The sequence below is a fragment of the Haliotis cracherodii genome, unplaced genomic scaffold (assembly GCF_022045235.1).
Source record: "Haliotis cracherodii isolate W230 unplaced genomic scaffold, xgHalCrac1.p SCAF_11, whole genome shotgun sequence".
Taxonomy (NCBI): domain Eukaryota; kingdom Metazoa; phylum Mollusca; class Gastropoda; order Lepetellida; family Haliotidae; genus Haliotis; species Haliotis cracherodii.
This window is the reverse complement of record NW_027266266.1, coordinates 28,182,902-28,471,259: the sequence shown is the minus strand read 5'-3', so window position 1 is coordinate 28,471,259 and position 288,358 is coordinate 28,182,902. Positions and strand designations below refer to the sequence as shown.

Sequence of the window (288,358 nt, the reverse complement as noted above, 5' to 3'; positions counted from 1 at the left end):
ACAACACAGACACTCACCCATCTCAACACAGACACCCATCTCAACACAGACACCCATCTCAACACAGACACCCACCCATCTCAACACAGACACCCAGCCACCTCAACACAGACACCCACCCATCTCAACGCGGACACCCACCCATCTCAACAAAGACACCCACCCATCTCAACACAGACACCCATCCATCTCAACACAGACACCTATCCATCTCAACACAGACACCCACCCATCTCAACACAGACACCCACCCATCTCAACACAGACACCCAGCCACCTCAACACAGACACCCACCCATCTCAACGCGGACACCCACCCATCTCAACAAAGACACCCACCCATCTCAACACAGACACCCACCCATCTCAACACAGACAACCATCCATCTCAACACAGACACCCACCCATCTCAACACAGACACCCATCTCAACACAGACACCCACCCATCTCAACACAGACACCCATCTCAACACAGACACTCACCCATCTCAACACAGACACCCACCCATCTCAACACAGACACCCAACCATCACATCACAGACACCCATCTCAACGCAGACACCCACCCATCTCAACACAGACACCCAACCATCTCAACACAGACACCCACCCATCTCAACACAGACACCCATCCATCTCAACACAGACACCCACCCATCTCAACACAGACACCCACCCATCTCAACACAGACACCCACCCATCTCAACACAGACACCCATCCATCTCAACACGGACACCCATCTTAACACAGACACCCATCCATCTCAACACAGACACTCACCCATCTCAACACAGACACCCACCCATCTCAACACAGACACCCATCACAACACAGACACTCACCCATCTCAACACAGACACCCATCTCAACACAGACACCCATCTCAACACAGACACCCACCCATCTCAACACAGACACCCAGCCACCTCAACACAGACACCCACCCATCTCAACGCGGACACCCACCCATCTCAACAAAGACACCCACCCATCTCAACACAGACACCCATCCATCTCAACACAGACACCTATCCATCTCAACACAGACACCCACCCATCTCAACACAGACACCCACCCATCTCAACACAGACACCCATCTCAACACAGACACTCACCCATCTCAACACAGACACCCAACCATCTCAACACAGACACTCACCCATCTCAACACAGACACCCACCCATCTCAACACAGACACCCATCTCAACACAGACACTCACCCATCTCAACACAGACACCCATCTCAACACAGACACCCATCCATCTCAACACAGACACCCATCTCAACACAGACACCCAACCATCTCAACGCGGACACCCACCCATCTCAACACAGACACCCACCCATCTCAACACAGGCACCCATCCATCTCAACACAGACACCCACCCATCTCAACACAGACACCCACCCATCTCAACACAGACACCCACCCATCTCAACACAGACACCCATCTCAACACAGACACTCACCCATCTCAACACAGACACCCACCCATCTCAACACAGACACCCAACCATCACATCACAGACACCCATCTCAACACAGACACCCACCCATCTCAACGCGGACACCCATCCATCTCAACACAGACACCCATCCATCTCATGAGTGTCTGTGTTGAGATGGGTGGGTGTCCGCGTTGAGATGGGTGGGTGTCTGTGTTGAGATGGAATGGGTGTCTGTGTTGATATGGGTGGGTATCTGTGTTGAGATGGGAGTCTGTCTGTGTTGAGATGCGTGTGTGTCTGTGTTGAGATGGATGGGTGTCTGTGTTGAGATGGGTGGGTGTCCGCGTTGAGATGGTTGGGTGGCTGTGTTGAGACAGTTGGGTGTCTGTGTTGAGATGGATGGGTGTCTGTGTTGACATGGTTGGGTGTCTGTGTTGTGATGGTTGGGTGTCTGTTTTTGAGATGGGTGGGTGTCTGTGTTGAGATGGATGGGTGTCTGTGTTTAGATGGATGGGTGTCTGTGTTGAGATGGGTGGGTGTCTGTGTTGTGATGGTTTGGTGTCTGTGTTGAGATGGTTGGGTGTCTGTGTTGAGATGGATGGGTGTCTGTGTTGAGATGGATGGGTGTCTGTGTTGAGATGGTTGGGTGTCTGTGTTGAGATGGGTGTCTGTGTTGTGATGGGTGTCTGTGTTGAGATGGGTGCGTGTCTGTGTTGAGATGGATGGGTGTCTGTGTTGAGATGGGTGTCTGTGATGTGATGGTTGGGTGTCTGTGTTGAGATGGGTGAGTGTCTGTGTTGAGATGGGTGGGTGTCTGTTTTGAGATGGGTGTCTGTGATGTGATGGTTGGGTGTCTGTGTTGAGATGGGTGTCTGTGATGTGATGGTTGGGTGTCTGTGTTGAAATGGGTGAGTGTTTGTGTTGAGATGGGTGGGTGTCTGTTTTGAGATTGGTGTCTGTGTTGTGATGGTTGGGTGTCTGTGTTGAGATGGGTGTCTGTGATGTGATGGTTGGGTGTCTGTGTTGAGATGGGTGAGTGTCTGTGTTGAGATGGGTGGGTGTCTGTGTTGAGATGGTTGGGTGTCTGTGTTGAGATGGATGGGTGTCTGTGTTGTAATGGGTGTCTGTGATGTGATGGTTGGGTGTCTGTGTTGAGATGGGTGAGTGTCTGTGTTGAGATGGGTGGGTGTCTGTTTTGAGATGGGTGGGTGTCTGTGTTGAGATGGGTGAGTGTCTGTGTTGAGATGGGTGGGTGTCTGTTTTGAGATGGGTGGGTGTCTGTGTTGAGATGGGTGGGTGTCTGTGTTGAGATGGGTGTCTGTGTTGTGATTGTTGGGTGTCTGTGTTGAGATGGGTGTCTGTGATGTGATGGTTGGGTGTCTGTGTTGAGATGGGTGGGTGTCTGTGTTGAGATGGGTGTCTGTGATGTGATTGTTGGGTGTCTGTGTTGAGATGGTTGGGTGTCTGTGTTGAGATGGGTGGGTGTCTGTGTTGAAATTGGTGTCTGTGATGTGATGGTTGGGTGTCTGTGTTGAGATGGGTGAGTGTCTGTGTTGAGATGGGTGGGTGTCTGTTTTGAGATGGGTGGGTGTCTGTGTTGAGATGGGTGTCTGTGATGTGATGGTTGGGTGTCTGTGTTGAGATGGGTGTCTGTGATGTGATGGTTGGGTGTCTGTGTTGAGATGGGTGAGTGTCTGTGTTGAGATGGGTGGGTGTCTGTGTTGGGATGGGCGGGTGTCTGTGTTGAGATGGGTGTCTGTAATGTGATGGTTGGGTGTCTGTGTTGAGATGGGTGGGTGTCTGTGTTGAGATGGGTGGGTGTCTGTGTTGAGATGGGTGGGTGTCTGTGTTGAGATGGGTGTCTGTGATGTGATGGGTGGGTGTCTGTGTTGAGATGGGTGAGTGTCTGTGTTGAGATGGGTGGGTGTCTGTGTTGAGATGGGTGGGTGTCTGTGTTGAGATGGGTGTCTGTGTTGAGATGGGTGTCTGTGTTGAGATGGGTGAGTGTCTGTGTTGTGATGGGTGGGTGTCTGTGTTGAGATGGGTGGTTGTCTGTGTTGAGATGGGTGAGAGAGTATACCGTGTATGGGTATGGTATCCATGTTAAACTGCAGCATTGATTGTCAGTGGGCTAGTACTATGAAATGGGCAATAGTCCGGACTAGAACAAGCAGCCTCTCTCTCTCTCTCTCTCTCTCTCTCTCTCTCTCTCTCTCTCTCTCTCTCTCTCTCTCTCTCTCTCACACACACGTATCGCTATATAAGTGACACTGTCTTGAACGCGACGTTCAAACCCCATTTCCCCTCACCTCACCTCAGCTGTTGACGTGGTTACACACGCCTGGCCTTCCAACCAAACATTACATCCATCAGTGGGGGAGTTCGGGATTTATCTTTCACCCTCTACACCAATTATATGAAGAGAACAAGAGTTTATCTGTTAAGCGGCGTGTGCAACTTTGAACAACTCTGCACATCCGCAACTTCTGTCCGCGCCCCCGAGGACGACGCAGCACTACGTAGAGGTTCTAGGCTGTACCGGAGGGGCTTGGTGACGGGAGGGGGTTGCAAACACAAACATTGTATTCTACAGCCATCTGTTCACTCACGCGATCGAGTACAATTGACAACATGCGTTGTTTAAGACAAGAGCATTGGGTAATTAGCAGTGTTAGAAATGAGGCCAGTGTTGTGGACCTGGCACTGGAAGACGTTCAACTACAACAAAGCAGGGGTGTCAGTGTTGCGGGTTATTTGCTAATAACAGCAACATGGGGTGAGTTCTGTATGTGGGTAATGGCAACATCAAACAAGTTTGTGTGGTGGTGAAAGTGTGTCTGGCGGGTTATTGGCGCGTCACATATTTATTCTTCGTCTTAGATCACCAGCCTCGTATGTCTCTCTGTTAAACCAAACACAAATATGAGGAAGCGACGCTATTGAATGAGATTCTGATGTTTTCTGGGTTTGGACGTAAATGACATGCGGTATAGGAACATAGCAACAAGCATAGGGACATGACAACAGGTTAACGGATCCGGGTTAAATCCCATAATGCCCTTCTACATACAGGAAGTACATGTAAACTACAGCCAAACCGTCTTATTGACTAATTGTTTACAAAATCACCCGGATCCCGACTCGTACACTCTCATAGCGGGAGTCTCAGCACCCAGTTCCAGTCTAGCTTCAGACAGAGTAAGCTTGCTGAACCCTTTTCATTATTGAGACGTCGCCTCTGTGCAATGAGAGCAGTCATTACCTACTAGACCGGTATGCTTAAATAGTTATGATCTTAAGACAAAGTGGGGTTTGAAGGTGTTGAAGTAAACTGGGACGCCCGACTGGCTGTCGTCCACTTCATTGTTGCGGCGGGTGACAGTGTGTTGTGTACTGACGGGGACACAGCACTAGCCCTGCCGACACAGGATCACTGCAAAGTGATTTTACGACATTAACATTTACAAATAGGATACATGGGAACAAGGATGCAGGCACCCATCAATAGAACGAAATAAGATACGATCAATAGTAGCTGACATGGTGAAATCGTCTTGGCCTTGCGATACATATATGTAAAGCTGCTAGTTCGTGAAGTACATGTATGTAAAGCTGCTAGTTCTTGAAGTACATGTATGTAAAGCTGCTAGTTCGTGAAGTACATCTTTGTAAAGCTGCTAGTTCGTGAAGTACATCTTTGTAAAGCTGCTAGTTCTTGAGGTACATGTATGTAAAGCTGCTAGTTCGTGAAGTACATCTTTGTAAAGCTGCTAGTTCGTGAAGTACATCTTTGTAAAGCTGCTAGTTCTTGAAGTACATCTTTGTAAAGCTGCTAGTTCTTGAAGTACATCTTTGTAAAGCTGCTAGTTCGTGAAGTACATCTTTGTAAAGCTGCTAGTTCTTGAAGTACATCTTTGTAAAGCTGCTAGTTCTTGAATTACATGTGTGTAAAGCTGCTAGTTCTTGAAGAATACGTGTGTAAAGCTGCTAAGTCTTGAAGTACACGTGTGTAAAGCTTCTAGTTCGTGAAGTACATCTTTGTAAAGCTGCTAGTTCTTGAAGTACATGTGTGTAAAGCTGCTAGTTCATGAAGTACATGTGTGTAAAGCTGCTAGTTCTTGAAGAATACGTGTGTAAAGCTGCTAAGTCTTGAAGTACATGTGTGTGTAAAGCTGCTAGTTCATGAAGTACATGTGTGTAAAGCTGCTAGTTCATGAAGTACATCTTTGTAAAGCTGCTAGTTCTTGAAGAACACGTGTGTAAAGCTGCTAGTTCTTGAAGAATACGTTTGTAAAGCTGCTAAGTCTTGAAGTACACGTGTGTAAAGCTGCTAGTTCATGAAGTACATGTGTGTGTAAAGCTGCTAGTTCATGAAGTACACGTGTGTAAAGCTGCTAGTTCTTGAAGTACATGTGTGTAAAGCTGCTAGTTCATGAAGAATACGTGTGTAAAGCTGCTAAGTCTTGAAGTACTCGTGTGTAAAGCTGCTAGTTCTTGAAGTACATGTGTGTAAAGCTGCTAGTTCTTGAAGTACATGTGTGTAAAGCTGCTAGTTCTTGAAGTACATGTGTGTAAAGCTGCTAGTTCATGAGGAATACGTGTGTAAAGCTGCTAAGTCTTGAAGTACTCGTGTGTAAAGCTGCTAGTTCTTGAAGTACATGTGTGTTAAGCTGCTAGTTCATGAAGTACATCTTTGTAAAGCTGCTAGTTCTTGAAGAACACGTGTGTAAAGCTGCTAGTTCTTGAAGAATACGTTTGTAAAGCTGCTAAGTCTTGAAGTACACGTGTGTAAAGCTGCTAGTACATGAAGTACATGTGTGTGTAAAGCTGCTAGTTCATGAAGTACGTGTGTGTAAAGTTGCTAGTTCATGAAGTACATGTGTGTAAAGCTGCTAGTTCATGAAGGACGTGTGTAAAGCTGCTAGTTCTTGAAGAACACGTGTGTAAAGCTGCTAGTTCTTGAAGTACGTATGTGTAAAGCTGCTAGTTCATGAAGTACGTGTGTGTAAAGTTGCTAGTTCATGAAGTACATGTGTGTAAAGCTGCTAGTTCATGAAGTACACGTGTGTAAAAATAATAGTGTGATAGTGCATAATAGTGCACCTAGTTCTTGACGTATATGTGACTAAAGCTCTTTGCTTTTGAAGTATATGTGTGTATATCTGCTAATTATATATGCTTTGTTTATTGTTGCTCGTTTGTTTGTTTGTTTAACGCCACACTCAGCAATTTCCAGCTATATGACGGCGGTCTGTAAATAATTGAATCTGGACCAGACAACCCTGTGATTGACATCATGAGCATCGGTCTACGCAATTGGGATATGATGACATGCATTAACCAAGTCAGCAAGCCTGACCACCTGATCCAGTTTGTCGCCTCTTACGACAATTCTAAGCCAGATCTTTACGGGACTAAATTTTGCATACGATACGATCACTAGTAGCTGACGTGATGAAATCGTTTTGGCCTTGAAGTACGTGTGTTTCAATCTGCTAGTTATTGAAGCATATGTTTTGTACGTGATTATAATTGTAGCTGCAACTGCTGATAGAGTATTTATTAAACGCGTGTGAAAGATTGTATTTCTCCTTCCTTTCCCAAGACAATAGACACATTTACTGTTTTCTGTTTAACTGCCAACAGTTTTCATAGGCTAGGTTCATCAGCTGAGACTAATTGTGTTTCAGACCATGAATAGTTGATATGAAGTTATTGTTTTACTGCGTCCCTAGACACCGAACCTCTCGTAACCGACTGTCTGTGTAAACTCGCAGTCTCCGCCATCGACCCAACTGCCCAGCTACGAGGAATGACGGCTTATATAGTTATCTAATGTTGAAAGTCCCGAGCCATAGCGAGATGCGAGTAGGTTATCGTATACATTACCATTAGGTTTGTTTTATTTTGAGAAAATGTAGAAACACGTTTGTTTTCCGATCCAAGCTGGACACGAAACATGAACACGGACAGTGGCTGACGTCATCTTTAACTATGACGTGTCTGTGCAGTGTTTTTGTACACGCAGGTCGTGTGCAATGTGCTTATTTAAGGATGTCGATTACGTCATAGGTCGGGAGGAAACGTTATGACCCCACTGAATTTGAATGGAGTCAAAATCCTACCCGGCACCATCTGCACATTGTAGTTACCCTAACACTTCTGGTAAATGTGTTTAGAACACAGATAAGATATGTTTAGATCTAAACGTGATTAGAAATGTGTATAAATCCTGAAGGAAATACACGTTTGGTGTGTTCTGTACGTCTTCGGTTCCATCTGAACGCATTTACATCTAAACACATGAAATGAACTATCGCCTCACAGCCTAAACACCACCTGAACACAATATTTCCATAATCTAAACATGTTTAGAATTTACACAAGTAAGAACATGTTTAGAGTTTAAACAAGTTTTAACATATTTAGATTTTAAACATGTTTAAGGTCTACACATGTTTCGAATTTAAACACGTTTAAACATGTTTATATTCGAAATAAAGTGCATTAGGTAATAAGTCAAATATGGATAACAATTATAACATACAATATGTATATGGAAATTAGATGTGCAAATCAGATTCGCAGGGACTTGCACAACACATAAACCACCAGGACTTACAACGAACCTTGTACAATATTAACATTTAAATGTACAAATAGTGGATAGTGTTTAACTTTGTGTGGACCAAAACATATTTTTTACAGTGTGGAAATAAACATGTTGCCTTCTCCTAATGTGACTGAATTTACCATGAGGAATACTATGCAGCCTATACATTTGGTTAAATATGTTTCGTAAAATGTGTATGCATGACGACAGATGTCCCAGAATACCAGCACATTGGTCGTCGGGGTCCATGCCTCATCAGGCACGTGACATTCACTCGCATAAGATGCTTTGAACCTGGCCGGTGTAACCCAAACTAACCCCGTACAGATGCAGGCAACTAGAAGAAATTAATAGTTATTGCTTGGTAACAGTAGGGGATCCTACCTATGAGTGCGAGAGAAAATAAAGCTATAAATACTGGTACTTGGTAGCTTCACGTCATAATCACCCCAGGTATATCTACACGAGTAATGGTACATAGCTACATCTACACGAGTAATGGTAGATAGCTACATCTACACGAGTAATGGTACACAGCTACATCTACACGAGTAATGGTAGATAGCTACATCTACACGAGTAATTGTACATAGCTACATCTACACGAGGAATGGCAGATAGCTACATCTACACGAGTAATGGTACATAGCTACATCTACATGAGGAATGGCAGATAGCTACATCTACACGAGTAATGGTACATAGCTACATCTACATGAGGAATGGCAGATAGCTACATCTACACGAGTAATGGTACATAGCTACATCTACATGAGGAATGGCAGATAGCTACATCTACATGAGTAATGGTACATAGCTACATCTACACGAGGAATGGCAGATAGCTACATCTACACGAGTAATGGTACATAGCTACATCTACATGAGGAATGGCAGATAGCTACATCTACACGAGTAATGGTACATAGCTACATCTACACGAGGAATGGCAGATAGCTACATCTACATGAGTAATGGTACATAGCTACATCTACACGAGTAATGGTAGATAGCTACATCTACACGAGTAATGGTACATAGCTACATCTACATGAGGAATGGCAGATAGCTACATCTACATGAGTAATGGTACATAGCTACATCTACACGAGGAATGGTAGATAGGTACACATACACGAGTAATGGTACATAGCTACATCTACATGAGTAATGGTAGATAGGTACACATACACGAGTAATGGTAGATAGCTACACCGTCACGAGTAATGGTAGATAGGTACACATACACGAGTAATGGTAGATAGGTACATCTACACGAGTAATGGTAGATAGGTACACATACACGAGGAATGGTACATAGCTACATCTACATGAGTAATGGTAGATAGGTACACATACACGAGTAATGGTACATAGCTACATCTACACGAGTAATGGTAGATAGCTACATCTACATGAGGAATGGCAGATAGCTACATCTACACGAGTAATGGTACATAGCTACATCTACACGAGTAATGGTAGATAGGTTCATCTACACGAGTAATGGTAGATAGGTTCATCTACACGAGTAATGGTAGATAGGCACACCTACACGAGTAATGGTAGATAGGTACACCTGCATGAGTAATGGTAGATAGCTACACCTACACGAGTAATGGTAGATAGGTACATCTACACGAGTAATGGTAGATAGGTACACCTACATGAGTAATGGTAGATAGCTACACCTACACGAGTAATGGTAGATAGGTACATCTACACGAGTAATGATAGATAGCTACATCTACACGAGTAATGGTAGATAGGTACATCTACACGAGTAAAGGTAGATAGCTACACCGTCACGAGTAATGGTAGATAGGTACACATACACGAGTAATGGTAGATAGGTACACCTACATGAGTAATGGTAGATAGGTACACCTACACGAGTAATGGTAGATAGCTACATCTACACGAGTAATGATAGATAGCTACATCTACACGAGTAATGGTAGATAGCATAATCTACACGAGTAATGATAGATAGCTACATCTACACGAGTAATGGTAGATAGGTACATCTACACGAGTAATTGTAGATAGCATAATCTACACGAGTAATTGTAGATAGCTACACATACACGAGTAATGGTACATAGCTACATCTACACGAGTAATGATAGATAGCTACATCTACACGAGTAAAGGTAGATAGCTAAACCTACACGAGTAATGGTAGATAGGTACATATACACGAGTAATGGTAGATAGGTACACCTACACGAGTAATGGTAGATAGGTACATCTACACGAGTAAAGGTAGATAGCTACATCTACACGAGTAATTGTAGATAGCTACACATACACGAGTAATTGTAGATAGCTTCATCTACACAACTGTAGATCTAAACGAGTAAGTGTAGATAGCTTCACCTACACGAATATTGGTAGATAGGTACACCTACACGAGTAATGGTAGATAGGTACACCTACACGAGTAATGGTAGATAGGTTGATCTACACGAGTAATGGTAGATAGCTACATCTACACAAGTAACTGTAGATAGCTACATCTACACAAGTAACTGTAGATAGCTACATCTACACGAGTAATGAGCCTTAAGGGTGACTTGGGTGCACACCACATGTAATGTTACTTTCTATTTTCTCACACTATATGAGATCCGACTGCTGCGTTAGTGAGGGGGAGATGAGATGGAAGACAAAGGGATGTTCTCCTCCGACTGAGATTCCGCAGCGTCGGGCTTGAACTGCAGCACCCGTCGTAATGAGAAACACGTCACACCACACAAACCCCTGCAGTCAACATCAAAGAAGCTCCTCATCACTACAGGGATTGGTTCAAGAAGGATGTCGTAAACTACATCGTTATCCGGGGACGACGGCAACAAGGGCATCTTGTGTGAGACGGACCAGACCAGGGTAGGGGGAGTAGACTGATGGATTTCTTGTAACGTTCTTGTTCTGTTATTGAACGTTACTTCCACGTTAAGTAATCACTGATAGTCTTTGTTACAAAATACACATTACAATCCCCACTGCTATAGCTTCCTTCACTAACATACACCACTACAGCCACTGTTCTGTTCTGTACAGTCACATGCGGTGATGCGGATTGGCTGACACGTGTGGCGGTAGAGCGCCCTATCGAGGCATATGGTGTAGAGTGACAAAGATCCACAATCCCAACATGTTGTTGTTTTCATACCCCACAGATTAGAGTAAGGTTTATAGTCCAGCACTTAGAAGTTTGATTTTCTTATGAATGATGTTTATAAACTATTTATCACGGTGTTTTTATTCATGTTTATTAAAAACTTCCACAAGGAAAACATGTCGGTAGAGCACTATGAGCATCACCTACACGTTCATACATAACAAGGTAACCAATCAATGAAATTGCAAGAAATAAATGTCATGCAATAAGCTAATAAGGTAAACATCCCGTCAGACGCGTCCCGGTCCGTCAGAGCTTCCGACATCAGTATCTGTGTGCTTCCTTCCGCTGGTGTACATAGCTGTCACTCACTCAGTCGCCGACTGCCTCGCTCGCTCCGGTACTTGCTGTACCCGTGTAAGTTGCCGCCGCCGCCGCAGACAGTGCCTGCGTCCCAGAACCAGCTGATCACTGCACACTCCTACAACAGCAAATCGTCATCCGCGGGGGACTATTTTTAGCTGCGGAGTTGGAAGAGCGATCGAGTGAGTGGCCTGGTTGTCAGATGTGTAGACAACTAGGAAGAAGGCAGCGCGTGTAGTTCTACAACGGGAGCAGACACTTTGCAAAGTTTGGAGGATTTGATTACTTTTATCAACACTGAAGGACCATTTTCAATTTTTTGTGCACATTCGAAACGGATATATATACATATATATATATTTGCTTCGTGTAAGGTGAGTTGATTTCATACAACGTATAGTAATTTAAGATACACCAATCACAGTGAAACCTACTGTGATTGTGTTCTAATGTTCCATGACTTGATAGACACTTGTACCGATCGCGATTTAATTTACTGTTACCGACTATTTTGTTTATGTTGTCAGTAAGACATTTGGTCTTTACTTACCATTTTTCAGGCGCACGTGAAGTGTGACACGCAGTATTTTTACATCAACGCCTTATATTCATATACACTTTTGGCTACGTGAACTTAAGTTTATTATAATTTAAGTTTAAGCCTGCAACCCCGTTTAACATGTTTACCGATGTACTAGTGTGCACACGCTCTTGGGAGCTTTGTACATGAATGTTTTCAAAACCATTTTCCGCATTAAATTTGCATGTTGGAGTCTAGCAGTGAGATGAAAACACGTGACCTCTGGATCCAGGTGTGTGCTGTGGCCGGTACCCGGTATCGGGACGTGGTCAGTGATAGCTTGACTTGTTGATTTCACGCCATAGTTGCACAAAGAAAATCGGACACCATAAAGTAATGGTGCGGTGTTAGGATCGACACTAATTTCACAGAGACGGGCTTTTTGTGTAACCTGCTTTTGTAGCAGTTTATAATGCAAACACATACATGTATTCTGCAATCGACGCATGATGCCAACCTGTTGATGATGTCACGGTTACAAATTTATGTTGGATGGCGAAGTGAGCAACTTTTGAAAGAATTATGTCCATCCCTTTATCAACCTTGTTTTTAGAGATACGTCCAATCTACAGCTGTGTGTACTATATGTACTATACACATGTATAGTTGTGTATTGGAGTGCTTGAGTTGTGGAGGCAGATATGCATGGATGTACACATCAAACAGCGGACACTGCTCGTGACATTCTGCAAGAGCGACAGTGGGGAACGACTATGACCTGCACATCTGCACTGCCGTAAGGGGAAATGAAGATTTATTGACGAGGACAGTACACTGAATTTGACAGTGTAGCAACTGACGTATCTAGGGTCGGCTATGTGTGAGTGCGGGGGAGATGTGAATGAAACGCTGGAAATCGTCATCTGATGCACCACGGAGTTATAACACAACATTGTTGGATGGCGAAATGTGAGAGCGCTCGTGTAGATAAGCCGGTTTATGTGATGGAGCTACAAGCACGGATGATATGAGTGATAAACACGATTATTTGGCTAACACTACATGGGGGAAAGACAGATCGTATGTTACTGGTTTTCAAGGATTTGACTAAAGAAGGCTGGTATCGTAAATGATAAGTTGAGATAGGCGAGGGAGCAATCATCACAGTGGAGCGGGTGTGGGACCACAGTGCTTAATGGATGCCACAAAGATTATTGAAACAGGTTACATGTGCAATAACGACCTTTGACCCCCTCGAAGAATAGGGAAGATGTGCCGTGGAGGAGGGACGGGTTAACTTGGTGGGGGTGGGGTAATCTTATATATGACGGTTAGATTGGTGGAGCTAAGAGGACATGTTGCTGAGTGTAAAGGCACCGACACAAACAGATTTAAAGTTTCGTTTGACTTACGATGAACAACGTAATTTATTTGAAACCTCTAAGGTTAGGGGTCACTGACAGTCTGACTAACTCATTCATATATGAATCATTATATAGGAAACATTCAGTAGTTAGTCCACTTACGTACGTCTCCCGCCAGTCAGGTGACGAGGCAGAGCGAGTGCGCTGCGGGCCTGTCTTTCATACAAACACACACAAGTTTTTGATTTGTGCTTAAACGGTATCCACATTTGAATATAGGGTTTTGCCCAGTGCATTACATTAGCGTAGATTCCAGCATTGTAGGTTTGTAGATGACTCCTGCATATCCAACACGAACACCAGGACTCGTCTGTCAGTCCACGCCACAGCTAGGGGTCGCGTTACTTACTTACAACCCTGTCTCTCTATAACTAACACCTAATGTAGACACACATTTATAAACCGAGTGACGTTTTGTTTGTGATAATAATAATGTGAAACACGTAGTATATCTTCTGAGGTACACACTCAGTGTACTCATAAAACCGTTGTGCATACTTAGTGCTGAAGGTCGTCAAGTCGGGGGGAATGATTGTGTGTAATGGGATCTCATTTCTGTCATTCCGATCTGGAAAACTCAAGCTTTGGCTTTTGTCAGCGGTGAATTATTCATACGCGAGTATTGATAACGGTTATATTGGTGAATAGTACAAGAAAAGCGCGACACTGTCAGCTCTACACGTACCCCGTGAGTACTGGGTGTGCGATCTTGCTGCACCCACATCACCGGCTGTTGCTGTTGCTGTTGCTGTTGCTGCTGTTTCTACATCAAGACAAAAACGCACCACAATATATCACCATCTCCCATCTAAATGGTTGTTTTTTTTGGTTAACAGCAACATATTGCAGAAATAAGTCAGTATTCAGAAATTATTATTTTATGAAATTGATATCAGCCATAATAATGCCCATTGAAACTTACATGGATGTCGAGTGTAGACGACCGTTTAGATGAACTGTATACCTGCAGGCTTCCGGGCAGAACACACTTGTTTTCAGTCAGCTTGCGCTGTCTGTAGAAACATGTTGTAAGTAACGAATATTGTTATATTTCATATATGTTTGAATGATCAACTACGCAACACGTCACTGCGCTAGGTCTCGCACACAGGTTTATACCTCGGAGATTGCCATTGATGTCAAAGATGTGTTTGGTTTGAACATGAGAGACATGTAGACCACCCGGAAAAGGCTGCCCGGCCGTGTCGCCATGGAGTGGCAGGTGCCCAGTAAGGAAGTAAGACGTCCACGTGATCGCCAAGTGGAGCTGCACCCCCGGGACAGCCAAGAACTCGTGCACGTGCGCGCTCAGCTGTGAACACAATTATGATGTAAATGTGATTTAGGGGAAATCAAAGCGATTTGAAACCTGCCTACTGACACTGACACACGCACAGATGAACTACTAAGGAGAATCGTAGCATGACATGGGTTTTCGTTTTGAGAGGATTTCAGACATGTCAAGTTTGCTATGCCTTCAACCCAAAAGATAACTCACATAAGATGTTTCAGGTTTTAAGATTGTCGGGGCATTGGCGAACACGTCTATTGGAATGATCGATCTCATAACTCATAACACGTGCTGCTGTTATAACCAATTATCTAGTTACTTCCTCGATGTCGAACGTTCACGTTGTCAGAGCCGTTGTTAAACCATGTTGCTGTCCGTAATTTGTAACCAGAATGTATTGCGCGTTGGTTTACAAGCAGTGGCAAAGGACACCGTAGAGCTATACCCCATCAGAATCAGTAGACTAACAGAACACAACCCTTCTGAGTGGTCTCATCTAATCACATAAACAATCGCCCTCCTAACACCGCGCTACGCTGCTGCTGCAACTCCCAGATGCCTAAATAAAGATATGGCCTGTCTGTTCCGCATCATCAAAGATGGTGAGTTGAATTTTCCGAGATGAAAAGTTAAGTGACGAACGACATGCCTGTGTTATGAATGGGCAACACAGATCCGGGTCTTCACTTACGTCCACGTAATCGACCTGCAGCATGGTCTCAAGTGTTTACACACGTGGCTTTCAAAATTCAATTCTTAAATGCTTGCTTATATGACATGGGCCATATCGTCAGCTACATATTTTAGATTCCCACACAGTCAACGGCCTCTACGATGGCCTGGTGGAAGGGGGATCATCATCAGCTAGACATTGGCCTTGGGGGAGTAGTTGAAATGATGGAAGTGTATGTTGGTAACATGTTTGTTATATGCTTGTTACACACAAGCCATGAACACGCAAGCGTTACCCTTGCAATGCCTTGACTTCATCAGCAGCAAATACCACGTGTCAAACTGGTTACTTGCTAAGAGGTCTTCATCAGCGGCAAATACCACGTGTCAAACTGATTACTGACTAAGAGGTCTTCATCAGCAGCAAATACCACGTGTCAAACTGAATACTGACTAAGAGGTCTTCATCAGCAGCAAATACCACGTGTCAAACTGATTACTGACTAAGAGGTCTTCATCAGCCGCAAATACCACGTGTCAAACTGATTACTGACTAAGAGGTCTTCATCAGCAGCAAATACCACGTGTCAAACTGAATACTGACTAAGAGGTCTTCATCAGCGGCAAATACCACGTGTCAGACTGATTACTGACTAAGAGGTCTTCATCAGCGGCAAATACCACGTGTCAGACTGATTACTGACTAAGAGGTCTTCATCAGCAGCAAATACCACATTTCAAACTGATTACTGACTAAGAGGTCTTCATCAGCAGCAAATACCACGTGTCAAACTGATTACTGACTAAGAGGTCTTCATCAGCGGCAAATACCACGTGTCAAACTGATTACTGACTAAGAGGTCTTCATCAACAGCAAATATCACGTGTCAAACTGATTACTGACTAAGAGGTCTTCATCAACAGCAACTACCACGTGTCAGGCTGGTTTCCTGCTAAGAGGTCTTATCAGCGGCAAATACCACGTGTCAAACTGATTACTGGCTAAGAGGTCTTCATCAGCGGCAAATACCACGTGTCAAACTGATTACTGACTAAGAGGTCTTCATCAGCCGCAAATACCACGTGTCAGACTGATTACTGACTAAAAGGTCTTCATCAGCGGCAAATACCACGTGTCAAACTGATTACTGACTAAGAGGTCTTCATCAGCAGCAAATACCACGTGTCAAACTGATTACTGACTAAGAGGTCTTCATCAGCAGCGAATACCACGTGTCAAACTGATTACTGAATAAGAGGTCTTCATCAGCAGCAAATACCACGTGTCAAACTGATTACTGATTAAGAGGTCTTCATCAGCGGCAAATACCACGTGTCAGACTGATTACTGACTAAGAGGTCTTCATCAGCGGCAAATATCACGTGTCAAACTGATTACTGACTAAGAGGTCTTCATCAACAACAAATACCACGTGTCAAACTGATTACTGACTAAGAGGTCTTCATCAGCCGCAAATACCACGTGTCAGACTGATTACTAAGAGGTCTTCATCAGCAGCAAATATCACGTGTCAAACTGATTACTGACTAAGAGGTCTTCATCAACAGCAAATACCACGTGTCAGGCTGGTTTCTTGCTAAAAGGTCTTATCAGCGGCAAATACCACGTGTCAAACTGATTACTGACTAAGAGGTCTTCATCAGCGGCAAATACCACGTGTCAAACTGATTACTGACTAAGAGGTCTTCATCAGCAGCTAATACCACGTGTCAAACTGATTACTGACTAAGAGGTCTTCATCAGCGGCAAATACCACGTGTCAGACTGATTACTGACTAAGAGGTCTTCATCAGCAGCAAATATCACGTGTCAAACTGATTACTGACTAAGAGGTCTTCATCAGCAGCTAATACCACGTGTCAGGCTGGTTTCTTGCTAAGAGGTCTTTATCAGCGGCAAATACCACGTGTCAAACTGATTACTGACTAAGAGGTCTTCATCAACAGCAAATACCACGTGTCAAACTGATTACTGACTAAGAGGTCTTCATCAGCAGCAAATACCACGTGTCAGGCTGGTTTCTTGCTAAGAGGTCTTCATCAGCAGCAAATACCACGTGTCAGGCTGGTTTCTTGCTAAGAGGTCTTCATCAGCAGCAAATACCACGTGTCAGACTGATTACTGGCTAAGAGGTCATCAGCAGCAAATAACACTTCTCTGATTACTGACCAGCTCGTCTAGCAGCATGTATCAGCGGCGATGTAGGCAATGTGCTTGTACCTTCACCGGGACGGAATCTACTGCTGAAGACAAATCACATGAATTGTGGACCGTGTTTCCAACAAACCTGGCATACTCGTATGTCCTCGTTCCCATGAGACACGTCCCCGGATCTGGAAGTCTGAATAACATATGACGTCATCATGACATCAGGTGGGCGGCCTCCTGTGAGTCTCTACTTAATCTCCTAATCAGGCCCTGTCTTGGTGTTGGTCGAGTCGCAAATCCTAATCCTCTCTCCCTAAACGTAATGGGGCATAATCTATAAATTTAGCTAACAAAGATAGTTAATTAGACGCATGCATTAGATATATTTTCTCTCATTGTGTAATGTTACAGCGGTAACTCTAATGAGAGTTGTTTTGTTTTCCTGACTCTAGATATGCATCAGTTTACATGTTTCAGAATAATCAATCACCACGATGTTGTACTTTACTTCTGTGATGGACTGGTTTTTGTACTTAAGTTATGTGGTGGACCCGTGTTGTACTCTAGTTATGTGGTGGACCAGCGTTGTACTCTAGTTATGTGGTGGACCAGCGTTGTACTCTAGTTATGTGGTGGACCAGCGTTGTACTCTAGTTATGTGATGGACAAGTGTTGTACTCTAGTTATGTGATGGACCAGCGTTGTACTCTAGTTATGTGGTGGACCAGCGTTGTACTCTAGTTATGTGGTGGACCAGCGTTGTACTCTAGTTATGTGGTGGACCAGCGTTGTACTCTAGTTATGTGATGGAAAGGTACAATGGGCGTGAGATGAAAGGGAGATTACGCCATCAGCACATGCACACACGCGTTTACAGTGTACATTATTGTTGGCACACTTACAGCACGATGCTGCTACAGACACGGTGACCTGTGTCCGGCTTTTGTGACACGGAGTAAGGATGTTATGGCGACCTGCTGACACCGTGTGACGTTCACTGGGCGGTGTGGGAAGTCGTCCCGGCCTCCCCCGGACACACACAATATAGCGTGGTGCGGCCATACCACTATCCACATACACACCTGCCGATCCCACTATCCACATAGACACCTACCGACCCCACTATCCACATAGACACCTGCCGACCCCACTATCCACATAGACACCTGCCGACTACACTACCAACATAGACACCTGCCGACCCCACTATCCACAAAGACAAGACACCTGCCGACGACACTACCCACATAGACACCTGCATACCACACTATCCACATACACACCTGCCGACCACACTACTCACATAGACACCTGCCGACCCCACTATCCACATAGACACCTGCCGACACCACTATCCACAAAGACACCTGCCGACCACACTACCCAGATAGACATCTGCCGACTCCACTACCCACATACACACCTGCCGACCCCACTATCCACATAGACACCTGCCGACCCCACTATCAACATAGACACCTGCCTACCACACTACCCACATAGACACCTGCCGACCCCACTATCAACATAGACACCTGCCTACCACACTACTCACATAGACACCTGCCTACCACACTACCCACATAGACATCTGCCGACCCCACTATCCACAAAGAACCTGCCGACCCCACTATCCACAAAGAACCTGCCGACCCCACTACCCACATAGACATCTGCCTACCACACTATCCACATAGACACCTGCCGACCCCACTATCCACAAAGAACCTGCCGACCCCACTACCCACATACACACCTGCCGACCCCACTACCCACATACAGACCTGCCGACCACACTATCCACATACGCACCTGCCGTCCCCACTACCCACATACACACCTGTTGACCCCACTATCCACAAAGACACCTGCCGTCCACACTACCCACTTAGACACCTGCCGACCCCACTATCCACATAGACACCTGCCGTTCCCACTATCCACATACACACCTGCCGTCCCCACTACCCACATACACACCTGCCGACCCCACTATCCACAAAGACACCTGCCGTCCACACTACCAACATAGACACCTGCCGACCCCACTATCCACATAGACACCTGCCGACCCCACTATCCACATAGACACCTGCCGACCACACTACCCACATAGACATCTGCCGACCCCATTATCCACATAGACACCTGCATACCACACTATCCACATACACACCTGCCGACCACACTACTCACATAGACACCTGCCGACCCCACTATCCACATACACACCTGCCGACCCCACTATCCACAAAGACACCTGTCGACCCCACTACCAACATAGACACCTGCCGACCCCACTATCCACATAGACACCTGCCGACCCCACTATCCACATAGACACCTGCCGACCACACTACCCACATAGACATCTGCCGACCCACCTATCCACATAGACACCTGCATACCACACTATCCACATACACACCTGCCGACCACACTACTCACATAGACACCTGCCGACCCCACTATCCACATACACACCTGCCGACCCCACTATCCACATACACACCTGCCGACCACACTACCCACATACACACCTGCCGACCCCACTACTCACATACACACCTGCCGACCTCACTACTCACATAGACACCTGCCGACCCCACTACTCACATACACACCTGCCGACCCCACTACTCACACAGACACCTGCGGACCCCACTATCAACATACACACCTGCCGGCGACACTACCCACATACACATAGACACCTGCTGACCCCACTACTCACATACACACCACACACGCGCCAGGAGAACGCACGGACGTGTATCGTGTCCAACTTGATATGAGTCGAGATATGTTTATGTGAACATAAATATGAATTATTTAGTTGCGTGATTAGTTTTCCAGAAAGCGTTAAATGACAAAGTCGAAGAAAAATTAGACTTAATCGGTCGGAAGTAACTTATCATGAATAAATTTGAATAGAAACACAATTTTCAAAACTTGTAATTGCCAGTTGTGTCGTGATCAGGTACCAACAGAGTTGTGTTTCCACTGTTTGGTTTCCTCAGGTCCACCTGGTTTCAGTTTCTACGTGAGCGCCGTGTCTGTGATCCCGCTGCTGACCATGGGGTGTGGTGCAGGTGGTGGAGCCAACGTATCTCCATCTCGTATACCGACAACATTGGCCACTCAGCCTCACTCCCCTTTGTAGCTCCATTTCACAACAGACAGGGCGAGTCATGTAAACAACATTATCTCAGTTCATCTTCATAGTCGGATATGCCAGGGGAGCAAGTACGCTCTACACCGGCTAGTGCTATCTCGGGGATCCTCTCACTAACACGGTGCACGGCTTTGGGATCAATTTTCTACAACAACGCAGACTTAGACGCTTTAGCACACGTGTATTTGTGTGCTCTATTATAACCCTTAATAAACACTTACTCAAGCAGTTGTTGATGCCAATGCGGAATAATGGTAATAACGTACATACTACCAGGTAGATTAGCATGGTAAGAAGGGTTACCTTCACAAGGGTTGTGATCAATGTCGATAATCTCCGCCTGCGTACTTGTGTGGTCTACAGTGTAAAACAAGAGCGCCTCTCAGAAACAGAAGCCTTACTTTGACCGCCTAATTGAGTTACATACGTTAGGGTTACCCAGATAAATGTTTTTGGCATATTTAATTACGTCAACCTCCTTACTCACTCTTTTGAAGTAAGAATCTTTTCTGGGAATATTTTGGCAAAAGACAAGAAGTCTGTGTGTCTGTTACCCGTCTGACGTGGAGGGGAAACTCAAGTGACGAGAAACTCCAGGCATTGTTGACGTGCAGATGGTTGAGGTCGCGGAGGACCCGCGTGGCCTGACGCAACACAACGCTGGCAAGCTTCTGCTTTGTGACATAATGTAGATGTAGGCACATTGGAATCTGCCGTCCATACAGATGTGTGATGTATAGCCACCCCGAGTAGGTGGGAGAGTCTACAGGCCCTGGACGCAGAGACCGTGCTCCTGTTTACCAGTGTATCAATGTACTGGGGTATCTGTACAGTGACTGGACGCAGAGACCATGCTCCTGTTTGCCAGTGTAACAATGTATTGGGGTATCTGTACACTGACAGGATGCGGAGACCGTGCTCCTGTTTGCCAGTGTAACAATGTATTGGGGTATCTGTACACTGACTGGACGCAGAGACCGTGCTCCTGTTTACAAGTGTAACAATGTATTGGGGTATCTGTACACTGACTGGACGCAGAGACCGTGCTCCTGTTTACAAGTGTAACAATGTATTGGGGTATCTGTACACTGACTGGACGCAGAGACCGTGCTCCTGTTTACAAGTGTAACAATGTATTGGGGTATCTGTACACTGACTGGACGCAGAGACCGTGCCCCTGTTTACAAGTGTAACAATGTATTGGGGTATCTGTACACTGACTGGACGCAGAGACCGTGCTCCTGTTTACAAGTGTAACAATGTATTGGGGTATGTGTACACTCACTGGACGCAGAGACCGTGCTCCTGTTTGCCAGTGTAACAATGTATTGGGGTATCTGTACAGTGACTGGACGCAGAGACCGTGCTCCTGATTACCAGTGTAACAATGTATTGGGGTATCTGTACACTGACTGGACGCAGAGACTGTGCTCCTGTTTACAAGTGTAACAATGTATTGGGGTATCTGTACAGTGACTGGACGCAGAGACCATGCTCCTGTTTACAAGTGTAACAATGTATTGGGGTATCTGTACACAGACTGGACGCAGAGACCGTGCTCCTGTTTACCAGTGTAACAATGTATTGGGGTATCTGTACACTGACTGGACGCAGAGACCGTGCTCCTGATTACCAGTGTAACAATGTATTGGGGTATCTGTACACTGACTGGACGCAGAGACCGTGCTCCTGTTTACAAGTGTAACAATGTATTGGGGTATCTGTACACAGACTGGACGCATAGACCGTGCTCCTGTTTACAAGTGTAACAATGTATTGGGGTATCTGTACAGTGACTGGACGTTGGTCACGAAGTAGTAGAGTGGTCGGGGTGACATCAGGTCAGACATGATAAAGCTGTTTCCACCCAACTGGTCAAGCGTAACAACGTGAGCCGGACACATCACGTGCACTTTACAAACACATGCACAATAGCACACGCCAATGCCTTGTTCGGTTCCTTAGTCTACCATCGACGGTATATCTCCGCAAATGATGACTATTTTAAATTATACAATTGCAATGAAAAGGTTATATTAAAAGCATGTTCCAAACAGAATAAATGGTAGGTTAAAGAATCGTGTAGTTGAGTGATGTGCTCACGGAACAATGATGTCACCACGTGAATGCCGACTGCACCCGTCAACAAAACATCTTGGCGAGACTGCAATAGAAATTGAATACTTGCGTTCTTTCCCTATTATCATATTAGGTATTCTTTTGAAATGTGGAAGTCGCGATTACCACTAATTCCTATGTGTAACTATTGCCTGTAATCTGTCTCAAGTGCACCTAGCTTCTTCAGTGCCAAGCGGAACACAGCCGTAATGATTCGTAAGACGCCAGATCAAAATTCTGGCCCGAGCTCCAAATTTGTGCACTAATATGAGAGTCAACAGGCAGTGAAAGCCTTGCTGTTTGGCACGACACGTGAAATGTTTGCTCAGAGATTGTCCACAGGCCCATGAAGGCTGCCTATCGGAACGGGAACTGTGGCCAAGGTAGCCTGTGACACAACATTACATCATTACATTTGTAGCCGTGTCCCAAGTACGTAACACACTTGTGACTGTCTCTGTAAGCAGCTGTAACACACAATTGTCGGAGATTACCGAAGACTTGAACGCAAGATTATCATACAGGTTTTCACTCGCGGAAAGGATTTACTGTAAAACTAACACTGTGCTGAGTCAATGTTTGTGTTGGATGGAGATAATTAACAGATGTGCAGCAACCTGGACGTGTTTGTTTGGACGTGTAAATGTGCTAGTCGGTGGAGTGGGCTTTGCGGGGATTTGTTGCAGAAGGTACTGTACGTCTCACTTCACACCACAACAGACAGTCCCGTCTACACTTTCTGTCAATACATATACTCACGGTGTTTAATCATGCGGTGAAGAATATTCAAATGAATATGTCAACTATTTTTGTATTTTCGTTACATATGATCATGTAGGAGTTCACATTGTATTTTACAGGCTATTGTCTTGTCTGTGACTCATACCTCTCACAAAGTGCACGGTAGGACATCGACATCTCAGTTACACAGTGTATCTGTCAGCGTGTCGTACATCGTCGTCACAGTTACACAGTGTATATGTCAGTGTGTAATACATCGTCGTCACAGTTACACAGTGTATCTGTCAGCGTGTCGTACATCGTCTTCACAGTTACACAGTGTATATGTCAGCGTGTCGTACATCGTCGTCACAGTTACACAGTGTATCTGTCAGCGTGTCGTACATCGTCGTCACAGTTACACAGTGTATATGTCAGTGTGTAATACATCGTCGTCACAGTTACACAGTGTATATGTCAGTGTGTAATACATCGTCTTCACAGTTACACAGTGTATATGTCAGTGTGTAATACATCGTCTTCACAGTTACACAGTGTATATGTCAGTGTGTAATACATCGTCTTCACAGTTACACAGTGTATATGTCAGTGTGTAATACATCGTCGTCACAGTTACACAGTGTATATGTCACTGTGTAATACATCGTCGTCACAGTTACACAGTGTATATGTCAGTGTGTAATACATCGTCGTCACAGTTACACAGTGTATACGTCAGCGTGTAGTATATCGCCATCACACTGACTTAAGGTATATGTCAGCGTGTAGTATACCATCACAGTGACGTAAGGTATATGTCAGCGTGTAGTATACCGCCATCACAGTGACATAAGGTATATGTCAGCGTGTAGTATACCGCCATCACAGTGACGTAAGGTATATGTCAGCTTGTGATATACCGCCATCACAGTGACATAAGGTATATCTCAGCGTGTTGTACATCGTCGTCACAGTTTGTATGGCCTGATGGGGTCATTTCCATACATTCACGTTAAAGGTTTGCACATGCACGTTTAAAGGAGATTGTTGGTAAACACAGTGAAGTGCTTGACTACATTGATGGTCGACAGTGGCCCGGATTAGCGTAGGCCGTGTATCAAGTTACTGCAAGTGTCGCCACTGTGTTGTCTTGTGGCGGCCAGACGAGAGACGTGTATCGTTATCCCACCTGGTGCTTGGATCGTCTCTTCACCCTACCATGTCTCATCTAACCCATACTGACCCCATCCCTTTCATCGTACTCATCTCACCACACGTTTCCCACGTGACCCACCCCGTTTATCACCACACACACGACCCCCACCCTATGTATAACCACACACACGACCCCCACCCTATGTATAACCACACACACACGACCCCCACCCTATGTATAACCACACACACACGACCCCCACCCCGTGTATCACCACACACACGACCCCCACCCTATGTATAACCACACACACACGACCCCCACCCTATGTATAACCACACACACACGACCCCCACCCTATGTATAACCACACACACGACCCCAACCCCGTGTATCACCACACACACGACCCCCACCCCGTGTATAACCACACACACGACCCCCACCCTATGTATAACCACACACACACGACCCCCACCCTATGTATAACCACACACACGACCCCAACCCCGTGTATCACCACACACACGACCCCCACCCCGTGTATCACCACACACACGACCCCCACCCTATGTATCACCACACACACGACCCCCACCCCGTGTATCACCACACACACGACCCCCACCCTATGTATAACCACACACACGACCCCCACCCTATGTATAACCACACACACGACCCCCACCCCGTGTATCACCACACACACGACCCCCACCCTATGTATAACCACACACACGACCCCCACCCTATGTATAACCACACACACGACCCCCACCCTATGTATAACCACACACACACGACCCCCACCCTATGTATAACCACACACACGACCCCCACCCTATGTATAACCACACACACGACCCCCACCCTATGTATAACCACACACACGACCCCCACCCTATGTATAACCACACACACGACCCCCACCCTATGTATAACCACACACACGACCCCCACCCTATGTATAACCACACACACACGACCCCCACCCTATGTATAACCACACACACGACCCCCACCCCGTGTATCACCACACACACGACCCCCACCCTATGTATAACCACACACACGACCCCCACCCTATGTATAACCACACACACGACCCCCACCCTATGTATAACCACACACACGACCCCCACCCTATGTATAACCACACACACACGACCCCCACCCTATGTATCACCACACACACACGACCCCCACCCTATGTATAACCACACACACACGACCCCCACCCTATGTACAACCACACATTCACGACCCCCACCCCGTGTATCACCACACACACACGACCCCCACCCTGTGTATAACCACACACACGACCCCCACCCTATGTATAACCACACACACGACCCCCACCCTATGTATAACTACACACACGACCCCCACCCTATGTATAACCACACACACACGACCCCCACCCTATGTATAACCACACACACACGACCCCCACCCTATGTATAACCACACACACGACCCCCACCCTATGTATAACTACACACACGACCCCCACCCCGTGTATCACCACACACACGACCCCCAGCCCGTGTATCACCACACACACACACGACCCCCACCCCGTGTATCACCACACACACACGACCCCCACCCTGTGTATAACCACACACACACGACCCCCACCCTGTGTATCACCACACACACACACGACCCCCACCCTATGTATAACCACACACACGACCCCCACCCTATGTATAACCACACACACACGACCCCCACCCTTTGTATAACCACACACACACGACCCCCACCCTGTGTATCACCACACACACACATGACCCCACCCTTTGTATAACCACACACACACGACCCCCACCCTATGTATCACCACACACACACGACCCCCACCCTATGTATAACTACACACACGACCCCCACCCTATGTATAACCACACACACACGACCCCCACCCTATGTATAACCACACACACACGACCCCCACCCTATGTATAACCGCACACACGACCCCCATCCTATGTATAACTACACACACGACCCCCACCCCGTGTATCACCACACACACGACCCCCACCCCGTGTATCACCACACACACACACGACCCCCACCCCGTGTATCACCACACACACACGACCCCCACCCTATGTATAACCACACACACGACCCCCACCCTGTGTATCACCACACACACACACGACCCCCACCCTATGTATAACCACACACACACGACCCCCACCCTATGTATAACCACACACACACGACCCCCACCCTTTGTATAACCACACACACACGACCCCCACCCTGTGTATCACCACACACACACATGACCCCACCCTTTGTATAACCACACACACACGACCCCCACCCTATGTATCACCACACACACACACGACCCCACCCTTTGTATAACCACACACACACGACCCCCACCCTGTGTATCACCACACACACACACGACCCCACCCTTTGTATAACCACACACACGCGACCCCCACCCTTTGTATAACCACACACACACGACCCCCACCCTGTGTATCACCACACACACACACGACCCCCACCCTATGTATAACCACACACACACGACCCCCACCCTGTGTATCACCACACACACACGACCCCCACCCTATGTATAATCACACACACACGACCCCCACCCTATGTATAACCACACACACACACGACCCCCACCCCGTGTATCACCACACACACACGACCCCCACCCCGTGTATCACCACACACACACGACCCCCACCCGTGTATCACCACACACACATGACCCCCACCCTATGTATAACCACACACACACATGACCCCCACCCCGTGTATCACCACACACACACGACCCCCACCCCGTGTATCACCACACACACACATGACCCCCACCCTATGTATAACCACACACACACATAACCCCCACCCTATGTATAACCACACACACATGACCCCCACCCGTGTATCACCACACACACATAACCCCCACCCTATGTTTAACCACACACACATGACCCCCACCCGTGTATCACCACACACACACATAACCCCCACTCTATGTATAACCACACACAATAGACCCCCCCCCCCCCCCCCCCCCGTGTATCACCACACACTCACGACCCCACCCCCACCCCCACCCCACCCTATGTATCACGACACACACATGACCCCCACCCAATGTATCACCCCCACCCCACCCCCACCCCTTCACACACACACACACACACACACGAACCCCACACACACCTCACCCTATCACCCATCTGACCTGCTGGGCCAACCCCACCTCGCTTCCTTTATAGGTCCATCACTGTCATCCGCCAGATAGCCTCGCCCCACTCTGACACGTGTTGCACATTAGGACTTCAATCAGTTCCAGGGCACTGTCCAGCAATAAACATCTGCAGCCACCATACATCAGAGGGACTAGTACTGGTGGCGTCTCAGCTGTTGCAGGGTACAAGTGGGAAACCTCCTAGCGCCCTGCCAGACCTCCCTGCCACCCGCCCTGTGTAATTACGTATACTGTCGTGTCAGATGGCGCGACTCCCCTAGAAGTAGACAATTGCGCCTTGATTAGCCAGTTAATATTAGCAACCGACGGGGTAATTAGGATAACACACCCTAATTATCGTTTTTTTTTCTGATAATAAGGATGACTTTTTAAAAATTACAGTTAAAGTATAAACCTAATCTGCGCGCTCATCGCAAACCATGTAATTCCATCTGACACGATGAGGGTAATATATTATACATGTTTCCATACAAAACGTGGTCGACCTTGTGTGAACAAATCTTAAGACACTGATTAAAGGTATTGATTTATGAAAAAAAACAGATCCAAGTTTAGGTATGCATATGTATATTGATGTAGTCTCATGGAGCGCGGCGGAATTTCAATTTCACGATCACATTTTCATTTTCTTAACTGAAACGTTTGATCTCAAACTTCATTCGTCCTGGTCGTGATTTAAAGGAACGGTTAATAAAGTCTACGGGTAAGTGAAGGTATTAATGATACTAAATCGAAATATGAAGTTCAGAAACGGGGAGAGAATGTTATAAGTCTCCTGAATGTTGAACTGCTTTCCATAAAACATGCGGTAAGCCCCTTTGACAATAACATTTATTTACGTTAATAAACCCTCGTTGTTTAGTCTGGGGTGAGGATGAAGCGGCGTGTCAATATACCGCTCTTGTCATTGACGAACTGTTTTCAGCTAGTGTTTGTCTGAGGTCGTAAATATCCACTGGTATGCTTGTGTTTGTCCAATAAAGATTGATGTTGATTTCATAAATTGCTTGTTCATTCCAAAGCTTGTCAATTCTTAATCACGGCGTTTTTATTACTATGGCTCGACGTTGTGACAAGTCTTTATGGCCGGGCCTGTACCGCGTAACTCGCGCCAGGGAGGTGTATATTTCACACTGGTAAAGACAAGCAGACAGATGAAATGCGACTCACTAGCGGTCACCTGGCCGGCGGGTCTAGAGCATTCACGGCTAAAGTCCACGGCAACCGCTGTCACAATAGGTAGATTCAATACTGAAAACTTCAGGCAAATACCTTAACATGCCCTGGCCTTGTATCACCCTCGCCTGGCTGTGTTCCATAGATCGGAATAGTAACTTCATTAACGTAGATGTATTTGTGTTGTAATTGTATGCGAGGGCACTGCTACTGTGTAGAGATTGTCAAGTTAAGTAGATGCGATGAAACTAGCGATAGTAGGACGGATGAGTTAGTCGCATGTTGTGTCCTGAACGTGAAGGTATTGATCCCCAGCCGGGACCCTCCACCTGCGTGTAGCATGTCCCGAGCAGTTCATCAGTTGACGGTGGACAGACCCTGTGTTCCATCACACACGGTTTTCATAGCGCGTGTCAAAGGGAACGAGCGCGAGTATATGGGTTAATGTTCTGTCACTATTATGCCAGAATGAAACGTGTGTTCTGACTTTTGCTATTCCCTTTATATAACTGTTATCTGTTTGTCCACAGGTCACGGGGGAAAGAAGATGTGAGAATAGGAAAACCGGAGGCACGGATTAAGAGATAGCATCGTTTCCAGGATTATTATAAGGATTAATGCGGATTAAAAGAGACGAGGTCAGGTCACTGTCGGATTACTGTGGATTATTTGTCCTGATATTTAGTGTTTAGAAACGACACGTTTTTCGGGTGGTCCACCCATGGAAATTACAATGTCTCTGCTTTCATGAATTTCTGTGACAGTTTTATCAGTGAGGTGGTATACACGGGTGTGTGCTGACCCCGTTGGTGTTCATGTCAAGTCGGCGAATATCAGCAGCACTTTGGGATTATTGCCGTGCGTAACCTGTGTGGCGCGTGACCACTCACACTTTCCAACTGACAAGGAGATTACCCTTTACAAGGAGATCAAGATGAAGTCGAGTGGGTTGCTCCTGGGCCTCTTTGTGGCGTGTTTGTGTTTGACAGTTTTCGCTGCAAAAGAACCCAAGAAAAAACGGGGAAGGTGTAAATGTATGCAGAGGTTTCTCAAAGATGTAGACAAAATGATTGAGAGAAAAATGCAAAAACTCGAAGAAAAATATTTTCTTTCTGCAATCAGTGACAAAGACAACTCCAGTTCCATATCCAAACAGAACAGGCGGTGGTTGAAACTCAACGAAGATGTCCACTTCACCAAGGAAGCGTTGCAAACAATGAGCCACAACCTCCAGTTCGTTACAGAGCAGGTCAACTCGCAGAACCAGGACACGGAGTCTCTGAACGAACACTTTAACCAGCTGAACGGGTATGTGGCCAACTTGACCGGCGTGGTGGACCGACTTGAAAGAATGATGATGGCTAGGGGCAGTCTGGAGATGACCACATCCTCCACAAGTCCCCACGAGTCACCATCACCGGAGCCGTCCTACCCGAGACGTGAGTACACGCAGTTTACTTTAGATTTCACATAGCGGCATAGTTCGATGTGTGAGTACAGTGCTACTTCTGGAGATATAAACACTAACACTGGCTACATAATACGGGATAAGGAAAGACTTAAATCGACCATTAAAGGGGGTACCCCGCAGGGCGATATTGTACCATGCTTTGTTATTGAGGGTCTGAGAGGGAGACCAATGTCGGTCTTAACTGAGGGTCTAAGAGGGAGACCAATGTCGATCTTACCTGAGGGTCTGAAAGGGAGACCAATGTCGGTCTTACCTGAGGGTCTGAAAGGGAGACCAATGTCGGTCTTAACTGAGGGTCTGAAAGGGAGACCAATGTCGGTCTTACCTGAGGGTCTGAAAGGGAGACCAATGTCGGTCTTAACTGAGGGTCTGAAAGGGAGACCAATGTCGGTCTTAACTGAGGGTGTGTGAGCAGCGCACTGAATAAGCTCACCGTGATGGCCAGGGTTGTCGGACCGTGTGTAAACTAACTGAAAGAAAAGTGTCACACTGCTCTTCCAAAGTCGTCCGTTTTCTCTAACTATTACCTCTGCCAATTGGCACGAACATGATAATCTCCCCCAGGACCTCACAACCAAACATTCCTTAAAATCTCTTTAATACGGTCAGTGATTTCTTAAGAAATCCGCGTTTTTCGACTTTTGCAAATATTTGAAAATTGTTCGTGTCGACACCTGCGACAAGTTCGGAGGCAATTCCTCGACGGTGTTAAATGTTGATCTCTTCCTGGTATTTGTTGTCAAAACGTCATATTTCCGGGTGAAAGTGGCCGATTCTAAACAAAGGCGAGATTACCCCAGTTTCGGTGATGCTGTTCGGGGCTAATCATTGACTTTGTATGTTCGCGTCTTCTGAAGAGAGAATGGTGAACTTTTACCGAAATGGGTACTACTGTTACAAACAGGACTGTCAGGTGCTGTGTCATCTCACATCATGTCAGCTAGTGTCTGGGTGTTATATATCTAAACTGAGAGGGGCACGGGTGGCATGTAGTCATCATTGACGTGGTAGTTTTCCGCTCAGGCGTGGACGACACCTACGATCGTTGGATCCCAGCTTCGCCACTATTGTGATTGTAGTGTTTGTCAGAACCATCCCCGTGAGGTTTCTCTACCGTGGTAATCGTCAAGCGCATCACTTCGGACTCTCCTACCCCCTTTACCCCCACATCCAACCCCTCAACCCGCCCCATGAAGCTGGCAAGCCGTCATACAACTTGAATAGTGTTTAAATCGGTGTTGAACCCAACTCACTTTCATTAAAATATGCAGTTAATTCTAATACAAATTCAGAATACATTTCGTGTCTAAATTTGCTGTTTGTAATAGTTAGATGTATAAAAAGGAAACTAGCTACTTGGGAGACTATATGGGTGTTGATGATTATGACTGGGTCCAGCGAGTAAAGCGGTTGACAAGAGTATCTGCTTGATTGACAGATACAAACTTCGTTTTGTTTGTTTGTGGTTGTGAGCCACACTCAGCAATATTCCAGCTATATGACGCCGTTCTGTAAATAATCAAGTCTGGACCAGACAATCCAGTGATTGACATTATGAGCATCGATTTACACAATTGGGATATTCATGACATGCATCAACCAAGTCAGCGAGCCTGACCACCCGATCTCGTTAGTCGCCTCTTACCTCAAGCATTGGTTGCTGAAGACCTTTTCTCTACCTGAATCTTCACTGGTCAGACAGCTGCCCTCTCTACAAGTAATGATAGATAACTACATATACACAAGTAATGATAGCTAGCTATACCTATACAAGTAATGATAGCTAGCTATACCTATACAGGTAATGATAGCTAGCTATACCTATACAGGTAATGATAGCTAGCTATACCTATACACGTAATGATAGCTAGCTATACCTATACAAGTAATGATAGCTAGCTATACCTATACAGGTAATGATAGCTAGCTATACCTATACAGGTAATGATAGCTATCATTACCTGTATAGGTATAGCTAGCTATCATTACTTGTATAGGTATAGCTAGCTAGCTATACATATACAAGTAATGGTAGCTAGCTACATCTACACAGGTATTGGTAGTGAACTACATCAACACGATTGATGGTTGATGGCTACATGTTTGTTTGTTGTTTAACGCCGCGAGTCTGACCAACGATCCGTTCGTCGCTTCTTATGACAAGCATGTGATGCTGGATACCTGTTCAGGAACCAACAGTTTGAAACAAATGCAATGAAGACAAGTAACACTCCAAGTACTGACTCATCAGGTGCTGTCACTCATGTATATACCCTGTAACACGCCCTGCACCCACCTCACCGGGTGCTGTCACTCATGTATATACCCTGTAACACTCCAGGTACCGACTCATCGGGTTCTGTCACTCATGTATATACCCTCTAACACGCCCTGCACCAACTCATTGGGTGCTGTCACTCATGTATATACCCTGTAACATGCCGTGCACCCACCTCACCGGGTGCTGTCACTCATGTATATACCCTGTAACACGCCGTGCACCCACCTCACCGGGTGCTGTCACTCATGTATATACCCTGTAACACTCCAGGTACCGACTCATCGGGTGCTGTCACTCATGTATATACCCTGTAACACGCCGTGCACCCACCTCACCGGGTGCTGTCACTCATGTATATACCCTGTAACACTCCAGGTACCGACTCATCGGGTGCTGTCACTCATGTATATACCCTGTAACACGCCCTGCACCAACTCATCAGGTGCTGTCACTCATGTATATACCCTGTAACACGCCGTGCACCCACCTCACCGGGTGCTGTCACTCATGTATATACCCTGTAACACGTCCTGCAGCAACTCATCGGGTGCTGTCACTCATGTATATACCCTGTAACACGCCGTGCACCCACCACACCGGGTGCTGTCACTCATGTATATACCCTGTAACACGCCGTGCACCAACTCATCGGGTGCTGTCACTCATGTATATACCCTGTAACACGCCGTGCACCCACCTCACCGGGTGCTGTCACTCATGTATATACCCTGTAACACGCCCTGCACCAACTCATCGGGTGCTGTCACTCATGTATATACCCTGTAACACGCCGTGCACCCACCACACCGGGTGCTGTCACTCATGTATATACCCTGTAACACGCCGTGCACCAACTCATCGGGTGCTGTCACTCATGTATATACCCTGTAACACTCCAGGTACCGACTCATCGGGTGCTGTCACTCATGTATATACCCTGTAACACTCCAGGTACCGACTCATCAGGTGCTGTCACTCATGTATATACCCTGTAACACGCCCTGCACCCACCTCACCGGGTGCTGTCACTCATGTATATACCCTGTAACACGCCCTGCACCAACTCATCGGGTGCTGTCACTCATGTATATACCCTGTAACACTCCAGGTACCGACTCATCAGGTGCTGTCACTCATGTATATACTCTGTAACACGCCGTGCACCCACCTCACCGGGTGCTGTCACTCATGTATATACCCTGTAACACGCCGTGCACCAACTCATCGGGTGCTGTCACTCATGTATATACCCTGTAACACGCCGTGCACCAACTCATTGGGTGCTGTCACTGATGTATATACCCTGTAACACTCCCTGCACCAACTCATCGGGTGCTGTCACTCATGTACATACCCTGTAACACGCCGTGCACCAACTCATCAGGTGCTGTCACGTCAGTGCCCGGGTCTACATCCGCCTTGGCGGGGTTTGTGCGTAGACTGCCATTTAAATTCACTGCGTTGGAAACCGTATGCAACCTGTGAAGCTTCGGGTTTGAATGGATCTTCAGCAACCCATGCTTGTCGTAAGCGGCGACTGACGGGATCGGGTTGTCAGGCTCGCTGATTTGATTGACGTATGTCATCGTATCCCAATTGCGTTGATCGATGCTAACGATGTCAGTCACTGAAATATCTGGTCCAGACTTGATTATTTACTTACCGCCGTCATATAGCTGGCATATTGCTGGGTGTGGCGTTAAGCAACAAGAATAAGATGCGTCCTGTTACTGCTCTTACGAATTAGTATTTAAGTTGGGGTCTCAACGCTACTTTATTTCTCATGTGTTACATGTCAGTAACCAAGGTTTATTAGACGTTTATCAAGGATCATGAACGGGATGAATTTGGGATTCGAACCCACGGCCATCGGCATCATAGTTTGCATTTAAACCACAATAGCACTACTAAAGTTTATTAACAAGCATGTTGAACAGTATCTCCACGTTACTTGTCAACTGTGTATGTATATCCTTACCCACGTTTGAGATGTCATTCTCTCAGCAAGCACCGGTCATAGCCTGGTAATCATTTCTTGGGAAAGTGCTATTTAGAAAAGCAATGTATGTTAATTTGAGTGGGGAGATAAGTGTCTGCACCATCGGGGGAGTGTAGCACATTACATCCCGCGCTCCCGAGGTTTAGCCATGCACTCATGCACCGCCAGCCTGACCTACATCGTTGATTACGTCATTTCCGGTGCAGGGAAGTGAGGAAACACAGTGGTTGGGAATGGTGCTCTTCCACAGGAAAAGCAAGAGTTGTGGTACTGACACCGAGCGCCACCTGGATAGGAGAATGAGGATGTAGAGACGTCGCCACGTGGGCGTCCAGAAGGGGGAGCCCCGGGCTGGTGGGCAGTCTGTTGATTACAACTGACTTCATGTTTGTTTCTGAGTTAACTGAGGACTTGCAGTGAGCCGCAAAATGTGGAAGACGCTTCGGTTACTACCTACAACGTCATTTCAACCGCGTAATGATTGCAGCATGTTCGACCAACTCTCAAATGCCTGACGGAATAACGTCGTTTGGTTGTAGTGTGTGTTATAGAACAAATGAGACAAACACATGCGTTATGTAGGATGCGTACATCCATTTTGTTATCACCGCTACGACCCATGACAACCCGCAAGTGTTACTACAACATCACTGGCCCACCACTCGTGTACCAGTAACACAGTTGCGTCTGTCTTCACCTCCAACCACCACAGCCTGTAGTAATCTGTATGGTGTTACTACATCACTGGCCCACCACTCGTGTACCAGTAACACAGTTGCGTCTGTCTTCACCTCCAACCACCACAGCCTGTAGTAATCTGTATGGTGTTACTACATCACTGGCCCACCACTCGTGTACCAGTAACACAGTTGCGTCTGTCTTCACCTCCAACCACCACAGCCTGTAGTAATCTGTATGGTGTTACTACATCACTGGCCCACCACTCGTGTACCAGTAACACAGTTGCGTCTGTCTTCACCTCCAACCACCACAGCCTGTAGTAATCTGTATGGTGTTACTACATCACTGGCCCACCACTCGTGTACCAGTAACACAGTTGCGTCTGTCTTCACCTCCAACCACCACAGCCTGTAGTAATCGGTACAATGTTACTTCAACATAACAGGCAGATTAAGTAGAAAAGGGATGCTAATTTGACTTGTCTGTGTGTGTGTGAGTGACGAGAGCGCGTCTGTTAGTCACTTTCCACCAGCACATCCTTGCCCACGTGATTCTCAAGGCCTACTTGAGCTGGTATCCCCAGTGAAACAAAGTCCAACAAAGTCAACAACTCGGTTTGGTTCCGTGGTTCTATGACTTAGGCTGCATAATTGTTAATACACTCATTCGAAGGACGCCTGCAGAGGAACGTACCTACTCTGGCTCTGGTTCTATTTTCATGGCTATATGCTATAGCTTTGTTACCACTGCAGGCTAGCTTTTTACGAACGGACACTTACAATAATTACGGGGAAGCAGCTTGGCTCAGTGGCCAACTTACTCCGAGATGACACACCTTTCCCTGCACCTCAGTATCCTACGGGTAGAAGACGTGTCGGCATTTGTTCACATCATTAAGTGTTAAGTCAAGACATTGGCCATATAAAGCGGTCTCTTTCAGCAACTGCATGGTTTGCTGTGGCCAGAGTTTGTTATTTACCAACGGTCGTGATTTAGGCTAGCAGGTCATTGAACAACAACGTTTAGCACATAGCCATGCCGATTTATTGGTGAAGGCGGATAGGAAGGTAGGAGGTTGCAGATGATGGCTGCTGTGACTGGTTATTGATGTATGGTACACGACGCACAGGTCAGTGGGGAGGCCAGATCGGTGTCACGACACACAGTGGCCGTCAGTTCGTGGGCACAGCTCATCTCGACAGTCGCCTGGACCCCCTCTGTCGACACCCTGCCCGGGGTCACATAATTACCCTGACCCCCGACGAAATTAATATCATCCCCCAGCGATCCCGAAATATGTTTCAAAAATGCTGACGAACACCCCGTGAGAAGTTCCAGAATAGACACACATTGGACGATAAGACGGCGCTATGGCAGTTTGTTAGTTTGGTGGGTCTAAGTTTAAAGTAACAGCGATCTTATCTGTAAACATCATCCTTCAAACATTGACAATATTGCTTTTTAAGTATACACCATTAGAGTCAGCCACCATCGGGCCGTCTCAGTTGTAGTAGGTACGGGGAGGAGATGGGGTTGGCTGGGAAGTGGGGGGGGGGGGGGGGGGGGGGGGGGATGCCGTGTCGTTTGGGAGGATGTGGCGGTGGGCGGCGGGAGGGTGTGTGTGCTGGCTGCTGGATCTTATGACTCACTACTGACTGAAAACAGTATGTTACAGTACGTTGGGCACTATACCCTAAACTCCATGTTGACGAGAGGCATTCATTAAACATACTAGTACTAGTGCCAGTTGATACAAGTTTAGTGATATATTAACTCCTTCCTGGCGGGCGTAGCTATCGCCGTGGCATCATTTAGAGGCCATACATGCACATGTGGTCTGTGGTGTCAGTTATTTTATTGTAATTGTCTTTTTGTTATACATACAACACTTATACCAACCTGACCTACTTCGGGTCAGGTAACCTTGCCTGTTATCAGCCATCTTTTGCCCGGTCACCTAAATGGGTTGCGATATTTTAAGTTCACCATAACCTTAATGATGCTGGACGTTAACCACCCTCCCCGTCATCAACGACTTCAGCAGTGTCCAACAACAGCAGCTCCATCCTGGACACTTCCAGGCTTCTCCAGCCTGGAGAACACGTGGTTTCATTACACACACTGATTCCAAATCTCAGGCTATAATCATCAACATGCGTTAATTATTAAATATCCATTGTTCTACCAGCATTTGTAGAGTTAATGTGGAGTGTTAGGTTACCATCTCCTACAAGAGTTATCAGGAAATGACCCCTGCGAATGGCAAGAGGTCTTTAGTTCCAACACGCTGGTCACACAATCACCAGTAGAGTCAGTGTTTCGTTATTCACGCATCAAACTCAAATGATGGCGGGTGTAGTATACGTCCTTGCTGTAATCCTGTCTGCTGGAGAACTTGCTGCACACAAGGGACAGTTTCGGACATTCAAAAGTGAAGTGGACATTCTCAGGTCGGACTTCCGTTCCGAGACGGACTTATTAAAACGGGAGATGAAAAATGTAACCACTCAATTGGCAAAGGATATGTTGCAGTATAAAATGTCTCGGAGGCAGAAGAGCCCAAGGGGGTTAAGTAACAAGGTTATAGATGACTGGCTGATGAACATAGTGAGGTTTATGTCCAGTGTGGACAAGAGGATTACATCGCTAGGGACAGCTAGAGAGTTATGTGACGATAAAATCGAAACATGGATGGGCGAAATTGATGAAAGACTTGAGAAATTGGAGAACATTACAAAAAGAAGGCATCGTAGTAAGAAAAGGAACAGGACAGAAGCAGTGAACAAAGCCATTCCTAGAGGTATCATGTCATGTTATTATACTTAGTGCTTCCACGCACGATCTGCCTGCGACCTATTAGCATGCGCGCTTGTGCCTCCAAATGTGTGTCTGCTGCGAATACAATCAGATATATTCCCGTACACAATATTAGTTATGCACGTGATGCGGTTACCGCAGTGACACACATAGTAATAGGTGTTGTTGCGTTGTACAAAAGCTGTGTATATTTCCGTATTTCATTTGATTTTTCAAAATAAGCGTTTCGTGTAATTGCTTTGAAGTTTCCCACTATATGTAATATTCGAATAGACACCATCTTTAGCTGGTAACACGAGGCCAACACAATAATGGACACAATAACACCTTATGTCTACAAATGATGCCCTCACTCACTCACATGGTTCCTCCGACTCCAGATATAACCCTCGTTGATGGTCGTTAACCTTATTGAGGACTTGTCGGAGTTAAGGAATGAGTTTGTACCTGATACTCACTGCTACGTAATCAATGTAGGATAAGGTTACCGCGAGTTGTGGTTTCTGCCACCTCTCTTCCTCTTTCACCATTGCGTTGGAGTTAAATATAATTACATTCCCCTCCCACCAAACAGACGGGACAGACAGCTGCCCCAACACCACCCCTCCAGCCACCGCACGTACAGGTAGACGCCTCCCAACGAAACCCCCAACCTCCACCCCACCCGTGTCGACAGACGTCTTTCACGTATAAAAGATAAGCCTTGTGGCGCGCTGATATAGATGTCTGATTCCACGTTAACCTGGTGTCCATCTTGTCAGAAGTATCTTTGCGTTGGAAGGCAGCTCTGTGCATTTGAGTTTGTCTCCCAGTCGTGCCAGTGCAGATGATATTCCGTCCGGTCAAAAGGCGAGATTTGATAAATGGACAACGCGACTTCCAAAACTTAAAGTTGAATTTATCCAGTTCAAGCAAAATTAACAATCCAGGTCGCCAACTCAGTTATGTCCGAACCATTTGTATTTAATACACTCTCTGATCTCGGAGATATAAGATGGCTGTGACAGGGCATAAACTCACTGTTGACACATGCGAACAGGAAGCCCCGTCATGACCGCCAGTCGTACACGACACTTAGCTGGCCAGCAGACGGGTGCATGGCGCCGACAAGATTTTGGTAGGAACTGCGTAGACACACGTGTGTGCTCGAGACGTCTAACTGGCTGTTTCATGGAGTATATTCATATGGTACATGTCGTTGTGACACAAATGCTGCCACATAATTTGTCCAGTATTTACAAAGGTATGAATCACGACTACGCTACTAGAGTGATGGCTTGAGAATATTCATTCATTTATCTCCCGCATCTTATCGCATTCAAGTCAATGTAAAATGTTATCACCAGGAGGTTTGGACGCATAAGTTATGTATTAGCGACGTCAGTCCGAAAATCCCTGGTAACTTAGGAGTTCAACATAGCCATACATCTTTGAGGTGCCTTTTGAAATATTATAGCCGAAAACGTTTGATCAGAATTGTTTTAAACAGACTCTTCGCCCTCTTCTCCCACCCGCGCAATAATCCCTTGAAAAGTAGTTCTTATTGCATTGTATATTTGTATATTGGTTTAATTACCGGAAGTTGATGCGGATGGCTACATAGCTGTGGTGAGGCCCGGTCGGAAGTTGTACTATGGCTGGTTAAGTACGCTGTGTTGTGTATGCCGTCACATCGAAGGTAAATTAAAGTACTACCACAATGAAAATTCATTTGAAAAAATATCCTAATTATGCTACCAAGTTCAACTGTCCTTGAAGTTGGCCTTGTGACCTTCCTGCCCTGGTGACCACGTAGTCCACTTCGCGCGGGGCTTCATGTACCATTCTACTGAAATGTTTAAAATATGCGATTTGACAGGTTTGACGAGGATTTACGAGCGATGTGTGGAGCTTAAACCACCAACACATCACGGCATGTGGTAAACCCTAACTCTCCAACATTTTCCCTTGTTTACTCATAGTTTATATAATGTAATGTATACCCGCTGGGACGCTACTTAATGCAGGTAAATACATCCGCTGATATGCGCGCCAAGACGCAGTGGGAGGATGTATCGTCACTACATATACCTCGCCATTGTGAAGTTGATCTGTCATCTTGTCCCGATGTGTCCACTGTGTGTCCGTACTAGTCTGTACATGACGTTCCCCTGTCCCGGCTCAACCAAGGAGCCACTTATCTATGTACCGCTTCACGATAACCATAGGCATCTGCTCCTGTGAATCGGATATACAGCGTGCTAAATACCGACTGTACCTCCTTCGCACATATATATGTGCCTTTGTCAGGTGGAAGAGTTTTTAGCTCACCTGAACTTAAAGCTAACTCAGGACGTTGTTCTTGCCCTGCCCGTACCTAGACTCCTGAAACATAGCCACTGGGACACCGTGGAAACGTACCTAGACTCCCGACATATAGATATTGGAACACCGTGGAAACGTACCTATCCTCCTGAAACACACACACTGGAACACCGTGGAAACGTACCTAGACTCCTGCAACATAGACACTGGAACACCGTGGAAAAGTAACTAGACTCCTGAAACACATACACTGGAACACCGTTGAAACGTACCTAGACTCCTGAAACATAGACACTTGAACACCGTGGAAACGTACCTAGACTCCTAAAACACATACACTGGAACACTCCGGAAACGTAAACTGTGTCGATTTCAAGGAAATATTCGTCATCACGAGACTCAATACAAGTAATAGAAACTAGGACGTAAATACCATTTGGAATGGCTATCGAGGCTGTAATACTTTTCGTCGTCTTAACTTGATAGATGGAGTGTCAGCATGTATTAACGTTACAGCGGTTGCAAAACAAACTTGAAATAAAACCGATGATGAGAGTTGCACCAGAAGGCGACAACACAGAGCGGGTTAGTGTGTACCAGTAGTTGTACCCTGACATCTAGGAGTTCTGTAGATCTCGTCAAGGTGTTCTGCGTACTTTTGCTTTAACAAGACCACTGGCGCAGCGTGGGTATGCACTCGAACCATAGCCAGCAATAATGACACTTAGTGAAATAAGTTCTACATATGGTGAAAACATTGTAGCATCAGATACTCTCACACTCAAGGGCGTCACACGCGGCGCGCACCAGTCTACATGCCGACTCCCCTGGCGGCAACATTCTGGTTGTGTTGGATGACGGCCAAGGGAAACAACTCTAACTTGCTGAAAGCAGATCACGACCTTGGTAAACTCGGAGATGTTTTCCGACAATCAAAATACAAGTATTTGTTGCAGTAAGGTGCGCGAGGTAAAACTGGTTAATAAGGGATAATATGTTTTACAACAACCCCAAGAATCTCTAAGTTTTAAGCAGGTGTAAAAATATTTGTTGATGTGTCGTCAGATCTCGACAGCCTGAAGGAGTTGGCGATAGTACCAGCATTTTGTGAGCTCGTGCTACAACCTTAACCGCTAAGTAGATCCACAGTTTTCATGAAAATTGTTGCTGGCTAATACTTCAATATTGTGACTAGGGGAGAACCATGTTTTGTCGTTTCCTTGGTTTTCAAAGGCTAGGGGGCGTGACGTCTCCAGTAGTCATTTGTTATCTTAAATGTTTGCTACAACTGGGATGTTGGTCCCTGAGCTCAACAGTTCTGTTTTGCGAGCACCGTGTTTGCATATTATGGAAACACAGAACGTTTCCTACACAAACAGGTCACTTTGGACCTAATCCTTGATTTCACCGGCCACATTAACTCGTGCAACAGTACCTCGTCCAAGCGGACATTTCTGGGCTTTAGTCGACATAATGCTGAAGCCTTTTTCTGTAGATTGCTAGGGGTCGTTAAACTAGGCGCAGTTTTGATAAAATTGATAGCAAAGCACTTACTAGCGGTGTTGGGTATAAGTAATCTTCAGTACATTTATTACACTTTTGATGGTGTGATTATTTCAACTTTGTCATGAATGTAGTCATCGGACTAAATACCTCGTAATGCAGCGATTAATCGTGGCACCCAGACGTGGGGGGCATCCTACATTTCTGCCTCTTCTGTCACTCTCCTTTCCACGCTAGACATGGAAACCACGCTGATCACATGGGCGGTTGAATGGAGCAGTGCATGTACAGTTCAACACTGTCGCTAGTGATATTTCAATGGGATTCATTGTGTCTGTAACTGTAGTTAATGTTCCGACATTCCGATACCGAATGTACGGATGTGTACAATGGATTGACCGGTTAAGGAGAAATAATTAATTCTTGATAGAAACGTACCAAATTGTTGTGATGACGTCATTACCGGTGTGATAACGCTCACAGGAGTTGAGAATCAATTCCAGCTAAGTTACCACACATCAATCATTTTGTGCTGTGCAAGATTAAACCCTTCTCGTCAGAGTCATCAACTGCGCTCTGTTCTACTGACAAGTGTTCAACTGATCATATCGTATAATCGGCGGTGAAAAAACTATTAAAGAGTGGTTCAAATGTAATAGTTATCGGTGAAATCACGCGTTACATCTAAGACAGTTGCAACTCCCATTTATCATGAAGTCATCATGGATCGCGAAGACTGAGCGAGTAATACTAGGAAAGCACACTTTATAAATAAAAACAGCTCCCCCCTCCCTAGTTAGCGCCTAATGTGCTGAAGTCGGACTGCCTCACCCGAGCGCGCACCTGCCGTTGCCAGGTCGTGTAACCCTGCAGAGCCTACTTTCACGCGCCCGGGAAGGAGAGGTACATTTTTGCCAGGTTTCAGTAATCGTACATCACTACACGTGAAATATTATGTAATTTTACCTCCGAGTTGTGCAACCATACATAATTATTACGTCTGCATGATTATCTCTAAAGCACATGTTCCAGGAATAATGTTAAACAGTGGCTGGAGTATCTTCCCTAGCTGTTGCGGCTGACATCGTACATGGCATAAAGGAATTTGACTCGAGTAATGAATCGTCCTAACCGACAACCGAGGAAACAGATGGAAGCATATTACTACTGTCAAAGATACATTTATGAAGTGGTTATATCTCCCGTCACGCACTGACTGTCTGCTGACATGAAGCCCCTCCCCTCTGACACTGCTGTCCAGGGTTATTTACACGAGACATACCACCAGACGCAGTCGGGCTAGGTTATATGTTTATTATGGCTTATCCGACATGCATCTAAGCGGTGTTTCCCTCCTTAATCTGCCGCGAGCCTACTATAGCCATTCCGGCTGCCATGTCCACTTGACCAGCGTTATATACTGACCATCTTATCTCCTGACCTGTGCAGTAAACACGTACTATCTACAGGCCTGCCACGGTCTTTGTCCTCCCTGCATTGATCTACAAAACTACTGTTGCCCAGTCGCCAAAGATGCCAAAAATCAGTATGCAGAGTTGCTTCCCTTAGGCGTGCCAGAAACCTATGATCGTGGGTTCGAATCCAAAATTCGCTTTGATCATGTTTCTATATTTCTCAGCACCACATCCTACTCGTTGGTTTCACCAAAATGGTGAACGTGTAAGACCTGCGTCTGAGACCGGCACTGCAACTCACTCACTCACTCCTCTACAGGAGACCACGCTAAGTTGTATGGGGTAGAAGTTGATACACAGCTGGCTGGTCGTTCTCTCTCACAAATATGAGTTTAGTGTCGTAAGCTCTATCACGGCTTTGAGCTGTACGAGTTGTAACGTGATGGTTGGCAAGGTTTTTTCTTTGCGTGACATTCGGAGTAACTTGAGGCCACGTTCATTTCTGTTGTGGTTTTGTGGTCGTCCTTGTATCTTTATTTTGGCGCTGCAAAAAACGTTCCCCACACAGAGAAAGTTTGCTGCGATCTGTGCAGCATACACATGAAGGCTGTGTTGGCCACTATCCCACAACCATGTGTCGTGACGACACTGAGGCCGACTTGTTTCCCCTGTTTGTATAGCGGCCCCACTGCTCTGTGTGCTCTGGCCAGACACGGAATTTGATACCATGTTTAACATTGATAAAGCCAAGCATTTGCTGACAGTCGCGTTGTAACGCCGGTTAAATCCTAAAAGCCTAATCTATCGCAAGCGATCAACGACGTTTCCCATCTAGTTGCCCCTGGCTAGTCGCCCCTATCTTAATTGCTATTTGACCACTCTATCAAAGACCGTCCAGCCCGCTGCGGGCTAGTTTCACAGACACTCTACTCGTCGTGCGCTCAAGTCTCCGTATAGATCCCTTACCTGTATGGACTTAATAACGTGCACAGTTTATGACAAAGCTTAAAACTGGCCTATTTACAGATCGTGAAAGGTGTTGGCTTATCATTCAGCTTTCAGTTTATGAAACCGAATCGGCAGTTAGTGCTCATGGCAGTTTCCAGTGATCTTTGGAAGGGTCGTAAATGGCGATAGTTGTTTTGAATGACCATGTCTTTGAGTAGAATGGGATACTAATTGTTATCAGGATTACCTGGATATTTCCAGAGCTTTACCGATAGCATTGTATAGCGCTTTGATTGCCCGACTGAAGCTACTCCACATCGTGTGACAACGTGCATTATGGATGTGTGAACTCGCTCGCGGCTTATCTCCCGAAGCTAATGCATGCTATTTGATAATTATTAATAACTCATTCATATTTAACAGTTTCTAAAACACTGATAAGACGAACACATCTCTCTGCGAATGAGATAATGTAATTCGTATCACATGTGGCTATAGACATGTAAGATCAGTTTTCATGTAGTTTGTTGAATATATCAGTTTTAGCACCTGTCTCCAATTGCTGTCTCTGTGGTAGTGCAGTTGTGACAAAGTTGTGAATCTCTCCGCTAGTTGAGAAGGTTGGCTTTTCTCAGGCAGATGAGAAGTTTTGATTCTCACTGTCAGATGACAAGGTTTAAACACCGTCATAACTTCGCGAATTATACCACTCCCATGCCACGTGTAACATTAATACTTGTGGGCATCGCTGTCTCTCTTTGTAAATTACTAATCCTACAACTATTCATAACTATAACTATGATGTATCACGCGGTCCCGTGTAAGCATGACTTGCAGATCCTCCACGCAAATATCCCAGTAAGGACACATCTCTTTCCTATACAAAAAGCCTACATGAAGTATTTTAATTGTCCAGCTCAGTCGTCAAAGTGTGTGCGACTAGACACGCCTGCTGGTGAGGTCGTGTATGCTACTGCAGACTAGCTGCATCACTGACATACATATCAGACATAACCTTCCCACTGTCATCACTGCCACCACCACACCCCCGTGTGTTACCGCTGGCCATGTCTATTACATGCTAACACAGCATTTTCGTGGCACATCAACAACTCATCTATTGGGGTATTAACTCGTATCCTGTTATTTCCGCTCTCTTGCAGTTAAGAATAAACCAGCACGAAACATTACACAATTGACAATAATCTTAATTCTTCATTTTGGAACACCTGCTAGAGTATGTCCTACTGATCCCGATATAAACAGCCAAGGAGACTACATAGCACTGACATTGATGCCACGTCTTACCTGGTGTGTAGAACAGTGATTACACAGCCAGCACAGGTATGTGGGGGTCTTTATACCCGCAATCTCCCACCCCTGTCTGGCTACACCACAATGTAGGTGACAGACACACACCACATGTAGAGGATTTGGTGTCTTGGCTTCCTATTGAAGTCAGTCATTTGGAAAATGCCGCAATTTGTTCCTGGCAGATATATATTCCTCATTTATTAAGCTTAGGGTCTGGGTGAAGCACCTTCCCGACCCCTGGCAACTCATGCGTGACCACGCCACAAGCTGGTAGACTGGGCTGTACTGCTGTGCACTCCACACATATACGCCCATACTGCATACGACGTAAATAGATAAGTTGGTTTCATACCGCATACACGTAAATAGATGCGTTGGTTAGAACCGCATGTGCGTAATTTAGAGAAGGGCATTTATCATAAGTTAAAGAATGATAAAAACGGATGATCAACGAAAAGAACATAACCACTCGACCACGATAATATCGACGTTTATGAGCGTGGTGATCCCGGGCAAGAAGCCGAGGTTGAGAATCAGCGTCATGATAAGGCTTCCGTGTACATGGTTCTTTAAACCTGGGGGCCATCTGTAGACGGAAGATTTGTGTATCAGCCCTTTGCTGCTGTTAGTATAGTCCCCCTGCCGATATTGTTGCCCTTTGCTAAAGGTCATCTAATCTTTGTTTTGATTGGCTACGACACCTTAATGGCGTCGTTGACCTTTGATCTTTTAGTGATGTTGCAATGGTCTATTATGCGTACATTTTTTTTGAAATGTGATTGAAGTTTTCGTGTTAAAATGATTCAAACAAATTAAAGCAAAGCCAGCGAACGGATTCGATCAAAATATTTTTTATGGGAATATCTGAGGAAGGTATTGTGGACTCTTAGTTACATCCTAGTTCATCCCTGCACCCAGCGAGTTACGAGTAATATTCGAGAATGAAGGACAATGATGATAGTACCGGACGAAAGTGAGTGAGTGAGTGAGTTAATTTTAACGTCTCATCGGCATTAATTCAGCCATATGGCGACGAGACCACACATGTCTATAGAGGTGAAGGTGTAGAGACGGGGCTGTGCCTGCCTACACTGCTCCCTATCAGTTGAAGGTGAAGAGACGGGTCTGTGTGTGTCTACACTGCTTCCTATCAGGTGAAGGTTAAGAGACGGGTCTGTGTGTGTCCACACTGCTTCCTATCAGGTGAAGGTTAAGAGACGGGTCTGTGTGTGTCCGCACTGCTTCCTATCAGGTGAAGGTGAAGAGACGGGGCTGTGTGTGTCTACACTGCTTCCTATCAGGTGAAGGTGTAGAGACGGGTCTGTGTGTGTCCACACTGCTTCCTATCAGGTGAAGGTTAAGAGACGGGGCTGTGCCTGTCTACACTGCTTCCTATCAGGTGAAGGTGAAGAGACGGGTCTGTGTGTGTCTACACTGCTTCCTATCAGGTGAAGGTTAAGAGACGGGTCTGTGCCTGTCCACACTGCTTCCTATCAGGTGAAGGTTAAGAGACGGGTCTGTGCCTGTCCACACTGCTTCCTATCAGGTGAAGGTGTAGACACGGGGCTGTGTGTGTCTACACTGCTCCCTATCAGGTGAAGGTGTAGAGACGGGGCTGTGCCTGTCCACACTGCTTCCTATCAGGTGAAGGTTAAGAGACGGGGCTGTGTGTGTCTACACTGCTCCCTATTAGGTGAAGGTGTAGAGACGGGGCTGTGCCTGTCTACACTGCTTCCTATTAGGTGAAGGTGAAGAGACGGGTCTGTGTGTGTCTACACTGCTTCCTATCAGGTGAAGGTAAAGAGACGGGGTTGTGTGTATCTACGCTGCTCTCTGTTTGGTGAAGATGTAGAGATGTCTACACTGATCTGTTCCAAGGGGGACACACATACATCGCTGGTGTCAGGGACACTCAACATCACCATACACTTTAATGGTTTTCTTTTAAACTAAGAAAACCTTTTTATTTCTCTCCAAATTTCATAGATAATCAAGAGCAGACTGATGTGTTTGCCATCACGTGTGCGTGTAGTGTTGCAGTGGGTAAACCACTAGCTGCCCGAGAAGTTGATCTGCAGACTGCAGTCAGGGCGGAACAGTGTCGGGAGGCAACAGAGCGTCCCAGGCCGTACTCCGACATATGGTCAAGTACTTGAGTCCTACGTAGCTCCAGGAACCACGAGATTCAGAAAGCACTGATTCATGTTTAATTCCCCACATAAAAGACCCCCAAATAAAGCTTGGGCGCTCATTACTAGCCAGTAATTGAAACCACGTGCTCACTCGGCAGTGTTAATTGTAGCGAGGAAAGGTTCATTACTCTATGTTCATGTGACATGCAAGTCATCTGCAACAGACGGAACCGAACCAGTGGACAGACAAGCATCAGGCTAGATACAGTATGTTTGGTATGATGTAAACCTCATTACCACTGTTAACCCCAACAAGGGTACACGTGTCACGCTATCGTGAAGGAACAAGGGTACTACTCCCACGTGGAACCCCCGACGTCCACGCAGTTACACTGGTCACACATATTGCTGTAACCTGTTGTACGTCCTTGTGCTCCTCACTGTGAGGAACATGTGTCTTACACCACAATGTAACGCCAATGGCGTAACTAGATCAGTGTAGAAACGAAAGGAGTGTTTCTCAAGACAAATCACAATGATGAATAATGCACTGGTTTCAGTGATGGTTGTTGAATGTCGGGACAGACGGTGTGGACGTCCAGGTGTGTTGAGCGACTACCCAGCATCCACTGGGAGGAGGAGAAAGGAGCATCGCTAGGCCAGGCAGCAGTTAGCTGGCCTTCTTACCTTCGCGGAATGTCAATATTCTATTGTGAAAATAAATATTCCTTCGCGGCCCAGTTAAACAAACACATTTCTCTGCCATGATGAAGCCGAGTCTAAAGGGCAACGGACATGCGCAGAAAATAATATTTCCCATGATCCCGCTAAAATGTTTACAGAACAATAAATATGACAAACTGAAATTGCTGTTTTGGATTCCACAGGTGCCCACTGGTCAAAATTTGACCTTGGTTCATATGTTAATTGTAGAACTCTGGACAAGGTCGAAACAGCCGTTTGTGGTAAGAACCGAGGAGCTGTCGCACAGCACTCAGACGCCAGGATAACACTGCCTTCACACAACACTCAGACGCCAGGATAATACTGCCTTAACACAGCACTCAGACGCCAGGATAATACTGCCTTAACACAGCACTCAGACGCCAGGATAATACTGCCTCACACAACACTCAGACGCCAGGGTAATACTGCCTCACACAGCACTCAGACGCCAGGGTAATACTGCCTTCACACAACACTCAGACGCCAGGGTAATACTGCCTCACACAGCACTCAGACGCCAGGGTAATACTGCCTCACACAGCACTCAGACGCCAGGGTAATACTGCCTCACACAACACTCAGACGCCAGGGTAATACTGCCTCACACAACACTCAGACGCCAGGGTAATACTGCCTCACACAACACTCAGACGCCAGGGTAATACTGCCTCACACAGCACTCAGACGCCAGGATAATACTGCCTTCACACAGCACTCAGACGCCAGGGAAATACTGCCTCACACAAAACTCAGACGCCATGGAAATACTGCCTTAACACAGCACTCAGACGCCAGGGCAATACCGCCTTCACACAGCACTCAGACGCCAGGGAAATACTGCCTTAACACAGCACTCAGACGCCAGGGAATTACTGCCTTCACACAGCACTCAGACGCGAGGGAAATACTGCCTTCACACAGCACTCAGACGCAAGGTAATACTGCTTTCACACAGCACTCAGACGCCAGGGTAATACTGCCTTCACACAGCACTCAGACGCCAGGGTAATACTGCCTTCACACAGCACTCAGACGCCAGGGAAATATTGCTTTCACACAGCAGTCAGACGCCAGGGAAATACTGCCTTAACACAGCAGTCAGACGCCAGGGAAATACTGCCTTCACACAACACTCAGACGCCAGGGTATTACTGCCTTCACACAACACTCAGACGCCATAAGAGTGAGCTTTGCCCTGTTTCCATCCACGTGTGGACCTACAGAGAGTGCGTTGTACCCCGTTGCGTGTGGACCTACAGAGAGTGAGCTGTTTCCAGCTACGTGTGGCCCTACAAAGAGTGAGCTGTATCCAGCCACATGTAGCCCTACAGAGAGTGAGCTGTATCCAGCCACGTGTGGACCTACAGAGAGTGAGCTGAACCCGGTCACATGGTGACCTACAGAGAGTGAGCTGTACCCCGTCACGTGTGGACCTACAGAGAGTGAGCTTCTGTGTGCATCGTCAGGACAAATAAGGGCCTCCTCCGCAACTAACCACAGGCTACAGAGTACATTAACTCTACGGACGGCAGTCATAAAATAATTGACTCTAAGTTATAACCGATGACCACTCGACTCTTTCGATACAATCAGAGACCCACTAGTAACAAAACATTGTCTGAAGAGGTTTACAGTTTCCAGTTAATCCGACAGATCAAACACTGGCTGGAGAAAAGAGAGTGTTTGACGCACGAGAAAAACTCCTCTCTTTAAAGTTAATTGTAGACCCGGGCAGCCGTTTGTTCACTTCCCAAGGGAAATAAAAACACTATCGTTTAGTCGAGCGGCTTAAAACCTATTCTCGTGTCACAGACACAGAAAGTGATCGTTTACGCTCTAATTGATATCCACCACATATTGTATCACTAGTGTCTGGTTTTGCGTGACGTCGGTGCAGGTCGAGATGCTGCACATACTGGGGCAGATCCCTCCCGTGTGTTGAGGGGCGACGTATCAAACATTGTGTCACTTTCTAACAGGACAGGTAATTGCCGCTAATTTACAATTCGCATTCTTTGGCGTCGCATCTTAATTTAAGCGTTTGTGTATAATTGGTTGAATATACGTTGTTGTATAATGGGTTGAATATACGTTAGTGTATAATGGGTTGAATATTCACTGTAAAGGTATGTGAGGAATGTCGCTGTACAAATCAATGAGGATTTAGTAGCTAAATCGTAGACACAGGAATGTAGGTAGTCATGGTATGAACATTAACAAGTATCAATACATCTTGTATTGAAAACATGTATGAGGGAGCAAGATTAACATTAATACAGTTACGCATATGCCTGTATATTTATTGTGTTCTGTCGAGGCAGACTCGGTTCCATAATGTTGCAGTTTCACCCTCCTATCCACTGTAGGGTAAGGGCAACCTCTGGAACACTTCAGGCATCACCAGACACGAGCTCCCTCCATCATATCACCAGGACTTGTGTGGAGGTGCAAGCGGTAATACCAGCACGAGTTGACGCCACGATGTGAAACAAGCCCACACCTGTTCCACTTTCATTGACAATATGAGAGATATTGTGTGGTTGTCAAAGCTCTAAACGCTCTCTATTGCTTCGTAGTTTCAATTTCACGGGAATGTGGTTATATTGACCTGGGATGAGGACATTCAGAGACGCCATATTGCCCTTACTGTATAGCTCACTTCTCGACATTATGCAAACCGCACTTAGCAGTTAGTCAACTGTATCCTCGTGCCTGCTAACACCATGTGAACCATGGAGTATTAGCTTATATTAGTGGTCCCCCCCTCTTTTATATTGGTGATTGTGGTGAGGTTTGCAACAGGAACACTGACATATCCTGCTTAAATAGCGACACTGCTGTATCTTGATGTGTGTGTGGTCCCAATTTCAGTCACGGCAGCGCCAGGTTGAAAAGTTTGAAAAAGCGCTTACGGTTACAGTTTCAGTAGATATTACTCAAGTTGTGAGTAGTAAAATGTATAATTAACAGGCGGAACATTTCATGTCTTAAATGTTCTAACATGATGTTTACTTAAGGCCCGCGGTAAGTTCAAAGGCAAGGGATTCGCCATTGACAAGGTACAGCCTTTGGTGACCCTCAAGCTAATGTAATGGTATTTACGCATGATATGAAGTTTGTATCTCACCTAAGGTAACTGCATCTTTGATGTGTGTTCTGAATTTACAAATATGAACATTAATACAATTGGCTGAAATGTTAGCGTGTCGTATAACGATATCATAAACATCTAACATGGTATTCACACATACATAGATGTGTATAATAATGTACCTACACATACGGTTTTAAGGAGTACACAGTGACACATATGTTTAGTAGAAAGTATAGTAATGCTTTGGAACAATATAACATTACTTGACATTGGTGTGCACATTCCCACACATCCCATTGGTGGGCAAGAGGACAGGTACTGATGACTGGGGTCTGTGAAGACGAGAGAGTATTTTCTGCCATAAATACTGGACACATGTAAGTACAGTAGAATTTATCACCACTGTCGTTTTCTTTCACAAATAAATGTGTACATGTCACCTTTGGGTTCTTTGTTGTTAGCAGATCAGCGCATATTTTGGCTGATATCTGTTTCTTTGGACTAACACAGAGCCTAAGTGCGGGTATGCTGCCAGAGGATTGACAATGTCTTGCCGAGATATACCTGTTTCATTGAAAATATTTTAAATAAATCCATTCCAATGTAGTGGTCATTGTAAAGCATATTTACAGGAGAAGGATTAGCAGGACCTCGAGATGCGAGAACTATACTCATAGCTTGTCAATGTTATTTTGCCCAAAGTTTGACAGACTCGGTGCATTAAAGCACCGACAGGAGTCAGGCAATGTACATGTCTCTTGTACCATCTATTGCTATCAGGAGAGTTCTTATTTAATATCCAGATGATTGACTATAAAGATATTTCTGTAAAAGCTACTACTTAAAACTTCAGCTTCAATTCACAAAGAGACGTTTATACATTAATATCGGAACAAACTTGACATTGAAAGTCGCTTGTAATGTCTGCCTTGCAGTACATCTGACACGGATTCTCGATGGGGTTGGTATTAATTCCTATATTTTCACTTCGGATTTATTTCATTTAAGTTCAGTGTGAAGGAACGCCATTTCACGGACGTCAGTGTCTTAATACGTTTTATTATACGGAAGTCGGATCCATAAAATGTCTGTCTTCCCCTGCACAACTGTAGTTCTATATACTTGGCTGCCATAGAGCTAGTGTTCACCTGACCTCAGACATTTCAACTGCGCAGTTGAGTTCACTTCAGTTGAGTTGTCAGAATAATATAGATGGTGTGTTATAAGATGTGACCGGACTACTGGTGGAGAGTTGGCACTGGGGAGACGAGTGTAATTAATTAATGTTGGGGGTACACGTGGTGTCCTTCAACTGTGCCCCCAAGAGTTCCGTGTTTACCAGCAACACATAACGACTTTGCAGGGGGGCACACACACAATTATCATCAGTTTGGTGAGATTTCGCAGTTTCTGCAGTTATTATTATAATATTCTACAAATAATCAACGACCGAGATCCTTCATGTTAGGGGGAAGCACAAAAGCCAGGCCACTGGAGTCAGCGCGTTGATGTTTTGATGGTATTAACCGAGCCACGTGTTTATATTGCGTCAAAATTCTCCGAGTCGCCCTTGCCCGAAGGGAATCTATTGAATTATTTTCCTTTTGATGTCATATAGGCAAGATTTCCATCTGAAGCATCGTTCATGATGCAACATTGGTGATTGAAGGCTTTCTAAAATATATACTGATATTCATCCAAATATTGCCATCTGCATGTCCTGGAGATCGACTCGTTTGACCATGCGGTGATGGTGACCTCGTTTCTTTATGGCTGTTAAAGATCTAAGAACATTTTTAAAAATGAGTTGATTTAAGACCCGCAGCTTCCATGTACGTAGCCGAACTTTAGCAGTTGTGTCCGCCCTTGGTCTGGAGGAAGCTGACGGCTGATCAACTCGCCTCGCATTGACAGGGGTGTGATGTACTCGGGGGGGAGGAGGGGGGGGGGGGGGGGGGGGGAGGGTGTGTGTGTGTGTGTGGAGGGGATGGGGATGAAGATTGACAGGGCGACACCAGTAGTCTTGTGTATTTCAGTGGTTGCTTTGGTGCTTATCATCATCAATATCATGAGAGAGAGTGAGTGAGTGAGTGAGTTGTACTTGATGCAGCTTTGAAAGGTATTCCAGCTTTTTCACGGCGTGTCAGCGTTATGTGGGAGGAAAGCCCGAAGTGTTGCTTACCACTTTGGTGAAACCCACGAGTACGGCAAGGCGTTGACAAACCTGAAAACATAATATGAAAAGAGAAAAAGTGAGTTTTGAGGCGAGAAGTAGAAGACATGCTCTACAAACATACTTCTTATGAGAGGAAAAGGACATGTCTCTGGGGTAAGGCATTCCCTTTTAGGTGATACGTACCAGAATGGATCATTGTTCTCTTGGCTAAGCCGTGGGCGTAGGACAGCAGATACCGGCCTTTGATTTGGTTTTGCAATGGACATGGTGATATCAGTAAACTTCAACTTTTGACAGTAACTTGAATCAGCATCTTGTTGTGGCAATCTGATCACTGGTCATGGGAGACTGGGCCTCTTCGACCACGGAGTGATTAGCTGGTGACCGCCGACCTGATGGGGCTAATAAGTGTACTGTCCGGGAGGGAGCGGTTATAGCTAACCTTATTGCCATGAAGCAGGGGTAACCGGTCATTTATTTCAGAGTGGTTGGGGTGTTCCATTTTTTCATGACCCTTGAACTGTCATATTTTTTGGTGACCCTTCCCTGGTTGCCCCTGACACCCCACCCACCCATAACAAATTAAATGACCGTTTCCTTATAAGATTGATGTCACATGCATTGCTGGACCCCTCCTGTTGGGCAGTAGAGTCACACAGACATACAACGAGAATAGTGTCCCTGCAACAAGAACGCACCACGTGTTGCAGGCCGCGACACCCGATCTGCGTACAACAGTATCATGGCATGGAACACAAGGCCCCTCCCGCTGACCACCCGGGAACACTCAGCCATGACCACCTGACCACTGATTCCAGTGTAAACCGTGCACTGGGACACCGTCTCTCACCAGCCTTCGTGGAAGGAAGTGGACTTTCCAAGCGTAATCCTGATAAAGCCGGGGAGGTGAGAGAATAAGATTCCATGTCTTGGAGCCATTGCACTAACAGAGATCCGTGAACTACACACGGCATGGTCTAACTGGGGAGTGGGTGAACCGCTCACGGCATGGCCTAACTGTGAATGTGGTGAACAACTCACGACATGGTCTAACTGGGGAGTGGGTGAACCGCTCATGGCATGGCCTAACTGTGAATGTGGTGAACAACTCACGAAATGGTCTAACTGTTGAGTGGGTGAACAACTAACTGTGTTCTAACTGTGGAGTAGGTGAAACAGACATGGTGTATTGGTGGAGACGGTTACTGGGTAGTAATTCAAGGTCAGTTACTGAACTAGATTGGGAAGGAACCCTTTAATGTTCTGTCCTACCAATCTTTTGTAAATCATTGGATATCGTAAAGGCAAAGCTTTTCAAAATTAGTCTTTGAGTTTGGAAATAACTATCCCTCTGTCGGGAAAGAAGTTGACATTATCCCCGGGTCTGGTCAGTTGCCTCCCTGGCAGTCTCAAGATCCTGTGTTGGTCAGATGTCTGTTGTACGATACACAATAACATCTAGGATTCTCAGGAACGCGCAACAGGACATCTTCTAACACACTACAGAACTGTATCATTAGGCAATATTAACTTGTCAACAATATTACAGTAATGACCCGGGGGTCGTTGATACACTCAAGCGTGGGCCACAGATCCAGTGGTTAATAGTATGAGTAACTCAAGCGCCATGGGAATACCATGACCCTGGACTAGCTTGGTCACACAAACCACCCAAGAAGCAAGCACTACAACAGAGACGGGTGTGCGCATAGCTGTGAGCAGTATTGGGAACCCTGTCTGATTGCAGAACCCACGGATGTGTATACCTGGTGACACGGAGACACCGTCAACACTCCTCACACCCGATGTTATAGCGCTGACTATTGATTCTATTCATTTTACGACTATAGCCACTCCATGTCAACGTGTAGTTTCTGCTGTGTCCACGATCATCACCAGCAGTTTGGCGAAATCCCAATACCAGTTTGTGAAGAAGGTCAAGCTTTTCCTATTTACTTTGGCGGATCTGTCCTTCTCCTAGTATGGGTATTAAGTGAGTCGGATTCTTTGAAGTATTTGAATGAGTTTTGCTAAGTGAACAATATGTTGGAAAAACTGTTAAACGGGAGATTATGTTAGTTTGAGATTTTGAGAAACCTTACACAGTTTCTTAATATGATAATACAGGATATGTTAATAATAACCCACAAGGGTAATTAGCCATGATATGGACATGTATAATGCAGAGGGTTGTGAAAGTCAATACGCAGGTGGTGGTGGCAGTGTGCGGGACACATGTCGTGCTTATATTGATTTTATGTGGAACTTCTTTTTCACGTTTAAAATATATATCTGACATTTACCACTATGCTATATGGGTCATAATGTAAATAAATACTGACATTTACCACTATGCTATATGTGTCATAATGTCAATAAATAATCTGCTTCTAAGGCAAGATGCTGATGTCATTAGATATCATGCGTCGGATTTAAAAACGTCATTGGTGCCCCATGCATGGCGTTCCCAGTGAGAAGGGGAGCACGTATGTGTATTGCACACTCATTCATAACACATTGTGTGATTACAGACTCAGCTTGTATACGAATAAAGAACACGCTAAAGTGACTCTTAAAATATACACCAGGATCCACTTCTACAGCTTGTTAAAAGAAAGATAAACATTTTCTGCAGTAGATTATTTTGCTGTTCACTGCCCCTGTCACATGGCCACATGGCTGATTCTACTGGCGGTGTTTACGTTGGCCACCCGTTTTGTGTGTTTGCATTGTTGACAGATGGCTGATGCCCGAAACATTTATGGAATCTGAAAGAAACTGTAAGATCCTTATAAGTAAGATGTTTTGTCAAAGAAACATTTTTTTAAATATTCTCATAATCGTGTTTTGATATGCGGCATTTCCAGCCGACGTGTAACGAGCAGACACGTGGTTCGTATGTCATGACGTATGTGAGCTCCACACACACGTCGCCTCTATAAGACACGAGGTTATCTTTATATGCTTGTAGATGCACAATCACACGTGAATCGCATATACCCAGAGAGTGACTTCCCTTTGCTAGAAGTGGGGCCTCGCGAGTTTATTATGCATTGATATGTAAGGTACCAAAAAACTGCGCTTTTTAGTATTTTGTTGTATACAGGCGTATATAGTCCAGGCTTCCATGCCTGCTAGTGTATTCAGCCAGGACGCAAGTACCACATTCAGTGCACTGTTATAACATTCAGGGCACTATTGTAATGGTCAGAGCACTATTGTAACTGTCAGAGCACTATTGTAACGGTCAGAGCACTATTGTAACGGCCAGAGCACTATTGTAACTGTCAGAGCGCTATTGTAACTGTCAGAGCACTATTGTAACGGTCAGAGCACTATAGTAACTGTCAGAGCACTATTGTAACTGTCAGAGCACTATTGTAACGGTCAAAGCACTATTGTAACGGTCATAGCACTATTGTAACTGTCAGAGCGCTATTGTAACTGTCAGAGCACTATTGTAACGGTCAGAACACTATTGTAACTGCCAGAGCACTATTGTAACTGTCAGAGCGCTATTGTAACGGTCAGAGCACTATTGTAACGGTCAGAGCACTATTGTAACGGTCAGAGCGCTATTGTAACGGTCAGAGCGCTATTGTAACGGTCAGAGCACTATTGTAACGGGCAGAGCGCTATTGTAACAATCAGGGCACTTTTATGACGTTCAGGGTACTATTGAGTTTCACAATGTAGACCGTCTAAGACCTGCATCACTTCGGGCTTTCCTCCCACATTAAGCTGACAAGCCGTGATAGAACTGGAATACTGTTCAAAGCGGCGTTAAACCCAACTCACTCACTCACTCTGTAGACCACGATGATTGAGCCATATCGGCGCTACATTCAATCTACATACAAGAATGTTCGTAACGTTGGCTAACAGATTCCTCTGCTACCTTTCGCCGCCCGTGTTTACCAAGGTTAAGACCAGGGATTAATTCTAGGAAGCGCCGTGCCTTTTTCACGCAACAGCGTGACGAAATTAGCATTGTTTGAAATCTCGTTGATAGCCTGTTACCAGCTGTAGCAGGGAAAGGAAGCCTTCTCTCCAGAACCTTGCAGGGCTGACAAACAGTGGGTAACGGTTCCTTCCACACTGAGGAGCACTGTCAGTGAGACCGTGCCGTGTGATTGATAGGTGCAGTGTGTCTATTGCTCCAGCATCACAGCATCTGGCTGGCCAAACTTGGAAGCAACTCAAGTGAAGACATGAAGTCCTCTTAATATCTAATTACTGAATTGAATTAATTTTTTTTAATCGATTGTTCATGTGTACTTTAGTAATATCTGGCTGCATATGTTACAGTGATCTGTGAACGCATATGTTACAGTAATCTGTGAACACATACACTACAGTGATCTGTGAACACATACGTTACAGTAATCTGTGAACACATATGTTACAGTAATCTGTGAACACATATGTTACAGTAATCTGTGAACACATATGTTACAGTAATCTGTGAACGCATATGTTACAGTAATCTGTGAACACATACACTACAGTGATCTTTGAACACATACGTTACAGTAATCTGTGAACACATATGTTACAGTAATCTGTGAACACATACTCTACAGTGATCTGTGAACACATACACTACAGTGATCTGTGAACACATACACTACAGTGATCTGTGAACACATACACTACAGTGATCTGTGAACACATACGTTACAGTAATCTGTTAACACATACGTTACAGTAATCTGTTAACACATATGTTACAGTAATATGTGAACACATATGTTACAGTGATCTGTGAACACATACGTTACAGTAATCTGTTAACACATACGTTACAGTAATTTGTGAACACATATGTTACAGTGATCTGTGAACACATACGTTACAGTAATCTGTTAACACATAAGTTACAGTAATTTGTGAACACATATGTTACAGTGATCTGTGAACACATACAGTACAGTGATCTGTGAACACATACACTACAGTGATCTGTGAAAACACTTCCACTGCAGGAGGTGACAGTATTCTTTGTATGATCACAACTAACAGGGTCTATGTCAACGATGATCAGTTCCACATGGTGTTTCACAGTGTATTGAGTCAAGTTACACTGTACATACACAAGTGACTGTGATCTCTGTACACACACAGGTGACTGTGGTCTCTGTACACACACAGGTGACTGTGATCTCTGTACACACACAAGTGACTGTGGTCTCTGTACACACACAGGTGACTGTGATCTCTGTACACACACAAGTGACTGTGGTCTCTGTACACACACAGGTGACTGTGGTCTCTGTACACACACAGGTGACTGTGGTCTCTGTACACACACAGGTGACTGTGATCTCTGTACACACGCAGGTGACTGTGGTCTCTGTACACACGCAGGTGACTGTGGTCTCTGTACACACACAAGTGACTGTGATCTCTGTACACACACAGGTGACTGTGGTCTCTGTACACACACAGGTGACTGTGGTCTCTGTACACACACAAGTGACTGTGATCTCTGTACACACACAGGTGACTGTGGTCTCTGTACACACACAGGTGACTGTGATCTCTGTACACACACAAGTGACTGTGGTCTCTGTACACATACATGTGACTGTGGTCACTGTACATGTTGGGGGGGATTTTGACAGGGTTTTTTAGAGGGCCCCCAGTACCATATTGCCGGCACCAGACTGGCTCTTGACAAACACAACAGTCTGTGTGGCGGGAACCACGAGATGTAGTCAGGACGACAGAAGACAATGCAAATGCAAGGTAGATGGGAACAGCTCATGTTTCCAGGATCATATACTTTATCAATGCATAAGACTTTCATATATCGATCTTGATAAAGTTGCCGCGTGGAGATTCCTGTTTAGAATAATTAGAAACATGAGCTGGTCGTAGGCTGGTCATAGTATTATTAACTGAATTGTCGGGTTCAGATTTTATTATATACTTACAGGCCGCCTACATAACTACATAAACAAGCAAACAAACGAACAAACGAACAAATCAAACTTCAGAAGCTGACTTGTTTAATTCCCTTACGAAACGTACTGACGAATGATGAGACAAATGCTTGGTGTGTAACGTGATTACAGTTTTGAGTTATTGTCTACATTACACACGTATCACGTGACATCTGATAGCACTGTACGGTTAAACAAGGCTCGTCTGTTCCGTATTCTACAAGTAACACAAGAACATTTATGGCGCACAATAAAATAGATGAGGGATTTTCGCAGCAAAGTTCGCTGGTATCGGCACTGTGGTATGACTATCTATGGCGTCTGACGAATATCACTTCCCATAATTGTTTTATGGTCTTTTATTGCGTTGATTATGGCATTGACCGGCACACGGGTGGTCAGTCTGGCACATGTGTGGACAATGGACAAACAAGTCAGTGTTTTATTGCAGCTGTTCGCTCGTAGTAATTTCCCCACTTTCTTCTCCATGGTTGGATCTTCGTGTAGCAAGTAGTCGCTAAAGCACTTTAACTCCCAAGTCCAATACAAGACTCGTCTGTGAACATGGGTAATTGTCCAGAATTTATGGTCAAGGATCATTTGAAGATATCCACTTCATATCGCAGTGTCGATAAACCTCTCCTCAACTGTGGACAGCTACAAGACAAAATTGCAATGACTATATATTTGTAATGGTATAGGTATGAGGAAACTTAAGAAGACTTAAGTTATGTTTTTTAGAAATGATAGCCCCTCACGTGTTGATGAAAAATAGTGTTCCTGTTGAAACTGTCATTCTATATATATATGGGATTTCGTTTTACACCTAAACTTACATGGAATAAGTGTCCAACATGTTTGCCATCACAAGCAAATAGAACAATTCTATCCTTAAGTGGTTTGAAAGAAATATTGGTGATATTAATTACTCAATGATAGTGTCTATTCTTTTCTATTTTTTATTATATTTCAATAAGATAATTGAACAACTGTTTTTTTCAGTAAAATATTTTCATTTCAAAGACCAGATGTTAGTCTACACTGAAGTCAACAATCCGTTTTGAACAATCTTTAGCAGAGCGATTTAAGTTAGTCCTGCGCCATGACTGTGGAATATAAGTCTTTTAGGCAATCTCTTTTGAACAATCTCTAGCTCAGCTCCATGGTGCTAGGGTATCAACGGTTTCGTTATCAAATTGGGTGTGCATGTGCACTCCAGTGAGCCTGGCTCCGTGCTCCTGGCTCCTGGCTCCTGACAACCTCACAGCCCGGCAAGGAGTACTCGCGTCTGCTATCCTCCTGTCAATTGTTCATCGCTGCAATTGTAAATCCCACATTACGAGCACCTTGGTGATAGTATCTCCTTATCGTCTACACTTACATGGCTGTAAACTTATTATTAGGGTGATAAGAGCATCATTTCATATATGACTGTTATGACATTTGTCATAAATACCTTCTCCGCTCGAGTGTTTGAGCTCCCCCATGTCAGGCATTGCTACCCTGAGTAGATCAGTGCGTCACGTACATGGCCGAGCTTCATATCGCTCTGCATACACGGGGCTTTTTGTATTGAATAAGATTGAATAATGTATGGGATATTAGTTAACATGTTATGGGATATGCTGTTAGCAGTTTGCCTATTATTTTATTTTAAAGATCAGATAAGATAATATTTATTGCAGAAACGTTCCTTTACGAGACAGATGCAATTTTAAAAGACAAGACATTATGATTCATATATACATATATACAGACATACATAATTTACATTCCTGTAGACACATACTAAAACAAAACAATCAATATTACATATTTGATGATATCATTAAACATAAAATGTCAACGGTTGATTATGAAGGGGTATTTATTGTTTGAAGTGTTTTTCGTCATCAATGGTTGAACATGTAGAGCATAGCCCCTGGTGTAGTGGGGTTGGTGGCTTTGTATGTCTTCCAAGTTCAATATTTAATTTGTGGTTACTTAATTTTAGTTTAGAAAAGTGCACTCGATAATTTTTTAACTTTACAGTGACTGAGATAGGGTTCTAATTTTATTTCATTTTTAACTATCCTGTATGTCCTAAGTTTGTTTCCTGTGCCTCAAGTTGCAGTTACATCTTGAAGAGATTCCTTGAAGAGGGAGTTGAATTTAGTTTTGATTGTCTCTTTGAATATTGGTGATAGGAAAGCTGAAGTACTCAAATTGTGTTTTCTTAAGAATAGATTGAGCTGGTAAAACCATCCCAATATTTTTTTCACCAAATATGTACTCTCTGTAAAAGCGTTCTGAAGTATTATGCTTTTGGAAGAACATACACGGTGATAAAAAATTTGCTATTTTGATTAATACTGTGCAGATAAGAGGGTAGAGTCCTAGTTCTGCTTGGCTTGCCCAGTTGTGTGTTGTTTTGTTGACAAATAACATGGATTTACAAAATTTGAGCTGCACTTTGTCGGGGATAAATGAATCAAAGTTGTTCAGGGGGATTGATTCTACACCCCAGATTTCACTATTATATAAAATTACTGGCTCGATTAATGTTTTAAATACTTTGAAAGCAAGAGCTATGGGTATATCTTGGTTAAAATGTTTGACTGAAGCTTGTGGTAGGCCCCTTAATCCTTTTTTCAAGAGAGGTTTAGCACTGTTTTTAAGTTTACCATTTGCTTCGAATCGTATTCCTAAATAATTATAACTATCTGTAACTAGTATTTTTGTATCACCCATGGTCCAAGTATTCTTTTCTTCTGTTTTAATTGTTTTTCCAAACACTTCAACATTTGTTTTGTCACTATTAACCTTTAGGTTATTTATGGCACAACATACCCTTAGTCCATCAAGTAACACTTGTAGTTTTTGGGGGGAATCGGCAAATAGAACTAAATCATCGGCAAACAACAAATGACAAATGTTGAAACCAATGAGTGTTATATTATTGCTATCAGACTGATACAATGTGGAGGGTCATTGAGGAATATAATCAATAATGTGGGAGACAAAATGCATCCTTGTCGTACCCCAATGTTGGATATAAAGGATTGTGAAATGCCCATGTCAGTTTTCACTTTATAAGAGATATCACTGTATAGTGATGATATTATTTTAAATATGTTTCCTGACATTTTATTTGATAATACCTTTGTTAAGAGTAGTGATCTGTCTACTGAATCAAAAGCCTTTTGAAAATCTACAAAGCAAGTGTATAGTTTTTTCTTTTTACTTTTTGTAGAATCTATTAATGTTTTAAGAACAAATACATTATCTGATGTTTGGTAGCCCCTTCCTAAATCCAGACTGACAGTGGTCTTGTAATTGATTTTTGTCCATGTGTTCCATTATTCTTTCATTAATGACCTTTCAGAATAGCTTACCTAAGCAGCTGCTTAGTGCAATTCCCCTGTAGTTGTTAGGGTCAGTTTTATCACCCTTCTTATGTAATGCGGTAACAACCGAGGTTGCCCAGCTCTGTGGAAAGTGACCACTATTTAATACGTCATTAAACAGTTTAACCGACTGGTCTACCAATGAACAAGATATTGATTTTAAAAGTTCGTTTCTTATGTTATCTTCGCCTGTTTTTTGTTTGTTTTGAATTGTTATATACAAGTGAGAATTTCATTAGCTGTTCTTGGTTTATTAAGACCGTCACATATATGCATATCTCCATGTCTTGGTGAATTTTGAAGAGGATCCAGAGAAGATATTTTTGTTTTAGTGTTGTAAATATTCCTGAAGTGGTTTGTTAGCTCCTCAGGATCAGGATAACCAGATTCCTTCTGGGAGGAGGTTCGAAGTTTATTTAATAGTTTCCAGAATTGTTTTGGTTCCTTTTTTTGACAGGGTTTCCAGTTGTTCTAAGTGATTTTGTTTATAGGTAAATGTAATGGACGAAACCCGATTATATCTGTGAATTTATAATGTTTTAAAGAAAACATATATTTCGGAGTTAAAGACTTCTAGTTTCGCTGATATTATAACAGTATGACATAAGGTAGTTACGTCTATTCAAATTTGGGTGAACAGTAACAAGAAAATATGTTTTGAAATGTCACCATGTATCTTGAGTGAGATTGTGAGAGCCGTGAAATCAACAAGGTAGCCCGCCTAGAGCCGCCGCTACACACACAGTGCATGCAGCCCTCGGATGACGTGACGCATACATACACGTCCATCACGTGGGCTGCGCGAACACTCGGCGAGGCTGTGGCGAGGCGTCACGGGTCAGCTAGTTACACGCCATATATTTCAGTTCCATCAGTTTTGGGATGTAGCTTGGGCAATTTCGTCTCATTCAAGCACAGCCGAACAACATGACACGGTGGCGCTACATCCCCTGTCTTGGATAGACGAACAGCTTGATTGTTATATCCATAAGGAAGCCAAAGTTAGCATGACAGTGTAGTATTTTGATATAACATAGTAACAAATTTCGCAGAATTTCGAATACCGTTGAAAATGAATATCTCCTCGTTTGTGCGTTGAGTTGTGACGATGAACCGTGTACATTTCGCCGAAGCTGTCAGTCCATCTGCAATGTTTCTTCTGACAGGGGGTATCAAGACGCTCTTCATTATCAGATTAAACGGCAGACATTCTTAAAAGAGCATGTTCCTTTCAAGCGAGGTATGCTGCATTTTATCGTGGTGCGCCTGTGTCTTATCACAATATCTCGTTACTGGAAAATTTTCTTCCACTTGCTACCGGCTTACGTTATCTGATATATGTTGTATACTTGTTGGCTTGTCAAAAATACACCACAGGTTTACATATCTAAAAGCCGCCACTAAAGTCGCAGAACAGTGAAGGGGAAGTAACTCTCGTGTACAGTTCCAGAGGTCGGATCCAGGGTTTTGAAAAAGAGGCGTTGTGTTGGAGGCTTTTGCGCGAAGCTTCTGGTCGGTTTTAGTACCTTTTTGATATTTCCTTCACTTTTTATGAGTATTTTACTTTAAAAAAAACATGTTGTTGATGACATCTCCTCTTTAAGTTGTAGCTGAGTGTATCAGACAACACTAGCCTATTGGCCCGCCTGTGAGTGGCTGTCGTATACGGGAGGCATGTATCTAAGAAACCTGCACTTGTATTACTTGAATAGTTTAACAGATAAACGAGCTTCGTAAGTGTACTTCGTAATTAATGAGGTGAAAACATGATTTTTACACTCATTGTTGACTTGCCGTATTAAACGTTGATAGCATACATGTGAAATAACCTTAACATATATTGGTATGTTGGTAGTGTACACATGGACTAGCCGTATTGAATGTTGGCACGGTACACGTCTACTAGCTGTATTGTATGTTGGTAGTGTACACGTCTACTAGCCATATTGTATGTAGGCAGTGTATACGTCTACTAGCTGTATTGTATTTAGGCAGTGTACACGTCTACTAGCTGTATTGTATGTTGTCACCGTACACGTCTACTTGCCGTATTGTATGTTGGTAGTGTACACGTCTACTAGCTGTATTGTATGTTGGTAGTGTACACGTGTACTAGCTGTATTGTATGTTGGAAGTGTACACGTCTACTAGCTGTATTGTATGTTGTCACCGTACACGTCTACTTGCCGTATTGTATGTTGGTAGTGTACACGTCTACTAGCCGTATTGTATGTTGGTAGTGTACACGTCTACTAGCCGTATTGTATGTAGGTAGTGTACACGTCTACTATCTGTATTGTATGTTGGTAGTGTACACGTCTACTAGCTGTATTGTATGTTGGTAGGGTACACGTCTACTAGCCATATTGTATGTTGTCACCGTACACGTCTACTAGCTGTATTGTATGTTGGTAGTGTACACGTCTACAAGCTGTATTGTATGTTGGTAGTGTACACATCGAGTAGCTGCATTGTATGTTGGTAGTATACAAATAGACTAGCTTTATTGTATGTAGGCAGTATACACGTCTACTAGCCGTATTGTATGTTGGTAGTGTACACGTCTACTAGCCATATTGTATGTAGGTAGTGTACACGTCTACTAGCCATATTGTATGTAGGTAGTGTACACGTCTACTAGCCATATTGTATGTAGGTAGTGTACACGTCTACTAGCCATATTGTATGTAGGTAGTGTACACGTCTACTAGCTGTATTGTATGTTGTCACCGTACACGTCTACTAGCTGTATTGTATGTTGGTAGTGTACACGTCTACTAGCTGTATTGTATTTAGGCAGTGTACACGTCTACTAGCTGTATTGTATGTTGGTAGTGTACACGTCTACTAGCTGTATTGTATTTAGGCAGTGTACACGTCTACTAGCTGTATTGTATGTAGGCAGTGTACACGTCTACTAGCTGTCTTGTATGTAGGCAGTGTACACGTCTACTAGCTGTATTGTATGTAGGCAGTGTACACGTCTACTAGCTGTATTGTATGTTGGTAGTGTACACGTCTACTAGCTGTATTGTATGTTGGTAGTGTACACGTCTACTAGCTGTATTGTATGTTGGTAGTGTACACGTCTACTAGCTGTATTGTATATTGATAAAGTACATGTGTACTAGCCGTATTGTATGTTGGTAGTGTTCATGTCTACTAGCCCTATTGTTTGTAGGCAGTGTACACGTCTACTAGCTGTATTGTATGTGGGTAGAATACACGTCTACTAGCCGTATGGTATGTTGGTAGTGTACATGTCTACTAGCCGTATTGTATGTTGGTAGAGTACACGTCTACTAGCTGTATTGTATGTTGGTAGAGTACACGTCTACTAGCCGTATTGTATGTTGTCACCGTACACGTCTACTAGCCGTATTGTATGTAGGCAGTGTACACGTCTACTAGCCGTATTGTATGTTGTCACCTTACAAGTCTACTTGACGTATTGTATGTAGGCAGCGTACACGTCTACTGGCCGTATTGTATGTTGTCACCATACACGTCTACTTGCCGTATTGTATGTTGGTAGTGTACACGTCTACTAGCCGTATTGTATGTAGGCAGTGTACACGTCTACTAGCCGTATTGTATGTTGTCACCGTTCACGTCTACTTGCCGTATTGTATGTTGGTAATGTACACGTCTACTAGCCGTATTGTATGTTGGTAGTGTACACGTCTACTAGCCGTATTGTATGTTGTCACCGTTCACGTCTACTTGCCGTATTGTATGTTGGTAATGTACACGTCTACTAGCCGTATTGTATGTTGGTAGTGTACATTTGGACCAGCCGTATCAAATGTCGGCAGTGGAGTGTACATGTTTCGTTGATCTGCATCTCACGTTGTTGTGACGTTGTTTACAGACTGCCACGAAGTGTATCTTCAAGGGGGTCTGAAGTTTGAGGGGGACTACCAGATTCTCATCAAGCCGGACGGGGCCCCCGCCCCATTCAAGGCCGTCTGCAGGGTCTTCAACAACTGGGGTAAGTGCAGCGGACTACCGGGTAAACATTTCTCAGTAAGCGCTCGTAAAATATACTGAAGGCCGGGTAATACACGTAATCATGTCTGCTTATCGCCTGCAGTTCTGTGAACGATCGCAGTTTGTTCGTCAGGAGCTGGTGTGCAAACAGCTGTTGTTATTACATGAACCTTGCAAATATATAATTAACAAAATGTAGAATTATATATTACATATCATATATCTTCACTTAATAAGTAAAAGAGAACAAACATCTAAATCTGTCATTGATTACAGGGGTGGGTGGTCAGGGGGAATCAGGTGAGGGTCACCAAAAATATTTTGGTGGGAGGGTCATAAACATAATGCACATATTTGGGGAGGGTCATGAACAAATGGACATTTAATGATAATATAGAAAGTGTTATTTCATTTTTATTTTTTCATGTAAAAACCTGTGGAGGGTCGTCCAAACGCTGCTGTAGCCTAGGTTGCTAGGTAATCACCCTGCTACTGTAGCCTAGGTTATCTAGGTAATCATGCTGCTGCAGCAGCCTAGGCTGCTAGGTAATCATCCTGCTACTGTAGCCTAGGTTATCTAGGTAATCATCCTGCTGCAGTAGCCTAGGTTGCTAGGTAATCATCCTGCTGCTGTAGCCTAGGTTGCTAGGTAATCATCCTGCTGCTGTAGCCTAGGTTATCTAGGTAATCATCCTGCTGCTGTAGCTTAGGTTGCTAGGTAATCAACCTGCTGCAGTAGCCTAGGTTGCTAGGTAATCACCCTGCTGCAGTAGCCAAGAATGCTAGGTAATCACCCTGCTGCTGTAGCTTAGGTTGCTGGGTAATCACCCTGCTGCAGTAGCCTAGGTTGCTAGGTAATCACCCTGCTGCAGTAGCCGAGGTTGCTAGGTAATCACCTGCAGCAGCCTAGGTTGCTAGGTAATCACCCTGCTGCTGTAGCCTAGGTTGCTAGGTAATCACCCTGCTACAGTAGCCAAGGTTGCTAGGTAATCACCCTGCTGCTGTAGCCTAGGTTGCTAGGTAATCACCCTGCTGCAGTAGCCTAGGTTACCGTGTGTCCATACACTCTTATGGACAGATGTGTTTCGCTTCATTCTTACTGATGTGGTTGGCACACGCGTGTCTCTCCAACTTAAATGACTCACGTGGTGGACACGTGTACATCTGTGCATTCTGACTGATGTGAAAGACACGTGTGAGTTGCTACTCTCTCATGTGATGGATGCGTTAGTGTCCCTTACTTCTGACAGATGTGATGGATGCGTGAGTGTCCGTTACTTTGGACTGATGTGATGGATGTGTGAGTGTCCCTTGCTTCTGACTGGTGTGATGGATGTGTGAGTGTCCCTTGCTTCTGACTGGTGTGATGGATGAATGAGTGTCTCTTATTTCTGACTGATGTGATGGATGTGTGAATGTCCCTTACGTTTGACTAATGTGATGGATGCGTGAGTGTCCCTTACTTCTGACTGATGTGATGGATGTGTGAGTGTCCCTTGCTTCTGACTGGTGTGATGGATGTGTGAGTGTCCCTTGCTTCTGACTGGTGTGATGGATGTGTGAGTGTCCCTTGCTTCTGACTGGTGTGATGGATGTGTGAGTGTCCCTTACTTCTGACTGATGTGATGGATGTGTGAGTGTCCCTTGCTTCAGACAGATATGATGGATGTGTGAGTGTCCCTTACTTCTGACTGATGTGATGGATGCGTGAGTGTCCCTTGCTTCTGACTAATGTGATGGATGCGTGAGTGTCCCTTACTTCTGACTGATGTGATGGATGTGTGAGTGTCCCTTGCTTCTGACTGGTGTGATGGATGTGTGAGTGTCCCTTGCTTCTGACTGGTGTGATGGATGTGTGAGTGTCCCTTACTTCTGACTGATGTGATGGATGTGTGAGTGTCCCTTGCTTCAGACAGATATGATGGATGTGTGAGTGTCCCTTACTTCTGACTGATGTGATGGATGCGTGAGTGTCCCTTGCTTCTGACTAATGTGATGGATGCGTGAGTGTCCCTTACTTCTGACTGATGTGATGGATATGTGAGTGTCCCTTGCTTCTGACTGGTGTGATGGATGTGTGAGTGTCCCTTGCTTCTGACTGGTGTGGTGGATGTGTGAGTGTCCCTTACTTCTGACTGATGTGATGAATGTGTGAGTGTCCCTTGCTTCAGACAGATATGATGGATGTGTGAGTGTCCCTTACTTCTGACTGATGTGATGGATGCGTGAGTGTCCCTTGCTTCTGACTAATGTGATGGATGCGTGAGTGTCCCTTACTTCTGACTAATGTGATGGATGCGTGAGTGTCCCTTACTTCTGACTGATGTGATGGATGTGTGAGTGTCCCTTGCTTCTGACTAATGTGATGGATGTGTGAGTGTCCCTTACTTCTGACTGGTGTGATGGATGTGTGAGTGTCCCTTGCTTCTGACTGATGTGATGGATGTGTGAGTGTCCCTTACTTCTGACTGATGTGATGGATGTGTGAGTGTCCCTTGCTTCAGACAGATATGATGGATGTGTGAGTGTCCCTTACTTCTGACTGGTGTGATGGATGCTTGAGTGTCCCTTATTTCTGACTGGTGTGATGGATGCGTGAGTGTCCCTTATTTCTGACTAATGTGATGGATGTGTGAGTGTCCCTTATTTCTGACTGATGTGATGGATGCGTGAGTGTCCCTTATTTCTGACTAATGTGATGGATGCGTGAGTGTCCCTTATTTCTGACTGGTGTGATGGATGCGTGAGTGTCCCTTATTTCTGACTAATGTGATGGATGTGTGAGTGTCCCTTATTTCTGACTGGTGTGATGGATGCGTGAGTGTCCCTTATTTCTGACTGATGTGATGGATGCGTGAGTGTCCCTTACTTCTGACTAATGTGATGGATGTGTGAGTGTCCCTTATTTCTGACTGGTGTGATGGATGTGTGAGTGTCCCTTATTTCTCACTGGTGTGATGGATGCGTGAGTGTCCCGTTTTTTTGACAGATGTGATGGATGCGTGAATGTCCCTTATTTCTGACTGATGTGTGTTTCAGGATGGACGGTGATCCAACGACGACAGGATGGATCAGTCGATTTCTACCGGTCGTGGGCGGACTACAAGGTTGGGTTCGGAGACAAACACAAGGAGTTTTGGCTGGGAAACGACAACCTGCATTATCTGACAACACAAGGTATGTATCAAGCTTCCATCCCCCATCATACATTATATGGAACACGAGTGTGTAACGACCATTATACGACAACTAAACGACCATTACACGACTACTACATGACTACCACACGACTACTACACGACTACAACACAACTACTACACGACTATCACATAACCACTGCATGACTATTATGCATCTACTACACGACTACTACACAATTATTACACGACTACTACACAATTATTACACAACTAATATATGACTACTACATGTCTACTACACAATTATTACACGACTACTACACAATTATTACACGACTACTACATGACTACTACACGACTACTACACAATTATTACACGACTACTACACAATTATTACACGACTACTACGTGACTACTACACGAATATTACACGACTACTACATGTCTACTACACAATTATTACACGACTACTACACAATTATTACACGACTACTACATGACTACTACACGACTACTACACAATTATTACACGACTACTACACAATTATTACACGACAACTACATAACTACTACACGAATATTACACGACCACTACATTACTACTAGACGACTACTACATGATTATTACACGACTTCTACATGATTATTACACGACTTCTACATGACTACTACATGATTATTACACGACTACTACATGATTATTACACGACTTCTACATGATTATTACACGACTTCTACATGACTACTACATGACTACTACACGACTACTACATGATTATTACACGACTTCTACATGACTACTACATGACTACTACACGACTACTACATGATTATTACACGACTACTACATGATTATTACACGACTTCTACATGACTACTACACGACTACTACATGATTATTACACGACTTCTACATGATTATTACACGACTACTACATGACTACTACATGATTATTACACGACTACTACATGATTATTACACGACTTCTACATGACTGGGGGTAAGGGGGTTAATGTCTCTGAACATGTGGTATTCTGAATAGCATTGGTTCTCAGTGCCGAATGATTTGGCAAATACCTTGTGTAACCAAGAAATCTTTAGATTGTGAATAATTATTGTTTCTCAGCGGTGACCTGGCTGGTCTAGTGTGTCATTGTACTGTGGGGAGACATAGAGTTGGTGCTCATTGTCACTGTCATATTGAGTATGAACACTGCAACATAATATTTAAATTATTTTGACATTTTTATGAACAAATACAATTTGTTACATGAATAGTTGTTGCATACAAAGTGAACACATTGCCATTTTGAAGTACATATACACAGTGCACTATACAGAGTGTGTTGAAGGATATTGTGACACAGTGCATCACAACCAGATAGGAAACAGAACACAGTCGAGTGTGCAGACAAGATACGGCAAGGTACGGGAGATACTAAACCTTTCTTGGCCACTCATGAATATACAGCATCAAATATCATATATAAAGTACAAGCTCGGTTTAAGTGAACAAATTATGCATAATAAGTAATTGATAATTGTCGATAATAATGACAATTCATGCAACAAAATTGTTCTGTTAAAATTGGGTAGGTTTGTTATCATTTGTCCTCACCAAGGAAAATAAAATAAATGTTGGGACCAAACAGTGAGTCCATGACCTACACCAGTCTCAGATGTCGCCCACCTACTGTTGACATCCATGACCTACACCAGTCTCAGATGACGCCCACCTGCTGTTAAAATACATGACCTACACCAGTCTCAGATGACGCCCACCTGCTGTTGAAATACATGACCTACACCAGTCTCAGATGACGCCCACCTGCTGTTGAAATACATGACCTACACCAGTCTCAGATGACGCCCACCTGCTGTTGAAATACATGACCTACACCAGTCTCAGATGACGCCCACCTGCTGTTGAAATACATGACCTACACCAGTCTCAGATGACGCCTACCTACTGTTGATGTCCATGACCTACAACAGTCTCAGATGACGCCCACCTGCTGTTGAAATACATGACCTACACCAGTCTCAGATGACGCCCCCCTGCTGTTGAAATACATGACCTACACCAGACTCAGATGACGCCCACCTGCTGTTGAAATACATGACCTACACCAGACTCAGATGACGCCCACCTGCTGTTGAAATACATGACCTACACCAGTCTCAGATGACGCCCACCTGCTGTTGAAATACATGACCTACACCAGACTCAGATGACGCCCACCTGCTGTTGAAATACATGACCTACACCAGACTCAGATGACGCCCACCTGCTGTTGAAATACATGACCTACACCAGACTCAGATGACGCCCACCTGCTGTTGAAATACATGACCTACACCAGATTGACATGACGCCCACCTGTTGTTGACGTCCATGACCTACACCAGACTCCCAATACGTGTACTTAGGTTCTGTAGTACACAACCAATGTTCGAAGACGATGCAAATCATTGCCCAGATAAATACATCATGACTTTTTGCAATACCCAATCTTGTTACACGTAACAACTGCCGCACTATGTCGGTAGCACAGGCATTGTAGCGTCCATCTTCTAGTCATTCTTTAAGAGGTGGTATCAGTGTTTCCTTTAGTTATTGCTCTTGACGGTTCCTGACTGACAAGCTCGGTATCTGGAAGTACTGTTTTAATTCCTGACCTGGTGGGATCGGTGATAAGACACTACTACAAGACACAGTTGGAAGGACATGGTTACATACGTCATGCGGAGTACTTCTGATGTTTGATGTTTATCTAAATACTTTGCGGCATACCTAATAGGCTGAACTTGATTTCCCCCGTGTCAGCAGTAGTTGTTAAGTGACCATGCTGTGAGCACATGTGGGTATGTTCATGAACACTATTACCGTAATGTGTTGGCCATAGGAAGATGTCTGGGCATACTCTTCTTGAAAGGCCCCTTAGATAACACTAGACTCGAGTGTCACATACATGTGGACGTCCTTACACTGCCTTAGTGCCACGTACCACCTGCGAGACGACAAACTTTGTGCCACTGTCGTCCTATTATGTTCCCTGTACTACCGATTCCCAGTTGTGTAGCTCTCTGTGATCCGGGATGAGCTAGCTACCCTTTGTCCGTGTTGATTATGCCGAGCTGGTCACTGGCCGTCGTCTGTGGTCAATTGGTCAGGCTGTGATCAGGCTTCTGTTGCCCTCAAGGTCCCGTTTACCATATCGGACGTCATACTTGAAATCCTTTCCCGTCTCTGTAAACAGATAATTTCCGTATTGATATGTACATGTACTTATAATCTAACTAATGCATTTATCCATGACCTAAGCCTATGACATAAACACATGTATGTCACACCCCAATGACATAAACACAAGTATGTCACACCCAAATGACATAAACACAGTATGTCATACCCCAATGACATAAACACAAGTATGTCACACCCAAATAACATAAACACAAGTATGTCATACATCAGTGACATAAACACAAGTATGTCACACCCCAATGACATAAACACATTATGTCATACTCCAGTGATATAAGTATGCAAACTCGATAACCGGAAACGTCACTTTTTCACTGGTGCACAAACCAGCGAACAACATAGATTCCTTTGATCATTTTGATGTTGGAAACCACGTTGTAGTAGATGAGTGAAGTGGTACAATGTTAACAGTGTTGCCAGGGTGGTACACGGGTACCAGCTGGTTACAGATTGATAGTATCGAAGTAGGAAGTTGACTGTCACAGATACAGCGTTCAAATCACATGCCCATGAACATTTTCTTGACGAATGATAACGAGCTGTTTTATCAGAAGTCGTACTAGGAAAGTCACACCATCTACTCTCAGTAGAAATGTGTAAAGCAGTCTGGCTCTAGACGCCAAAACGACTCACAAATCACAAAGCGTACACACCTTGTTCAAAAGTTGAATGACAAATTGTTCCATCAAATCAAAACACGAAGATAACTGGTTACCAGGTCAAGCATTTTCTATGAAGAATTACTGTCGCCTCGATCCTGAGCGTTCTAGCCAACACGTTGAACACAGTCACAGCGCAGCGTAATTTGTTCCTAAAACTCCTGTGTCGCATAATAGCAACTCATGCGAAACGGTCAAATCGCCAGGAGACAACAGACAGCAATCTCAAATGGTCCATGTTTCTGGTGGCGTCAGCAATTTGTTTGTCGAAAATAATACGATTAATCTTGTTATACATCTAAGTCCGCTTTCTGTCAACTGCCATAGGTCTGAGTTTCAATGAAAGGGACAGTGACTAAAATGTTCTGTTGTTATCTATCCGCCATACATGAGAGCGCTACTTGGTTCGAATGACTAAAAGTTGTGAAATTACACCACAGATATAAGCAAATACAACAGAAGAAATCGTCATAGTTGGAATTACCGTCGTATTGGTTCAAATATTCTACAACACACCGTTCATTCGTTTTGTTTATCGAAGAGTTCCAGGAACCTATTTTCCCAAAGGAGTTATGAGGTGTTTGTTTTTTGCTTCACTATATGCATCTGTACGCGTAATGTACCGTAAGATTTCCACAATATCGGTGTATGTGTTTTCTTAATTGGGAAAACTTTAAGACTGACATGATAAGTTTATAAGAGAAATATCCACTTCGTCCTGTTAACTCTCCATCTGGTTGGAGGGTGCTTCTGGGCTGATCCTGATGACTGAGTATGCCTTCTGAATTGCGACAATATTCTCGCGCTGTGACAATACTTGACCTATACAGGAATAGCAACGTATTCGCCAGTATGTATCAGGTGGATGGTTAATGCAATATACGAGTGGCCTCATTACTACTGGCCAACACACGTGTACGTGATGGTGTATACAGGCCTGCACAATACATCTCACCAGCCTTTATGTGACAGTTGAAGTCACTTCGTGTTACATTAGCATAGGAATTATGAAACCGCAACAGTACAACATACTGTCAGCTCTCAGATTTACATTTCCACATAAACAGAAAGTTTGCCATTGATAAGATTTTCATATATGCTTGGTATTGTTGAGCCTGGCGCTATATTGTCCACTGATAATTACACATAACACATACTGTCTACTTAAGTTATTTCATGATTCCCTTTCAATCATGTGTTACTATTTTGAAGGATCATCAAATCAGTGCCCTGTTTCCACAAGCCTACGATGGTTATATAATGTATCGAAGTCGTAACTAAGAAGGTATTAATTGTTAAGGGGGATTATCCAGCATATTTTAATCTCTACTCTATAAAAAGAGTGAGTAAGTCGGGTTTAACGCCGCTTTGAACAGTATTCCAGTTAAGTCACGGCGTCTATTAAATGAAAATACGATAGACCCATTCGCTACCCCAGCTTCTTTAGAATCGATCCGTTCAATCATAGTACATTCATCTGCGATAGCATATATTGGACAAAAGAGGACATTTTACAACGTGACGCCACTTACTCGGGTCGACGTAATGTCCTTCGAACTGCCTTGTGGGGACTGGGTCCATAGTGGCTGTGTAGGATCTCATCCCTGGGCTGCCCCGGACCTGGGGCGGGGGGCTGTACTCGAACCTGCTGTAGTAGGCACTATTCCTGGTGGGTAGGTCCCGTGTGATCACCTCCCTCGTCCTGGGGGGCATCCCCTTGTAGGGGGGATCTCGCACCGGTGTCCTCCGCATCATGTTCCTGTCTGGGTCTTTGAAGTGGAGCGGCGTGGGGGCCGGGTTCCGGTAGTAGGAGGAGTAACGTCTCTGTAGCACTTGGCTGACGCTGTCGTACTGGGTGATGGTGGGATAGTTGCCCTTCGTCTCCGCGAAGTCGTCCTGAGCTTCACCGATTGTCGTTAACGTTGGTGTTGTCACTACCTTTGATCTTTGGGGCTGCTCAAGAAGATTCAGGTCCAACTTTGGAACCTTGACCTTGTCAGGGGCTGAGTTAGGAGGTGGAGCCACACTCTGTAGTTTCTTGGCTTTCATGCCAACATAGGGCGGGGCGGTCTTAGCGGACATCGGCGGCCTTGGCGGGAGACTCATGGGTCTGTACGAGTTCTTGTCAAATGGAGGTTCATATGTCTGCACCGTCCAGGGATACGCGAACACATCGTCCTGGGCTGGCTGAAGGTGATGCTTCTCCGGGTGAGGACACCGTATCTCGTCATACACCATGGACGGGATCTGGATGCTGGATGGCTTGGGGTAGCACGTGCAGCTGTAAGGGTCATTGGGGTCATACCCAGGCATGTGCATGTGCCCCGTGTCGCTCACCAGGTCCTGCCAGACCGCCATCTCTAGACGAGGGGTCCGCTGTAGCCGCCGGCTGTCGAAGCCATTCCTTCGATACATGGTTGGAAGGGAATTCTGAGTAGGTTAGACGTGACGAAGAACTAATAACACACGCTGCAGTCAAACAACAGTTGGTCCACACGAGAATTTTCTGTTTTCAAAATTAGGAAGCCATATTAGTCCTTTGTGACATTAGCTTCACATAACTTTTATGTTTGTTTCCAGAACCTTCTCTGTGTTGTTTCTGGTATATCTACACATTCTCTTTGAGTACACTCATACACACGTAGTTCTTCTAAATGTCTGTGAGATCCTTAATTCCATCAGTTGAAAGCTGGTATTCCACGTTCCAGTGTTGCTGCACTAAGGACACATATCTGACTGAACTCCTACCAACTGAACCAGAAGCCACCAAAGATTCACATTCCAACAGAGTTTAACCCGCACATGCGCAGTGACGTTATATTCAGCACAAATGTATATAGCGGTAGTATTGAGACATGTCTTTAGAAAGGCAAACATTGTCGACTGACAATGCCTATACCAAACATCACAAGTCGTCCATAGTAACTATTTGTTAACACCGATCATTGAATGGACAACAAATAAAAGCCCATGTTATTTGCTTTGGTCGTGACGTGTTCATTCAAGGGTATAGAGTCAACAAGAGGCTTTCCTTGCTGCACGTTTAATCATAGAAAACGGTGTCTTTATAACGCTTGTCAATAGCAGGCTTTGTGTTGTCTATTTCAATACTGGTCATCAATTACCTGCTATGAAGAGGGATCATAGCAATGTCAGTTAGCGGGGCAGGTTCTTTGTGGGATGGGACATACATTCTCTTTATTCGTGCAAACTATGACGAGTTAATGTCATCCAAATACCATGAAAATACCCAGCAAAAAAGGTGAACGTCACGTGCACCACTCAGTGCCTGAGGTGCCAGCCGTATGTTACTCGTGTTATATAATACCAACCCGACTTGCCCCAGAGAGAAACTACTGACAATGTAGGCTTGCTTGAATGAGGGCACACGCCATTTACTAGCGATATGACATTTATAGACGGACAAATTTTTACATCTGTGATATCTCATTCGGTTTACAGGACACATCTTAGATTCGACCGAAATCCAAATCTAAAGACCGCGAAACAGTGACAAGATTGTTACTTAAGGGGAGATTATTATTATGTACAGATTAAAATAAAAATGCAGCAGAGAGGGTTTGGGCGATCCTGTTTATTATTATTATTATTGTTATTATTATTATTATTAATTTTCAGGTGACACGATGCTGCTGATCGAGATGCAGGACTGGGACGGCAAGAAATACGTGGCAAACTACGATCATTTCAGCATCGACAATGAGACCAAGTTGTATCGACTTCATGTCAGTGGTTACCATGGAAACGCCGGCGACTCTTTGACGTCCCACTGGGAGAACCATGACGGCATGGCGTTCAGCACTAAGGACAAGGACAACGACGGCCGCTACTACGACAGCTGTGCACACCACTACCACGGCGCATGGTGGTTCAAAAACTGCTTCGACTCCCACCTGAACGGCAAATACTACACCAAGGGTTTCCACAGAAACTACTTCCAGCGTGACGGGATTCAGTGGAACAGCATCCATCAGTATTCGTCCCTGAAGCAGGTTGAGATGATGCTGAAGCCAGCAGAACAGCCCAAGCCTACCGCCAAGATCAGCAACGACGTATGAGACGCTCTCAGTACCGCGACACCACCCACCACCAGCCTGGCTCTTCTACCAAAAGACATCACGAAAATATGTGTATCCGTAAGCTGACGGAACATTACATTGGAATCGTGTTAGTAAGACATGGTGGTGACTAGCTTGTTGTCCACTCTAGGCATATGCTACTTAACTGCCACTTGAGACGTTAGGGGGCACGGGTACCCGGATGCAATAATAACCACGTCGCCATTTTTGATATTTTCAGTGTTGTCGGACATTCAAATACGCACATTTTCTGCGCAATTTCTGCTTCGTGTATGTTGTTCTGAGGACTAGCACAAAGAATTTTCAAGTCTCAATTTTGATGGATTTTACAGTGGATCTTACTCATCTCGATGTGACGTGTTTTCTGAAAAATATCCTGAATGACGAAGGTCAAATATGATTTTTGATCGTGAATTTAACCAAGTGTGGAAACTGGATGCACCTCAGACGATGAAAAGAGTTGTGGATGTACTCTACATTGTGTTGCTAAGGTGTAATCATGTGCAACGGTTGTTGTATCAAGTACGTTTATTATGTTCATATTTTCAACTTTGCATGCAATTATGCAGTGCCTTTTTTCAAGATACTACGTTCAGTTCATAGACATTGTGGAACCGGAGGAGGCGGAAACGCCATGCAATGTGTTCAAGTTCAAAAGATTCACCGGCTTCCAGCATGCGCAGGGATACCCGGAAGTCCATGTGGAGAGACAATCAGAGGAGAGGATGTCTGATACAGACAGCGTGTGACCGAGAGACAGATCTGACCGTGCATGACGGAAGATGCAGTTATTTCTTGTACATAGTATGTTTTCTCACAGTATTATCCTTATGTCTCAATGATAGATATTGTTTGTTTTTGTGTCGTCTTGCGCAGCACGCCCTGTCGGAGCGAGACATAATGCTACAATGTTGCATTAATTCTGATTAGGTGGCAAGTGAATTATTTCATTATTCAATCAAATCCAAAAGTGCGCTCAAAACTTTAGAATTAAGATATAATCCTGATCCATACATGATGAACATTAATAATTTATTTTCCCTAATCTTTTAGGTTTTTTTTAAACGTTTGAGATTACTTTGCAAAATGTGTCCTTAATTATGTAGGAAAGAATTTGTTGTTGAAATGGTTTTATCATATTTGTGTACAGTTTGTAAATACAGGGACATTGAGCACGCCGATCTTTAGTGTAGCCGAATTGATGTAGTTCCTGCTGGTGGGATTAAATGTGCCAAATCACAGTGAAGTATAGACAAGTACAACCACGAGACACCAGTATCAGAAATCGCTGACTACCTGTACAAGAGACTCTCTTGAAACAAATCACAATCTGAATTCTGATGCTATATACTAGTATTTATGTCTTTGTCATTGTAATTTTTGGCACATCAACAGTAGAAAAGAAATGATTCATAGCTTACACAAACCCGTACACATACATATGGTTGTACTTCAAATAATGTTGCTTTTGAAACCGATTGTGCATTTTCTAGATTTCCATCGACGTTGTTGCAGAAATAAACTGTGAATAAATACTTGATACAGTTCATTCTTTGATTTCCATGTGTTGTAAACATTTATTTGACAACAGTCACGTGTTCTGTCTCAACGGATATTGATAAGTTCGCCCTAGGACAAGTGCCTCACTTTATAATCTGTATTTTGTCTCTTGTAGAATCTATAAGTTCTCTTATTTCTGTAGGAATAAAAGTTGTTGATTTTTTTTTATTTTAACGTGTTTCTCCATTATTTGCTGCTGTGTAGTGTACGAGTGAGTGAGTGAGTGAGTTGGGTTTAACGCCGCACTTAACAGTAGTTCAGTTGTATCACGGCGTGTCGGGAATGCTTGTCTGAAACGTTTACCACTTTGGTGAAACTCACGAGGATAGCTATGGTGTTGACAAACCTAGAAATCAGCAGGGAGAATTGGGATACAAACCCACGATCATAGGTTTCTGGCTAGCCTAAGGGACGCAACTGTGCATATGTACAGCCCCAGCAGATCACAATGACACTGCCTGCAACAAACATATGATCGAAACATATCGGAGTTCCTTGACTTCTTTTCACTAGTCTGTTGAGTATTATTCACAGCCAGCTTGTGTTCTGCACCACGGGGAAGTGAGTGAATGCTGGTCACGTGGAGGAAAGCCGTCGCTGTGGCGCCATGTAAATAACAGTGTTTGGGACAGACAAACCAGTGTTCGAAATCATGATCAACGACCCACAACGTCGGAGCAACATGACACGCAATCCACCAAATCACCGAGCCTGACCACCAAATCATACTTTGCTCTTTCGACAGTCAGGGTATACAGATGACCTATATTCTTCCCTGGAAATCCCACGGGTAGCACTCCACCCCGTCGAGGGACGATGTATTCTTCCCATGATTCTCAGTGGGAGACGAGCATGATTAACTCTCCGAATTATCCATCTGGACACTCGGTTTGAGACTGGCGGACGAGCTGTTGCACCTTCCTAATGCCCCCGCGCAGTCCGACTGGAGACCGCGAGGTCAGAGAGGTGTGGCCCGCCCCGTACATTACTTTACTGTATGTAAAACCATCACACGTTAGATAAACACAGAAGTATTTGCACTTCTAAACAGTTCTACTAAGTTCATCAGCTGACCGTCATGCAGCTACAATACCAGTTCGCATGTTAAAGGTAATAGTAGATGTTAGAGCAAGACTCCTCAGTGGTGAGCATGTCAGGTGATATACACTATGTAAACCGTGGTAGTGATGGCCTTGCAGACCATTGTGACATCATCGGTTACCATGGTGTCATAATTAAAGTTCACCAATAATCTCTCTGTCAATAACACTCGTCAATAGAAGTTTAAAACGTCTCGGATATATATTACGTATTTACACATTCGCGGTTGGACGCCTCGCGTCTGAAACAAAAAGCCCTGTCGCCGTGAAACCTTCCTCGATAGTTAACACCAAGGTTCGGGGTGTGTGTACAATTATTTGTTTATTCTTGTGTGAGCTTTATACGAAATGTATACTAGTAACCAATGGGAAATGACTCGTCATGCCGAACAACCCGGTTCAATGTTGTGGGCCCATATCCCATCTAGCGAACTCATACATACATTTAAAACTGTGTTAGAGACTTTATTAAAAGGGGGCTGACAATTGGTACGAAACGTTGAGACTTCTAGACAGACAAATATACAATAAGATAATTCATTAACGTCTCAACCCAATAAAATACAGCAATGTACGTATACAACATAAAACATGTAGGGACTATAACAACACTCACACACACACAGACACACACACACACACACACACACACACACACGCACGCACACAGACAGACAGACACACACACACACACACAGACAGACACACACACGCACACAGACACACACGCACGCACACACACACACAGACAGACACGCACGCACACAAACACGCGCACGCACACACACAGACACACGCACACACAGACACACACACGCATACACACACACACGCACACACACAGACGCACACACACACGCACACACACGCATACACACGCACACACACAGACACGCACGCACACAGACACACACGCACGCACACAGACACGCGCACGCACACACACACACACACGCGCACGCACACACACACAGACAGACAGACGCACGCACACACACACACGCACGCACACACACACACGCGCACGCACACACGCACGCACACACACACGCACACGCACGCACAAGCGTACGCACCCTCGCTTGCACTCACGCAAACACACACACACACACATGTATATTCATCGATATAAAATAGATTTCCTCAAAGAACATAAAACATTGCAAGACAATATAATAATTTAAGGCTGATTTTCGCAAATCACAAAGTTATATCTAATCATGGACAGTTTCAGTGTCAGCACTGTTTCGACAAATCATACTGAAACGTGACATACTGCACATCATACAAGGACAGGACAATGTTAATTCCTCGCGCACATTGATACTCGTGTTTGAATGTATGGTACAAAGGAGGTCTACAAATGCGGTAGGAGTATTTTGTTACCTTACCTTAAGATTTTGTTCAATTTCATATTTACGAAAGTGACATATCCTCCACAGTGGTCAAAGAGTATTATATTTCCTTTACATAAGAAAGGACGTACAAGTGATGTTGATAATTATAGAGGCATTTCTTTGATGGACATATGTGGGAAAATATTTACTTTTATTCTTAACAAAAGACTCAACGATCTTGCATGTTTTTATGACAAATCAATATTTATTTGTACATGGGCCTGTGGCCTTTATACTGAATAAAGAAATTGAAATCGGCGCTCAGGAGGGATGCAATTCTGCACACTGACTGGGCCATGCTACCATTCTAATAAGGGGACGTTTTTAGGGACGATCCTTACATTATAGATGAAAACGACATTGGTATGTAAGTTCAAAGCCAGTAAAAACGTCATTATATTCCCCGAGAAACCACGTGCTCCTACCGAATACTATGGCGACAGTTATGTTCAAGGAAAGAAATAACATACCTTTGGATTTAGGATTATTTCGGAGGAATAAACTAATGATTGGATTTCAGTTCAATGTCCAGGAAGGACTCTGTGTAGCAGGGATAAAGACATGAATGCTACTCACAGACGACGGACATACACAAGAGAACAGAGACAAGCCAGCTGGTACATGTTTCTGTCATAATCATTGCTGTATCTCACACCTCGAGCTGAAATGTTCTTACTTCAAGAACGGCACAGTCTCACTTTGCCTCAATGGCGTGTAGCTGTCTGTAGACATGGTACCCAGACAGCACCGCTGTCAGCACGCTCTGCGTTATGTTATGTTGGTGTAACCGAAAACACTCCGAGGTATTCTTAGTCCACGTCCTACGGGAATCTCCCAGCATACGTCTCGGGGGAGCAGATGTACTGTTATTTTATTAATGGTCTGTATAGAGATAGATGGGAACCGGCGTTTACTTAAAACGAAGAAACATTTGGAATATTCATGGAAACGTCACTTTACACAGCGCTGTGCGCCCATCCTAGAAAGGACAAGGTATGATGAAGCCCCAGCAGGATCGGTGAAGTTATGCAGTGAGCAATGTGTCATCGCATGTCTTCATACTTGTCAAAAGAACGGATTAGACAGGTTCTCAGAAGTGTTTTTTTTTAAAAATTGAACATGAAATATTTTACCCTGGTTGATTTCCCTAGGCCATGTAGGGCAAGAGAGTACAAACTGAGGTACATCATCTTGAGACATGGATGTCACCACCGTTTGATTTCTCTTGAATTTCGAAACATCAGCCTTGCTCATCCATTTTAGTCATACCTCTGAAAATAAAGAGTAATCAATCCAAAGTTTATATCTACAAATTCAATATTTGATTTCAATAATAGTTTTTTAGTAAATAACCGTAAATAACTATCGCTATTGCCATTTTTTCAGTCATGTACCACTATTCTGTGATTGTACTTTTGGTATATACCAGTTGAGTATGATGATGATGATGATGATGATGATGATGATGATGATGATGATGATGACACTGTTCAGGTGGTTATGTTGTTACTGGACCTGCAGGCGGATGACAACCGGTATGGTCTCAGCCTTCACCTGTCTAACAACAAATGTCTACAATGAACAAAGGCTTGACATGAAGTTGCATAAAAAATAGATATATTCTGAAATTATATAATACAGCTTTCTGTACATATCCATGAAGACATCTCCTCGTATTCCAGGTCGTGATTTAGTTTGCATTGCATGTTCATGCACAGCAAACCATTTGGATTTTTGTTGGGAGCATGACATTCACATACGTGGATTTTGAATGTTTTGTTTGTTTATTTGTTGTTTAACGCCACACTCAGCAATATTCCAATTATATGACGACGGTCTGTAAATACTCGAGTCTGGACAAGACAGTCCAGTGATTGACATCATGAGCATCGGTCCACGCAATTGGGATACGATGATATACATCAACCTAGTCAGCGAGCCTGACCACCCGATCCCGTTAGTCGCCTCTCACGACAAGCATGGGTTGCTGAAGACCTATTGTACCCCGGATGTTCAGTGATTGTTTAGGTATCAGGTGCTCATAAAAACACTTTTGTTTAACCATAAATAACGCAAACGCTAATGCCGCGGCTTGCAGTTTAATGTACCTCGAAACACAACATCATCTCTTTGGAGACGTTAGTTACAGCAACAACACTCATGGCTTGCTACGGGCCGGTCGTCCACGTGTGACTTAATGTCTACAAGACAACCAAATTCGGTTGGTGCATCTACGGAATCGATACCAAACTGCCACATTAACAGCTCGGACAATTCCTGGATTGGGACCAATTAGTGACAGAACTATGGTGGTCGAGAGGGGACATCGCTTTCTCGCTTTCTCGCTCTATCGCTTTATCGCTTTATCGCTTTCTCGCTCTATCGCTCTATCGCTTTATCGCTTTCTCGCGGTTAAGTAATATCCCCTCTTGACCACTATAGGGGCCGGATGTGATATCTGCTACAATTGGGAGGTAATGTTGAACTTTTCTCACTATTTACTTAAAACATAATTTAACTGTAGAGACGTAGGTGATTTTAAAACAATCCACCGATTTTTGCGTAAAATGTAATGGATTTATTTATGGCCCTTTCCAGTTGTATGTGACCATCTCGCCGAAAGCGCGTGGCAGATCATGACAATACGCTCTAAATAAATCAGGTTAAAATCTAAATATTTACTATATATAAAAGTTATATAATTTTGGATGTTCTATAACTAGTTTTCGGTAGTATATGATGTTACAGTGTGTCATAAGGTTGTCCGTAAATGTTCTTTTTGACATTTGATGTATGTTTAACTTGAATTGTGTTTCTTGTCTTGTGCAAATCTACAAATATATGTACTTGCATATATTAATTTGATAAACACCGCTGTGAGTGAGTGAGTGGGAATGGTTTCACGTCGCTTTTAATAATAATCCAGTAATATCACGGGGAACACCAGAAATGGGCTTCACACATTGTACCCATGCGGGGATTAATCGAACTGGGTCTTCGGGTTGACGATCGAACGCTTTAACCACTAGGCTACCCCACTGCCCCCATCGCTGTGGCGTTACCACAGTTGATACCTGTACTTGTGTAAACTACACATATGGAGAGACATAATAATTAGTGAGGCCACACAGGTAAAGTTGATAAAAAAATGAAATGCATTACTATGATTATCTATAACATATATTAAATCAGCTATCATTATAATATGCTATGTATATCTTAAGTATAGTTTTGTCAAAAGTATGTATGTGTGTGTGTGTGTGTGTGTGTGTGTGTGTGTGTGTGTGTGTGTGTGTGTGTGTGTCCGACTCATTGTCTGTGTAAAAAGGTAGTAGATAACTACATAAGTCACATCAGAACGCACAATTGTTAACCATACAGTTCAAACGGATAGAGAATTGCTACATAAATATGTATATTCCTGTCTGAGCCTATACTATAATTGGATATCTAGTCTCTCCTGGCGGGAAAGTTAAACTATATTTTACAAGCACTTTAGCATTAAATTTAATTCCCGAAGACAGTTTGATCGAAAGTCATTCGAAAGAAACGAGTTGTTTTTAAAATATATTTACGACGCATTTCATTTCTGTTGTCCAAGGAATGAGGTTACGGGTTAATGACGCTCTCGAAAGTCGTATATGTGACTTAAGGTAGAGACATATATCTAAATCATCTGTATTTTGTAAGGGAAACATAACTGTGTACATGTACATATTTTGTTTGCATAATGTGCATGCAACTTAATGAACATAATTGTGATCCCGAAATCGGACGAGCACATATTCGGCTTCAATTCCAAATTTAATGACCGAAAAAAATAATTCTTTGGACGTTGTAAACAATACAAACTGGCAAATAAAACTGACAATTATTTGTCAATATATGATCTCCTTTTTATCAGTTTTAAAATTGATAGAGGAATGAGGGGAGGATACTATGAACAAAGTGAAAATATGAACAGTGACTATCTGTGTTCTGTGAATCTTGCTTATGTATTACACTACAAGAAAATATACAAGCTAAACGAGAAAAAATTACGTGTGTATTTTGTAACATATTTATCTACTACAAGATGTTTAAAAAATCTAATCATAAGAGGCAACATAGCGGTGAGATTTACAGGAATGGATCACTAAATGTCAGCAAAAACCGTTTTAATGCACGGCATTATGGGAAATATCGCTTTCTCGCTCTATCGCTTTCTCGCCCTATCGCTTCTTCTAATGACTAACCATAGTCATATGAAGGAATCGGGTGTTCTTTAACTTCTTTTGAATAGTATGTGCTGTAAATCTTGAAATTAACGTTAGAGTTAATAATAAATGCAAACAAATTAGCGTAGACTTAATTACCGCATTCGACGTAATAAGCGCCTAGGGCGCTCTCAAAATTAGAACATTATTTTGGTGTAAAAAAAGTTGAGTTGAAAGATGAATTCCGTGGTTTATGCTTACAGCCTGAAATGTTTATGTACGACAGATATATTTTTCCCGAATTTAATTGCCCATAATTAAGTGTGCATATAACGGGTGCTTATTATACGCGAATAAATAAGTCTTGTGTACATTAATCAATCGGAAGGGGTGCTGGGATTGTTCACTAGCCATTATATTAGCAAATAACGCCGTGGGCGTTTATTAGAGCGGGGCGCTTATTACGTCGAATACGGCAATTATACTTTGCATTTATGTCTCAGAAATGACTGTTGATAAGACGGCCTCACTGAACACTTTGAATAGCGGAAATACCAACTTGAATATAAAACCAATCAACTATCTATTTCCACATTACGGTTACTGAGAACCATATGTCATCCAAAAACTAGAAATTACATAATGAACATCCGGTAGTATTACCATTGCTTGGGTGAGGACTTCCACCGTACCATACTTTGATGACATCTACTCCGCAAACAGAATAAGCATTGATATAAGCGTTGTTTTTAGGAAAACACTTTTGCCTTTTAGGAAGTATGTACTACTCAGCGCTATTGAGTATCGGTCTTATTATCCCCCGCCACGAAGTGGAAGGGGGATATAGGAATGGGTGCCGTCCGTCTGTCCTTCCGTCCGTCCGTCCGTCACATTTCGTTTCAAGAGCAGATCTTGAAAACCGTACCATATTTTTTCACCAAACTTGGCACATAGATAGATCTAGTGGTGAACTGGTGCCTTTTGATAGTTTGGGATTTTAAAAAAAAGTTATTTTTTGAGTTTCCATGGCACCAACTTTGATTTAGACTGAAAATGGCGGTAGTCCTCGTTTCTGGAGCAGATCTTGAAAACCGTACCATATTTCTTCGTCATACTTGGCACACAGATAGGTCTAGTGGTGAACTGGTGCCTTTTGATAGTTTGGGATTTAAAAAAAATATATTTTTCGAGTTTCCATGGCAACGACTTTCACTTGGACTGAACTGGCAGTAGTGCTCGTTTCCGGGCCGGGCGCAGATCTTGAAAACCGTACCATATTTCTTCGTCATACTTGGCACATAGATAGGTCTAGTGGTGAACTGGTGCATTTTGATAGTTTGGCATGTTTAAAATTAACATTATTTTAGTTTCCATGGCACCGACTTTGATTTAGACTGAAAATGGCAGTAGTCCTAGTTTCCGGAGCAGATCTTGAAAAACGTACTATATTTCTTTTCAAACATAGTTCACAGGAGCTAATGCATTGCACACACACGACATGTCATATTGGCGGGGGATATGAGTATTTCATGCTTGTTTGCTATTTGTTTCGATAACTTGGCCTGGGGGCGGGGGATCCAATAGCTAAATAGGGCCATAAATCAATGTGGATCCAGAAATACGTGGATTGTTATAAAAGCACATATGTCTGTACTGTTAAATTATATTTAAGTAGATAGCGAGAAAATTTCAACATTCACCGTCCATATGTATAATTTGAAATGCGACTTGGAAAAATCTCAGCTCCCGAAAACACCCCCCCTCCCACATCAGCCCCCCCCCACACACACACATCAGCCCCCCCCCCCCCCCCCCCCTTCACACACACACACACACACACACACACACACACACACTGAGGACAATTCATTAATGTTGTTTAACGTATATACTTTTTATCGTATAGAAACACATGACGCATGCGACCCATATCGTGGCCAAGAGGGAATATTGCTGTACCGCGAGAAAGCGATAGAGCGAGAAAGCGAGAAAGCGAGAAAGCGAAAGAGCGATAAAGCGATAAAGCGATAGAGCGAGAAAGCGATAGAGCGAGAAAGCGAGAAAGCGAGAAAGCGATAGAGCGAGAAAGCGAGAAAGCGATAGAGCGATAGAGCGAGAAAGCGATGACCCCTCTCGGCCACCATACAGAACCGTACGCAACAGGTTGAAGGTGGACAACATCCGTCCGCAACCTCCAGCGATAAGCCCAATTTTGCATGCCTAGCTTGGTGTCGACAGCATCTGAGATTGGGAAGAAAAGACCAGGATAGTATACTGTTCACAGATGAGTCCGGGTTTCATCTGGACAGCTCTGATGGTCTTTCAATAATGTCCGCAAACTCGTTGCACATGTTGAAACAGACGTTTTTAGTAAGCATAACATGTCTCCAGACCTCTCCACCATAGAACACGTCTGGGATTAGCTGGAATAATGCCCATTATTTTCAAAAGCACTGTATATGGAGTACAGTTATGCTTTTCCTTCGGTATATGTCGTTTGTTAGCTGTGGACTTATTCGTTTGAATCCGAAGCGTTACCCCTATGCCTGTTATAAAATGTGAAAGTCACACGAAGCGCCTGGGACTTTAAATCGGGTTTCACATGTCAGGATGTTATTTATTCAAACAGGTTTTGTTTATGTCTATATTGCACAGGGTTGTGGAAACACTAATGGTTTCATAACTGTGTTTAAACAGAGATGTGTAGATATTGGTACAGAAATACAGGAATGGCTTCAAATGATTATTAGCTCAGATTATCTGTAACATTATAATTTATACAAGCCGCGCCAGAGATGTATAACACACCAGGTGTTTCAGATAAAGATTCGATCTGTGTATTAGGTAAATTCCGCACTCATTCGCGTTGATTGAAAATACAAAAACTGCTTAATAGTAAAAGTAATGCAAAAACAAATGTTGATCAGCTTCTGCTATACTGTGACCATTGTGATGCCTTAGTTGTTGACGACGAGTACTATGTTGTATTAGTCTGTTCATATTAAAAGCGAAGTAGAAAAACGTTCATCCCACAATATCACTATAAACGCCCTTCTCGTCAAAAATATATTGAACTAATGTCCTCTACAACACATTCAACAATCAAAGGTATTGCTCTGTATCTGAACAGAAATGTATGTAGATCAATTTTTTTTTTTTAAAAAAACACAGAAAACAAACAAACATGATTATGTATTAAATACCATTCCAAGTGCAACAAGGGCAGAAGTAGGAAGGAAAGACACGTCTTAAACGTAGGGGGGATGTCGTTTGGGATGATGGAGGTATTTTCTCCGTATCAAGGTGTGTTACGTCTTGAGCTGCCCATCTCACCTACTTAGGAAGGTATATTAACTTCAATTATCTGGCGGTATAATAGCTACTACAGTATAGAATATGTAAACAACGGGTTTATTTATTGATAAATTTGGAAAATTATCGCCATGCATATTGTAGCTGGATTTTTACATGGATAAAATGGATTATGTGCACCAATCATTTATTGTTGTTACATTAATTGCAATTCCGTATTTCGATACACAATCTGTATTTTAAATAAACCAACCAAAGGATAATTTCATTATTGCGCAGTGCGAAGCCGCAAACAGATCAGCCGAAGCATAGGTGCGTAATACGGAGTTTATGTACCTTTTAAAAACTTCCGGTTAATCCAACAACATAACAGAAAAATTGCTTCACGATGCTAGGATGCAACCTTAGTCAGAATTGAGCCGTGCTTGAATCTGTCTTCTTATTCATAACTAATTGCAAACTTGATTATTTACATGTCACGGAAATAGTGATGGTAATCTTCATGATCTGTCTCTACTCGGCTTCACATCTGGACAAGGTTCTCGTCGTCGAATCTTAGCCTAGGACTCTACCGGACTACAGGAATATGTACTCGTGGTTCACAGGTATGCTTCTGTTTAGGTAATTGAAAGTCAACAATGGATGTTACTGCAACAGGGGAGAGTAATTCAAGTGAAGACAGCAACACTGAACTGTTCTTTTCACAGATGAAAACTACAGACATAAGGACATGCCCAGATTCAAAATCTGCAACACGAAAGGTACAGACATGCAATGTCTGCCAGCGCTCATTTTTTGACCTGAGCACACTGAAATGTCACCTAAGAATCCACTCTGGGGAGAAGCCCTTTAAGTGCATAGAGTGCGGCAAAGAGTTCCGTCAATCTGGTCATCTTACAATTCATAGGCGCACACACACAAAAGTGAAACCATTTGAGTGCACATTATGTTTTAAATCATTTGGACAATCAGGCCACCTTGCTTGTCATATGAAAACACACAGTGGGGAGAAGCCTTATGCGTGTGATGTGTGTGACAAGACTTTCTCCCAGTCAGCACACCTAGTGACACACATGCGCTACCACACAGGAGAAAGACCATTCAGTTGTAACATGTGTGACCGTCGCTTCACAGACTCGGGGGACTTGCGGCGCCATGAACGGACACACACAGGGGAGAAGCTATACAGCTGTGAGATCTGCAAGAAATCTTTTGCAGGTGTCAGTTACCTCAAGTCTCACCGCCGCATCCACACAGGTGATAAGCCCTTTAAGTGTGACCTATGTGACAAGCTGTTCCGCCAGTCAGTGCATCTACGACGCCATGTTCAGAGAGTCCACATTAATGAAAGATCCATTATCTGTGGTGTATGTAGTCGCACTTTCTTTGAGTTGACAGATCTGACAAGACACATGAGGGTTCACACAGGTGAGAAGCCATTTCCCTGCCATGTATGTGACAAGACGTTTGCAGGGATCAATATCCTACAGAGCCACCTACGAACTCACACAGGTCAGCGGCCTTTCAAATGTGACATCTGTGGGAATGAATTTAAACAATCCGGTCACCTGAAACGTCATGTAATGAGAGTACACACTCACATCAAAGAGCACCCATGTCCAAAGTGTGGTGTTTTGTTTTATGAGCCGAGGGATGTCAAGAGACATCGGAAGTCTCACCCTAGCTGTGATGCACTGGTAACGGTTCCCCTGGTGCTGCCCTCCAGGTCGAGTGTGGCAGCTGGTGACGTGTCACTGTGTGAGGAGATGACCAACGACAGTTTGACATTACAACATGGGGAGTGTGCTGGCAGTAAGCAGGAGTTATCTGATGGACAAAACGAGGAACCTGAAGTCTGTGAGAATTATGAGCAAAGTGACAGTGACCAGCTTCTAGCCTTTGAGAGTTGAGACTGGCATTGCATGCTATAGTGAGGAGTATGAAAGTCTATCAAATAGTTGTGATGCTAACTACTCACTGAGATCAACATTGTCAAAGGTTCATGTAGGCTTATTTCATGCTACTCTGTCATCTAACACTCACTGTCAACTGGTTCATGTAGGCTTATTTCATGCTACTCTGTCATCTAACATTCACTGTCAACTGGTTCATGTAGGTTTATTTCATGCTACTCTGTCATCTAACGCTCACTGTCAACTGGTTCATGTAGGCTTATTTCATGCTACTCTGTCATCTAACACTCACTGTCAACTGGTTCATGTAGGCTTATTTCATGCTACTCTGTCATCTAACGCTCACTGTCAACTGGTTCATGTAGGCTTATTTCATGCTACTCTGTCATCATTTCAGTTCCAACATCTTGATGCCTCAAGTCATAAGAAGCAGTAACTTTGCATTAATATTGATAATAATGGCAATGACTTATTTAATTACTTGATGTTCTGTTACTTTGATTGTCACTGACCATTGCCATGTTGTTTTGTTGACATAGCCCGTTTACTTTGTCTATGTGATCTTGTGATTCTGCATTTTGGGCATCCTTGAAAGTTGAAATGACTGAGGTTATCATGGTTATGAAAGGGAAATATTGTGCAATAATTAAGATAATAATTAAAATATGTAAATCGCTTAGTAATCTTAGTAGTCCCTTGACACAACTCAAGCCTGATATATAACAAAAGTCTCACTTACACACACACATTCACTTTATTCAAGTAAATCAAATGAATCCGAATAAATTCTGCCTCTCAGATGCAAGCAACCAATCTGTGAAGAGGAATTATTTTGTGGAGATCACCGACACCTTTTTGTTGTTTCTATAGTAGGCATACACTTCAGGATTAAATTGCCTCATTGAAATTAGATTAACAGCCAAACCAAAAAGCATCTTAATCCAACCCTTTTGATATTGGCTGTGTGTGATGACTTTCTAAACAACTATTGTCAGACATTTTTACTGTCCAGGAAGTTGAGCATGAAAGTGAGCAGTAGCATTGTTGGTTAGTGAAATTCACCATCTGGTTTTAGAAACCAGATTTCGGGATAAACAGCACATTTTTAAAATATTGTAATTTATTAAATTCAAAATTATCCGGACAAGTGAGGTTCCACTGTTCACACCAGTATATTTTTTATTGCCAGTGCCCCCCCAGATTAGAGTAACAAATATTTACAGTCCACAGTGGTATGGCTGGAATATTACTCACTGCCACGGTTCAGAGACTCACCATGCTGCTCACATTTTTTCCTTTTTCCCATTTTGTAATCCTGATTTACAGTTACTTGACTGTTCCTGCCATTAAGTTGTCCAAGAATTCTTGTCAGCTTGTGTTCCTCATGGTCATTCCTTGGCTGGATATTGAAGAAACCAGACGATCAAAATACCAACCAGAAATCAGATCCACATCAGTTTATCTGAAAGCTAGTGTATACACTGGTAACATGTTCTAGTCAGCGTGAAGATGTGTCAAGTCCTATGTGGCCTTGTAATTACTGTATGCATGAACGTTGAATGTGTGTGTCTGCTTCTGTGTTATGCATGATTATGCAAATGATTAACCCTAGAATATATATGAGATACTGTTAGCATGGTTAGGAAAACTGTGACTAAAACAGGTGAATGAAATCAGGCAATGAGGGCTTCACGTTATGTGGTACTGTGATATATTTGTTAAAAATCATTTTTATTGTATATGATCATAGATCATTCTCATCTCAATGCACAGTATTTAATGAGGAGACAGTGTTTCGTCGCCACCAATGTACTCAATGTCATGAGAAGACAGTGTTTGGTCGCCACCAATGTCCATTATGTCATGGGAAGACAGTGTTTGGTCGCCACCAATGTCCATTATGTCATGGGAAGACAGTGTTTTGTCACCACCAATGTACATTATGTCATGGGAAGACAGTGTTTGGTCGCCACCAATGTACATTATGTCATGAGAAGACAGTGTTTGGTCGCCACCAATGTACATTATGTCATGAGAAGACTGTTTGGTCGCCACTATGTCATGAGAAGACAGTGTTTGGTCGCCACCAATGTCCATTATGTCATGGGAAGACAGTGTTTGGTCGCCACCAATGTCCATTATGTCATGGGAAGACAGTGTTTGGTCGCCACCAATGTACATTATGTCATGAGAAGACAGTGTTTGGTCGTCACCAATGTACATTATGTCATGGGAAGACAGTGTTTGGTCGCCACCAATGTACATTATGTCATGAGAAGACAGTGTTTGGTCGCCACCAATGTCCATTATGTCATGGGAAGACAGTGTTTGGTCGCCACCAATGTCCATTATGTCATGGGAAGACAGTGTTTGGTCGCCACAATGTACATTATGTCATGAGAAGACAGTGTTTGGTCGCCACCAATGTCCATTATGTCATGAGAAGACAGTGTTTGGTCGCCACCAATGTCCATTATGTCATGGGAAGACAGTGTTTGGTCGCCACCAATGTACATTATGTCATGAGAAGACTGTTTGGTCGCCACTATGTCATGAGAAGACAGTGTTTGGTTGCCACCAATGTACTCAATGTCATGAGAAGACAGTGTTTGGTCGCCACTTTGTCATGAGAAGACAGTGTTTGGTTGCCACCAATGTACATTATGTCATGAGAAGACAGTGTTTGGTCGCCACTTTGTCATGAGAAGACAGTGTTTGGTTGCCACAATGTACATTATGTCATGAGAAGACAGTGTTTTGTCGCCACCAATGTACATTATGTCATGAGAAGACAGTGTTTGGTCGCCACAATGTACATTATGTCATGAGAAGACAGTGTTTGGTCGCCACCAATGTACATTATGTCATGAGAAGACAGTGTTTGGTCGCCACAATGTACATTATGTCATGAGAAGACAGTATTTGGTCGCCACCAATGTACATTATGTCATGAGAAGACAGTGTTTTGTCACCACCAATGTACATTATGTCATGAGTAGACAGTGTTTGGTGGCCACCAATGTCCATTATGTCATGGGAAGACAGTGTTTGGTCGCCACCAATGTACATTATGTCATGAGAAGACTGTTTGGTCGCCACTATGTCATGAGAAGACAGTGTTTGGTTGCCACCAATGTACTCAATGTCATGAGAAGACAGTGTTTGGTCGCCACTTTGTCATGAGAAGACAGTGTTTGGTTGCCACCAATGTACATTATGTCATGAGAAGACAGTGTTTGGTCGCCACTTTGTCATGAGAAGACAGTGTTTGGTTGCCACAATGTACATTATGTCATGAGAAGACAGTGTTTTGTCGCCACCAATGTACATTATGTCATGAGAAGACAGTGTTTGGTCGCCACAATGTACATTATGTCATGAGAAGACAGTGTTTGGTCGCCACCAATGTACATTATGTCATGAGAAGACAGTGTTTGGTCGCCACAATGTACATTATGTCATGAGAAGACAGTATTTGGTCGCCACCAATGTACATTATGTCATGAGAAGACAGTGTTTGGTCGCCACCAATGTACATTATGTCATGAGAAGACAGTGTTTGGTCGCCACAATGTACATTATGTCATGAGAAGACAGTGTTTGGTCGCCACCAATGTACATTATGTCATGAGAAGACAGTGTTTGGTCGCCTCCAATGTCCATTATGTCATGAGAAGACTGTTTGGTCGCCACTATGTCATGAGAAGACAGTGTTTGGTCGCCTCCAGTGTACATTATGTCATGAGAAGACAGTGTTTTGTCACCACCAATGTACATTATGTCATGAGAAGACAGTGTTTTGTCACCACCAATGTACATAATGTCATGAGAAGACAGTGTTTGGTCGTCACCAATTTACATTATGTCATGAGAAGACAGTGTTTTGTCACCACCAATTTACATTATGTCATGAGAAGACAGTGTTTTGTCACCACCAATGTACATTATGTCATGAGTAGACAGTGTTTGGTGGCCACCAATGTACATTATGTCATGAGAAGACAGTGTTTTGTCACCACCAATGTCCATTATGTCATGAGAAGACAGTGTTTTGTCACCACCAATGTACATTATGTCATGAGTAGACTGTTTGGTTGCCACTATGTCATGAGAAGACAGTATTTGGTCGCCACCAATGTCCATTATGTCATGAGAAGACAGTGTTTGGTGGCCACCAATGTACATTATGTCATGAGAAGACTGTTTGGTTGCCACTATGTCATGAGAAGACAGTATTTGGTCGCCACCAATGTCCATTATGTCATGAGAAGACTGTTTGGTTGCCACTATGTCATGAGAAGACAGTGTTTGGTCGTCACCAATGTACATTATGTCATGAGAAGACTGTGTTTGGTCGTCACCAATGTACATTATGTCATGAGAAGACTGTGTTTGGTCGTCACCAATGTGTCTGCTTTTGTGGTGGACAGTGTACACAAAGGGTTATTTAGTGAAGGACTTCTTGCAAGAAGAGAACACTTGTTTTTTTAGAATTAGGTGGAATCCAACAACTTTTAAGTTTATAGGCTGCTTGTATGGTAGCATCACGTCAGAAAAATCAGTTTTGTTTGATTCTTGATTCTTGTTTTTTTACATGTATTAGCATCGTCATGCCCACAAAATATTTTCAAAATCTTATAGTTGCAACAACTTTATTCACGTGTGCTGATGACAGAAAAAAATAAATCAATAAAAGCTATGTTTTAAATTATGGTTCAAATTAATGCATTTTATGTTCAATCTCAATTCTGAGTGGGAATCAAATTACAGTTATGGAGAGATATTGAAATTCGTAAAATGGATGTCTGCCATCTTTGATCGTGTTTTAAACTATTTCATTGCATTCCTTGGCCCCGAAAACCTATTATTTGCCACCAAGATCATGTTTCTATGTCAAATAGATCCAAAGTTACGGCCATATTTCGAAATTTGTAATACGGATGGTGGCAATCTTGGATTTCTCAATTTTGAGTGGGAACCATTGGTTTGCAAGGGTGGATCCCATTAAAATCGGATTCTGCATACTCCATAACCCCTATGTACAAATTTTCATGCTTTCTTCCAGGAGTGAACATTTATTTGACATATCTGCCCAGCTACAGTGTTGACATTGTGATATAAAAGAAAATAGATTATTTGAATCATAATTAATCATAGTTAAGGTCGCTGCTCTTTATGTTGTCAGCAGAAACTTTTCAAGGTATTTTTGTACCCTACTGTTATAATATATGCAGCATTATCACAATTACTTCATGATCACATGAACAATCTTATGTAAATCTCCAGCGTCATCATGGCCACATAAACATTCTTATGTAAATCTCATGCAGCATCATGGCCACATGAACATTCCTAGGTAGATCCCCAGTATCATCATCATGGCCACATGAACATTCTTATGTAAATCACCAGCAGCATCATGGCCACATGAACATTCTTATGTAAATCTCCAGCATCATCACGGCCACATGAACATTCCTATGTAAATCTCCAGCATCATCATGGCCACATGAACATTCCTAGGTAGATCCCCAGTATTATCATGGCCACATGAACATGCCTAGGTAGATCCCCAGTATTATCATGGCCACATGAACATGCCTAGGTAGATCCCCAGTATCATCATCACGGCCACATGAACATTCCTAGGTAGATCCCCAGTGTTATCATCATAGCCACATGAACATGCCTAGGTAGATCCCCAGTATTATCATGGCCACATGAACATGCCTAGGTAGATTTCCAGTATCATCATCACGGCCACATGAACATGCTTAGGTAGATCCCCAGTATCATCATCATGGCCACATGAACATGCCTAGGTAGATCCCCAGTATTTTCATGGCCACATGAACATGCCTAGGTAGATCCCCAGTATTATCATCACAGCCACATGAACATTCCTAGGTAGATCCCCAGTATTATCATCATAGCCACATGAACATGCCTAGGTAGATCCCCAGTATTATCACGGCCACATGAACATGCCTAGGTAGATCCCCAGTATCATCATCACGGCCACATGAACATGCCTAGGTAGATCCCCAGTATTATCACGGCCACATGAACATGCCTAGGTAGATCCCCAGTATCATCATCACGGCCACATGAACATTCCTAGGTAGATCCTCAGTATCATCATCACGGCCACATGAACATGCCTAGGTAGATCCCCAGTATTATCATCACGGCCACATGAACATGCCTAGGTAGATCCCCAGTATTATCACGGCCACATGAACATGCCTAGGTAGATCCCCAGTATCATCATAACGGCCACATGAACATTCCTAGGTAGATCCCCAGTATTATCATCATAGCCACATGAACATGCCTAGGTAGATCCCCAGTATTATCATGGCCACATGAACATGCCTAGGTAGATCCCCAGTATCATCGTCACGGCCACATGAACTTGCCTAGGTAGATCCCCAGTATTATCATGGCCACATGAACATGCCTAGGTAGATCCCCAGTATCATCATCACGGCCACATGAACATTCCTAGGTAGATCCCCAGTATTATCATCATAGCCGCATGAACATGCCTAGGTAGATCCCCAGTATTATCATGGCCGCATGAACATGCCTAGGTAGATCCCCAGTATCATCATCACGGCCACATGAACATGCCTAGGTAGATCCCCAGTATTATCATCATAGCCACATGAACATGCCTAGGTAGATCCCCAGTATCATCACCACGGCCACATAAACATGCCTAGGTAGATCCCCAGTATCATCATCACGGCCACATGAACATTCCTAGGTAGATCCCCAGTATCATCATCATGGCCAAATGAATATTCCTAGGTAGATCCCCAGTATTATCATGGCCACATGAACATTGCTAGGTAGATCCCCAGTATCATCATCACGGCCACATGACATTCCTAGGTAGATCCCCAGTATTATCATGGCCACATGAACATGCCTAGGTAGATCCCCAGTATCATCATCACGGCCACATGAACATTCCTAGGTAGATCCCCAGTATTATCATCACGGCCACATGAACATGCCTAGGTAGATCCCCAGTATCATCGTTATGGCCACATGGACATTCCTAGGTAGATCCCCAGTATTATCTTCACGGCTACATGAACATTTCTAGGTAGATCCCCAGTATCATCATCATGGCCACATGCACATGCCTAGGTAGATCTCCATCATCATCATGGCCACATGAACATTCCTAGGTAGATCCCCAGTATTATCATCATGGCCACATGAACATTCCTAGGTAGATCCCCAGTATTGTCATGGCCACATGAACATTCCTAGGTAGATCCCCAGTATTATCATCATGGCCACATGAACATTCCTAGGTAGATCCCCAGTATTGTCATGGCCACATGAACATGCCTAGGTAGATCCCCAGTATTATCATCATGGCCACATGAACATTCCTAGGTAGATCCCCAGTATTGTCATGGCCACATGAACATGCCTAGGTAGATCCCCAGTATTATCATCATGGCCACATGAACATTCCTAGGTAGATCCCCAGTACTGTCATGGCCACATGAACATGCCTAGGTAGATCCCTAGTATCATCATCACGGCCACATGAACACAGATAGAAGGCACAACGACAAGGTAGCAGTTTGAGGATTATAGTTGGTAGTGGTGGAGGTGCTCTGTGGGTATTATAGAAGCGTGTTCACAGTGGTGTTGACAGTCTGCAGGACGAATGACGTGTTGTAAGATTCGGTGACTGGCCCAAACCATGCCGGGACCTGATGAAGTTGGAAGTACGCCATGCCCCACGTGTTGACTGATAGTATCACACACACCATAGTGACGATCTTTATGAGGAAGCCACTCTTTACCTAAATGGAAACACACTCTGTTACGTATACGTAATGCACTTCAAAATCAGGGTAATCGAGTTAGTGAATGATGCTAATTTCCAACCCTTTTTAAAACTGCGTCTATTTAGTCGGGTAGGCATGTATGGTAGCCGACCAGAACAGTCATAATGTGTTTCCTCTGTCTATTAATGTGTGTGACATATTGTCTGCTTCCCCCTGTATCAGATCGGTTGGGTAGCCGTGCGGTTAAAGTGTCGCTTGCCATGCCGATGACCCGGGTTCGATTCGATGTGTGAAGCCCATTTCTGGTGACCCCCGCCTTGATATTGCTGGAATATTGCTAAAAGCGGCGTAAAATCAAACTCACTCACTCTCTGTATATCAAAACGTTATGCTTGATGTCTATGACATCTGACCAGAGATAGCATGGTATGGTAAGATGTCATGGAATATAGTGTAACCATGGTATTACCATATCGATGACCCGGATGTCGCCACCAGCAAATGCTATAGCATTAGGAGGGGTTGCCACTGGCAACATAAATGCACATGACGTCACTATGGTGGCAGGAAGCATGAAGTACATGGGGTGGACGACCATACTGCGCGCCTGCAAATAAAACGAATACATAACCCATTGCATTCTACCGATTTATGTACAGTGTTACATGTTTACAGACTGGGCATGACACGTACGGACTGAAGACTACAACAGGGATCGGATGGACCCCTGGATGACGAACATGGATAGTAGAAAAATACAGAAAATACAATTGTCACCACCAAAATGTCTGTTAAAGACTTGATTATGTTTGATTATTTTGATTAATTTTCAGGCTGATGCGATATTGCTGTTACATGGACGATATTTGGTGTAATCCGCATGGGAGGGGGGGGGGGGGGGGGGGGGGAATTATGTACAAGAAAGTATGTACACTCGTTCTGAATTTCAACCTATGAAAGATTTATTAGCCTCCCGTCCCAACTGAAAGTTACTATGGTGCTTGGTATACTTACCACTTCAGAGATTATTGGTAACAGTAGAGTTGCGACGACTGTGTTGGCTATAAACTCCGTGCCCACACCCGAGATAAGCGTGACCACGATCCCTGCTACAGTCGGAGACATGGCTTTAACAAAGACCAGCTGCTCGGCCACTGCTCGGGACATGCCAGACTTCTGCAACCGCGGACATAGTTGAACTTAACGTGGGAGTTCGACTAGACCCAGCCAATACAAGTAGAGTGGAACGTAGACATGAACTATAGTGCAGTGAGAACGTGTTGTTTAGCGTCACCGGGCCTGATATCTTCGGGAAATTAGTGGAAATTGGGAAACATAATCACAACCATGAGTGAGTATGGTTTTACGCCGCTTTTAGCAATATTCCAGCAATATCACGGCGGGGGACACCAGAAATTGGCTTCACACATTGTTCCCATGTCGAGAATAGAACCCGGGTCTCCGGCGTGACGAGTGAACACTTTAACTACTAGGCTACCCGACCGCCCCTGTACACTTCAAGACAAGACTCACCTGACAGGCATCAGCTAGAGCGAACCCTCCCCCCAGCAACAGAAGAACGCCCCAGGGGAACCTTGAACTCACCGTGGACCACTGTAAGATTGACTCTTGTGATACTGGTTCACTGTTATCTGACATAAAGCACAGCATCGGAGTCAGAGTCAAAAGATATGTTGGCCGATATTTTGCTATATCACGAGGGCTGGCTGAAAAGTTCTAAGCCTAAGTGGGATATCTCAATCAGATTGAAACAAACTTTTGTCACCAACAAGTACAATCATTTAATTAATCATAGACATAAGAACTGCAACTGTAGTGTTATTATTGTCTTTGTACCAGACCATCTTGTGAACCTACCCATTGAAATCACCAGAAATGGACAAAACTGGCTATAGGGCAGTCATCAAGTACCTGCAACTGAAAGGGCTAACTCCAACACAGATACATGCTGACATGGTCTCCACTTTAGGAGATGATGCCCCTTCCTTTTCCACTGTAAAGAAGTGGGGCTGCGGAATTCAAGCGTGGCAGAGAGAGCCTTGACAATGACCCGCGTCCAGGAAGGCCTTCAACAGCAACCATTCCGGAAAACATTACCTGGGTGCATGACTGGTGATGGCTGTTCGACGATTGACCACTCGACATATTGGCAGTGTTGTTGGCATCTCACCTGAGGGGATTGAGCACATTATCACCAACAAGTTGGGGAATGACAAGTTTCTGCAAGATGGGTGCCAAAGCCCTTGACAGCAGATCAGAAACGTGTCAGATTCCTGATGTCTCGTGACAATTTATGCAGATCCCGATGACTTTTTGGCCCGACTTGTAACCATGGATGAGACCTGGATTCATCACTTTCAACCAGAAACCAAAATTCAGTCTAAACAATGGAAGCATCCGGAATCACCAGCTCCCCGCCCCCCCCCCCCCCCCCCCCCCCCCCCCCCCCCCCCCAAAAAAAAAGAAGCCAAGTCTGTTCCTTCTGCTGGAAAGGTGATGGCTTCAGTCTTTTGGGATTCCAAGGGTATTCTGCTGATTGTGGCTTCGAACTCATTGACCATCCCCCTTATTCACCCGATTTGGCCCCGTCAGACTTCCACCCTGTTTCCCAAAATGAAAAAAGGAGCTAGCCGGTCGCCATTTTCCTAGTAATGATGACGTCATTTCCGCTGTGAACGACTTTGTTAGGGTGGCTGAAGAAAATGTCTCCTTGACCGGCATCCAGGCCTTGCAGCATCGCTGGCAAAAGTGTGTAAACCTGGAAGGGGACTATGTGGAGAAATAAATGAAAACCATCGACTTGGTACGGGTCTTTCACAGGTCTTTCACAGTTAGGCTTAGAACTTTTCAGCCAGCCCTCGTATGTCCTAACAACAAGTGTAAAATCTCACAAGTGAAAGTGTAATTTGTGAACATGTCGAGTAGTATACATACTACTCTGGTGCCAGTTTATGGTGTAAACTGTTTATAATATTGTGTCCAACCGTGTGTAAAAGCGATGTTATAAACAGCTTTAAGTCCAGCAGGTGATTACTACCACGTACCTCCTTTCCTCCTAAAGAACAGAACATTTGGTCTTCGTCGTGGAAAGATGAACAGGCTGCAGGTTACCATCACAGCAGGAACAGAGTCACTCAAATAGCTGGGGAACAGAAGGAAAATCGTCACTCAGATAGCCGGGGAACGGGGGGAACAGCGTCACTCAAATGGCTTGGGTACAGAGGGAACAGCGTCACTCAAGTAGCTGGAGAACAGCGTCACTCAAATAGCTGGGGAACAGCGTCAATCAAATAGCTGGGGAACAGCGTCACTCAAATAGCTGGGAAACAGAGGGAAAAGCGTCACTCAAATAGATGGGGAACAGAGGGAACAGCGTCACTCAATAGATGGGGAACAGGGCACAGCGTCACAGAAATAGCTGGAGTACAGCGTCACTCAAATAGCTGGGGAACAGAGGGAACAGCGTCACTCAAATAGCTGGAGAACAGAAGGAACTGCGTCACTCAGATAGCTGGGGAACAGCGTCACTCAAATAGCTGGGGAAACAGCGTCACTCAAATAGCTGGGAAACAGAGGAAAAAGCGTCACTCAATAGATGGGGAACAGAGGGAACAGCGTCACTCAAATAGCTGGAGAACAGAAGGAACTGCGTCACTCAAATAGCTGGGGAGCAGCGTCACTCAAATAGCTGGGGAACAGAGGGAACAGCGTCACTCAAATAGCTGGAGAGCAGAGTCACTCAAATAGCTGGGAAACAGAGGGAACAGCGTCACTCAAATAGCGGGAGAACAGCGTCATTCAAATAGCTAGGGAACATCGTCACTCAAATAGCTGGGGAACAGAGGGAACAGCGTCACTCAAATAGCTGGAGAACATAAGGAACTGCGTCACTCAAATAGCTGGGGAACAGCATCACTCAAATAGCTAGAGAACAGCATCACTCAAATAGCTGGAGAACACCTTCACTCAAATAGCTGGGGAACAGCGTCACTCAAACAGCTGGGGAACAGAGGGAACATCGTCGCTCAAATAGCTGGGGAACAGAGGGAACTGCGTCACTCAGATAGCTGGGGAAACAGTGTCACTCAAGTAGCCTGTGAAACAGAGGGACAGCGTCACTCAAATAGCTGGAGAACAGAGGGAACAGCGTCACTCAAACAGCTGGGGAACAGAGGGACAGCGTCACTCAAATAGCTGGAGAACAGAGGGAACAGCGTCACCCAGATAGCTGGGAAACAGAGGGAACAGCGTCACCCAGATAGCTGGTAGAACAGAGGGAACAACGTCACCCAGATAGCTGGGCAACAGGGGGAACTGCGTCACCCAGATGGCTGGGAAACAGAGGGAACAGTGTCACTCAAGTAGCTGGGAAAACAGAGGGAACAGCGTCACTCAAGTAGCTGGGGAACAGAGGGAACAGCGTCACTCAATATGCTGAAGAACAGCGGGAACAGCGTCACCCAGATAGCTGGGGAACAGAGGGAACAGCGTCACTCAAATAGCTGGAGAACAGAGGGAACAGCGTCATTCAAATAGCTGGAGTACAGCGTCACTCAAATAGCTGGGGAACAGATGGAACAGCGTCACTCAAATAGTTGGGAAACAGCGTCACTCAAATAGCTGGGGAACAGAGGGAACAGCGTCACTCAAATAGCTGGGAAACGGAAGGAACAGTGTCACTCAAATAGCTGGGAAACAGAGGGAACAGCGTCACTCAAATAGCTGGGGTACAGATGGGACAGCATCACTCAAATAGCAAACTACATACCCGTCCAGGAAAACATGTGACCATCCAGTGAAAAACCCCGGCTTCCTAGTCAGCCACAGTAGTACCAGCACAATGAAGTGGATCATCACAATCCATTCTGCAAAACTGACCAGTACACTTCCATAAACAACGGTCATCACAAGTACACGTCCATATACAACGGTCATCACAAGTACACGTCCATATACAACGGTCATCACAAGTACACGTCCATAAACAACGGTCATCACAAGTACACGTCCATAAACAACGGTCATCACAAGTACACGTCCATAAACAACGGTCATCACAAGTACACGTCCATAAACACGGTCATCACAAGTACACGTCCATATACAACGGGCATCACAAGTACACGTCCATATACAACGGTCATCACAAGTACACGTCCATAAACAACGGTCATCACAAGTACACGTCCATAACCAAAAACGGTCATCACAAGTACACGTCCATAAACCAAAACGGTCATCACAAGTACACGTCCATTAACAACGGTCATCACAAGTACACGTCATAACCAAAACGGTCATCACAAGTACACGTCCATAAACAAAGGTCATCAACAAGTACACGTCCATAAACAACGGTCATCACAAGTACACGTCCCTTAACAACGGTCATCACAAGTACACGTCCATAAACAACAGTCATTACAAGTACACGTCCATAAACAACGGACATCACAAGTACACCGTCCCATAAACAACGGTCATTACAAGCGCTTTACCGTAGTTAATAAAGTGTCCTTGTGGTGACCGTTGTGTATGATGAACGCACGTGTAGAGTGAATGTCAACTATCTAAATAAGTGCACCAAGTGCATAAACTGGCCGGCACGGGTACCACATGCATGTTAACGCCAACACAGGAACCACGTGCATGTTAACGTCAAGGCAGGAACCACGTGCATGTTAACGTCAACACAGGTACCACATGCATGTTAACATCAACACAGGTACCACGTGCATGTTAACGACAACATAGGTAACACGTGCATGTTAACTGTCAACACAGGTACAAACGTGCATGTTAACGCCAACACAGGTGCCACGTGCATGTCAACGCCAACACAAGAACCACGTGCATGTTAACGCCAACACAGGAACCACGTGTATGTTAACGTCAAGACAGGAACCACATGCATGTTAACGTCAAGACAGGGAACCACGTGCATGTTAACGCCAACACAGGAACCACATGCATGTTAACGCCAACACAGGAACCACGTCCATGTTAACGCCAACACAGGTACCACGTGCTGTTAACGTCAACACAGGAACCACGTGTATGTTAACGTCAAGACAGGAACCACATGTATGTTAACGTCAAGACAGGAACCACGTGCATGTTAACGCCAACACAGGAACCACGTGCATGTTAACGTCAAGACAGGAACACGTGCATGTTAACGCCAACACACGTACCACGTGCATGTTAACGTCAATACAGGTACCACGTGCATGTTAACGACAACATAGGTAACACGTGCATGTTAACTGTCAACACAGGTACCACGCGCATGTTAACGTCACTATACGTACCACGTCCATGTTAACGCCAACACAGGTACCACGTGCACGTTAACGTCAACACAGGTACCACGTGCATGTTAACGTCAACACAGGTACCACGTGCATGTTAACGCCAACACACGTACCACGTGCATGTTAACGTCAACACAGGTACCACGTGCATGTTAACGCCAACACACGTACCACGTGCATGTTTACGTCAACACAGGTGCCACGTGCATGTTAACGTCACTACACGTACCACGTGCATTTTAACGTCAACACAGGTACCACGTGCATGTTAACGCCAACACAGGTGCCACGTGCAGGAACAAATATTCTATCTCTGACACTCGGTTATGAGTCATAATCGAGGAGAAAGTTTGCACAGGGAACGGTGGCCAAATGGTTGTCGCAATAGTGAGTAGAGAGTACCTCAACGGACCAAGAGCTATGTAATCCTTCTTTATAAGGTTTCTTATTTCCTTGTCGTCTTCGGCATTTTCTGATTTTTGGCAGCAAAATGTTTTCCTGAAATGAGAATAGTGGCAGCTGAATTCAAGAGTATCGAGACGAACAACAGTTATGTTTTGACCGAAATGTCACCCAAAGACCACACTATCATGCTAATGTTTTCATCCACTACAAATTGTGTTTGTCAGAAGCAGCTATGTGTCACGTCCCCGACTGTCCAAAGAAAGATTGATTTGATGACTACACGTTACTATGTTAGTTACCTGAATCCGAAGCAGGTGATCTGCAGGAGCACCCACACACACACAAGACAGATGGCTGACAGTGGCAAGGCGTACACCATGTAGGAGGTGAAGGTCAGCGTGCCCCGACCGCCGTCTATACTGCATAGAAACACAGAGGACAATAGTCAGTACACCATGTAGGAGGTGAAGGTCAGCGTGCCCCGACCGCCGTCTATACTGCATAGAAACACAGAGGACAATAGTCAGTACACCATGTAGGTGGTGAAGGTCAGCGTGCCCCGACCGCCGTCTACACAGCATAGCAACACAGAGGACAATAGTCAGTACACCATGTAGGTGGTGAAGGTCAGCGTGCCACCACCGCCGTCTACACAGCATAGCAACACAGAGGACAATAGTCAGTACACCATGTAGGTGGTGAAGGTCAGCGTGCCCCGACCGCCGTCTACACAGCATAGCAACACAGAGGACAATAGTCAGTACACCATGTAGGTGGTGAAGGTCAGCGTGCCACCACCGCCGTCTATACTGCATAGCAACACAGAGGACAATAGTCAGTACACCATGTAGGTGGTGAAGGTCAGCGTGCCCCGACCGCCGTCTACACAGCATAGAAACACAGAGGACAATAGTCAGTACACCATGTAGGAGGTGAAGGTCAGCGTGCCACGACCGCCGTCTACACAGCATAGAAACACAGAGGACAATAGTCAGTACACCATGTAGGTGGTGAAGGTCAGCGTGCCCCGACCGCCGTCTATACTGCATAGCAACACAGAGGACAATAGTCAGTACACCATGTAGGAGGTGAAGGTCAGCGTGCCCCGACCGCCGTCTATACTGCATAGCAACACAGAGGACAATAGTCAGTACACCATGTAGGTGGTGAAGGTCAGCGTGCCCCGACCGCCGTCTACACAGCATAGAAACACAGAGGACAATAGTCAGTACACCATGTAGGTGGTGAAGGTCAGCGTGCCACCACCGCCGTCTACACAGCATAGCAACACAGAGGACAATAATCAGTACACCATGTAGGTGGTGAAGGTCAGCGTGCCACGACCGCCGTCTACACAGCATAGAAACACAGAGGACAATAGTCAGTACACCATGTAGGAGGTGAAGGTCAGCGTGCCACGACCGCCGTCTACACAGCATAGAAACACAGAGGACAATAGTCAGTACACCATGTAGGAGGTGAAGGTCAGCGTGCCACGACCGCCGTCTATACTGCATAGCAACACAGAACAATACTCAGTACACCATGTAGGAGGTGAAGGTCAGCGTGCCACGACCGCCGTCTATACTGCATAGCAACACAGAGGACAATAGTCAGTACACTATGTAGGTGGTGAAGGTCAGCGTGCCACGACCGCCGTCTACACAGCATAGAAACACAGAGGACAATAGTCAGTACACCATGTAGGTGGTGAAGGTCAGCGTGCCCCGACCGCCGTCTATACTGCATAGCAACACAGAGGACAATAGTCAGTACACCATGTAGGAGGTGAAGGTCAGCGTGCCCCGACCGCCGTCTATACAGCATAGAAACACAGAGGACAATAGTCAGTACACCATGTAGGTGGTGAAGGTCAGCGTGCCCCGACCGCCGTCTATACTGCATAGCAACACAGAGGACAATAGTCAGTACACCATGTAGGAGGTGAAGGTCAGCGTGCCCCGACCGCCGTCTATACTGCATAGCAACACAGAGGACAATAGTCAGTACACCATGTAGGTGGTGAAGGTCAGCGTGCCACGACCGCCGTCTACACAGCATAGAAACACAGAGGACAATAGTCAGTACACCATGTAGGAGGTGAAGGTCAGCGTGCCACGACCGCCGTCTACACAGCATAGAAACACAGAGGACAATAGTCAGTACACCATGTAGGAGGTGAAGGTCAGCGTGCCACGACCGCCGTCTATACTGCATAGCAACACAGAACAATACTCAGTACACCATGTAGGAGGTGAAGGTCAGCGTGCCACGACCGCCGTCTATACTGCATAGCAACACAGAGGACAATAGTCAGTACACTATGTAGGTGGTGAAGGTCAGCGTGCCACGACCGCCGTCTACACTGCATAGAAACACAGAGGACAATAGTCAGTACACCATGTAGGAGGTGAAGGTCAGCGTGCCACGACCGCCGTCTATACTGCATAGCAACACAGAACAATACTCAGTACACCATGTAGGAGGTGAAGGTCAGCGTGCCACGACCGCCGCCTATACTGCATAGCAACACAGAGGACAATAGTCAGTACACCATGCAGGTGGTGAAGGTGAGCGTGCCACGACCTCTGTCTACACAGCATAGAACACAGAGGACAATAGTCAGTACACCATGCAGGAGGTGAAGGTCAGCGTGCCACGACCGCCGTCTACACAGCATAGAAACACAGAGGACAATAGTCAGTACACCATGTAGGAGGTGAAGGTCAGCGTGCCACGACCGCCGTCTACACAGCATAGAAACACAGAGGACAATAGTCAGTATACCATGCAGGAGGTGAAGATCAGCTTGAGACTTGAGACTTCATCAGAGGTAGACATCAATGGTTGCGGTACTCAAAAGGCATGATAAAGATGCCTTGATGCAAAGTTTTATATCCTGGCCAATGACCTCCGTTGTTAAATGAAAAAGGGATTTATTGCAACATGATCAATAACAGTGTATAAGATGAGTGATCCACAGAATGCCCACACAAGGAATTGTGTGTCGTACTCACCTGTCTATCTGTCCCTTCAGCACCAGCTGCGGGGCCGACCCGGTGAGTGTCCCTACTCCCCCACAGTTGGCTGAGTAACACACGCACAGACATAGGGCTTTCAGAAGGCCCAGAGACTCCGTGTCCAGGTGGTGGAAGTCCAGCTCATCCTCCGTCACAGCAGGATCTCTGGCAGCATGGAATGTATCAAGCATACGCAATATCACTGTTGTGGGGGGTTGTCGATGTATTGATTGAATATTGTATTTAGATTAACATAACAACAGACGTGGAATTGTTGAGTAGGGTGCCATTGTCTGAAACACTAGGAAATGTATCGGCTCCTCTCCTTACCGACTTGTGTCTTCCTCCACGTATGCCGAGTCTTCCGGCTGCTCTTTCACCATCAATTCAGAATGTTCAGTGCTGTCAACCATTATCGCTGAAAAAAAGAATTTTCTTAAAATTTTGTGAGTGAGTAAGTATGGTTTTACGCCGCTTTTTTAGCATTATTCCAGCAATATCACGGCGGGGGACACCAGAAATGGGCCCCACACATTGTACCCAAGTCGGGAATCGAACCCGGGTCTTCGACGTGACTGAAACGCTTTAACGCTTTAACCACCAGGCTACCACTCCTCCCCTCTTAAAATTGAAAACAAAATTACTTATGACATGTTTCGTACTAAGAAATCATACTAGTAGGTGGACTGAGTCACCTTCGCGAGACTGCTTCCCCGCTTCCCTCCTCCTCTTCAGGACAATAAGCCTTGCAAACAGAGCCCGGGCAACCGGTAACATCATGGCAGTGGACGCCGTGTTACTGATCCACATCGACAGTACACCGGTGGCCAGCATAAAACCTAACATCAGTCTGAAACAAGGCATGACTACGCCTGAATCACATAAGTAACAAGGGGTTGACGCATGTCACAATAACGACAAATACGCATCATTAACAGGTCTTAAACACGCATCATCAACAACTCTCAAACACGCATCCCAACAGGTCTCAAACACGCATTACCAACGTGTATCAAACACGCATCCCAACAGGTCTCAAACACGCATCCCAACAGGTCTCAAACACGCATTACCAACGTGTATCAAACACGCATCATCAACATGTATCAAACACGCATCATCAACAACTTTCAAACACGCATCCCAACAGATCTCAACTATCATTCGTTCTGTCTGAAAGTTTAGTCTGAAAGGATAAATGGAACAGTTATATTTTTCAGGATGTAAATACACATAGTCTTTCTTTTTTTTAAAACCAGAGGCAAAATTATTTTTACCAAGTAGTTTCCGTAACAGCAGTTTTCCAGTCAACAACTATTAGGACAATAAGCGTGCATTACAATAGTGTGAGTCTGAATGTCATGTGTCTCTACAAACCCAGTGCCTACCGTTGATGATGTACTCACAGAAACAGAACGTGCCTATGACAACAAGTGTTAGTGACATCAAGTTTGTATGACAAGTGTTAATGACAGCAAGTGTTAATGACAGCAAGCGTTAATGACAACAAGTGGTAATGACAGCAAGTGCGCATGACAACAAGTGTAAATGACAGCAAGCGTTAATGACAACAAGTGTTAATGACAGCAAGTGCGCATGACAACAAGTGTAAATGACAGCAAGTTTGCGTGACAATAAGTGTTCATGACAGTAAGTTTGCGTGACAACAAGTGTTAATGACAGTACGTCTGTAGGACAACAAGTGTTAATGACAGCAAGGTTGTAGGACAACAAGTGTTAATGACAGTATGTTTGCGTGACAACAAGTGTTAATGACAGTAAGTTTGTATGACAACAAGTGTTAATGACAGTATGTTTGTATGACAACAAGTGTTAATGACAGTATGTTTGTAGGACAACAAGTGTTAATGACAGTATGTTTGCATGACAACAAGTGTTAATGACAGCAAGTTTGTATGACAACAAGTGTTAATGACAGTATGTTTGTATGACAACAAGTGTTAATGACAGCAAGGTTGTATGACAACAAGTGTTAATGACAGTAAGTTTGTATGACAACAAGTGTTAATGACAGTATGTTTGCGGGACAACAAGTGTTAATGACAGTATGTTTGCATGACAACAAGTGTTAATGACAGTATGTTTGCGGGACAACAAGTGTTAATGACAGTACGTCTGTAGGACAACAAGTGTTAAGGACAGCAAGGTTGTATGACAACAAGTGTTAATGGGAGCAGGTCTGCATGGCAACAAGTGTTAATGACAATAAGTTTGCGTGACAACAAGTGTTAATGACAGCAAGTGTTAATGACAGTAAGTTTGGGGGACAACAAGTGTTAATGACAGTACGTCTGTAGGACAACAAGTGTTAATGACAGCAAGGTTGTATGACAACAAGTGTTAATGACAGCAAGGTTGTATGACAACAAGTGTTAATGACAGCAAGGTTGTATGACAACAAGTGTTAATGACAGTATGTTTGCATGACAACAAGTGTTAATGACAGCAAGGTTGTATGACAACAAGTGTTAATGACAGCAGATTTGCATGACAACAAGTGTTAATGACAGTATGTTTGTATGGAAATAAGTGTTAATGACAGTATGTTTGCATGACAACAAGTGTTAATGACAGCAAGGTTGTATGACAAGTGTTAATGACAGCATGTTTGCATGACAACAAGTGTTAATGACAGCATGTTTGTATGACAACAAGCGTTAATGACAGCAAGTTTGCATGACAAGTGTTAATGACAGTAAGTTTGTAGGACAACAAGTGTTAATGACAGTATGTTTGCGGGACAACAAGTGTTAATGACAGTATGTTTGCGGGACAACAAGTGTTAATGACAGTATGTTTGCATGACAACAAGTGTTACTGACAGTACGTCTGTAGGACAACAAGTGTTAATGACAGCAAGTTTGCATGACAAGTATCAATGACAGCATGTTTGCATGACAACAAGTGTTAATGACAGCAAGTTTGCATGACAAGTGTTAATGACAGCAAGTTTGCATGACAAATGTTAATGACAGCATGTTTGCATGACAACAAATGTTAATAACAGCAAGTTTGCATGACAAGTGTTAATGACAGCAAGTTTGCATGACAACAAGTGTTAATGACAGCAAGTTTGCATGACAAATGTTAATGACAGCATGTTTGCATGACAACAAGTGTTAATGACAGCAAGTTTGCATGACAAGTGTTCATGACAGCATGTTTGCATGACAACAAGTGTTAATGACAGCATGTTTGCATGACAAGTGCTAATGACAGTATGTTTGCATGACAACAAGTGTTAATGACAGCAAGTTTGCATGACAAGTGTTCATGACAGCATGTTTGCATGACAACAAGTGTTAATGACAGCATGTTTGCATGATAACAAGTGTTAATGACAGCAAGTTTGCATGACAAGCGTTAATGACAGTAAATTTGTATGACAAGTGTTAATGACAGCATGTTTGCATGACAACAAGTGTTAATGACAGCAAGTTTGCATGACAAGTGTTAATGACAGTACATTTGTATGACAAGTGTTAATGACAGCATGTTTGCATGACAACAAGTGTTAATGACAGCAAGTTTATATGACAAATGTTTATGACAGCATGTTTGCATGACAACAAGTGTTAATGACAGCATGTTTGCATGACAACACGTGTTAATGACAGCAAGTTTATATGACAGTCTCTACAAGTTATAACCTACCGTCGTGGTTGTACTCCAAGGAGCAATAACAATCTCAAGGCAAAGCGCTTGTGCAGGTTGCATTCTTCTATAGCCATGGCAACACACAAACCTCCCATTAGCAGAACGTTTATATCCTGTAAACATCATCTTGAATTAGGTGAATCTTTGTCTTACTCACTGCCACGAGGGTTCATATCATTTGACTTACCATGACATTACTTTTGCACATGTAGAAAAAGGTTTCAGAGATAACTTTGCCAGGATTACGACGTTCATAGAAAGACATTTTGATTTAATTCATATAAATACATCAAATATACCGTCATGTAAAACCGTGACACGTCTTTAGAGGGAACTATGCCCAACAGTGGAAACAGTAGAACCGGAAGAAGAGCCGTGACCGGCAGAGGAAGTGCCTCCGTCAACCAGAACACGCCCATCAGTACCAGAGAAAAGCCACACTTGGACACCTAGAAACCAAATGCATACCAAAGAAATATACTGGATAGTTTGTTGACTGTTAATGTTTAAGGTAGATATCCTTTCGGATATCGGAGGTAGATGACACTGATGTATAGAATTAAGCGAGGTATTATGCGTGCTGATGACCCTCTGAGACAGCACGGCCGAGATTCACTTTTACCAGAGGTTATTTTGTTTTTATATTCCTATGCGTAAGAACCTCGTTATGAAACCGAATGATGTAAATGTACAACTGCTTATACCTGTCTCTAATACTAGTGCATACAGGAGACACCATCGCAACTATACCGCCTTGGAAGCAATGCAGTGAATAAGAAGATGACACACACACACACACACACACACACACACACACACACACACACACACGCATGTACGCCCGCACACTTACACACACACACACACTTACACACACACACACACACACACACACACACACACACACACACACACACACACATATACATACTCACAAAATACAAAGACCGTCAGCGTAACAAAGTGTAACACACCTCGATGTGGAACTTGCACAATAATAATTGAAGACAGCAAATTTCAATTTTACGTAGATAAACTATTAACTGATAAAAACAACATGAACTGTGGCAGTAAAGATGATGTATATGTTTTATCATGTGCGGGATGTAGTGAGCATTATATGGGAGAAACTGTTGTGCAACTAAAAGACCGAATCACTACTGTAAATTCGAGATCCAAATGTACGTTTTGGATCATGTCACCCGTATCATACAAAACCATTGTTTCCGGGAATGATGTTAAAACTACCCGCCTTGCTGAACTTAAGAGTTTCCTACTGCATCAAAATTATCCCGCAAATTTAATTGAAGATAGCATACAGAAGGCGCTAAGTATCAAGCAACTAAAACTGAGAGAAAAGTCTGAAGAAAACAATATGAAGAATAATTTAACTCTAGTATCTACCTTCGATCCTAATCATGAAAAAAAGATATCATCCATGGTTCAACAATACCTGCCTATTTTGAATCAAAGTATTAAAATGGAGAAGATATTGAGCAAATACAAAATTATCAACAGCCAAAGTCAACCACAAAATCTTAGAAAGATTTTGACAAGTTCTTAATTTGATTCTGCTGTCATCACTCCACAGGTTTCTAAGTGCGGTGACAAATTGAAGGCTGTTAAGTCAAAATTACGAAGGACACTAAATTTACTGTTAAACAAAATATGACTTGTGATACTAGAAATGTTATTTACTTGATTGTAGTGGATGCAATGAAAAGTATATCGGAAAGACAGAAGTTAAATTAAAAAGAAGAATGAATCTTCACCGTTCACAAATAAAGCAGCCACACAACCTACATTATTTAAAAGAGAGCAATATTTCATATAAGAATGGAACGTCAGTTTGGATGGGTTATTATTGAAGTTTGAACGATTTTAAAGTGCTGGTTAAACTGCGTGAACCTCCGAGCTTCTTGGCCTAGAATGCACGGAGAAGGTCGGCCAACTCAGAAACCAGAATAGTAATTCCGTCTACGGATATTTTCTCGTCTCCGATAAAACAGGTAGGCAAGTTCTATGTGTTTGTTTATATTTAAGTTTCTCTCCTTACCTTTTTATGTTTTGTGCTTTCTCAAAATCTTAGATTGTTCTCCCGATACGATAGTGAATTGGGATTGATCATGAGAAGTCGCTTTGATCTGTGCCAGGGTACGACATTGTTTTCATTGGTGAAAACAAGGAATCTAAGTAGTATTCGTGGCGTCATAATGCCTATGATGTAACAGTGACAATAGAGGGAGAAGTAAAACGTAGTCCTAGGCGACAGCCAACGTAATGCTTTTGACGTCATAAGGCATATGACGTCATAGCTAGTGATAATACCGGTAGGCATGAATACATTATGATTATGAGTAACGTCCACCGAGGGTGATGGAGGTCATTGATTTTGTGTGTGTGAAATTTTTGGTGTTTAATGCATTTAATCAAGGGTTAAAAGCGGCATATGTTTTGTTTGTTTGTTGTTTAACGCCGCACTCAGCAATATTCTAGCTGTATGACAGCGGTCTCTAAATAATCGAGTCTGGACCAGACAATCCAGACAACTGATATCATGAGCATCGATCCACTCTATTGGGATCGATGACATGCATCAACCAAGTCAGCGAGCCTGACCACCCGATCCCGTTAGTCGCCTCTTACGACGAGCATAGTCACCTTTTACGGCAAGCATGGGTTGCTATTCTACCCCGGAATCTTCACAAAGCGGCCTATGAATTGGAAACTATTCTAAGATCATGGAAGTGACAATTGGTGTGTGGCGAGCAAGGATAGGTGGGTTCAAACAGCCGATGGGACTCAGGCAAGTTGATCGAGAGGAGATGCCATGCCTAGTTATGGTCCGAACTTCTCGTGCAGCACGACCGCCGGCGTAACACTGACCCACTTTTCGACTTTCGATAACTGTTATTGTTATCCGGGGACGTTGAACGTAACCCAGGGCCGCCGACATTAGATGAGATAATGGACGAGTTAAAAATTTTAAGATCTGATTTAAAAACCGAACTGCCGGACGTGAAATAAGAACTTAAAGGCGCTCGTAGTAGCATCGACTGTTTAATGGAGGAGATTCGCACGATCCAAGACGACATGTCGACGTTGTCGGACAAGGTTATAGACCTTGAGGTGCGTGCAGAAGAATCGGAGGCAACTGTTAATTCTTTGGAAGAAGGGTTACCAAATTAGAAATAAACAGTCGGCGTGATAACTTGATTTTTTACGGTATCAACGAGGAAACAGAAGAAAATTCGTTTTAGGCAAAGTATTTATTGCTCGATATTATTTACAATGTTATGCCAGAAGCCAAGTTAACGCTCAAACGTGGTGCCGGAAAGAATTGGCCAATCATTGCTAAGTAAACTCTACATCGACGAGTTCTCTGAGCCTCCAATGGGGTGTCTACGTAGTGGTATGGAGACTAGGAGCAAGTCTATGCGGGGTACAAGGATATCGCGGGGCGCGAGAGGGGCGCGAGAGGGGCACGAGGATTGCGGGGCGCTCCACGTAGATGGGGACACTGCCGGGCCTCAAGTGAGCGTGAATATATCACTCCTGTAAATGAACAATCAAAAACTCACATTAAGTATGGATTTTGGAATGTTGAAGGACTTGTGTCACTCTTAGATGATTCTGATTTGACGCAATATATGTTAAATTATACGATGTGATTGGTTTGATTGAAACATGGTTAAATGATTTTGATTTGACTCATTATTTTAAAAACTGTGTTGTGTTGTGTTGTGTTGTGTTGTGTTGTGTTGTGCCAGCATTGAGATTCACATACAAAGTTAATACGGCCAGATATGCCGGAGGAATTACTGTTTTAGTAAGAAATGAAATCAGTCGTTTTGTTTCACATTTACATTCTTGTCATTTGGGTATATTTCTGAAGTTTAGTCATGATTTATTTTGTCATTATCGCGACGTGTTGTATGGATGTACATATATACCACCACAATATTTCAGATATTATGACAATTAACTTGACAGAGATTGATGAAAGGATATCTGAGGATAACGTCATAACTATTTTGGGAAAATCTTTAATTGATCTCTGCGTACCCCTAAGTATATATATTCTCAATGGGAGACATGGTACTGAGGCTAAGACCAGTAGTCTTACATTAAATGGAAGTTGCGGGTGTAGTTTAGTTGATTATTGTTTGACGTCTATTGAAAATAATGATGATGTAAAAGAATGTAATGTTGAAAATAGGACCGAATCTTGTCATCTACCAATATCATTAGTTATGAAAACAATAGGATCATTGGATGAGAATTCGACCAGTTATATGGAACAAAATGTATGGCGTGATGATGAAGCAGAGGAGTTTGCTTTGAATATATCATCTAACGAATCTCTTAACCAAATAGAATATGCTAAATCTATCATACAACATAATGTTAACAAATCAATTGAATTTTTTACTCATGTAATTAGTAAAGCAAGTTGTTGTTTCCGAAAAACTGTTAAATGTCGAAACGAGATAAGCCGAAACGCGTGGTTTGATAACGAGTGCAGAAAGGAAAGAAAAGAAGAGAGACGTACGCTTAGAAAACTGCGTTTGCCAAAGAACAACTGATAACTTTAAAAACAATATCAGATCAAAACAGATCACACTTAGAAAACAGACTGTAAGATATCTTAATTTATTAAAAAAAGGTGGAAAAACCTTTTGGCGAAAAATTTGAAGCCATCGGTATCAACACACATCATGTAATATAAATAACGGATTGAATCGATCATTTTTCAACACTGCAAAGTGACCACACAGAGATTGATTGTGATATTAACATCTGTATGTCAAACTAATAGGAAACGGATTTTGATGATGATTATAACAGGGAAATAAGCAACGATGAACTTATGAAAATAGGACAGCCCCAGGTTTAGATTAAATTTTAGAGGAATTTGTGAAAGCAGGACAATGTTACTTTATTCCTTATCTCCTTGATTTATTTGATTATCTCTTTAAACATAGTCTTTTTCCGGGTCTGTGGAACATAGGTATAATTCTTCTTCTGCATAAGAGTGGTCGTGGAGCAGCAGAGGCCTTAAATGTGGCTTAGTTTTGTCTAATGTGGTTAGAAATGATGCTCTATCACTACTGTTAATGAAAAACCATGATGACATTCCCAAAAATGATGTCATTTTAAGACAATGCTACTTTCTTACCACTACTATCAAGCAGGTTACACGTTTACGTGTGTGTTCCGACACGCAACTATCGGGATGTATTTGTCTCCACAGACTATTTAACATTGCTAATTGATTTCCCCCATCAAGAGGGGGTACACATGAATACTTCCTGTGATTTCGGAACAACATTAAGCATTATTGTATATTGTATGGTGATTTTGAACAGAAAAACGCTAAAAATTGGATATTTTTGCAACTTTTGTACATATTTCTATTTTCAAAAATATGGGTGTCCTAATTCTGCTAGATTTGCAAACCTAATGAATCTGGATTATATAGAGCATATTATTATGACAATTTATTAGATTTTAGCCAAATTATACATCTTTTCCTATTATATCTGCAAAACAAAAAATGCAACTTGAAATAAGCAAAAGATCAATAAGGCTCTGTTACGACGTAAATTGTAATAAAAAGGTAAATTGTAATACTTGCAGCAAATTGGAATAATTTTGACCTAAATTGTAATAAAATTTGACGTAAATTGTAATACGCAAATTGTAATAAAAATTGACGTAAATTGTAATAATCTCAACTTGCAGTAAAATGTAATAACTTTTTACGTAAATTGTAATAACCTTATAAGTTTAGTGTCAAAGGCGTTAAATGAATAGAACCTATCCTTGTCAGGGTTGGTACTGGATTTATCGTACAATCGCCATTAAAGTATTGGTGTGGGGGAGGATTGAGGTCGATATCGTACATTGTTGTATAATTATATGTATATATAAACGCATTGGAATTTCATTTCTATGGTTGTCTAGAAGAGGATTAATTACTAGAATGAACTTAGTTTCTTATTTATTTGAGAAATACTCTGTGTGTTTTGTACTTAATTGTAATATATCCTAATGACGATTTTCATCATAATTGTTCATATTTAACCTAATGGAATCATATTTCAATTGGTAAAGTAGGTAGTAATATACACAATGGAATAATTATAACGTAACAAACTTACACAAATATATTGATGTGTAAATGTGGAAAGTCTGACTTTTACTGACTGAAGCACATTTATTTATTTTGCAACTGTATATTTGTACATATTTTATGCGGAGAGGGGTTTACTAAGTTGCAAGAACTTGTCCCCAATACAATTCTCATTTTGTTCTGTGAATAAAATATGTTTAAACTGAACTAAACTAGCAAATGGATGACATGTCATTCTGCAGTAGTCTGTGTGCAAGCTGATTTGTACATGTTCATATACATAATATCAATTTATTATGATTAAAGTTTCAATTTTTTTAACGTTGCTCGGAGGATGTAAAGCAAATAATGACAATGTCCTGGACGATGTACATGTAGGTATGTGAACCCACAAGGACTACCTTTATCAATTATTTTACGTGCAGCTTGCGTCATGTCTGTATTGTTAGAATGATACTCTAGCAGCTGTACGCATCAAAATTTATGACTGAAAGATCCATCCTCGGGTTAAAAATGATGGATTACATTAGGTACGTCTATTCGACAAATAGGTTAATTGATTTATCATCCAATAGTAGCTTAGCTAGGAGTCCATTGCAATAACATTGAGTTACGAGTTACCGAAGAGAGCTCTGTGCAACCGGACCCTGAAATTATGTCGATTTGCATTGGAGGTTTACTTAATTTGATAAGGAGCACATGACCGTTTCCTTGAAACAAACGAGACAATTCAATCGTATTTATACATTATATTTTGACGAAGAATTCAAATACAACAAATGAGTGACAGATCTCCTGTGCAATGTCAAAGGAAAAAAACAGTCGTCAGCAAATGCAGCATAGATTTCCCATGCATGGGAAAGGAGAATACTTAATACATGACATTATATACAATGTTTTTATTAATATCAAAAGAGGGGCGTGGATGTTCTTTACCTACATTGCATATACTTTTAGATATTGTGTATTCTCGATCTCTGTGAACTTCTCACAGATAAAGAAATAATAATAAATAAATGCAAACCATGTTAACTTATGCAATATTTGTAGCAATGTATGATTAACATATGGATCATTAATATAGCATAAATATTTCCTTTCATAGGGAGAAGTATATTTAATGAATTAAATGAATAAATCGAACTGTCCGGATTCCTTTCATATGTCATGAAGAACTAACAACAACTTACTGACAACCTTTGCTGGGATAATAACTCCTTGCCCCAACAACAAAAACAGAATCAATCATGATCACGGCACGAAATCATAATTCAAAGCATACACAAATAATATCCTGTATCTTCAGTCATGTCTTGTTGAGTTTCAAAGAGCATCAGTATGTATAATAACTTTGTTGCAATCAATTATTGCTTGTTTTGATCAAAATAGAAAGGATGAGAAATCTATAATGAAAAGGGTTTTGTCACTAACGTAAATATTCTCTTTGACCTTATAAGAAGAGTATTCTAAGATCTTTAAACTCGGCAATCGTTGGTGGATTGCGCCAAGCAACCTTGATACCAAATTTGGTAACTCACATATAATGCGATACATAATTGTCGAAACAGATAATTACGTTTTTCTTAAGTTATCACTAATTTGTGACATATATACGGACAAAAATTACCTCAGAAGATAATCTTCTCTGGGGGTTGAAGAGGATTAAAATAATTCCAGCTAACATCAAGCAATGTAATAAAATATTGAAATTATAGCATACCTTCTTAACATTCTAATGAAAAGAATAGTGACTAACTAAGTATACACACACACATACATACAAACACATACATACATATGTTTGTGTTTGTGTGTGTATGTTTTTGTGTGTGTGAGTGTGTGTGTGTTAGATAAACGTATCTTCTACGTAGATAAAAGTATGTCCAACGAAGACATAAGTATATTCTTCGTAGATATTACATTTTTCATTTTTTATCACTAATTTAAGACGGACAATAATCCCCTGAAAGCATAACCTCCTCTGGGGGTTTAAGAGGATTAAAGTAATTCCAACAAACAACAGGTATTGTAATGAAATTACAACATACTTAAAAGAAGGTTAAAATTCTGATGAAAAAACGAGTAACTATCTAAGAAACCAAATCATACTGTTGCTGCGATACTTGGGCCTCATCAGCATAGACACACAAACACAAACATACACACACACACGCGTACGTACGCACGCACGCACGCACGCACGCACGCACGCACGCACGCACACACACGCACGCACGCACGCACTTACACACACATACATTCACACACACAGATACAGACACAACACATGTTGTATGTATGTATGTATGTATGTATGTGTGTGTGTGTGTGTGTGTGTGTGTGTGTGTGCGTGTAGGTATTTATGTATGTAATGACAGTAAATGTGAGCTCTATGTCATTGGTATCATTACTTTTCAATGTCCCTTTACACATGAATAGTTGTATAAGGATAACTGTTCACAAATATAATAACTGTGTGTGTCAAACATGCATGTTTTCTCACTGCCTGACAAAAGTATCTGGAGCTATATTCGTACCGAAAAATTATACATACAATTTTTCGGTACGAATATAGCTCGATATATATATATATGTTTAACTGTACTCCGAACAGTTGGATTACATACATATATATATATATATATATATATATATATATATATATATATATATATATATATATATATATATATACACTAAGGTACAAAACTGTTTAGGGAAGTTTGGTACAGCATTTATAGTACACTCGTCATTAAATATGACTTAGTGTGGGGTGTGAGAACTTTTTGAAACTTGATATATCGAACATTGTTGTATATATACTCTTCAAAAACAGAAACTTGACATAGAGTAAAACCACTTTTTGCCAAATATCTAAAATAATTACATTAAATGAGAACCAAATAAGTCAAACAGAAAGATGATGTGTCTATAATTCGCGAAAACACATGCAAAGCACATATACGTAGCATTTGGGGATCAATTTTACAGCTTCATCCAAACGAAACCGCCTGTAAAAACGTGCAGCACAGTATCCTGCATTTAGGCATGCAGGCCCCCCTGCTGAATGGGTATAAAAATCCACATCAACGGCTGTTCACACAGTCCTTATAACGGCAGTAGAGGCGGTGACAGAATGCCAAGGCTGAATGCAGCTCAACGGAACAACGCCATTTGGAGATTACAAGCTGGAGCAACTCAGCAAGAAGTGGCCAGGCACTTTGGCGTATCCAGACAGACAATCTCCGCACTGTGGACCCGATACAACAACACCAACAGAGTTGACGACAGACCAAGGTCAGGAAGACCAAGGGTGACAACCCAAGCCCAAGATCGATACATCCGGCTGCGACACCTCCGAGACCGCACTACCACAGCCACGTTTACAACCACACAGATCCCTGGTGTACGCAGAATATCAGATCAAACGGTACGCAACAGACTGAGGGAGGCTGGACTTTTTGCATGAAGACCTGTTCGACGTCATGTATTGACCCCACGTCATCTGGCGGACCGTCTGCTTTGGTGCCAACAGAGGGTTAGATGGGCACGTGCAAGGTGGAGAAATGTACTGTTTACTGACGAGTCCCGTTTCCTACTCACACGTGCTGATGGGCGCGCACGTGTCTACAGACGTCGGGGTGAACGTTACGCCCCCAACTGTGTGCAGCAGGTTGTCCCATTTGGCGGCGGGAGTGTCATGGTATGGGCCGGAATTCATCACGGTGGTAGGACGCCTCTCGTGCATGTGGCAGGTGCATTGACAGGTGTGCGTTCCAGAGACTTGATCCTACAGCCTTACGTTCTTCCTCACGTCAACGTTCATGGCGGACAGTTCCAGCAGGACAACGCTCGACCTCATATTGCACGTGTTTGTCAGACATCTTACAGCACAACAACATCCAGACATTACCTTGACCAGCCCGGTCACCAGATTTGTCCTCGATTGAGCATCTGTGGGACGAGTTGGATCGACGCGTTCGCAGAAGGAATCCACCGCCCCAAATTCTTCCGGCGCCTCTTGATGCACTTCAGCATGAATGGCAGCACATCCTACAGCGTGTTATTGACAACTTGATTGCATCTATGGATCGTCGGTGTCAAGCGGTGATTGATGCACGTGGTGGGCACAACCGATACTGACATTTTCTGTACCCCTGTGACATTAACTGTATCGTGTACGTGTGTCTGTCTAGGTGACACGATTAATGTTTTGAACATTGTGTACATTGATCTTCAAACAGTGTTTCAATTATGGTTTCTGTGTCCTATTTTGAAACAATCGCATTATATTACATTTTGAAAGTCAGTGTCAAGTTTCTTTTTTTGAAGAGTATATATAAACTCACTTGAGTGTTTTTTCTTTAGGTTAAGTACGTGGTTATCAACACAATGTATTTATATATAAAAATATATGTTTGGGATGCTTTCCTTGCATTTAAAGTGTGTTAGCAGTAGTTGAAAAGAGCGATTCAGCATGAAACCAAATTTGAAATGGGGTTAAACAGTTGTTATATAGTGTCTGAAATACCCTCTGAAGACATATATTGCAGTCTCAAATTTAGAAGTTTTAACTCAATTTCAGAAAAAAAAGTGATAAGGGTAGGCAAATAGAACCAGGTAAAAAAAATCGGAGCAAAATATAATTTGACTTTTTGGTAAGTCACCAGTCATTTCATTGGAATTTTAAGAGAGTATGTAATTACAGTGCTTGATGTTAGCCCAATTTACTTTAATCCTCTTAATCTTTCAGAGGAGGTTATGTTTTCAGGGGATTATTGTACGCATATAATTCGTATCAAGGTTTCTTGGCGCAATCCACCAACGATTGTCGAGTTTAATGATCTTCAAGTACGTTTTAAGGTCAAAGAGAAAATTTACTTTAGTGACAAACATATTTTCATTATAAATTTTCAATTCCTTTCTATTTGGATACAAGCAGATATATTCCAGCAATTGATTGCAAGAAATTTATAATAATTCGTATACTCTTTGAAACTGTACAAGAGTTATCCGAAGATACCGGATGTTATTTGTGTATGCATTTGAATTCTTCGTCACAATAAAATGAATTGTATGAATATGATTAAATTCCCTCGTTTGTTTCAAGAAAAGGATCATGTACTCCTTATCAACTCGTATAGCGTTTCCACTGCAAATCGACGCACTGGTTGACCAGTCTGTGTTTGTACCCTTTGTCATCACTCGTTCAGTCGTGTCGAACTAGTGAACGTACTGTTGAAGCAAGTCATGCAAAAAACATCTTGAATAGCCTTATTAGAGTATTGAACAATATGTCACAATTAAGTTATTTGTCGAATATACGGTTGTGTAACCCATCATTTTGAACCCGAGGATGGATCTTTCAGTCATTTAAATTTATCGATGTTGACACCACCCTTTAATGACGATTGTACGATAAAGCCTATACCAACCATCCCTAACTTAACAGTTTTGTACGTTTGTCATCATACACACTATTTCTCGAATTGTACATGTGAAACGCAAGCTCAACTGACAAGGATCATTTCTAGTCAATTGGCGTCTTGGACACTACGGAAGTAAGGGTATTACAATTTTCGTAAGAATTTATTACATTTTACCGCAAGTAGAGATTATTACAATTTACGTCAATTTTTATTACAATTTGCGTATTACAATTTACGTCAAACATTATTACAATTATTACAATTTACGTCGTAACAGGCTCAAATTTTCTTTAGCGAAGAAGCCACAAAAAACTTTTCCTTCTTGGGGTCTGTTCCAAGTTTGAATGCAGGAAGAGAGCTCACCTGTAGTTTTAACTATAGCATTCAACACTGTCCCAATAACCACCAACTGATCTATTCACTGTGTACACAACACCTAGGAGAACAAAGGAAGCCATCAATTCCCTAGGTCAGCACTACATACCAGTGTACTTTCATATGGGACTGCTCACCAAGGCCTATGAAATAGCTTGGTCCAAACCAGATGACATAAGAGGTGTCATACCATGTGAAGGCGGGATGCACCTATTGATGTCAGTCTTTTCAGCAATTGGTTACCTGTATCGGGATGCTGGCTTCAAACAGCTTATACACGAAGGCAGCGTAGAACACATATTATTGAGAAAAGATTTCCATCGAGCACTTGTTATCAAGAACCGATGGCTGACGTCATCACACAGATCACAGCCATCATCACAACCAGACTATCTACACTCATTCAGCTCTTCGAGACCACGACAGGTCCACATCACCCACTTTCAAACCCTGGGGTGACTTCTTGGTGAAAGTGATGCTTCGGGATGCTGGCTTCAAACAGCTTATACACGAAGGCAGCGTAGAACACATATTATTGAGAAAAGATTTCCATCGAGCACTTGTTATCAAGAACCGATGGCTGATGTCATCACACAGATCACAGCCATCATCACAACCAGACTATCTACACTCATTCAGCTCTTCGAGACCACGACAGGTCCACATCACCCACTTTCAAACCCTGGGGTGACTTCTTGGTGAAAGTGATGCTTCCATTGAAGGTCTTTTGGAGCACAACTAGGAATGGACTTTGGCATGAGAACCAGGATATAAAAGCCAAGTTCTTGCCCCTCTTGTTTGCAACCAGCCGTATGAACTACTCCTGCTACTTGCCTGGCTCACTGCTGATGATGAACAGGCTACCACCAGAGATGATGCCAGGATTTGAAATGGGGACTTTGTTGCAAAGCTGTCTCGTGGAAAGTTTAATGCTGTCACAATGACAAAACAAAGCCAGATAACTATAGGGGCATCACTTTAATGATTGTATTAAGCAAACTCTATACATCAATCATTAATAATAGATTAACAATTTCGGCAAATAGTTTTAAGAAAATATCGGAGGAACAAGCTGGCTTTCGCGAAGGTTACTTGACTTCTGATAATATTGGCGGAGGTTTAATATTTGAAGGCTCTAATCGACAAGCATTTGTCTAAACGTAAAGGTAGATTCTACGTAGGTTTGGTAGATTTTAAAGAAAGCGTTTGATTCCGTAGATTTTCGGGTATATTTAAATCTCATATAGGTTTAAAACAAGGGTGTGTTTTAAGCCCTTTATTATTTTCCCTGTATATAAACGAACTCGTTCATACTTTAGACAATGAACACATTAGAGGTGTACACCTTTTTCCTGAATGTAAAGAATTGTTGATACTTCTATTTGCAAATGATATTGTATCGTTTTCAGATACGATTCAGGTTTACAAACCAACTAAAAACTCTCAATAAGTATTGTAACGAATGGAAATGGACAGTTAATTTAGACACAAAAAAAATAGTGTTATTTAGAATAATGGAATTTTGAAATTTGAACACGAACGATTGACTTTTAATAACCAAAATGACGAAACAGTAAAACACTATGAATATTTGGGTGTTATGTTTTACTCAAATATTAATATGATAAAAACAGTGAAATACACATGCCAAAAAGGTAAACAAGCACTTTATGAAATTTTAAGATAATTATATGAACTTGGGTGCTTGTCTTATGATATATTCTTTAAAATATTTGATGTAAAGAATAAGCCTATTTTATTATACGGTGCAAATATTTGGGGCACCAATACATTTGATCCACTTGATAAAATTCAGAATTATGCATGTAAATGATTTCTTGGTTTACCGTCACAAACCCCAAATGCTATGGCTGTTGGAGAATGTGGTAGATATCCCTTATATGTTGATTCATTTGTGCAATGTAAAAAATGTTGGCTTAGTTAATACACATGTCAGATGATAGAATACCAAAACAGTCGTATAATATGTTATCACACTTAGATGAATGTGATAGGAGAAATTGGGTAACAAATGTTAGAGAATCTTTATGTTTGATAGGTCTTGGAGAAGTCTGATTCTCTCAAGGTGTTGGTAATATTGATTATTTGATAAGTATGATTAAACTTAGATTAAAAGATATTTCTTTCCAAGAGTGGCAAGCAACATTTAGCTAGAGAAAGTACAAGATTCGATAGTTACAGTACATACAAATTTTCATTAAATGCTGAACCGTATGTGTATTGCATAAATTATTTAATACATAGAAGATACTTAGCTCTTTTAAGAACATGAGGTGCAAAAATCTACATAAATGTTGGAAGATGGAAAAATGTTTAAAAATGTAAAAGAATCTGTCAGAATTGTAATTCAAATGAGTTAGAGGATGAATTCCACATAAAAATGAAATGCCCATGTTTTAATGATTTGAGATATTTAAGCAAATGCAGATCCAAACGTTTTGTTAATTTAATGAATGATTATGATTCAGCTATAGTGGAAAACTTGTTAAAATTTTGTAAAGCTTCACTTGTAAGGAGATTAAGAGAGATTTCAGAAATATATCTGTTAAGTTGCTCAAAGTAGGACCATTCGGGCCTCCAACAATAGGTCTAAATGATAAGTCTTTAATGACAAACACTTATGAATGGAAAAAGAACAGATGTTCATTGGGCTTTTAAAACCTAAACTTAATTCAAAAGTATAATTTTCAAAACTTCCCCATGTAGCTGCTCATTGTGTATTTGTGCACTCACACCGTAATGTATTCATGCCTCCCTCTATTATCACTAGCTATGACGTCATATGCTTCATGACGTCAAAAGCAAAAAGTTGGCTGTCGCCTAGGACTACGTTTTACTTCTCCCTCTGTTGTCACTGTTACATCATAGGCATTATGACGCCACGAATACTTCTGTTATGTGTCGCCTTGGACTACAATGTAAGTTAAAGTTTTCATTACACCTGTAGAGCAGTTGAACGGCGAAAGATCTTGTGTGGATAAAGGAGTTTTATCTGGACTCTGTTTATATATATACACACACATACACACAATGAACTTACCGAAGACGTCCCAGGGAGGATGAGTGGAGATAGAACTAGTGGGGTTGCGACAACAACCAGAGTTCTCCAGCAGGCCTTCAGATGGGTGACAATAGCCATGGCAGTGTATCGGGCGACTGATTCCCCAGGCTGGAGCACTTGGTCTGGACGCTTATACTACTAACCAGGTGTCCTGGAGATCACTTCCTACAACACATTTATACGCGTGAACTGAGAGACTGACGTGAGTTGACTGGATGACAATCAGAAGCTGCTGCCGTCCCCCGGGTCAGGTCACACACCCGCTTCTGGTCATGCGTGAGGGTTCAGCGTTTGGGGAATTACACTTGTATGGAACACACGTACTACGTAAGTTGGCCATGCAAATACTGTTCCAGTTATGTCTATGACTGCATATATGGACACACGCACGATATGGGACGTCACGTGGAGTCATGACATGCGGAATGATATTTCAGTTGAAGCCTCAATGGTAATTTGGATGAGGATGGCAAGTACAGTTCGACGATTAATTAATTAAGCACCTCTCAATTTCAAGTGACACAGAATGATAAGTTTTGAAAATGAGTCGGCTGTATCGATATATTAGATAGTATGACCCATTTCCCACCCCATACCATTGCCAATACAAATGTCAACCTTATTGATGTTGCACATACTGCACGTGAAGCACTATAACCATGAAATACCTAAAAACACATAATGGTCATGAACCTTGCAGGTACACATTTCTAAACACAGCTGCATGCTCATTACAAAACATTATCATGGCACGTCGTAGACTGTCTAAAGCGTTAAGATAGCAAATTACTGCAATGTCTTGTAGGGAAATTAGTCGTCACCATACTGTAATTTCAAGAACAACAAATGAACTTAAAGACAGACCATGCCCAGGTCAGCCTCGCAAGACACCCAGGAGAGAAGCTATAGTATACTGAACCGCAAAAAAAACGTCACCCAAAGTAACATTGCATGAAAAGTTATCACTTAAATATCTGGGTAAAATTTAACATAACCTTGTCCGGAAAAATGAAATTTGATGATAAAAAAACAAAGCAGATAACAATAAAACCGATCGCCAAAATGCATCACGGCAACGGCCATGGTAACCCGATGCACGTGAGTTCCGTGCAAATTGAAATGCACATGCGTTCCTCCATTTCTTGCCCTGTAAAAATCCACCCAGATCGGATAACATTCATTTGTTATTGAATTGCTACCACATGCCAAGATTGACAAGAAATCAGCGACACCAAGCCCTTGGAAGGTTGCAAACTGGACAAACCGCCCGGCAAGTAGCCAATGCATTCCAAGTCAACGTAAGGACCATATACAGGCTCCAGCAACGGTACCAGACCACCAACACTACAGATGACCGACCACGTAGTGGAAGACCAAGGGTCACCACCCGACGTCAGGATCGTCAGATTGTGCGACAGCATGTTTAAGATCGCTTTGTTACTGCTGTGGAAACTGCTTGACAGACCATGGGGATACACCAGCGACGCATTAGTGGGGACACCTCCACTGTCACAGGCCACACCGAGGACCCATTCTGACACCACGTCATCGCCGCGACCGTCTTCAGTGGGCAACACAGCACCAGCATTGACGCCACCAGCAGTGGAGAAGAGTCCTCTTCTCAGAGGAGGGCCGTTACTGTATCTCGGAAGCAGGTGGCAGAGGGAGAGAGAGAGAGTCTGGCGACGCCGTGGGGGAACGTTATTCGGATGCTTGTGTTGTTGAGAGAGACTCGTGGGGTGGTTCGAGCATAATCGTGTAGGGTGGAATTGCTCTTGCACAGTGGGTCGGCCCTGTGGTCTTCCAGAACATCGGTCCCGGGAGAGGCAATGGTGTCACAGCAGCTCGGTACATTGATCAAGTCTTGAGACCATACGCCATACCTCATTTGGCACGTCGCCGCAACCACGAGTTTCAGCATGTTAACGCCCGTGCCCTCACTGCGAGAGCAACAGGAGACTTCCTCCAGCAGAATGGTACCAGAACCATGCACTGGCCTGTCCTCAGTCCCGATTTAAATCACATTGAGCATCTGTTGGACGAGATTCAAAGACGGCTGAATGACGTCCGGCCAAGGCCGACAACTGCAGCTGAACTGCGTCAGGCGTTTCTCAGAGTGTGGGGTTCAAGTGCTTATGGCCTTCATCAACCGCCTCATCCATTCCATATGTCGACGTTGCACGGCAGTAATCAATGCACATGGCGGACACACGAGATACTGACTTGTGATGCCATGTTCTCAGAGGTTAGTGTTGTGTTTCACTTTGAGAACATTTGACACTTTAATTTCAACCTTGATGATCAGTTTTGCCAAGTTTCATCTTTTCATTATGTCTCAAAGTATGTTTACAGTGTTTGGACAAATAAGGTTTCTCATATATCTATCCATGATGACGTTTCTTTTGCGGTTCAGTATATTATAAAGGCTCGTTAGACGACGTCCATTTGACAAGAGTAGAGTTATAAAGGCACAGTGGCTACCAGGCAGAGCGATATCAACTATAACCATCGGAACTCGTTTGATATCAGCTCGATACAAGGCCAGAAGACCAATCAAACTGTTGACTCAGGCCCATAAACCGGCTCCTTTGTTTGGTCTAATCAAGGTCTGAACTGGCTTATTGCATCATGGCGGAGAGTCCATTTTTCTGATGAAAGTCGATTTCTGTTGCACATGGAAGACGGCCGTTCACGTGTGTGGAGGCAGGCAAATACAGCCATAGCTGCCAACAACATTCTGGAGACCCATCCATTTGGTGGAGATCGGTAATGGTATGGGGATGTGTTTCATTCAATTGTAAACTTGACTTAATCACTGTGCAGGGTAATCTGAAAGGACCTCGACGGACAGTATGCCATCCACGAGACCGCATTCATGAAAATATGGGTGGTTCTTAATCAATTTCCAGTTGCATATATGGACATGTGTCATGCAGTCCTTGAATAGTCAGTCAGAATTTCTCTTTGTTACAGTAACCTTCTACAAACCACTTGTACAAAAGGATATAATCAGTCTCTATAGTAAATAAATACATTTGTCATAAACGTTAAAAATCGAGTTGTGAGCTGTATGAAAGTTGTACTACAGGATACCGGATTCTAATATGTTGGGAAAGCCGTTGGTGCCTAATGAAACTCACGAAACTTATAACGGTCTGACAAACCATTCCTCATAAAAGGGATGGTCTGGAATAAGAACCCACAATCAGTGCTTCCCGGCACAGCCAAGGGGCGCCATTTGGCACAGCAAGTTGCAGGACTTTTGAATGCACTTGCTTTCACAAAATAATCCTCCGTTTCTAACCTTCAGACACATGTACTGTGTCTGATTAACAATCTATAAACCATAACACTCCCCGATGCAGAAGCACCAACAGACTACTCCCCGACTATCTGCCATGTGCAGAAGCAAGCACTGACTACTCCCCGACTATCTGCCATGTGCAGAAGCAAGCACTGACTACTCCCTATCTGCCATTTGCAGAAGCAAGCACTAACTACTCCCTGACTATCTGCCATGTGCAGAAGCAGACACTAACTACTCCCTGACTATCTGCCATGTGCAGAAGTAAGCACTGACTACTCCCTGACTATCTGCCATGTGCAGAAGCATGCACTGACTACTCCCTGACTATCTGCCATGTGCAGAAGCACCAACTGACTACTCCCTGACTATCTGCCATGTGCAGAAGCAAGCACTAACTACTCCCTGACTATCTGCCATGTGCAGAAGCATGCACTGACTACTCCCAGACTATTTGCCATGTGCAGAAGCACCAACAGACTACTCCCCGACTATCTGCCATGTGCAGAAGCAAGCACTGACTACTCCGCGACTATCTGCCATGTGCAGAAGCAAGCACTGACTACTCCCTGACTATCTGCCACCTGAAGAAGCAAGCACTGACTACTCCCTGACTATCTGCCATGTGCAGAAGCATGCACTGACAACTCCCTGACTGTCTCACACGTGCAGAAGCATGCACTGACTACTCCCTGACTATCTGCCATGTGCAGAAGTAAGCACTGACTACTCCCTGACTATCTGCCATGTGCAGAAGCATGCACTGACTACTCCCTGACTATCTGCCATCTGAAGAAGCATGTACTGACTACTCCCTGACTATCTGCCATCTGAAGAAGCATGCACTGACTACTCCCTAACTATCTCCCATGTGCAGAAGTAACCACAGACAATGATGCATACATTCAATGAACATTTTATTAACAAGCATCATAAAAGCTCATACACTTTCATCAAAATATTTCCAATAGCTTCATGAATGATTTCCACTTGCAGGAAGACATGCCTAAAATTTCATGTCTCGGTCTCCCTCTGTCGTGGTGGCTTCCAACATATGGCACCACCAGCAGTACCACAGGTTTGCCATGAGCAGGTTTCAGATCAGGTATTACACACGTGGAATGTAGAAATTTAGAAATCATGTTGTAAATGACAAAATGAGCAAACAAATATTCCTCCTTTAGTGTATTTTGGGGCACTAGGTGACCTCACAACTTGACACCTGAAATTCTAAAATATGTCAATGGTACCTTGAATGTGCATTAAGTCCAATTATTTCTAAAACATGAAAACACTTTCCCATTACTGTCTTATTATAAAAAACATTGCTCAATCATGCAAAGAAAATGCAGTTTCATAAAGACATTTTGGAAAACACCTGGTCTTAAAGAAATACTCAAAATATACTGTATCATTATGCTAATAAATTGTCAATGTCAGTGAAATTTTTATCTGGCAAGAATACACTGCATGGTATATGTATAATAAGTTGTAAACAATGTCCCAAAATGATATAATTTCATAGTGCATAGATTACAACAATGTCAGGTTAGGTTCTCTCAAGCGTAGCTGTGTCAATTTGATCAGTCCTGTAACAGTCCACCGTCTCAGAACTATATCTGCATTGTGTCTCATGAGCCATGTATCAGTCAGGTGTCTCATCAGCCCTGTATCAGTCAGGTGTCTCATCAGTCCTGTATCAGTCAGGTGTGTCATCAGTCCTGTATCAGTCAGGTGTCTCATCAGCCCTGTATCAGTCAGGTGTCTCATCAGCCCTGTATCAGTCAGGTGTCTCATCAGCCCTGTATCAGTCAGGTGTCTCATCAGTCCTGTATCAGTCAGGTGTGTCATCAGTCCTGTATCAGTCAGGTGTCTCATCAGCCCTGTATCAGTCAGGTGTCTCATCAGTCCTGTATCAGTCAGGTGTCTCATCAGCCCTGTATCAGTCAGGTGTCTCATCAGTCCTGTATCAGTCAGGTGTCTCATCAGTCCTGTATCAGTCAGGTGTCTCATCAGTCCTGTGTCAGCAGTGTCTCATCAGCCCTGAATCAGTCAGGCATCTCATCAGTCCTGTATCAGTCAGGTGTCTCATCAGTCCTGTATCAGTCAGGTGTCTCATCAGTCCTGTGTCAGCAGTGTCTCATCAGCCCTGTATCAGTCATGTGCCTCATCAGTCCTGTATCAGTCAGGTGTCTCATCAGTCCTGTATCAGTCAGGTGTCTCATCAGTCCTGTATCAGTCAGGTGTCTCATCAGTTCTGTGTCAGCAGTGTCTCATCAGCCCTGAATCAGTCAGGTGTCTCATCAGTCCTGTATCAGTCAGGTGTCTCATCAGTCTCGTGTCAGCAGTGTCTCATCAGCCCTGTATCAGTCATGTGCCTCATCAGTCCTGTATCAGTCAGGTGTCTCATCAGCCCTGAATCAGTCAGGTGTCTCATCAGTCCTGTATCAGTCAGGTATTTCATTAGTCCTGTGTCAGCAGTGTCTAATCAGCTCTGAATCAGCAAGGTGTCTCATCAGTCATGTATCAGTCAGGTGTCTCATCAGTCCTGTATCAGTCAGGTGTCTCATCAGCCCTGAATCAGTCAGGTGTCTCATCAGCCCTGAATCAGCAAGGTGTCTCATCAGTCCTGTATCAGGACTTTCTGCTAAGCATGTGACCCGATGAAATATGTTATAACTTGATGACAATTTCCAACATTCTACATGTCCTAATCATCACTTTTTTGTACACATAATATATATATTTCAGTTTGAGATTCTCCATTGTCAGAAGAATTCCAGCTTTCATTTTGCAACTGACCCATTTTTCAGGATGTGGCCTTTACAGTAACAATAACAACTATTGGAGCAGGAGTGGATGAGTTAGCAATGTGACAATGTGCAGCATGCTGCAAGCTGACATAGGTACAAACAAAGCTAACCATGTCAGCAATCGGAAAAACCAGCGAACAGAAGACCATTTCAGTCAAAAAATGTTTACATGGATCAAAACAGGTAAAACTGATAAATGTTAAAGCAAGGCATATCATACATTTTGAGCTAGATTTGTAAAAGTCATAAAGCCTCCTTGTATATGGGGACGTACACTGATGACTGACCGGAATGTTTGGGTGATTGAGCAGGCTGACAAGTTGTGACACGACATATACTCATGAGAAGTGCCTCCCACTTCTGCTGAACAAGTTTCAGGCGTCTCATGTTTCCTTAACCTCAGTGAAACATCCACCTGAAGTCATTTGGCAATTGGTATGATGAACATGTCAGTATTTCTTTACCAACAACCTCACTTGCAACCACTTGATCAAGCCCTTACGTTGTACTCGTTTCTCCTACACACTAAATAAGGCAAATGTGGTGGCCCTTAGACCAACACTCAAACAGTTACTCTGAAAATAGTGATCCTTAGAAACTGAAACAGCAAAATGGCCTTTAAAATATATACATATATGGTATAAAGTTTGCCAAACCATCTAAACCCTGAACATCTATCAGCATCCCACTGTAGGGCAGGTTCTCCACATTCCTTCATTCTAGGTCAGTTTGAGGAATTTAAATGTAGGTTAGTCCATGAATATTTCCAAAAAAGTCATATGTACAGTTTAATATAATCTAATGTTGCGCAATACAAATGTTACAACAATCACATGTCTGTTTAAACTTTCCTTCGAAGGCAAACAAATCCGTAATACCAACATTAAACCGTGGAGTGTGTACAACACTGCCCTTGGTGAATCCACACACCTGATGCTCCTCTACTCAACAGCCCCGCCGGCTTGACTATACGACTGTTTATCACTAGCAACTTAAAACAGGAACTCAAAAATATACTAATGTTATTTCATTTGGATATGTTGCACCCTCTATTCCCCAGACGACATACAGGACACACATCATCGTATCCATCACCTTACTCGGCGTACGCAAAACAATCACAAAATAAACTGTACACTTCTTATGCAAAATGGGAACCATCAGACGTTTGAGGCTGGACGCAGAGAGAAGAATATGTCCCTGAAACACAACCACTCACATGGAACATGCCCACAGTCATGACATGGAACATGCCCACCGACATGACATTGAACATGCCCATCGACATGACATGGAACAGGCCCACCGATATGACATGGAACAGGCCCACCGACATGACATGGAACATGACAATCGAAATGAAATGGAACATGCCAGCCGACATGACATGGAACATGCCCACCCACATGACATGGAACATGCCCACCGACATGACAAGGAACATGCCCACCCACATGACATGGAACATGCCCACCGATATGACAGGAAACATGCCCATGCCTTAATCATACCAACTAGTAAATATTTCATTGTGATAAGTCAAATTATTTTTTTATAACTCTATTAAGAATCTTGCAATTCCATTGGTTAATCCATACCAAGTGACAAAACAACACATTTCAATGTAGACACCAAAATCCACACTGACCTTGCATATCGACTCATTACATGATCAGTATTGACCTGTCTGCGAGAAAACAAGATGTTATCTGGTACCAACAATTTATGGTTTGCAGGTAAGTTACAGTAATGAAACAGGACATATGAAAACATTATAGTGAATATCGGTTTAACAAAACTAATGATTACTCTTGATGAGGTCAATATGTGAAAACAAGGACCCGAGGACATGACCCCTTTGGCAGTCTGGCTGGACCTCAGGGGTCAGGTCCTCATGTCATTGTTTTTGCATTTTGACATCGTCAAGAGTAATTATTTGTATAGTATCCTCATGGTCGGCATCTGTGAGCAGCCTCAAACAATCTGGGCACTTGACAGGATGGGAGATACATTACAAAGAACACCCAGCAATGTCAAGCAACAATCTGTAAATCATGAAATTCATGTGTCATCAAATTCATGTGAGTGACAATCCTAAGTCTAAAATGTGACATCAACTTAATGTGAGTAGCTCTGTACTTGAAAGATAGAAAACACTATCTGAATAATTAGTAAACTTAACTTCTGCAGCTTATTCCATGAAGTCAATAACAGGAAGTACCAACTGAGGCGTATTCAGATGAGACAGGCTTGGTCAACCAATGAACATTTCAGGTCTTGGTAGACGAGTTAGCATAATTGTTTGAATGTAAATAAGCAATGTTATATATTCATTAAGCCTCACCACTGGTGCTGGACACTATGTGGATGATCAGTAGATGTAACTGGCACTGGTAATACTGTGTCTAGAGTTGCATTACATTGTTATTGGCAATATACATAAGTATATACATAATGATCTGTATGTGCAGTCCTCCTGACATGACAATATACATCAGTATGTCCAGATAATAAAGGTTTCACTTTAATAATGCAAGCGAGGAGCACTCTTATTTATCAGATGACCAAAATGTGCATCAATTTCATGACTTACAGTATATCCCAGAGGTTCTTAGTAGTATATCTCCAACACATGTTATCTGTGAGTATAAAATGTTGAAATGTGACTATCGTTTTAACAGTCGGCCATCATAAAGATCATGTTCATCATCTGAGCTGTAGTCATGATATTCCTTTGTACTGTAGTTGTTCTTCTTGCCAAACAAATTATAGTCATCGTCACCTTCCTCCTCCCCGTTTAGGCGATGGAAGCCGATGTTGTCAAACTTCTTGTTCTTCCCCGTCCTCAAACAGATGACGACAGTGATGGCAACGATGGTGACGAAGCCGATGACACCTGGAAATACACATTGTTGTAGTATGAAGGGGGAACTACAACAGAAATAGGGTCACACTGACCCTGTTAGCCTTGAAAGTGTGACGGACAGACAGGAAATTGCATACAGTGTCGGTTCACTTACATATGTAACATACTAGTCCCATTACACCAATGGTCAGGTCCTATACTTGAGAAAGCAAGTGTTCATTACAGTTGGGATGACACCTCCCAAATCTCTCACCTGCTGCAACAACAAGAAGTGTCTTGGATGCTGGCTTCGACAGGATAATCCTGGCATCTTTTCCTTGAGAACTACTCCCCACTGTGATACTCTGTAACATAATAAATCAGACAATTGAGCATCCCTCCATCTGTGGGTCAAGTCCACCAAGGAGGGGTGAAATACAAAGTTCCATATGTTTTGTAGAATTTTCCTACTTGGAATATTCTATAAGTAATACGTTACCACTCTTAAACCGAGGCTGTTGTCCCCCACAACTGCTCTTATAGCGAAATCTTCCACAGAGATCTCAATCACCTCATGCAGCACGTGCGTAGCCACCTAGCTGCCATGTGACACCCTTCACTCTTGTTTCTTGCTCAGGGGACGGACGAGCGGGCAGCAGCCCAGTGGTAACGTATTACTTATAGAATATTCCGAATAGGAAAATTCTACAAATTACATTAAGTAATACGTTACCACTGTTATACCGAGGCTGACTACCACAGTAGGTGGTGGGGAGCACCTACAACCCGAAACCTGACTGCTCGTGTTTCTTCCGACCAGCGGAAGTATACAACAAGGCAGAAGCACTCGATGCGCATGCTCCAGGCTTGGCATTACCATATAGGGATACCAAAGCACTGTCAAGCGCATACCGTAAGGCTCAATCGTTATTGCCAAACGATTGGTGACTCCAAACAGCCCCACTGGATAGGTATTTCATCGCCACAGCGGATGAGAACACAGTATCCGTGTGAGCTGAATCTTAGATCAGGTTAAACAGTCGAAAAGAGGGAAACTAATTTCGTTCGGACCGTATATCCCAAGAACAAGCCTATTTAAGCATATGTAATAGGCGCGTGACCTAAATTCAATATTTGAAAGCATGCATTACAAGGTTGCAATACACGACAGACAATTAAGTACATAATTGTCAATTCAAAATAAAGAAACACACAGAAAGCCGCACTCACCAGTGGATGAGCGCGCTGGCTTGTGGGACCCCCGCTCCCGTACCCATGGCTGTGGGAATGGAGTAGACCCAGATTGACCACTGTGCAACGTCTGAAGCCTGAGGAGTTCGGAATTGCGCCGGGCACACCCCTTAGATGACCGCTTGTGCCGCAATCTGCGGCCCAAGACACTGCACACCCTCCACGTCTTCATCAGAGACCTTTTTGAGGTAATGATTGGCAAAAACAGAGTCAGAACGCCAGTAACAACCCCGCATTATTCTGTGAACAGATATATTGGAGTGTAGGCCAAATGTTGCCGCTAGCACCCTAATCTCGTGCGGGTTTGACCCCGCAACCGGTAACCCCCGAGACCGGTACGCCAGATTGATGACAGAACGAAGCCATAACGCAATCGAGATGCGAGTTATGTCAGCAGTCCGATTAGGGTCGAATCATACTTCAACACTCGTGCCGCCGTGGCAAAGGAGAGGAGAAATGCTGTTTTCCAAGTCACATGCCGGAACGAAGCACTACCCAAGGGTTCATACGGAGCCTCCGTAAGTGAATTCAACACTAAGGAGAGATCCCAGGCTGGTGCCCGAAGGCGGCCCTTTTTAAGATTTTGCTGTTTGAAACCCTTGATAATACCCGAATCCCCGGCTCTTTTGAGAGATCGGTACCCATAGCAAAGTCCCGTACCGTAGCAACGGACGAGACATAGTTGGCAATGGAACCCCCGGGAAAGTTTCCGGGTCTCTCGTAAGTGAGACATGAAACAAGCAATATCCTGCACAGATACCTTAGCTGGCAAATGAATGTGATGTTTACAACACCACTTCGTGAAAATAGCCCAACGTGCATTATACACCTTCTGGGTAGAATCACGATGCATACTAACGTATGCCCGAGACGCCCGACAAGAAAAATCTTTACTCCTCAGACGCTCAGTGACAACATCCACGCGTGCAGATTGAACTGCCCTGCGTTTGGATGAAGCTGACGGGTGTGAGGGTGGTTCAGGAGATCCGGTCTCACAGGCAGTGGAAGTGGCTACTGCGTGGCCTGGGCCAGCAAGTTGGGGTACCACGATCTGTTCGGCCACATGGGCGCGATCAGTAACATTCGACAGCGAACTCCTCCGAGTCAGCTTAGAATGAGTGGTATTAACGCCGTCGGCGGGTAAGCATAAGCGTCCATGCCCGTCCAGACTAACGCGAGTGCATTGTGATTGATGGCCCTCGGGTCCGGGACTGGTGATACAAACAACGGGAGTTGATTGTTGAACCGTGTTGCGAACAGGTCGACCATCGGACGACCCAAACGTTCGCACAGCCACTGAAACACTACTGGGTTTAGCATCCACTCCGTGGGGCTCGGATCCCAAGGCCTCGATAGAGCGCCGGCCAGTACGTTCCGCACACCTGGGATGTGACGTATGTGGGATGTGGCGCGTACCTGGCATGGGACACTATCCACCAGAGCGTAAAACTCTAAGGTGAGATCGAGTAGCGAGTGACTGTGGGTTCCCCCCTGTTTGTTCACATAGGACACTACCGTCGTGTTGTCGGTCACCAGCATGAGCCGGGTGTCGATGAGACGATGCTTCCAGTGATTGACTGCGTTTATCACTGCCTTGAACTCGAGGCAATTGATGTGAAGACCTAGTTTGTCTATGCACCACAGCCCCGAGCTCCCCTCCCCCTCTAGATGGGCGCCCCAGCCCACTAGAGAGGCGTCTGTATACAGGTTCAACGTGGCCCAGTAAGGCCGCATAGACACTCCTGATAAGACGTTGCAAGGGACCGTCCACCACTCCAGATGCGGCCGGAGCCGATCCGGGAGGGCGACGGTCGCACTGTTCTCCTCCTGTGCTAACAACTGGATTAGAAACCGTTGCAGCAGGCGGAGTTGGAGACGATCCCGATCGGTGCAGTCCTGGGCTGTTGCAAAAGTGAACAGTCTGTTGCACCGCTAAGACTTTGGCAATCATCGCCTGAATCTTGTGCCACCGGTCTGTGGGGACAAAGAGGCGATGAGTCACCGTGTCAAACCAGCCTCCGATGAACTTCAAGTTCTGTGAGGGGGTAACTCGCTCTTGGGGAGATGGACAATCCACCCCAATTGCTCCAAGAGCCGAAGTGCGAAATCGAGTTGGCGTGACAGGGTCATTTGATTGGCCACTAGGTACGCGATGTACCTGACACCCCTCCTGTGGAGGAACCCCACTATGGGGGTGGTCAACCTTGTGAACAGCCAGGGAGCGGACGAAAGGCCGAATGGGAGTACAACCCACTCGTAGTGCCTGCCTTGAAAGACAAACCTGAGATACTTGTGATGGTCTGAGTGAATCGGAACATGCAGATAAGCATCCTTCAGGTCGATCGAAGCGAGCCAGTCGGCCGGCATGATCAGATCTTTCAGGTTCGCCAAGGTCAACATTCTGAACTTAGGCGGCTTGCGCAGGTAACTCTCGTTGAAGGATTTCAGATTGTGAATCATTCTGAGTTCGTCACTGTCCTTCTTTGGAACGAGAAATATCCCGGAGTAAAACCCCGGTGTTATTTCTGGTAGAGCTAACTCCCGTACCGCCCTCTTCTCCACCAACCTGCAGATGGCATCGGCGAGGAAAGATCGGCTTCCGAATAGAAACCTTCCAACGGGGAGACGGTGAGCGGCGGATCCGCTTTGAGATCTAGCCGATAGCCGTACCGGATTGTGTTGACCACCCACGGGTCGTTGAACTATTGTTCCCAATTCTCCCAATAAGTCTGGAGTCCGGCTGCGACAGGGGAAGGGAAGGGAGGCCTGACAGGCTGCGGCAGGCGCAGCTGTCCAGGGCTGAATGACTCGGGTTCGCCAACGGGCCAACCGAAGCTGGCGTTGTCGGCACACGAACCTTGCAAGCGAGAGTCATTTGGAGGAGCCCCAGTGTCCCTTCTTCCCCCGCTAGGGCAGCATGTTGCCCATACCGGGGCCCTCAGGGTGGGACCTCTTCCTGGAGGAAGAAGACACCGACCCCTTGGACTTCCCGGCCGCAGCATCCTGAGGGGCACTCCGTTTAGGGGCACAAACCAGGCATCTGTGCAGAGACCCATCCAGATCCAACGTATGGCGCGAAGTTGCGGCAGACGAAGCAGACTGCTGTTCTTTTAGAACACCAGGGATCCAATTATTAAACAGGGTCTGCACAGACCAAGGCTGCGAAAAAAACACCTCTTGGTTGGCGGCGTCCAACCAAGAAGCGGCAAGGTACGCTTGCCGCCTCAAGAAATGGCACGTGCCGGAAAGAAAGGCCGAAGCCCCGGCAACGTACTCAAGGGTTGCATTCAAACCGATTAAACAGTTATAAATGCGCTGGTCTCGCCCCGTGGGGGAACCTTTGACCAGACTGGCCGCCGCCGCAAAGTAGGTGTCGCCATGTGACATAGCGAGCATGGAGTGCCGAGAGAGGGTGTCCATTTGCTGTAAAGTTGCTTGAGTGACTGTAGCAGCAGGTGGGGCACGGACACCCAACCTCTCCACATGGGCCTCCGCGGTGGGACCTGCCTTGGGGAAGGCCAGGTCATGCACCGGGAATGAACCCTTTTTCCACGACCGGTGGACTACAGTAGCCGCCGCCATACCCGTGGACCCCATGTCAGAACCCGCAGTCACCGAAGGGGCCGGGGACGAAACAACCAGGGCCTTATCCTGAGATAAGGCCGCCAGTTTGGAGTCCACCAGTTTAGACAACAAAGCCTCGACGGAAGCCCCGGACAGCCCAAGGGCCGCCAAGGGATCCGCCGCCAAGGAGGTAGTGCCCGCAATGGGCGCCCGACCGGACGAAAGCCTCTGACAGGCGCCACAGCGCCTGGTAACAGGAGTAGTCGGGGTGCTGGACAAATTCATCTCCATGCCAGACATTGTTCTTTGAACAAAAAGCAAAACATGGTTACAACACACACACCAAACATATTCACATACGTAGATTTTCCGAAGAAAAACAAACGATAATAGCGAATACATAAAATACATTTATTATAGATATATATATATATATTAATAGGTGATGCAAAAAACACCCAAAGATATACCACTAAAGGTGGACGGAAAACACAAAGTGCCGACGCCGCACCCCGTTATTAGCGAAAAAAGGCGGGAAAATTTTCTAAGCGCTGTATAACAAACGCCCCGTAAATTACAGTTTACTTAGGACTAAGAAACAGTAATAAATATCACCAAGGAAGCAGGAGGCTGGTAGAACTCAGAGCAGTCGTTATATACGTCTTGCGAAGGGAAGCGAAGGGACAAGAGTGAAGGGTGTCACATGGCAGCTAGGTTGCTACGCATGTGCTGCATGAGGTGATTGAGATCTCTGTGGAAGATTTCGCCATAAGAGCAGTTGTGGGGGACAACAGCCTCGGTATAACAGTGGTAACGTATTACTTAATGAAATTTCTGCCAATTAGTAATTAGTTATAATCTCCATGGTGTCCATTTTGTACTAAGTTCAGTGTAACAGACAACAGACAACTGGCAACTTTTGACAAGGGCTGGTAAGAATTTCAAGCAGCCAGTCCTGTGGTCTGGGGAAATATATTTCACACTGCAACACTGATAAATACAGCACCACACTCAACAGTATATGGTCTCACATGAGTTAAACAGGAGTGATGATATGCTTTGTGAGTGATGGTGTCAGCTATATTCCAGCTATATCCTGGTGACCTGTACATCCACAGTGAACCAGACAAGCAGCAGCAGAGTTCCAAGTGTATGATGGTGCACAGTCAGCACAGTATCACACTCCCACGAATGTTATCAGTTCTTACAACAAGCATTGCATGGACCCATTCTCCCCAGGAGTCTCACAAGGACGAAAACAAGACTTGCACATGAATACCTGTACTTTAAACCTTACCATCTTTTGTTGTGGGAATTCCGGACTGAAGGTCTTCAGAGTGTATTTGCCAGGGGCCAGGTACATGTGGAAGTGGCCTTGAGGGTCCGCTAGAGTCTGGAATGTGCCTGAGTCCTCCACGTAAATGATGACGCCCCCCACACTGTTACTGGACTGCTTGCTGACCACTGAGCCGGACACACCGTTGTGGGACTGCAGCAGGGTATCAGACATCATCATTAATGGTGGAGCTAGTTTAAACCATTTCTATCTCTAAACCAGCACCTAACTTGCGGGATGCAGACTTCAGTGAAGGTGCAGACTTCAGACCTACTGGTATTCTTTGTAAATTTGCAACTTTTAAAGAGACGGATATTTTGTAGAATGTATATGACTGTAGATAATAGTTACACATTAGCCAAGCAAAACAACCCCCTTCCACTGTCACATCTGTCACAAACTATGTCTTGTCCATGACACCAAGGCATCAACTAGCAATCCCCACCCTGATATCTAGGTGCTATCCCCACCCTGACATCTTGGTGCTATCCCAACCCTTGATATCTAGGTGCTATCCCAACTCTTGAATCTAGGTGTTATCCCCACCTTGATATCTAGGTGCTATCCCAACCCTTGATATCTAGGTGCTATCCCCACCCTGATATCTAGGTGTTATCTCCACCCTGATATCTAGGTGCTATCCCAACCCTTGATATCTAGGTGCTATCCCAACCCTTGATATCTAGGTGCTATACCCACCCGGATATCTAGGTGCTGTCCCAACCCTTGATATCTAGGTGCTATCCTCACCCTGATATCTAGATGCTATCCCCACCCTGTTATCTTAGGTGCTATTCCAACCCTTGATATCTAGGTGCTATCCCAACCCTTGATATCTAGTTGCTTTCCCCACCCTGATATCTAGGTGCTATCCCAACACTTGATATCTAGGTGCTATCCCAACCCTTGATATCTAGGCAGTCACTAACAATTGGTACTCCTGTGTTCTAGGCTACACAGCTACTTATGCTCAGATCTGACTCTAGCTATCGATGCTGCTGTTATCTCGGCAGACTTTACCTAATAGGGCCTCCATATCTAGACAGATTCTAGCTATCCATACTTCTAATACATAGACAGAATCTTGCCTACCAAGCTCCTGGTATCCAGGCAGACTCCAGCTATTCCAACCCCTGGTATCTAGGCATATTTTAGCTATCACAGACCCTCATATCTAGGCATACTCTAGCTATCACAGCCCCTATATCTAGGCATAGTCCAGCCATTCAAGCACCTGATATCTAAGCAGACTCTAGCTATCACAGACCCTCATATCTAGGCATACTCCAGCTATCACAGCCCCTATATCTAGGCATACTCCAGCTATCACAACCCCTGATATCTAGGCAGTCTCTAGCTATCACAGCCCCTACATCTAGGCATACTCCAGCTATTCCAGCACCTGATATCTAGGCAGACTCCAGCTATCACAGCACCTATATCTAGGCAGACTCCAGCGATCACAGCCCCTATATATTGGCAGACTCCAGCCCCTGATATCCAGGCAGAATCCAGCTATTCCATCCCCTGATATCAAGGCAGATTCTAGCTATCACATCACCTGACATCTAGGCAGATTCTAGCAATCGATGCTCCTGCCAGCATAGCTCCCCGAGTGTTGTAGTCTTCTGTCAGACACTCACCTCCTGTATGACAGCAAGAAGGGACTTCCTGTTTGCGTGCCAGAGGTCAATGAGTGAGGAGGACTGTGGATGGATGCAGCAGCCTGTGTAGACAGTGATGGTGGGGATGTGCTGGCTGTCGTAGATGTAGTCCTAGAGGAATGAAAACACTGAGGTCAGCATGTCAATGTCATGTTATAGTCATCCACAGAAATCAATACCATACATTATAGAGTAAACCCACAGTAACCATTACAATACATTATAGAGTACACCCACAAAACCTTTACAATACATTATAGAGTACACCCACAGAAATCTCTACAATACATTATATAGTACACCCACAGTAACATCTACAATACATTATAGAGGACACCCACAGAAACCTCTACAATACATTATAGAGTACACCCACAGTAACCTCTACAATACATTATAGAGGACACCCACAGAAACCTCTACAATACATTGTAGAGGACACCCACAGAAACCTCTACAATACATTATAGAGTACACTCACAGTAACCTCTACAATACATTATAGAGGACACCCACAGAAACCTCTACAATACATTATAGAGTACACTCACAGTAACCTCTACAATACATTATAGAGTACACTCACAGTAACCTCTACAATACATTGTAGAGTACACTCACAGTAACCTCTACAATACATTATAGAGGACACCCACAGAAACCTCTACAATACATTATAGAGTACACTCACAGTAACCTCTACAATACATTATAGAGTACACTCACAGTAACCTCTACAATACATTATAGAGTACACTCACAGTAACCTCTACAATACATTATAGAGTACACCCACAGTAACCTTTACAATACGGTGAGGTAAAATGGGGTTTAACGTCGCGTCCAAAATTATTGCACTTATATAGCGACGTGCATGTACGTGTGTGTGTTTGTGTTGCTGCTTGTACTAGTACGGACTGATGTCAATTTATAGTGCTATCTCACTGAGATACCATGCCGCAGTTTAAGATGTATATTCCATTCAGACACAGTATACTGACTCCAAGCCCACCAGTAACTCACAATACATTATAGAGTACACACACAGTAACCTTTACAATATGTTACAGAGTACACCCACAGTAACCTTTACAATACGGTATATAGTACACACACAGTAACCTTTACAATATGTTACAGAGTACACCCACAGTAACCTTTACAATACGGTATATAGTACACACACAGTAACCTTTACAATATGTTACAGAGTACACCCACAGTAACCTTTACAATACGGTATATAGTACACCCACAGTAACCTTTACAATACGGTATATAGTACACCCACAGTAACCTTTACAAGACATCATATAGTACACGAACAGTAACCTTTACAATATGTTACAGAGTACACATACAGTAACCTTCACAGGTTATAGAATACACCCACCGTTACCTTCACAGGTTATAGAGTACACCCACAGTAACCTTCTCAGGTTATATAGAATACACCCACCATAACCTTCACAGGTTAAAGAATACACCCACTGTAACCTTCACAGGTTATAGAATACACCCACCGTTATCTTCACAGGTTATAGAGTACACCCACAGTAACCTTCTCAGGTTATATAGAATACACCCACCATAACCTTCACAGGTTAAAGAATACACCCACCGTAACCTTCACAGGTTATAGAATACACCCACCGTTATCTTCACAGGTTATATAGAGGACACCCATCGTAACCTTCACAGGTTAAAAAATACATCCACAGTAGCCTTCACAGGTTATAGTATACACCCACAGTAACCTTCAAAGGCTATAGAATACACCCACAGTAACATTCACAGGTTATATAGAGGACAACCACAGTAACCTTCACAGGTTATATAGAATACACCCACAGTAACCTTCACAGGTTACAGAATACATCCACAGTAACCTTCACAGGTTACATCGAGTACATCCACCGTAACCTTCACAGGTTATATAGAGGACACCCACCATAACCTTCACAAGTTATATAGAATACACCCACCATAACCTTTATAGGTTAGAGTACACCCACAGTAACCTTCTCAGGTTATAGAGTACACGCACAGTAACCTTCACAGGTTATATAGAGTACACAGATTTTAGTCTTATACAAGTACTGTCAAAGCCAGAAGTTCAGTATGTGTATATGAGGGTAGGGAGCTCACCATGAAACTCCCCGAGTGGTTGTGTTGACTGAAGGCACTGACCATTCCTCCAGGGTAGTGACCTGCAACATTCAACATGTACCTGGACATTTGGCTACCATATACATAAATGTTGCAAAAAGAGCTGGTTGCAACTGTAAAACCTCACATAAAGGCTATTCCGTAGCTTGATGTAGAATACACCCACAGTAACATTCACAGGCTATATAGAGGACACCCACAGTAACTTTCACAGGTTATAGAATACACCCACAGTAACCTTCACAGGTTATATAGAGTACACCCACCGTTACCTTCACAGGTTATATAGAGAACACCCACCCTTACCTTCACAGGTTATAGAATACAACCACCGTTACCTTCACAGGTTATATAGTACACCCACCGTTACCTTCACAGGTTATATAGTACATCCACAGTAACCTTCACAGGTTATATAGTACACCCATCGTTACCTTCACAGGTTATGTAGTACATCCACCGTAACCTTCACAGGTTATATAGAGGGCACCCACCGTAACCTTCACAGGTTATAGAATACACCCACCGTAACCTTCACAGGTTATATAGTACACCCACCGTAACCTTCACAGGTTATAGAATACACCCACCGTAACCTTCACAGGTTATAGAATACACCCACCGTAACCTTCACAGGTTATAGAATACACCCACCGTAACCTTCACAGGTTATAGAATACACCCACCGTAACCTTCACAGGTTATATAGTACACCCACCGTAACCTTCACAGGTTATAGAATACACCCACCGTTACCTTCACAGGTTATAGAATACACCCACGGTAACCTTCACAGGTTATATAGTACACCCACCGTAACCTTCACAGGTTATATAGTACACCCACCGTAACCTTCACAGGTTATAGAATACACCCACCATAACCTTCACAGGTTATAGAATACACCCACCGTAACCTTCACAGGTTATAGAATACACCCACCGTAACCTTCACAGGTTATAGAATACACCCACCGTAACCTTCACAGGTTATAGAATACACCCACCGTAACCTTCACAGGTTATATTCAATGAAATCATGTGAGTAGCAACAGTAACTCAACAACTGAAGTCAGTGAATGTAAGATTAAACACCCCTTCATCACCTGTGCCGGTAGCTCACTGTGGGTTCAAATACTAACACAATATTTGAGGTTGCAGGTTCGATAGGCTGTTACAGGCTGTTTATAAAATTCAACTGTAAAACTTAGGTCTTAAATTTCAATTGTAAAACCTTTCAGCATGCCTCACTTGAAAGTAGTACCTCTCACAAGGTAGCAAGATTCCTACAATACTATTGGCAAAAGTGGCAGCAGGTTTACAATTACAGGTAAAACTTAGCTTTGGATGAACTGAAGGCAAATATACTTCTTCAGCTTTCGAAGATATGTGTGCAAACATTCATGAATAGCTTCCTGAAGTAATCAACAGTGTTGTGAATGGCGATATAGAACCTACCCTTGGTGCTACCACAGCCTGCTGCCCCGGACTTGAGCTGGGGGTGGTTGTTCACGTAGGCCGAGGCAAGTTTCTTCAGTGTGGCCTCATCAGCCTTCACAGTCAGAGCTGTATCAACACAATAGGAATGGTTTTCAAACAAAAAACACAAACAACACAATAGCATTGCAGTGGAGCACCTGCCTGTCCTGCCTGTCCTCCTGTGCCAGCTGACTGAAGATACATGGTGAACCTACCTGTCCTCCTGTCCCAGCAGACTGAAGAAACATGGTGTACCCACCTGTCCTCCTGTCCCAGCAGACTGAAGAAACATGGTGTACCCACCTGTCCTCCTGTCCCAGCAGACTGAAGAAACATGGTGTACCCACCTGTCCTCCTGTCCCAGCTGACTGAAGAAATATGGTGTACCCACCTGTCCCAGCAGACTGAAGAAATATGGTGTACCCACCTGTCCCAGCAGACTGAAGAAACATGGTGTACCCCTGTCCTCCTGTCCCAGCAGACTGAAGAAACATGGTGGACCCACCTGTCCCAGCAGACTGTAGAAACATGGTGTACCCACCTGTCCTCCTGTCCCAGCAGACTAAAGAAACATGGTGTACCCACCTGTCCCAGCAGACTGAAGAAACATGGTGGACCCACCTGTCCCAGCAGACTGAAGAAACATGGTGTACCCACCTGTCCCAGCAGACTGAAGAAACATGGTGTACCCACCTGTCCTCCTGTCCCAGCAGACTGAAGAAACATGGTGTACCCACCTGTCCTCCTGTCCCAGCTGACTGAAGAAACATGGTGTACCCCCCTGTCCCAGCAGACTGAAGAAACATGGTGTACCCACCTGTGCCAGCAGACTGAAGAAACATGGTGTACCCACCTGTCCCAGCAGACTGAAGAAACATGGTGTACCCACCTGTCCCAGCAGACTGAAGAAACACGGTGTACCCACCTGTCCTCCTGTTCCAGCAGACTGAAGAAACATGGTGTACCCACCTGTCCCAGCAGACTGAAGAAATATGGTGTACCTACCTGTCCTCCTGTCCCAGCTGACTGAAGAAATATGGTGGACCTACCTGTCCCAGCTGACTGAAGAAATATGGTGGACCTACCTGTCCTCCTGCCCCAGCTGACTGAAGAAATATGGTGGACCCACCTGTCCCAGCAGACTGTAGAAACATGGTGTACCCACCTGTCCTCCTGTCCCAGCAGACTGAAGAAACATGGTGGACCCACCTGTCCCAGCAGACTGAAGAAACATGGTGTACCCACCTGTCCCAGCAGACTGAAGAAACATGGTGTACCCACCTGTCCTCCTGTCCCAGCAGACTGAAGAAACATGGTGTACCCACCTGTCCTCCTGTCCCAGCTGACTGAAGAAACATGGTGTACCCCCCTGTCCCAGCAGACTGAAGAAACATGGTGTACCCACCTGTGCCAGCAGACTGAAGAAACATGGTGTACCCACCTGTCCCAGCAGACTGAAGAAACATGGTGTACCCACCTGTCCCAGCAGACTGAAGAAACACGGTGTACCCACCTGTCCTCCTGTTCCAGCAGACTGAAGAAACATGGTGTACCCACCTGTCCCAGCAGACTGAAGAAATATGGTGTACCTACCTGTCCTCCTGTCCCAGCTGACTGAAGAAATATGGTGGACCTACCTGTCCCAGCTGACTGAAGAAATATGGTGGACCTACCTGTCCTCCTGTGCCAGCTGACTAAAGAAATATGGTGGACCTACCTGTCCCTGCTGACTGAAGAAATATGGTGGACCTACCTGTTCTCCTGTGAGGGTATGTGACGACCAGGTCTCCGCTCTGTAGGCTGATGGCTGTACACAGATCTGTGCCAGCCATCCATTGGGTGAGGGATGCCACCTCCGGCTCTAGGATATGCCTCAAGTCCGCCTCAATACCTGCACAAACATTGTTCAGCTGTCAAAATGCCCACAAGTGTAAACACACAACCCAAACCCTCTCATGTTACAACACACAACCAATGTCAACCAGTAACACTAGCTCAGTGTATGTACCAGTGTGTAGACAAACCTACCTGGGAAGGCCATGTCCAGGTCCATGTCTCTGCCATTGTTGTGTCCGTGTTTTGACTCACAGCCCTCCTGGGACAATGCCACGCCATCGGGGTTGAGGGATGGCAGGAGGTACAGACGGGTGCTGTCTACAAGCTGCAACACACAACCAGACCCACTTTACAAAGCTGATATCTCTATACCAGTTCCTGTATGTAATATTTCAATGATCAAGGGGACACAGAATCAACCCTGTCATCTTATATGTACCTTTAATAGGACTGAAGAAACCAAAAAGCAGGATCGGATGGAACATAGGTGTCCAATCAACTAAAACTGAGTAGGAAGGGTCAGAGGGGAATCAGGAGAGGTCATAAAAAATGTAATAAATGACAGGTCCCTAAAAGCCTGCTCTGACATGCAGTGACTGTACGACCCCAAACAAGTTGAAGAACACTAACAATTGGAAGGGTGTGTGTTGCAATACCCACCAGCCATTGCAGATTAACTGTAGTTAACTATATTTAGGATGTTCTTTACTTTTACGATTTGTTTGATGGTTGTTTAACGCCACACTCAGCAATATTCCAGCTATATGATGGCGGTCTGTAAAATAATCGAGTCTGGACCGGACAATCCAGTGATTGACATCATGAGCATCGATCCATGCAATTGGAATCGATGACATGCATCAACCAAGTCAGCAAGCCTGACCATCCCATCCCGCTGGTCGCCTTTTACGACAAGCATAGTCGCCTTTTATGGCAAGTATGGGTTGCCGAAGATCTATTCTACCCCGGAATCTTCATGGGTGTTCTTTAACTTCCTCTGAGTCATAAAATATTGCCATCACATACAAATGTAATCCAACTTTCTTCTCTATCACACATGTACTTACATCAGTTATGTAAGAATCTTTCCCATAATTGCGACAGATGTCATCAGCCAGCAGCAGCAGCAGCTCTCTACCCACTGCCTCATTACCATGGATACTGCCTACAAACAAAACCCCCGGGGTGTTGTTCATCCCTGGCTTGTTGAAGTTGGCCATGAGGAGGTCTCGCTTCAGGCTGCTGGTTCCAATACTGCAACAACAACACAGAGAGACATGTACAATACACACACAACACGTGTCACTGGCAGCCATGAGGAGGTCTCGCTTCAGGCTGCTGGTTCTAATACTGCAACAACAACACAGAGAGACATGTACCATACACACACAACACGTGTCACTGGCAGCCATGAGGAGGTCTCGCTTCAGGCTGCTGGTTCTAATACTGCAACAACAACACAGAGAGACATGTACCATACACACACAACACGTGTCATTGGCAGCCACGAGGAGGTCTCGCTTCAGGCTGCTGGTTCTAATACTGCAACAACAACACAGAGAGACATGTACCATACACACACAACACGTGTCACTGGCAGCCATGAGGAGGTCTCGCTTCAGGCTGCTGGTTCTAATACTGCAACAACAACACAGAGAGACATGTACCATACACACACAACACGTGTCACTGGCAGCCACGAGGAGGTCTCGCTTCAGGCTGCTGGTTCTAATACTGCAACAACAACACAGAGAGACATGTACCATACACACACAACACGTGTCACTGGCAGCCACGAGGAGGTCTCGCTTCAGGCTGCTGGTTCTAATACTGCAACAACAACACAGAGAGACATGTACCATACACACACAACACGTGTCACTGGCAGCCATGAGGAGGTCTCGCTTCAGGCTGCTGGTTCTAATACTGCAACAACAACACAGAGAGACATGTACCATACACACACAACACGTGTCACTGGCATCCAGCTGCATGAGCAGCAGCTGTTCTCACCTGTGTATCTTAACAATGTCCTTGCAGGTAGTGGTCAGCCCTTGCAGCATGTCCATGGTTTGTTGATAATTATGATATTCCAGTGAGTCTGCTTCAGGCGTCAACAACATGTTCACCTCACTTGTCAGGTCACTCTCTACGAGGAACTTCTTGTTCAACGACTCATAGCCTGTGGATCATAACAATTCATCACCTTGATGATATGCATTTGTTAGAAGTTGATGGATGACAAAGTTAACACAATAAAACATAACAACTCCCAATGTTATATGTGGAAGCCTTCATTCAGGAGGAAGAAGAATGTGCCATCCTCAGAGGTGGTGAACTCCCTGTATGCATTACCTTGTGTCTCCACTTCAGTGGTGTCAGTGCAAACATTACATTGTGTCTCTGCTTCAGTGGTGTCAGTGCAAACATTACATTTGTGTCTCCACTTCAGTGGTGTCAGTGCAAGCATAACCTTGTGTCTCCACTTCAGTGGTGTCAGTGCAAACATTACATTGTGTCTCTGCTTCAGTGGTGTCAGTGCATGCATAACCTTGTGTCTGCGTCAGTGGTGTCAGTGCAAGCATTACCTTGTGTCTCTGCTTCAGTGGTGTCAGTGCATGCATTACCTTGTGTCTCTGCTTCAATGGTGTCAGTGCAAACATTACCTTGTGTCTCTGCTCCAATGGTGTCAGTGCAAGCATTACCTTGTTTCTGCTACAGTGGTGTCAGTGCAAGCATTACCTTGTGGCTGCATCAGTGGTGTCAGTGCAAGCATTAACTTGTGGCTGCTTCAATGGTGTCAGTGCAAGCATTACCTTGTCTCTGCATCAGTGGTGTCAGTGCAAGCATTACCTTGTGTTATGCATCAGTGGTGTCAGTGCAAGCATTACCTTGTGTCTGCTACAGTGGTGTCAGTCCAAGCATTACCTTGTGGCTGCATCAGTGGTGTCAGTGCAAGCATTACCTTGTCTCTGCTACAGTGGTGTCAGTGCAAGCATTACCTTGTGTCTGCATCAGTGGTGTCAGTGCATGAATTACCTTGTGTCTGCATCAGTGGTGTCAGTGCAAGCATTACCTTGTGTCTGCTACAGTGGTGTCAGTGCAAGCATTACCTTGTGTCTGCATCAGTGGTGTCAGTGCATGCATTACCTTGTGGCTGCTTCAATGGTGTCAGTGCAAGCATTACCTTGTCTCTGCTACAGTGGTGTCAGTGCATGCATTACCTTGTCTCTGCTTCAATGGTGTCAGTGCAAGCATTACCTTGTGTCTCTGCTTCAATGGTGTCAGTGCATGCATTACCTTGTGTCTCTGCTTCATTGGTGTTAGTGCATGCATTACCTTGTATCTCTGCATCAGTGGTGTCAGTGCACGCATAACCTTGTGTCTCTGCTTCAATGGTGTTAGTGCATGCATTACCTTGTGTCTCTGCTCCAATGGTGTCAGTGCAAGCATTACCTTGTTTCTGCTACAGTGGTGTCAGTGCAAGCATTACCTTGTCTCTGCTACAGTGGTGTCAGTGCAAGCATTACCTTGTGTCTCTGCTTCAATGGTGTTAGTGCATGCATTACCTTGTGTCTCTGCTCCAATGGTGTCAGTGCAAGCATTACCTTGTTTCTGCTACAGTGGTGTCAGTGCAAGCATTACCTTGTCTCTGCTACAGTGGTGTCAGTGCAAGCATTACCTTGTGTCTGCATCAGTGGTGTCAGTGCACGCATTACCTTGTGTCTGCTTCAATGGTGTCAGTGCAAGCATTACCTTGTCTCTGCTACAGTGGTGTCAGTGCAAGCATTACCTTGTGTCTGCTTCAATGGTGTCAGTGCAAACATTACCTTGTGTCTGCTTCAATGGTGTCAGTGCAAGCATTACCTTGTCTCTGCTACAGTGGTGTCAGTGCAAGCATTACCTTGTGTCTGCATCAGTGGTGTCAGTGCAAGCATTACCTTGTGGCTGCTTCAATGGTGTCAGTGCAAGCATTACCTTGTCTCTGCTTCAATGGTGTCAGTGCATGCATTACCTTGTCTCTGCTTCAATGGTGTCAGTGCAAGCATTACCTTGTGTCTCTGCTTCAATGGTGTCAGTGCATGCATTACCTTGTGTCTCTGCTTCATTGGTGTCAGTGCAAGCATTACCTTGTGTCTCTGCTTCAATGGTGTTAGTGCATGCATTACCTTGTGTCTCTGCTCCAATGGTGTCAGTGCAAGCATTACCTTGTTTCTGCTACAGTGGTGTCAGTGCAAGCATTACCTTGTGGCTGCATCAGTGGTGTCAGTGCAAGCATTACCTTGTCTCTGCTACAGTGGTGTCAGTGCAAGCATTACCTTGTGTCTGCATCAGTGGTGTCAGTGCAAGCATTACCTTGTGTCTGCTACAGTGGTGTCAGTGCAAGCATTACCTTGTGTCTGCATCAGTGGTGTCAGTGCAAGCATTACCTTGTGTCTGCATCAGTGGTGTCAGTGCAAGCATTACATTGTGTCTGCTTCAATGGTGTCAGTGCAAACATTACCTTGTGTCTGCTTCAATGGTGTCAGTGCAAGCATTACCTTGTCTCTGCTACAGTGGTGTCAGTGCAAGCATTACCTTGTGTCTGCATCAGTGGTGTCAGTGCAAGCATTACCTTGTGTCTGCTTCAGTGGTGTCAGTGCAAGCATTACCTTGTGTCTGCATCAGTGGTGTCAGTGCAAGCATTACCTTGTGTCTGCATCAGTGGTGTCAGTGCAAGCATTACCTTGTGTCTGCATCAGTGGTGTCAGTGCAAGCATTACCTTGTGTCTGCATCAGTGGTGTCAGTGAAAGCATTACCTTGTGTCTGCATCAGTGGTGTCAGTGCAAGCATTACCTTGTGGCTGCATCAGTGGTGTCAGCGCATGCATTACCTTGTGTCTCTGCTACAGTGGTGTCAATGCAAGCATTACCTTGTGGCTGCTTCAATGGTGTCAGTGCAAGCATTACCTTGTGTCTGCTACAGTGGTGTCAGTGCAAGCATTACCTTGTGGCTGCATCAATGGTGTCAGTGCAAGCATTACCTTGTCTCTGCTACAGTGGTGTCAGTGCAAGCATTACCTTGTGTCTGCATCAGTGGTGTCAGTGCATGCATTACCTTGTGTCTGCTTGAGTGGTGTCAGTGCAAACATTACCTTGTCTGTGCTAAAATGGTGTCAGTGCATGCATTACCTTGTGTCTCTGCTTCAGTGGTCAGTGCAAGCATTGCCCTTTGTCAGATTCAATGGTGTCAGTGCATGCATTACCTTGAGTCTCTGCTCCAATGGTGTCAGTGCAAGCATTACCTTGTGTGTCTGCTTCAGTGGTGTCAGTGCAAGCATTACCTTGTGTGTCTGCTTCAGTGCTTTCAGTGCATGTACTGCCCTGTGTCTCCGCTTCAGTGGTGTCAGTGCAAGCATTACCCTTTGTCAGCTTCAATGGTGTCAGTGCATGCATTACCTTGTGTCTCCGCTTCAGTGGTGTCAGTGCAAGCATTACCTAGTGTATCTGCTTCAATGGTGTGGAAGCCTTCATTCAGGAGGAAGAAGAATGTACCATCCTCAGAGGTGGTGAACTCCCTGTTATCCATCTTGATGACTGCTTCCTTGATGGGGCGGCTGCTGATGTCGGTCACTTGCCCCTGGACACCTGTGTACAGGCAGCAGTCTTGTGAGGGGAACACTAAACTGCAGTGACTGAGTGAATGAGTTACCACTTTACATCATGACAGTATTGCAGTCAGAACACATTTTTTTACCATTAAAGGCCTGTTAAACAAGAACAGTAAAAGAGTTTAGAGTTAAGCACCACTTTCTATATATTTCCATATAAAATGTCCATTTTTGAAAATTAGTGATATGTTTGTTCCACTGCAATAGTTCTCTGACTTCCCTTTGCTCCCTCTATGTCTTGGCATCAAATGAGATAGATATTTATCAAGGTAAGATCAATGTTATATTTAGATATTTCCAAATGATGTATGGAATATATGAAAACAAAGAAGAAATAGTGCTTATCTTTCTTCATGGAGAATAAATTAACTACAGTGAAAACTGGGCTACCACATGGGTTACCCCAGCTATGCCACCTGACTTCTGATCATGGGGACCCCCAGTATCTGGCTCCCTACATGATGTTGCTGAAGGAGTTTTTTGTGAACGTAAGCCATTTCATAAAAATGCAATGTCAAACTCAATAAAAACATAACATTATGATCAGACTTGTGTGTCAATGACAGGGGAACAATAATTTTCACAATACGAAAAGAGTTATCAGGAGATGACATATTACCATTCTGGTTTAACTCGGAAATGGAGTTTTGGCCATTGGATACCTTCAGTTCAGTGGAGCAAAAAATAATGCTGTTCAGTATTTTTCAACAACCCAAATCATTAAAAGGCACCAGTTCACCACTAGACTGATCTTTTAGCAAGTTTCATCTACAAATATTCAATATATACTCAACAACAAAAGTTCCTGTGACACCAATATTTTAGTGTATTTTTCAAACAAGTAAAGTTTGGTTTTCAATTTTGTAGTACATGTATGGAATCAAGTCACAAAAAGCAACTGCTACAGAAAAGCATGTATTCCATTCAAAAGTTGACTTTTATGCAAGCTCCATGCATTTCACAAAGAATGGGTATAAAAACATGTCCGTTAACAGGATTCCATATGCATTGTTTAGCATCGTACTGACAACAACCACTCAGAAAAACAACAAAATTACGCAATTATACAACATTACGAAATGCCACGCCTGTTGCAAAACAACTTAACATCCACAGAAACACCATTTGGTGTTTATAGCAACGTTGACAACAGACGAATGCAGTCAGAGAAACCATCCTTGGAGTGGCAGGCCATGCGTAACCAATAATCTACAAGACAACTGGATTTGAACAACACACCTACAAAATCCATTCCAGCCAGCAACAGTGACTACAAGAAGAATCTCTGGCCTTCGACTAATATCTTCACAAACTGTATGTCGTCGCCTCAGATGTGAAGGCATTGTCGCCAGAAGACCCGCCAGACGTCCCATTTTGACAGGAAACCACCGTCAAGCACGTCTACAGTGGTGCAGACAGCATCTACGCTGGATGGCCATGCAGTGGGGACAAGTTCTATTCACTGACGAGTTTTGTTTTCACCTCAGCCACGGCGATGGACGGATTCGAGTGTACCAATGTCGAGGTGAACGTTACGTCAATCATTGTGTCATGGAAGAAGATAGGTTTAGGGGCGGCAGCGTTATGGTATGGGGTGGGATTACAGCAAGACAGAGAACCCGTTTGATAGTGGTAGAGGGAAATATCAATGAACAGCGCTACCGCCACGAGATTATTGGCCCTGTTGTTCTACCGTTTTTGTGTCGTCATGGCCCAGGCATAATCTTTCAACATGACAACGCCTGGCCTCATATTGCTCGACTTGTGCAGGATTCTCTTCAACAAAACAACGTGAGTGTCATCCCCTGGCCGGCTCGCTCCCCTGATCTCTATCGAGCACATGTTGGATGAGATGGATCGGCACCTTTGACGTCAACCACGTGTTCCACCGACACTCCAGGAACATACTCCAGCAGATATGGACAGATATCCCACAGGACTTTGAGCGATGCCTGGTCCATTCCATGAGACGAAGATGTGTTGCTTGCATCGCAACCAGAGGTGGACACACACACTTTTGATTTGTAAATTGCCATTTTGGCATGTTCATGTTTTTTTTATGAAATCACGCATTTTCTGAAGTCAGTATGGCAAATTAAACTATTTGAACACTTACATGAGTCTTTTACCGGTTGCAAACCGAAATTGTTTCGGATTTGATGAAAAACATAACTTTGCATCAAATCTTATTCAATGTCACAGGAACTTTTGTTGTTCAGTATATTTTAGTTCTGCTCAGGAAACGAGCACTTTCATTGTTTTCAGTCCAACTTGTCATGATGAAAATAAACAAAAAGTAAACAAATAAAACTTCCAAATCGTCAAAAAAAACCAGTTGACCACTAGATTGATGTGTATAGCAAGTTCGATCCACAAAGAGTGATTAGTTTTGGCATTCTTCTCGGGAAATAAGCAATAGCCTCGTTTACAGTTTACATCCAAATTGTTGTCATGAAAAAAATACAAATAATATAAAAATTAAAAACCCAAAACATCAAAAGGCATGACCTGTATAGGTTTAGGAGTTCTGTCCAGAAATGGAAAATGGATGGCTAATGAACAGATATGCTGATTGCTTTATCCCTCCTGTTTTGGATGAATCACCATCACACATCAGCAGTAGAAAAAGAAATATAAACTATTAATAAATCAAAATTCCATTCTGATGACTTCTATCTACAAAAGTGGTTTGACTTCACTTCTGACACTACTCAGACCTACCCTGTAGGGTTTTAAGTAGAGTGTTCATCAAGGGGTTGAGGTTGGACATCCACAGGCTCGGCAGCATGTCTGGAGGGGGGTATTTACAACAGCTGATGTAGGCACACAACTGGAACAGGACAAGAAACTCACGCTGGTATTGCCACCATCATGTCACTTTGAAACTTACTTGTCAGCTTCCTTATTCAAACATGCATCTCTTCCTAGTTAGTTATGCAGTTATTTGGCAGTAAATATCAACTGAATTCTCTATAAAGCATTGAGAGGTAAAGCTAAGGTTTGAATGAACATGAAAATGAATGAAAATATACTGGTTGCTGTACATGTGGCATCCTAAATACTAACTTCACTGCAGAGACATGTAGAGGAAATCTTTTATCATTCGTTTACTGTGTCAACATTTTTGCTTGTCTGGAAGAAAACATGATAAGTTACATATAAAAGTTTGGTAGATTTTGAGCAATTGTATAAACTTTGTTCAATTGGCAGATATACCTCATTGTCATAAGTTTCAATTCCCTCATAAAACATGAACCATTCACTGGTACCATGCAGTGTCGTCTACAGGCATTCATTTACTAACCATAAAAGTGTGATGTTTATCATACGCCCAGTCCATCAGGGGGGCTGCTTTGCCATCAGGGTTGATGTCAGCCCCATGCTTGACTCCCTCCAGGCCTGACCCACTGCAGGTGCCCGACTCGTACATGGCCGTGTTGGCTGCGGCGTAGGTGTGGGCCAGGGTCTGCAGCACTGGGTCGTCCTCCGTCAACGCTGTGTAGACCCCAGATTCTCCCATCACCTCGGAGTTGCGGGGGATTCTGAAACCGCAAGTGGGTGGCGAGTTGGACAAACAGGTGTACAACAAAGGTAATGGCACTCAGGACCAATACGACAATTGTTGTCTTATGCCACACCCAGCAATGTTACAGCTGTATGACAGTTGTCTGTAAATAATAGAGTCTGGACCAGACATTCCAGTGATTAATATTATGAGCCTACTATCAATGTCTTTGGGGTATAATGACACACAATCAACAAAGTCACTGCGCTTGACGAATCAATCAGTTAAATTGCCTCTTTCTTACTGTTTGGTCCAGGAATCTTCATGTGGTATGACAGTATGACAGTATGACAGTATGACAGTGTCACAGCATGACGGTAACATGGTATAAGCGCAATCCTCCAAGTCGGACCAACCAAACCAGTTGCCCTTTACAGGAAGTAGAAGACCTAGAGATCTATTCTAACCCAGGTTGATATCAAAACTGGGAGCAACACATGAGGTTTCTTATTGTCCCTGTTTTATCATTCACAAATATGTCCTTGACTTATCTCAGTCAAGTGTACCTGTGTTTCAAGCAAAGCTGATGTTTGAGTCTAGCAAGCTATGGATGAGGTCAGCAAGCTCTGGATATTTCCAGCAAGCTATGGGTGAGGTCAAAAATGGATATTTCCAGCAAGCTATGGGTGAGGTCAGCAAGCTGGATATTTCCAGCAAGCTATGGGTGAGGTCAGCAAGCTCTGGATATTTCCAGCAAGCTATGGGTGAGGTCAGCAAGCTCTGGATATTTCCAGCAAGCTGTCGGTGAGGTCAGCAAGCTCTGGATATTTCCAGCAAGCTATGGATGAGGTCAGCAAGCTCTGGATATTTCCAGCAAGCTATGGGTGAGGTCAGCAAGCTCTGGATATTTCCAGCAAGCTATGGGTGAGGTCAGCAAGCTCTGGGTATTTCCAGTAAGCTGTGGGTGAGGTCAACTAGCTCTGGGTATTTCCAGTAAGCTGTGGGTGAGGTCAACTAGCTCTGGGTATTTCCAGCAAGCTGTGGGTGAGGTCAACTAGCTCTGGGTATTTCCAGCAAGCTATGGGTGAGGTCAACTAGCTCTGGGTATTACAGCAAGCTATGGGTGAGGTCAGCAAGCTCTGGATATTTCCAGCAAGCTATGGGTGAGGTCAGCAAGCTCTGGATATTTCCAGCAAGCTGTGGGTGAGGTCAGCAAGCTCTGGATATTTCCAGCAAGCTATGGGTTAGGTCAGCAAGCTCTGGGTATTTCCAGCAAGCTATGGGTGAGGTCAGCAAGCTCTGGATATTTCCAGCAAGCTATGGGTGAGGTCAGCAAGCTCTGGATATTTCCAGCAAGCTATGGGTGAGGTCAGCAAGGTCTGGATATTTCCAGCAAGCTATGGGTGAGGTCAGCAAGCTCTGGATATTTCCAGCAAGCTATGGGTGAGGTCAGCAAGCTCTGGATATTTCCAGCAAGCTATGGGTTAGGTCAGCAAGCTCTTGATATTTCCAGCAAGCTATGGATGAGGTCAGCAAGCTCTGGATATTTCCAGCAAGCTATGGATGAGGTCAGCAAGCTCTGGATATTTCCAGCAAGCTATGGATGAGGTCAGCAAGCTCTGGATATTTCCAGCAAGCTATGGGTGAGGTCAGCAAGCTCTGGATATTTCCAGCAAGCTGTGGGTGAGGTCAGCAAGCTCTGGATATTTCCAGCAAGCTATGGGTGAGGTCAGCAAGCTCTGGATATTTCCAGCAAGCTATGGGTGAGGTCAGCAAGCTCTGGATATTTCCAGCAAGCTATGGATGAGGTCAGCAAGCTCTGGATATTTCCAGCAAGCTATGGATGAGGTCAGCAAGCTCTGGGTATTTCCAGTAAGCTGTGGGTGAGGTCAACTAGCTCTGGGTATTTCCAGTAAGCTGTGGGTGAGGTCAACTAGCTCTGGGTATTTCCAGCAAGCTATGGGTGAGGTCAACTAGCTCTGGGTATTACAGCAAGCTATGGGTGAGGTCAACTAGCTCTGGGTATTTCCAGCAAGCTGTGGGTGAGGTCAACTAGCTCTGGGTATTTCCAGCAAGCTGTGGGTGAGGTCAACTAGCTCTGGGTATTTCCGGCAAGCTGTGGGTGAGGTCAACTAGCTCTGGGTATTTCCGGCAAGCTGTGGGTGAGGTCAACTAGATCTGGGTATTTCCAGCAAACTATGGGTGAGGTCAACTAGCTCTGGGTATTACAGCAAGCTATGGGTGAGGTCAACTAGCTCTGGGTATTTCCAAAAAGCTATGGGTGAGGTCAACTAGCTCTGGGTATTACAGCAAGCTATGGGTGGGGTCAACTAGCTCTGGGTATTCCCAGCAAGCTACGGGTAAGGTCAACTAGATCTGGGTATTTCCAGCAATCTGTGGGTGAGGTCAACTAGCTCTGGGTATTTCAAGCAATCCTTGGGTATGTCTAACAAGCTGTAGATGTAGCCATCAATCCTTAGGTACGTCTAACAAGCTGTAGATGTAGTCAGCAATCCTTAGGTACGTCTAACAAGCTGTATATGTAGCCATCAATGCTAAGGTATGTCTAACAAGCTGTAGATGTAGCCAGCAATCCTTAGGTATGTCCAACAGATAGGAGTATCCAGCAATCCTTAGGTATGTCTAACAAGCTGTAGATGTAGCCAGCAAACCTTAGGTATGTCTGACAAGCTGTAGATGTAGCCAGCAAACCTTAGGTATGTCTAACAAGCTGTAGATGTAGCCACAAATCAGTGGGTATCGCCTACAAGCTGTAGTGGAGCCAGCAAGCCTAGCAATGACAACCAAGCAGTGGGTATAACCAATACTTACACCATGTACATCCCTCCACCCTCCAGGGCAAGCACAAACTCAAACTCGTGCAAGTCAAACTGACTCTTCAGGGCAGCAACAATTGTGTCCTGAAACAGAGAAGAGGCACAATGATGAGTTCACATACAAATACTCACAACTGGAAGTCTATTACACACCATAATGCTTCCTATCCCCATACTGTTGCTCCATACTTACATTGTTTTTGACGAGATCTGCAAATCTGTGTCCAGTGTAGTGTTCACCTCCACAGTCACCAGGAACAGCCTTGCTAGCGCCCTCTATGTTGATCTGTGGGATGATGTGGATGTGACTGTGTTCAATCAGCTTCACACAGTGGGGGTGTTTCTGGTTGTAGCCTGGCAGAATAACGGCAACATGGTCAGGGCTCACACAGACAGGCAGCCAGTACTCAACAGGCAATTACGTTCAGTGGAGTAGGCTAATTCTTCATAAACATATTAATTGTTTTCTACAAGAGCCCACTATGGCTGGCTTCCTGGATCATCTACCTGCAGAGTGTCATATGGATCTGTCATACTCCCACAATTGATACCCCTACCTTTACCCAAATGTCTGCCAGCTTACCATTGATGTCCCTACCTTTACCCAAATGTCTGCCTGCCTGCCTACCATTGATATCCCTACCTTTACCCAAATGTCTGCCTGCCTGTCTACCATTGACGTCCCTACCTTTACCCAAATGTCTGCCTGCCCACCATTGATGTCCCTACCTTTAAAGAGATGTATGCCGGCCTACCATTGATGTCCTTACCTTTACCCAAATGTCTGCCAGCCTACCATTGATGTCCCTACCTTTACCCAAATGTCTGCCTGCCTACCATTGATGTCCCTACCTTTACCCAAATGTCTGCCGGCCTACCATTGATGATCCTACCTTTACCCAGATGTCTGCCTGCCTGCCTACCATTGATGATCCTACCTTTAACCAGATGTCTGCCAACCTGCCACTGATGCCCCTAACTTTAATCAGATGTCTGCCAGATTACCACTGATGCACCTACCTTTTATCAGATGTCTGGCAAGCCTCATCAGGAGCTCTGTGCTGACAGGGTCATCGCCGTTCAACCCGCCTATCAGTAGCACATGGGCTTTGTTTTCTTCATGCTGGTCCGTGTCTGAGGACATGTGAATGGCAGCAACAGACTTCCCCTTGCGGTTCATGTGCAGAGTGTCGGCGGTCACAAATGCCGGGTTCAGTCGGGCGAGCTGGTTGACCTCCTCCTGGATACCATGTGTTGTCAGGTATGACATACTCTCTAAGTTTTCAGGGATGTCAAAGTCAAATGACTGTGACCAACGCTGTCTGTTTCTGAGCTTCAGTGTCAAATTGACAAGTACAGCAGTGCCATCTGTCACCCGAACTGTCACTGATTGGGAGAGGTACCTGAAACATACAAAGCACATCAATGGGGTGTCTCACGGATTCACCAGTTAAAAAGTTCAAGGCATTTGTCCAAAAGAGACTTTGCCTTTTCAGACAGTTGTTGCATGTTATGGCATCTCGTAGAATGGTCCAGTGGGTTGAGATTGCCTGAGTTGGTGACAACCAAACATAACTTTCGGTTCTCTAAAGAGACCTAGGTTAAATGCTTTTAGGAGACCCAGTAAATGAGAACCTAAACCAAAAAGCTGGTAATCCTTACTTCAAAACTATGCATGCCTTCCCTGCTTGTAAAGACAGAGGTATGCTCTCCAAAAACACCCCTGCATAATGGCCTGAATGGAACAGTTTAGAGCCATGGTGGATGCCAGCACCCGGATCTCATGGGGGTTGTTGGACCTCCAACCCTGCTGCATTATAGGTCTGTAGGATTGTGAACCTCATCTAATCCTGGTCCTCCATCATCTAGGATGGAATGGAAGTGTGGTATAGTTTACCAGGCTGGCTGGGTTGCTGACTTTTGGCGATAAACTCCCAGTACAGACCAAGATGGATGACCCTCTAGAGAATTGTTGCCACTGGACTTACATCACATTAAAAGCAAGGAGCTAGCAAACTTTGGCTGCAGTAGATGGCTGTGGTGGTTGTAGTTGAAAGCACTCTGGAGGCTGGGGTTCAGTCTCGATAGTGCATTGGCAAGAACATTCCTGCACCTGGGAATGTGTCTCACTCTGGCCTCCAACAAAATTCCGTCTATTAGTTTGTAAAAATTAAACATGTGGCTGAAAGGGAACTGATGTGGGTCGACCCCTGATTGTTGGTGAACTAAACTACCACTGTGTTGCCCATGGTGATTAGTGTGCCTGATGTTGTACTACCAGGGTGACTGATTCCAATTCTAAATTGTTGATATGCCACTGTGTTTGTTCTGGAGACCACAGCCTCAAGGATGTCTGCCCCACCCTTGGAGGGAGACGTCTTCGAACGTCTTATATGTATGTTGGATATAGGACATACCCGTATTTGCTGGCTGTGATGTATCTGTCCTAGCTAGAACTATATCTGTGTTGGATACAGGAAATACTGACCCCTGCTTGCTGGCCGTGATGTACCTGTCCTGGCTAGAACTATATGTGTGTTGGATATAGGAAATACTGACCCCTGCTTGCTGGCTGTGATGTACCTGTCCTGGCTAGAACTATATGTGTGTTGGATATAGGAAATACCCCTGATTGCTGGCTGTGATGTATCTGTCCTGGCTAGGACTAAATGTGTGTTGGATATAGGACATACTGACCCCTGCTTGCTGGCTATGATGTACCTGTCCTAGGTAGAACTATATGTGTGTTGGATACAGGACATACTGACCCCTGCTTGCTGGCTGTGATGTACTTGTCCTGGCTAGGACTAAATGTGTGTTGGATATAGGACATACTGACCCGTGCTTGCTGGCTGTGATGTATCTGTCCTGGCTAGGACTATATGTGTGTTGGATACAGGACATACTGTCCTGGCTAGGACTATATGTGTGTTGGATATAGGAAATACTGACCCCTGCTTGCTGGCTGTGATGTACCTGTCCTGGCTAGAACTATATGTGTGTTGGATATAGGAAATACTGACACCTCTTGCTGGCTGTGATGTACCTGTCCTGGCTAGGACTATATGTGTGTTGGATATAGGAAATACCCCTGCTTGCTGGCTGTGATGTATCTGTCCTAGCTAGGACTATATGTGTGTTGGATATAGGACATACTGACCACTGCTTGCTGGCTGTAATGTACCTGTCCTGGCTAGGACTATATGTGTGTTGGATATAGGAAATACCCCTGCTTGCTGGCTGTAATGTACTTGTCCTAGCTAGAATAATATGTATGTTGGATATAGGATATACTGACCCCTGCTTGCTGGCTGTAATGTACCTGTCCTAGCTAGGACTATATGTATGTTGGATATAGGACATACTGACCCCTGCTTGCTGGCTGTGATGTACCTGTCCTAGCTAGGACTATATATATGTTGGATATAGGACATACTGACCCCTGCTTGCTAGCTGTGATGGTGTACTGCCCGGGTGCCAGTAGTCTCCAGTAGTCTCCGGCCTGGGCGGAGGTGATGGTGTGGTTGATGCCCTCCACCTGGATGGTGGCGTTGGCGACAGGATGCTGGCTGTCCTCCTCCAGGACAAAGCCTCTCACACCTTTGTGAACCTGAACAGCATTAACAGTTGAAGTCAGATGGCACAGGCAAAAGCTGTCCAAAAACATGAGCTACCAGATTTTCAGAATAAAGCACTGAGACAATTACACTACATGCCTATTATCTCCATTCTTGAATCCCCTCAACATTAGGTGAATCCCCTCAACATTAGGTGAATCCCCTCAACAAAAGGTGAATCTCCTCAACATAAGGTGAATCCCCTCAACATAAGGTGAATCTCCTCAACATAAAGTAATCCCTTAAACATAAGGTAATCCCCTCAACATAAAGTAATCCCATAAACATAAGGTAATCCCCTCAACATAAAGTAATCCCATAAACATAAGGTAATCCCCTCAACATTAGGTGAATCCCCTCTACATAAGGTGAATCCCCTCAACATAAAGTAATCCCTTAAACATAAGGTAATCCCTTCAACATAAGGTGAATCCCCTCTACATAAGGTGAATCCCCTCAACATAAAGTAATCCCTTAAACATAAGGTAATCTCCTCAACATAAAGTAATCCCTTAAAAAGGTGAATCCCCTCAACATAAAGTAATCCCATAAACATAAGGTAATCCCCTCAACATAAGGTGAATCCCCTCAACATAAAGTAATCCCCTCAACATAAAGTAATCCCATCAACATAAGGTAATCCCCTCAACATAAGGTAATCCCCTCAACATTTGGGGAAGCCTATGCCCTGGAACCAGTAGTTTGATGTACCATGACAGTTTAACTTATGTTGGATATCCTTCACAAAACCAATAAGCAGCTTTTTGTGGCCAGGGCCTCACACCCATTAGTATATTAAGACTGAGTCAAACATGATGTCAGCAATGAAGTATGCAAATGTATAAGCAGGGTTAGAATTTCATTTTTTTAGGCACAAGCAAATTTTTGCTTGTGGTTTTAAAAGTTACAAGCAAAATAAGAAAATCAACAAGCAATTATTTTTCTCAACTCAGAACTTCAAAATAAATATCACAAGATTGCATGATCATGATTTATGCTGCATATAAATAAAGGCTGATTATGCATGTTATGACATTCAGATAACAAAGTAATTACATTACTATCCTAAAACATTTATCAAAGAAAATATCTGCATGTTTGTAAAACATCTTTGCTACTACATATTATACACCATTTGAAGGTCCAATCCTATTGTTTATAAATATGAAAGTTATGTTTATCACATTATTTAAATAATGCATTTACAACTTGATTAAGTTCGTTGTAAATAAAAAAATGTGAGCTTTCATAACGTCCAGATTAGTGATCAACGGAAGCGAAAAATAGATAGAATCTATAAGATTTCATAAAAAACAATTCTTTACGCAATTGGAACAAATATTTTTAAAAGAATTATAAATAAATCTAGTATCTGTCATCACCCCTTTCCCAATAACAGTGGCTGTCCGCTCAGTAACATTAAGAAATACCTCCGTTTTCGAATAACACGTTCCTCGAAGACTGCCATATGACACATCGCTAGAAAGCTTCTGTAAAATTGGTTTCTAATGACGCTTTCTTTGTCGAAGTCTGCTACAAGGTTCGTGTCTGAGCACTTGACCTAAGTCAGCCAATCAAATTACATCTACTTTATTACTTTGTATAATATATTTAAAGATTTGCTTGGATCGTCTTTACATTGCTCTTTGACATGTTCGATGTGGACCCGTTGTTGAAGAGTGTTGTCGAGATTTAATTTTCTAAAACGTTGCGGGAAATAGTGAATAGTTTTTTAATTTATCAATAAGAAATGAAAAATTGAAATGGACATTGTGAAATTAATAAATGAATGATATGACAGGTAGGTTAATAAAATCATATATAATTTTGACGTGACTACGGCTTGATCGGTCTACCAGCCTACGGGGTGTCGTCTGGGGATTCAAGGATGTTACGTCATCTAAAAAACGGATGACTTAGTTTTTACGGCATTTGATTGGTCTCTCGAAAAAAGACATACGTCATTAGCATAATATTTATCTCCGTGATATATGTTCATTGGTCAAAAAGAGCTCGGAATAGTCCGCGTTCACCAAAGTTGAATGGAAAGAAAGGCAGTAAAAGGTTTTCCCGGGAAACGTGAATTGGGAGGTAACTCTAAACTAGAGGTAAACAATCGAGGAAAATCTTCGCGAAATCAAAAGTTATCACAGTGAATTTAGAAATCTAGATATTCTCAACAAATTTTGAAACAGAAAAAAGCAAGACACAAAAAAAATTAACTTTAGTTTGATTTATAGACGCAAAATCATAAATTAAGACGCGTCCCTTAATTTCTAACCCTGATAAGCCAACCCACTTCCTGGACTGCTGGTTGGAAAGTTAGAATGGATGAACCTCAACAGTTAATAACAAGTCATGAATAACTCTTGCTATCAGATGGACTTAATGTGAACTGTGAACACTTGAGGCAAAAGACCCGACTACAGTGTGTTTGTTCTGTGAAGCAGCTACCTGTCCCATGTAGACCAGCAGGGGGAACTTGTTGGTGGCCCAGTACTTGGGCAGCTCAGACTCTATGGGGAACTTGGTACACCCTAACTCAAGCGTGATCTCAAAACAGTTGGTGTGGAGGTAGTTCCAGTCCTGCATTCCACCTGAAACACAACATCCTGGTCACATCCCTCCTGATACACAACATCCTGGTCCCGTCCCACCCAATATACAACATCCTGGTCACATCCCTCCTGATACACAACATCCTGGTCCCGTCCCACCCGATACACAACATCCTGGTCACATCCCACATTATACACAACATCCTGGTCACATCCAACCCGATACACAACATCCTGGTCACATCCCTCCTGATACACAACATCCTGGTCACATCCCACATTATACACAACATCCTGGTCACATCCCACATTATACACAACATCCTGGTCACATACCTCCTGATACACAACATCCTGGTCACATCCCTCCTCATACACAACATCCTGGTCACATCCCTCCTGATACACAACATCCTGGTCACATCCCACCTGATACACAACATCCTGGTCACATCCCACCCAATACACCACCCGATACACAACATCCTCGTCACATCCAACCCGATAGACAACATCCTGGTCACATCCCTCCTGATACACAACATCCTGGTCACATCCAACCTGATACACAACATCCTGGTCACATCCCTCCTGATACACAACATCCTGGTCACATCCAACCTGATACACAACCCGATACACAACATCCTGGTCACATCCAACCCGATACCCAACATCCTGGTCACATCCAACCCGAAACACAACCCGATACACAACATCCTGGTCACATCCCACATTATACACAACATCCTGGTCACATCCCTCCCGATACACAACATCCTGGTCACATCCCACCCGATACACAACATCCTGGTCACATCCCACATTATACACAACATCCTGGTCACATCCCTCCTGATACACAACATCCTGGTCACATCCAACCCGATACACAACATCCTGGTCACATCCCTCCTGATACACAACATCCTGGTCACATCCAACCCGATACACAACATCCTGGTCACATCCCTCCTGATACACAACATCCTGGTCACATCCCACCCGATACACAACATCCTGGTCACATCCCACCCGATACACAACATCCTGGTCACATCCCACATTATACACAACATCCTGGTCACATACCTCCTGATACACAACATCCTGGTCACATCCCTCCTGATACACAACATCCTGGTCACATCCCTCCTGATACACAACATCCTGGTCAAATCCCACCCGATACACAACATTCTTGTCACATCCCACCCGATACACAACATCCTGGTCACATCCCACCCGATACACAACATCCTGGTCACATCCCACCCGATACACAACATCCTGGTCACATCCCACCCGATACACAACATCCTGGTCACATCCCACATTATACACAACATCCTGGTCACATCCCATCCTATGCACAACATTCTGGTCACATCCCAAATGATACACAACATCCTGGTCACATCCCACCCCATACACAACATCCTGGTCACATCCCATCCTATACACAAGATCCTGGTCACATCCCATCCTATACACAACATCGTGGTCACACCCCATCCTATACACAACATTCTGGTCACATCCCAAATGATACACAACATCCTGGTCACATCCCACCCGATACACAACATCCTGGTCACATCCCACCAGATACACAACATCCTGGTCACATCCCACCCAATACACAACATCCTGTCACATCTATCCCAATACACAACATCCTGGTTACATCTATCCCGATACACAACATCCTGGTCACATCCCACCCGATACAACACATCCAGTGGAGTATGGACCAGGCAATCCAGCGATTGACATCATGAACATCGATCTACACATTTGAACGATAACATGCATGAACCAAGTCAGCAAATCTGACCAACTGATCCCTTTAGTCGCCTCTTAAGACAAGCATAGGATGCTGAAAACCAATTCTAATCTGCAGAGGTCGACCGACACACAACTATATACTGACCTGATCTCTTAGTAAGTCTTACATACAAGTTTATTAAGAATCTTTGAATGTCATTGGTCACATGAGGAAACAATAAATTTCAATGCTGATGTAACTGAAAACTGACCCAAAAAGGTTTGGTCAAATCACGGGACTGACACTGACCTCAATTATTGACCCACCGAATGATCATTATTGATCTGTCATGTCATGACTTATGTGAGTGGCAATGCAAGGTTCGTAGATCTCTCTGAAGGTCTTGAGTGAATTGTTATAGTAATAAAAAGCAGAATGCATAAAAAGTTAAAATAAAGCACTTGGCAAGTTATGTAAAATATAGGGCCGCGGACCTGACTGCTTCGATGGTGTTAATATTGACCTGATCTCTGTCAGACACATAAGTATATTGAGCTGATCTCGGACAGATACATTGCACATACCTGCCACACTGTACCACGTAGCGCCGTTGGTGATTCCATCCTTGAAGTACTCGTCACTGATGGAGGGGCATGGGTGTCCAAAGTGCATCTTAGAGTGAGCCTGGCGACAAACAGCAGTCTCAGCAACAAGCTGTGCAGCAAGTACTGCCTTAGACTTAGTTTGATTGAGAAAACTTATTTATAGATAAATATGAATTAGGCAAAATTGTCTTCTGAAGCTGTTTTTGAAAGATTTGAAACAAAACTAGTTACTCACAAAGGAGTAGGCTTCAGCCAGCAGTATGAAGGTTTTATCATCTGGACACCGGCTATACACCGCATGAGCATTTGGGGCGAAATCATCAAAGGGGTAGTTGGCCACAAGGGATCCACCATGGAGGTTGGCAGACAGGACGAACGGGATGGACTGGACCCAGCTCATTACAGCTCTTGTCTCTGGTTCCTGTTCTGCATTGGTATACAATGTCTTGTACTGGTCAGGGAAGTTCCTGTTCAGGTCCATGTTGTGACTGTTAGGTCGGCCTCGGACTCCCTGTACATCACCTGCAGATGGAAGTATTGACAGACAAGCGCATATTACTTGCACAGTACTAAATCCTGTGAAGAATGTGAACAAGTGTAAAAAACCAGACTGTTCTTACACTTCAAAGTTCTGTTTTGATAACACAATGGCCCTGAGAGTACTATAGCAGCTGACAGTACTACATGACGACATACAACTACAGTAGGGAAACCCACGCACAATAACATAGAGCTGACAGAAAAACCCATACACAAGAACACAGCTGGCAGTGAAACCCACACATCATAGTATGGAGCTGACAATGAAATCCACACACAATGATATAGAGCTGACAGTGAAACCCACACATCATAGTATGGAGCTGACAATGAAATCCACACACAATGATATAGAGCTGACAGTGAAACCCACACATCATAGTATGGAGCTGACAATGAAATCCACACATAATGATATAGAGCTGACAGTGAAACCCACATATGATAGTATGGAGCTGACAATGAAATCCACACACAATGATATAGAGCTGACAGTGAAACCCACATATGATAGTATGGAGCCCCTACATGATGGCAGCAAAGCCCCTACATGACGGCAGCAAAGCCCCTACATGACGGCAGTAAAGCCCCTACATGACAGTAAAGCCCCTACATGATGGCAGCAAAGCCCCTACATGACGGCAGTAAAGCCCCTACATGACAGTAAAGCCCCTACATGATGGCAGCAAAGCCCCTACATGACGGCAGTAAAGCCCCTACATGACGGCAGTAAAGCCCCTACATGACGGCAGTAAAGCCCCTACATGACAGTAAAGCCCCTACATGACGGCAGTAACTTTTCTACAAGATGACAGCAAAGCCCCCACATGACAGCAGCAAAGCCCCTACATGACGATAGTAAAACCCCAACACGACGGAAGTAAAACCTCTACATGACAGTAAAACCCCTACATGACAACAGTAAAACCCCTACATGACGACAGTAAAATCCCCTACATGATGACAGCAAAGCCTCCATATGACAGCAGTAAAGCCACTAAATGACGGCAGTAAAAACCCACATGACAGCAGTAAAACCTCTACATGACGACAGTAAAACCCCTACATGATGGCAGTAAAGCCCCTACATGATGGCAGTAACTGCTCTAAATGACAACGGTAAAGCCCCCACATGAAGGCAGTAAACCCCTACGTGACGACAGTCAAGTCCCTACATGACAGCACTAGCTGTACAACATGACTGCAGTAAAGCCCCTACATGACAACAGTAAAGCCCCTACATGACGACAGTAAAATCCCCTACATGATGACAGCAAAGCCTCCAGTAACTTTTCTACAAGATGACAGCAAAGCCCCTACATGACGACAGTAAAATCCCCTACATGATGACAGCAAAGCCTCCATATGACAGTAGTAAAGCCACTTAATGATAGCAATAAAAACCCACATGACAGCAGTAAAACATCTACATGATGACAGTTAAACCCCTACGTGATGGCAGTAAACCCCCCACATGACGGCAGTAAAGCCCTACATGACGACAGTCAAGCCCCTACATGACAGCACTAGCTGTACAACATGACGGCAGTAAAGCCCCTACATGACAGTAAAGCCCCTACATGACGGCAGTAACTTTTCTACAAGATGACAGTAAAGCCCCTACATGACGGCAGTAACTTTTCTACAAGATGACAGTAAAGCCCCCACATGCAGCAGCAAAGCCCCTACATGACGACAGTAAAACCCCAACATGACGACAGTAAAACCCCAACATGACGGAAGTAAAACCTCTACATGACGACAGTAAAACCCCTACATGACGACAGTAAAACCCCTACATGACGACAGTAAAATCCCCTACATGATGACAGCAAAGCCTCCATATGACAGTAGAAAAGCCACTAAATGACGGCAGTAAAAACCCACATGACAGCAGTAAAACCTCTACATGACAACAGTAAAACCTCTACATGATGGCAGTAACTGCTCTACATGACAACAGTAAAGCCACCACATGACGGCAGTAAACCCCTACATGACGGCAGTGGCTGTACAACATGACGGCAGTAACTGCTCTACATGACAGCACTAGCTGTACAACATGACGGCAGTAAAGCCCCTACATGACGGCAGTAACTGCTCTACATGACAGCAGTAGCTGTACAACATGATGGCAGTAACTGCTCTACATGACGGCAGTAGCTGTACAACATGAAGGCAGTAAAGCCCCTACATGACGGCAGTAAAGCCCCTACATGACGACAGTAACTGCTCTACATGACAGCATTAGCTGTACAACATGATGGCAGTAACTGATCAACATGACGGCAGTAGCTGTACAACATGACGGCAGTAACTGCTCTACATGACGGCAGTAGCTGTACAAAATGACAGCAGTAAAGCCCCTACATGACAGTAAAGCCCCTACATGACGGCAGTAACTTTTCTACAAGATGACAGCAAAGCCCCCACATGACAGCAGCAAAGCCCCTACATGACGATAGTAAAACCCCAACACGACGGAAGTAAAACCTCTACATGACAGTAAAACCCCTACATGACAACAGTAAAACCCCTACATGATGACAGTAAAATCCCCTACATGATGACAGCAAAGCCTCCATATGACAGCAGTAAAGCCACTAAATGACGGCAGTAAAAACCCACATGACAGCAGTAAAACCTCTACATGACGACAGTAAAACCCCTACATGATGGCAGTAAAGCCCCTACATGATGGCAGTAACTGCTCTAAATGACAACGGTAAAGCCCCCACATGAAGGCAGTAAACCCCTACGTGACGACAGTCAAGTCCCTACATGACAGCACTAGCTGTACAACATGACTGCAGTAAAGCCCCTACATGACAACAGTAAAGCCCCTACATGACGACAGTAAAATCCCCTACATGATGACAGCAAAGCCTCCAGTAACTTTTCTACAAGATGACAGCAAAGCCCCTACATGACGACAGTAAAATCCCCTACATGATGACAGCAAAGCCTCCATATGACAGTAGTAAAGCCACTTAATGATAGCAATAAAAACCCACATGACAGCAGTAAAACATCTACATGATGACAGTTAAACCCCTACGTGATGGCAGTAAACCCCCCACATGACGGCAGTAAAGCCCTACATGACGACAGTCAAGCCCCTACATGACAGCACTAGCTGTACAACATGACGGCAGTAAAGCCCCTACATGACAGTAAAGCCCCTACATGACGGCAGTAACTTTTCTACAAGATGACAGTAAAGCCCCTACATGACGGCAGTAACTTTTCTACAAGATGACAGTAAAGCCCCCACATGCAGCAGCAAAGCCCCTACATGACGACAGTAAAACCCCAACATGACGACAGTAAAACCCCAACATGACGGAAGTAAAACCTCTACATGACGACAGTAAAACCCCTACATGACGACAGTAAAACCCCTACATGACGACAGTAAAATCCCCTACATGATGACAGCAAAGCCTCCATATGACAGTAGAAAAGCCACTAAATGACGGCAGTAAAAACCCACATGACAGCAGTAAAACCTCTACATGACAACAGTAAAACCTCTACATGATGGCAGTAACTGCTCTACATGACAACAGTAAAGCCACCACATGACGGCAGTAAACCCCTACATGACGGCAGTGGCTGTACAACATGACGGCAGTAACTGCTCTACATGACAGCACTAGCTGTACAACATGACGGCAGTAAAGCCCCTACATGACGGCAGTAACTGCTCTACATGACAGCAGTAGCTGTACAACATGATGGCAGTAACTGCTCTACATGACGGCAGTAGCTGTACAACATGAAGGCAGTAAAGCCCCTACATGACGGCAGTAAAGCCCCTACATGACGACAGTAACTGCTCTACATGACAGCATTAGCTGTACAACATGATGGCAGTAACTGATCAACATGACGGCAGTAGCTGTACAACATGACGGCAGTAACTGCTCTACATGACGGCAGTAGCTGTACAAAATGACAGCAGTAAAGCCCCTACATGACGGCAGTAGCTGTACAACATGATGGCAGTAACTGCTCTACATGATGGCAGTAGCTGTACAACATGACTGCAGTAACTGCTCTACATGACGGAAGTAGCTGTACAACATCTGGTTGGGTTGGCTCACCTTCAACAGCTTTCTCATAGCCGTCCGGGTTCATTGTTGGCATGATGTGTATCCGGGTCAGGTCAACCATCAAGGTGATGAATTCATTGTTACCATAGTTACTGCACAGTAGTTCCAGTAGCTGCAGTAGCAGTTCCCGACCAACCACCTCGTTACCATGCATGTTACCGATGTACTTGAACTCTGGTTCTCCTGCACAACACAAAGTGTAAAAGGCCTTACAAGAAACAGTTCCTCATGTAAAGCATCAATAAAGTACAGTTGGACGTCTTATTCTTTTTAGGTGGCATAATGTCCAAATAAGATGATATGGCATCCATGCTGTACTTAGTTACTGAAACCTGGGCCAGTAGGAATTCAGGTCCTTTTTCATATACTATGGCAATCATTGCAAGTCAGGAAATAACAACAGCATTATTTTCATATTGAGCACAAGGTGGAAGACTAGTCTTCTAGTTTTGAGGCAGCCTGATTTCACATGTGCACAAAATGTAAACCAACTATGCAAGAGTGTTTTAGTCTGTCAGTGACTTCCTGTCTGCTCCGCCTCACCTGGTTCGTGCCTGCCTGGGTTGTCACTGACTTCCATCACCCACAAGTCCCTGTTCTGGGCCGACTTCCCCACTGAATACAGGTGGGTGATGTTTGGATATTTCTCAGCCAGGTTATACAGGAAAGTAGTGAGTGCATCATAATGGTGGTGGACAAACTCTTGCGGCTCCCTGAAGGTCATCTTCTCCCTGTGCTCGGCGTCATGGAAGCGTCTCACAAAGTCATTCAGTTTGTCTAGGGGATCCCCTGTTGGCGGAGTGGATGCAGGGCTGGTGGGCATGACCCTGAAGTAAATAGTCTCATCAGTTTCAGTCTGGACTGAGTCTTATCAAGGATGGAAACAAGTCCATTATACTAATCAAGTCGATTCAACAATTGTCTGTTCATTCAAAGCAGACATGGAACATGTGTGCATTGCTGATACAATGAATACATCATAATAATAATTCTTCATTTTAATTGCACTGGCCTTCATCAACACTTCAAGGCACATTTAAAAAGGTCAAGTTGAACCCAAGATATTCACATGAAAATACAGCAAATCTAGCCTTCAGTTCCACATGAGATGAATAAGTGAAATCATTGAGGGCAGTGTGGTGTTTCCTGCTGCAGCCAGCAACATGATCCTGTACCTACTCCAGCTGGAACACAACAGTTGTTGTATCAGGGATGATCTATGCTATCCGGGTCACAGGCCACACTGTCACACATTGTAAACACACTCTTCAGTCAGCCCTGGTTGAACATGGTTTGGGGTGGGTGAGGGGCATGATTTGAGAAGGTTGTTCTGATGTGCCACTAGGTGGGGCATGATTTGAGAAGGTTGTTCTGATGTGCCACTAGGTGGGGGATGGGTTGAGAAAGTTTTGCTGATGTGCCACTAGGTGGGGCATGATTTGAGAAGGTTGTTCTGATGTGCCACAAGGTTGGGGATGGGTTGAGAAGGTTATCCTGATGTGCCACTAGGTGGGGCATGATTTGAGAATTTTGTTCTGATGTGCCACAAGGTTGGGGATGGGTTGAGAAAGTTTTGCTGATGTGCCACTAGGTGGGTTATGGGTTGAGAAGGTTGTCCTGATGTGCCACTAGGTGGGGCATGATTTGAGAAGGTTATCCTGACGGCAACTAGGTGGGGGATGAGTTGAGAAGGTTGTCCTGATGTGCCACTAGGTGGGGCATGATTTTAAAAGGTTGTCCTGATGTGCCACTAGGTGGGGGATGGGTTGAGAAGGTTGTCCTGATGTGCCACTAGGTGGGGGATGGGTTGAGAAGGTTGTCCTTATGTGCCACTTGGTGGGGGATGGGTTGAGAAGGTTGTCCTGATGTGTCACTAGGTGGGGCATGATTTGAGAAGGTTTTGCTGATGTGCCACTAGGTGGGGCATTATTTTGAGAAGGTTGTCCTGATGTGCCACTAGGTGGGGGATGGTTTGAGAAGGTTGTCCTGATATGTCACTAGGTGGGGGATGGGCTGAGAAGGTTTTGCTTATGTGCCACTAGGTGAGGGATGGGTTGAGAAGGTTGTCCTGATGTGCCACTAGGTGGGGGATGGGTTGAGAAGGTTGTCCAGATGTGCCACAAGGTGGGGCATGATTTGAGAAGATTGTCTTGATGTGCCACTAGGTGGGGGATGGGTTGAGAAGGCTGTCCTGATGTGTCACTAGGCGGGGGATGGGTTGAGAAGGTTATCCTGATGTGCCACTAGTTGGGGGATGGGTTGAGAAGGTTTTGCTGATGTACCACTAGGTGGGGGATGGGTTAAGAAGGTTGTCCTGATGTGCCACTAGTTGGGGGATGGGTTGAGAAGGTTTTGCTGATGTGCCACTAGGTGGGGCATGATTTGAGAAGATTGTCTTGATGTGCCACTAGGTGGGGGATGGGTTGAGAAGGCTGTCCTGATGTGTCACTAGGCAGTGACGGGTTGAGAAGGTTATCCTGATGTGCCACTAGGTGGGGGATGAGTTGAGAAGGTTTTTCTGATGTACCACTAGGTGGGGGATGGGTTAAGAAGGTTTTGCTGATGTGCCACTAGTTGGGGGATGGGTTGAGAAGGTTTTGCTGATGTACCACTAGGTGGGGGATGGGTTGAGAAGGTTTTGCTGATGTGCCACTAGGTGGGGGATGGGTTGAGAAGGTTTTGCGGATGTGCCACTAGGTGGGGGATGGGTTGAGAAGGTTGTCCTGATGTGCCACAAGGTGGGGGATGAGTTGAGAAGGTTTTGCTGATGTGCCACTAGGTGGGGGATGTGTTGAGAAGGTTTTGCTGATGTGCCACTAGGTGGGGGATGGGTTGAGAAGGTTTTGCTGATGTGCCACTAGGTGGGGGATGGGTTGAGAAGGTTCTGCTGATGTGCCACTAGGTGGGGGATGGGTTGAGAAGGTTGTCCTGATGTGCCACAAGGTGGGGGATGAGTTGAGAAGGTTTTGCTGATGTGCCACTAGGTGAGGGATGAGTTGAGAAGGTTATCCTGATGTGCCACTAGGTGGGGGATGTGTTGAGAAGGTTTTGCTGATGTGCCACTAGGTGGTGGATAGGTTGAGAAGGTTGTCCTGATGTGCCACTAGGTGGGGCATGACTTGAAAAGGTTTTGCTGATGTGCTACAAGGTGGGGGATGGGTTGAGAAGGTTTTGCTGATGTGCCACTAGGTGGGGGATGGGTAGAAGGTTTTGCTGATGTACCACTAGGTGGGGGATGGGTTGAGAAGGTTTTGCTGATGTGCCACAAGGTGGGGGATGGGTTGAGAAGGTTTTGCTGATGTGCCACTAGGTGGGGGATGGGTTGAGAAGGTTTTGCTGATGTACCACTAGGTGGGGGATGGGTTGAGAAGGTTTTGCTGATGTGCCACTAGGTGGGGGATGGGTTGAGAAGCTTTTGCTGATGTGCCACTAGGTGGGGGATGAGTTGAGAAGGCTGTCCTGATGTGCCACTAGGTGGGGGATGTGTTGAGAAGGTTTTGCTGATGTACCACTAGGTGGGGGATTGGTTGAGAAGGTTGTCCTGATGTGCCACTAGTTGGGGGATGGGTTGAGAAGGTTTTGCTGATGTGCCACTAGGTGGGCAGAGCTCCAGATAAGCTGCGTATCTGCGTGAAATACGCATCAGAAATGCAGAAATACGCAGTAAAATATAATCCAAGCGTATCAAATACGCAATGAACAACACAGATACGCTACAAAAATAAAACTTGTGCGTATCATCAACATATTGTGAAGTAACCCTGCGTATTCGATTAGCAAATCAGCAACTTATTTTGAAATTATAAACGGGCATTCCGTCAACCTTGCCAAAGTACACGATGACAGTCACATCATGATCATTTGCTATCACACTTTGTTGTGGAAGTATCGTGGTATTTTGAGTCCTATAAAGCTCTCGAACCCACACAACACCAGTTTGCAGGGACTAGATGCATAGTGTTTTTTTTAATATTTAACTTAAATACCCACATGTGTAAAAACTAGTGGGTAACAGAAATTTGAATACGCAGATAGAATTACTGATACCCAATGATTTTAAAATGCATGGGTAAAATACCCACAACACTAAAAGCTTATCTGGAGCCCTGGGTGGGGGATGGGTTGAGAAGGTTTTGCTGATGTACCACTAGGTGGGGGATGGGTTGAGAAGGTTTTGCTGATGTGCCACTAGGTGGGGGATGAGTTGAGAAGGTTTTGCTGATGTGCCACTAGGTGGGGGATGGGTTGAGAAGGCTGTCCTGATGTGCCACTAGGTGGGGGATGGGTTGAGAAGGTTTTGCTGATGTGCCACTAGGTGGGGGATGGGTTGAGAAGGCTGTCCTGATGTGCCACAAGGTGGGGGATGGGTTGAGAAGGTTTTGCTGATGTGCCACTAGGTGGGGGATGGGTTGAGAAGGTTTTCCTGATGTGCCACAAGGTGGGGGATGGGTTGAGAAGGTTTTGCTGATGTGCCACTAGGTGGGGGATGGGTTGAGAAGGTTTTGCTGATGTGCCACTAGGTGGGGGATGGGCTGAGAAGGTTTTACTGATGTGCCACTAGGTGGGCGATGGGCTGAGAAGGTTTTGCTGATGTGCCACAAGGTGGGGGATGGGTTGAAAAGGTTGTCCTGATGGTACTTCTAGGTACTCACTTGTCTTGTGGCTTGCTCAGCAGGAAGTCCTGTATTATTCCGGGTCCTTCAGGGACAGTAACCATCAGCGTCAGCGCCTTGTACCTACACACACACACCATACATTAAACCCAATATCCATGTTTTCAAGGTTTGCTACTTATCATGAGACAGATGGTTAGAATGTAACACCAGACTTACCCATCAGTGGGTGTGTGGACAGACTTACCCATCAGTGGGTGTGTGGACAGACTTACCTGTCAGTGGGTGTGTGGACAGACTTCCTCGTCAGTGGGTGTTTGGACAGACTTACCAATCAGTGGGTGTGTGGACAGACTTACCTGTCAGTGGGTGTGTGGACATACTTACCCATCAGTGGATGTGTGGACAGACTTACCCATCAGTGGGTGTGTGGACAGACTTCCTCGTCAGTGGGTGTGTGGACAGACTTACCCATCAGTGGGTGTGTGGACAGACTTACCTGTCAGTGGGTGTGTGGACAGACTTACCCATCAGTGGGTGTGTGGACAGACTTACCTGTCAGTGGGTGTGTGGACAGACTTACCCATCAGTGGGTGTGTGGACAGACTTACCTGTCAGTGGGTGTGTGGACAGACTTACCTGTCAGTGGGTGTGTGGACAGACTTACCTGTCAGTGGGTGTGTGGACAGACTTACCCATCAGTGGGTGTGTGGACAGACTTACCCATCAGTGGGTGTGTGGACAGACTTACCTGTCAGTGGGTGTGTGGACAGACTTACCTGTCAGTGGGTGTGTGGACAGACTTACCTGTCAGTGGGTGTGTGGACAGACTTACCTGTCAGTGGGTGTGTGGACAGACTTACCCATCAGTGGGTGACAGACTTACCTGTCAGTGGGTGTGTGGACAGACTTACCTGTCAATGGGTGTGTGGACAGACTTACCTGTCAATGGGTGAGTGGACAGACTTACTCGTCAGTGGGTGTGTGGACAGACTTACCTGTCAGTGGGTGTGTGGACAGACTTACCTGTCAATGGGTGTGTGGACAGACTTACCTGTCAATGGGTGAGTGGACAGACTTACTCGTCAGTGGGTGTGTGGACAGACTTACCTGTCAGTGGGTGTGTGGACAGACTTACCTGTCAATGGGTGTGTGGACAGACTTACCTGTCAATGGGTGTGTGGACAGACTTACTCGTCAGTGGGTGTGTGGACAGACTTACCTGTCAGTGGGTGTGTGGACAGACTTACCTGTCAATGGGTGTGTGGACAGACTTACCCATCAGTGGGAGTGTGGACAGACTTACCCATCAGCGGGTGTGTGGACAGACTTACTCGTCAGTGGGTGTGTGGACAGACTTACCCATCAGTGGGTGTGTGGACAGACTTACTCGTCAGTGGGTGTGTGGACAGACTTACCCATCAGTGGGAGTGTGGACAGACTTACCCATCAGCATGCACAGTGACAGTATGGTTGCCAGGAGTCAGCAGTCTCCAGTAGGCCCCGGCATCCACCGATGTGATGTTGTGCTTGATGCCCTCTACCATCACCACAGCACCTTTGATGCCGGCACCTGTTTCACTGTCCTTCACAAAGCCATGGATGCCGATGTGGACCTGAAACAGTCATGATTTAGTTACATATTGTCCAACAGATTCCACCTTCATCCAACTGTATGGGTATTATGTATCACTCGACAGTTGATCCAGCATGCTGCATCAACCTAAAACAAATAACATTACATTCAAATTTACTGTTGGAATTACTGTTACAATGCAGAAAAAGACATTGATACAAAACTTAATACTTAAGCATGTTGTAGGAATTTCAAGCTGAGTGGCCTCAAAGCAACTTGAAATGCTATATACAGTCAACAACTATGACGCCCTCAAAGTGTATTGATCATCAGGCCTCCGCTCCACTTTAAGTTGCTAATAGTCATTTTGATTCTGACAAATGGGACCTGTGTTTCAGAAAAAGAATATATTTAACACTGTTTATAAAGTCATATGCATTTGTTCATGCATACAAAAGGTTCAGTTCTGTCTAACTGTTCTGAGGAATATATCCAAGAGATCGAAGATGCTGATGAGGCCTGGATCCATGTTATGGTGTACTTCCTATCTCCATGTGTATGAACGTAGAGGACGTAGCAGCAACTATTGACAGTCTTTTTACGACCTTATGGACGGGCTCGGACGGGGAGGGTTCTCTAGAACTTTGAGTCTGCTCAAAATTGTATCCCGTCCATCCTGCTCTGCAATTGGTCGGATTGACAACGTACTTAAAACGAGAAAGATGTATTACGAAGGGAATTGCCGTACTTCGAACATACTAGGGACGTGTTACGACGTGGTGCAGTCGGACATAAATTTCGGTACGTGTGCACCCTGACCAGGTCGACTTCTCTTTGGGGGCATGATGTGTACAGCTCAGAGCCCTGAACTTGAATGAAGACTGGCTACAACACGCTCAGTATCCTTAGGAGTCGGGCCAGGACGCGAATACACACGCACTTGGGACAAGATGAGGACGTACAGCGAACGAGTTGGTCGGGTTAAGAATTAGTTAGAACTGGCTTGGACGTATTGTGAAAGAGGTAGAACGAGGTAGAACGAGGTTGAACTGGTTAAGAATGGGTTGAGAACGGCTATGGACGTGCTTGAACGACTTCGAAACGTTGTCAGGATGAGGTGAGCGAGCATTTTTACACGATCTGAACTGGATACAAATGGACTGCAGACTCGCCAAGAACGAGACAAGAATGAAATAGACGTATTGAGGACTGTTTATGAACGAGTAGCATCGAATTTTACGCCAAACTACCCGTTCTACCGTGATCACAGCCCGTTCTAGTATTCTTTTTAGAACGGGGTAGAACGGGATAGAACTACTTTGGTGTGATGGTAGCATTAGATATCAACAATGGTGTGTACCCCTGTACTGTGCATAATTTAAAATGGTGTGATTGGTCAGAATTTTGAAGACCTAAGGAAGCAGAAAGCAAAAGACAAAAAAAACACACAATGTACCATATATCATAGTATAAGGTGACTCCTCTGTACAAGCCTTCAAAATCGATGCTAATTTTCTATACCCCGTCTATTAAGCGAATCGGAATGAAGCACGTCAGAATACCCACGTTTGCAATTGATATGTGTTTCTCCTGTGTGCGATCACTTCACATACGAAATACTTAATTTCCTTAACAGTACCTAAGATGTAAGTTCATTCGTCAAATATCCTTCCAATGAAATACAGCACCAGTGTTGTATGATAGGTAAATTGTGTTATTCTTGTTGAGGCTGATAAATAGCGGATGAATGGGTAGATGTCAAAACCTTCATTATTTTTTCGCAGTGGTTTAGGACAAATGGGCAAAATATGGATGGCCTAACAGTTGACTTGAGTTGATCCCTGTGCCACATGGGTTTGTGTGACATATGTCACTGCAGCTTGCAATGTGCTCCATGAGACTTGTTACTGTGATGTGATTCCAGAACACAAGCTGTGGGATATAAACAATATGAAGCCTAGTGACTTCATTGTCAGACACACATGAATCTGGGACTAGTTGGAGGGACTAGTTGGAGGGACTTATCACATGTACACAGGGTATGTGTTTTGTAGTAACTGTCAGTGACCGACAAATGAAGGCAGTGGATGCCTGCTCCAGAACACATCAGGCAAAAATATAAATATGAACTGGGAAGGATGTTGACATTTGTTAATAAGTTTACATGCGGTATGCGTTAATACAGTTTCACTGAAGATAATCACAGCATTAAGTACCGTTAAGTACTCAGGTAGTGACCCTGAGACTACACACACCAGGGGGCAGTTGGGCGGGCTGGGAATGTTAGTGTGCAGCTTCAACTGTGTCACAAGTTGTCAACATGACCCGTCAGTCAGCCTGACCTCTCTGTGACCTCACATGCCAGGCAGCAGACACTGCTGTACTCCAGCTATTTGACAGAGACCTGACTACATAATAGAGTATGTGCCAGACAAACCAGTGACTGATGTTATGACCAATGTCCAATCCATCCACTTTGTGACGTCTTACAAGAAACAAGGGATGGAGGCAGTTTGACACTGTCTATCATGGCTGTTAGCTGGTCCACTGTGATTATGAATATGACACACTAACATTCAAGTTAAATCTAATGAAAGTAGAATCAGACATACCTATACAACAACAAATTATTAATGACACTCAATTTCAGATGTTTGGGATAATTTTCAATAAATTTCTTGTACTCCTGGGAAAAAAAAAGGTAGTCATAGTTAGCAGCTCTCCAGAGAGAGAAAAGGTAGTCATAGTTAGCAGCTCTCCAGAGAGAGAAAAGGGAGTCATTGTTAGCAGCTCTCCAGAGAGAGAAAAGGTAGTCATAGTTAGCAGCTCTCCAGAGAGAGAAAAGGTAGTCATAGTTAGCAGCTCTCCAGAGAGAGAAAAGGTAGTCGTAGTTAGCAGCTCTCCAGAGAGAGAAAAGGTAGTTGTAGCAGCTCTCCAGAGAGAGAAAAGGTAGTCATAGTTAGCAGCTCTCCAGAGAGAGAAAAGGTAGTCATAGTTAGCAGCTCTCCAGAGAGAGAAAAGGTAGTCGTAGTTAGCAGCTCTCCAGAGAGAGAAAAGGTAGTTGTAGCAGCTCTCCAGAGAGAGAAAAGGTAGTCATAGTTAGCAGCTCTCCAGAGAGAGAAAAGGTAGTCATAGTTAGCAGCTCTCCAGAGAGAGAAAAGGTAGTCATAGTTAGCAGCTCTCCAGAGAGAGAAAAGGTAGTCATAGTTAGCAGCTCTCCACAGAGAGAAAGGTAGTTGTAGTTAGCAGCTCTCATCTTATACTTTGATATGTAGGATACATTAGATGTTGGAAAAGGTGGCCTAAGTTTTGTTGTATTGACTTGCAAGATCGTAGTCCTAATCCAATTATGTCCGAGTGTGAGAACACAGTACCAACACAGGGGGGAGCTTACTGTCACGTACATATACCGAGAGCGGGAATAAAGTTAAACAGTAATCCTTATCATTGATATTTATGGATGAATGATATGGTTCGTCTTTCAAATTGTATTTCAAAACATTAAATGGTAAACATGCATAGAAACTGCACAACCCTGATAAAAGGCCATTCATTTGGTACATAGTCTATATGGGGAAAGCATCCCCTATCTGTCAGGGTTACTCTGTGACATCACACATCTGCATGCATACACAGTGTACTTGATGACAGGTGTGTATGTCGTCCCGCACCTGCTACAGACACAACATAGCCTATTGATGAACTAAATACTCATTGCTTTTACAGAGACTACATCAGATGCACCATGTTCAACATGGTGCACAGAGGGACGCTTATCAGTCACTTTTTACCTAGCACTGAAAATCAATCTCACAATGTTGTCATTGAAAGTAGCTGTGAGATACTGCCATGCTCATTAATATTGTGATATATGGAGCATCATGATAACACTACAACAGGTGTGTAAGATCTATAACACACAAGCATGCTGGATGATATAATGAGAATGATTCAACAGGCAAATAACACTGCGAATTGGGGACGATCTATTGGGCTCCACAGAATTATGGACTGTCAACTGTCTGATCAAGGAACACTTAACCTCAAATATTGAGTAAATGATGCTGAATTACTGTACTCACATAGTCAGGAACTACCTGTAACTATCTCAAGCGGCAATCCCTTGTCAAGATACATGAAGTTATACATGGTTTATAATATTTAGACATGCCAAGAGGCAAGTGAAACTGAGTGACAGCCTGAGCTTGGTTCCACTCTGTTGAGAATACCTCCGAACTATGTCGTGCTCCAGCAACACTTAACAACACCATCCTCTATATATTTTACAGGTGCTGCTGAGGTGTTTATTGCGAATGTAATGTAAATCTATCATCTCGCACCTTCCATTATATTTATGTAAATAATTAATAGATATGGCTCGTTTGATAAAAAAAGTGTTTATGAAAAATATATTGCCACGTGTCCTACTCATTTAGTTATGATTATACAGATCCCTGATATTAATCGACTATAAACATAGATTTGATCTTTTCAGATGGAAGATAGTCAAATGAATACTTCATGACAAATGAAGTGGACATCGCTATGATCACCTGGATCATTCATGCCACCAGCTGCAATATTTTGAATAAAAATGTAAATGCAATATTGCAATGAGTCATTAGTATTTCTTTATGTGCAGTACCTGTAAAGGCAATGCAATATAACGAGAACATCCATCATGGCCCCAGTAGCAGCAGATTTCTTGACTAACCAACAAATATAATTATTGCAGATACCTCTTTGAATTGTATTTGAGAAGTTGGTGTTGTAATTGTCTTGTGTTGTGGGGGGTGGTTGGTTGTGTCTCGTGGGGGTGGGTGGTTGTGTCTCATGTGGGTGGGTGGTTGTGTCTCGTGGGGGTGGGTGGTTGTGTCTCATGTGGGTGGGTGGTTGTGTCTCATGTGGGTGGGTGGTTGTGTCTCGTGGGGGTGGGTGGTTGTGTCTCATGTGGGTGGGTGGTAGTGTCTCATGTGGGTGGGTGGTTGTGTCTCGTGGGGGTGGGTGGAAGTGTTTCATGTGGGTGGTTGTGTCTCGTGTGGGTGGGTGGTAGTGTCTCTTGTGGGTTGGTGGTTGTGTCTCATGTGGGTGGGTGGTTGTGTCTCGTGTGGGGTGGGTGGTTGTGTCTCGTGGGGGTGGGTGGTTGTGTCTCATGTGGATGGGTGGTTGTGTCTCGTGTGGGGTGGGTGGTTGTGTCTCTTGTGGGTGGGTGGTTGTGTCTCGTGGGGGTGGGTGGTTGTGTCTCGTGGGGGTTGGTGGTAGTGTCTCATATGGGTGGGTGGTTGTGTCTCATGTGGGTTGGGTGGTTGTGTCTCGTGGGGTGGGTGGTTGTGTCTCGTGGGGGTGGGTGGTTGTGTCTCATATGGATGGCTTTAACCATGGCTACTATCAATGACAAGTAGCCTCTGAAGTTTGAAAAATGTATGAAGAATTGAAATACGAGATAGAAATATGGTGATGTATCACAGGTTTGAAACGAGAGAATCATGCATTAGCAGTGACATTGTGGCTGAGTGGAACCGCCAGCGATAAGGCAAAGGAGATAACAGGTGATGAGTTGAACACGTATGGCCGTACTTATGACAAACTCAGATGGTGCTTTTATGACAGAAAAAAGCAAAGAGCGGGTGAAACTTACTGAAACTTTGAAAATTTCAAGAAATTAGACACTTTGAATATGAATAACTACAATCTAGTATTTGCATATCGGTAACAAGTCACAAAAGTATGAGATGACTTTATCAGACACTTGGTACATGCTTTCAAGAACGTAGACAATGCTGAAGTATCAGTGAGAGATCGACAACTGGCATTTACAGCTTGTGGTGATTTGACAAGAGGTTTCGAGGAGGTTGAGACGAAACATTTACCAAAGGATTCTCCAATCACTGAGAATTCTATTGGCTGTAATAGCTCATCGTAAATCATTACCTCACTCTAAGGACATTAAAAACAGCTTTTTCACAAGGTGCACAGCTAACTAGAGATATTTGTAACCTTCCATCTAACGAGGCTAAAGTTGAAAGTTGTCTTTGGAAATTGAAGAAATGGGTGTGTGGCTTGGCTGATGCTTCTCTTTTGGTACAACAAAGTGTGTGAGGTTATGCAGATTAGTGGGGCATCATAACATTGGTAGATCCTGCAGTTTTCTTCTGGCTGTGCAATGGTGATGTTCAAGTAGATAATTTCATATGGGGTAGAACAAACGTATTTGAAAGAACTGTCATTTCAAATGTAAGATCTTCATTAAATGTCTGTCGAGAAGAGGAATCTGCTTTTCGTCATGTGGGCATGAAACTAATCAGTTTACATGAAACTATCCTTCTACATCAGCATGAGTACACTAAGAACTTACAATTAATCAAACTTGATACATCCAGAATGCTGACAGAATAGACAATGCACTTTTCCTGGCAACTTTATTTTCTGAACTTTCAACTAGTCAAATTAACCGTATATCCAGTGCTCATGGTGCTAGTTTGCCAATATTACGCATCGTTGATAATCGTTCATTGTGTGACTGAATTTCACTAGGCATCCACAGAACAGCAGTGGGCAGACTGTCTAACCAAGAAGGGTACATCATCACAACTACTTTTGAAGACAATTTATGAGGGCATCTGGAGCTTTAATGAAAGGACTGACGTTTCATGAGTGTTGTGTTCCAGAGAACTTTATCAACCAATTATGATGACAGTGTTAAGTGACTGTTAGTCATTTGAATATGAACTTTATGAAACAAGTATAATAAGAGTTCAGTGACTATTGATTGTTTGAAGATGAACATTTTCTACAAATAAATCTCAAAAACAAATCATTGTTTTGGCAAATTTGAAAATGTTTCAGTGAAAATGCAGTACAGTTTAAAATGTTGCTTGTACATAAAAAACAAACAACAATCAAACAAGAAACCTGAAACAAAGAGGGGAGATTGCAAACCAAGTGCATGATCTTTATTCATATGAATTCTGAACCTGGTTTTCAACATAACCAGAAATGTGTGATGTTTTGCCCAGATGTGGAGGCCATTGCTCTGCCACTACTCGACCTTTCACTACTCTACCATGTCAAAACTCTACCCTGTCACTACTCCACCCTGTCACTACTCTACCCTGTCACTACACGACCATGTCACTACTCCACCCTGTCACTACTCCACCATGTCACTACTCCACCCTGTCACTACTCCACCCTGTCACTACTCTACCATGTCACTACACTACCATGTCACTACTCCACCATGTCACTACTCCACCCTGTCACTACTCCACCCTTTCACTACTCCACCATGTCACTACTCTACCATGTCACTACTCCACCCTGTCACTACTCCACCCTGTCACTACACTACCATGTCACTACTCCACCCTGTCACTACTCCACCCTGTCACTACTCCACCCTGTCACTACACTACCATGTCACTACTCCACCCTGTCACTACACTACCATGTCACTACTCCACCCTGTCACTACTCCACCCTGTCACTACACTACCATGTCACTACTCCACCATGTCACTACTCCACCCTGTCACTACTCCATCCTGTCACAATTTACCATGTCACTACTCCACCCTGTCACTACTCCACCCTGTCACTACTCTACCATGTCACTACTCCACCCTGTCACTACTCCACCATGTCACTACTCCACCCTGTCACAATTTACCATGTCACTACTCCACCCTGTCACTACTCCACCCTGTCACTACACTACCATGTCACTACTCCACCCTGTCACTACTCCACCCTGTCACTACTCCACCCTGTCACTACTCCACCCTGTCACTACTCCATCCTGTCACAATTTACCATGTCACTACTCCACCCTGTCACTACTCCACCCTGTCACTACACTACCATGTCACTACTCCACCCTGTCACTACTCCACCCTGTCACTACTCCACCATGTCACTACTCCACCCTGTCACTACTCCTGTCACTACTCCACCCTGTCACTACTCCACCCTGTCACTACTCCACCCCGTCACTACTCTACCCTGTCACTACTCCACCCTGTCACTACTCCACCATGTCACTACTCCACCCTGTCACTACTCTACCATGTCACTAGTTTACCCTGTCACTACTCTACAATGTCGCTACTCCACTGTGTCATTAACCTACAATGTCAACCATTCTAACATGATGATGTCAGGATATTTACATGCATTAATCTAAGTATGTGAACACAAAAGTTTTTCCAGTAATTTGCATATCTGTTTTATTCTGTGCTACAATTGACACAAGAGGATTGAGATGTACTGCCATCTGCCATCGCCTATAGAACTGATATGTTGTTTTACTGTTGTATGTAGACATCTACCATAAGGCTCCAGCTGCCATTCAATAAATCATTGTGATCATGTTTCATGCATTCTATTAAATGATTTCATAGGCTGTAAACAAGGTTAAAACATCAATATATCACTAAACCAGTTGAACATTGCCAGCAAAAAAAGTAAACTATACATATGAAATTACTAAAAGGTGACAAGTTTGACATAGTCACAGGGTGAACACTAAAACACAACATCAATGTAGACAGCTAGTCTACGGTGACCATTAGGTGACACATGAATAGGATGACATGGTTTGCTTCTTCCTGCTTTTGTTCATCAGCTAGACATCACTGACCACAGGTTTTTATCAACTCTGACAGGATGTGTATCACTGAATCTACAAGGAGAGGCACAAAGCATCACCTGATGCCTTTGGTACTGCTATCTGTAGGCTGTAGTTGTCAGCCTACACGGCAAGGAGAGAGAACTGGTTTCATGTCATTATCACCGCTACGATATGAATTCAGGTTTGGATAGTTACACGGCAAAACAAACAATAGCTTATAAAATGTCTACTTTGACCAATATTAATTGAAAACTGAAAAACAATTATCTTTACCATTTCCATGTATGCCAACAAAGCCAGTTTGTTGTTGTCCCACTCCATGGGGAGGGAGGAGACTGGGGGGTACTTGCAGCAGGACAACTCCAGTGTGATCTCCAAACAGTTGCTGTGGAGGTAGTTGTAGTCCTGCATGCCACCTGGGAAAGTCACAAACAGAAGGATATCAGTTGGGGCACAAACAGAAGGCTATCAGCTGGGGCATAAACAGAAGGATATCAGTTGAGGTACAAACAGAAGGATATCAGTTGAGGTACAAACAGAAGGATATCAGTTGAGGTACAAACAGGATATCAGTTGGGGCATAAACAGAAGGATATCAGTTTGGGCATAAACAGAAGGATATCAGTTGAGGTACAAACAGAAAGATGTCTGTTGAGGTACAAACAGAAGGATATCAGTTGAGGTACAAACAGAAGGATATCAGTTGAGGTACAAACAGAAAGATGTCTGTTGAGGTACAAACAGAAGGATATCAGTTGAGGTACAAACAGAAGGATATCAGTTGAGGTACAAACAGAAAGATGTCTGTTGAGGTACAAACAGAAGGATATCAGTTGAGGTACAAACAGAAGGATATCGGTTGAGGTACAAACAGAAGGATTTCAGTTGAGGTACAAACAGAAGGATGTCAGTTGAGGTACAAACAGAAGGATATATCAGTTGAGGTATAAACAGAAGGATATCAGTTGAGGTACAAACAGAATGAAGATGTGCTTTGTGATGCCGATGCATGTCTACCATGTCTACAGTCAAAGACATTTGTTATGAAACAAATAAAGATATAAAAAACACAAAATGTATACTTCAAAATTCACGATGTCACCACTTTTGGCTTGTGTCCCTTTTGACTTTTTGATTTACCGGTAGCCATTTTGACCCCTGGCAAGTGACCAGTTATCACTGAGGATCATTTATCACTAACCCCTGTTATAACGTGCCGTTTTCGAATCTCCTTTTACTGTTGCTCCGTTATTGCTTACACTCTGTTTGTCATTTCTTCCTCAAAATACAAATCTAAAACCAAAGTTAACTAATTTTTCCCAAGTGCATGACCTGAACATAACGAGGAACACATATAGAGGATAATATATTCATGTTCATGTCATACAATGTTTACGACACAAGTGTCAAAATTCTGGTATTACCTGAGTGAGGGATATACCGAAATTTAGGCAAGAGTGTTGTAAACACAGAATGACATGAACACGAATATATTGTTCTATTTATTACCGAAGAAGACATCTACATACACAGACAAATTTTAGTGTTTAGATTTGAGGACAACAAGTCGCAACAGCAGCGGAACTGCAATTTGTCGCATGACGTCAACAATCTTCAGCTATGATGCCATTTCTAATGTGATGTCATTTCAACCTCACATCACAATAAGAATCGAATGACATCAAAAGTGCCGTCCGGGTGACGGAAACAATACACTGTTGTCTCGTGACGTGATATGACCCTAGGGCACATATGATTTTTATGAATCCTGATATGCCCTCGTAGGTAATAATGCTGTTATGAATATGCATGTGAAGACTGAATTTGGGGAATACTGGTTTATGTCAGTCAGCAGACGATAAATTGATCAAAGCATTTCTTTTTAAATTAATAAAAAAAATTAGTGCGATACCAAGAGGCAATAAATAATGGAATTTGCATAACTGAAGCGGTACACATGCTCACATGATATTTATACAATTGTGTGAACTGGTACAGTTAGTCAACTAGCAACTTCTGCATCCACCGTTTAGAATTCCCTCTTATTCTGTTATAACAGAAATCTCATCAAGCCTTACAGAAATAAACACATTTGCTGACAGTTTCACAAAAATCAGAGTTAACGATACAGTCAACTTTATACATGGAATATTTCAGAAATAACACCAAAAAACAATGTTTGAATTGTTTAGTGGCTGTCTTGACCAATGTGTTTGTGGCTCTTTTGACATGTGGGCCATTTGAGGGAAAGACTTCTGCTTGTATCCCCCTCCAAACGTTAAATATGTATGCATTAATGTCACTCTGTCTTTTCAATCATATATATTTTTAAGGGAGGATACAGGTAGAAGTGTTACCCCTTTGACAATAACCTGTGAGAATGCTAGGATGCGGGTGAGTGGTTGTGATATCTGCTTACCTGGAACATCATACCACGCAGCTCCATTAGTTATCCCTCTCTCGGCAGCAAAATTGTCACCTGAACAAATATTGCCCTCGTGCATATGCAAATGGTTATCAGCATAGGTGTGAGCTAGGAGCTTGAATACACTGTCATCGGGTGCTTTACTGTATTTCCCTGCTTGCCTGTGAAGTCTGGAGTCATCAAATGGGTAGCTAGCTACAACACTGCCACCATGCAAGTTGGCTGATAAAACAAATGGGTTGGATTCAATCCAGTTGATTAGGGTTCGTGTTTCTGGCTGCATAGGATTTTCTGGTTGACTTTGAAACTGATCTGGAAAATTCCTATTTAGATCTACGCTATTGGCATTTGGTCTTCCCTCGACACCTACACACTGTCCAACAACGGCGTTCTCGAAGCCATCAGGGTTCATAGTTGGCATGATGAATACATTCGTGCTGTCAACAATATGTGTAACTCTTGCGTCTTTTCCATACTGCTCCAAAAGATACTGTATGAGGTATATCAAAACCTGTCTACTTATCACTTCATTTCCGTGCATATTTCCAACATATTTGAACATTGGTTCTCCTACTTCAGTTTCGTTGATCTTATCAGAGATCTGTACTGCCCAGAGAGTCCGGTTTTGAACACTTTGTCCAACTGCATGAAGTTTAGAAATAGTTGGGTTTTGGTTCACCATATCGTGAAGAAAGTTTGTTAAGTCATCGTAATGGTAATATTTACTTGTATCAATATCTCTCTCACTCCGTACATTCGGCAAAGCAGTAACGGAATGAGATACCAACAGCACGAATGAAACAACTGTTGACATCATCACGGGACCCAACTTCCCGTAGTTCCCGATCGCCATGTTGGCCAACAACAGCGACCTTCACCTTGAGCGCCCAGTTCAAAGGGTGAAGGCTGTAACCTCTGAACCGCGGTGTGTGTACAACATATGCAATGCAAACTCTAGTCAAGTGGTAGCTTGCACGACCACGGGTGACATTGCAATGTAGACTGACAGGTCAACAGTTTTATATTGCACGATGGGGTGGGAGGTGCTGCTGTTTGTACCTAATGTTATAGGTAAGTATACCACCGAAAACTATTTCCGTAATATAAACCACCGCCAGTATACAGTGTGGCAAACTGTGACTGTTCAGTGTTTGGAGTGACTCGCATCAACCATGCTTATATAATGAAGATAACAATTAGCTTTGTGTTTTATATGGACAACAGATTCACACATGTCAGATGTGTTTTATTTTACGAGATAATGACGAAATAATGATCAAATCAGCCCTTGGGTCGTATCATAACTCTTTGTTCCCCAGACTGGCTGCAGATACCCTGGCTTACCAGTTGATAGCATTACATAACCTCCTCTTGACTTGACAACGCCTACGATTACACAGTGAGCAGTACCGTAGGTTCACCTGACTAAACAGAAGACAGATACCACCTCACCTATATAAACATTTGAGTATTTATTTGATGCAAATTGTTATATTATAGTGGAAGATGTGTTTTTTTATAATAGATAAGACACATCCTGCTTTTATTATAGACAGACATTACTTTTATGACCAGTTATTTGTATGATTTCTGAATAGTTTATTATGAGGTAAGTATGTAAATAGACATTTTCTATGCAATAATCATGATAATTAAAGTACATTCAGTAGTTGGTATAATGAGCGCAAGGGGAATAGTTCTTTGGATATACAACTTCTCATCTTCCCGAGGCAAGAGAGCTAACTGACTATAAAAGTCCAGTTTCCACCCTTGCCAAACTAGGCTGGTATTATGGGGTTACATTTTGTCTGGACTAACCAGTCTATAGCCACCCTGACACTTTCACGATTTTTGTCCCTGCAATGCCGCGCAATGCGTCGTGGCAAGGCGTGCCATTTCGGTGGTACGCAGCGGAGCGTGAAGCCGCATTTGCGCCCTGTTCGCGCACTGTACACGCATAACTTACGCAATGTCTACGCAATGCACGGTCAAAAATGGGCCGCATTGACACGCAATGGCACGAATTGTTTACACATAGGTTAAGTATTGTTCATGCATTGTTCACGTCTACCGTACCGCAATGTCCTGCAGTGTCACACACGACACGCATATTTCCCGCTGTTTTCCCGCATCGCCACACATTGCCCGACGACTTTGCGCATGCCTGAAGTCGTCGTGGCAATTTTTGGTCCCGCTTTGTCCCGCTTGATGGCACGCTTCAAATCCCGCTGTTTGCGTATGTATATAAACTCCAAAGTGAAGAGACGCTACATTCCTCGACTCGCTGTGGACGATACAACCGCTTGAGAACCGCTTCCTAGCCACTGGAAATTCCTATCCAAGTCTACAGTACAGCTTCAGAGTTGAAGCAAGTACAATCTGCAAGTTCTTACCAGAGGTGTGCAAAGCCATCATTGAGGTCTTCAGGGACGAAGTGCTCAGCTGCCCCAAAACTGAAGAAGAGTGGAAGGAGGTTGCTGAGATGTTCAGGTCCAGATGGAACTACCACAACTGTCTGGAGGCCCTGGACAGCAAGCACGTTGCTATGAAGAAGCCACTCAAATCAGGCTCCCTCTGTTATAATTACAAGGGCTTCCACAGCATTGTACTCATGGCAGTTGCAGATGGTGGGTATAAGTTCTTGTATGTTGATGTTGGGACAGAGGGTGGTGCCCCATTGAGCCAGTCCTTCTGTCTCTTGTCATGCAGCTGTGGTTTGCAGAATGGCCAGGACCCGCTTACATACGCATTGACGTGAGTGCCGTCGTCGCTCATTGGTCGGGAACTACGCGCGAACAATGCGTAAACACTTTCTGAGCAGTTCGTGCATTGAGCGAATGGATCGTGACGTGTGCGACCTATGCGTGAGCTGGTCGATCCATGATTACGTGAACAACTCGTGACAACACCCTAACGACAGCACGATCACTCTGCGACACGCTCGAATGCGTGAACGCGGCGCGAACAGGCGCGCCCACAACGTGGACAGTTCATGACCAATGCGTGGTATGGCGTGTAGTGGATTCCCATGGCACGCATTGACACGCTCCTTTGGCAGTGTTCGCGCAGAGTTCATGCAGTGTTCACGCATGGTTCACGCAAGTGGCACGCACATGGCACGACAATTGATGCTTGCCGAATTTTTTAACATTTAAAAATTCTCTCCACGACATGGCACGCACCCCCGCACCCTTCACACACTCCTCATGCTCGTTCCCGAAGACTTTAATCATTGGCACGCCGAAGTGTGAGCCATTGCGGGAACGAAAATCGTGCAAGTGTCAGGGTGGCTTATGCATAGTCCAATCAAAATTGTGCAATGAAATCGAAATCTGGTTCGTAACCTTTCACACAGATTTTTGTCGATTGCAGGATGTGCAAAGCATGCGCACCACCCATGAGCCCAGGAATTCCATCCTAGTTCGGCAAGGGTGGAAACTGGACTTTTATAGTCAGTTAATTCTCTTGCCTCGGGAAGATGACAACTTCTTCGTTAGAATGAACAATTTCTTTATTACAATGAATGCAACATTTGGATGTAGATACAAACACTGTTATCAAGCACTTAGAACTGTAGCCCTTGTTCTATAATAGTAGAGTAGATCTTCTTTTTCTCTGCAATAATTAATGGAGATCCTATAATATGAGAGTAGATCTAAAGTCATCAAACATTGCCATGCCATAAATTGACATTTTCTATACATCATTGTTTTATCTTCAGTCAACAGTGTGTCCCAGTCATATGTATTTACAGGTCCCTATGGTAGAGCTAGATCACTGCTGATTCCCCCGCCACACACATATCTGATTAGTACTGTTAGAAAATGAAATAGTTCTTGGTCTTAAAAGTCCTCATATATTTTAATCTGTTAATACATGATGCATGGAACAGTAGACATGAAAGATGAACAGCCATTAATGTTGGTAAGGTTCATTTTGCATTGATCGATTGATTGATTGATTGCTTGAGTCAGTGACTAAATTATGACTTATTATGTGATGTTACTGGTGTTTTTCTGTCCTTTGTGGACAGGTTTTTTTTATGATATTAAGTATTAAATGCTCAAGTCACAATATGGCTGAAATAATACTCACTTACTCACTGACATTTCTGTTACCTCTTAGGAATCTTTACCCAAGCATGGCAAATGTAGTGACTATAAAATTGAAACCACCAATGTTGGAGGGATTATTAGTATGATTAGCTGAGTCTCAATAGGTGAATGTAGAAGCTTAATTTAACATTTAGTCCCAGAAATAAAGTTATCTATTTGACGTAATAAGCGCCCCGCTCTAATAAGCGCCCATGGCGATATTTGCTAATATATTAGCTAGTGAACAATCCCAATTAGCACCCCTTCCGATTGATCAATGTACACAAGACTTATTTATTCGCGTATAATAGGCACTCGTGTGTTATATGCACCTTTAATTATGGGCAATCAAATTCTGGAAAAATATATCTGTCGTATATAAACATTTCAGGCTGTCAGCATAAACCACAAAATTTATTCTGTAACTCTGTTTTTTTCCACCAAAATGATATTCTAAAAAGAGCCCCCTATTTCTAATTTTGAGAGCGCCCAGGGCGCTTATTACGTCTGCAAAATAAAAAGTGAAATCCAAATGGAGCCCAGATCAATGCTTAATTTCTTGGCTTGGTGATGAGGCAATGTAGACTTGCAAAATCATTCTAGACTTTTAGATTATTCTCTCGGGTTTGGTAGACAGACTGGTAGCAGCTGCGTACAGAAGAAAGGTGAAGGTCATTATGGATTGTGTTTGTTTGTGTTGCAGGCTACATCAGAATAGTGTTGGCCAGTGTTGCGATTGTATTCTTCTACCATCCTGTCCCTTGCACCATCCTTTATGGAATTTCAATACTTTTAGATGGTAAGCAATAGTTTCAGTAATATTTCTTATTTTTTATTGTCATTGATAAGGTTTCAAGAGATGCAACTTTACTTCTGGAAATAGTCATGTGAGTATTAGTGTTACATTCATGCCCCACTTATACGGACTTCAGATATCCAGAAACCTCGTTTCTGGGACGATTTTCATTCAAAACGAAATAATTACTATATAAATTTAACCGTATATACGGAAATTCAGTTTCCGGAACCGGATGGTCATTTTCATACACAAAACACTGAAATGCACACAAAATCGTCTCACTTATCCGGACAATACACTTCCGCTGGTGGTAATCCTTCCGCTGGTGGTAATCCTTTGATTCGTGAGAAGTCAAGTAACCAAGTGACACTGAGTTACGTTTGAGACGAGCTTGTTTATTGTACATGTAATCCCATTCCATAAATATGGCGATCTGGGCAATTTGGAATTATTGTTTAAAATTCAAACATCAAAATGTGGTAAAGTTCTAACTTCCATGACAGATTTTTTGAAACGTGTATGTGTTGAATAAAGATTGAGTGGATGTATCTGTTTGCTCTGTCATCTGTCATGAGTTGCATAATTGAAGGGAAGTAACTCTTCCAGTAAGAAGCTGGTTTCAGTTATAAGGAACTTCGTTTATACGGACGAATTGTGAAATGACGCATGTGTCCGTATAAACGAGGCACGACTGTAGTAGAACCTGACTGACTGGTGTATTTCAAAATCAATATTGTTCCACAAGTGTTTGAGTGGTCTGGTTGTGGCATGGGTATGACTATCTTCACTTATGTGTAGATGGTTCTGTGGACACAGCCACTGTAGCTACACAATGCCCTATAGTTGACCCCTGTGACACAACCTGATACCCATAGGAGGTCTCATGTGTTATCAGGGTAATAGTAGCAGATGTGTCTGACTGTTGATCAATTATTAAGTGATCTGATACTGGTTTATGTTTCAGATTGTGTTTTCTGATCTTCATTTGCATTGAGGCATTTCAGCTTGTGACATCAGTTTTACCTGACAGTGACCTTGTAAATACTTCCCACAGATATTCTGTGTTTGAATCAATCTCAATCAATCACATATTCTTTTAAGCATAGTCACCAGTTTGAAACTCATGCCGTAAAGCATGAGAAAGCTGCTTTATGATTGGCTAATGTAATCTTCTGGTCAGTCATTCCACTGGTCTGTCAAAGTTCGCAAAAGGTCGTTCTGACGTGACACGTAATGGGCTGTCCTCAGATCTTTGTCAGGAGGTAGCGAGAACTAACATCAGATTTTAATGAGATTGTGTCAGAATAGATCAATGGGAATACTGCTGGTTGTAAGAGGTGACTGATGGATCGTATCCTGATGACGTGGACATTGCTCTTAATAGTCATTAGGGATGTGACGATACAGGTGTCACATGATACGTTACAGATCTCAATACAGAAGCCACAATATGATACGTCTCAATACTGCATACATGACATTTTGTGTGAAAAACCCAGTCATTAGACTGAGAATAGTGTCCATAGACTCACTCATAACGGTAAAGGACAACTGACTAATACCCATCGATATGACACTGAGTCAAGTAAACTATTCTGTGTGAGAAAATGATAAAAAACAAACAAGTTTCCATACTGTATTATGACAGGCAGCCAGGAAAAGCACAGGTCAGTCTTGTTATCAGGCACGTTATCCAGACTGAATTATTTATAGGTGTGACATAGCTAGAATATTTTGTTATAGAACATTCAGCTCCTATTTTTAAAGTTACAAGTTATTTTTTCTGTAGCACTGTATTTCTATGTGTCCTCCAATAGCCGGGAGATACTCTGGAGAGCAATGACATCATCAAGCAGTGATGACATGGTTCCACCAGATGCAGTCCACTTGTGTAGAAGAATACAGATACAAATCACTGAATGAAGGCTTTATCAGTCATGTTACAAGGGACATGCGTGTTGTGTAGTTAGAATAGTCTCTGGGATTATGATGAAAAACAGACAAAACATTGTGTGCACATTTTAATTTGGACTCAGCTCACTTGCATGTGATGTGATGTGATGCTGTGACACAGTGACACACATGGAAACATAACAGGAAGTGAGACAGCAAGCACAGACTAGCCTGGCTTCTGAGTACACTAATCTTGTAGCTATACACTACTGGTGCACTGGCCATTGATTGACATGACTGATGTGTTTTATATATTGCTATAATGCTCAGTTAACAGTTTATTGTATAATTTTATAAGTTGAGTTTCACCAGATGTAGTTACTTCTACGACAATGGGGAAGCATCAGCATGTGAAGGTACGCTGATTCTCTGAACACATTGCTTACTAATTTACTGTCAGTTGGCTCCCCAAACTGTTTCTCTCAGATGTTGGATGAATCAAAAGCCAAGGTCGATTGATGTCACATGACTAATAGTGGCGTAATCCATTGTTGATAAGGAGTATCCCAGCCAGAGTCACACTGACTTCTGTTTGTGTCCTTCCTGTAAATGACAACTGCCATACGTTGTTGTTTGATTGCGTATTATCATGGGAAGGATGAATGCTCTCCATCTTAACTATAATAATTGTAATGCTATGTTTCAGGGCATTATCATTTGCATCAACATTGGCAAGTGATGGCAGACTGCAAATGAAATTGCTTCACCCTTATATCATACCTTATACAGGTCATGTTACCATGATTATGAAGCTCTATTTCATCTCTTACAATATCACTCGTTTCATCAGGGGGTATTAGTGGCCGTGTCATCTATAGTGCCACCTTGATTATAGACTAGTCACTTATTATGGGGAGGGAGAGAGGAGACAGGCAATATAAAGGGCCAGCCCTTTAATTCTGATGTGTGGTTTGCCAGCTCACACCTTCCAACTCACCAGCAGGACGCAATGCCAGATGGAAGTACAAAGAGTGACACAGAAATTGTATCTTTGCCAAACACATTCTGTTTTCCTCGCAGGCATAGATGGGTATGCAGCAAGAAAACTGAACCAGACGTCAGCCTTTGGAGCATGGGTAATAGCAACAAACAGTTCACCTTGTTTATCCACATGCTTCTCTTCATAGTGAAGATGTCCTCATTAACAAGGTTTTGGATTAATGTTTCATTGGTACAGAGTAGCTTCCCTTGGTAGGTTGTCCCCCCAAAACAGGGTTTCTGGCCTAATAGGGCCTCATTATACTTAGTATCAGTTTAATGACATTGATTCAGCACAGATGTAATTCTATATAGTAATAACATTACCAACACCATCTTCTTGTGCCTCATGACATCACATGCCGCGTGTCACTCATCATGTGACTTACATAGCTTTGTGGTGTATATCTTGTCTCTTCATTTTCAGTTTGACATTGTGATTGACAACTTCAGCCGAGGCCTGCTGTGGTGCTTGTTGTACAAGGTATGGAGACATACTAAGGTCCAGAATTTATTAACATTTTAAAGGGAGACTATGCTCAAAGATCTGGGGCCCATTTTTGGGCTGAGTCTAGCTGTTGTACTTAGTAACTTGTTCAATGTATGCCAATATGAGCCTGTAATTAGAGTTATCATGAACTGCAAGGTAGAATACATGATACAGTTTGAGTTACAGGCAAAGTATGTTTTGAATGACTTATATGTCATATTTACTTGGCCACAGAATGATCCTTGATCCCTTCTCTCAGAAATTGATTCTGAATATTTATTGACCTTGTACAGATTCTGTAGTTGACAAACTGAACGGGAAATCCATCAAGATGGTAGGGATGTTAGAGACCAAAGTCACAACAACTGCATCCTGCTGAAATTGTCTCCTGTTACACAAAACAGGGTGATGTTTACACCATGTATGTTACCTGCCGGTGTGGAGCCTGTCCTTGTATCTTGGGTGTAGGTCGCTGTACTCACAGTGTTTACACCATGTATGACACCTGCCGGTGTGGAGCCTGTCCTTTTATCTTGGATGTAGGTCGCTGTACTCTCTTTAGGGAATCCATCACAGCTGTGGTATCTATCTCCCTGCAACTTATTATGTCCTTCAAAACCCCTATACTGCAAAACTCACATTTCAATTGTCAGTTTGCTTAGCTCTCCTCTATCAGAGCGACACAAGTCCAGTCTCATTCCACTGTGTTTATATCATTGTCTAGGAACCCCAGAGAATCTATCCACACAAAATCTAGGATGTTTCGTTTCTTGCCTGTGTTGCTGCTGTCTGTATTCTGCTTTCCTATTGGCACTGCTGACGGTCCCCCATCTTGGTTCCTGTACTGCCATGTTTGATCGTCCATCAGGCTGTAAAGTGTTGCAATGTCACTCTTCAGATGTTCACGCTTAGCTTTGAGGCGTAGACAAGTCATTTCCTCCTCCAAACTTTGACATTCCACTTTCCACTTCTTCACTGTATCAGCACACCCTCACCCACACCTAGCAACTTTCCTGCCAGATTTTGGCCCTTTGATCATTCGATGAGTGGACGACTAACAGGCGATGAAACTTAGTTAGGCTTCCGCAACGCGTCCATAATTTGGGACATCTTTGCCCCTGTCCCTTTCCGTTGTACATCTATACTTTTGGCCATGACTGCTCATTTATGATATTAAAACAAACGGCTTGCAGCCATGCCAGAAGCATGAAAAGTGCCACCAAGTTAGACGATATACTAAAGGCAATGGAGGTTACTCTAGTTTAAAACCAATTTTTGTTTACCACTAAAATATTACATGACATGTGTCTGTGCTATTTACAAGTGCATGTGTCGGCATGCTATATGATTGGCAGGTTAAGGAATGTGAAGCATGCAGGACCAGTACACTGATGTTGAGTGTTGATGTGTTTCAGTGGGGCTACCTGGTGGTGTTTGTAGAATGGGTGACATTCATGAGTACACACAGCAGGGGCTCCAACTGGAAGATGCCAGAGGAGAATTTCCCTACCCTTGTCCAGCTGGTCATGGCTAATGGTGAGTTCCCCCCTTGTCCAACTGGTCATGGCTAATGGTGAGTTCCCTACCCTTGTCCAGCTGGTCATGGCTAATGGTGAGTTCCCCCTTGTCCAGCTGGTCATGGCTAATGGTGAGTTCCCCCCTTGTCCAACTGGTCATGGCTAATGGTGAGTTCACCCCTTGTCCAGCTAGTCATGGCTAATGGTGAGTTCCCCCTTGTCCAACTGGTCATGGCTAATGGTGAGTTCCCCCCTTGTCCAGCTGGTCATGGCTAATGGTGAGTTTCCCCCTTGTCCAACTGGTCATGGCCAATGGTGAGTTCCCCCCTTGTGCAACTGGTCATGGCTAATGGTGAGTTCCCTACCCTTGTCCAACTGGTCATGGCTAATGGTGAGTTTCCCCCTTGTCCAACTGGTCATGGCTAATGGTGAGTTTCCCCCTTGTCCAACTGGTCATGGCTAATGGTGAGTTCCCTACCCTTGTCCAACTGGTCATGGCTAATGGTGAGTTTCCCCCTTGTCCAACTGGTCATGGCTAATGGTGAGTTTCCCCCTTGTCCAACTGGTCATGGCTAATGGTGAGTTCCCTACCCTTGTCCAGCTGGTCATGGCTAATGGTGAGTTCCCCCCTTGTCCAACTGGTCATGGCTAATGGTGAGTCCAAAGTACACTAGAGAGATGGTAATATGTTACAAAGTATATTAGAGGGATGTTAATATGTTACAAAGTATATTAGAGGAGTGGTAGTATGTTACATAGTATGCTGAATCAATGATAGTATGTTACAAAGTATATTAGAGGAATGGTAGTATGTTACATAGTATACTGAATCAATTATAGTATGTTACAAAGTATATTAGAGGAATGGTAGTATGTTACATAGTATACTGAATCAATCATAGTATGTTACAAAGTATATTAGAGGAATGGTAGTATGTTACATAGTATACTGAATCAATCATAGTATGTTACAAAGTATATTAGAGGAATGGTAATATGTTACATAGTATACTCAAGGAATCATAGTATGTTACAAAGTAACTCCTCTTTTGCAGGCTTCAAGAGCCCCCTAGGATGCTATGCAGTAGGGAGCCTGCACGTTCTCCCCCTGTGGATGTACATGTATGAGATGAGGGTGCTGACTCTCACACTGGGGGCTCCAGACATCTTCATGTACATAGGCATCGCAGTCTTTACCATAGGACGAACTATCTGCTTAAGTGTAGAGGTAGGAAAACAGTGCACTTACAGAAATCATTATGTTCATTGTGAAAATCTCCATTTTTTACCATTGTTTCTTATACAGTGGCACATTTTATCAATCATAAAAATATAAACAGGCACCAGCAATGGTAGAATAGGGTAATTTACATTTATTGTATCACTACATTGTGTGTTGCAGGTGCTCTACGTGTATCACTACATTGTGTGTTGCAGGTGTTCTACGTATATCACTACATTGTGTGTTGCAGGTGTTCTACGTGTATCACTACATTGTGTGTTGTAGGTGTTCTACGTGTATCACTACAATGTGTGTTGCAGGTGCTCTACGTGTATCACTACATTGTGTGTTACAGGTGTTCTACGTGTATCACTACATCAAGCACCTGGTCGACTGCCATGAGAAGTAGCCACAGAGCAGCATTTAGAAACATCAATTTCCATGGCAACAAGAAGACGAACCTTGTAAGGTTGCAGTGAAATATAAGCAGGGGTCACTAAGTCACCTTTGAAACAAGACAATATTACACATCTGTTTTATAATAAGTTGAGCTTATATGATAACAGGCACACAGCCTTACTTATGTCACTCTATTACAATGTTGGCATTCCAGATGTGGTATCATGCATAGTATTTATTCCATTTTGAGAAATCTATCCATATATTTGAATTTTGTTTTGTCTACATCTCTTGAAAGAGTTGCTAATGTTCAAATATCAAAAAGGCTTTTTGTGATACATTTTTTCCAATTTATATGAACGTGTTCAGAACCATTTCTTTAATTATGCAGATTCTGAGGGCCAACTAGTCCCTTTATCATACCTTATAGAAGTTTCATGCAACATATAAAAGGTATGTTTGAAATGTGTATTGCACTGAACAAGTTAAGAAAACATACATGGTGCAAACCTCCAGGCACCGTTGAGGGAAGTGAGAACATAGACTGCTACTCACTTCTGTCTGATGCAGTAATTGACACTCAGACTATTTCAAAACTATTAATACTCAGGACTATTAGATGTTGATCACTTGGAGTCAAGAAATGTAGCAAGTGTTCAAGACATCTGTTGCAGCATAGTGTAATTTAGTGATGACTAGAAGCTAATTAATATCTGTGATATGATCTCAATAGGTACAGATTGAAGGTGAGTGTTAATTAATGGACACTACTCATCTGGCTTTCTTGTAGTGTTTGTCATGATAACGTTACTTCCATATAACATACATATATTATGTCGATCCTCTTCTCTTAAGTTATAAAAAGGAGTGGTTTAATGTTGTATGTTTGACATTTGTGGGTGTGATATTTTGGATAAATGAGGAAAACAGGATGTATTGTTTAAAAATGAAATACTAGTATTTATATCATGTGACATTGTGAATATATTTTTTTTAGGTTTACTACATATGCCTATTTTGGGTGTGAAGTCATTCCCTTTGATAAGAGAATACAGCACCTTTCAGGACATGTGATGACTTTCATGCATGATACATTCTTACACTTGTTAACATATCCCAACAAAGTGTATTTTACAGCTGTCAATTTCAGATTTAAGGATCTGAGAATTGAACTTTTTATGACAAGTTAATTTTAAACTATCTCAAGGGCCCACACCTACCTGCTCCCATCAGTAAGTAGAGCTGCATACTTTCTCCCATCCCTAAGTTGAGCTGCATACTTTCTCCCATCCCTAAGTTGAGCTGCATACTTTCTCCCATCCCTAAGTTGAGCTGCATACTTTCTCCCATCCCTAAGTAGAGCTGCATACTTTCTCCCATCCCTAAGTTGAGCTGCATACTTTCTCCCATCCCTAAGTTGAGCTGCATACTTTCTCCCATCCCTAAGTTGAGCTGCATACTTTCTCCCATCCCTAAGTAGAGCTGCATACTTTCTCCCATCCCTAAGTTGAGCTGCATACTTTCTCCCATCCCTAAGTTGAGCTGCATACTTTCTCCCATCTTTAAGTTGAGCTGCATGCTTGCTCCCATCCCTAAGTTGAGCTGCATACCTGCTCCCATCCCCAAGTAGAGCTGCTTTACCGTGCTGCATACTTGCTCCCAACCCTAACTTGAGCTGCATGCTTGCTCTCATCCCTAATAAAGTTGTTGATTACAAAGTCAGTGATTACATATGAGAGGGTGCCAACCCCCTATTGGTATGCTGAGTACTGTTACATGGCATGCTGGATGCCGTCTACTGTTACATGGTATTGGTATGCTGCATGCTGAGTACTGTTACATGGCATGCTGGATGCCGAGTACTGTGACATGGCATGCTTGATGCCGAGAACTGTCACGTGGCATGCTGGATGCCGAGTACTGTCACGTGGCATGCTGGATGCCAAGAACTGATACATGGCATGCTGGATGCCGAGTACTGTCACATGGCATGCTGGATGCCGAGTACTGTAACATGGCATGCTGGATGCCGAGTACTGTCACGTGGCATCCTGGATGCCGAGTACTGTCACATGGCATGCTGGATGCCGAGTACTGTCACGTGGCAACCTGGATGCCGAGTACTGTCACGTGGTATGCTGGATGCTGAGTACTGTTACATGGCATGCTGGATGCCGAGTACTGTTACGTGGCATGCTGGATGCCGAGGACTGTTACGTGGCATGCTGGATGCCGAGTACTGTTACGTGGCATGCTGGATGCCGAGTACTGTTACGTGGCATGCTGGATGCTGAGTACTGTTACGTGGCATGCTGGATGCCGAGTACTGTCACATGGCATGCTGGATGCCGAGTACTGTCACATGGCATACTGGATGCTGAGTACTGGTACGTGGCATCCTGGATACCGAGTACTGTTACGTGGCATGCTGGATGCCGAGTTCTGTTACGTGGCATGCTGGATGCCGAGTACTGTTACATGGTATGCTGGATGCCTAGTACTGTTACGTGGCATGCTGGATGCCGAGTTCTGTTACATGGCATGCTGGATGCCGAGTACTGTTACATGGCATGCTGGATGCCAAGTACTGTTACATGGCATGCTGGATGCCGAGTACTGTCACGTGGCATCCTGGATGCCAAGTACTGTCACATGGCATGCTGGATGCCGAGTACTGTCACGTGGCAACCTGGATGCCGAGTACTGTCACGTGGTATGCTGGATGCTGAGTACTGTTACATGGCATCCTGGATGCCGAGTACTGTTACGTGGCATGCTGGATGCCGAGGACTGTTACGTGGCATCCTGGATGCCGAGTACTGTTACGTGGCATGCTGGATGCCGAGTACTGTTACGTGGCATGCTGGATGCTGAGTACTGTTACGTGGCATGCTGGATGCCAAGTACTGTCACGTGGCATGCTGGATGCCTAGTACTGTTACGTGGCATCCTGGATGCCGAGTTCTGTTACATGGCATGCTGGATGCCGAGTACTGTTCCATGGCATGCTGGATGCCAAGTACTGTTACATGGCATGCTGGATGCCGAGTTCTGTTACGTGGCATGCTGGATGCCGAGTTCTGTTACGTGGCATGCTGGATGCCGAGTACTGTTACGTGGCATCCTGGATGCCGAGTTCTGTTACATGGCATGCTGGATGCCGAGTACTGTTACGTGGCATGCTGGATGCCGAGTACTGTTACGTGGCATGCTGGATGCCGAGTTCTGTTACGTGGCATGCTGGATGCCGAGTACTGTTATGTGGCATGCTGGATGCCGAGTACTGTTACGTGGCATCCTGGATGCCGAGTTCTGTTACATGGCATGCTGGATGCCGAGTACTGTTACGTGGCATCTTGGATGCCGAGTTCTGTTACGTGGCATGCTGGATGCCGAGTACTGTTACGTGGCATCCTGGATGCCTAGTTCTGTTACATGGCATGCTGGATGCCGAGTACTGTTACGTGGCATGCTGGATGCCGAGTACTGTTACGTGGTATCCTGGATGCCGAGAACTGTTACATAGTATGCTGGGTACCGCAGTGCAGCAGCAGGATCTGTGAAATCTTTATCTGGTATGTGGATCCCTATATTTAAATATATGGTGTCTTTTCTTGCAATGAGTGACATATCAACAAAAAATTTATATAAATAATCAAATAAGGGCCAGACAAGTCAGTGGTTGATGATAAGTCTCCAAAGATTCCCTAACAATTGCTATGTAGCAAGTTTCAGTCTATTTTCGCCAGTTGAAAACAACCTTGTGCAGATGTAGTGTTTTCATTCACAAGAAAGTGATTGTTGTTGCCCCAATGGAGTTTTAAATATACTGTCTCCAGTTTAGGAGTAACTTTTCTATATTTTGTGCACATTGAATTAAAATGATATATTACACATTCATTGAACATAATGCTTAATTTCAAAATATTTTATCATGTTTTGTTTCACCTTTCTCCCACCTATTGTGATATGAGATCACTTTTTATATAATTTGTCCATCGACAACGAAACATTGTTCAGAATAACCTGTATACCAAGTGATTAAAGAAAGAGCTGTAAGCAATACTGACTTTTGTACATTGGAAGGATGTGACACACAACTACAGGAGCTACATGTGTCCCCAGACCTTGCAGTGTATGTTCGGTGCAATCCCCTTACCACCTGGTGTTCTGACTGGGTGTTTTGCATAATATGAGAGGTAGTTACATGGAAGGTGGGTAAACAAGCCCTTGCTTCTAACTTGGTCATTTGTAATACCTTTTAAAGATTTTTTGTATTTTTATTCCTTGTTATTAAATGGGTTTTAGATGATGTTTCTTCTTGCCTTGTATTTCTGTCAACATGATTATCAGTCAAACCACAATCAGATTTTCAGTATACCAATGGAAAGTATTTACACAATTATAATTATATATACAAATGAAATGACCTATAACACCCACAGCCATATAGGAATAACTAGTTCAGTAGGAGAGAGAGAGTACAACATGCTACAATAATGGTGGAAGCTGTGTCAGTTCTAATAGATATTTATAAGGCTACCCGTAAAGAGTTAGAGTGGATTCATAAATCTCCAATGTCATTCCTCTTAAATGAATTTTTTTTAAACTGAATAGCTTTAGGCCTATAACTGACTGTGTAGAGCGGGTGTACACCCTGACCACTTTCTTTCATCGAGGTAGTACCTGGACATGCTTTAAAAAGTAATCTATTTATTGAATTTTTGCGTCATCTTCTTTCATGGAATGTCGTTACATTTACTTAAAGTCCTACCTTACACCAAAGTTAATTTAAAATGAGTCGTTTGGAAAACACTAATTTAAGACCGAAAACAGCGTTACTTGGCTATACTGTATGAAGACGTACGGGTGCGGCAGTCATGTTTGAAAGGTGATCGTGGGTGGTTTGTTTAGAGAGTATCTCTAGCAGACACATTATAAATTGCTTATGGGGAAAATGGATTATGCTTCCCTGTTAAGCTTGGGTATCAGCAGTTTACCTAATTAGCTATAAATATATGTTTGGTGTGTGTCCAGCTACTACCGGTGTCCGGGTACTGCCTCCCCAGCTCTAGTGCCTTTAGAAAGTATAACATTGCTCTAACAGCACGGGCATGCATAATGTCTTGATGGTATAATCAACTCCATTATTCTCACAGCTGCGCCATAGACTGTACAACTTGACTCCCTCGATAACGTGTGTATTCAAATTTTGTTAATTACACAATTCAGTTGGGAATAAAACTGATGCATGTAGTATGAGTATGCAATTAAAAGGACAAACATTTTATCATGTTTTATCAAGCTCACATTAAGAACCTGGACTACCACCCAGGCTCCCATTATCCACCGTCAGTCTGGACTACCACCCAGGCTCCCATTATCCACCGTCAGTCTGGACTACCACCCAGGTTCCCATTATCCATCGTCAGTCTGGAATACCACCCTGGCTCCCATTATCCACCGTCAGTCTGGACTACCACCCTGGCTCCCATTATCCATCGTCTGTCTGGACTACCACCCTGGCTCCCATTATCCATCCTCAGTCTGGACTACCACCCTGGCTCCCATTATCCATCATCAGTCTGGACTACCACCCTGGCTCCCATTATCCATCGTCTGTCTGGACTACAACCCTGGCTCCCATTATCCACCGTCAGTCTGGACTACCACCCTGGCTCCCATTATCCATCGTCTGTCTGGACTACCACCCTGGCTCCCATTATCCATCGTCAGTCTGGACTACCACCCTGGCTCCCATTATCCATCATCAGTCTGGACTACCACCCTGGCTCCCATTATCCATCATCAGTCTGGACTACCACCCTGGCTCCCATTATCCACCGTCAGTCTGGACTACCACCCTGGCTCCCATTATCCATCGTCTGTCTGGACTACCACCCTGGCTCCCATTATCCATTGTCAGTCTGGACTACCACCCTGGCTCCCATTATCCATCGTCAGTCTGGACTACCACCCTGGCTCCTATTATCCACCATCAGTCTGGACTACCACCCTGGCTCCCATTATCCACCGTCAGTTTTGACTACCACCCAGGCTCCCATTATCCACCGTCAGTCTGGACTACCACCCAGGCTCCCATTATCCACCATCAGTTTCGACTACCACCCAGGCTCCCATTATCCACCGTCAGTCTGGACTACCACCCAGGCTCCCATTATCCACCATCAGTTTCGACTACCACCCAGGCTCCCATTATCCATCGTCAGTCTTGACTACCACCCTGGCTCCCATTATCCACCTTCAGTCTGGACTACCACCCAGGCTCCCATTATCCACCGTCAGTCTGGACTACCACCCAGGTTCCCATTATCCATCGTCAGTCTGGAATACCACCCTGGCTCCCATTATCCACCGTCAGTCTGGACTACCACCCTGGCTCCCATTATCCATCGTCTGTCTGGACTACCACCCTGGCTCCCATTATCCATCGTCAGTCTGGACTACCACCCTGGCTCCCATTATCCACCGTCAGTCTGGACTACCACCCAGGTTCCCATTATCCACCGTCAGTCTGGAATACCACCCTGGCTCCCATTATCCATCGTCAGTCTGGAATACCACCCTGGCTCCCATTATCCACCGTCAGTCTGGACTACCACCCTGGCTCCCATTATCCATCGTCTGTCTGGACTACCACCCTGGCTCCCATTATCCATCGTCAGTCTGGACTACCACCCTGGCTCCCATTATCCATCATCAGTCTGGACTACCACCCTGGCTCCCATTATCCATCGTCAGTCTGGAATACCACCCTGGCTCCCATTATCCACCGTCAGTCTGGACTACCACCCAGGCTCCCATTATCCATCGTCAGTCTGGACTACCACCCTGGCTCCTATTATCCACCATCAGTCTGGACTACCACCCAGGCTCCCATTATCCACCGTCAGTTTCGACTACCACCCAGGCTCCCATTATCCACCGTCAGTCTGGACTACCACCCAGGCTCCCATTATCCACCATCAGTTTCGACTACCACCCTGGCTCCCATTATCCACCGTCAGTCTGGACTACCACCCAGGCTCCCATTCTCCACCATCAGTTTCGACTACCACCCAGGCTCCCATTATCCATCGTCAGTCTTGACTACCACCCTGGCTCCCATTATCCACCTTCAGTCTGGACTACCACCCAGGCTCCCATTATCCACCGTCAGTTTCGACTACCACCCTGGCTCCCATTATCCATCGTCAGTCTGGCCTACCACCGGTGCTCCCATTATCCACCATCAGTTTCGACTACCACCCAGGCTCCCATTATCCATCGTCAGTCTTGACTACCACCCTGGCTCCCATTATCCACCTTCAGTCTGGACTACCACCCAGGCTCCCATTATCCATCATCAGTCTCTACTACCACCCAGGCTTCAATTATCCATCGTCAGTCTCGACTACCACCCAGGCTCCCATTATCCATCGTCAGTCTGGACTACCACCCAGGCTCCCATTATCCACCGTCAGTCTGGACTACCACCCAGGCTCCCATTATCCATCGTCAGTCTGGACTACCACCCAGGCTCCCATTATCCACCGTCAGTCTGGACTACCACCCAGGCTCCCATTATCCACCGTCAGTCTGGACTACCACCCAGGCTCCCATTATCCATCGTCAGTCTCGACTACCACCCAGGCTCCCATTATCCACCGTCAGTCTGGACTACCACCCAGGCTCCCATTATCCACCGTCAGTCTGGACAACCACCCAGGCTCCCATTATCCACCATCAGTCTGGACTACCACCCAGGCTCCCATTATCCACCTTCAGTCTGGACTACCACCCAGGCTCCCATTATCCATCGTCAGTCTTGACTACCACCCAGGCTCCCATTATCCATCGTCAGTTTGGACTACCACCCAGGCTCCCATTATCCATCGTCTGTCTGGACTACCACCCAGGCTCCCATTATCCATCGTCAGTCTGGACTACCACCCAGGCTCCCATTATCCACCGTCAGTTTCGACTACCACCCAGGCTCCCATTATCCATCGTCAGTCTGGACTACCACCCAGGCTCCCATTATCCACAGTCAGTCTGGACTACCACCCAGGCTCCCATTATCCATCGTCAGTCTGGACTACCACCCAGGCTCCCATTATCCATCGTCAGTTTCGACTACCACCCAGGCTCCCATTATCCATCGTCAGTCTGGACTACCACCCAGGCTCCCATTATCCATCGTCAGTCTGGAATACCACCCAGGCTCCCATTATCCACCGTCAGTCTGGACTACCACCCAGGCTCCCATTATCCATCGTCAGTCTGGAATACCACCCAGGCTCCCATTATCCATCGTCAGTCTGGACTACCACCCTGGCTCCCATTATCCATCGTCAGTCTGGACTACCACCCAGGCTCCCATTATCCATCGTCAGTCTGGAATACCACCCAGGCTCCCATTATCCATCGTCAGTCTGGACTACCACCCAGGCTCCCATTATCCATCGTCAGTCTGGAATACCACCCAGGCTCCCATTATCCACCGTCAGTCTGGACTACCACCCAGGCTCCCATTATCCATCGTCAGTCTGGAATACCACCCAGGCTCCCATTATCCATCGTCAGTCTGGACTACCACCCTGGCTCCCATTATCCATCGTCAGTCTGGACTACCACCCAGGCTCCCATTATCCATCGTCAGTCTGGAATACCACCCAGGCTCCCATTATCCATCGTCAGTCTGGACTACCACCCAGGCTCCCATTATCCATCGTCAGTCTGGAATACCACCCAGGCTCCCATTATCCATCGTCAGTCTGGAATACCACCCAGGCTCCCATTATCCATCGTCAGTCTGGAATACCACCCAAACTCTCTTAACTTCATCAATATTGTAATCGCTGAATTTAAACGTTTCTCATGCAAGCAGAGATACTTATTTAATTTTTCCTTTAAAGTATACATGACTTTATCGTCTGGGAGAACAAACTTTTTTATCACAAAAATGTACCATTGACAACACCACTGGTATTAAAATTGAGTTATCTTAAATGTTTGTTGAAGAGGAGTTACTTATATGACAAGGGTGATGAATACAAAATACATCTTTTAATTTAAAGGGACCAGTTCGTCTGAATACGCACGTGATATATGGCTGAACGTTTATTAATTACAAAAAGCATAATTGTCATTATTTTGAACAATCATTGAGTTGTCAGACATTCCCTACCTCCAACGGAAGGTTGGTCAGAGCAAGCGTGGGACAGTAAGAAACATCGCAATCGCTGCTACGTTGTGAAGAATGATGAAGGTGCCCGATGAAGCGAATGTAAAATATCGCTTTCCCTGCGTGTTCTGCGGCGTCTGTGCTCACTTCGCGCTGCATAAAAGTGCATGGTATCTTTATGATACCTCCGAACAATGTCTATTTAGGCTTTAATAGTCAGACTGCATAATTATTATAGTCCATACGTAACGCAAGTCTTGTTTTACTCATATAGCATTTTTTACATCGCTTTAATTTTGCTGATGCCTCCCAAACGGTGATCGACCATATGGTCCCTTTACTAATTAGGTGGAAGGGGAAGATAGCTTCTTTGTTCATGAAAACATTTAAAACTATAGTTCAGTCAAGACCAATTTAATTTAACATTTAAATAATAAATAGAGGTTTTGACGCTTCTGTGTGTTTGGGGATGGTAAATATCCTGTATTAGGAATAAACATTAAATACATATTTATTCCTAATACAGGACATTTACCATCCACAAACACACACAAGCGTGATAACCTCTTTATCATATAATGTCATTCTTCAATTCTGTACTTGAAAATCGCTTTCCTTTTCTCACAAACATTACCGAAACATTGCAAGTTTTCCTGGAATGTGCGCATTAATATATATTACGTCCCAGGGTAAGTGATATGTCAGTCGGACAATGACAGTAGCCAATATCGTTCCAACTGAAACATGTTTCTTATACAGTGGCGAACCATCATATACGCAAAAAAAACAATTGCTTACGCGAATTGGTTTTTTATATTGTTTTTGTTTATAATTAATTAAACTGAAAGTTGCTATATTTTAGGAATGAAAAAAACTTGTGTGTTTTCTCTTCAACGAACACAAAATTATGAAGAAAAGAAATTCGGACTGCATGCTTCTCAACGTGATGTGCCATAAGACATCAATGGTCGATACAGGTGGTTGTGCCCAGAGAAATGGAAACGATACTTTTTTTTAACTTGCAGGATTTGTCCAGTAGATCTACTTATATTCTATCGCCGGTGCGCACCAGCACGGCCGTTAGCGACACACTGTTGAATGGGGTCGACAGTAGCATTCGAGAGCATTCAGAAAACCAATAATTCCATATTAAACGGGAGACTGTTTTGCCTAGATGCCAAATTAGACAGTTTCAATCACACACTTGCTCTTCTCACACCAGCAAAGACTTGATGCGAAATTTTTTACTTCATTAAGTCATAAGGCCTCTATACTCTATACACCAAGAAGATCTAACCTTTCATGCGCAAATAATTTTATTTTGGATATAAGTGCTATTGGTCATACACAAATAAGCTAAAATTGTCTTTAGAAATCGCGATGCATTTGGCCGTTCGAAAACGTAGGATGTTTTAAAATCTATACTAGGAAGCTTATATAACCTTATACGGGTATGCTTAAAAATACTAAATAGGGTACGAATTCTTTTTATTTTTAGGGGTACGAATTTTCCAGGGATACGAAATTTCTAGAAGTATGAATTCGTTTGGGTACGAACTTACCGCAACCTTACAAATGCGCAAACATTTATATAGACACTTCATACAAATAGTCATAACACTAACAAAAACACTAACCAAAGGTATGATGTCTTTCACCAATGTATGATCAAGTTTAGGATATTATGGCAAACTCCCACACTCAAGTGGGAACACAATCGCAGAACCTGAACACCTGATGCATCGTCTCTCACGACGATCATAGATTACTCACGACCTTGTCTAACCACAGCTATGAAACCGAAATTCAAACAGACAAAGAATATATTTTAGCTAGGGTAAGAGTATTCGTTGTCATGACAGTCAGCACTCTTTAATTGGTCAGTCCCGAGGTCAACTCCATGCATTGCTGTGGCCGCTTATCGCAGTGGGGAGCTGTGACGGGGGGCAGCAAAGAGCTCCGCGAACGGGCTTCGCTGTGAGGAGCTTGTGTAAGTACATGAACTTGTCTCAGACACTTGTGGGACAAAATTCTTCATGCTGACGGAAGTATGTGCATTGTAGATGTGTGGCAGTCTACAATGAATGAAAGACAATACTGCCCGAACTGGGAAATAGGGAGAAATTCCCAGAGGTAAGCAGCAGCAACATGGTCTCGAGAAGGTGATTGTAACTCCCATTCTTTAACACTGACTTACGACAGTCGTAGCGCTAAGATTGCTTTGTGGAACGGGGCCCGGGTCGACAACACACACAATTTAGGGAACAGTTCAAAAGTTGGATGTGGGATTAAAACTTTTTTGACACCATAACGCGGTATGTGATACTGTCTCACAGACTAAGCTTATTCACGGGAGTGGTAGTTTGTTCTTGAACATCAGCACAAACCGTATATAAATCTGGTACATTACACCTGAAAATAACTTATGTAGATCTATGTCAGTGACATCAGGGTCAGACAAAACATCTCCCAATTGTTCGAAAGCAATCTCACAGGATCGATTCCATCCCTTGAAAGTTGGAATATTTTCTTCAACTTGTGTCATCATAAGTGTCTGTCAGGTTTGACTTACATAACCTGTGTATTGTAGTCCAAGGTGATTCTGCTGTCATCATCATATGTCTGTAGCAATGCTCAGTCAAATTTAGAATTTTGCATATTGTGTTAACAAATCACTGATTTAGCTTCAGAAATCCTTCAGAAATACATATCATAGGATGGTATTTCTCCCACTTGTCGGATTAACTTTCAGAAAAGCTCTTTTTGACACCACCGTGGAGAGCCAGAAATTTCATTTTGTTCTAAAAGGGTAACATTTTAAGAAAATGTTTATTTGAATTAAACCATAATATTTTAGTAGCATAACAGCAGTAATCCAAGGCCAATTTTACTGCTTATTTTCCAAACTTTTTCTTTGCTTTTTCAATGCTACGTTTCTGGATCTTGATCTCAGCAATGAAAAGGAACCAGACCCACTACTACTACTAATACTGCTGAATTGAACACGTGATGCAATGTTTCTCTTGAAGTAATTTTTCGCTCACTAAGTTCACACTCAAAATGAACTTACTTTAGTTACTTATTGTAACACATATATATGACATCATAATTGTTCCTCCTACCTAAATTTAAACTACGTTCTTTATTGATAATAAACATGTTTCAGTCGCACACTCATGACATTGACAATGTGAGATGGTTCAGCCTGACAGTTATTTTAGTATTTTTAAAACTTTAAACTGTCAACGCAAAAAATACCCCAATGTCATAAATATATTCTCCAATACAACATTCTTACATTTAATGCCTCAAACTACGAGGATTGTTAAAAACAAATTTTGTAGTGTTTGTGAAACATCAAGCTCCTCACAGCGATAGTACGTTCCCGGAGCTCTCTATACTATCGCTGCCACCAGTCAAAACTCCCCACTGTGAATAGGTGGCCACAACCATGCTTGGAGTTGAACTCGCAACCGAATGACCGTTATGTTTACAAAACAAGTGACGACTGTCGTGACGCCGAATACACTTATCGCTGCTAAATTACTCTCTTCGTTTGTCAATTTGAATTTCTGTTTCATTAAAACTATCGTGTTATTGATATAGTAAGAATGTAAGGGAGAAGTTGGTTTATTTTCCGTTAGTTTGCAATCTCGAACCAATCTGATTATCAAAACAACAAAGTAAATTCATCTGGAAAACATGGTCAGTCGTAAACCTTTTCAAATTGATATATGATGGCATTCCCAAAGACATAAACAAAAGTATAAACGTTACTACATTTGGGGTTGGAGGGCAAATTTCAAGATTCTTGAAATGGCCGCGCCCACACTGGTGGCAGCGATGTTACCGAGAGTGTAACGAAGGTGTCACGCGCTGGGAAGGAGCTTGGTGAAACATCAAGCTCCCCACAGCGATAGTACGTTCCCGGAGCTCTCTATACTATCGCTGCCACTAGTCAAAACTCCCCACTGTGAATAGGTGGCCACAACTATGCTTGGAGTTGAACTCGCAACCGAATGACCGTTATGTTTACAAACAAGTGACGACTGTCGTGACGCCGAATACACTTATCGCTGCTAAATTACTTTCTTCGTTCGTCAATTTGAATTTCTGTTTCATTAAAACATCATGTTATTGATATAGTAAGAATGTAAGGGAGAAGTTAGTTGATTTTCCGTTAGTCTGCAATCTCGAACCAATCTGATTATCAAAACAATAAGGTAAATTCATCTGGAAAACATGGTCAGTCGTAAACCTTTTCAAATTGAAATATGATGGCATTCCCAAAGACATAAACAAAAGTATAAACGTTACTACATATGGGGTTGGAGGGCAAATTTCAATATTCTTGTAATGGCCGCGCCCACACTGGTGGCAGCGATGTTACCGAGAGTGTAACGAAGGTGTCACGCGCTGGGAAGGAGCTTGGTGAAACATGTCTAAAGGGAAGTAACTGCGTAGTTATGTAAAAACTGCATACCGCTAATAGAAGTAGGGTGAGGTCCGATTTAATTATTTTTTTATATATTGTCCCTTATTAATTACATCTACAACACACCGAAAATTATAACAAATGATTGCAGAAGAGAATAAACCTATTTACAATCGCGTATTCGGCTGTATTGATAGTTTTAAGAATAACTGTTAACTTCATCAAAGTAACTCAACTTCGAAGAAAATTCTAAAAATAGCAGCTTATGAAATACGCACGCAACCTTTACCCTAGTTTGTGATGTACGCTGATTTTCCCGCTTTCTGCGTTAATCAATGAGTTAAGAGATGGGATTTTGAACCGACCCTCCGAGGTGTGGTAAACCAGCTTTGAGAATAATTGCAGGAAGAGTTACCTCCTCTTGCCATGAGCATTGCTAATGTCTGCCTTGACCCGTGAAGATCTGTGTAGAGAAATGGTCTTCAGCAACCCATGCTTGCTGTAAGAAGTAACCCATGCTTGCTGTAAGAGGATCGGTTGGTCAGGCTGCTGACTTTGTTGATACATGCCATCTTACCTCAATTGCATAGATCGATACTCATGATGTCAATCACAGGATTGTCTGGTCCAGACTCAATTATATACCAACCACCATCACCAACCACCATCATATAGGGTGGAAGATTGCTGAGTGCAGCATTAAACAACCAAGCAAACAAAAAACATCCTACATCTGTATCTGTATTACCTGTGTGTTGTTGGTGATTCTACTTGTGTCATCATAAGTGTCAGTCTGGTTGCCTTACATTACCTGTGTGTTGTTGGTGATTCTACCTGTGTCATCATAAGTGTCAGTCTGGTTGCCTTACATTACCTGTGTGTTGTTGGTGATTCTACCTGTGTCATCATAAGTCTCAGTCTGGTTGCCTTACATTACCTGTGTGTTGTTGGTGATTCTACCTGTGTCATCGTAAGGCTGAGTATGGTTGCCTTACATTACCTGTGTGTTCTTGGTGATTCTACCTGTGTCATCGCAAGTCTCAGTCTGGTTGCCCTACATTACCTGTGTGTTGTTGGTGATTCTACCTGTGTCATCATAAGTCTCAGTATGGTTGCCTTACATTACCTGTGTGTTGTTGGTGATTCTACCTGTGTCATCGTAAGTCTCAGTCTGGTTGCCCTACATTACCTGTTTGTTGTTGGTGATTCTACCTGTGTCATCATAAGTCTCAGTCTGGTTGCCTTACATTACCTGTGTGTTGTTTGTGATTCTACCTGTGTCATCGTAAGGCTGAGTATGGTTGCCTTACATTACCTGTGTGTTGTACATGTTGTAGGTGATTCTACCTGTGTCGTCATAAGTCTCAGTCTGGTTGCCTTACATTACCTGTGTGTTGTACATGTTGTAGGTGATTCTACCTGTGTCGTCATAAGTCTCAGTCTGGTTGCCTTACATTACCCGTGTGCTGTAGGTGATGCTGCTGATGTGGAGCAGAAGCTGTTGCCTGGCTGCGGTCATCATTCTACTGAGCCAGGCACTACCCTGTTTCACAGGTATGTCAGACATTCTGAAGGCATGCACATTTAAAGAAATTAGGAAATGTAGCAGTAGTGAATGTCTGGGAAAATCCAATGAACACATTTTGGGTATGAGATCAAAGACTCCCTGAAACACATAATTGCATAATAAATAACATGTGCTCTGAAAATAAGTAACAAGCAAGAGGAATCCCTGTTTTTCTTTCTCGAGTGAATTAATGTCACAGGTCTATGCCATTTATTCCTGAGGGAAAGATGAACTATAGTTCCATGTTTCGAGGTGTGTGTTCTCTTTCTTACCCATATGTCTCCAGGTACCATCATCAACCGCCTTTGACATTTCTAGCTTCTTGCACCCAGAACAAATGTAACCCAAGTAAACAAGCAGCCTTTTCACGTCACATTAGATTGTGTGAAATAACTCGCTTATACCATTCAAATTTAGTAAATTTCTTTTACTTACACTAATACAAAAAAACAACATGCAAAACATAAGAAACTTTAATTCATTAAACTTAACATATCCAAGTCAACAGTTTTTTAAGTCAACATCAGCGAGTGTGAGAATGTCCGTTGAAGAGGGTCAGTAACCCAATTTTAAAGTTTTCGAACATGAACATGATGCCAGACATGCATACCAACACTGGATGATAGATGGATATGGGATATTTATCAAGTTGTAGTTATTTATTCAGAATCAGAATCCAGAAATATGCATCGTTTTATTCCATATCAGTACTTGGATGATAGACTGAAAGAACGGACGAATGAAAAGTGGTACTGACAACCAATGAAAAGACGGGTTATTTATAGAAAGCAGGGTAGAGTGTATTAAATGTTCTATAATTCCAAAGAACATTACAGAACATATAATACCCTCTACCCCGCTTCCCATTATGGATAAGAAAATATAATCATCAATGCTACACACACCTATATAGAACAATCTTATCATTGGTAATAGTCACTTCATTAAACAATGCAAGCTCCTTTGCAGCGAGACATGTTGATAACACTCTCGGTAACATCGCTGCTGTCAGTGTGGAAGCAGCCCTTACAAGAATCTTGAAATTGTCCTCTAACAAATTGTACACTGGCCGATGGCCTACAAACAAGAATATGCTTGATTGTACTCATGTTTATATTTTTGTTTATGTCTTCGGGAATGCCATCATAGTGAATTTTGAAAAGGTTTACCACTGACCAGATTTCCCAGATGAAATAACCTTTTTGTTTGTTTAATCACATTGGTTTGATATTGCAGACAAACAGAAAATCACCCAACTTCCCCCTTACATTCTAAATATACCAATTACATGATAGTTGAAATGAAATAGAAATTCATATCTACAAAGAAAATAATGTAGCTGGGGTAAGATTATCACTTGGTGTAAGCATGATGGTCATTCCGTTGTGAGTTCTCAAAGCATGGTTGTAGCAACCTATCACAGTGGGGAGCATTGGCTGGTGGCAGCGATAGAGAGCTCTGCATAACAAACTACGCTGTGAGCATGGTGAGGAGCTTGTTGATAATGTGAGTGTATGAATACCATGTTTCACTGTCATGTGTAAATAGGCAGAAATCATAGCAGCCACAGCATAATCAAATTGAATTTAACAGAATAATACAACTTCAAACACTTTAAAAGTTGACACATTAATTTAATACCATACAACAGCCTACCTTTAGATTTGAGCACGATGAGGTTTACAAATATGTCACAATACCCAGGACGGACTTTGTGAAATTTTGTTGCAAGATACACCAGCAAACAATGCCCAGTGATGTCAGCCTAGCAACAGGCCTGCTGGGGTCATCTAGTGTGTATAAGCTCCTCTCAGGGATCTATCATCTCTACATGCAATGTCATTGAATAAGCCCCACAAACTTAATAGTTTTCAATAGTTGTTAGTGTAACTGGTTCCAGCAGCACATAAGTATACACTTTGGTATTAAATGCTGTGTAGTACCAGCTTCTTGTTATTAAACAGTGGTATCTTCAGTGGTCATGTATAATATAGCCTCTATAGTAATGAACTTACTACACAATACATAGAGGAAATGTCATGTGGCGAGTGAAATATCATGTTTCTCTCATCGAGTGACGGGGTAAGGAGATATTGGCCACAAGTGAAAATATCTCCTCATCCCCCCTGTCACAAGATAAGAGAAACATGATATTTCACTCGACACATGGAATATTATATTTATTATATACTTTTTGTGTATTTGACTACCAGAAAATTAAATTTTGTAATTACAAATTAAATGAGAAATTTACAGTTTATTAGGAAACATTTTCGAGAGAATAATAAACAGCAAGAAGGGATATTAACTCCATAAAAGACTATCTGTCATTATTTTTCCTTGTAAATGTGGACTTAAGTTAAAAGAATGCCAACAGTTTTTTGATGGGCATGACTTGTGACTTATGACATTCTCTGCAATTAAAATATCACTTTTCTCAACTTCGGGAAACTCAGTCTTTCCCACTGAAGTTTATGACTGCGGTATTGACTATATGAAAGATTAAGACATTACAATTACCCATTCTGTATTATAAACATATGCAATACTTTGAGACAGAATGATATGTAATATTACCTGTGAATATACATGAAGTTGTACACAAATATAAACAATATCAACACTGTATACAAGGCGTAATCCCCAGCTGCCATGCCATATCCATCAACCTGAATGAATGATACTTAGACTATGTACACTATTTGACATTTAACAAATTGAACACAGAAATACACACATTCTGTTGATGATGATTTGCATTATTACATCTGAATCCATACAATACAAACACTATTTTGAAAAGCTTTTCAAATGGAAAACGAGGTAAAAATTTACTCACACACATTTCATTCATTCATTCAAGTTATATAAGAATATATTTTAGTGATAGCTTGTTGTTCAGCTTACTTTATGAAGACTAAAAGAAAAAGACATGACCTACATTTATATTATATTACCTACATATAGTTTACATAGTAAAACACTTTCAACATACTGTATTTTATGTAGTGATTGGTGCTTCCACACTCGTACATTGGGTTACATAGGATTGGCCACCCGGTGCTGCTCGTATGTTTCCGGGTGTGATCGAGGCACGTGATCAACTTACCCGCCAAATCTGACAGGTGACCACGGACAAATTGAGACTAGACAGCCAACTGAACAGACAGAACCCACAGAAGCTAACACGATCTCGATCTCCCCTTCATCAAGCTTACGCGTAAGCGCCTTTTCCCTATCACTAGGCTTTCACAACAATGGCGCTGTGAACAGGATTAAGCCTATTTGTGATATTTGTGACAAAAGTAAATATATCCCACACAGGTTTGAAAAAAGACTGATGAATGGGTCACGTGATGTCCTTATATAGAGCAAAACTCGCAGTATGGAGCGTTTTGAGCTTTTTCATTGGCTATTAGAGTAATACCCCAATGCTCTTTAGTTTTTATATTTATCACTTTTCGGCCGTAAAAACATACTCGTAATGTTAAATGTACAGTAATATCAAAGGGTGTTGATGTATCCACTATCCATGTGTTTTGATCATGTCAACCGCTGGAAGCTGCATGCTTTTCACCCGGCTTATTACGTGTAAATTTCATGGTGTTGATTGCAGTGTTTCTTGTACCTAGCTGTCAATCACTGTCACTGGGTGCATGGTAACGCTGTAACAACTCCCATGGCTTTGCGTGTTTTGTTTTTAATATAAATTCTGTCAGCATATTTATATATGTGTAGTGTTATCATCATTCATCCATTTATACTTTTATTATATGTATATATATTATGTATTCACATTAATGCAGATTAAATAGTGGGTAAGTATTCTGCAGGTCTTTTCATTAATGCAGGGGTTTGCAGGTATGTTTTCACTGTGCATTATTGTTTATACAAGGTTTTAGGATGACACTTCTGCACTCAGTCATTCGAATGACTGACAGCGGTCAACTGTCACTTAAGCCTGGGGTTATATTTATACTACTCAAAATTTGATAAGGATCGTAGATATTTTTCTTAATAAAAAACAAAATAACTGCATAACTGGCAATATTGTGTTCAAGTGAAATCAAAAACGTCTCCAACACACGTGCACGTGCATTTCATGCCATGGGAAATGCGTTTCACATCACAGTTCATGCTTTTGCTACCATTGCACGATTTCCAATCAGGCAACGGTGTCTGATTCATTGTGAAACTGTAAACTCAATTGAGTGTTTACACTACGTTTATCTACGCAATGCCCCCTCAACGTGTAAGGCGTCGCCTGACGACAGAACAACTGGGCAGATGTATTGGAATTCTTGATGCTGGCTATTCACAACGTGACGTTGCCAATGCACTAAATGTCAGCCAGAGCGTTGTAAGCAGGGCCTGGTCTCGACAGCAAAATTTTGGTACAGCAGCACACCGACATGGGGGTGGTCGTCAGTGGTCGACAACCCAATGCCAAGATCATTTTGTGGCTCTTCAGGCACGACGTCATCCCTTCTGGACAGCAACCAGCCTACGTAACGACCTCCTGAACGCCTCGGGGGTGAATGTGTCCACTCAGACGATACGGAATCGTCTTCACAATGCAGGTCTCTACTCGAGAAGGGCATGTGTCCGAATCCCTCTGACTGTTCGACACCGGCGGGAGCGATTGGAATGGGCTGAAGATAATGTCACTTGGACACGGAACGATTGGGTTCCAGTTCTGTTCACCGATGAGTCCAGGTATTGTTTGGACTTTACAGACAGGAGGCAGAGGGTGTGGCGACGACAACGTGAACATTTCCATGATGCCAACATCAGTGAACATGACCGTTATGGTGGTGGTTCCATCATGGTCTGGGATGGAATCAACAGAGATGGAAGGACAGATCTTCATGTCCTGGAGAGAGGAACAATGACGGGGGTGAGGTACCGGGATGAGATCCTCGATGTGTACGTCAGACCCTACGCTGGTGCTGTTGGCCCTGAGTTCATCCTGATGGATGATAACGCCCGTCCTCATCGCGCCAGGGTGGTTGAGCAGTACCTTGAGCAGGAGACAATTGTCCGCATGGATTGGCCAGCGCGCTCGCCGGACTTGAACATGTCTGGAACATGCTGCAGGTTGCCCTTTCACGCCGTAGAGCACAACCCACGACTTTGGCAGAGCTCTGACATGCCCTCGTGGAAGAGTGGAACAACCTTCCCATTGGGAAAATCCGGGTGCTTATTGACAGCATATCTCGACGTTGTCAGGCCGTCATTGATGCAAGGGGAGGTCATACTCGATATTGACACTTCATCGACTTAGTGTAATGATGGACTATCCCTCATAACTGTGTAATTCTTTCTCTTGTTTGCTGTTAACATTTTTTAATGAAATGCCTTTTGGTGTTTGCAGATTTCAAACATTCCATATTGATACAAGTTCATGCCGTTCATGCATTTTCATTCATAACATGATTAAACACGTTTCTGAGTCAGAGTCATGTCTTTTGTTATGTTTGTGGTCACTTACACACATATCACCTAGTGATCCTGATCAAATTTTGAGTAGTATATGTATATTAGGTTTTTCAATTATTTTTACAAAGGGTTAGGTTGACACTTCTGCGCTCACTCACTCTTGATAAGACTGACTGACAGCGGTCAACTGTCACCTAGACCTGGTGTGTTTATTGCATTTGTATCCATATCCATTTGGTAAGTGTGGTAGCTTTTGCAATTGTTTAGAATATTTATTTATTGTCATTTTTATGGTCATGTTTATGCCATGCATGAAATGTGATTGTGTTATATTAGCATAGGTCAAACGTTAGATGGTGCAGGTATTTCACCCTAGTATGGCCGGGTTTCATTTCAGTTTGCGACACCCGCTGACCGTACAGATTATTTTGGGGTATGCCATCTGCTTTGTTCACTGCTGGTACAGTTCAGTTATCTTGCCTTCAGTGTTGTGTTTTCATCTGTAAGTCTGGGAGTGTTAGGTAAGGGTAGCTAATGCTTAGCAGCTGAGTAGTCGGTCCTCTGGGGGACGATATCGTTCACTTTGTTCTGGTTTGTGAAGCCTGTAAGTACGGTTGCTGACAATATGCGTCCACTTTTATGCTCTGTCCTTCATACGAACGGCATCATTCTACTGGTCAGCAGTCAGTATATTCGGCAACGTGGAGCATTCTTCACGATCAACTGGCGCCCTTCTTCAGACGATGGGCAGTCGGCTGCCAGTGCCTCACCCTATTAGCAACATGTAGCACAATGTTGTTCGGGTTGGTATCAGTTCTCTACTGGTGGGGGGTAGGGTTGATGGTATATCTTGGGTTTTCTCTGCCGCCATGGTCTCTCTAGCCCAGGTGTAATCCACCATGCAGGTTGCAACTTCCATTCATCCATCCTTTCGACATGTACCTGATTTGTCATATCCATAATATTGACATCTCTTTACTTAGGTTAGTTTAATGTTATACAGCTACCATGTAGGTACCGAAAGGTCAGCTTCGTCTTACCTTAGGTTTTGGTACAAGAGCAAGAATACTTCTAGGGAAGGCCCGGACACTTTTGTTCCTTTCCCAATTGTATTCGTTCCAAACATGGGTTTTTTATAACTTGTACTTTCTAATTAATTATTTAAGACGGGTTTTTTGGATTATTTCAGATAATCCAATCATGCCGCCAGTTTATATCAATCTGTGCTCTGAGGAAGAACTCGGGCTTATTCCGGGAATAGGGATGAAACTGGCCCGGAAGATTCTTCAGCTCAGAGAAACCTTAGGTGTACTGACGGAGCAAGATTTTCGTAATCTCCCCTCTATCAGGAACCCTGAACAGGCTCTAAGCACCATCTCCTTTGCCACTGGTACTCAAACTGCAGGCTCTTGGTCTCGCGGGATGGTGGGGCAACCTGCTTCTAGGCAAGCTGCACCATCCTAAACCAAAACACCTAAATCAGCATTTGGACAATTTACTCCAGCTACGGAAAGTACCTCGAGTAGGTTGTCGCAAGCTAAAATGTCCTATCAAGCAGTTCCTAGCCCTGATGTGGATGCTATCAACTCAAACCTAAAACAACTGGAACAAGCGGAGATCAACTTGCAGGCCAGGCGTAGAGGACTTACTCCACCAAGTTATAGTGCTCTCTTTGGCCGGTCGTAGGCAGCCACTCACGATCTCAGCAGGGAGATGAAGGTTTTCTCTGAGGTTCTTGCCAACCTGGAAGCCAGTAGCCCTAATGATCCTGGATACAGTCATCTTGCTAAGGCACCCATGCCTAACCCTCATTCTGAGGTCCAGGGTATGGAAGTGTTACGGCGGAGTTCTAGGACAAAGCCCAATACTGAGGAGATCGACCCTCGGATCCTCCAAGGTGATGAGGGGAATGTCCACCAGAGACAAGCTCTAACCCCGGGGCATAGGGAACAAAGGAGGACAGGCCAAACTAAATCTATGGCCCCTCAACCAATCCTAATTAACTCGGCCCAGGGGAATGATACACGTGAAACTCCATCCACCCAACGGGCCACTCCATCCAGGTCTCGTTATCCCAGGCCTGCTCAAGATTACAGTCCGGGAGAGAAGGCATCGCAGTACAGGGGATACCTAGACTCAGAGGAGGATCCACTTCTGCTCAAGCAGAATGGGGGTGTCCCCATTTGGCCTCCAACCGCGAGCACCCCTGTTGGGCCTAGAGAGGACATAAGGCAGAACGATGGGACATAACATGGTTTGTCCACATATGCCGAGGGGTACCCTAGGGTTAATCATGCCCAAAGGGATTACCCAGATTATGTGGATACGTATGGCCATTCATTTGGTAGCCGTCAATGTTCCCGTCCTCGTTGGTCCCCAATGTATGAAGAACAAGACCCTAAGGATTATTATTCTGTACGGGATCCTAACCAATGCCGGGTGGATGCTACACATCCTGGGGCCCGCATTCCAGCCAAGTGCGGGGAACTCCAGCCACTATGGGATCAATCTGGATTTTATAAAGAAGATCTGGCACATGCCCACAGAGATAGGCAAAGGATGTGTAAAGATAGGACAGAAAGAATCAGGAGGGCTCCTCACCATCAACCAGCCGCCTGGAGAGAGCCATTAGGTAACTCTTCGGATAACGAGTCAGATGAGGTACGTCCACAGCTGATTCAGAGGAGACGTAAAGCAGTTGTTGAAAAACCAACAGCTCCACTACCACGGATGTTATCATATGATGGTAGTGCAAGATGGTCCTCCTTCTATATGAAATTCAACGCTTCGCCTGATCTCAGGCCTGGAATGAGGAGGAGAAACTTGACAAGCTGTGTTACTGCCTTGCAGGGAAAGCAGCCGACTTCTTCGCCTTATTGCTAGAGAGAGATGAATTTATCTCCTTCCAAGGAATGGTAAAGAAACTCGAAAGGCGGTTTGGGAAACGGTCTCCTGCTGAGACTGCCCAACTGCAGTTTCCGAATCTTCGTCAGGGCTCAGACAAGTCATTGGAAGAATGGGCGGAGCGTGTACTCCAAGTAGCGATGGCTGCCTTTACAGATCTACCAGAGGACTTTGTGGAACAACAAGTGGTGCGGAGATTCTGCCAAGGATGCGCAAACAAAGAAGCTTCCCACTATGTTTCCAACCTGGGACTTAGAACACTGGAAGCAGCTATGGACGCAGTCCAAAAGTACTTCCAGAATACCCAGGCAGTCTATGGTAGACCAGTCATTCGACGTGATGTGAGACAATCGCACTTGGCCAATGATTCTGAGGAAGAATACATGGTTGCCCAAATGACACCTCGGTCAAATTATACCCCTTCACAGGATAAGCGGCAAACTCCATCACAACCTGTAAGGTTGAGTGTGGTGGACAGTTTGACCCGCCTGGAAGCTTGGGTTGCGGAGTTGTCAGAAGATATAAAAAAGCTGACGGCTATCGTGAGTCGACAATTAGAAGCCTTCATCATCACCAACTAGATCAGGGGAGTGCTTCAAGTGTGGAAAAACAGGTCATTTCCAGAGGGATTGTCAGAACAAATACAATGAAGGTGGTTGTGGAGAGAAGAAAGTCACATTCAGTGCTCAAGAAAAGTAGGGGAGAGACAGAAAAGCCAGACAAGATCCTTAGGAGTCTTAAAACCCTTCAGGATCGAGCACATAGGCCTAACCTTGATCCAATATGAAGAAGGCCATCCCCCATCACATTAGCCTGAACTTCCTTTGTCACCACCCCCTCCATTGTCGCCACCCACTTGACATCACCCATCCTCTCCGACGGCCCACACTCAGCCTACAGCTCTCGGGTCAACCAGTAACTTGGATGACGACCATTTGTCAATTCCAGAAATCATTTAGGCAATTAAAAAGTGAATCCATGTTTCTGGTACCAGTCCAAATCCAAGACCAGCACACAACTGCAGTGGTGGATACGGCGGCTGAGGTTACCATTATTTCGGACACTTATGAAAAACTCTCACAGAAGCCTGAGAAGAAGCAGGACATCAAGTTGAGAACTGTCGGCAGGGACTTACATATGTCCTCATTTGTAACACATCCACTCCAGTTACAACTAGGGTCTAAAACCTATTCGATTCCTGTAGTAGTGGGCCCAATCCAAGATGATGTTCTTCTGGGACTGGACTTTTTAGTTCCCCAAGGGGCACATCTTGACTTGACTCAACAGTTACTACAGATTGGATCGGATACCACTGAAATGACTCTATGACGTTCTCAAGAGGTACCGCAAGTTTCAAGAATCTCGGTTTTGAAGAAAACCCTCATTCAGCGTAACACGGTACAGCAATTTAAATGTCCAGTATCCAAGCAACTCTCAGTTTTCATGATAGAGCCACGCCTAACAAATAATGATCTTCTGATGCCAAGGACTTACCAAACTGGTGGAAGTGTAACCATTGTGTGCCTTTGTTAATGCCAGGCAACTTTACAGGGTAGGGCTATTCACCCTGTATGAATGGGTTTCCTTAATCTGACTTGGTCAGGACTGGAACTGAGTCCACCAATCTGGTCTAGATTCCAGGATTCTCATAGCAGCTTTGTCGTCTATTTAAGTTATGTGAACCAACTCGGTTGCCACCAAACAATCTGGTTGAGGATTTTCTTATTTAAGACGTATGACTAGTATTAATCATGAGTTAAGCGAACTGTCTCGGTTGATTGCACAACACTGCTGCCCAACCCTGCAGGGATTTTCTCATGTTTTGGTGAGGTCACCTGTTAGATCCTCCCTATCCCCTGATACCACAAGAGGGGGCTGGTCCAGAAAAGAGGGAGGAATGTAGTGATTGGTGCTTCCTCACTCGTACATTTGGTTACATCGGATTGGCCACCAGATGCTGCTTGTATGTTTCAGGGTGTGATCGAGGCACGTGATCAACTTACCCGCCAAATCTGACAGGTGACCACGGACAGATTGAGACTAGACAGCCAACTGAACGGACAGAACCCACAGAAGCTAACACGATCTCGATCTCCCCTGCATCAAGCTTACGCGTAAGCGCCTTTTCCCTATCACTAGGCTTTCACAACATTTATTTTAATACAACACAATTAATTTAAGATTATGGACATAGAACTCACCTGATTTGAGATGGCAACTTTACACAGGCCGATCTGTGCAGGTCTGTCATGTGCTGAGAAAGTATGCAGGGTATCAAAGCATGCATGTTAACAGCAGGTCAACACAGGTGTCAGCTTGGCCAGTCAGCCTACAGCTTCTGGACATGGGGCAATTAAAGAGGCCACACAGGCAGTGCAGTACACTGTGTTAGAGCTGACTGATAAATCTAAATGAAACAAACATCTAATCATGCTAATTACATTTTATAAAAATATGAATGTAAAAATCTGGAATGAAATTAATACAAATATATATCAAAACTACATAAGATGCAGAAATGTCCTTTTATCATTTGGAATTTTTTTAATCCCCCTTCCCAAATAAGAGAAATAAGCATTTGCAGTTAAAGAATATTTATCATACATAACAACTTGGTTTAATATTTTAAGCTGAAATGAATTACTGTATTCGCTGTGGTAAGAAACCGTAGTAATAAGTACCCAATCATTATAAGCGCCCCCTACTAGTAAGACAGAACACTGACATGACAGTCCATATTTTCTATCATTGAAAAAGTTTTAATTTGATCGACATTAGAGCTGAGTTTGTTTGCTAGATCAAGATCTCTGAAAACAAATTTAACTTGTTATGTATGGTTGTAATTTGTGTCCCTCTTTGTGAATTTCCTAAGAGCCTGTGGCACTTATTCAGCAAGTATGGTAGGGGTTTGCTTGCCCTAGGTGAATGAATGTCGCTTAAAGTTACCATTCTACCATGTGTATTTGGAAAACACTCCTTGCAGTCCTTGGGTCCTTGCAGGCAATATGAGGGTCCTGTAAAGTAATGAAATGGTGTGGTGTACTATATGTTTAGATAATTACTGTAGAGCCTGGAATGAATTAGTGATCATGTTGACAGTGGTTATGATTGATGGGTTAAATAACAGACGCCCATAACTGCTGTTGACCCGTGAAGATCCAGGGTAGAATAGGTCTTCAGCAACCCATGCTTGCCGTAAAGCGACTGCTGGTTATAAGGGGTGACTCACAGGATCAGGTGGTCAAGCCCGCTGACTTGGTTGATGCATGTCATCAATCCCAATTGCGTGGATCGATGCTCGTGATGTCAATCACTGGATTGTCTGGTCCAGACTGGATTATTTATAGACCGCAGTCATATAGCTGAAATATTGCTGAGTGTGGCGTAAAACAACAAACAAACAAACATAACTGCTCTTGATGCACTGTAGGTACAATGAATGTTGTTGTGGGTCCCTTGGGACGCTGTATAATTTTTTTTCTGCTTCCATTCTCCACATTTGTTCATACTTGATGCACATTTGTGCATCGCGTAAAACCCTGTATTATCATTATTATTATATTATATGCGTAGTTGTCATATGTTTAGCTAAACAAGATCGGCTAAGTGTATTGTTGTTTTAAACATTTTGTGGAACGTTTTTAGTTTGACAGCTGTTTGGCAATAAATAGCCTGTTTCTTGGTATATTTTTGAAGGTCTTGTGTTTCTGACAGCTCCACAAATGAATTTATTATAAAAGAAGTTCTTGACCTTTATCCCAATTTAATCCCATTGTCACACAATGTTAATGTGACTTGAGCCCCAAGTTGTGTGCATTAGACGGTCCCAAATTATAGTTTTCACCCTTGCCATTTCAAGCTGTCTTTTCCTTCCTCAGTATGGGCTCCACTCCATGTAGGAACATGTGTTAGCCATGTATGTGACATCAGTATGGGCTAAAAGCAAAAGTTGGAAGGTCAATTTTGATCCAAGTATAATAGAAAGGATCTGTTTTCTGGAAAAGAAATGCCTCAAACATGCCAGACTTCATGAAACAGGTATGTCCCATAGGCACCTTGGACAGCCAAATGACCAGAGGCAAACCCATATTATTATTTATTGATATTATATTTCTACGTTAAGAGTTTAGATAATAGTGAGGAGTTATTATTTAACATCACACTGGCAATATTTCAGCCATATCATGATGAGAGAATGTATACATTTAATAATATATAGATATAAACTATATAAAAACCTGCCGACAATGGACAGTAAAACAACTAGAGTATCAAAGATTTGTATGTAAAACTAGCATGTAACCATAAAATATGACTATTCATAACAATACATTTTAAAAATGGGCTATTGATCACAAGTGACTAAAGGTCACCATACTGGGGACCATGGGGACCTATGGTACATCAGCTACCTACACGGTTCCCAAGCTGGATTCCAAGCTCATGATATCAACCACTGGATTGTCTGGTCCAGACTCAATTATTTACAGATAGCCGTATAGCTGGAATATTGCTGAGTGCGGCGTTAAACAACAAACCAAACCAATCCTTTGCAGAATTTCCAGACAGTATGGTTGCCCAGGTTTTAATAAGCATGCAAAATAGGGCTTGTACTTACATACCCAACTGTATATAGAAATACCAACTTTTCAGATATGATTAACTCAAGAATAATTCAATCTGTACTCAGATAATTTACCATGTCTTTCTGTAATATTAACAATATGTACTAAGCAACAGATGTAATGGACAGTGGACAGATTGATGGAAGGTACGAGTGAGTAACATGGTTGAAGATGGCAGCAGCAAAGAATCCAGGTCTTTCCATCATGTCCATAATCTGAAACATTATTCTGCTTCTCCTTTGTTGAAAGCTTCAAGGGTACATTTTTAAGGACACTGTCTTTCCTGCTTAATTTTGCATTTTAGACAAATCTTAAACATGTTAAATAGAACATTTTGTGTGGCAGTCAAATGTCCCTGGTCAGGCAAGCATTTTAACACCCCAACTTCTTGAAACATCTCATGCTATTTAATCCTCAGTGAAAAAAAACCCTATTTGACCACTTATTAAAGACCTCTATACAGTATAATGCTGTGGTATTCATAAGATACACAAAGACCTTGTTAGAGTAAATATTGTTGAAATTTCAGATTGCCCCTTTTATTGCCGAGAGTGCCTAGATGATCAGTGTCTGTCATGTCTACAATTCTCCTGGGGTCGTGACAAACGCGGGCATCTAGACTGCCACTCCACCTGCTGGCTTGAGTGTTCCGCGACCTGTGACCCGGAAACCGGGGAGTGCCTGCCCACCTACAACCAGGACAACACCAGAGTCAACTATATCAAGTGTCATCACAATGGAACATGTATTGGTCAGTTAAATAGCTACATATTTTCTGCCTAAGTGAACCAGAAAAATGGAAATATGTCTCCAAAAATATAGTCAAGTGCTTTGAATGAATGTATGATATATTGTGCCTCGCTGCATATCTGTGATGTCACTGAAGGTGATAATGTCACACAGCCTCGACAGTCTTCTCTATACAAACACCCCCTCTGTACCAAGTCTTCTCTACACAAACACCCCCTCTGTCCCAAGTCTTCTCTACACAAACACCCCCTCTGTACCAAGTCTTCTGTACACAAACACCCCCTCTGTACCAAGTCTTCTCTACACAAACACCCCCTCTGTCCCAAGTCTTCTCTGCACAAACACCCCCTCTGTCCCAAGTCTTCTCTACACAAACAACCCCTCTGTCCCAAGTCTTCTCTGCACAAACACCCCCTCTGCACCAAGTCTTCTCTACACAAACACCCCCTGTCCCAAGTCTTCTCTGCACAAACACCCCCTCTGTTCCAAGTCTTCTCTACACAAACACCCCATCTATCCCAAGACTTCTCTACACAAACAACCCCTCTGTCCCAAGTCTTTTCTGCACAAACACCCCCTCTGTTCCAAGTCTTCTCTACACAAACACCCGATCTGTCCCAAGTCTTCTCTACACAAACACCCCCTCTGTCCCAAGTCTTCTCTGCACAAACACCCCCTCTCTCCCAAGTCTTCTCTACACAAACACCCCATCTCTCCCAAGTCTTCTCTACACAAACAACCCCTCTGTCCCAAGTCTTCTCTGCACAAACACCCCCTCTCTCCCAAGTCTTCTCTACACAAACACCCCATTTGTCCCAAGACTTCTCTACACAAACAACCCCTCTGTCCCAAGTCATCTCTGCACAAACACCCCCTCTGTTCCAAGTCTTCTCTACACAAACACCCCATCTGTCCCAAGTCTTCTCTACACAAACACCCCCTCTGTACCAAGTCTTCTCTACACAAACACCCCCTCTGTCCCAAGTCTTCTCTGCATAAACACTCCCTCTGTTCCAAGTCTTCTCTACACAAACACCCCCTCTGTCCCAAGTCTTCTCTACATATAATCCTTTCTTTCTAAGTCTTCTCTTCTTCTTTTCCAAGTTTTCTCTGCACATAATCTTTTCTTTCCCAAGTCTTCTCTACATATAATCTTTGCTTTTCCAAGTCTTCTCTACATATAACCCTTTCTTTTCCAAGTCTTCTCTACATATAATCTTTGCTTCTCCAAGTCTTCTCTACACATAACCCTTTCTTTTCCAAGTCTTCTCTGCACATAATGTTTTCTTTTCCAAGTCTTCTCTACACATAACCCTTTCTTTTCCAAGTCTTCTGTGCACATAACCCTTTCTTTTCCAAGTCTTCTCTACACATAACCCTTTCTTTTCCAAGTCTTCTCTACATATAACCCTTTCTTTTCCAAGTCTTCTCTACATATAATCTTCGCTTTTCCAAGTCTTCTCCACACATAACCCTTTCTTTTCCAAGTCTTCTCTACACATAACCCTTTCTTTTCCAAGTCTTCTTTACACATAACCCTTTCTTTTCCAAGTCTTCTTTACACGTAACCCTTTCTTTTCCAAGTCTTCTCTACACATAACCCTTTCTTTTCCAAGTCTTCTCGGCACATAACCCTTTCTTTTCCAAGTCTTCTCTACACATAACCCTTTCTTTTCCAAGTCTTCTCTACACATAACCCTTTCTTTTCCAAGGCTTCTCTACACGTAACCCTTTCTTTTCCAAGGCTTCTCTACACGTAACCCTTTCTTTTCCAAGTCTTCTCTACACGTAACCCTTTCTTTTCCAAGTCTTCTCTGCACATAACCCTTTCTTTTCCAACTCTTCCCTACACGTAACCCTTTCTTTTCCAAGTCTTCTCTGCACATAACCCTTTCTTTTCCAAGTTTTCTCTGCACATAATCTTTTCTTTCCCAAGTCTTCTCTACATATAATCTTTGCTTTTCCAAGTCTTCTCTACACATAACCCTTTCTTTTCCAAGTCTTCTCTACATATAATCTTTGCTTCTCCAAGTCTTCTCTACACATAACCCTTTCTTTTCCAAGTCTTCTCTGCACATAATGTTTTCTTTTCCAAGTCTTCTCTACACATAACCCTTTCTTTTCCAAGTCTTCTCTACACATAACCCTTTCTTTTCCAAGTCTTCTCTACATATAATCTTTGCTTCTCCAAGTCTTCTCTACACATAACCCTTTCTTTTCCAAGTCTTCTCTGCACATAATGTTTTCTTTTCCAAGTCTTCTCTACACATAACCCTTTCTTTTCCAAGTCTTCTTTACACATAACCCTTTCTTTTCCAAGTCTTCTCTACACGTAACCATTTCTTTTCCAAGGCTTCTCTACAAGTAACCCTTTCTTTTCCAAGTCTTCTCTACACGTAACCCTTTCTTTTCCAAGTCTTCTCTACACATAACCCTTTCTTTTCCAAGTCTTCTCTACGCATAACCCTTTCTTTTCCAAGTCTTCTCTACACATAACCATTTCTTTTCCAAGGCTTCTCTACACATAACCCTTTCTTTTCCAAGTCTTCTCTGCACATAATGTTTTCTTTTCCAAGTCTTCTCTACACTTAACCCTTTCTTTTCCAAGTCTTCTCTACACATAACCCTTTCTTTTCCAAGTCTTCTCTACACATAACCCTTTCTTTTCCAAGGCTTCTCTACACGTAACCCTTTCTTTTCCAAGGCTTCTCTACACGTAACCCTTTCTTTTCCAAGTCTTCTCTACACGTAACCCTTTCTTTTCCAAGTCTTCTCTACACATAACCCTTTCTTTTCCAAGTCTTCTCTACACGTAACCCTTTCTTTTCCAAGTCTTCTCTACACATAACCTTTTCTTTTCCAAGTCTTCGCTACATATAACCCTTTCTTTTCCAAGTCTTCTCTACATATAATCTTCGCTTTTCCAAGTCTTCTCCACACATAACCCTTTCTTTTCCAAGTCTTCTCTACATATAACCCTTTCTTTTCCAAGTCTTCTCTACACATAACCCTTTCTTTTCCAAGTCTTCTCTACACATACTAGTAACCGTTTCTTTTCCAAGTCTTCCCTACACAAAACCATTTCTTTTCAAGCTTTTCTCCACATACACACCCTTTCTGTTTCAAATATATCTTCGCCACACAAAACACCTTGTCTAAATAATATTGGTTGCTCTGCTCTGTTTGTTAAAATATTGTTTGCCAAAAGTTAAAATATTTCATGTTTTTCTTGTCAATATTAAAACACTCATTGAAACATTTTGCTTTTCCCTCACTTCCTTGCAGATATTTTATCTGATGTAATGTATATTTTCACCTACATACATGAATGTATATTATCGCATAGATACATGAATGTATATTATCGCATAGATACATGAATGTATATTATCGCATAGATACATGAATGTATATTATCGCATAGATACATGAATGTATATTATCGCATAGATACATGAATGTATATTATCGCATAGATACATGAATGTATACACAAAGAAAAATGGTAAGCACACCCTTATTTCTGAACCAAGACAAATGGCAAAAATCATGGCATGGGATGACTCACCACAGGAGCTTGGCGATACCAATGTCATCAGAACAAACATTTAAGAACAAGTAAATTGGTGAGTTGTGATTAAAATTACTGACATAAACATCATGGTAACACAGGTATTTTGTGGCGTTTGATAATCGCTTTCGTGCCATGGTCACACTATGTCATGGAATAAAACCAAGCTTAAGAAAGCAATTTTAACGTTTGGATATACTGCTTTTAGAGATACTCAAGGGTAGCATGCTGCACGGGCATACCATGCATGGCCTGTGAGCTTTCCTCATGCATGACTAATTACATCATCTCAAGAAAACATAATTCTTCCCGTAATTATATCTTTCATGACTGTTACAAATATTGAGACCAAACAATAATGAAATATATAAGGGTGTGCTTAACTTTTTTCTTTGTATATATATTATGTACATATATGAATATGCACATTGACCCCTGTCATGGTACAAATAGCAAATCTGAAGTATGAGTTCCTCTTTTGCAGAGTGTCCCCGCCAGTGTAGGTGTCGCGATGGACAGTGTGCGTCCTGCAGACGCGGGCACTATGGCCCCAAGACGATGTGTGTCCATCAGTGCAGTACAGGATGTGTGGGCAGCCGGTGTGATGGGGATACTGGCCACTGCACATATGGGTGTGAGCCTCTCTTGTACGGTGATCAGTGTGACCTGTCCTGTACTGGAGACTGCAGCAGGTGCGACAGACAGACAGGATTGTGCCCAACAACAACTACTACTACTACTACTACTAAATGTATGTGACACATACAAGTCAGTCTGCCCCCTTCAGCCACTAGTCCCAAACATTGTCTAGTGAAATGTATTGAAATCAATGGGGCTCAGCTGGAAGTCGCTACAGGGGGTGTAACAATAAGACAGCATCATCACTGGATCAGGTCCAGCATCCAGTACTCTGATCACTGATACCAAGCCACTATAGGATAACACATAATGCTGTCAGAATTAGATCAGTGCTCGTTGTAGGATTTTGGTTATGAAGTTGAAATGTTTGGAGTTCTTCCCTTTTTGTATTTTATTAACTGTCATGAAATTGGCAGGCAGTTTTGCCCATGTGACAGTAAGACTTGACTGAATTACTCTCTTTGTGTAGGTTAGTCAAACAACCTGGCAGGAAACAAAGAGAGCTTAATAATATGGAAGTTGGGTGTAAGATTTCTCTTCTTTACATTGCAAGGTACCATAAGTACTAGGTAACTCGGGTACACGGGTCGAATGGGTCCTGAGTAGGACCCGCGTACCCACAGTACTACCAGGACCCGTGGTTAGTCATGTGATATATAGTTTAATGACAAAATATCATTATAACTCCATGTTTACGCTACAAGTCACAAATGTTAGCATTTCTCTCTAACTATCCATGCATGACATCTGACTTTCACATGTTTGAATACAGCTACTGGTATTTTGAAAGAATTGAAAAAAGCAAACATTTACATGTTCACCTTACTGTTTTTAGCCTCTAACCCCACACTTTGAGATTCTGGGTTAGAATTTGTCCCCAGCAAGAGGTGCCTATGGTCAGGCTTTGTGGCTTTGTTGATAGTGTGTCATTGTACTCAAACATGACAGGGTTCAATGCTCATACTGTCAATCACTGTTTTATCTGGTCCAGATGTTTTTTAGAGCATTAAACAATTGAACGAAGAAGCATTGCTATTTTCTGCATACTTGTCTTGTCTAGTCTGTATATTTTGCCTGACAATTGTGAGTGTCATTGTAGGGCCAGAGAAGGATGCATCAGAAGATGAAGGGAGAAGTCTACCTGAAAAACTTGCCATTGGTGCTGGAATTGTTGTGTCCCTTTTTGTTGTGGTGTGTGTGTTCAAGTGGTGCCAGAGACAGAATACACCCAGTGAATACAGTGATGACGATAGCAATGACCTCGAGATGCTGCCAGCGGCACAAACCCAGCTGTCACCCTCGCAGAACAGTGGTCCTATTACACCAGAATACAATTCCAGGAATTATGTTTTGGATGCGGATACCCTTTTGTTTGACACTGGCAGGGAGGAGGAAGTGGGGGGAGAAAATGAGTCGATGCCTCAACCCTCAGCCCCTCCCCCACTGGAATTCAGTGAACCAGCACAGCCACCATACCGGGAACCAGCTCAGTCACCATACCGGGAACCTGCACAGTCACCATACCAGGAACCTGCACAGCCATCATACTGGGAACCAGCACAGCCACCATACCGGGAACCAGCTCAGTCACCATACCAGGAACCAGCTCAGTCACCATACCGGGAACCTGCACAGTCACCATACCGGGAACCTGCACAGCCATCATACCGGGAACCAGCACAGCCACCATACCGGGAACCTGCACAGTCACCATACCGGGAACCAGCACCGCCTTCATACTGGGAACCAGCACAGCCACCATACCGGGAACCAGCACAGCACTCATACCGAGAACCAGCACAGCCACCATACCGGGAACCAACACAGCACTCATACCGGGAACCAGCACAGCCACCCTATCGAGAACCAGCACAGCACTCATACCGGGAACCAGCAGAGTCACCATACCGAGTACCTTCACAGCCACCATACCGGGAACCAGCAGAGTCCCCTTCTCAACCTGTACCCTCAGCCTCCTGGGAGGCTCCTCCACCGTCCAGACCTTATGAAGCCCCCCCAGCATACAGCTCTCTCTTCCCTGACCAGTCTTCCAAGCACTAGCACATCCCAGTCCACTCCGTAACACACGGTAATATAACTGAAATACTTTTCAAGGCAGCATCTCCCTCGCTCACTCTCTTCCTTGGACTTCAGCAGAAGTACCTTGCACTTCAGTAGAAGTAAGCAAGGCATGTGTTAAACTTAAAGAGTCTTATAATTATGTAACTGTACTGATCAAATTTATATGATAGGAGCAAAATTTTATCAAAAGAATCAAGTGACATTAATCTGACATCCCTAATTTTGGCTCAAGATGCATTTCCTACATTAGTAAAGATATCATAACAGGGGGAAATATCTTTCCTATGTTTGTTTTTACCAAAACCTGTTTAATTTTGGACAGATATTATGCTTTTATTTCTTCTTGTATCGGTGTCATGTGGGTATATTTGTAATGTTGTGTAGTCTTGATGATGTTACGGGTAATAGAGGCGGCCCATGATGTGCACCCCACTGAGGATCTGGGTAGAATGTTTCCCAGGCACCCATTGTCATTCGTTAGAGGAAATTAAATTTGGAACCTGTGGGGACATGGGTTAGAATCAGTCCCTGGCAACCCCTGGCAACCTAATGGATTTGGTGGGGTGGTGAGACTCGGTGACTTGGCTGATACCGTGACTGCATGGATCATTGCTCATAATATTAAGCATTAGGTTGTGAGTATTGCTGTGTGTGATGTTAAACAGAAAATACACACACATGCTTTTTTACCATTATTTATGGAACGTTTTACTCACCTTAATATTTTTTAAGGCTTTATCATTGATAGGGTATAGGTAATGGTTCATTCAACATGTGCATGTGTGGTGTTTTGTAAAATGACTCTTTTGTGATTGTGAAGAAACTGTTACCCTTGCTTTTATCACAAATGACCAGCATGTACACCAGCAGAAATATTCTGAGCCCATAAAATTCCACTGAAATAGATTTTGACAGTTAACTTGAGGCCGGATTTAAAAAAACCAAAAACTTATGAAGTCCTTTCACATTCACAATAAGTGGATGTATTTATTTCTTTGCTGCTTTTGATAAATAACAGGCATTAAAGAACAAACTGAAACAGCATCATGTGCATATAGTAATGACTGGAATGTCCTTTCCTTATATCATGTATATGTAACTGTATTTCATTGCTTTCTTACGTCTTTGGTAATGCAGTCTTGTGTTGATGTCACAGTGTGTAGAGTTGATGATCTTACTTACATCTCCAAGCCTCTCGGACAGAAAAGGACAACGCCCTAGCTTTTCGTATGAAGAAACTTTTTTAAGAAAAACAACTAATCCAGTGGGTTTTGTTTATGAATACATTTTGTATATAAAATGCCAAGTGCTTTCAACTAATTATTAATAACACAGGTAGTTTTTATATGGTGCAATATATTTTCTTGATGCCATTAGTTGTGTATTCAAGCATGGCTGGTCTCATTAAATCATGTTCTCAAATTGTTTTAATAGATCCGTAATATCTGCACATTGTACAATATTGTGCTGTCATACAGCAGGTTACTTACAATGGGTTGTGGTCAAATGGTTGCTTACTTACAATGGGTTGTGGTCAAATGGTTGCTTACTTACAATGGGTTGTGGTCAAATGGTTGCTTACTTACAATGGGTTGTGGTCGAATGGTTGCTTGGTGTTATTTAATAGTTCTCATGAGACACAATCTAGGGAGTGGTATTTTACATGTTACTCACATCAAATTATGTTTGTATAGCAGCCGAACCAAAAATGAATCATTGTGTTGAAAACCTAATGACGCACTGAATGAAACCCGGGTAGAGTAAATGGTTGTCATTGCTTTGTATTGGCTGGCTTCAACATGAGAGAACAGCACTACTGGAATCCTTTTTGGTGTTGAAAAAAAATAAATGTTTTCAGTGCAGTCCATGATGTCTGTTGCAGCATTATGCAGGATTTACTTGACACAAATTCCAGAGAGCTTGATCTGCCTGATGTGATCTATGGATTCCAGGAAAACTGTCCTCTCCAAACTCTGAAGGGGCAATTATGGAACTGATATTCTGGTTCATAGTTACCCATGAAGCCTATGGGGATGAAGTCAACAGGAAGGGATGGTACTCATTGATTTTAAAAGGCATTTGTGATCATAATTATGACTTCAAGGACATAAACAAAGACAGGTGTTCTCCAATTCAGAAATATTCAACATGCCTGAAAAATATCACAGAAATACAGTTTGCCGACAATGAATTGTCCAAGACCATTGTTATTTTAGGAGAAGGTACCCAGACCTTCCTGTCACTGAAATGCACAATCTTGGGAACAAGCATTGTTCAATTATAGACTCTGCAGCCTATGACCACTGACAATTTTGGTGAAATGTCTGTCTGTATCTCGTTGGTGAACCATGAAAGAACACACATTCTTTGTTATGTTTTCTATGTATTTGTTATCGCATGACAAGTTTATATGTGTTTTCATTTATATATATGTATATATATATATATATGGTTTTACAATGATGTGTACACATGTACATGATTTTTGGGTATGAGTGAGTGAGTGAGTTGGGTTTAACACAGCTTTTAACAGTATTCCAGTTCACAAGCACAGGTATGGTGCTGACAAACCTAGAAATATAATCGAACCGAACCTGGATTCGAACCCACAATCATAGGTTTCTGGCGTGCCCAAGGGACACAACTCTGCACAGCGAATTGCAGCGCCTCAGACGATTAGGTCACCCATGCCCCATATTGGGGCACTAAACACTATTTGAGAAAAGTAGCACAGAATGACTATAGTATCTAGACACCATCACACCCATGCCCCCTGTTTCCAGTATGTTATTGTTTTGGGGTCGGTTGGGTAGCCTAGTGGTTAAGGTGTTCGCTCTTCACGCTGTAGTTGCAGGTTTGATTCCCCACATCTATACAATGTGTGAAGCCCGTTTCTGGTTTCCACGGTGATATTGCTAAAAACGCTGTAAAATACAACTCACTCATTGCTATGGTGGTACAGTCATGAAAGACTAGCTACATTTGTGTAACCATGGAGTTATCATGATATAACATTTATTCAAAGTTTTCATATTAGATACACAGCAAGTGCTTTTATAAGTTATCATGGTGTAACATTTATACCAGATTTCGTATAATTTTAGAACAGCAAGATATAAGGAATTAGGAAAAAATCAGATACAAAATATTAGTAGTTTCCTAAGGTAATGGGAACCCATCTCCCAGACATTCTATTATACATAGTTTAATAGATTTAAAGCTATTAAATACTAGCCAGAGGTAACAAGATCCCATCCCCCAGACATACTACTCTATAAGACAAAAGTTATGTCTACATAGTTTTATAGATTGCCTTGAACTATTTTATTAAGTAAAGTGAGTGAGTATTGTTTTACACCGCTTTAAGCAATATTCCAGCATTATCACGGCGGGGTACACCAGAAATGGGCTTCACACATTGTACCCATGTCGGGAATCAAACTCGGGTCTTCGGTGCGACGAGCTAACGCTTTAACCATTAGGCTACCCGACCGCCCCTATATAAGTAAATATGTCATTACCTATATTAGAATAACATTCAGTAATTACTTCAATTTAGACTTTAGATTAGCCCCATACAAGCTTGTCTATTGTGATACCATAATCTCTTTCCAAGCACCCGGGGGCACGGGTGGCCCAGTCGACTAAGGCGCCACGATTCGCTGTGCAGAGTTGCGTCCCTTGGACACGCCAGAAACCTATGATTGTGGGTTCGAATCCCTGTTCGCCCCTATTATGTTTCTAGGTTTGTCAGCACCATACCTGTAATTGTGGGTTTCACTGAAGTGGTAAACGTCTGAGACCTGCGTCACTTCGGGCTTTCCTCCCACATTAAGCTGACACACCGTGATATAACTGGAATACTGTTAAAAGCGGAGTAAAACCTAACTCACTCACACACTTTCCCAGCACCCATGAAATTAATCGACAAGATTAGTGCAAGTCCAACAGGATTAAGTATTCCCCTATGTCTAGCCATTCATTTACCATAGGGCACACCCAATTGTGTATCAACCAATCATATTCCTTTTTATTGTTCTAATCTTTGTTAAATAGATACAGAAGCAAGATGTTAAGCAGGGTTTTGACGCTCATACCAAGCAGACCTCTCTCCCACAGCCCAGAGGGTGTACCGACTATGCAGCATCCACAGCTATAGTTAAGATATTCTTTATTGTTCATGTTTCTTGTAAATAAAATTGTAATATGTCTCCTGTGACTCTGGCTCTTTGCTGACTAATTCCCCAAGAAATCCAGCACTCCATTTGGAAGGTTTTGTACTTCAGAACAGAACCATAATAGAATAAACAAACCCAGTGGACAGTTAGCTTTAACATGTATGCAACTGTGTTATGATGGATGTTCCTCCATGTTGAGTATTCACAACCTTGTTATACTTTCCTATTTCAACAAAGTTGTAGTTGGCATATGTTATGACGTGAATTGACTGTTGGTAACCTTTGGTTAATGTATTACATTACATCCCCAACCCCACCACCCCAATCCCAAACCCCAATACCTTGGTTACATCTGAAAAACACCAGAATTACTGCATGGGCTTCCTTGTCTCTCCAGTTACTTGAGGCTCCCCTGTTTCCTAGTTGACTCCTGGCAACAAGATCCTCCACGAAGAATAAAACAAACTATTTCACTTTCTTTGGTATACACAAGATGGTCCTGAGAAAAGATATTTCGCCAGAAAATCTACCAGTGCCAAGACCGGACACCTTTATGACAAGATATCATATCAATTCAGTGCAAACAACATGATAATTATCAAGCCAACATAATGCCGTCTCTGCGTCCCTAAAGGCAGAGAAAATAATTTGGCTGATAGTGCAAAATGACCGAGCCAGGACAGCCGGAACCGCTAGAGGCGATGATGAGGATCCAAATACAATCGCTGATGCAGATTAGCATGACCTTGGCTATATTTAGCCTCGACTCAGGGAATTCGAACAGACATAGACTGTGCCAAGTTCTACAGGCATCCACAAACCTGGGACACCGATCACGAAGATTCCAGAAGAAATAACTTGGAGGAAGAGGATTCCTTTGATTTGTTACTGACAAAACCCAAAGAGGATACCCACGGCAATCAATCGGAAAAAGAAGATCGTGAGTCTGCCAATCACCAGATGATCAATGAATTAAGATGTTTTCGGTGACGGCAAAAACGGCTGGCAATGTGTCTGATGATCTTGCCAAAACTGTTAAAGAGGGGCTACCCATACAATCCAACATGTCTAAGATAAAGGATGTTGTGGGTCACGATAAGATGCCTAAAAGCTGGGGGTTTGACATGTAAACGGACGATAAACTAGGACACATACATACTAAAGATCGCGAGGCGACAGTGCTTGCCGCAAGAGGCGACTAACGGGATCGGGTGATCAGGCTCGCTGACTTGGCTGATGCATGTCATCGTATCTAAATTGCTTGGATCGATGCTCATGGCACAAACAGCATTAAATGGCATTAACAAAACTTAATTTTTGTGCTGGTTATTTATCATAGAGGGAGGGTGGTTATGAGTTTTGTCTTAGAACTGATTTATATTTTGCCCCAACCTTACCCCACCCCCATTTAATGTAACTTTGTTAGGACTTCCAAACTACAGGTTAACTTGTTTTAACTTTCGTTCCTTTTTTCTTACATTAGACCGTATGGTGTCTAAAATACAGCTTACATTGACCAACTCGTTACTCAATGGGGAAGACGAGCAGCACTGTTCACAGAATGTTTATGAAACAGTACAGCTGCTGGACACCGTGAAGGTTTACAGTGTCACGTATTGAATCAACCACAAACACAAATGAAGTTGTAATACAGATTTATTCCCTCCCTTAAAGTAATTTTAAATCCCAATAACAATATCTAAATTCAAACTAATACCAAATTAACTAACACAACTAACTAAACTAGCTTCTCCTACCAATAACAATACTACCACCTACTAATAATACTAATATCTTAATACTAACAGTACAACTTGCTTACCCTTGTCAAACTTGGTGAAGGTATGCTTCCTATAGAGCATATCATTCTCAATATAGTAAGAGGAAGTACTATGCCTGGTCTCCCTAATTTTCCCTTCCTTCACTAATTTCCTGACTTTGTCCAAACTGGAATCCTGTTGTTGCTGGGTAATGAACTCACCTCGACTCAATGTCAGCCCCACAGGTTTCAGTGCCTTCAGTGGTTTCATGCCTTCTTGTCTTACTCTTCTTTGGCCTCTTGTTTCCACAGCACTTACCATCTGGATATCATCCTTATCCCACGTCTGATCTAGATCGCTTGGTTCTCTCACTCCTGGAATATTGCCTAATATCAGGTCACAGAGTGGTGTGTCCATACATGCAGCTCTTACCTTTCCAGTATAAAAGGGTGTGTCCACGGTAATCCATGCTACGGGAAGTATTAGCACCCTACTATCAGCCAACTTACAAGATTGTGTTTCTGAGGACAAACATTCATCCTCTACCTTTGACCTCTTCACTATTACGCCAGTACAGCCACTGTCTCTCAGGACATCCACTGGCTTGCAATTTACCTTTCCCTTGTGAATAGGCATGTTGTGGTCTGTAGTAAACATGCTTCCTCAGGCTACATCTGGTTCACTCACCCTCTCTGAAGTTGTGGCATCACCATCTACAACTTCAGGTATTCTTGCCTCAACATCTGTACCATCTGGAAGGACTGCAGACACGTTACTGGTGTATTCACTTACTTGGATACTTGCCACGTTATATTTGGGTTTCTTACACTGTGCTGCCAAATGTCCAATTTGACTACAGTTGTAACCTGTCCTTTCTTTAATAGGAATAAATGGTTTGGGTTTTGTACCACCTGGCGCCTTGTTCTCTCCTGGTTTACCTCGGACCTCTGTTTTGTCATGTTGACCAAAACTGCCTTGCTTACCATATCTAACAGGACATGTACCTCTGGCTTCTATAAATTGTTCTGCTAGTCTGGCCATTTCCATAGCATCTTTTGGTTTTCTCTCTTTCAAGAATATACTAAGATCCCTTCCAGTTACATTTAAAATCTGTTCACGCAACAATAAATCTTTCACACCTTCAAAAGTCTTTTGAGTACCACTAAGCTCAATCCATCTGTTGAAATAGTTCTCAATTCTAACTACAAACTGTGTGAATATCTCACCTGTATCAGTTTTAGCAGTCCTAAATTTCTGATGAAATCCCTCCTCTGTCATTTCATAGCGTTTTAGCAACGCAGTCTTAACAGCAGTATAATCTTCTGCGTCATCTACACTTAATCTGGAGTATACTTCCAAAGCCTTACCTTTTAGTAGCGTACAAAGATATGCTGCCCAATGACAAGGCTTCCAACCTTGTGCTACACTTACCCGTTCAAACCGTTGAAGATATGCATCAATGTTGTCATTGCGGTCTTCAAACGGAGGCATCTTAGGCATCTTAGGTGCAGCACCTGTTTGTTTCTCTCCTACCTGTCCTTCATAATTTCCAGCATAACTCTTTTCTAACTTGGCTAATTCTATTCTCTCCTCTGATTGCACTCTTAATTTTTCTTTCTCCCATTCTAACTTTTCTCTCTCTTTTCTCTCCTCCAATTCTAATTTTTCTTTCTCCCATTCTAACTTTTCTCTCTCCTTTCTCTCCTCCAATTCTAATTTCTTGATTTCCCGCTCCCTTGCTCTTTCCTCTCTTTCCAACTTTTCCTTCTCTTTCTCTCTCTCTAACTCAGTTTGTTCTTTTACAAACTTGCTCAAATCATTTTGCTCATACCCTAAACTCTGACCTAATTTGATAATCTTTTCAAGATCCATATCTAGCTGTATGGTGATAGTATGAAGTACAAGTACAGTTAAACCCAGCAGGCTTAGTCTTGGACAACTGTGAATAATGAATGCTACCAATAGGAACTTAGACTATACAAAAGTACATTCCTGCATAGAATGGAACCCAAAAATATAAAATTCCAAACAATAGCCTAATCTGACCAATAAATGAAATACACCCTACCAACCTTGCTTCTAACACGTACACTCAAGGATGTAGAAGTGGTACCGGAGGTCCTATCACACCTCTAGCCAAAAAAATACTACAAGGATAAACCATCAAGGAAGTAACTCCTAATCTCTCATTGAATGATGGTCTGAGTTAATTCAATAGTGACAATAATTAAATATCCCACCGCTGCCACCAAAATGTCACGTATTGAATCAACCACAAACACAAATGAAGTTGTAATACAGATTTATTCCCTCCCTTAAAGTAATTTTAAATCCCAATAACAATATCTAAATTCAAACTAATACCAAATTAACTAACGCAACTAACTAAACTAGCTTCTCCTACCAATAACAATACTACCACCTACTACTAATACTAATATCTTAATACTAACAGTACAAATGTCTACTACTACTAATACAACTATCTCCTACTAACAATACAACTATCATGATACACTATCCTAATGCTAATAGTCTACTTCTAACAATACTAACACTAATACAGATGTTCTAAGAATAACACAACTAATACACAGTAAAACTTTGTGTGTGTATATATATACAACAACACACAACCACAAAAAAACACCAAAAGATACAAAGCCACTCCACTGTCACTGTCACAACAGTTCTATACAGAACTTTAGAATCTCTGATGTTATTGAGCAGTTCATACGAGAATTCTTCCTCGTAATAACGAATGGTGATCTTTCCACCCAGGCGATGTTGTCCCCACGGAGTTAGGGGTGCCTGTTTACATGGATGCCACGGCTGTGTTCATCCTACGACGTGCGACGGAAACGAAGATACTTCTCTCCTTACGTTGGGTCGGAGAACTTCTCTCCTTACGTGATGTTGGAGGTTGTTACTTCCTCCTACGTAATATCGGAGGTTCTTCCCTCACTCTAAGGTTAACCGGCCAGTTCCGGGACACTACAATGTAATATAAGCAATTACAGTCACTGAGGTATGTGTCACTGCCTCACAATACATACAGCCATGCACCAATACTCCGATTTACATATTACTGAGTTGAACTGTTTATACTTTGATCATGTTGTGGTTATTTGTTACAGTGGCTTTACGCTATTACCATCAATATGTGTATATAATTACGTTTGGAAAAAATACATAACTCAAAATTCTGTCCTCTAAAATACAATTCAACATGAAACAATAAATGTAAAAACTTACGCCAACCAGAGTAGAAGTCTCCCACAATATTAGTCCATGCCTTACATGACCATGCTGATTCTGGCTGAGTATACAAATTATTACCCTGTCCCGCTATTTAAACTGACCCCAAAGCCCAAGCTACCCCTGACCTCCCTATTGTTACACCAATTAACTCCCAAGCTATCAGCCGTACCCAGTCACGCTTCCCTGACCCTAACCTGTTCCCATAGTATTACCTGACAATATCTAAAAACAACTCGCTAAGCTTAATATACTAATGTAACCATACCGTAATACATCTATCTGAAGTACTAACATATAATTAAAATATACAAGATTATCTGTGATCTTGACATACAGTGCATCATGAAAAGTCAGTGTTGTGTCCACCAAGAGTGATGATATATTTGGGAAAACATAACGGTTACTCTTACTAGGGAAAAGGCTGAGACAGAGTGTAAAGCTTTCCTCAGGAGATGTCCGTTGTCCTTTCGTGAGTTCGCAACTTTGATTGGAAATCTTCATGCTAGGGGACGTGGCATGAAAAATGCAACCGTATTTTTAAACAACTAGAAATATATTGAATTAATAACTGCTTGCAAGAGGCGAAACTTTGATGTTACAACTAAAGTCAATGAAAAAGTGATTTTTTTCTGGTGGATAAACAATACCAGGACTAATTACCATTTAACCATTGAAAATAGTAAACAGCTTGTTTGTTCAATCTGGGGTTCACATTAGGGGTGAGGTCGGGAGTAGTGTGTGGATGGACCAAGACTGGTGGACTGTGGTGCAAGACAAACACATCAACCAGTTTGAAATAAATGCAACTTACCTTACATCACAATATCAATGCAGTGCTCACCGTAATACATTAGACTTGAACTTAATTTGATTGCCTGTAGGAATATAGATATCACAGATAATAGTGTAAAAAGAAGATTTGGGGATTTGCTGAAACAATCCCGACCTGCTTAACATCAAAGGGATTCACGGATTCTCAGATCCAAGTGTGTGGTGTGACATTAATAGTGTCTTATTATGACCAGCATGCGTCCAGAGACCACTCATCATTTAGTTTTTAAAAGGCGCCAAAAAGGGGTAAAAAAAGGACACTATTTGCAGATGGATCAGAAATGTGTTGATAAGGGCAAGCATAAACATGTCAATCATCACTCCACATAGTGTTAGATCAGCTGCTTGTGACAAAGTGCATTTGCAGACTATTTGGAGAACTGCAGGATGGAGCAGTGACTGCATTTAGACAATATTTAGACACTATTTAAACAACAAGCCAGTGTCAAGGCAAGGACACTTCCGCCAAACAACTAAGTAATATTATGCTCAACAACAAAAAATCCTGTGACAACAATATTTTAGTGTATTTTTCAAACAAGTAAAGTTTGGTTTTCAATATTGTAGTACATGTATGGAATCAAGTCACAAAAACGCAACTGCTACAGAAAAGCATGCATTCCATGCAAAAGTTTACTTTTATGCAAGCCCCATGCATTTCACTACCAAAGAATGGGTATAAAAACGTGCGTTAACGGGATTCCATATGCATTGTTTAGCATCGTACTGACAACAACCTCTCAGAAAAACAACAAAATTACGCAATAATACAACATTACGAAATGCCACGCCTGTCCGAAAATGAGCGTCTGCGAGCCATTGGTATGCTTGAAGCAGGATCGAGTCAACGTGATGTTGCCAAACAATTTAACGTCCACAGAAACACCATTTGGTGTTTATGGCAACGTTGACAATAGACGAATGCAGTCAGAGACCATCCTCGGAGTGGCAGGCCACGCGTAACCAATAATCGACAAGACAACTGGATTCGAACAACACACCTACGAAATCGATTCCAGCCAGCAACAGTGACTGCAAGAAGAATCCCTGGCCTTCGACGAATATCTTCTCAAACCGTACGTCGTCGCCTCAGATGTGCAGGCACTGTCGCCAGAAGACCCGCCAGACGTCCCATTTTGACAGGAAACCACCGTCAAGCACGTCTACAGTGGTGCAGACAGCGTCTACGCTGGACGGCCATGCAGTGGGGACAAGTTCTATTCACTGACGAGTTCCGTTTTAACCTCAGCCATGGCGATGGACGGATTCGAGTGTACCGATGTCGAGGTGAACGTTACGTCAATCATTGTGTCATGGAAGAAGATCGGTTTGGGGGCGTCAGCGTTATGGTATGGGGTGGGATTACAGCAAGACAGAGGACCCGTTTGATAGTGGTAGAGGGAAATCTCAATGAACAGCGCTACCGCGACGAGATCATCGGCCCTGTTGTTCTACCGTTTTTGCGTCGTCATGGCCCAGGCATTACCTTTCAACATGACAACGCCCGGTCTCATATTGCTCGACTTGTTCAGGATTCTCTTCAATAAAACAATGTGAATGTCATCCCCTGGCCGGCTCGCTCCCCTGATCTCTCACCAATCGATGAGATGGATCGGCGCCCTCGACGTCAACCACGTGTTCCACAGACACTCCAGGAACTTCGAAACATGCTCCAGCAGATATGGACAGATATTCCACATGACTTTGTGCGACTCCTGGTCCATTCCATAAGACGAAGATGTGTTGCTTGCATCGCAACCAGAGGTGCTTAGTAGATCAGTGTACAGTCGTTCTCATGCATGGTTGTGTGACCCTTCACTGCCTTTGAGAAAATATGTTTCTCAATGTAAAGTTCCAATTTCCAAGTAAGGCATAGGGAGGTGGAGGTTATAAAGTAAACGAGACTTACCTGTAAGTTGCAGTTTGGTTTAAGTTACACTGATCTAGGAAGTACTGAGGGATCTCATCCCCACTCTCTCCCTCGGGTATCTTCAACAACCATATTTAAATACTGACACCAATGCGCACGCGACATCACGGGTGATCCCTTAGTACTTCATAGGTCAGTGTCATTTAAATCAAACTCCAACGTACAGGCAGTCTTGTTTAATTTATAATATGTATTGTATGCTACACGCAGTCAAAAACTTATGTACTGCGACAATCGGTGATAACAACGAAGATAATGTGAGCAAAGGTGAATAGGATGTGGCTACAGTAAAGCAACGTACACAGATACTTCATCATGAATGTTACTTTCTGAGCACCGACGGAGACTGCTGCATGTGATGTAAGTAAAGTGTCTGACAACAACTTTACATTTAACTGTTGATGTTTGTATCAATGTGCATATTTTATCATGTTATTAACTTAGTATACCAAGTCTAGTGGTACACTGGGGTCTTGTGATTATTTGGGTTGTTGAAACATACAGAACAGCATCACCTTTTCCTTCACTGAAATGAAATGATCCAATAGCAGTGAACCAAAGTGGGGTAAACGTAGCCAAACTCCATTTCAGAATTGCACCGGATTGGGAGGATATGTCCTCTCATGATGACTCTTGTTTAATATTACACTTTGATACCACCCACATGACCTAATGTATGGATTACGTATTTCCCAGATCACCTTTTACTATTTGAGGGAATCAAAGCTTAGTGTCCATTATTGAGCGCACATGGGCGCCAGTATTGTGACTGCGCGCTGCACAGTTGGTTTATGCTTTGCTGTCCTGTATATATGCTGATGTGATCTCTATGCATCAGGTGTTGTGATTTTTTTTATAGTCATTGTCTATTGGAATTTTATGGTGCACTAATTGTTTATATAAGTTCAATCATGTACTGCTAAACATCAGTATCGTCAGCTTTATGTCTTTATTCAGCAAAATTGTACTGGCTTCCAAAAATATTAACCTAATCTATTGTAATTACGTCGTGCATTGGGAGATGTACAATGTATAATGTATACAATGTAGATGTATCATTTGACTACCTGCCACCCCAACATACTTGACTATGAAACCGTGTTGAACATACCCAGCAGTGTGGTCACCCTAGAAAACCATCTGGAATACGTCGCTATGTTGCAGTCGACTAGGGGCTGATGAGAGATAAAGACAGACTTATCAATGGTCATATGTGAATACCCATATATGATGTATGACTATGCATGTGGTTTTAACAATATTTATTTTTTTCTCCACGATGGCTTGGTCTACTGGCGCAATGTCTATTTGAAGACTTCTCCAATACAATATATAACATAATATTATATAATATATCACAACACACCGTGGTTGATAAAAGGTTCAACATCAAATATATGTAAGTGCACAAAGGCTTTTTAAGTGATTTGCTAGTATTACAACGGGTGAGGGGAATCAGCAGAGGTACCACTGCACACGACCAACCCACACAGCAACACAAGACCCGAGTGAATAAACTTTCAGTTTATTAGACAGCCACAGAATCAATTTATAATGAATTATTAGAGAAGATTTACAATCAGTTATAGAGGTACATATATGTGAAGAACATTAGATGAATATTGTATGGAATCATTACACAAGATATATACATGTACAACATTAGTCACACAACATATTCCAAGGTACAAAACGTAATACAACAGTTTACATGTGATTGAATACATACTGAGTCAAATTAAAAACTTCACATTTTTAAAAGTAATCCCATATATGATATACAACGGACAAATGTATCAGAGAAGGTAATTTTTAATCATTAATGTCCAAAGAAGGATTTTAATTAACGGTGTTAACCATAATTTGTTCCAAGCACCTACGGTATTCGGTAATAACATCAACAGTTTAAATCATAAGTCCCAAGCACGAAAATCTGATGGCACACAAGTTCAGTAGCGTGTATGGCCACCATGTGCGTTGACAACTGCCACACAACGCCTCCGCATGGACCTTGTGATGCTTGTGAACACATGATTGGAAAGACGACGCCATTGTTGCTGCAAAATGGTGCCAAGATCTTGCAAATTCTGTGGTTGGTTCTGGATAGTGCGCAGACGTGTTCGATGGGATTGAGGTCCGGAGACCTTGACGGCTAGTCCATGAGGTTGACTCCTGCATTCTGAAGGAAATTCCTTGTCAAAATTGCTGTGTGGGGTCTGGCATTGTCGTGTTGGAAGATCAAACCGGGTCCATGTGCTGCCCTAAAAGGCAGAAGTTCTGGTGCCAGTACCTGGTCGCGGTAAGCAGCAGCCTTGAGGTTGCCACGGGTGACAAGAAGCCTGGAACGTGCATTGCCACAGAAAGCACCCCACACCATGACACTTCCGCCTCGAAATCTGTCAACTTCCTGTACACAACAATGGGTGTAACGTTCATGACGGCGCCTCCACATCCTCGCCCTACCATCAGGAAATCGAAGATTAAATCGGGATTCATCACTGAAGACGACTTGATTCCAATTCCTCTGAGCCCATCGTAAGTTTCGCTGTGCCCACAATTGACGTTGACGTCTGTGTAATTGAGTCAGAATCAGCCCGCAGTATGGCCATCGTGCTTGAAGATGAGCAGTTCTCAGACGGTTTCGAACAGTTTGCGCACTCAGTCTACCCCTAAACAGTTCATTTCTGGGATGTAGCCGTCTAAAATCGATTACTGAGGTGACGTAAGACAATCTGACGATCCTCTGCATGTGACGTCACACGTGGTCGACCTGGCCGAGGGCGATCAGCAGTGGTACCCGTTTGCTGTAGACGCGTCTGTAAATCATAAACAGTCCGTCGACTACAACCCATCGTCCTTGCCACTTCAGCTACGGACGTTCCCGTCTGCAACATGCCGATGGCACGTTCACGTTGCACATTTGAAAGGCGTGGCATGACAAATGGCCGTAAAAACTTTTGTTTCTTGTGTTTTTCTTTTTTTGTTAATGACTGCTAACAAGTATGGCTGAAAACACGTGCGGTATTATGGCCACGTGACCAGTTGCACGTGAAAAAACACTTTTGCCACTATAGTGCTGTGCACATGATTTTGATCGATTCGCCTGCACAAAAACGGGTGTTATCTGAAGACAATACGTGACCACTACTTTTTAAATACACAATAATGGCCCACAATGATAACTGGTCAAAATGTTAAAATTTTAGGATTGTGAAGTTTTTAATTTGGTTCAGTATCGTATACCCGACACACTCTAGCTAATACATTACCCGAGCGGGCATTCACACAAGATACATTCAGTTCAGCCACAATACCTATTGCAAACGGTAAACAGCGTAATACAGTAAACACAATTGACATAATCTATACACAGAAGTAGTGCATAGAAATATCTAAGATATACACTAAAGTGTGACATTTTCAGTTCCCAATTATACTTGCAGGTTTTGCCATGGGTAATAGCATATAAACAGACGGCCAAAAGGAACGTTACCAACGATATTTCTAGGATAAGATATGACCAACACAATTTGAAGCAGCAATAACAATTGTATTGTAGAAATTCATCATTCAGAACAGTAAAATGCGAATTTACTAATTCAACAACAACGTCCTTGACCTCCAACAGGAACATTTCTTGACAAGGGGTCATTCATCCAGTATTCGATCAACAACATTGGTTACAACTTTAAGGTGACGACGGCCCAGACCGTTCAATACGGGATATGACCTCCATGAGCGGCAATGCATCTTCGAATGCGGCGTCGAACTGAGTAGGCAAGCGTCCTCACATCGACTGCAGGTATCCGATTCCATTCCTAGCGGAGGACAACGATCAACGCCTGTCTCGTGAAGGGAGGATGTTGACGTTTCCGAAGACGACGCCCCAGCTGGTCCCAGAGATGTTCTATGGATGACAGATCTGGTGATCGAGCTGGCCACGACAGGGACAGTCACGTTGTTGGCGTTGAGGAAGTCTCTAGTAATACGGGCTTTATGGGGTGTGGCGTTATCTTGTTGGAACACCGTCCGTTGTTGACGCTGGATGAAAGGAAGAACCACTGGCCGTAAGATATTGCAAATGTAGCGTTGTGCTGTCAGATTGCCTTCGGTGATGACAAGTTCCGTCTTCTCGTCCCCGCAAATGCCGCCCCAGACCATCACACTTCCGCCCCCGTAAGGTTCCACCTCCTGGACACAACAAGGAGCCGTACGTTCAACACGTCGTCGATAAACTCGCGTCCACCTATCAGGTTTGAAGAGTTGGAACCTGCTCTCGTCACTAAACAGCACTCGCCGCCATTCCTTGTGTTGCCATCGCTGAGTTTGCCTGCACCACGTCAATCTGGCACGTCGATGTTGACGGGTCAAGGTCATGCCCTTGAAAGGGCGATAAGCCCGGAGACCATAATGTCGTAGTCGTCTGGTCACTATTTGTCTGCTGACCGGATGCCCTAAGCTGTTGACGTCACAGTAAGAAATCTGTTCCTTAGATGAAGTACCCGTAAAAAGCGGTCATCCTTTGGTCTGCCACTCCGTGGTCTGTCTGCGGTTCTGCCAGTCTGTCGGAGACGTGCGACCTGTCTGGTAATGGTCATCCTGGAGCAGTTCATGTTAATGGCAACCGCTCTCTGTGTCGCTCCCATCATGGCTCTCTCCCTCTGGACAGCGGTCAGTCTTGGCATGTTCGTTGGTGTTAATCATCGCATACAATGATAGGGAACAGAGACGTGCGTAATTTATACCCGGAAATTGCACGATAATTTGGGAAAGAATGTTTTAAAAAATTGCTGAAAAACACCAATATCTCCCAAAATCCGTAAAGCACGTGCAAATATCGACAGAGAACATGAAGGCTGTATTCGTGAGATGTTTTTTTTTACTGTTTTTGAACAGGTTGGCATCTTTGTTTCAAAGTGGCAAATCAGTTAATGTTGGTTACGTTTCTTTTGGCCCTCAGTTTAGTTTAGAATTAACATTGTACAAGATCGTAACGTTTCTTACCTGAGTGAATAAACTGTCAGTTTATTAGATAGGCACAGAATGATTTGTGACTGTCTGTCGTCCGTATTTATACCTATTCTAGCAACTACAGATAATCTCATTGACTGATTAAAACTGACGATAAAGTTGTTATTGTGAATTTTAGTTCTAGACTGAACTATATAATTTAATTTGACCGAGGCATTGATGATAAAGGTGTTTATGAGTGAAGTTTAGTAAGAATAATAGTTTACCAGTTGCTAGCATGCAGCGAATGTATAGGTGGTACGAGTGATTTGATAAGTGTGGATGATAAGGATATTAACGTCTTATATGTGTTTGCCTAACTCTATCAGACCTGCACCCTGAGAGATGCGGACCCAGACCGATAGGCGTTATCGGGGTGACCCTTGTCAGTCCAAAGACAATGGAACGAGGTCGTTAGTTGTAATATTCCCTTATGTCACAATTTCCAATTCTGAATGTGTGGTATCTAATCGTAATAAAATATTTGTCAAACTTTGTTCATTTTCCCCTTGTTAATAGTAGGGTAAAATATGCATGAACAGATTCTATCAGTCTAATATCTGCCTCAGAAGAACACGGTTTTAAGATCATAACCTCTTATGCAAAAGGAACAATTAACAATTGATCTTATGTACCTATGTTTTACTTTGCAATAAATAATAATGATTTATCTTTGTAGTTCTGACCACAACTACAATTAGGATCATTAACAATTAAACGATCAAACGTATGTTCATTTAGGTCGCTACAATTGAGTCATTTTACAGTGTATTATAGTTTTTTTTGTAGTACCATAACATTGAAATAAAGTATTACATTGCTGATAATATATTTTTTGTAGTTCTTTACCAGTTGTTTTAATGATTCAGTACATGTTAAAGTGTCATCCAACATATTCCAGTCATGGACTGATGATGGGAAACTCAAATCCACTCAAGCACAGTCAGTCCACATTGCCTGCCCAATTACTTCAACCTATTAGTTCAGCCGTTCCGTGAAAAGGTGTTCACTTTTTTAACATAAACTTGTCACAGTTGTAGGTTATGACATTCCTAATATCTTAAGATATGGGGGCAACTAAAAATTCCAACATGGTTGCCATAGCAGAAGGAAGTTCTAGTATATCTTGTATGAACATGACCACAGCCTAACTATATTATGTAAAATGAACATTTTGGAATGTATTTTCTCAGAACTGCGTGTGTAAAGTACATACATATATCATGATGGACTATTAATCTTGTTTAAGGTAATCTGAAGGGAAATAAATAGGCTTTGATTTCTTCTTCCGCATATCTTTACGACGTGCCTCATTAAGGCCAATATACCGTACCACTTATGTATGCTCATAAGGTCCATTTATTGAAATATGCTGTACATGGCTAATGTGTTGGTTGGCTAGTGATAATTAAATGTGATGACGGAAAGTGGTGCACCAATCAACAGTACCATGTACACCTTTGCACTGAACCCCTTCTCAGAAGCTCTTGGCATGACTGATGTTTGTGATGGTGTAGTCCATAACGGCTCCTAGCCATTCCACTGGTCATAACGATACCCTCTCAGTTGGAGTGAAAAGGTCTGTTTCGGCCTCCCGACATCTTCCCCAACAGTAGCCAGCTTAAATAAATTAATGTACCTTTCTAAGTGGATAATTCTTTGCGTGCCTCATCCACTCATGTACAGGTACTGGCTCATTAATACATTAAGACCACAGAACACTCATTCACTTCCATCATGTTCTTCGCATCCTGCTCGTTTGGTACATCATCAATGTGTGTGTGGTCACAGTAGGTAACACGAGCATCCTCTCACCTACCCAGTTTCTGCAACGGCTTCGCATCCTGCTCGGTTGGTACATCATCAATGTGTGTGTGGTCACAGTAGGTAACACGAGCATCCTCTCACCTACCCAGTTTCTGCAACGGCTTCGCGGACTGTCAGAAACATTCAAATAACCTGTCTGGGCATCGCTGAAGGCCGACGACGGAACATTGAACTTTGAATTATGTGACTTTGAAATAAGTTCGGTAAATGTACGATGTACATGTCTTTGTAATAAAACATTGCGTATCCAATAAAATGCCATAAATGTAACTTTTTTTCTGGTCACCTCGGCGTACCAGCGGGCAGATTGTTCTGAACTGATATTTAATATACAAGTAGCTTTCAAGTTAGGATTTCTTTGGAGGTATTTATTCTTGACGTATAAGTAAACTTTATACATAGCCAAGTTAAAAGTTTGGATAAGTAATTGATCAGGATACGGCGCTGCTTATCGCCATCACAGTATGCAGAACGTATAAGGGGAGTTTTTTGTATACTGGGGAGTATACATTATGTTAAGGAAAAGGACCTCAGCTTTCAAAACTATTGTATGTGTTGTAGCCAATCGAAGATAAAACCCCGTTAAGCGATGGTACTTGTTGTTACCCTCGCCGGCACTCCGCATCAAGGGGATAAAGCAAGGGCTGGTCGGATCGTAGTATAATGTGTGGATTTTCATGTTAAACTGCGTCATGGCATCTCAGTGGGCTAGCACTACAAAAGTGCATTAGTTGGGACTAGAAAAGCGCACACGCACGCACACACGCACACACACACACGCACGCACGCACGCACACACGCACACACGCACTCGAGACTCTATGGACTTTCCTCTGACTTGAAACCCCGATTCTGTTTCTAGGTTTGTCAGCCCCATACCCCTGTTCGTTGGTTTCACCAAAGTTATACACGTTAGAGACATACTTTACTACGGCCTTTCCTCCCCCGTAGGATCGATCTAAAAAAGATGATGATTATTGTTTATGAAGTCTTGTGTGTCTTCAATGTGAACCCTGTGAACTATTATCATTGCTATATAGCAGTGTTATTTGATTTTCCATCGATGTACTCAGTGTGTTCAATGTGTGACTCGAAAGAAGAATACACTCGTGTATGATCGACCTGAAAGAAAATATGATAATTGCTTATCCAGTGTTATAAATGACAAAATGTTCTCTGTCTTCTTAAGTGTCGTTTTGGTCCCTGGGAACCATGGCTGACTGTGCTATATTGTAGTGCTGTGTGAGTTTCCATTGTTGTACTATGTCCATATCTAAATTATGTCAGCAAGGCTTTTTGTAGCAGAATGACCAAGAATTGCTTTTTATTTACATTAGGTACTACTATACATACTTCAGGGGAAACATGAAATCTCATTAAAATCAGATCTGTTAATCCGGGACGATTCAGTCTGTGTCCATACCTGAAGACATGCCCTGGGTGTTCTCATCAGCAAATCAGCGTCGAGGCTTCATAATTCTCGTGACGTGTGAGTAAAGCATTCAGACAAGCATGAGTTCTGTATCTCACTCAATCACTCACTCACCCACCCACCCACCCACCCACCCACCCACCCACCCACCCACTCACTCACTCACTCACCCACCCACTCACTCTCAGCACAATGCACGTCCGCATGTCCATGGCCAGCATGTGTCCTCTGACGACAAGAAGTGACAATGAACCCATACCAAAGGCCATACTTCACACTTATAAATTGCACATTTATAACTCACACATTCATAATTTCTGTCTGTCGAGTAGGGTTACCTATATATTTGTATCAAATAGTTAGGTTATAAGCAGATTTCCCGTCCTTGTTTAGAATATGTGGGTTAACGCCTGTGGCCACCAGAACTTCCATCAGCCTTGTCCTCCCACGCGGTGCGTTGAGAGCAGCATGATGCAGCACCGTGTTTCCGTCTTTATCCTGGGCCTGTAGATCTACCCCATGCTTAACCAACACTTTCACAATCTCAGTGTAGACATTTACCACTACCAAATGAAGAGTTGTTCTGCCCTGTTCATCTCGTGCATAAAGGATCAGATCCTTTCTCCAGCAGCAGCTCGATAATACTTTGAGAACACCGACACCGAACTGCACAGTGAAGTGGTGTCTCACCATGGCACCCTTTAACGTGCCCACATGCCCCCTTATTTAACAACAACTTTGTGAGATGTTAATTCACTAAGGTCTTCAGACTGAGATGTAGTGCTGTGTCACCTGCATTGTCAGTATTGTTTATATCAACGCCTTTGTCTAAGACAAGTCTGACAAGTTTAATTACATCTTGGTTTTGTCGTTTAATTGATTGTCCTAACGACGTCTCAAGCATCATTTCATGCCTCTGTTTAGGACTCAATTTTCTAAATGTCACTGTCTGTGCTGCTTCATGTAAAGGTGTTCTGCCCACGCTATTACTTATATGAACATCGGCCCCATGTTCAGTAAGAGCAGCCACCATCACACTGTTTGTCAGGGCAGTACTGCATATCGCAAAATGTAGTGCAGTATTTCCGTGATGATCTCCAACGATCATTGTCTGTGCGTTAACATCCAATTGTTTCAAGGTTAGCAAATACTGAAAACAGGCAATGCTCCCATGCAGGCATGATTCATGCATAAGATTCATTCCTGATTTGTCTCTCACGTCCAATCTAAGCCCATTAGTTACAAGATATCCTACAACTTCGATGTCATCTGTGTGGACGCATTAAACAAGGGAGATCTGCCTTCATCGTCGCAGGAAAGTGAAACATTTTTTACACTGAGCAGATACATTAGTTTCTCTGCAGCATCGTCCCTGGATTCCGCAGCTTCATGTACGACTGTCTGACCAGTGAATATTTTTACATCTATCTCGCCAACACTCTCACACAAAAACATGAATGTTTCAAAATCAGCATTCCTTGCTGCCTCGTGTAGAACTGTCCTCCCATTGCAGTCTTGTACGTCCAGTCTTGCCCCAAGTCTTGATAAATGCTTAACTAAAGGCAGATCTGAAAACAAGGTGGCATAAAACATGGGTGTTCTACCAACTTCGTTTGGAGTTTCTATGCTCATAGCCTTACCAAGCAGTAGATCTAAGAGAGCTTTCGGTTTATTCCCGGTTGAATTCATCAGAAATCTTCTCGTCGTCAATGAAGGGAAGGACCTTAATGACCCATCATGCCATATATGAGCGGGACTAACAAGCTCAATTGGATCAGAACCTTCAATTTGACCCTTTACCGATTGCATGAAACGTCATATGCATTCCGTGCTACCTGTTACGGTTGCACACTGTAAAGGTGTAACTCCATCTTTGTTCATATGATTGCTGTCAGCACCAGCCTGCAGCAGGACTCCAACACAGTCAGCATCTCCACGTAAAGCTGCTAAGTGAAGAGGACTGTTTTTATTCTCATCTTCCATGTGGACACCAAACATGCTATCTTTTTGTTTTTGATTTCCTTGCAACTGTTCCTCACTATGAGGAGCCTTACGAAAGGCTTCTAATAAGAGTGTTGTTTTATCTCCACTCTGATATTGCGATTTTGAGGCATCAAGTAAAATGGTCTTTTTGAAACGTATTTCTTTCTTCAGGAGAATATTCAAGTTGTCAGTTATTCCATTTAGAGCAGCATTCTCCATTACTTCCTCTATATCCGGTGTTATCATTGATGCTTCTGCATGACTTAACAAACATTCAAGTGCTAACGAAGTATCATGGGCGGAAGCTGATAGTAGTAGGTTATGGTAAGGAAAAGGTGTCTGTATGCTCAATAGTATTGTCATGAGTTCAAGCACTGGTATGGCACTGCTTGAGACAGGGGACATATGTCTACATCCTCTTTCACACTGAAACAACAACAGTTCAAGGCACCGAACATATATTTTACCGCAGTTTTGCAATCCTGACATGTTCTTGACAAGAAACTCCACAGCCCTGATGTTCCCATGTCGAACAGCCAATGAAAGGTGTTTTTCTGGGTTGGATGGACACTCATGTTCAGCCTCAAAGTGATGACATATCTCATTGGTTATACGTTGGTCAGCATCACGAATGCAACATATTATCGTCATGCAATCAAGTGAAATAGTCACCTTTTGCCCAAGCAGGAAGTCAATTGTAACACGGTCTTGCATGTACAGAGCACATTTCAGCGCTTCTTCGTGTACCTACTGATTATCGATGCTATGTAGGACAAGTTTCACCAGTACTGAAAGTTTTTGCATTATAAAGAAAGAGACTGCATATTCATATGTGAATATAACTTCTTCGTTAAGAAAGTTTGAGCCGAAGAAAGTCAATGGGTCTGAAAACATGTTAAATATGTTCATATCAGCAACGATCAACGTCACATTCTGTGGAGTGGCAGCATGGTTGGATATTTGAAATATGGTGTCCTCATCCCATGTATCAGATAGATATTCAAGAAATCGAGGATGGCGAAGAGCTGAATGAGATAAGATTGAATGACAGCCATCGGATAGTATTATATCTGTAATTCTAGAAACCAAACAGTTGTAATCGTCCTCTTCTATGAACAAACAAATGTTACTGCAATCCTTATTTAGTAATACAAACTCGAGAAGTGTTTGTATTGGACAATATCGGAGAAACAGTTCTTTGTTATCTTCAGCTGCATTAAGGAGGACAGCTTCAAATATAGACTGATGACTGAATGTATACCTTTGACTTGTGTTGGACAGATACGTTCCAGAGAGAGAATCGGCCTTTCCTTGTATTTTCTGACACGAAGGATTAGAGGTGAAGCAGGTGCAAGCATCTCTTACATGTTCTTGTAACTGATTGAATTCTACCGTGGGATTCGAAAGGAGTTTTCTGTCAAGACTATTGTTCATCATGATAATTATCAGCAGAACATAATATCCTAGATGATTAGTCTCCTTAAGGACTTTTACTTCCTCTGCAATGAACTCATACGGTCTCTTGAAAAACTCAATACCTTTAACATGGGTATGCCTGATTGTATGGAAGAAGGCACAACACCGAGGGAATCCAAGGGCTGTATATTGACCAACTATTTTCTGTATGTCTTCTTGCTCAGCACCAGTTGCCCTTGCACAATATTTCCTGACCAATTTCACCCTTTTATAATTTCTCAAGGAATACGGCCCTTCATCCAGGTATATTACGCTTGTATTCTGCACGATTTGGTATTTTCTTAAAGACGGCACTTGATGTGCCCAAATGCCACTCCTTGACACTAATACAAGGAGGACATGACCTGACTCAACAGAGGGACACATGATGTCAAACTGCCTTGACCATTCATCAACTCTTGCAATGACTAAAATGCAACATCCAAATATATCATCAATCATGATAATGTACCTTTCCTTGCCGACTTTCTTCTGCGGAATATAGTTCCAATGTTTGGCAGAGGTAAGGATCATAGGTATCCTGTTTGTCTTGTTTGACATTTCTGCTAGTATCGATATTCCTGTTCTTGTTTTTCCAGAACCGGACTTTCCTGTGATGTAGATGGACCCTGACTGCTCCAGTATCCGCATTGCAGCCCTTTCAGCATATGTTGAAACATGGTATGCCGTGTCGAAAGCGTTGATGTACTGTCTTGTAGACTCTGCAATAAACACTAGCATAGTGGGGGTTACGAGAAGAGAGTGTAGATCACTTTCATGGAATTGGCCTTTCTGTTGCAACTGTGTCTTCTTTGCTTAAGTGGAACTAGATTGTACTAAAAGGCGTGGAAAGGAGGAATTGACACGCGTGTAACACCATGCAGACTTGCATTGCCTTACCGTACCAGTATCTGCTGGTTGTAGTATTCGTCTGCCATCACCTACATCACTTGCATCATTTATGCTTTCCTCCTACAATAAGTAGACACGACCGAATATAACTGAAAAACTGTACAATTTGGCGTTAACCAAAACTCACTCTATCTACACACAATATATATGTTCATTTTAGCTCAGATATACAGCTGATAATAAACATCTACCGTTAGAGGGACTGGTACATGATTGTAGTCCACAGTAACACTTACCTATGATTTGGCGTAATATACCTCCCGGGGAACCTTCAAATAAAAAAAGACATAACTGAACACGTTACACTTTTAGATACTTTTAGAATTAATTTATTCAATATATTGAGTTATGATCTTTGTTGGTTCTACAAAATGTGGATTAACTTTCTTTAAAGCTGTTAACAGGATATTAAATCAGGTAGACACTGCAGAATTAAAAAAGAATACAGAATCTGTCAACTTTGTAGTTTCAATAACATAAGTAGTATAGAACGGGTCCGCAGGAACCCCTTTTGGTTGATCCGGTTGATCCAGGCGGATGCGAAGGTGATTGGTTGATGCCTTATAAACACACACACCTTTCATTCCCCCTCACCTGTGACGCGCTGTTGATGCATGAGTCATCCTATCCGATCACGTGACTTGGATCAACCAATCACCTTCGCATCCGCCTGGATCAACCGGATCAACCAAAAGGGGGTTGCTGCGGACTGACACTATACTACTAACATAGAAGATGATTATTCCTTTTTACTTTTTTGTCCATTTTATGTTGACATTAGAAACCAATTCATTAATAATTCAATAACTTTCAAAGATCCTCACTTGTATAAATCTTACTTACTAATGAAGACTAAACATACTGTCACAATGAAGAGTTTGTCAATGTTCATTTTGCATGTCATGAATCTTAGAAAGCATGCACTTACACAACGACTTGGTGTAAGTTAACAGTTACCATGGCTACTGCTGTATATTAAATTGTATAAATGTACCCTCAACTACTTTGTATACACGTACTGTAGACCTGTGGCCTTCTCGGTATTAAGAAATCAAGATTGATTGATAAAGTTTGTAAGAGTTTGATATACCCTGCAGGTCTATTAATGGTACAGAGCAAAATCGTGCAAGTTAGACACGTTCATGAACTTTCTGCATGGCTGTAAATTTCCCTGGCCGTTTACTGCCTGATGCAGATGTTATTGCATGCGAATGTAAGCTCGGATTTACATTTGTTCATAAAATGGCTGCCTCACCAGTTTCTGTGGCTGAGAACCTGCACCTGATGTTTGTCATTGGGGTCACGTGTTCCAGGCCTATTCCAGTTCCATAGACTCGAGTACTTGGCTGTGCTCAGAGACAGATGGAGGACTCGTGACAATACGTTTAGAGAAAAAGACTGCTCGGCAGAGCCACAAAATGTAGAGTGTCCTTAAGTTTTAAGTTTATGAAGATATAGGTGTAAAAATCGTTGTCCAAATGGCAGACAACAATACGAAACCAATGACTCAGCGCAGTAATACCAGTCAAGTCCCATCAGCAACCGATCAGGAAACAGTAGCCTGTTTGTCGGCGTGTCGGTTTAGGGAAACATAAACGCAAAGAAAATTGCTTTGTTAGCCGACCAAACGCCACGGAAACATTTGCAATGTATTTCTAGACAGGTAGAATATGTAATGTCAATAGGATATTTGTTCGGTATGTAGATTATGTGAAAATGAAAGAAAGGGGTACGACAAAGTATACATGTATGTACATGCAAGCTCACATTGACTATATTGGCTATATTAAATCATAATTTAGTATTATACAGTATGAGATAAAGGTGAGCTTCGGCTACTCTGACCTGCCATCTACTGGGGAAGTCGTCCACATTGGATAAGAAGTACCTAGTTTTAAGAAACTCACCATCGTACGAGGCGCCTAACAAAGTATGCAAGATAACCTATAGATATACAAATGTATGCATGTCGTCAAGGTCAGCGAGACTAATTTAAAGGAACAGAATGACATCATTCAATTAATGAACTTTTAAGACATTAACGCGTCATAACAGAAAAAAAACATTCTAGACACGCCCACACGTTATTTGTCATTGCTTTAGTTGGAAAAAATGTAGTGCCATGTCATAGCACATCTACATTAAATATACTTCGTCCCGTTATTCCCAGTACAGTCCTCAAGCATAAAATCATCCATTTGACCGTTATTGTACGCTATTGTCTTTGCTACTCTGCCTTTAACGCCAATATATTTCGACTGATAGACTGGTTATTCTCTGGCCTTGGCGTTATATATTTACAATGCAACACAACAGTTACTGTTTAGTTGTATCTTCAATTCCAACCTTTCGGTTTGTGGTAAGCGATATTCAAATCAAGTTACTATCATTAATTGCTTGATACAAGTTACACACGTGCCTTCAGTGACCCTGTCAACCTTTTGTCGCTTCTCGTGGTATCAATGCCTTGAATTTGGGTCGACCCTCATTGACTATTGGTAATACAACATGAGCTGGCCAATGTTAAATGTTATTCAACATGATTCAAAATATGAGGCGAATGTAACGAATCGTTGGTTTACTTGTAGTCCAAAAAGCATACCAATCGCTCTACCCACATTGCCCATAGCCACGCCCGTGTATCTGGTTCCTTTCATATGTGAACAACAATATTTCATTAATTATATGCAAGTGTTACAGCTACAAAGTACCTTAAGGTACAACGAGTTTTTAAAATGGGCTGGATATTGCACCCGGCGAGGTCCCACTCACCCGGCGAGGTCCCTGTTTTTGACTTGGCGGTCATGTTGACATCTGATCCATGGCAGCCCTCTTGTTAACGCTGTTTCCAGGCCGGCAGCCCTTGTGTTAATGTTGTTGCCAGGCCGGCAGCCCTTGTGTTAACGTTGTTTCCAGGCCGGCAGCCCTTGTGTTAACGTTATTTCCAGGCCGGCAGCCCTTGTGTTAACGTTGTTTCCAGGCCGGCAGCCCTTGTGTTAACCTGGTTGCCAGGCCGGCATCCCTTGTGTTAATGTTGTTGCCAGGCCGGCATCCCTTGTGTTAATGTTGTTGCCAGGCCGGCAGCCCTTGTGTCAATGTTGTTGCCAGGCCGGTATATCTGTGCTGATACTTGGAGAACATGTGTATGAATACCAAGCACAACATACACCTACTTATTATTTGTCTAATTATGAATGACATGCTCAGGATGAAATGTCATTGTTATGTTGTAAAAGGCTGACACAGTTTAACAACAGCTATGTCTTGAGACATTCGGTATACTAAATTAACTATGTTCACTGCTGGAACGTGTGTCTACATTACCGTGGGTAGAAAACAACAGCAACATATTGAGCGAAATGTCCCAGCCTAACTCCCATCACAGCAAACGCTATGACGTCCTCACGGGGCTGGCTGTTCTGTCTGATGTGCGTGGTGACAGGCGGTGTTCAACTGTACAGAAAAAGCTCCACTCTAGACAGCAGATGTGTGGTTCACCTTGACATGGGTGTTGACTTACAACTTTCCCATTCTTATCTAGGCCAGGAGCGTGATGAGTAGGTAACATGGCTAGGTCGATAGTCGAGAGAAGCGTTCGTTGTTTTATTCTTAGTTATGTAGAACATTTGCAGTTCATGAAATAAATAAATAGGTTTGCTGTCGTTTTAAATCAACACTATGAAATCGTGAAATACGACAGTATGAGGAAACATATGGCGAGAAGTGCCAAGAGGTTATCAGTAACAAGTACGAAGATTAGGCCACACTTATATTACTTGATTCACGGATCCGCCATTTGTAAATTTTGTTCAAATTCATTTTTTTATCCCATAGGACCCACTGAAGTTGACAATAATATCAATTGAGTGAATGAATATTGTTTTACGCAATCAGCAATTTTGAGGCTATTCGCGGAGAGAAATGTCTTAAGTTTTACCGCATGTTAACAAACACAATATAGGTGATATTTTGAATAACATATATCAAACATGGTAGTAAAGATACAGTTTGTTGTTCCCGAACTTGATGGGATGCATACACGCACAACAGTATTCCCGCTTGATTCGTCAGGTTTGCATTGCGTAAAGCTAACGCTTTGTTGCGGGCCTCCAAGCCGACCTGTAGCGGAGCAGAAACTATCAATGAAATTCCCACATTCCAAGGGGTATTTTCCTGTACAACAATCCATAAAGCCAGTAAAAAGTGTGGCCTTACATAATGCAGGGACGAGTTTGGTTTCACCCCGCCTTGAGCAGTGTTCAGTGACGCCACGGCGTGTCAGCTTCCTGTAGCGGAAAAGCCCAACGTGATTCACGTCATGACAACCTAGAACCATCGTCAGGGGGAATCTGGGACTCAAACTCACGAACACAGCTTTAAGGTCAAGGCGTTTCCCCATATAAGGTGGTGATGAATCAGCGGGGTCAGTGTGCATATGAGAACACGACAGAAAGACAGACAGACAGACAGACACAGACAGACAGATTTATTTGTATAAGGCCATTTGACCCATTGTACAAAATACATTTACATTATATTTATCTAAGAGTTACCTAATTGATACTTTTGTGTGTGTGTGTGTGTGTGTGTGTGTGTGTGTGTGTGTGTGTGTGTGTGTGTGTGTGTGTGTGTGTGTGTGTGTGTGTGTGTGTTGAGAACACGTACATTATAAATTTTGCAAAATTTATCATTGCATCGTTGTTGGATAGTTGACAGAGTCTTTCTTAACAAAAATAATTATGATTAACTGTCTTTGGGATATACATTTCCCGCCGACTTGCATAAAGAGGACAGTTGTATATAACATGAAGTTCATCCTCAATTACATGACAGTGTTTACATAAGACGGCATCCTCCTCAATATTAGCAACACCCCTACGTATAAGATGAATACCAAGAGTATTCTGTCCACATCTAAATTTGGTTATTAGCCTTCTATATTCACAATGCTTAATATTTGATAAATATTTTTCACAAACGATATACGATTTATGCAGTTTATAGAATGAGAGGGTCTTGCTGCCTAGAGATGCATGCCAATCTTGAAATGAACAATTTTTAATTCTTTCGCTGAACATATGTACACATAATTCTGCATTGCCAACGTCTTGTGCAGCCCATACATACCCAAAACCATAATGACTTAGCAAAAGTCTGATATGCGATGCCCAGTTAGGACGTTTTCTATCAGCAATGGATAATAACATTTTATAACACTGGTAACACTGTTTTGACTCATTTACAAAATTTGAAACCAATATTTAATGCATTTTAAATAATAAATAGTATGAAGTGGAGACCTACCACATTCACCATAGGCTATTGCATTTGCAGTTCTGTAGCCCGTGTGAAGTAAGAATTTACAAAATTTGCGGTGAACAATTTCAATCGTATTCCATTTTTTTGGTATCCCCAAATCTCAGCACCATACATTAATATCGGAACACATTTTTTTTTATCAAATATAAAGAATGCTTCCGTAACCGAAATGTCATAACGTCTTATTAACGACTTAACTGACCAAAGTGCTTTGCTTGCTTGCTCACATAAAGTTTTACAGGCCTTAGTCCAAATTAATTTGGGGCTGAAAACAAGTCCCAAATATTTATAGGCATTAACCGTATTCATACGTTCACCGTTATAAAACCATTTCTCATTTATTGACAAGGGTCCTCCCATTTTAAACACAATAATTTTACTCTTTTCAGTATTAATATCCATACCCCATTTATCAGAGTATAAATATAATTCATCAAGACGTTTTTGTAATTTTAATACACTGTCTGCAACAAGTACTAAATCGTCGGCAAACAACAGGACAATTATATTTAACATTTCCTCCAAGATATAAACACCATCCTGGAATTTATTTTAAAACATATAACTAATTCGTTGATAAACAAAGAAAACAGTACTGGACTAAGAGGACAACCTTGTCTTACCCCACACGAACTATCAAAATACTCAGTAGTTTTCTTGCCAAAATCGTATGTAACAGATGCTTTAACGTGATTATACATACTCTGGATAATACATAAAAACTTGCCATGAATACCATTTTGCAATAAAATATACATTAACTTACTCCTATCAACTATATCAAATGCTTTTCGAAAATCAATAAAAGCGCAATATACTTTTCCTTTTTTGCGAGTGATATACTTTTGTATAATAGCTTGCAAAATGAAAATGTTATCAATAGTTGAATGATCTTTCTGAAACTCCCCTTAATATTCACCAACTATGCCTTGGTAGTCAAGGAAACATTGTAGTTTTTTATTCAGAACATAAGAAAACATTTTACCCATTATATTGAGAAGTGATATACCACGAAAGTTATTAGGATCCCTTTTATTACCTTCTTTTATGCAGTGGCATTATTATTCCCGTTGACCATAATTTTGGGTAATGGCCACTGGTCAACACTGCATTAAACAAAATGACAAGATATGGAGTTAATACATTTTCAACAGATTTGTAAAATTCTGGTGGGAGTCCATCATCACCAGGTGATTTTCCACACTTTAAATGGTGAATAGCGTTTACAACATCTTGTTCGACAAAATCACACGATAAAATATCATCTTGATTTTGACAGTCTGGGCATAAGCTATCATTATGATGTTGAAGAAACTCACTAACTCTAGTTGAGAAATTATCATCCCCTATTGACACTGGATTATGTAATTCCTTAAAATAATCTACCCAAGTTGCGGGTGCAAGGCTAGAGTCCTGCGAGCGTGCTGTGATATAACGTTTAACAAGTCCCCAAAATGTTGTACAGTTGCTATCATTCGCAGCATTAACTAATGCCTTTGTAATTCTCTGCTTAAAATGAGTCTGTTTTTGTTTACATAAAGATTTAAATTTGTTTCTAATGTTCTTGTATAAGTTATAGTTTTCCGAAGAAGGCACCTTTCTGAATGTATTCAAGAGTTTATACTTTTCTCTCTTCAAGTGTTCACACTCTTCATCAAACAATTCTGGTTGTTTCTAAAGGCTATATATTTGGACGTCTTTACTTTCATATTCCTTCCACAGTATTGTATTATGTGCTGTAACTTCTATACGGCTTTATCAACATCAATTTCCACACAGGTTATAAATTCATTTAACATTTCTTGCACTTATTCACTTTCAAAATTATTCATATAGTCTTCACTCTTATTCACGTTCCAACTCATAGTTGAAGAAAATAACGCACGAGTGAGTTTCAGATCTGTCAGTGTTTCACTCATTGTCCTCATAGTCAAATTGAAAACTGCAAAGCTTGAATAACTTGTAATTAAGGATAACAGGGTGGGTGGGTGCAACAAACTCTAGATGAATGCGCGAATATAACTATGTGTTGTACGGCTGAAAGCTGGAGAGCAAATGCAGCGTGAGCTGATGTCACGCTACAACAGGTCAGAAAATATAAACAAACGCTCCTATACCGGACGTGTCAAGAGCGAATCTAGGCCAGAGATGATGGCACCATGCAAATCAGCACGTAGCCGCACGGAATGAAGGTATTTAGCTGTAATAATATTAGCAACGGTGCCAAGCCTGACATAAAGGCATTTAGTTCTAATCACTAAATGCTACTAAAACATGGTATTCGTCCTCTATATCAATGAACATAGACGCTGCTCCAGCTGTAATTTGGGTTTAACCCATCTCCCCTTTTCATTCATGAACGTATGTGAACTGAGCCTAAAACGTATTCGAGCTACTCGGAATTTTACAACATCAATACTATTAAGATACATTTTCAAAACATTTCAAAAGATAAGGAATCCTTCATATATAAAATGAATTCGCAATAATATATTTCTAACCTGGACGGCCCAACGTTCTACATTAGGATGACTTAACATCATTTTTAAAAGAGTTTTATACACAATACTATTATATCTATTTGAATCACACTTTAAGATTTTCATCCAATATTTAATAATTCTAACAAATGGGACATTTATCAATGGTAGTACCCCGAATTCACCATAACCATATGCCGATGGTGTAGATAATTTAACACCTAATATCTGTTTAATAAATCTAAGATGCACTCTTTCAATTGCATTAGCCTCCCTAAAACCCCACACCTCACATCCATAACACAATATGGGTTGAATTAATGATTTAAATATCTGGTACTGGATAACAACAGAAATATACTTATTACAGTAAACTACAGTTATAACGAACTCAAAGGGACCATTAATTTTAGTTCGTAATAACCATAGTTCGTTATAAGCATATATATAGCATATATGCAACAAATGTCCGGGACTATGAAATAAGTTCGTTATATCGGTCAGTTCGTTATAAGTGTTGTTTACTGTACTATTAATAATTAAAGCTTTCATTGCTTCCTCCAGACGTACTTCTCTATCCAGAACATAATTGTCTGGAAGAGGTAAATAATCCTCATCAGCACTGGATTCACACTGTGCATAGTCCAGCTTTGCTCCAGTCCTCAAACTGAGGTCACCCACCACAAATACATCACACTCCTGCCTATTTGTAGCTGTGAGATCTGATAATATTCATGGCCTTTGAGTATTTTGAGCAGGTAGGCCCATTTCCTTCACAGTCCTCCTGTTCAGCCTTATCACTGTCCTACTCATGCTGGCTGCGGTACTGTACGTTGGTTTCAATCATACAAAATCAAGTTACTACATCGACCCATCGCTTCCTCTTCCAGGCACCGACTTTCAAGTTGTCTGATCTTCTCAGTGACTTCTTCATAAAAAGTATTTAGTTCATTTGTTGTACCCCTTGTCTTCTTTATTTCTTCTTTCAATCTCGGAATGTCTTCCACTATCTTCTGTATTTCATCAATCTATCCTGATGTCACATCAGCTTTGAACTGTAACGTATTTGAAACCGTATCAAGATTGTTCAGTTGTTCCTCTATTCCAGCAATGCTAACATCAATCCCTTTTGTAGTTACACTGAGCCCTACGAGCGTGCATTTGACTTGTGTCAGCGATTTAGAGATACTCGCCAGTTGATCTCGTATCGCCACGATTTCCACGTGCAGGCAAACCTGATGGCCGGTGTCAAGTTCATCTGGTGTGGAGCCTTCTCTCTTCCTTTCCTTCTCCTAGTCTGCTTTCTCTACTTTCTGACTTGCCCCTTGTTGTTCAGCATCAGACATAACTAGGTGAATTTGTGGCCTCTAACCCGTAGTTTCAACCGTAAAACCTCCAAATGGAGACAGCCGAGGCGAGACACGTCTTGTCGTTTTCACTCATGCACATACCTATAGAAATCTCTGCATAAAGCTGAGTCGATTGTTCGATTCCTACTATATCATAAGCATGTGTATATGAATCACCATCAAAAAGGATTGATGTTCGCGAAAAGATTAGCAAAACCTGCCACCCGTCACAAACACATGCAAAGGCAAGTCAATTCTTCACCTGGAAAGGCATGGGAACTTTTGTCACTGATGCGTCAAATCTGGAAATGTCCTTCACGTGTCTACCATAAATTTGTTTGAAATCTTTACTAAGGCCTTGAATGTTGTAACTTTGATCAAACAACTTCTGAGCAAGAGTCATATAACGCTCTTTAAAGTCTCGGCAGAAAGCGCCTGCTCGATTGTATCTCAAATGTTGTGAAATGTAAACACCTGGAGGGAAGGTTGACAATTGGAAAGTTGAAGTCATCTCTCTTGTCAAACAGTCTTGTGGAGAGTGTTTTGTCACTCTGAATCTTTATGTATATGAAACAGATGAGGTGGTCTCACTGGTCTCGTTTATTTCTTGTTCAGGTGGGTAAATAAGATGAAGGGAATTGGATATTGAACACAAACTGTTCGCGGGTCCGGGACACTCACATGCGCTGCACAACTAAAATAGTTATCATCCGTTATAGACATTCGGACATAATGACGTCATGTAGTCTGTATAGCACACCCCGTGTATTCTTAACAACAGCTTATTGGGAGAAACTTTGTGTTGATTGGAGGCGCTACATGTCTCAAAAACAATACATTCCGGAACCTAACGTTGGCATACAATGTATTACACTCATAGGTCTAAGCCACCGTAACTCGCTGTTAAGAGTTGTGCCCCTTTAATTATGATACCTACGCACATTATGTGTATTCGTGCGTCCACCTTTAATGGTCTCTCGCACACAAAATACGATTCGTTCAAATATCTTCAAACTTACTTCACATGATTTATTTTTTATGTCATCCCGGTTTAGTCTTTTGAAGTTGGTTAGGTTTTTCGGCATACATATTCATTTTCAGCGCAGGTGACATCTCACAACTGCTAGCCTTGTCGAGTCTAGGCTCACAATATAGGACTCCAGGTTTCACATATCTTACTGTTATCATGAAAGCATTACTCTGACAACACATTACGTTATGTTTTTATCACTACGTCACATGTGAAACTAAATGTATCTAGCAGTCTGCCTTTTTTTAATGTAATACATGTGAAACTAAATGTATCTAATAGTCTGCCTTTTTAATGTAATACACGTGAAACTAAATGTATCTAGCAGTCTGGTGTTCTGACTGCGTGGGCCACCGCGAGCAGAATGTACCGCTCGGTGGAAACGTCCAATGTGGTTTTGTATAATGAGCCAAATCTCCGCTCACCAGTATTTTGTGTGTTGGAGAGGAAACCTCCGCTTAACTTGTTAGTGGTATGTATAATTGTTTGACCGGTGTTGACAACGTTGATATTCATTTATTTACTTGCACTTCTAAATGCCATTTCAATCATCTGAGTCACGATCAGTGCCTGTAGAGCAACTATTTGTCAACCTGTTAATGTCTATATGCATTTTACTAAATACTTGTACTTTCAATATTGTCATTATTTTTAAAACGCTTTTGTAGACAAAAGCTCCACGACGTTGAGGGGTATTGTTATAGCTCAAACCATTTCAATACATTTCTTTAAAACTTCATTTATCTACACTACCTATTTGTGTCAATATGTTTCCTAAGTGACCCGTGACGATTCCGGGGTAGAATAGGTCTTCAGCAACCCATGCTTGCCGTAAAAAGCGACTATGCTTGTCTTAAAAGGCGACTATGCTTGCCGTAAAAGGCGACTATGCTTGTCGTAAAAGGCGACTAACGGGATCGGGTGGTCAGGCTCGATGACTTGGTTGATGCAGGTCATCGATCCCAACTGCGTGGATTGTGGTTGGTAGATAGGCTTCTGATCGCGCTTTTGGATATAGGTATGTTTAGGCTTACTTCAGGCAGCTTGAGGGCCGCTTTGGCTGCTTTTTCGGCGTGTTCGTTTCCAAACACTCCGTCGTAGTCAGGGATCCAAACGAACTCTAATTGTTTTCCCAGGGTATTCAGTTGTTGTGTGCTTTTTGGTATTTGGTTCATTGGTTAAGGTCAGTTTTTTTGTTTGTTCTTAATTGCTTGGAGCCCGTTACAATAGAGAGTCCGTTAGAATAAGGAGTGTATCGTGTTGTTTGATGAGTTGGTTGTGTAGCCATGCCCATCAGCTCGGCCGTGAAAGACTGATTGTTTGTAGGGGAGTGTATGATTTTGATTGCCTAATAGGTTGTGATATGTGGATGCCGAAGCCTGTGCGTTTTGGGCCCAGGTCAGAGGACCCGCCTGTGTACATTCGGCACCAATGTGGCCATTATTCATGGATGTTAGCTAGGGTAGTAGTTTTGGCGGTGTTTGGTTTTGTTATTTTGTTTTGTTGAAAGGAGTGTGATGTGTTTATAATTTAGATGTAAAGATGTTACTGGGTTTGGTGTTTTGCTTTAGTTTATTTTGGTTGTGCCGAGTTATGTATTTTGCTCTGCGTTGAAATATAGTGGGTGTTGGCGAGCGAGCGCGTGAAGTTTTGGGCTTATGTTGGTATTTATGGTTTGCTGGATTAGGGGTTCGGGTTAAGGCCCAGAAGTTCAGGGTTAGTTGTTTACGGCGAAGGGACCAGTAAGTGGTAAGTGGTAAGTGGTAAGTGTAAGTGGTGTGCCATGCTGTGTACGTGTGATTGTGTTTAGTGCTTGGTATGGGATGGAGTTTAATTTATTATTTAATGTGTTGTTTAGACTATTACAGATTACGCAATCGTAGTCTATTTCAGATCTATTTAGTGATGTGTAGATGGTCAATAGGGTCTCCTTGGAGCCTCACAAACGACTATGAAGACACTACGTCGATGATGAAGAATCGCCGCCCGACTGCCTGCCTATGTGTAGGTGACTCAGCGTGTCTCCGCACCGGGATCACGTACTGACCACTCGGTCCCTGTGTGCGTTCTGTCACGTTATTATCATGGTTGATGCATGTCATAGATCCCAATTGCGTGGATCGATGCTCATGATGTCAATCACTGAATTGTCTGGTCCGGACTCGAATATTTACAGAATACTGTCATATAGCTTGGATATTGCTGAATGCGGCGTTAAACAACAAACAAACTTACAAACAACCCTTCATCAATAAACATGGCTGCTGACGTGTACCTTCACCCCTGAGGTTTGTCTTCCGTCTCCAACCTGAGCTACCATCCGAGGGCAAACCTGCGCTTCTGGGAAACACACACGTTTATCTCCCTTGCCGACAGACGCGCAGTACTGGAGAAAGGAAGTAATTTTATTCACGTTTGTTGGACATATTTCACCCTAACATTCCATTACATGAATAGCAACAACGGTTGGAGTTAAGATTTTCTGTGGAATTTTATATTTTCTGTAAAATTGATCCATTTGCTGTTTGAAGAATCAAACAGTTGAAGTATGTTGATGATTAAAGAATATTTTCATCATTTTATGTTGTAGGAATATATCTGACCTTATGTTTTGTTTGGTTTTGTTGTTGTTTAACGACGCACATATATTCAAGCGATATAACGGCGGTCTGTAAGTAATTGAGTCTGGACCAGACAATCTACTAACATTTTCAGTACCAATTCATGCAATTGGGATACGATAACATGCATCAGCCAAGTCAGCGAGCCTGACAACCCGATTCCGTTAGTCGCCTCTTACGACAGGCATTGGTTGCTCGGGACCTTTGTTTTCACCCTTGTCCCGCACAGGTTGACAAATCGTCCATTGGTAATAATGTATGTTTTGGAAAAAAAGTATGTTGTTGGTTCATAAAAAATGTGCATGCAGAACAAACACTCTTGAAGTGCTGATTGACTGAACACGGGATCTAGATATACGTAACTGAAGTTAAGGCAAGATATTTCCAAGAACATTCAATGTAAGAACATAAGAGCATAGCTTCGGTTCCTGAAATATTTCAGTAACCTGTCACAACAGAGTGGTTACATTTCAGTAACCTGTCACAATAAAGTGGTTACATTTCAGTAACCTGTCACAACAGGGTGGTTACATTTCAGTAACAAGTCACAACAGGGTGGTTACATTTCAGTAACCTGTCACAACAGGGTGGTTACATTTCAGTAACCTGTCACAAAAGGATGGTTACATTTCAGTAACCTGTCACAACAGAGTGGTTACATTTCAGTAACCTGTCACAACAGGATGGTTACATTTCAGTAACCTGTCACAACAGGGTGGTTACATTTCAGTAACAAGTCGCAACAGGGTGGTTACATTTCAGTAACCTGTCACAACAGGGTGGTTACATTTCAGTAACCTGTCACAACAGAATGGTTACATTTCAGTAACCTGTCACAACAGAATGGTTACATTTCAGTAACCTGTCACAACAGGGTGGTTACATTTCAGTAACCGTTACAACAGGGTGGTTACATTTCAGTAACCCGTCACAACAGAATGGTAACATTTCAGTAACCTGTCACAACAGGATGGTTATATTTCAGTAACCGTCACAACAGGGTGGTTACATTTCAGTAACCTGTCACAACAGGGTGGTTACATTTCAGTAACCTGTCACAACAGGGTGGTTACATTTCAGTAACCTGTCACAACAGGGTGGTTACATTTCAGTAACCTGTCACAACAGGGTGGTTACATTTCAGTAACCTGTCACAACAGAATGGTTACATTTCAGGAACCTGTCACAACAGGATGGTTACATTTCAGTAACCTGTCACAACAGGATGGTTACATTTCAGTAACCTGTCACAACAGGGTGGTTACATTTCAGTAACCGTCACAACAGGGTGGTAACATTTCAGTAAGCTGTCACAACAGGATGGTTACATTTCAGTAACCTGTCACAACAGGGTGGTTACATTTCAGTAACCTGTCACAACAGGGTGGTTACATTTCAGTAACCTGTCACAACAGAATGGTTACATTTCAGGAACCTGTCACAACAGGATGGTTACATTTCAGTAACCTGTCACAACAGGATGGTTACATTTCAGTAACCTGTCACAACAGGATGGTTACATTTCTGTAACCTGTCACAACAGAGTGGTTACATTTCAGTAACCTGTCACAACAGAATGGTTGCATTTTAGTAACCGTCACAACAGAGTGGTTACATTTCTGTAACCTGTCACAACAGAATGGTTACATTTCAGAAACCTGTCACAACAGGGTGGTTACATTTCTGTAACATGTCACAAGAGGATGGTTACATTTCAGTAACCTGTCACCATAAAGTGGTTACATTTCAGTAACCTGTCACAATAGGATGGTTAGATAGCAGTAACCGGTCACAATAGGATGGTTAGATAGCAGTAACCTGTCACAATAGGATGTTTAGATAGCAGTAACCTGTCACAATAGGATGTTTAGATAGCAGTAACCTGTCACAATAGGATGGTTAGATAGCAGTAACCTGTCACAATAGGATGGTTAGATAGCAGTAACCTGTCACAATAGGATGGTTAGATAGCAGTAACCTCTCACAATAGGATGGTTAGATAGCAGTAACCTGTCACAATAGGATGGTTAGATAGCAGTAACCTGTCACAACAGGATGGTTACATTTCAGTAACCTGTCACAACAGGATGGTTAGATAGCAGTAATCTGTCACAACAGAATGGTTACATTTCAGTAACCTGTCACAACAGGGTGGTTACATTTCAGTAACCTGTCACAACAGAATGGTTACATTTCAGTAACCTGTCACAACAGGATGGTTACATTTCAGTAACCTGTCACAACAGGATGGTTACATTTCAGTAACCTGTCACAACAGGATGGTAACATTTCAGTAACCTGTCACAACAGGATGGTTACATTTCAGTAACCTGTCACAACAGGATGGTTACATTTCAGTAACCTGTCACAACAGGATGGTTACATTTCAGTAACCTGTCACAACAGGATGGTTACATTTCAGTAACAAGTCACATCAGAGTGGTTACATTTCAATAGTGGTATTGTTCTTTGAGAACACTATGACTTTATCTTCTTCCAACCAGCAGTTGGTGATGTGAGTTTGATATGTCCTTACATTGCCCCCCTAACATAGCTCTCAGTGATGCTCGTAGATCTTCTCAGGTCATTCTTGAAATGCTTTGTTTACGGAGTATGGTATAAAGACACACTTAGATTTCAAATCCGAAATATTTTTTATTGCATGATGTATAACATAGCGAAAATGACACTATTTGAACAATACACTCCAAGATAATTAGTTAAAATGCAACACGTGTCCTGGAACTATTATAATGGCAAATACTCAGCTTCAACTAACAAGTGAAAATTCATAGGTATAAGAAAACGACCCATGTTTAACGAACTCTATTGTATATTCTGATCTTTTACACTATTGTGCAGCAATCGTGATAGCTACTACGCAACAGGACGTTTCAAACTCTTGCATTTGCTTCTGAAGGATAATAAATAATAAAAAAGCAGATTAATCAGTCTGCAAATACTGAGACAACCTCACCCGAGTGTCTTCATATCAGATATATCAACCTGAAGCGATAGGAGTTTTAAACTTTTATCATCGAGTGTTGATATATTTGAAGGTGAAGGTGAGATTCTATTTACCATGCAACCTCATTCTTACAACTTTTTAAAGATAACTTTTTAAACAGTAATAAGCAGTATCATGATTGTACAGGTACAGCTAACCAGCTTCAGCGGTAGAGGGATGTCATGGTAATCAATGACGTCACAATGGACTTCAACGTATTGTGATGCAATAAGGATATATTGGTTGATCTCACATAAGCAATATCTCCCGTAGAAGCCAGTTTGGGATGAGTGTTGTATATTGTATTGTAATACTAGCTACAAATGTTCTATTTGAATACAAAAACTTACTTATAACCATGTAATGTTTTGTCAGCATCTGACATACTAAACTCTCACACTTCGATACGAAGTTTGAAAGTGTACAACGAGCTAACGGTTCTCTTGCCATTTTGGTCCATATGGCACTGTCGTCATGACTACCTGGCGCTGTCCACGTGTACTGTCTTCTAGCTGGTGCAGCCCCAGCCGCCACAGTCGTTGGTAGTCGGGGAGGTTCGCTTCTTGGTGCACGTGCAACCCACGTGGTGAGTCTTCAAGATTGGCTTGTACTTGTAGAATCCATCTTGGCACCCTATCTCCTGCAGGACCCGGATGTTGGTTGACACTCGGGAACACTCGTTGACGTCGTTGCCGACACATGCCGGGCACTTGCAGACAGCCTGTGGGATGACAGATGGGAAGTGGCCGGCAGGCAGCTCCGTTATGTTGTACCACCAGGGGCAGATGGAGCGGGAGAAGACTGGGGCGCTGGGGTCATCACTCACAGAAGATGGACACGACCTGTTTGCTACCTGGCTGTCTGACACCTGGTGGTAGTTCAGCTCTGTGGGCAGGTGGGAAATGTTCCCGGTCAGCTCAGACATTTGAAGATACAAGGAAGCATCGAGGTGCTGGTTGAGGCTCTCAAAAAGGAGGCTGAGGTTGGCTGGAGGTTGGCAGTTCTCGACTTGTCTTCTTTCTCTAGCGTTGACGTTCATCTGTGGCAGGCACCAAGCAGCGACTGCAGCACACAGGAGCACGGGTAGGCGCAGAAGGAACATCGTTACCGTTTGGATATAAAATCACAGAACTGTGGATTTCTAGGCAATTGTGAACAAACAAACAACACTTGCTTCGTCTAATACAACACTGACTACCATACCACTTATATACATCCATTTGGGGGCTTTTCGAAAGAATATTTTGTGACAAAGCGTTCAGAGAGGAAGGACAAAGCGGTATTCCATTGATTGTCCAGTGGGGTTAACTCTACCTGTAGTGTTTTCCATTAAAGCGAAATGTTCCTGTTACTGTGATCTATCATTTTTACACCAAATATAAAAATAGGAATAGAACGTTAGTTGTTATTAATATTAATGATGGTTTAATTGAGCTTCTTGCTAGCTGGACAACTCATTGACGTATTGTTTACCTTCCGCCTTTGGACTTTAGTCATGAATAGAAATCCTGTTTCAAAATAGAGCCTTTTCATATTACGCACGCCACCATTGCGTGTAAGCACCATAAAAGTTTTTGATTTTAGAAAGGAAGTATCGTCGTGTGGAGCCACGTGTATCAGAGTCTAATCACCTGTATAATCTTTGACAAGAAAAATGGGAACGCCATCGGCGTTTTATTGACCGGAACGCATTAAATTGTTGAAGTATTAAATATGAATGAAGTATCACCCAGTTGGTCTCTTTGTGTCATCTGCATTTATATTTTGTTAGGGATCATGATTTACTGATGTTTCAATGGCTAACAACCAAAAGTATAAAGAATTTTACAATCTTTCTAGCTTTATAAAATCTTCAAAAGAATTATCCAGTTTTTTCGAGACACGGCATGAAACAAGTATTAAAAATTATAATTTGCTTCAGTTATTTTGTCTGAAGTGATGAGAATATATGCAAATCAAACCACTTACTTGCAAAAGTAAGAGACAATTATTGCACAATTTCAAGACAGCCTGAACCGTCAACATGTTGTTAGATAACTGAATAGATCACTAGTTATGTTATGTTGTAAACCACAGAATGATTTTGGATTTTATTGTGCATACATGTAGATCCTTGTGGAATCAGTAAGTGAGTGAGTTAAAAACGTCACATCGGCAATATTATAGCCATATCGTGACGATTGTGGAATCACCTTTAAGGACATGTCAAACTTGAATTTATTATTTGTTTGTTTGTTGTTTAACGCAGCACTCACCAATATTCCAGCTGTATGACGACGGTCTTCAAATAATCGAGTCTGGACCTAAAAATCTGAATACTATGAAGAGAGAAAGATTGATGTTTAATAATGAATCCTTCATATTATATTATTTGTGTACTAGAATCTTGTTCTTAAAGATGTTTTATTGATGTCTAATATATATCCCATCGGCCTGAAGATATCCAGTGGTTGACAACATGGTGAACGTTCCACCCCGCTGGGGCTCGGGGTAGGAGGACATACAGCCAGCTAGTTCCTAGAGCCTGAACACCCGAGTCACGGCATAGTCGGCTCTTACCACAAGCATTGTGACCAGACCATTGTGTTTATTCCAGCTTAGATAATAACAAAATAACTAATGAAAATGGTACTCTATTAGTGATGATGTCGCTGTATGTGATGATGTCGCTGTATATATGAATTTCTACAAGTTATGGACTAAATGCAATATTTCAGTAATCTTTTGTTTCCCCTGTACAGGTAACCAACCATCTTTGTTACAGACTATGCTCTTACGCTCGATAAACCTTACTTTTTCCTTCTTCACGTTACAAGTGTTCATCTATTATTTGCTCTTCTGAATTTTAGAGTGAAAAATCTGCCACGCATCTTAGCAGAAGCATTAAACAATATTTGCTAATGATCATTGATATGTCAAGTTTCAGTTCAGAGTTTCAAAAGGGACATATTTCCAAATTGTTGGTATGTCAGAGTGTGGTGACGTTACACCGTGGACACGCACCACGCCTGACGAATACTGTTGGCTTTGTGTATTCATACTTCCTTCCACATCACAGATTAGTATTAAGAGGTCAGTTTTAATACCGTAGGTCGACATTGACAAACATGATTAGAAAGGAAGTGTGGGCGTTGTGACTAGCAACGTATTGTGTCGACTATCCCGGCGCGTGACGAACGTTCCTTGGTGGTGTTACACTTCAGAACAATGCGTAACTGTACACTCTCTGAATGAGATGTTGGGTCGTGCATGGTGGCTATATGCTATGTTGCAATGTTTTTTTCTTTAGTGCTGCCTGTAACCCTTAGTTGTGAGAACAGTGTTGTGCTGCCTGTAACCCTGGGATGTGAGAACAGTGTTGTGCTTCTTGTAACCCTTGGTTATGGAGAATAGTGTTGTGCTGCCTGTAACATGGGTTGTGAGAACAGTGTTGTGCTGCTTGTAACCCTTAGTTGTGAGAACAGTGTTGTGCTGCTTGTAACATGGGTTGTGAGAACAGTGTTGTGCTGCTTGTAACATGGGTTGTGAGAACAGTATCGTGCTGCCTGTAACATTTAGTTGTGAGAACAGTATCTTGCTGTCTGTAACCCTTAGTTGTGAGAACAGTGTTGTGCTGCTTGTAACAATGGGTTGTGAGAACAGTGTTGTGCTGCTTGTAACATGGGTTGTGAGAACAGTATCGTGATACCTGTAACCCTTAGTTGTGAGAACAGTGTTATGCTGCTTGTAACAATGGGTTGTGAGAACAGTATCGTGATGCCTGTAACCCTTAGTTGTGAGAACAGTGTTGTGCTGCCTGTAACATGGGTTGTGAGAACAGTGTTGTGCTGCTTGTAACATGGGTTGTGAGAACAGTATCGTGCTGCTTGTAACATGGGTTGTGAGAACAGTGTTGTGCTGCTTGTAACATGGGTTGTGAGAACAGTGTTGTGCTGCCTGTAACATTAGTTGTGAGAACAGTATCGTGCTGCTTGTAACCCTTAGTTGTGAGAACAGTGTTGTGCTGCTTGTAACATGGGTTGTGAGAACAGTATCGTGATGCCTGTAACCCTTAGTTGTGAGAACAGTGTTGTGCTGCTTGTAACATGGGTTGTGAGAACAGTATCGTGATGCCTGTGGGGGAGCAAAAATGATTATGCATTTCTTATTCAAGTTATCTTTCACAAGGAAAACTGTTATGTATAAAAAAGTCCAGGCTGGCTACGGCTCTGCATTGAAATATTGTCTGGATTCGGCGCTGAACGATATTTATTTCAGTTGTGTCGGATATTGTGGGAGAAATGTGTAGGGTTTACAATGATGAAACCCACGAGCACGGACATGATACTGACTGATCTAGGATCATAATCAGTGCGAATCTTGAACCCACGATTAGACGACCGGGTCACTGTATCCTTGTCTTAAGCTTTGGAGAGTAACCTACCACTGAAACATCGTTTCTCGTAATTTTGTAAGTTTGGGTTGGGATATTATTTCTATGTTTTGCCATATTGATAATAAACATTCCACTTTCATAATGTTACGCATCCTCTGTGCCCTGGCATATATATCGTAACACGTCGAAACTCCAAGCAGTTGCATGCAAGAAAGACTCAATCAATCATGATATAATGGCAAACACCATTTATGGGATGTCACAATAAGGGTAGTGGGGTGACAATGTATTCGCTCTTATCCGTAAAGTGACGGGTGGTGGCATGACACACTCAGCAATATTCCAGCTAGATCCATTACGTCTCCTCTTACGACCATCATAGGTTGACGGAGGCCTATAATGCTAACATGAAATATTTCTCGTCGCTGTATTCCGAACAGATAGGTATTCAGGATGATCTTAGTGAGGTGGAGGACATAGTGACATATGTGCAAGAAATAACACTTGACATATTAGAGTCTCCAATCAGCAGATCCGAACTTTATGATAGTATCAGAGCCCTGAAAAGTAATAAAACAGCTGATCTTGAAGACATTCTAAGTGAATATCTAAAATATTGGTCCGCTGTTATAATACCTCATATTTAACAGCATTTATCAAAACGGTGTTTTTCCCGAATGTTGGGCAACTGGGGTAATTATCCCACTGCATAAGAAAGGGGACGCCTCTGTTCCTGATAACTATAGAGCTATAAGCCTCCTTAGTATCCTCAGTAAAGTATTTACATCTATTTTAAACAGAAGACTGGTGTATTGGGCTGCAACACTTGACAAAATATCTGAATGTCAGTCAAGGTTTCGAAAAGGTTATTCAACTATTGATAACTGTTTTGTGTTAAATTCTGTCATTCAGCGTTATCTTTCACGTAAAGGAGGTACATTTTATGTAGCATTTATTTATTTGTCTAAAGCATTTCACTCCATTCAGCGTCATCTTCTATGTAAGCTATTGTACAAACATGGTTTGAGTTCTAAAATGAGTGTAATGTTACAATCCATCTACAGTAATGTAAAAGCTTGTGTTCGTTCAAACAACAGAGTATCTGGTACATTTGATTGCTTCATGGGTAATTTGATTCAGTTTTTTATAAATGAATTTGTTACAGAAATGGAACAAAATTGTCGTTTTGGTGTTCAGTTACATCCGGTATGTATTCATATTTTTCTACTTCTATTTGAGGATGATCTTATTGTGTTTGGCAATACTGTCAACAACTTACAAACGAAGTTAAATATCTTGCATGATTACTGTTGTAAATGGGAAATGTGAATTTATCGTAAACAAAAATAGTTGTTTTTAAAATTGGGGGAGGTTTATCACGTTATGAAAAATGGTATTATGACGGAAATGATGTTGAAATAGTTACTGGATACAGTTATCTTGGCTTGTATTTTAGTGATAGATTACTGAGGTCGAATGCTTAAATAGTATTGCAATTCAGGCAATAAAGGTATTCATGGTCCTGTTTATTAGTATACTTTCCTTGAAACCATACTTGCCTCACTTTTACTTCAAATCATTTGATGCAAAGATAACACCAATACTTTTATACGCGGCCGAAATCTGGGAGTTCAGTGCCAAAGAACCACTAGAAAAAGTTCAGTCGTATGCCTGTAAGCGTCTTTTAAATGTAAAGTTATCAGCTTCAAATTATGGGCTGTTTGGCGAGTGTGGTAGATACTCTATCCGGTTGCTTGCTGTCTTGAAATGTATCAAATATTGGCTGTCTCTTTTAAATATGCAGGAATCCCGCTTACCTAAAAAATGTTACAATATGTTGCGCTTGTACGATGAACAAGGCCACCTAAATTGGGTAGCGAAACTTAAAACTGTTATTTTTAGATTAGGATTTGGTGATGTCTGGGTCTTTCAAGCATGTGGTAATAAAACCGTATTTTTAAATATGTTACGTCAACGGTTAAAAGACAACTTTTCTCAGGTTTGGCATAGTGATTTATCTGAAAGTCCCAAAATGGCTTACCATGCACAGTTTAAAACATCCATTTTATGTGAGAACTATTTGAGTAGTATTACAGTAAATAAATTCAAAACCACATTGACTCGTTTTCGGCTTAGTTCTCACAATTTAGAAATTGAACGTTGACGACATTATAATATTCTTCGTGAATTTAGAAAATGTAAAGTTTGTAAACCATATCGAAAATGGATATCACTTTTTGTTAATTTGTCCAGCTTATAGCCATCTTAGGCAAAGTTACATAAAATCTAAATTTTACATCTTTCCAAATATTCTGAAGTACACTACTGTTGTCGCAAGGCCATATTATCAATATGAATACAGCAAAGTACTTGTTTTATGCCAATGCTGTAAGAACACAAATACTCCAACATGTATAATATGCAATTATGTTAAAACTGCTTTTGTTAAAAAACAAAGAAATGTTTATTATATCTTATACTGTTTGCACCTTAATTGTATTTCGTCTGTACAAAAAGGCCCGTGGCCTACAAGTGCTGAAAATAAAGTAAAGTAAACATGAAATCCCCATGAGAAGAATGGCGTTATTAGGGTAGCTATGTTCCGTCATCTATGCAAGTGTCTATAACACCTTTTGAACGCTAAGATGGGGGAATTATCGCAGAAACAGGAACAGTGGTTTTGTGTGGAGTTAATATATGAGAGAATTCTGGGAAATGTCTACAAAGGTCTTCGAAATGCCCCGAGTTTCTGAAACGATCTTCCGTCTTCTTTTAATTTCAAATAATCAGCTTTGAGAAAGATTCGATTGTGGTAAACATCCATCTAGATATATTTTAACAACGCACGTTTTTATCGTCATTGCTGTTTTTCACCTGGAAAAAAGTCTCACCTTCATCAATGGAAGCTAACGTGTTTTAGTTTAAAGCCGAACGCCTAGTTTGTACAAATAACAAGGGTTTAGTCAAGTCAAATTAAGGGTTTCTGAAGGTTAATAATTATGTTGTTGGTAGGGGCGGGGTTGAGATGGGTCAATTACAGAAACTAGATTGTTTAGATACTCTCAGGCTCATTGTTTACAGTTTGTACAAACTTAAACAAATATATATTAGAACAATGATGGAAAGGAAATCTAACCCTACTACTATCATTCTGTATATATCTCGTGACAAAAATGAGGATGAAAAACATCAGGGTGTTATCTCCTGGCTCTTATACCTGTATTTTATATGGTCAAGTTTATACCTCTATATTACACCAAGTTTATACCGATATTGTACATAACATCCAGGTTTTACTGGTATGTAACATCATGTTATTCCTGTACTGTGTATAATATCATGTATATATCGTATATAACACCACGTTTATACCTGTATAAAACATCAAGTTTGTACGTGTATTGTATATAACATTATGTTTATACATTATAAACTTCAAGTTTATACCTATATTGTACATAACATCAAGTTTATACATTTATATAGCATCACATTTCCAAAGTTAACGCATCAGTGACCAAAATGCCAAAATGCTACAGAGTGGGTTGTTATTGGTTGAAATAAATAAACAAACAACATCTTTGTCTCATTCCATTCAAGGAGGTAGATCAAATATAGAATCTCTTCGAGCGATGTACGTTTTAAAATTGTTCTGATTTAATAATTGTCACGACAACTTTAAGCTTCAACCCACAGATGCCCACGTCACAAAGTCATGTCAGGCCCACTGTAGTTCAAGATCTAGGCGTTACTGGGAAATGCAAGGCAATAAAACTACACGGTAGTTTTGGCATGTTTCTCTTAAACCTGTATTAATTACAATACATTCGTGCCGAACTGCCTTCCGTGTTTAATGTAGCTGCTTATGTGGGTAACCCTTATATCAGCCA

The 288,358-nt window shown here is 43.1% G+C and overlaps 9 protein-coding genes and 2 pseudogenes across 11 annotated transcripts; 5 read left to right on the top strand and 6 right to left on the bottom strand.

Annotated features, from left to right (window-relative positions):
* Positions 1–11,647: 11,647 nt before the first annotated feature.
* On the top strand, positions 11,648–80,331 carry LOC139456394 (fibrinogen-like protein A). Of its 2 annotated transcripts, XM_071238085.1 has the most exons (5): positions 11,648–11,932; positions 29,782–30,690; positions 67,315–67,434; positions 70,473–70,610; positions 78,143–80,331. In XM_071238085.1, exons 2-5 carry the CDS (start codon positions 30,186–30,188, stop codon positions 78,580–78,582), a joined length of 1,203 nt encoding a protein of 400 aa, XP_071094186.1. In that variant the 5' UTR covers positions 11,648–11,932; positions 29,782–30,185; the 3' UTR covers positions 78,583–80,331. The 2 variants fall into 2 exon arrangements, with proteins under 2 accessions (XP_071094186.1, XP_071094187.1); XM_071238086.1 differs by lacking the exons at positions 11,648–11,932; positions 29,782–30,690 and adding an exon at positions 37,985–38,483.
* LOC139456395 (uncharacterized) lies at positions 71,869–77,273 on the bottom strand. 2 transcript variants are annotated; one of them, XR_011652529.1, is made up of 3 exons: positions 76,036–77,273; positions 72,589–73,826; positions 71,869–72,542 (listed from the first exon to the last, which is right to left on the bottom strand). XR_011652529.1 is itself a non-coding variant. In XM_071238087.1 (2 exons), the coding sequence occupies exons 1-2, from the start codon at positions 76,916–76,918 to the stop codon at positions 73,747–73,749; spliced, it is 963 nt and encodes a 320-aa protein (XP_071094188.1). In that variant the 5' UTR covers positions 76,919–77,273; the 3' UTR covers positions 71,869–73,746. The 2 variants fall into 2 exon arrangements, 1 of the variants encoding a protein (XP_071094188.1); XM_071238087.1 differs by having other exon boundaries at positions 71,869–73,826.
* Positions 80,332–90,465: 10,134 nt separating the features above from the next.
* Positions 90,466–92,617, top strand: LOC139455671 (zinc finger protein 271-like). The gene has a single exon (XM_071237227.1). It carries the CDS (start codon positions 90,807–90,809, stop codon positions 92,076–92,078), a length of 1,272 nt encoding a protein of 423 aa, XP_071093328.1. The 5' UTR covers positions 90,466–90,806; the 3' UTR covers positions 92,079–92,617.
* Positions 92,618–99,730: 7,113 nt separating this feature from the next.
* On the bottom strand, positions 99,731–128,436 carry LOC139455670 (Na(+)/citrate cotransporter-like). Its single transcript, XM_071237226.1, has 14 exons — positions 128,338–128,436; positions 113,636–113,785; positions 113,334–113,449; positions 110,354–110,508; positions 109,989–110,076; positions 109,656–109,823; positions 106,938–107,057; positions 106,636–106,731; positions 104,688–104,792; positions 102,964–103,061; positions 101,432–101,550; positions 100,913–101,074; positions 100,368–100,505; positions 99,731–99,913 (listed from the first exon to the last, which is right to left on the bottom strand). Exons 1-14 carry the CDS (start codon positions 128,434–128,436, stop codon positions 99,731–99,733), a joined length of 1,797 nt encoding a protein of 598 aa, XP_071093327.1.
* A 4,142-nt stretch (positions 128,437–132,578) lies between these two features.
* Positions 132,579–193,915, bottom strand: LOC139456393 (carboxypeptidase D-like). The gene is made up of 26 exons (XM_071238084.1): positions 193,052–193,915; positions 190,906–191,048; positions 181,874–182,043; positions 180,467–180,550; positions 176,358–176,641; positions 175,806–175,997; positions 171,395–171,681; positions 171,139–171,238; positions 168,683–168,825; positions 166,052–166,221; positions 163,632–164,014; positions 162,805–162,965; positions 162,607–162,695; positions 159,574–159,811; positions 158,991–159,099; positions 156,097–156,246; positions 152,632–152,800; positions 151,686–151,872; positions 150,811–150,943; positions 150,536–150,673; positions 148,762–148,869; positions 147,284–147,345; positions 145,115–145,246; positions 143,433–143,624; positions 137,595–137,685; positions 132,579–137,371 (listed from the first exon to the last, which is right to left on the bottom strand). Exons 1-26 carry the CDS (start codon positions 193,908–193,910, stop codon positions 137,142–137,144), a joined length of 5,004 nt encoding a protein of 1,667 aa, XP_071094185.1. The 5' UTR covers positions 193,911–193,915; the 3' UTR covers positions 132,579–137,141.
* Positions 193,916–193,973: 58 nt separating this feature from the next.
* On the top strand, positions 193,974–206,254 carry LOC139455668 (uncharacterized). Its single transcript, XM_071237225.1, has 7 exons — positions 193,974–194,128; positions 197,855–197,950; positions 200,924–200,979; positions 201,309–201,365; positions 202,787–202,907; positions 203,944–204,116; positions 204,466–206,254. The coding sequence occupies exons 1-7, from the start codon at positions 194,089–194,091 to the stop codon at positions 204,517–204,519; spliced, it is 597 nt and encodes a 198-aa protein (XP_071093326.1). The 5' UTR covers positions 193,974–194,088; the 3' UTR covers positions 204,520–206,254.
* LOC139455002 (uncharacterized PPE family protein PPE21-like) lies at positions 205,125–206,129 on the bottom strand. Its single transcript, XM_071236589.1, has 2 exons — positions 205,730–206,129; positions 205,125–205,138 (listed from the first exon to the last, which is right to left on the bottom strand). Exons 1-2 carry the CDS (start codon positions 206,127–206,129, stop codon positions 205,125–205,127), a joined length of 414 nt encoding a protein of 137 aa, XP_071092690.1.
* Positions 206,255–226,679: 20,425 nt separating the features above from the next.
* LOC139455946 (uncharacterized) lies at positions 226,680–228,806 on the top strand (annotated as a pseudogene).
* A 4,504-nt stretch (positions 228,807–233,310) lies between these two features.
* On the top strand, positions 233,311–243,856 carry LOC139456392 (uncharacterized). The gene is made up of 4 exons (XM_071238083.1): positions 233,311–233,417; positions 237,472–237,679; positions 238,726–239,715; positions 240,865–243,856. Exons 1-3 carry the CDS (start codon positions 233,403–233,405, stop codon positions 239,685–239,687), a joined length of 1,185 nt encoding a protein of 394 aa, XP_071094184.1. The 5' UTR covers positions 233,311–233,402; the 3' UTR covers positions 239,688–239,715; positions 240,865–243,856.
* A 16,272-nt stretch (positions 243,857–260,128) lies between these two features.
* LOC139455667 (uncharacterized) lies at positions 260,129–267,093 on the bottom strand (annotated as a pseudogene).
* Positions 267,094–280,601: 13,508 nt separating this feature from the next.
* LOC139455001 (interleukin 17-like protein) lies at positions 280,602–281,195 on the bottom strand. Its single transcript, XM_071236588.1, has one exon. The coding sequence runs from the start codon at positions 281,193–281,195 to the stop codon at positions 280,602–280,604; it is 594 nt and encodes a 197-aa protein (XP_071092689.1).
* Between the last annotated feature and the right edge of the window lie 7,163 nt (positions 281,196–288,358).

Bases quoted from the DNA above. Each gene is read 5' to 3' on its own strand.
- LOC139456392 (XM_071238083.1), top strand. The intron at 237,680-238,725 runs GTGCGACAGACA...GTGTCATTGTAG, and splicing joins TGTACTGGAGACTGCAGCAG to GGCCAGAGAAGGATGCATCA.
- LOC139455001 (XM_071236588.1), bottom strand. From the start codon at position 281,195: ATGTTCCTTCTGCGCCTACCCGTGCTCCTGTGTGCTGCAGTCGCTGCT.
- LOC139456394 (XM_071238085.1), top strand. From the start codon at position 30,186: ATGAAGTCGAGTGGGTTGCTCCTGGGCCTCTTTGTGGCGTGTTTGTGT. The intron at 67,435-70,472 runs GTAAGTGCAGCG...TGTGTGTTTCAG, and splicing joins CAGGGTCTTCAACAACTGGG to GATGGACGGTGATCCAACGA. The intron at 70,611-78,142 runs GTATGTATCAAG...ATTAATTTTCAG, and splicing joins GCATTATCTGACAACACAAG to GTGACACGATGCTGCTGATC.
- LOC139455002 (XM_071236589.1), bottom strand. From the start codon at position 206,129: ATGGGAGCAGGTATGCAGCTCAACTTAGGGATGGGAGCAAGCATGCAG.
- LOC139456395 (XM_071238087.1), bottom strand. From the start codon at position 76,918: ATGTATCGAAGGAATGGCTTCGACAGCCGGCGGCTACAGCGGACCCCT. The intron at 73,827-76,035 runs GTAAGTGGCGTC...ATCTGTTTACAG, and splicing joins AGGACATTACGTCGACCCGA to AGACGGGAAAGGATTTCAAG.
- LOC139455671 (XM_071237227.1), top strand. From the start codon at position 90,807: ATGGATGTTACTGCAACAGGGGAGAGTAATTCAAGTGAAGACAGCAAC.
- LOC139455670 (XM_071237226.1), bottom strand. From the start codon at position 128,436: ATGGCTATTGTCACCCATCTGAAGGCCTGCTGGAGAACTCTGGTTGTT. The intron at 113,786-128,337 runs GTAAGTTCATTG...TTTGGTTTCTAG, and splicing joins TCCTCCCTGGGACGTCTTCG to GTGTCCAAGTGTGGCTTTTC. The intron at 110,077-110,353 runs GTGACTCAGTCC...TCTTTTTTTCAG, and splicing joins GGGGAAGCAGTCTCGCGAAG to CGATAATGGTTGACAGCACT.
- LOC139455668 (XM_071237225.1), top strand. From the start codon at position 194,089: ATGGGGTGGGAGGTGCTGCTGTTTGTACCTAATGTTATAG. The intron at 197,951-200,923 runs GTAAGCAATAGT...TTTTCCTCGCAG, and splicing joins AATTTCAATACTTTTAGATG to GCATAGATGGGTATGCAGCA. The intron at 202,908-203,943 runs GTGAGTTCCCCC...CCTCTTTTGCAG, and splicing joins CCAGCTGGTCATGGCTAATG to GCTTCAAGAGCCCCCTAGGA.
- LOC139456393 (XM_071238084.1), bottom strand. From the start codon at position 193,910: ATGGCGATCGGGAACTACGGGAAGTTGGGTCCCGTGATGATGTCAACA. The intron at 159,100-159,573 runs GTTAGTAAATGA...GTCCTGTTCCAG, and splicing joins ATAAACATCACACTTTTATG to TTGTGTGCCTACATCAGCTG. The intron at 152,801-156,096 runs GTAATGCTTGCA...TATGATCCACAG, and splicing joins CATTGAAGCAGATACACTAG to GCTATGAGTCGTTGAACAAG.